Here is a 243,355-nt window from a genome sequence, read left to right as displayed (position 1 = left end):
ATTGTATTAAGAAATTGAAATGCCTAAATCCTAAATACAAAGGCTAAAATATTTTGTGTATATGGAGACTGGGGCTAGCTGTCACACATGGAGTGGAGTGGAGTGGAATGATGGTGGTGTAGTGGGCTAAAGCACATAACTGTTAATCAGAAGGTTGCTGGTTATATCCCCACTGCCACCACCATTGTGTCCTTGAGCAAGGCACTTAACTCCAGGTTGTCCAGGTGGATTGTCCCTGTAATAAGTGCACTGTAAGTTGCTTTGGATAAAAGTGTCTGCCAAATGCATAAATATAAGTGTACATGGAAGTTGTCACAAGGGCTATTTCCCAGTAACTATAATGATGTATCTATCGGCTGCTGGTATTTATTGGCCAGTTATTAACCAAATTAAAACCATTGGCATATCGGTAATAAGCATGAAAATGCTGATATGAAAAATCGATGGAAGATTTATTATTCATTAACACACTTTGTAAACAAATATTTGAATTTAAATCCACAATCCTGAAATAATAATAGCCACAATATGAACAGTAAAAGGGATGGCACTCCCATATAATATTTAATTTGACGCTTTCTCACAACAATGCTGTAAACATGATTAATGGATGTGACAGTTGAGAAAGCGGCACTATAACTTATAGGCTACATGATGAGGTAAACCATCCAAAACAATTTGAAACCAGCACTTTGACTTCTGAGACATCTGTTAATATCCATTAATGCTGCATGATTAAATTAATTAAGAATGAAATCGTTATATGGCTTTGAACAATTACTAAGCCTTTAAAGGCTTTTTTTTTTACTGCAAAACCAGAAGTGCAAAACATGTTTTAGCACTTCTTTTTTCATGTCAATCATCATTTTTTGTATATTTTTTAATCCTTTTGACTTGTACTGTGGCTCTCTTTAAAAGTCATGTGTTAAACAGATACAATGTTCAATGCGAATTATTTATTGTTGGAACAGTAAAAAAGCTTTCGTACCTTTTTGTCCATTTTTTAAGCATTCCTGTGTAAAATAGTGATCTGAAGACAGAATAAGGTGTTGCAAAATATCTGTATCATTATGGTCTAGTTTTTTTGTCACTACTGTATCGTGTTTGCCAAAACATTTCATTTTGGTGCGTCTCTTGTTTTAAGTAAAAGTTTAATTACTCAAATGTGTGTTTTTCTTGCAGAGGTTTTGTATGTTTGTTTTAAACCCTCGGTTCAAATACCTCTTAAATTATATATATAGATAGATTTTTTATTTTTTTTCTCCAAACTAAAATTTCAGTGTCATCATGTTTTTGTAGGTAAACAAGTTAACAAAATAAATGGGCATGTTTTAATTATTTATCATGGTAGGTAGGTTTTAACATGTGTTTTGTTTTAAAAGTCATACATTTATACAGTTTATCAGTAATTTGCTGGTGTGACGATGTTGGTTGGACATTTCTGCACAATGCAGAATTGATGGTGTAAATTGGTACTGTGGTGCAGAGTGTAAATCAGTCCCATAGCATGTCTCAACAGTTGGGAAATACCAAATTTCCCTAGTTACATGCCATTGTTCAGCAGGTAGATGGCAGATGAACTGTCCCCTTTCATTCAGTTTTAACATGAACTTAATTACACACCTTTACTCTGGCCAAAATAATGTTTTGTTATTTTTGTGTTACCGAATCTTTTTGTGCTTCATAATTGTTTAACCTTTTAACCTTTTCTCAAAGACCTGCACACTTTGATTTAAAAAAGGCATAGATATTGTCTCCTAACAAGGCCACATGTTAAGGTCTGGTTAGATTAGATGGTAAGCAAACAATCAGTTCTCGTTGTCAACATGTTGAATGCAGGAGAAATGTGCAGAAGTTAAGACCTGAGCGACTTTGAAAAGGGCCAAATTAGCTGCAGAGCAGTCAGAGTGCTCATGATGACCCCTGTCTACTGTCAAAACCACCTACAATGCGCACACGAGCATCGGAACTGGACCTTGGAGCAGTGGAAGTATGTTGCCTGGTCCGATAAGTCCCGTTTTCTTCAGTACCCCATGGATTGCTGTGCACATGTCCACCATTTACCTAGGGAAGTGATGACACCAGGATGCACTGTGGGAAGACAACAAGCCAGTGGAGAGAGTGTGATGCTCTGCACAATGTTCTGCTGGGAAACCCTGTGTTCAGCCATTCATGTAGACATCAATTTGACACTTACCACCTACCTAAACATTGTTGCAGACCAGTTACACCCCTTCATGGCGATGGTTTTCCCTGATGGCAGTGACCTCTTTCAGCAGGATAATGCATCCTGCGACACTAAACACATTGTTTAGGAATGGTTTGAGGAAAACGATGACGAGTTCATGGTGATCAGATCTCAATCCGATTGAGCATATGTGGGATGTGCTGGACCAACAAGTCCAATCCATGGCGGCTCCACCCTGAAACTTACAGGACTTGAAGGATATGCTGCTAATGTCTTGGTGCCAGATACACCAGGACACCTTCAGAAGTCCATGCCTCTGGGCCTGTTATGGTGGTACACGGAGAACCAACAGCATATTAGGCAAGTGGTCACATTTTTCATGCAGCCCAGCATTTTCCCTATTTTTTACAATTAAATGTTTCTGGGAAGGGGGAGGGATGATGCAAGGTTAATATATAGGTGGGAAACTCCTACTAGTACTCCTCTTTAAACTGGAGAGTTGATTCAAACACAAGAAGAAAGAGATACAAGCAAATGAGGCCGATAAAAGGACATTGTGAGATTGTGTTCCCTGAAACCAAGAAAAAACAGTAAGGAACATACTGAACAATGAAAGCAAAGTTTTCTGGACTGTGAGTAATTCTACTGATGAGATTTTGTTATGCTTATCTGATGTTCATTTAAAGATGCTTTTATTCAAAATAGCTTTATGTTAACCTGGAATCAGATGCACATTCACTTTAAAATAGAATCATTTAAACGTTAAAAAAGTCAAACTAAAGCATGAGAATATCCATAATAATAATAATGCTTTAATTTATTGTGAATGTAAAAATTTAATTAGACTTCAAATATTCCAATAAATATTTCACATAATTAATTTGATAACTTTTGGTGTCTGATTAATCTTGTGGCAAAGTTTTCATCTCTAGTAGGAGATCCTGGTTTTTTCCCTCCTTGTGTAATTATTTTTTTATTTTTTTATTTTTTTTATAAACCATGATTACATCTGTACTGTATATCATGAATCAGTGGGGCGATCATCAAAAAAGAAAGGTTGAGAACCACTGACTTACAGTATAACAGCAGTAACGAGCCCTCATCGTGGCATTCAAAATAACACATTCCAGCACTGGATCATCTCTTATTATAACACATATTACAGTCCTGCTCAATCATTTTTAATGTGTCTTCTGCTTTAGACATTTGAAGAAAGCTGTTTCAAAAAGTGGTAGGGACAAAATTGGCCAAATCAAAAAGGAGTCCCACTCATAAATGATGTATTTGCTTAAAATGAGTTTTCTTGGTATAATTTAATATATTCAGGTTGATTCAGTCATGTTTAACAAAATATTTGACAAACCCATTCAAACCAGTTAATTTACATGTTACCACATTTATATAAGTGTAGGAGCTGATACTGTACATGAAAACAAAACAAAACAGAAAAGAGACAGATAGCCTACATAAATAGTGTACAACAAATAACTCATACAAAACAAAAGGGAGCAGTACAACAAGTCCATAGAGAAGAGGAGTTGATAAAGGGAGGAAAGGGCATATATGGTAAAGAGTTTGAGAAAAGTTCAGTGAAGAGAATGAGTCCCTGATAAGAAATGTTAGTATAACACTGAAAGTAGAGATGCGTTTTAATTGTGATTTAAAAATGGGGAGAAAACAGAATTGAAGGAATTGTAGGATTAAAGCAATAGTTCACCCAAAAATGAATCCCAGAAGAATATTAATTTATTTCTTCTACTGAACAAACAAATATATTTAGATGAATATTTCAGCTCTCTGTTGGTCCATACAATGCAAGTGAATGTTGCCCAGACCTTTGAAGGTCCAAAAAGCATATAAATGCAGCATAAGACTCTAGTGGTTAAATATATGTCTTCTGAACCAATTCAATCACTTTGGGTGAGAAACATATATATATTTAAACAATATTTAAGACTTAAATATTTATCTTTTTCTCACTCACACCTATTATATCGCTTATGAAGACATGGATTTAACCACTGGATTTGTATGGATTTCATTTGTGCTGACTTTATATGCGTTTTGGAGCTTGAAATGACCATTTGCTTGCACTGTATGGCCTTACAGAGCTGAAATATTCTCTTAAAAAGTTCTGCAGAAGAAGGAAAGTCATTAACATCTGGGATGGCACGAGGGTCAATTAGTAAATGATGATGATTTTAAATGCCCTGTCAAAAAATACAATGTAGCTCTTACATGGCAAAATGCAGGTATCAGACTGCAGTACCATGATACTTTGATATATGTTGCTGAATAGATACAATATCCATATAGCATGCTATTTAAAGGTGCACTCAGTAACTTTGGTCTATGTGTCATCCTGGACTTACACTGACACCTAGCATCTTGGATGCAGTATCATTTAAATCAATAGTTTTCAAATTCAGATGCCATTGTAGAAATGTAGTATTATAAAACAGCTTTTATAAGGTTTTTATAAGGTTACTACTACTACTGGAGTCTTAATTTTAAGTAGGCATGATTTCCTACATGTATTGCAAAATTACAAATCATGTATTTAGGATTAAATCTTTTTTAATGAGAGAAAAAAAAATAGTAAGTGCACCTTTAAATGTTATTCTAAGGTAATTTAAAGAATGCCAGAACATACCATATCCAAAAATGAAAGAAGCTCTATTCAGCAACCTCAATCTAAACAGCGGAGAAGAGTTCCTATAACCTCTGCAACTCTAAACTGTCACTGATTAGTATGTGGCACAACAATGCATAAATATCTGAGTGCTGAGAGAATGTGAATGAGTTTGCCCCGCCCCGTCTACACGCTCTGTATCTATTGTAGACAGTAGCGCACAGCTGCCCACGTAAAGCTGGACAGATCAAGTGTACAAAGTCCTGTGCATTTCACTTGCGCTCCGAGCTATTTGCTTTCAGTTGGTTTTTGGAATAATTTAAGAACAACATTCGAAGAAGAAAATTGATTTAATCGGAAAAGGAATTTGGAATTATATTGTCTACCCTCGCAGTAAAGAATTATAGTTTGGAACGTTAAATTGTTGGGGCTACATTTGTTACTTCATCATGAGTTCTGTTTTGGCCACTGAGGGCCTGTTCTTCTCCGCCTTACAGCCCAGCTCTTCGGTCACCACATATGCGGTCCCGTCCGATGACCAGCTCGGGACGGATCAGCTGTCGAAAGCCAAACGCGTCCAGCAGCAGGTACAGCAGCGCATGGCGGAGAAAGCCTCATCCTTATCCCGACTGAACGCATCTCATTACAGCTCAACAGGTAAGCAACATGATCCTCTACAATCTACTGCTAACCTATGCTATCTTCTGAAGTCCTATCTAGTAGGATAGAATGCACCAACATACTGTACTACAATACTATACTACACACACACACACACGTATATATATTATTTTGTATATATATATATATATATATATATATATATATATATATATATATATATATATATATATATAAACAGGGTTGGGGAGTAACGAAATACATGTAACGGGATTATGTATTTAAAATACAAAATATAAGTAATGGTATCCCACTACAGTTACAATTTAAATAATTGGTAATTAGAATACAGTTACATTCAAAAGGTATTTAATTACTGAAGAGATTAATTTGCATTTTATTGTCATTTGTTACATTTAATATTTAGTCCTTTCAGATGAACAACATTTATACATATAAATAATGCAATCCAAAGTGCATTTGAACAGAGGTGAAACACTTTCTTATGATGTGTTACATTCATACGAGCAGACAGAGAAGTAAGTTTGAAGTAAGTTTGGAGCAGAAGAAATAGAAATAAACCTTGTGTTTTGTGCTTTACGCTAAGCTAAAATGCTATTTCTAGCCATTTTACATGCACATGTTACCAGGTGCGATCATATTTTTTATAAAAAAAAAATAATTAATGTTGGATCATAATGTCCTTTGTTCTGTAATGCTTTTGATGTTAGGGAAAAATTGTATTCTTGATAATAATTATTGTTTTGTTTTCTTGTAAAAATATATTAAAAAATCCTTAAAACAAGATCAATTTGATTAATCAGGTTTTAGAAACAACACTGCATAAGATATTTAGGTTTTTCAGAGAATGTATTTTTAACATGTATATTTTGTCTTACTGTACTGGCAGTTTTTATAGTCAAACAAGTGAAAAAATCTACCAATGCTGAAGAAGTAATCCAAAGTATTTAGAATAAATTACTGACCTCTCACTGAATACGTTAATTACATTTTACAGCATGTATTCTGTAATCTGTTGTGGAATACATTTCAAAAGTAACCCTCCAAACCGTGTATACATAAATATATGTATATATATATGTATATACTTAAGCAATATCACATGAGCAAGAGTGCGATATGGCCCTATATCAGCACTGCTGTGATTCGGCCGCACCGGCTGTGATCGGCATTACAGCAGTGCTGATGTAGGGCCATATAGCACGATTGCGAGTGTGATATTGCTTATATACAACAGTTCAATGAACAAGTACATTTCAATTTTTTGGGAAAAACTGTGTACGGTCATAAAAACACATTTGTGCATAGAACTACTTTCTTACGTGACTGATCAGAATCTGCCGTTACTGGTTCAAAACAAATGATGCGTCCAAGCCTCTGTTAGTAATTCAAAATGTTCACTTCAGAAATAGTATCACGGCTTGTGCTGTTTCTAACAAGTCAATGGGTAAACAGGGATAGACGGATGGATGTGTGTGTTTGTCTGTGTGTGTGTGTGTGTGTGAGAGAGAGAGAGAGAGAGAGAGAGAGAGATGGAGCGTGTGCAATCACCTGTTGCCACACCCAATCAGAGGTGCTTACAGCTTTCTGAAGGTCAGCTATCTCAGTGGAATATAGACGTCCAAGCGGGGTATTCTTCTATTTCGGGGTAGCCGGTGCACAAATGTAATTCACTATAGAAACAGCGATGTCCTCCGCCATTTTAAACAGTATGTATCCAATGTGGAAACTCACAGAGCACTGTTATATGTAAACAATGACTAACAGATTCACTTTACGTCACCAACTGGCTCATATTACACACAAAAATGATCTTTTGCCACCACCTGCTGGCAAACATATGTAATTTCAAAAATAAAGACAGTAACTCCTAACACATATGCACTACGCTTATACTTTATTTTAGAACAGCACGAACACAATCGGAGTGATACACACAGTGATGAGTCTGTCACACCATCAGTGCTCATGGAGCGTCTCTCGTCCAATCAGATTCGAGGACCAGAATTTACTGTGGTATCTCTCTCTCTCTCTCTCTCTCTCTCTCTCTCTCTCTCTCTCTATATATATATATATATATATATATATATATACAGGTGAAACTCGAAAAATTAGGATATCGTGCAAAAGTTCATTAATTTCAATAATTCAACTTAAAAGGTGAAACTAATATATTATATAGACTCATTACAAGCAAAGTAAGATATTTCAAGCCTTTATTTGATATAATTTTTTATGATTATGGCTTACAGCTTATGAAAACCCCAAATTCAGAATCTCAGAAAATTAGAATATTGTGAAAAGGTTCAGTATTGTAGGCTCAAAGTGTCACACTCTAATCAGCTAAACACCTGCAAAGGGTTCCTGAGCCTTTAAATGGTCTCTCAGTCTGGTTCAGTTGAATTCACAATCATGGGGAAGACTGCTGACCTGACAGTTGTGCAGAAAACCATCATTGACACCCTCCACAAGGAGGGAAAGCCTCAAAAGGTAATTGCAAAAGAAGTTGGATGTTCTCAAAGTGCTGTATCAAAGCACATTAATAGAAAGTTAAGTGGAAGGGAAAAGTGTGGAAGAAAAAGGTGCACAAGCAGCAGGGATGACTGTAGCCTGGAGAGGATTGTCAGGAAAAGGCCATTCAAATGTGTGGGGGAGCTTCACAAGGAGTGGACTGAGGCTGGAGTTACTGCATCAAGAGCCACCACACACAGACGGGTCCTGGACATGGGCTTCAAATGTCAAACGTCTTACCTGGGCTAAAGAAAAAAAGAACTGGTCTGTTGCTCAGTGGTCCAAAGTCCTCTTTTCTGATGAGAGCAAATTTTGCATCTCATTTGGAAACCAAGGTCCCAGAGTCTGGAGGAAGAATGGAGAGGCACACAATCCAAGATGCTTGAAGTCCAGTGTGAAGTTTCCACAGTCTGTGTTGGTTTGGGGAGCCATGTCATCGGCTGGTGTTGGTCCACTGTGCTTTATTAAGTCCAGAGTCAACGCAGCCGTCTACCGGGACATTTTGGAGCACTTCATGCTTCCTTCAGCAGACAAGCTTTATGGAGATGCTGACTTCATTTTCCAGCAGGACTTGGCACCTGCCCACACTGCCAAAAGTACCAAAACCTGGTTCAATGACCATGGTATTACTGTGCTTGATTGGCCAGCAAACTCAGCATGACCTGAACCCCATAGAGAATCTATGGGGCATTGCCAAGAGAAAGATGAGAGGCATGAGACCAAACAATGCAGAAGAGCTGAAGGCCGCTATTGAAGCATCTTGGTCTTCCATAACACCTCAGCAGTGCCACAGGCTGATAGCATCCATGCCACACCGCATTGAGGCAGTAATTAATGCAAAAGGGGCCCAAACCAAGTACTGAGTACATATGCATGATTATACTTTTCAGAGGGCCGACATTTCTGTATTTAAAATCCTTTTTTTATTGATTTCATGTAATATTCTAATTTTCTGAGATTCTGAATTTGGGGTTTTCATAAGCTGTAAGCCATAATCATCAAAATTATATCAAATAAAGGCTTGAAATATCTTACTTTGCTTGTAATGAGTCTATATAATATATTAGTTTCACCTTTTAAGTTGAATTACTGAAATTAATGAACTTTTGCACGATATTCTAATTTTTCGAGTTTCACCTGTATAATGTAATTAATAGTAATCAATGAATGAATAAATTAATGTTGACCTCTCTTAGGAAAAAAATCTGATTGTTACTTTTGTTTGTGGAGTTAAAGAAAACAAACACAAATGTGAAACCTAATCAAAATTTCAGATCTACATTTACTCAATAACTAAACTGAGTGAATACAGGACTTCAGGTTAGTCAAAAAACTCTGCATGGTGTCTGGGTGATGCTGATAGGATTTGTCTGTTTTGTCTTTATGTGTTGGTCATAGCTAGAGCATTTCATTCAGGTGTACACAGGTGAAATGCTCGTTTTGTTGTTTTGTAATTTTGATAATAAGAGACCAAACTGTGGATTTTTGTATTTGCATTTGAAGTGGTATCAAAGAGTCTTTGTTGGTTTCTGCTGCAGCTATGTGGGAACCACATCCAACCAACCCCCAACATTTAACTTGGCCTAGAAAAACGTCCTGGTTACTGCTGTAACCTCCGTTCCCTGATGGAGGGAACAATGTGTTGTGTCGATGTAGTGACACTAGGGGTCGCCCTTAGGAGCCCTAGACACCTCTGATCTTTGAGAAAAGGCCAATGGGAATTGGCAAGTGGAATTTGCATGCCACTCCCCCACACATACGGGTATAAAAGGAGCTGGAATGCAACCACTCATTCAGGTTTTGTTCTGAGGAGCCGAGACAAGGTCCTGGCCTTTTCAGCGGGTAGTTCAGTGTTGTGGCAGGAGGGACACAACGTCTCGTTCCCTCCATCAGGGAACGGAGGTTACAACAGTAACCAAGACTTTCCCCTTCTGTCACTCACTCGACATTGTGTCGATGTAGTGACACTAGGGGTCCATATACAAAATGCCACAACTAACTGAACTGTGTTACATGGACTGGCAGTGCGAGACGGTCAGACCTCTGTGTGCCTCGTAGCCAGTGCACCTGGCTACCATGTAACCTCCCCCAATGCTCTTGTAGGCACCAAATGGTCCCCTGCACCTCAGGGACAAATGGACTGCTCAAAAATAAGGACCGGCTGACACAGTGGTGGCCTCTTCTGCATTCCCAAAAGGAATTCATTCATTCAGCTGGTGCCCATACAGGATCCGCACCTGTGCTTGACCAAATCAACTCCAAAACAGCTTGACCACCTGAGGGTGGAGTCTCCACTCTCTCCTGAGCGTGACCTGCCATGACAGGTCGCCCGGGATGTTAGTGGCCCGCAATGACTTGAGTCGCTGCTGACTCCAAAGGAGGAGATGGCGGACAAGTTGCGACATTCAATGGGAATGTGTACGCTGCCTGGTCCATCCGGACCAACACGTGCTTGCCCCGGATCAATGACAAAAGCCTCAGCAGGGTGAGCAGTACTGCCAGCAACAGGAGGCAGTTGATGTGCCAATGCAGTTGCGGACCAGTCCAAGGGAAGGTGGCTGCGCACCCTTTGCACACGGTGCCCCAGCCATGCTTGGAGGCATCCGTTGTAACCATAATGTGCCTGGAAACCTGTTCTAGGGGAACCCCTGCCTGTAGAAACAAGGGACAGAACAGACAGCAGTAGACCAACATGACGTGGTGTGTGCCATGGTGCCATTCCCAACTCGGGACTCAAGTCTGAAGCCAGTGCTGAAGCGGTCTCATATGCATCAACCCAAGCACTGTGACAACCGCTGAGGATGCCATATGCCCCAGGAACTTTTTTTAGGTACAATGTAGTAGGGGCCTTTCTTCATCTCGGCTGGAGGAACAGGATATATCACGTCCTTCTGTAGAAGGGATGTGATCTCTGCACGCAAGTCAGTGATGTTCTCGCCTTTCACTGAAGTGAAGCAGACAGTGTTGAACCTGCTAAAGCGCCTGGCAAATTGAATCATGTAGCCAAGTCGGACGGTCCTGATCAACCACCGCGACAGTTTGGGGAGTGTGAGCCATGCCCCCAAGCTCCGAACGAGGGTGACCAAGGGAACAATTGCGTCGGATAACGCGTCGGATGAGGCTTCACGATGGGGCGGAGCCTGAGGTGCCACTGGTGGGCGTGCTGAGTCTAGGGACTTCGAAGCACTTACCTGGCTCCTTGCATCCACCCTCAGAATGGTCTGAGATGGGGGAGAAGGAAAATCATCCTCGCAACCCATCCCGGTTTTTGCAATAGGTGGGGGTAAGGGGTGGGAGGCCTGCCTCCGAGTTGCCATACCTGCCGAAAGGATTCGGTGCCTGGGGTCATCGACTGAATGGCCCAGGAAGTGAGGAAACATCTCTTTTTTAAAAATGTGGGTACTGCAGCTATCGACAGCTCATCATCTTCACAAGCCCCGAATGAGACCATGAACCCATCCTGAGACGGGCCCGCGGTCTCATCCCAGAACTCGACCGGGGTACACGAGTGTGCTGGGGAATGGGAGGTCTGTGGGGGGGTTTCCCAGTGGAGAAGCTCCCATTGAGGTCCCCAAATCACCCCCAGTGCTAACCTCATACCGTAGGTTGAAGGAACGATGCGGGGTGCTGGGGTAGCTTTCCCTCTGGGGAAAGAAAGCCATGACTGCAACGTTGCCATGGTCCATGCAACGTTGCAACCAGGAATAATACACAAACAAAAAGGCATCTTGAAAAAGATCATAGGTGCCACTCTTTTAGAGGAAACTATATTGTTTTAGAGGAAGAATATAACTCTTTTAACTGTTGAAGCACCCAGGGGCATTCTCTGCACAATGGCAGTGCAAGAGGGGGAGAAACCACTGTAATGCGCAGTAAATCCAACATTTTCACTGGAAACAGAGGTGAATGGATCGGCAGAGTAATTCAGCTCACTGAACACAACAGCTCGGCTCCGAAGACAAAATCTAAATGAGTGGTTGCATTCTTTTATACCCGTTTGCATGCAAATTCCACTCGCCAATTCCAATTGGCCTTTTCTCAAAGATCAGATTTGTCTGGGGATCCCAAAGGCGACCCCTAGTATCACTACATCGACACGACGTCGAGTGATTGACAGAAGGGGAACAAGACACTGTATTTTGGAACAACTAATATCCTGACATTTTCCTGAAAGATGACTGAAGGTGATGCATAAGCTTGTATGCATGGAAAGACAGCCCATTGTCCTATACTGACAACATGTCAAGATATATAGAGTTTTTTTAAATGCAAATATGTAAAATCCTAGTGAACACAAAAACAAGTAGAAATGTATGCCTTCAGTGCACTGTAGGTTGCTTTGGATAAAAGTGTCTGCCAGATGTATAAATGTAAATGCAAAATGGAAAACCTTCCACCACCACTGTCCCATAAATAAATAGTTGTTCTCTAGTCTCATTGCACTTTATTACAATTTCACTATAATGCCCCTGCAGAAGCACTGAAGTCAGACATGATTTTAACAATCACTAACTAACAGAATAGCTATACTCACGTAGTATAAACACGCTATCAAATTTTGAGATAAACAATACAGATCTCATTGAAGTTATAGCAAAGTCATTTCAGGTCAGCACATTATTATTTTATATTTCTTTAACCAAAATGTATCCACGCTTGTCATAACAAATCACTCATACTGGTTATACAGTGCTGTTCCCTGTAGGGGAATGAATTGCATTGCTGATCAGTTGCACTTGATAAAAAGCAGCAAGAATTGCCTTTTTGTTACCTTTCAGCGATAGGAATGTTAGGCATTTAAACTTTGACCCTGTTGTTGACCCACACAAAGGATTTGGAGAGCTCCTATCCTTCCTATGCCAAACAACAAATTTGGAAGTGACCTTTTGAAATGAAGATGAACAGACCCCTTAATAAATAATTTTTTCCCCCATAATTTATACATATTAAATATAGAATGCTTTACATATTGATGATCTTAAACTTTCTGTACAATATAGGAAGCAGAATAATTATTCATACATAGTGTATATATATATATATATATATATATATATATATATATATATATATATATATATATATATATATTGTATATTTAAAGATTTGCATGTATTGGAAATAATGTCATACACTCTTTTTTTGTAGTTACACATGAGCTCAGTTTGACATGATATGGGACACATATGGTCACACCTCTTCAATCAACGGTCCTTTGCTGAAGAGATTCCTGCCATTTGATTCACAGTATTTTATCAGTAGGGCAGTTCTATTTTAGCTTATGACTTGAATTGAGAGGACTTGAGAGGATGTGTGGTGTTAAAACTTTTCAGAATATAATAATCCAGAAAAGGAGACGTCTTAGGGCTTAATCCTCTGCATGTATGAGCCAACGTCTGCTTTGCAACAATACTAAAAAATATGGTGTGCACACTTTGTTATTTAGTTTTCATCCATATTTATGCTGTTTCTCTGCTTTTGTAACCAAGTTGCCAGAGAATTTACTGATTCAGAATGTAATAATCAGTCTCAGACTCATCTTTCTTTTGATTTATTCAACATGTCAAATAAGAATCTCTTACTTTATCAATACCAGCAGCCGCAAGTTTGGTGTTGTAATTGCAGATGGCTTATTATCTGTAAACGTTTAGACAGTCCATACCCCTCACTTGTAGTAATTGTTCACCTACAAATTTTGTAAGATATTTTTGAAGAACATTTTGAAGATATTTTATAAAAGGGCTTTCAATTGATTAAAATAATGTAATTATATTCTGATTGATTGTTTGATTAATTATTCAGAAATATACTTGCTGAGAAAAGCCCCCAAATGAAAGTAATTATAATAAAAATAATAATGTCATAATGTAATAAAATAAATTATATTATAGTAGCTGATAGGTAAATCATTGACTAGACAGGCATTACGGTGGTACTTCAGTGGAATTCAATTGCTTAAATTTAATTGCTTCAATGGTAGAAAGATTTCATACTACGGAAATTACATACGGACCAGGTGGCATGGTTAAATGCGTTATATCTTTTTATTGTTTTATTTTTTACATAAGTATTTGTACTAAATAAATGTGTTAACTTGTCTGCCCTAATTTAAAATCTACATCATGTAGCATCTATTTATGCCAGTTACATTATTTAAGAAATTAAAAAGGTGTTTGTAAGTACTCTCAGAACACAGAAAAGGAGATGAGCAACCCATATGTACATGTCATGAGAAGGCATGAAGAAAAACAGATGTTTCAATTTCAGAAATAATCTTCCCCTAAACACTCTCTTCCCTAACCTTTCACCCCAAACTAAAGGAATTTAGTATCTTAAAAACTTCTGGATCTACTGGGGAACAATCTTAATGCACAGCATCTCAAAAGTCTGAAATCTTGCCAGTGTGACGAAACACCCAATTTAAAGGGATAGTTCACCCAAAAATTTTAATTTACTCATCATTTACTCACCCTCATGCCATCCCAGATGTGTATGACTTTCTTTCTTTCTTCTGCAGAAAACAAAGTTTTTTGAAGAATATTTCAGCTCTGTAGGTCCTCACAATATTAAATGTGAATGGTGACCAGATATTTGAAGATCTGAAAGTCTGAAGATGTTTGAAGATGTATGTGAAATACATGCATTTTTTACTATAAATCTCCACTTTCAATTTCACGTTCTTTCACATTTTGATTAAATAGTGATCTGTTCCTCATCCACACTTATCATATCGCTTCTTAAGATATATATTAAACCTTGATGTGGCCTTGATGTGATTTTTGGAGCTTCACATGTCTGGTCACCATTCACTTGTATTGTATTGACCAACAGAACTTAAATATTCTTCTAAAAATCATCATTAGTGTTCAACAGATGAAAGAAAGTCATACACATCTGGGATGGCATGAGCATGAGTGAAAGATGAGAGAATTAAAATGTTTTAGTGATCTATCCCTTTAATTTAGATATAATTTTATAATGGTTCAAATGGTTCATTAAATGGTTTCAATGGTTTCATTGTAGAACAGCAGGCACTCTATCATAGTTTAAGTTGAGAAACAGGATTTTAGTAAACATTTTATAATTAGGTGGTTTTATGAGGAGGGTGTGGTATTGGCTAACAAAGAACATTAAACACGTTGAAGCAAATTTGCATTATATAATTGCCAATGTAATAGCACTTAGTTCTGTTTAATAGTTTTTATTGATTCACACAATTGACAAATAAAAGCAAAACATATATTCACAGAATCAACATTTAACCCCCATTATTCCCTTTCCCCCTCCCAATCCCCAACCCCACCCTGAACCTCAACAAATATCCCCATGGTCACACTTGAATATACACACAAAAAAAGAAAGAATAAAAGAAGAAGAAAAATATATATAAAAAATTATAGATAAATAATTAAATAAATAAAAATAATCACACACATTTAAAACTACACTTCTCTCTCCACTCCCCCTCCCCGAGAGCCCTCCAAGAAGGCCAAGTAGCTGCCTGATTTTTCATAAAATTTATCTAAATTGCCTACCCTTCTACATGACATTTTCTTGAATACCACCACACACCCCATCTCTGTGCCCCACTCTTGAAATGAGAACACTCCAACCGATTTCCATCCCCTAAGAACAATCTGTCTGCCAATCATAACACTGGCTAGGACCCAATTTTTTTATATATTTATCTCCTGTATTAATGACTGCCTCATCAACTAAAATACAGAGTCTGGGGCAAAATTTTATTTGTGTGCCCAATACGTCTCACACATAAAACTCTGAACCCTTAACCAAAATTCTTGGATCTTAACACACCACCAAAAAACATGGGTTGTGTCTCCATCTTCTGATTGGCATCGCCAGAAGGTGGTTGTGTCTTTCAGACCAAGCCTGTAAAATCTAGAGGTAGTCCAATAGCAATGTAAAATATTAAATTGCATAAGTCGCACCCTTGCATCTCTAGATGTAGACTTGTTTTTTTTTTTTAATCCTAGCCCACACTCCATCCTCCAATATCAAGTTTAGATCTTTCTCACATAATCTCTTGAGACAAGCCGAAGCTCCGTCCCCCAGACTCTGAATTACCAGGGAGTAATACACTGATGCCTCGTGACCTTTTCCAAAAGCTATAATCACCACTCCCAGAGTATCTGCCACTTTAGGGGGGTGTATGCTACTCCCAAAAATAGTACAGAGCAGGTGGTGCAGCTGTAAATACCTAAAGAACTGAGACCTGAGAATCCCAAAATGTTAAACCATATTTTTAAAAGATCTCAACACACCACTCTCATATAGGTCACTAGTGTAGTAACCTCCCTCTCAATCCACTCTGTCCAGCAGTAATACATAATTTTGGGTTCAGCCATATACTTGAGGCTACATTTAAATAAATGTCCGAAATAAACACTCTGGACACTTTTGTCCATACCTAGTGCAAATGCAAGATAACGGGGTGTAACTTAACTTCTCCAGTTAGTTTGATAGAAAGGCCTTGCAAAGGTGAAATAGGGGCAAGAATTTCCTGTTCTCTCAGGTGGAAGCGACTAATTAGCCAAATGTCTGACACTGAATGCATTAATAAGCAAACAAATCTTGGGTAGGCCTAGCCCACTTTTGTAAATTGGCCTAAGCAACTTACTGAAATGTAATCTGGGCCATTCCAACTGAAGGACTTCGCTACACTATCAAATTGCTTGAAATAAGAGAGGGGACATCTTCAGGGAGAGATTGTAGCAGGTAGTTGAATTTTGAATTCATTTTAATAACATTAACCTTCCCAATCATAGATAAATCTAACAAAGCCCACCTGCCCACATCGCTCAAAAAAACATTTTATTAAAGGGCCAAAATTAACTCATAACTTTATTTAATCGGTTAGCCAACATTTTTGACAATATTTTGACATCTAGCTAGATCAGGAAAAATTGTATGGTAACTCTTACACTCGCTTGGATCTTTGTCCTTTTTGGGGGGGGATTTGTATTTGGAATTTGTATTTATTTTTAATTTGCATGTCCAATTCCCAATGTGCTTTTAAGTCCTTGTGGTCGTGTAGTGATTCGCCTCAATCTGGGTGGCGGAGGACAAATCCCAGTTGCCGCCGTGTCTGAGACCGTCCACCCGCACATCTTATCACATGGCTTGTTGAGTGCTTTGCCACGGAGACATAGCATGTGATACATGCTCAACAATGCGCCACACCGAGAACAAACCACATTATAGCGACCACGAGGAGGTTATCCCATGTGACTATTTGGTTGCTTAGGAGACCTGGCTGGAGTCACTCAGCATGCCCTGGTATTCGAACTAGTGAACTCCAGGGATGGTAGCCAGTGTCTTTTACCACTAAGCTACCCAGACCCCCGGATCTTTGTCCTTTATAAGAAGCAGACTAATCCGGGCTTGTGTCATGTTTGGCAGAAGCTTTCCATGCTTTAATTATTCTGTATGAACTTCTAGCTAGAGTGGAGCCAGTTCTGTAGCATAACATCTAAACAATTCAGCGGCAAAGCCATCTGGTTGTAGGCAAGGCCTTAATTGCCTCATCAAGCACATCCAAAGTTATCTCAGAATCAAGATCATTTTTTGCTCAGCTGACAGTTTAGGAAGTTCTAATTGTTCCACAAAGTTTCTAATATCCTCTTCAGTAGATGAAGATGTGCAACTATAAAGATGAAGATAGAATACTTTAAAAGCCTTATTAATATCAGTGGCCAAGGTAAATATTTCACCACTAGCAGATTTCACTGAGGTAAAGGTAGAAAAATACTCTCTCTGTTTTATATATCTAGCATTTTTAATATTTTTTATATTTCCTTCCAATTCCACAAGTTCTTGTGCTTTGGATTTTTTGGTGAAAGCGGCATACTGTATAATTAGGCCCCTATGAACCGCCTTAAGTGCCTCCCAGGCCATGCCCACAGAGGATTCTGAGGACAAGTTGGTCTCCATAAAGACATTGATTTCAGTCTTTAGCACTTGTTGGAATTCAGGATTTTGCAAGAGGGATACATTAAAGTGGCAACTATATGATTTCCTTTTTTCATATGTGGCAACACCTATAAATACACCAGGGTGTGATCTGAGACTAAAATGTTTCCAATTGAGCAATCAATGACAAATTAAATGAGGGACTTTGATATATATATATATAAAAAATCTATTCTAGAGTAAATCTTATGGACTGATAAAAACAATTTATAGTCCCTACCAGATGGGTTCAAACACCTCAAGACAAAGATTTTTACACATCCTGTGAAGCATCAATGTTGCTCTAGGGGCTTGCACACATTTGCTTCACTATGATCAAGGACTGAATCCATTAAAATATTAAATTCTCCTCCCAATATTATATCATGAGGGGCACCAGCGGCTTGCAACATCATTTCAAGATCTATAAAAAAGCCCTGATCATCGAGTTAAAAAAAAAAAAAAAGACTTTGTCCCTGAGTTTCAGCTAAACCAATAATGACTCTTCCTAATTTATCTTTACACTGTTTGGGACATTTTAATTATCAGTGTAATGACTCCCCTGCTCTTACTCGAGCCAGCACTATATTTTCTCAATTTGGCCTGGAATATCAGTGCAAAAGCAACCTTCCGTTGATGTTAAAGTTTCTTGCATTCTTTAAATCAATCATATTTCTCTCTTGTCGCGTTTGCAAAGTCTGGGAACAAGAAAATGCTGTGGTTCTTCCAAGAAAGCCTTCCTTTACTCCTCGCCTCACGTAATACAAGATCATTATCGGATGATCTCAGAATTTTGGCCAGAATTGATCTGGGCCTGTATCCCTCAGCCGATTGCCAAGCCAGAACCCTGTGAGCTTGCTCGATTTCCATCTGTTTCCAGGCCTGTTATTTCAAGCAGACTCGGAAAGAGCCCGTCCAGGAATTCCACCATATTCTGTCCCTAAGCTCCCTCATGGATACCCATGATACAAACTTTATTTCTACCAGCTACTGTTTTCCATGTCCTCCAACTTCTCCCAGACATACTCCAAATCCACCTTGATTGCTAGTGGATTAGCAGATAATTCCCTATCTGATGAATCCAGATAATCCGTTTCTCGACATCCCCCACTCTTATGACCACATGAGTAAATTTCGCCTCCATGGCATTGATTGATTGACATATCACAGCAAGATCTTCCAAGTCAGCAACGACGTTCGTCAACATTGCGACATGTTCAACATCTCTCGCCGAATTTCCCGTATCTCTCAGACCAAATCGTCTCCCTGGTCCACGGCCTGCCCTGGGGTGTCAGCTTGAACATGTAAGTGTCTTTTAATGTCTCCAGAGCCCGAGCATTTTTAATTCTTTGACATATTGTGCTACTAGAACCAGTGACGTGCGGTGATGTCTTAAAGAGGCTAGGTACTGAGTTATGAAAGCCAGATTACCTGATTTATTGTTTAAGCTAATAATACGTAATAACAGTGAACGTTACGCACAAGCGCGGCATATCAATAAATGTAAAAATCAGGATGAATTATTTGTCAATAAAAAAAAATAAATAAAAAAAAATCAGGATGTATATCGTGTACTCTCTCTCTCTCTCTCTCTCTCACACACACACACACAGTGAACGCGGCATATCAAGAAATGTATGTATTTTATATATAATATATACGATTTTGTTAATATATCTTCATTAGATATTATTATACAAAATTCAGTAGTCAAAACACAGAACATATAACAGAACATAAGTTGTTTATTTTTTACAACATTATGTGCTTATTTTTTTATGTGCAATCTTCATCTTTATAACAGAAGATACAATACAACAGTCCTTTACCTTTTCATTGTGGTAGGTTATATACAGTTTCCTTTGCTCGTCAAGTGCAGGTCGATCCGAGATTTTCCAAAGGTTTTCAGTGTAATTTGACACTGGATGTGAACTGACGACTTTTCATGCTTGGTTAAAGCTGCGAGCAGGTTGTTCAAATCACAATATCCCGCTGAAGTCCAAACAGTCCGACTGGTTGAAAAAAGCAGGCAGGGATAGCAGTACAGCCGCTGATTGTTAGCACAGCCACATAGCCAATCTTTTCTTACATACCAATCAGTTTGAAATGATCGGATAATTTTTGTGCCCTTTTGCTGTACTAGTCAATCTAAGGCTGGCGTAGACCTCCCTCTTGCAATTAACTCATATTTGGAATTAAAATCGAGCTTGGAAAAAATTCTTAATTCCGTGATTACAGCCGGTGCTGTCATTTTGATTTTGAATTTGGCGGGGATTAGGCATGTACGCTAGCTGTGGTGTAATGACGTTAGCTATGCAAATGTCCAGGAATATCTCGATTTTAATTGGTCCATGTCTGATACGTAACGGAGATGATTACGGGCATAACATATTTACGTCAAAAGGCACAGTAGAGTTGTGCTTTTTGCCGTACATGTTAAAGAATACAGGATCGAAGTGCGCATGCGCAACATGGGTTTTCCGCGTGTTGTCTGCAATGAATGGACCGTAAAAGCACTGCTTATTCTACCATTTGTTTTTAGCTGATTATGCATAACTGCTACATTTGTCATCATAACGTCTAAACAATTGGAATAACACACATATTGCATATATAAATCACAAGAATAAAAAGTAAAAATACAAATACAATTTTATTATTTAATAAACATTTTATTTTAGAATTTTGGCAGGGTAGGCAGTGCCTAGTTTGCCTATCCAGACCGCACGTCAGTGACTAGAACAGTTATGGAACAGAGTGTATCGAATCTCACCAGTTTATGTAATAAAAGGTATTAAAACTAGCAAAGTGAGCAGAGCTCGCCATTTACAAGTCAGATCCTCGCATGGCATCACGTGACAGTAATAGCACTTCTTAAAGAGCAGAGCAAAATGTATGAATTATGTTTCAAAAACAAATTGAAGACTAAGATAGATTATTGACACAGTTTAGCTGAACATGTACTGTATTTTTCTTCTTCAGAACAATAATCTTAAGATCTGCTAAAGTCAATGTGCTCCTTGTCATCTATTGAGCAAGCTCTTCTGTCACAGTTATATAGAGCTCTAGTTGAAATACATCTTCTGTCTGGGAGAAGTAATAAATGGTTGGCCACAACTTTGTGTTCTCTTTCAGTAGTTTCTTAACACTGACTCAGCCTACTCCATTCCTCAGCTATGGCTTCTTTCTTGCCTTCTTTCAGTAAACCAGGGATGGATAGCTGACTTGCTTTGGTTTGTTGTATTTGAATGTAGACAATTATGGTTCCATTGTCTAATAATGTGGTATCTTTCTGGAATTAACCAATTAGAGTTTTTAATATTTGTCCGAGTTGCACAGAAAGTAAGACTTCAGAGAGAAAAAAAAAAAGAAAGAAAGAAAGACGCTGTGAATGGACAAAAGGATGTAGAACCTCTGAAAAAGAATGAAAGTATGACTAAGGAAAGAAGACAAAGGACCACGCTATGATGTCATCTTCCTTTCCTTCTATTCTGTAGTGGTGCAAAATAGCAGGGAGAGTCTCTTTTAAGCATGAAAAAAGGTCCTAAGAAAATCTTAGACCTATGCATTTTCACATACCTATTTGAACTGAAAATCTGAAAACTAATAAAAAAAACAAGTTGTATCTGGCTGGGTTGAGGAGGCTTAGCACTGATCTCTGAAGCCAGATCTCTTAATTTGATGCAGCGCACTGTTAGAGAGCTGAAAGCCAAACACGGATCAGGTGACACTCTGGGTCTTATGTCATGTAGACCAGAGTAATGCCATCCAAATGAAAGCCACCTGAGAAAGAACTTTCTAATTTCTCAGTTATCTCAAGAAAAAATAATAATTTATCTACATTTTATGCGTGATTATGTGTTGTCAAACTAGAGGCAAACAAGTACAATATAATGAGACTTTAGACAAGTAATATACTGCTTAAAGAGGTATAATGAGGTAAAAGTGTGCAATTTACCATTATATTTTCTTTTTCAGAATTTAACGGCTTGTCCTCCACAAGATACCAAATCAAAGGCCCTGGATTCCCTTCCAAGTCTCTTGTCCCCAATGGAAACAGAACAATGGCAGTACGTGTGACTACGTTCAGCTAATTTCCAGTCCAGAATTTTTCAGTTGCATCAACACATTTTTAAAGATAATGATATTTAAACTTGTTTTAGTCACAGACTTAGCTTTACAGTGGAGATTGTGACAACATTTTCATTAAAATTTAAAGTGTCAGTTTTTGGCTGAGAGTTTTTCACTGCTTGATGTTAGCTACACAGGTTAATTTATTTATTTTGAATATAATTTTGTCAGGTTAGGGCAGGTTAGGGCAGGTTAGAACAGCGGCCTATAACTGGCTATTTGCTGGACTGATATCAAGATCCACAACCCCTTGACAATGACACTTTGTGTGGCTGCACCCCTAACACACAATGATGTAGTATTTCGCGTTCTCCTGTGGGAGCTGTGTTTAGATGGCAAAGTGCAGTTCTAGCAAGCTGTGGAATTAAGCTCAGAGCCCATGTGCATATGAAACATTTCTAACCAAAGACCTCATGAGCCAAATGGTGAACCAGAGGCCATGTTATCCTTCAGTGTGATATCAATGTATCTCTTCCAGACTATTCTGGAAGAGCAGTTATGCAGTTAATGCACCTCATAATTGATATTAGACGCAAACATTGCAAAAGTAATTTTTTACTTGTTTTGCATTCAAAATATATAAATATCCTTACCCCTTTATGAAACGGTGTTAGAATATGGTAACAGAAACAAGACCAGTTTTTACTTTTCAAGTAAATGTAAATTGGTTTAAGAATGTTTAGATAAGATAAAAATACAGAGAAGAAAACCAATATTTCTGTAGTGAATTAAAAACGTGTATAATATAATCTTGATATCGGTACAGTTTGGTTTACTTTTTAACTAATCTGTTCTTCTTGCTATACTCAGACCCCCCGAATATCTCAGTATGCAGGTGGATTTTCCTCTCGCTCTGCAGTAGAAGTGGGCACTCAGCACAGAATTAGCCGTGGTGTCTCCATGCCTGCAGTAGTGGGACGTCCATACATGCTTCAAGACGATGCACATGCGAGTGGCTTTTATACTAACCATATGCAGACAATGGACTCTAGAACTATGAGTCGTGCTGAGCTGGAGGCAGCATCAATAGGCGGGCATACATTCCAGCGGCAATCATCTCCTGTGGCTAACTGGAAGCCATCCTATGGCCAATGCCCTTCGCTGAATGTGGTGCATAGGCAACGCACCCTCAGTGGAACCCTGGCACCGGGGGGATTCAGCAGAGGCTGGAGGGAGTCAGAGTTTGCTCATCAATATTCATTTAAAGGCCCCTCTCACCGAACCATCAGCCGTATAAATAATCGGCAGGTTCAGCAACAACAGCAGCAAAAGATGGGTGGCAGTAATATGCAATGGCAGCAGATGTCCACTGGGGGCAGCAGTCTGATGGGTGCTGGACATTACCAGGGTACCATAAAGCGAGCAGGGTCTGTGCATAGTATGAAGAGTGTTGGTCGTGGTGTGGACGTGTGTGATGGTTTGGCAGATGGAACTGTTGATGCCCTTGGCGGGTAAGAGTAATTAATTTTTTTATATGGTAAGGTACTATGACGCCACTGAAACAGATCAATAGTCTTGTTTCAATTGTAACTGCCCCTTCAGAGCACCCTTTCCACAACAGTAGGTTTTCTCCATTTCATTTTTTGTAAATTTGGCTGTTAATGATTTGTGTGGCTCTTACAACTGGAAGTTTACTAGGTAATACCACAAGTACAGTACAGGAGGTATACCGCATAGAAGCAGTGTGCATGTTGGATACTTTTGCTCTTAATAATTATTGAACTCATATTAGCTACAAATTTATAAATCTTTTCTATCATGGTTTGTTTTATTTTTAACATATTCCTGTTTGTGTGCATGGACAGAATCCATAACCTGGACATGACCAAAGCAGTCAATTATATTTCTTCCACTGACGTTGCCATGCAGATGTTGGGAGCAGCCTATATACAGCATCAGTGCTACCACAGTAATGAGGCAAAGAGCATGGTAAAAAACATATACATATTATAGTGTTACAATATTAATTTGAAACAAAAGGCAGGCATGGAAGTAACATATACCTGTACAATGTAAGGACTAAGACATTTTTTTTCAATCTACTCAGTGACCTTCAGGAACTTACAAAGTTCAGTTTTTGAAGATCCAATGTTTTTGATTTTTTTTTCGAAATGTCTATTACTTGATGAATAAGTAGTTGATTGTGTGTTACCTCAGAAAATACACTGCAGTTGTTCTCTTGATACAGTGAAGTGCTTTGATTAGATTGTGTTTGATCACATCCCCGTTATGTCCACCTCCTACCTGTCAAGTCTGTAATGAATAAGCCGAGTTCAAGAATAAGGTTGTTTAAGGACCCCATTAAATGGCTTGGTGAGTGCCGTTTTCTTTCCTGTGTTGACGTATTTCCAGTCAAAACAGAAAGTTGGGCGGGATATATATCATCCCCATCTTTAAATGGCCAAGAGCCTTTATATGCTATAGCCATGAACCATGATCTGCTACCTGCTATTGCTAGTCAGTTTTAAGTGGTATTAGGGGGAATAAACATTCTCATTTTAGAGTTTTATGGGACAAAAATAGTGGATATACGCCAATGAGTGCTGATCAGCCATCAACAATTTGTGGAGAGAAAGAGAAAAAGTGTCTGTTTGACATTGTAAAGTTTAAAGAGTACACAAGCATAAGATGCTAGCCTCAAAGCTAACAGACATGAAAAAAAAAAAAAACTCCCAATTTTTATATCATGCGGTCTTTAAATGATTTATTGTATTAGTTTTTTTTGCATATGAATTCAATTGTATTATATTCGGTATGATATAAAAAAACTACCAATCTTCTTAGATATTAGCATAATATACATTATATTAAGGTGCATTTACACGTACCTTCACATGGCAAAATTCCACGGGCTGAGATGGAGTGGGCGAAAATAAAATTGTCTAGCAGCCTTTTTAATTCTGGACTTAATACTGTGTGAGAGTGAAGTTAAAAAGAAACTCAATGCTAAAATGATATCCTTGTCCATTGTGAATATTTAGTGTAGCTGTAGACGAAGCACCACCCACACAGAGGTCACTGCCAAACCAAACCAATTCCCATTGGTTATCACGGCATATTCGGCAGCTAAAATACTTGAACTCCACGCAAAATCCGGAAGGGGAAATTCTTCGCCACTGGAAGTCCATCATGCAAAATTCACTATTGCGTGGATTTCCATTGAAATTAGTGTATTTCGCCAAAGGAGTTTCGCAGTGTGAAGGTGTGTATGAATACACTTTTAAAGGAATATTCAAGTTCCTCACTGCAACCTCGATTTTTGCATTTTTTAAAGAAAAGGAGGGGCAAGTCAAAATAATTTTTTGTGGTAATCAACATTATGCCACAAATGCTGTCGATTGAGCATAACTTGTATTGAACCTGAAAAATTCCTTCAGGAGCATGGTTGTTCTCATGGCTTATTAAGCTGCTTATCCTTCACAATTGTTTTATGTTACATGTTCAAGCCAGCTGCAGAGAATACCTTCACTCTGCCTTTAATCTTTATCCAGGACCTCAGGGGGCAGAACATTCCGCCTGAGAGCACATCATGGCAAAACACAGACAAATGCTTGAGAAGGTTGCCATGTTAGGCTGAAAGCTTTCACTGAGTAGTGCTTAAACAATAAGTGATTTTTGTCTGTGAAGTTTGAAGCACAGCAATAGGATTTTGAAGGGATTTTTTTGGGGAATCAAGTTAATGAACTGATGAAAATGTATTATTTTTATGTCTCAAGTCAACTTTTGCTCTCGTACACATGGGTTCCTCCTTATTTTTGTAAAGATGCTGAATCTGAAGGGCATCCAAGTGTTAGTGCAGCTTTTCAGCAGTGAGAACCAGGAGGTGCAGCGCTATGCCACAGGTGCTACACGCAATCTTATCTACGAGAATATGGACAACAAGACAGCACTTATTGAATCTGGTGGCATTAGCAAACTAATTGGTGCTTTAAGACAACCAGATGATGAACTACGCAAAAATATAACAGGTACGTTTGTGTGAATGGAGTTATTGTCATAGTGTCCAGTGTCAACTTACATAGGACGGGGGATATTTATGTGCTCACTTGGAGCGGATCTGTCAGTGCAAACAGGTGGAGTTAAGTAGAGAAGTCATTGAGTGTACTCTGAGACACAGAGAAAGGGCGAGCGAGAAAAAAGTGTCCTGGTTGTTACCTGAACTCATTCCAAGTCTCAGATGCAGTGGGAAGTGGAATCTCAGAGGACTTTGTGCTTTGTGAGCTATGCTATCACACCACCCCCACACCCCCCCCCCCACCCCCTCATGCAAACACACACACACACACACACACACACACACACACACACACACTTAGTAAACAATCCTTGACATTCTTTGCTGCTCCACTTTGGGGTGCCAGATCTCTTAGTGACATTTTATGACTTGTACTGTTATCTATGCTGCGTTACAAACCTCACAAGACACTAAAGGCTTAGTGCTCTGTATACTACAAATCTCCCAATGGGCAGTTTAAGACTTCTTAGAATCTTTCAGACATTTTTCAATCTAAAAGTGAAAAAATGCTCTCTTTGTGCAAGGGCTCTTTGTTCGAGTGTAAAAAAAAATAAAATAAATAAAACTGTGGCAGGCGTTCCGCCTCTGTTGGGCTGGTTACCTTGGCGCAAATGCTTTGTTCACACAGGCAGCAAAGATTTGTTACCATATCTGACTTCAATCCATTTAGTTTTTAGCAAAGGAAAAAGTGCCAGTTCCCCTTCTGTCATTCACTCGATGTTGTGTCAATGAAGTGACACTAGGGGTCGATCTTGAGAGCCTGAACCACCATCAGATCTTTGAGAAAAAGCCAATGAGAATTGCCGAGTTGAATTTGCTAAGAGAGGATGTGGCACAAGGAACTTATGCCACATGCCCTGTACCGGTGTAAGTGCTCCACAGGTTTTCAGTTTCCTTGTAAACATCCTGTGATGGATCTTCCATGGCACGGTCTCCCCCTTCCTTGTGGTAGACCCACGTCTCCCTTGGCAGAGCCCTCTCTGCCCCGGTCGGTGTGTTATAGATTACAGGCATAACATATTTACGTCAAAAGGCACAGCAGATTTGTGCTTTTTGCCGTACATGTTAAAGAATACAGGATCGAAGTGCGCATGCGCAACATGGGTTTTCCGCTTGTTGTCTGCAATGAATGGACCGTAAAAGCACTGCTTATTCTACCATATGTTTTTAGTTGATTATGCGTAACTGCTACATTTGTCATCATAACGTCTAAACAATTGGAATAACACACATATTGCATATATAAATCACAATTATAAAAAGTAAAAATACAAATACAAGTTTATTTTTTAATAAACATTTTATTTTTGAATTTTGGCAGGGTAGGCAGTGCCTAGTTTGCCTACCCAGACCGCACGTCAGTGATGATGACTGTAGCTCAACTATCCAAATACCCTATGTAGCTCGACAATAACTGTGCATATAAATGTACTGAGTGTTATAGCTGAAAGTACTATTAGTTGTTATACTACAGCATGTTCAAATGTATCTTACATCTACAAGCATAAATCAGAACTCATTATGGAGTAATAAATCATTTAAACTTTCTCTTTTACAAATTTCTCTCTCCGCTTTCTCTCTATCTCTCTCTATTTCTCTGTAGGTATTTTGTGGAACCTGTCTTCTAAAGACAGTCTAAAGGAGAAGCTGGCTAGAGAGAGTTTGTCTGAGCTGACAGAGAGAGTGCTGGTGCCTCTATCTGGAGGTGGAGATGCTGGCGTCATTCAACAGAGTATGTCTGAAGCTGATATATTCTACAACACTACAGGCTGCCTCAGGTACAACTGCTCACAGACCTTCTCACGTACACGTATACTGTATTTAAAGTACATGTGCACTGCTAGGCACACTCTGTAGGTCTATCAAAGTAATATTACTTCCATACACACCTATGAGCATCACCTTCTGATTTGCAAACTCACAGACACACACAAAGATTGGGGCGGCTGTGGCTCAGGTGGTAGAGCAGGTTGGGCACTAATCACAGGGCTGGTGGTTCAACTCCTGGCCCACACGACTCCACATGCCGAAGTGTCCTTTGGCAAGTCACTGAACCCAAGTTGCGCCCAATGGCCCAGTGTGTGGGTGAATGAGTTCACAGTGAAAAGCACTTTCAAAACCGCTAAGGTTAAAAAAGGGCTATATATCATGTTCGGGAAAGTTCACGAGATGAACCTAGCAAAGTGCAGACCATTTACACACATACTTTTAGACTATTATACTATTCACTCTGTTTGTTATATGCAAGATTGTAACATTCAACAGAAAAAGAGTTACAGCACATCAATTGATGTCTTGCTACAAAGATTTATAGACACACTAAAGATTAATCTGCTATGTAGATTTAAATGCACAATAAAAAAAAATCATAACTATGACACCTATTGGTATATTTTTCAAGGAACCTGAGCTCAGTAAATGAAAGAACCAGGCAACAGATGCGGGATACTCAAGGCTTAGTGGACTCTCTGGTTGGATACATTCAAAACTCCCTACAGGATGAAAAAAGAGAGGAAAAGGTCAGGCCAGAGAATCAACATTAATTTGTACTATCTAAGATATATGTTAGGCCTGGGCCAATGCGAAAGTGTGGCAATGTCAATTTTGCCAAGTGTAAAGAACTAGAACTAGTCTAGAAGGCCAATTTGAATACTTTTGTCATCGAAAATAAGTATATATGCTAAATCAAGAATTGTAATCAGTTGCTGTAATCATACTGTAATCAACTACATCATTTCCAGAACTATTTGAAACTGTTATTCTCTATTTCTGTGCTTTCAGGGTGTAGAGAATTGTGCATGTGTCCTGCGCAACATGTCCTTCCAGCTGTACTCTGAGATCCCAGCCTCAGTTCAGATCCGTTTGGAAGGGCCCACTCGAGCACAGGACACACGGCACAGTGACCCCATAGGCTGCTTCACCCCGCAAAGTAGGAAATCAAAAGATGTTAGTCACTCATCCATAATCCTTAATCAAATTTGTTTCATGAATTTATTTCTGAACTTTTCTAAAAATAATTGCTTGATTATTAATTATTTATATATGTATATTCAGTGCATTCAGAAAGAATTCAGACTCCTTAATTTTTTTCACATTTTGTTATGTTACAGCCTTATGCTAAAATGCTTTAAAAAAACAAAAAAATCACATCAATTTACTCTCCATAACCCATAATGACAAAGCAAAAAACAGATTTTTGCTAACATTGCAAATTTCTTTACAAAAAAAAACTGAAATATACAGTAACAATGACTAGTACTAGGTTTCGCCAGCCACCTCACGATACAATACATATTGCAATACACGTCACAATTCAATATTTATCACGATACACCACGGTATTATGATTAGATTTAGATTTTAATTTAAATTAATTTGGGAATATTTCATTTATAATGTCCATTTTGCTTACAATATGAAAGACATTTTATTTTAGCTAATGCTGTTATTCATGATACAGTGGGCCTTCTAACTTGTTAAATTATGGCCATATACTTTTTACAAATTTTATTTTATCATTAGTTTTTAATTTTTTGGTGGCATTTGAGCTTTTTAAAAAAATATATAATCCATGTATTACATCAATAAATATGAAATTGCATATATTATATTGCATATATACCATATATTGTTACATGTATTTTGTTTACATGCCTAATTTGTACAATTTACAAGTATTTATTTAGATATGTAGTAAGTGCTAAAACTGTGACTCTTTAGCACCTGTGGCAGGGACTTTGACAGACGAGTTTGCTTGGTCCATCGCCTTCTTTACAGCATCCATATTATGTGTTATTAGAATTAAATGTTTATTTAGTTGTTTTCAATAAATATCTGGCTGTAGAGAACACAAAGTATATTAAAAAGTACATTATTAAATAACAAATGGTTTGCTTGAATTTCGTCATTGGACTCATATCACACAGAAAGAGTCAAAGCTTTTACTCTCAACACGCATTGAAAAGATCTCTGTGCTAAACTTCTTCACCACTACACCACTCCAACAGACTTGAGGCTGTAATCGCTGCCAAAGGTGTGTCAATTAAGTACTGAGTAAAGGGTCTGAATACTTATGTCAATGTGATATTTCAGTTTTTTTCTTTTTAATAAACTTGCAAAGTTATAAAAAATCTGGATTTTGCTTTGTCATTATGGGATATGGAGTGTAGATTGAGGTGAAAAAAAATTATAACTTACAAAGCATTTTATTATAAGGCTGCAACATAAACTGAATGAATTCACTATATGACTTCAATTATATATATATATATATATATATTCATGGTTGAGAGGGTTATTTCTGAAATGTATTCCACTACAGAATACATGCTGTAAAATTGAATTTGTATTGTATTCCGTTAGAATACTCAAGGTCAGTAATGTATTGTAAATAATTTGGATTTCTTCTTCAGCACTGGTAGATTTTTTTCACTTGTTTTGACTATAAAAACTCAGTACAGTAAGACAAAATACACATGTTAAAAATACATTCGCTGAAAAACCTAAATATCTTATGCAGTGTTGTTTCTAAAACAAGATTAATAAAATTTATTTTTTAATATTTTTTAAGGAAAACAATACAAAAATGAATATCAAAACTAATATCAAAGGTCATACAAAAAAAAAAAGAAATAATGATCCAACATGAATTTTTTTTTATAAACAAATATGATTGTGGCTGGTAACATGTGCATGTAAAATGGCTAGAAATAGCATTTTAGCTTAGCGTAAAGCACAAAACACAAGGTTTATTTCTATTTCTTCTGCTCCAAACTTACTTCAAACTTACTTCTCTGTCTGCTCGTATGAATGTAACACATCATAAGAAAGTGTTTCACTGCCGTTCAAATGCACTTTGGATTGCATTATTTATATGTATAAATGTTGTTCATCTGAAAGGACTAAATATTAAATGTAACAAAATGACAATGAAATGCAAAGTGATCTTTTCAGTAATCAAAATACTTTTTGAATGTAACTGTATTCTAATTACCAATTATTTAAATTGTAACTGTAGTGGAATACAGTTACTTATATTTTGTATTTTAAATACGTAATCCCATTACATGTACTGTGTGTGTGTGTGTGTGTGTGTGTGTGTGTGTGTGTGTGTGTGTGTGATATATATATATATATATATATATATATATACATACAAGTCAGAATTGTACATACACCTTAGCCAAATACATTTAAACTCAGTTTTTCATAATTCCTGTAAACTTCTGACTTCAAATATATATATATATATATATATAGAGAGAGAGAGAGAGAGAGAGAGAGAGAGAGAGAGATTATATATAATATAAAAAATTTTAGGCACATTTTTAGATGTTTCACAAGAGTATTTGTCTTAAGATGGTTATTTTATATCTTCTGCTTTAGTGTAGGAAATATACATTTTAGATTCATACTGTCTTTTTTATGAGCTCATGTTGTGCCGAAGCAGAGAAATCAAGAGCTGTCCACCTTCTCTGAAGTTGCACGAGTCCCTAAAGGTGCAGAGTGGCTGTGGCACCCAAAAATAGTCGGCTTATACAACAGCATCCTGCAGAGCTGTGAGACAAATACAGCCACAAGAGAGGCTGCAGCAGGAGCCTTGCAGAACATCACAGCGGGGGAGGCCAGGGTGAGATACCCCTCACTCAACTTTTCACAGGGGATTATATTAACTGGAAGCACAACTGGAATAGTTTACCCAAGAATTAATGTTCATAATTTACTCACTCTCATGTTATTCCAAACGAATGACTTTATTTCTTATGTGGAACTCAAAAGAAGAATTATCACGGTTGGTCTTTTCAGATTTCAAGTTATAAAAAGGACCCAAAAGTATCATAAAGGTAGTCCATGTGGCTTGTGAAACATATTCCAAGTCTTCTGAAGATATATGATAGGTTTTTGTGAGAACCAATACAAAATAAATTTTTCAGTGACAATCTTAAAGTGTGTTGTGCTAACACTAAAAACAACACATGTTCTTGTGTGGACCTCTATCCACTGCCATTGTACATTGAAAAGATGGACTGCAATTAAAACGTCTGCTTTTGTGTTCCACATAGGAAGGAAAGTCATATGTGTTTGTAAATGATGACAGACTTTTTATTTTTGGGTGAACTGTTCCTTTAATCAAATAACCTTAATTATGACATCAATATACATATACATTACATACATCTTTCATCTAAGATATAAACTGTACATCTTTCACCTTTATCTCTGTTCTTTTAACCATTGCAGTGTATTATTTAGGTCTCCTATATCTGTCTGCCCTTATATCTCTCATGATCTGCATGTTTCTGCCATTGCTGTTATTTAATTTCTTTGTTCTCAGTTTTTTTCTGTGTCTCCATTTTAATCTGGCTATCTGTAAAACAATTTTGTTCCTTCTCACTCTCTCTTTACCCTTCTCTCTCTCTCTCTCTCTCTCTCTCTCTCTCTCTCTCTCTCTCTCTCTCTCTCACTCTCTCTCTCTCTCTCTCTCTCTCTCTCTCAGTGGGCATCAGTGTTGAGTCACGTGGCACTGGAGCAGGAGCGGATGTTGCCAGTGATACTTCACCAGTTGCAAAGCCCCACTGATGCAGAGCTCCGTTCTCTCACAGGTTTGCTGAGGAACCTCTCCAGACACAGCAAAAACAAAGCTGACATGGGTTAGTGTAAGACTTTCTTCCTTCGTGTCAGTCTAAAGCTCTGTTTTTAATCTCCTTTTAATGTAAAACACACCAACTAATGTTTCAACATTCTGCCAAACACATGTCTAGCTCAGTCAAAACTTGAATAAACTTATTGCACAAGCAGATAACTATGAAAACTACTATGACAATGGCTATATTTATTTCCTTCTCAGCCACTCTTTTTATAGACCACTGTCCAATTTTCTTCCACATAGAACAGATTACTTACACGTTGTTGTTTTTACTGCACTTCAACCCACATTAATACTTTCTTCAGTTCGTCAGTTCCCAAAAGACACATTTTTGTATTGCTCCCAATATCCACAATTCTGCCGCCCATTTCTCCCCACCCTGAACTTTGAGTTTTCTGCAAACACTGTAATTCACCCCCGCCACAGGGCTCCCACTTCATCGCACTACACATATGTCACTCTATTTTATTCTTCCTGTTTGGATTATTCCAGCTATATTTGTTATTGCTTTTTATCCATAGCTACCAAAGTGGTTAATGTTCTAGTGACCAAACTCCCCAGTGACGGACATCAGAAAGACCCTTCTAGTGATGTTGTGGTCAACATTTGTGGGGTTCTCAACAATCTGGTTACAGCAAGCTCTGTAGCTGCAAGAGATATCACTTTCTTTGATGGACTACCCAAGCTGGTCAGCATTAAGACATCCCATGACAACAGGTGATACAAGAAAGTTTAGTCATATATGATAATTTTCCACCTTGTCTCTGGCCCTCTGTCTGAAACACTCGATTTTGGCCTAAGCGTCTCCTTTAAACCTTAATGTAAACATATCAATCCACACTGATATGAGCCAAAAAACCCATCCAAAACACGTCCAAAGCATGGTGAACTAGACACACACACATACAGTATCATCCTGCACTGAAGTGCACACACCGGAAGCACATCAAAACCATCAAAGATGTCCATCTAGTGCATGTTTACATACACCAACAATTAAAAATAGCATAGATAAGCTCAAGAAGGATTCCAGGATGCATTTGTGCTTAAAAGAGCAAGAGCATCTCAGCTGAATGAAACATAATGACAAACAAACAAACAAAAAACAAAGAGTCTAATTTAGATTTTTATGGGGTCTTTAATATTGTAATTGCTTCAGAGAACAAGACAAAAAAAGCTTTTAATTTGTATGTAAAAATGCAAATATATTTATCTTACATTCACAGAACACAATGATATTTTTGTGTCCCCATGACACTACTAATTTAATTAACAGGATGAGGTTTTGCCCCAAGTGAAGGAGTTCAAGTACCTCGGGGTCTTGTTCACGAGTGAGGGGACAATGGAGCGGGAGGTTGGCCGGAGAATCGGGGCAGCGGGGGCGGTATTGCACTCGCTCTATCGCACCGTTGTCACGAAAAGAGAGCTGAGCCGAAAGGCAAAGCTCTCGATCTATCGGTCAATTTTTGTTCCTACCCTCACCTATGGTCATGAAGGTTGGGTCATGACCGAAAGAACTAGGTTGCGAGTACAAGTGGCCGAAATGGGCTTCCTCAGAAGGGTGGCGGGCTTCTCCCTTAGAGATAGGGTGAGGAGCTCAGTCATCCGTGAGGAGCTCGGAGTAGAGCCGCTGCTCCTTTGCGTCGAAAGGAGTCAGTTGAGGTGGTTTGGGCATCTGGTAAGGATGCCCCCTGGCCGCCTCCCTAGGGAGGTGTTTCAGGCACGTCCAGCTAGGAGGAGGCCTCGGGGAAGACTTAGGATTAAGTGGAGAGATTACATCTCCACACTGGCCTGGGAACGCCTCGGGGTCCCCCAGTCAGAGCTGGTTAATGTGGCTTGGGATAGGGAAGTTTGGGGCACCCTGCTGGAGCAGCTGCCCCCACGACCCGAATTCGGTAAGCGGTTGAAGATGGATGGATGGATGGATGGATACTAACTTAGTCACATTATCTGATAGATTTAACTATTATTGTGTTTTGACATTTTTTTTTAATTGAACATTTATTTATTTTTTTTCATCTGAAGATCAGCTCATTTGCATGTCCCCATTCATCACCACTACAATTTAATTGGTTGCTTAGAATCTAATCCTTAACATAATTTAAAAACAAATCTAATCTGACCTAAATGTTTATTTCATTCAATTGAAATAGTATGCTTTGTAGAATGCATAATAATAATAACAATAGAAATAATAATAATAATTATTATTATTATAAAGGTTTCATTTTTCTGACATCATATTTGAGGGAGTATCTTAATAAAACTCATAAGGATCACACATGACACAATAACATCTCTTTATTAGTATGTCATGACCATCTTTACATTGGCCTTGCCAACCTCTATATTGCACATTGTTATGGGAAAAAATCACAAGGATCAGTTTTGTACTAATCCTTTTCAAGGCACAAAGTACAAAAACAACAAATGTAAGTTATGTGATGATATAGTAAAGGCTGTTATTAGCATTTTTAGACTGACTTTCAGTCCCCATAATGCTAAACCCTGATATATTTGGAATGTAGCAGGCTTAAAACACAAGGCACATTGAAACTTTTTCTTTAAAAAGTACTTAGATATTCATTACAATTATGGATACTTAAAGTACTGTGTTGGTGTTGAAATAATGCAGCATTTTAGGGTTAGTAAGAGTAAATAACTATTGAAATACAACTAATTTGAATAATGGGAAGACGTACCCCTTTTAGTGGTCCCTCGATATATACAGGTGAAACTCGAAAAATCAGTAATTCAACTTAAAAGGTGAAACTAATATATTATATAGACTCATTACAAGCAAAGTAAGATATTTCAAGCCTTTATTTGATATAATTTTTATGATTATGGCTTACAGCTTATGAAAACCCCAAATTCAGAATCTCCGAAAATTAGAATATTACATGAAATCAATAAAAAAAAAGGATTTTAAATACAGAAATGTCAGCCCTCTGAAACGTATAATCATGCATATGTACTCAGTACTTGGCTTGGGCCCCTTTTGCATTAATTACTGCCTCAATGCAGCGTGGTATGGATGCTATCAGCCTGTGGCACTGCTGAGGTGTTATGGAAGACCAAGATGCTTCAATAGCGGCCTTCAGCTCTTCTGCATCGTTTGGTCTCATGTCTCTCATCTTTCTCTTGGCAATGCCCCATAGATTCTCTATGGGGTTCAGGTCAGGCAAGTTTGCTGGCCAATCAAGCACAGTAATACCACGGTCATTGAACCAGGTTTTGGTACTTTTGGCAGTGTGGGCAGGTGCCAAGTCCTGCTGGAAAATGAAGTCAGCATCTCCATAAAGCTTGTCTGCTGAAGGAAGCATGAAGTGCTCTAAAATGTCCCGGTAGACGGCTGTGTTAACTCTGGACTTAATAAAGCACAGTGGACCAACACCAGCCGATGACATGGCTCCCCAAACCAGCACAGACTGTGGAAACTTCACACTGGACTTCAAGCATCTTGGATTGTGGGCCTCTCCATTCTTCCTCCAGTCTCTGGGACCTTGGTTTCCAAATGAGATGCAAAATTTGCTCTCATCAGAAAAGAGGACTTTGGACCACTGAGCAACAGACCAGTTCTTTTTTCTTTAGCCCAGGTAAGACGTTTGACATTTGAAGCCCATGTCCAGGACCCGTCTGTGTGTGGTGGCTCTTGATGCAGTAACTCCAGCCTCAGTCCACTCCTTGTGAAGCTCCCCACACATTTGAATGGCCTTTTCCTGACAATCCTCTCCAGGCTACGGTCATCCCTGCTGCTTGTGCACCTTTTTCTTCCACACTTTTCCCTTCCACTTAACTTTCTATTAATGTGCTTTGATACAGCACTTTGAGAACATCCAACTTCTTTTGCAATTACCTTTTGAGGCTTTCCCTCCTTGTGGAGGGTGTCAATGATGGTTTTCTGCACAACTGTCAGGTCATCAGTCTTCCCCATGATTGTGAATTCAACTGAACCAGACTGAGAGACCATTTAAAGGCTCAGGAACCCTTTGCAGGTGTTTAGCTGATTAGAGTGTGACACTTTGAGCCTACAATACTGAACCTTTTCACAATATTCTAATTTTCTGAGATTCTGAATTTGGGGTTTTCATAAGCTGTAAGCCATAATCATCAAAATTATATCAAATAAAGGCTTGAAATATCTTACTTTGCTTGTAATGAGTCTATATAATATATTAGTTTCACCTTTTAAGTTGAATTACTGAAATTAATGAACTTTTGCACGATATTCTAATTTTTCGAGTTTCACCTGTACAATAAGGTGAAAATAATCTTGGTACTTTGGGCATGTGATGGGAAAATATAATTAATGCTGAAGTTCAGCACAACAGCAGTGACCTTTTCTAATGAAATAATAAAAAAAAAACTGGCATTTTCTGATAAACGTATCGGTTACCTAACGTAACCTCGGTTCTCTCTAGATGAGGGAACGAGTATTGCGTAAGCTAGCTTACGCTACGGGAAAGATTCATCTTTTCTGAGATATTGAAGCCAAAAAATTATCCTTAATTTTTGTATCCATTGTCAACGCAGTGCGGCAGCTGCAGACCTTGAGCGGGCTAGCTAGCAAGCTCATAGGTTGCTCTGTGGCAACTGCTGCAGCCTATAGACGAGCTTGGGCGAACTCGCATCCAATGAGAGGCGTCCGTGCGCTCTCTGCATCAAAGCCCGCCAAAATGGGCGTGACTAGAGTGCATATAAGCGTAGTTCGTAGGCTGGAACCCTGGTTTTCATTGACTGAAGCGTAAAAGTCGCTCATGGCGCTGAAGCACGGCCGGCTACGCAATACTCGTTCCCTCATCTAGAGAGAACCGAGGTTACGTTAGGTAACCGATACGTTCTCTTACGAGAGGTTCTCTCATATTGCGTAAGCTAGCTTACGCTACGGGAACCCATTGTCAACGCCGTGCGCGCCAAGCATCCACTGTATGAGCCCCAGGGAATGAAGGGGGACCCGGGGAGCCCTTATGAGTGGGGAAATAATATTTGGCCGGCAAGAATGCGGGTCATTGATTGTGTAAAACATAAGCACATAGTGGGAAGGGAACGACAGAGCGGCGGTGCCGGTCTGTGTGGAATGTGTCCCATCAGTGCAGCTCACCAGGGGAGCTGTAGCGTATTAAACCGCTAGTAGTTTTGCCTGCAGAGCGGGCACTTCCATATTGTAAAATCTGACAAAGGTGGAGGGGAAGTCCATCCCGCTGCCACACATATGTCGTGAATGGAAATCCCGCTGGACCATGCCCACGAGGATGCCATGCCTCTAGTGGAGTGAGCCCTAATGCCCAACGGGCATGGCAGGTCTTTTGACGCCAGTATGCAGCAGCAATAGCGTCCACTATCCATCTAGATAGTGTCTGTTTCGAGGCGGCGAGACCTTTGGTGCACCCTCCGAACGAAACGAAAAGCTGCTCAGAGCGTCTGAAAGCGGCGGAGCGCGCAGTATACAATCTCAGTGCTCTGACCGGGCAAAGGAGATTGGCGTCGCGTTCAGCTATCGGAAGCTGGCAGCGCCAATAGGGAAATGACCTGTGCTCTGAAAGGAGTACCGATCACCTTGGGAACATAGCCGTGTCTAGGCTTTAAAATGACCTTGGAGTCACTTGGTCCAAACTCAAGACACGCAGTGCTGACAGACAGCGCGTGAAGGTCTCCCACACGCTTGACTGATGACAGGGCAGTCAGAAAAACGGTTTTGAGTGAAAGGTATTTCAAATCCACGGATTGAAGTGGTTCGAAAGGGGGGCTTTCATAGTTTCGAGAACTATAGAAAGATCCCAGATAGGAACCGATGGGGGCGCGGGGGGTTCATCCTTCTAGCTCCCCTGAGGAAGCGGATGACCAGCTCGGGGGCTTTTTACCCCATGACTGGCCGTGCAGGGGTTCAGCGAACGCCGCAACGGCCGCCACATACACTTTGAGCGTGGATGGGGATCTGCCCTTATCCAGCAGCTCTTGTAGAAATACGAGCAGCGACGACACCCCACATGTCCGCGGGTCCAGGTCTCTGTCGGTGCACCATTTTGAGAACACAGACCATTTTGACGCATAGAGTCTTCTCGTGGAAGGGGCTCTAGCGTGTATGATGATGTTTATTACTCCTTCTGGCAGAGCGACGGGTAGTCGTTGATCACCCACGCATGCAGCGCCCAGCTCTGGGTGGGGATGCCAGATTGTGCCGCAAGCTTGAGAGAGGAGATCTGCTCTCACTGGGATGGGCCACGGCGCTGTCAGTGACAGCTGCGTAAGCTCCGGGAACCATGTCTGATTCTCCCAACGCGGGGCTATGAGGAGCACCGAGTGACGCTGCTTCCTGATCCCCTGCATTACCTGTGGCAATAGCGAGACGGGAGGGAAGGCGTAAAGCGGGCGTCTGGGCCAGTCCTGGGCCAGCGCGTCCTCTCTTTTCGAGAAAAATATTGGGCAGTGAGAGTTCTCTTTGGACGCAAAGAGGTCTATCTCTGCTCTGCCGAATAGGTGCCATAACGTCTGGACTGTTTGAGCGTGCAGGGACCATTCCATGGTGGCACTGGGACCAACTCAGTATGCGTTTCATCAGATGGAAGAGTTTCCTGGATCTGACACCGCCCTGACGGTTTAGGTAGGATACCACAGATCTGTTGTCCGAACGGACCAGGACGTGGTGACCCTGAATGACCGGGAGAAAGCGCACGAGCGCGTACTCGACCGCTATCATTTCCAGACAATTTATGTGAAGGAGCTTTTCCTGAACTGACCATAGGCCGAAAACCGGAGAGCCCTCGCAGACCGCGCCCCAACCCGTGTTGGACGCGTCTGTCGAGATGACTTTTCGGCGAGATACAGCTCCCATTGTCACTCCCCGTTGATACCATTCGGCCACTGTCCAGGGCTGCAGAGCTGATATACAGGTCTGAGTCACCTTGATGGGCTGGCGGCCTGTGGCCCAAGCCCAGCGAGACGCGCGGGTGTTTAGCCAATGCTGAAGCGGGCGCATGTGCAGTAAACCCAGCTGAAGTACTGCTGCGGCTGAGGCCATGTAACCTAGCACTCTCTGGAATTTCTTCAGAGGCGTGAGGCTGTTCATCTGAAAAGATGCGGCTAGTCGCTGAACACGCCGTGCGCGCTGTGTAGATAAGCGAGCCGTCATTGCCACGGAGTCTAGTTCTATTCCCAGGAAGGAAATGGTCTGACTGGGCTGTAGTGAGCTGTTGGTCCAATTGACTGCAAGACCCAAACTGTTCAGATGGCTGAGGAGAACTGCTCTGTGAGACAGAAGCTCCATATGTGAGTAAGCCATAATCAGCCAGTCGTCCAAATAGTTCAGAATTCGCAAACCCTGACTCCGCAGGGGTGCGAGCGCCGCATCCATGCACTTCGTGAAAGTACGGGGTGCTAAGGACAGGCCGAACGGAAGGACGGTGTATTGATAAACCTGGCCGTCAAGGCGAATCTCAAGAATGGCCTGTGACGGGATTTATCTGAATCTGAAAGTATGCATCTTTCAGATCGAGAGAAATAAACCAGTCCCCTGGCGCACATGCCCGAGGAGTTTCCTGATTGTAAGCATTTTGAACGGTCTTTTTGCAAGCACCTTGTTCAAAACCCTGAGATCTAATATGGGTCTGAGGCCGCCGTCTTTCTTGGGAACAAGAAAATAACGGCTGTAAAGCCCCGACTCGCTCAGAGAGGGTGGCACTTTTTCTATGGCCCTTTTGCACAGAAGGCTTGCTATTTCTGAACGAAGCATGCACGCTGCTTCCGTGTTTCTTGGACTCAAGATGGCGCCGAGTATGGCTGCTGCGTTGCGAGCTCCGTTACAACACTGCGGTTTATTGTTTGTTTTGTTTACAGTTCTTTGTTTTTTTGTCTTGGATGTTGTCTGCCTTATTGTTTACGACAGACAAACGCTTTTGGACATTAGTTCTACAATCACACATCGAAAACCGGACTTCAAATTCCTTAATGCCGACCCGCTGTTTACAAACACGCCGGCGGAGCCCTTTGTCTGTGCTGCTCGGCCGCGGAAACGCAGAAGGAAAAGAGGAAAACGAGCCGGCGTTCTCATCAGAGTAAGACGTCGTGCAAATCGACCCCGCTACCCAGTATACTACTGGCAAATGTTCAGTCTCTGGACAACAAATTCTGCGAGCTGAGAGCCGGATCTCTTTCCAACGAGAGACGAGGGACTGCTGCGTTATGTGCCTTACAGAAACCTGGCTGTCTACGGAGATTCCAGACTCGGCCATCGAAATCACGGGCTTTTCCGTGCACCGAGCGGACAGAGCGAAAGACCTCTCTGGTAAAAGCAGAGGTGGTGGTGTATGTTTTATGATCAACAAATCATGGTGTGATCAGAGGAACGTACATTTCATCAAGTCTTTTTGCTCTCCTGATCTGGACTATCTCATGCTTCTGTGTCGACCATTCTGGCTGCCGAGGGAATTCACAGCGGTTATCATCACAGCTGTGTACATCCCCCCGCAAGCCGACACAGACCGGGCACTCAGGGAACTGTATGGGTGTATAAGTGAGCAGGAAACCGCGCACCCTGAGGCTGCGTTCATTGTTGCCGGGGACTTTAACAAAGCCTTCAAAGCAATCGCCCCAAAATACCACCAACACATAAAGTTCAACACACGAGGGGACCGGGTTTTGGATCATTGTTACTCTCCCTTCCGGAAGGCTACAAATCCCTCCCCCGCCCCCATTTGGCAAATCGGACCATTCTTCCGTTCTGCTTCTGCCCGCTTACAGGCAGAAACTGAAACAGGAAGCACCCACCCTCAGAACGATCCAGTGCTGGTCGGACCAATCAGACTCTGCGCTACAAGACTGTTTTGATCACGCGGACTGGGAGATGTTCCGGTCCGCCTCTGATGACGACATCGAGGTTTACGCTGACAGCGTAACGTGTTTCATCAGGAAGTGCGTAGAGGACGTTGTTCCGACCAAAACTATACGGATATACCCCAACCAGAAACCATGGGTTAACGGCGATGTTCGCGCGGCACTCACTGCGCGGACCTCCGCTTTAATTCTCCTAACACGGAGGAGCGTAAACAAGCCAGTTATGCCCTCCGTAACACTATCAGTGCAGCTAAACGCCAGTACAGGCACAAACTTGAAAGTCAGTTCAACACCACTGACTCCAGAAGTATGTGGCAGGGAATTAACACAATCACGGACTACAAGCGGAATAAAGTCTCCGCCATGAACACCGCTGCATCTCTCCCGGACGAACTTAATACATTTTATGCTCGTTTTGAGGACAGTAACACCGCCCTCGCGGAGAGTGCACTCGCGACTGACGCTACAGAGGTTGATTCACTCTCCGTCTCTGTTGTGGATGTAACACCGATCATTCCGACGGGTGAACATCCGTAAAGCCGCGGGTCCAGACGGCATTCCGGGCCGCGTCATCAGAGCGTGCGCGAATCAACTGGCTGGTGTTTTTACGGACATTTTCAATCTGTCCCTCTCCCTGTCTGTAATCCCCACATGCTTCAAAACATCAACCATTGTGCCTGTACCGAAGCAAGCTATAATCACATGCTTAAATGACTGGCGTCCTGTTGCTCTGACCCCCATCATCAGCAAATGCTTCGAGAGGTTAATCAGAGATCACATCTGCTCTGTTCTGCCCCCTCTTTGGACCCATTGCAGTTTGCCTACCGCAACAACCGCTCCACTGATGATGCCATTGCATCTACAATACACACTGCTCTCTCCCACCTGGAAAAAAGGAACACATATGTGAGAATGCTGTTTGTAGACTACAGCTCAGCATTCAACACCATAGTGCCCTCCAAGCTTGATGAGAAACTCCGGGCTCTGGGCTTAAACAGCTCGCTGTGCAGCTGGATCCTGGATTTCCTGTCAGGCAGACGTCAGGTGGTTAGAATGGGCAGCAACACCTCCTCATCACTGACCCTCAACACTGGAGCCCCGCAGAGCTGTGTTCTCAGCCCACTCCTGTATTCCCTGTACACACATGACTGTGTGGCAACACATAGCTCCAATGCCATCATTAAGTTTGCTGACGATACGACGGTGGTAGGTCTGATCACTGACAATGATGAAAGAGCCTACAGAGAGGAGGTGCACACTCTGACACGCTGGTGTCAGGAGCACAACCTCTCCCTCAACGTCAGTAAAACCAAGGAGCTTGTTGTGGACTTCAGGAAGAAAGACGGAGAACACAGCCCCATCACCATCAATGGAGCACCGGTGGAGAGAGTCAGCAGCTTCAAGTTCCTCGGTGTCCACATTACTGAGGAACTCACATGATCCGTCCACACTGAGGCCGTTGTGAAGAAGGCTCACCAGCGCCTCTTCTTCCTGAGATGGCTGAGGAAGTTTGGAATGAACCACCACATCCTCACACGGTTCTACACCAGCACTGTAGAGAGCATCCTGACTGGCTGCATCACCGCCTGGTACGGCAATAGCACCGCGCACAACTGCAAAGCCCTGCAAAGGGTGGTGCGAACTGCCAGGAATATCATCGGAGGTGAGCTTCCTCCCTCCAGGACATATACACCAGGCGGTGTGTGAAAAAGCTCGGAGGATCATCAGAGACTCCAGTCACCCAAGTCATGGGCTGTTCTCACTGCTACCATCAGGCAGGCGGTATCAGCGGCATCAGGACCCGCACCAGCCGACTACATGATAGCTTTTTCCCCCAAGCAATCAGACTGTTGAACTCTTGATCTATCAGGATCAATAATTAGCACTGCACTTTATTCAGCTATAATCTCACACTGGACTGTCAACATATTCTCCTCAATACAACTGCTATATATATATATACACATATATATATTTCATATACTCCCACTTATTGTATTGTATTGTATATTCTGTTCTATATTCTGCATTGTATATAATTATTGTGTTGTGTAAGTATGTGTACATCTGATTTGTAAATTGTTTTGTGTAAGTATGTGTACATTTGATATGTAAATTGTTTTGTGTAAGTATGTTGTTTATTGTAATTGGTATATGTCTCGTCACTGTCATGACTGCTATGTTGCTTGGAACTGCACACAAGAATTTCACCTACTGTTGCACTTGTGTACATGGTAGTGTGACAATAAAGTGATTTGATTTGATTTTGATTTTTTTGATTCACAGTGGTTTCGAGCCGCGCTCTGAAGCGAGGAGGGCGGCGATCGAACTGTAGCAAATAGCCCTGTTGTATTGTGCTTAACACCCACTTGGATATCCCTGGAATAGCTTCCCACGCTTTGAAGCGTAACGCTAGAGGGTGAATGGCCAATTCGCTCTGATTGCCGCACACAGAGCGCTGAACAAAATGTGTGAGCGCGTTTAGTGTGTTCATGCATGATTGCTTGCAGACAGCATGAACAGGCTGTTTTGTGAGTGACTTCCGATTGGAATGAATGGGGAAAGAGTCACATCTGTTACGTGATGCGCAAGCATAGTCATGGGCACGGGACTTACACACAGAGGAATGTTTGCTGGCCGTGTAACAGAGCGGGCAGAGAATGGGCGCACGACGCATTTGTGGGCGCCTTCATTGACTCTGACGCTCGAGCGGTTCAGTAACCGCTTTATGAGAGCGTGCTCTGATAGGGGCACGGGATGTGTTATGCTTGTGTGTAGGGGCGAACACTGGGTTGTGGGCACTTTTTCTACACATAAGACATGTTTGCTCTTTACAAGATTTATTTGGGTCGCCGTGAAAACGGCGTTTGAGTGCAGGCAAGCGGGCAGTGTCACCGGCTTGTTGGCTGCTAAATTCACCACTGTAGTAGCCTGAGAGAAGGGGACTGACAGGGGGAAAAGCTTTGACGGTGGTCCGGCCGCGGCGGGACTGAGCCGTCGTTTGTTCAACAAAGTTAGGAAGACTTCGCTTGCTCTGGTTTCAGCGTTACCTTAAATCGAGGCCCGCGGGGGGGGCGGCGGTCTGCGGCGGCTGTCTGAGCGCGATCGAGGGCGGCCGTCCTATCGACGCTGAGAAGTCTGAGTTTGTTGAACTGGGCGCTGTGAAGAGGCTCGTGCAGGAGGCTGATCACGTGAGCGGCCTGCAGAGGAGCTAGCGCGACGCGGCAGGAAGAGGTTCATGGCTTGGGTGGCTTTCTGGACTTCTGAGAAGCGGTCAACAATGCCACTCACCGCGGAGCCGAAGAGACCGGTCGGAGAGAGCGGTGCGTTGAGGAACGTGGAGCGCTCTGCTTCTCCCATGTCGGCTAGTGTTAGCCATAAGTGTCTCTCGGTCACAGTCAGCAAGGCCATGCACTTCCCTAGAGCTTGGGCTGCAGCTTTGGTAGCGCGAAGGGCGAGGTCTGTCGCGCTTCGTAGATCAGTAACAGCCTCTGGGTGCCTGCCTTTCTCATCCCACTCCCGAAGAAGGTCTGCTTGGGAGCTGTAAAATGGCCATTGAGTGCAGAGCAGATGCGGCTTGGCCGGCGGCGGAATAGGCGCGGCCAACATAGGCGGAAGTCGCTCTGCAGGCCTTAGACGGGAGCACAGGCTTGGAACGCCATCTTGCGGAGGGCGGACAAAGGTGTGCTGCTACCGAAGTCCTCGACCGGGGATGGAGGAGTAGCCTCTCTCAGTGGCGCCGTCCACCGACGCGAGAGAGGTGGAGACGTGGGAACGGGTCCTGGCTGAAAAAGGAGTGTTCCACGACTTTGCAAGCTCCGTATGTAATTCCGGCAGGAAGGGAGCGGGTGTAGAGCGGCGATGGCTTTGAAGAAAGCAGCCGTCGAGTCTGTTGGGTGCCTGCTCAGGGGGCGGTGACCACTCGAGCCTGAGGCGGTCGACGGCCTGTGTGAGGAGGCGTGTTAACTCCCCTTCGACTCCGGCGCGGGTCCTGCTGGATTCCTGGGCCGAGGAGGAGGCTTGGGAGCCTGACCACTCCTCGCTGTCCGAAGCCATGATGGAACAGCGGCCCTTATCCTCCGCCTCGTCATCCGAGATGGCAGCAGTGCGGCCGCTCGGCGGCAACTGCGCGTCCCAGGGGGGCGGGGAGGGTGAAAGCGATACTCGAGGGAGAGGCTCCGGCGAGGCAGTCGCTTCAACCACAGTTTCCGGCAGCCTTTGTGAGCGGCGCTTCTTCCTGCGCGGCTGAAGGCAAGGCGGCGCGGCGGGTTCTGCTTTGAGCGCTTCGAGACGAGCCCGCAGGGTCGACATCGGTAGCTCCTCGCAGAAATCGCATCCGCCCTCAGTGAGGGCGAGCTCTGCGTGCCCCAGTCCCAGGCAGAGAGCGCAGATGATGTGGCGGTCTCCTGTGCTGAGAAGGGCGCGACATGAGGCGCAAATGGAGCGAGGCATCTTGAAAAAGACGCTCGTACTCTTTTGTGAATAGTTCGTGAGAACTAGCTTGCTGAATAAAAGGATACGTCGTCGGATGGCGTAGCTCGCAGGATGAGATGGCCGGCTTCTTCTAGCGCTGTCCACGCTTGCTTGATGCCCCTCGAACGGCGACGCGGCTTCCAGGTCAGCGATGCGAAGAGCTTCGCTGAAGAGATGAAAATCAGGGTTCCAGCCTACGAACTACGCTTATATGCACTCTAGTCACGCCCATTTTGGCGGGCTTTGATGCAGTGAGCGCGCGGACGCCTCTCATTGGATGCGAGTTCGCCCAAGCTCGTCTATAGGCTGCAGCAGTTGCCACAGAGCAACCTATGAGCTCGCTAGCTAGCCTGCTCAAGGTCTGCAGCTGTACAAAATTTAGCTGTAAAGCTGTAATTTTTCTATACAAAAATTAAGGATAATTTTTTGGCTTCAATATCTCAGAAAAGATGAATCTTTCCCGTAGCGTAAGCTAGCTTACGCAATACGAGAGAACCTCTCGTAAGAGAACATTGCATTTCCTGAGAATTATCCATTTATATTGGACCTCACCTACCAGCTTTCATACAAGTACATTTGTAATACAGCCTACACGTTGTTTCATTATTTAGTGGTTTAATCAAGAGCACAATGTCCCAGCATTGGTTTTCATGTTTCTACCTTCCTATTCTGTCTCAGTCCTGGGAAGCTGAAAGCGGCCAGGGTTGCCTCCACGGTGCTGTGCAACATGTTTCAGTACAGCAAACTCCACAGAGACTACAAACAGGTGAGTCTCAGTTTCCAGCCCAATTAAACGCACACATAAATTTACAGGTAATGGTGGCAAGTAGTAGACTTAAGACAAAGGCCTGTCCACTATAATCTGATATGATCTGACAAGTTCGCTCCTGAAAATGGATCCTTTCTTGTCCACAGACTTTGCACTGATGGGTATTGTGTAAACTTTGTGCAAGTTTGAATTTGCTTACTTTCAGTTTGCATGGCCAGTGGTTATCTCTTTTTATTATGGTATAAGTCAATAAATGTGGCCGTTTATAATGTGTGAATAGGCACTGTAGACATTTGCAGTGTATGAATAGGCGAAATCTATAGGTTCTTGTGGTTATTTCTATCCACATCTCTGTGCTGTCCTCTGTCCATGTGTGTGATATCATCTCTCCCAGTCAGTTTTATAACTGAGGTGGACAAATGTTTACACAATACACATTACTGATCACAAGACATGACCCTGTTTAACATAATGCAAACACGATGTGTCATTTTTTTCTTCTTGTTGTGTTTGTGTTGTGAAAAGGACTATTATAGTGACTTTTCTCTGGCCTCTCATTATGTTGCTGCATATTTACTAAAAGTTTGGTTTTACTTAAAACTCCTGGCACTGTTTAAAAAAACAACTGAGTTCAAGGTTATTGGTACTCCAGCTGATAATGGTCATCACAAGATACCTTTGAACTGATTTTAAACTTGCATGTTTGCCACTGCCAGACATATCTTTAACATGGCTTTATTGAATTAAATAGTTAATGCTCATGAGGGCTGCCATGTTGGGAGCACATGACCAGCCAAATACTACTCGCTTAATCTCAGTAATTGCTCTGTTATTGGACATTTTCACTCATGGATTAAATCAATCATGGCTGACTGTGAATAGTGAATTTCTTCAACAGCATCGGTAACTAAAAACTATTGTGTTTGAATGATGCTGCATCCATGCTACTAGGTGTCAGTGTAAATCCAAGACAACATATTTAAAACATGTACACTTTTAGAGCCTGATATGAATGTTGTGCCTAGTGCTCTGTGGCCCAAAATGATGCTGGTCAGACAGGTGGTCTCTGTGGAATGCAACAGTGGAATGCAGGAATTTCTTACTTATTACCTTTTTGAAGCTGAGGCCTTTTTTATTTCCATCTTACTTTTAGATAATATGATACAATATATTTCTGCCTTTTATGACTATTATCTTGAATTTCACTTGATTAACAAAAAAAGTATTGCTAGTTTAGTATTGCTGCTGATTATTACAATGCCAAGGCACAAGTTTTAGTTCAGTCATGACAACTCTAGAAATACATTTAAGGTGTCATAATGCATATGACAAGATGGGAGATCTTGATGGACTAAATCTGCTTACACTGCTGCATAGCAAGTACGAAGACGATACTACAAGAACATATTGTTTCATACTGTTCTGTTTTATCAAACTATACAGAATGGACGATTAAAGCAGTATCATTGCTTACTTTATTTATTATGTGGCTGACTGCATTACAAGTGCCAGAGCCCAGCTCTCTGTCTGTACGTCACTCAAAACTGTCCCCCTGGGAACCTGACAGGAACACTAACAATCCACTTGTTACACATATGTTAGATATGCTGCATCAAACATGTAGAAAATGCTGCTGCTGTACAATTAGACACATACAATTAGGGTTGGGAAGCTTACTTTTAAAATGTAATTACAGAATACATGTGGTAAAATTTTATTTGTAACATATTCCATTAGATTACTCAAGGTCAGTAACGTTATCTAAATACTTTGGATTACTTCTTCAGCACTCGCAGATTTTTTTACTTGTTTTGACTACAAACAAGTAAATAAATTAAGAAAATACACTTCACTGTAAAAAAAAAAAATACATTCTCTGAAAAAAGCCTTAATACCTTTCAAATGTAAATGTTTCTTGTTTCGTGTTTTAAGGAGTTTTAGCTATTTTTACAGGAAATAAATGTTTTACATTTTCTTTAAGAATCACTTTTTTTATAGTACATCTTTGCCCTAATATGAAATGTCTTACTAGAGAAAACAAGTTATGCTCTAATTGAATTATCTTCATATAATTAATTATCAAAAATAATCGCGCCTGGTAACAGATGCATGTAAATGCAAGAAATAGCCTTTTAGCTTAGCATATAGCTAAATATTCACTACTCAAGGTTAGCTATTTTTGCTGCTCTAAACTTCAAAACCCCACTGAGTGTACGCAACGATATACTCTTCCGATTGTATGTAGCTTCTGTTCATAAAATTACACAGAAAATATACTATTTGTATCTTTCTATACAATGTTAAATGCTTCATTGGTTAGCATTTCTTGTAAAAAAAAAACATTGACAAAGCATGTAATCGTGTTTTTATTGGTTTTGTTTCATCTCTCAAAGTGTTTCTAACTGTTTTTTTGCTAAGCTGTAGAAACACGATGTAGCTTCTCTGTTAAAGGGGCATTCAGTAGTTCTCTAGCTAGCGTTAGCATTGCTCTTCTTTGTGTATTTCAATTTTGACTGTGGTGTTAGACACAGTACTGCCATCTTTCGACGTGGATCATCATGAAATATTCAGCTGCCCACTAAAGCTCTGAAATATTATTTGCATCTGGAAAATTTCGTAATTTCTAAACTTCTTTATTACCACTATAATATAACTGTTTTGCCTAAAAACAAACGTCAGAAATCAAGTGAATATGCTTCTACAGTTAAGGATAGATTAATATTGTCCATCATATCAATAATCTTTGATCTATGGTTCACATTATTTCTTAAGACAGTTATTACCTTTATAGAGAACTGTTTGGCATGAAATAAACCTCAATTATCTCTCACTACAAGAGATAGTGTGAAAGCGCTGAATGAAACAAATCACAAGATAACGTTTCACTGTTGTTCAAAAGCTCCTCGGATCACATCATTTATATGGATAAGTGTTTTCCAACTGAATAGACTGAATATTAAATAAAACTAATTATAATAAAAGTCAAATTAATCTCTTCAGCAATCAAAATACTTTGCATGATTTAAATTTGAACTGTAGTGAAATACAGTTACTAATATTTAGTATTTTAAATACTTAATCCCTTACATGTATTCCATTACTCCCCAACCCTGCATACAATCCCCTTGAAACAGATATAGGCAAGTGGTGTTGGGGAGGATGAGTGTTTCAGAGTGAAAACTGTCATAGCATACTGCAATGAAACCTACTTACATGCAAAAAATTATGCAGTTTAAATGTTAGACAAAGAGAGACTCCGCAAGTCGATTGGCTAACAGATAACATGTTCAAAGGACCCATCAGATGCTCCATGTAGAGTCTCAATGCTGAACAAAGAATACATTATTATAATTGTTAACATTTCTCTTATCTGTATTTTTTATTTTACAGAAAGGGTTCACAAAGCGAGATTTCACTGATGTAGCCATCTAATCTGTGTCCATGATTCAGTACTAAACAACTCAAAGGATAAGGTGGCAATAGACGACTATAGGATTCTACCTGTCTTTACCACCACTACCCAAGGGTCCACCAAAGTCACAAAGGGAATGTGATCAGCCTCTATCATCCACAGTGAAGCAGTGGAGAGAATGAACAGTTTTTACTAGATTATAAATCTGAGTTTGCAACACTCATAAGTATTATGAAATGCCAGAAATGTAGAGGAATGCTTGCAGAGCACTACATCTAAAAGGTAGACCCAAATGCATGTGTGTGTCTTGGTTGAATTAATTACATGAACCTAAAGTCTGTTTGGGAGAAGGCAACAGATAGACATGAAATGTTAGCTTCCATTAGTTGATTGCAGAAACACATTACTTTGAACAATTCAAAGATTAATTCTTTCACCAAGATCTGCTTCTTTTGCATAGACTGGAAGCTAATCAGTCTTATCCTAAATATATTTTATTTTTGCTAAATATTTTTGTAGTTGCTCACAACTAAAGAGACAGATTTGCCGGACTGGGTATTTCATGAATATCTTTAACATCTCTGCAGGCTTTTGCTCATATTACAGTTTCATTAGCACTGGAATTTAAGTGCAAAAGAGATAACACATTACTGTATATGTCATCTGAAATATATCTGAATATCATGAAAGCACAAATATAACACCCCATTGCCTTTTGAAATAAATCCTTATTTGGACATTTGTATTCATAATTATAAGTCAGTTACATTCAGAAGCAGTGCATAAGAATTCCCTACCCCAGATTTATATAATACATTAAAACAATAGTCACAAATCATTTTGATATAATATGGTAACATTGTTTTTGTTGTTGTTGTTTTTTTTTTGACTTTGTGCAGTCAATCAAGTTTATTGTCCACATTACTAAACTTAATTTACACATGAACTAAATGGCTTTTTGTCTGTCTCTATTAAAAGTATTTTTCAATTGTATGTGCTTTGGGTTACCACATTTATCTCCACTCTCTTTTTCTAGACTCTCCCTCTTACTGCTCATGAACATCATTGTTGAATGAATTTCTGGACTGCTCACAGTTTACACTCTTAAAGGGATTGTTCACCAAAAAATAAATATGATCTCATAATTTACTCACACTCATGCCATCCCAGATGTGTATGACTTTCTTTCATCTGCTAAACAGAAATGATGATTTTTAGAAGAATATTTTAGCTATGTAGCTCCATACAATGCAAGTGAATGGTGACCAACAATTTGAAGCTGCAAAAACCCATATAACGCCAGTGGTTAAAGGTATATCTTCTGAAGTGATATGACAGGTGTTTGTGAGAAACAGATCAATATTTTAGTCCTTTTTTACTATAAATTCTCCTCCCTGCCCAGTAGATGGCAGTATGCATGAAGAATGTGAATTGCCTAAAAACAAAGAAAAGAATATGAATGTGAAAGTGGAGACTGATAGTAAAAAAGTACTTAAATATAGATATCTTTCCCACCCACATCTATCATATCACTTCTGAAGATATTGATTTAACCACTGGAGTTACTTTTATGCTGCCTTTATGTGCTATATTTTGGACCTTCAAATGTCTGGCCACCATTCACTTTCATGAGAGGACCTACAGAGCTGAAATATTCTTTAAGAAAATCTTAATTTTTGTTCAGCAGAAAATAAAAATTCATTCACATCTGGGATGGCATGAGGGTGAGTAAATGATGAAAGAATTTAACTTTTTGTTGAATTATTCTTTTAACCTCTCCAGGCTGTGACCTGCCACAAAAGCTACTAAGAATATCTTGTGTATACATGCACAACTCTTGTGTGTGTGTGTGTGTGTGTGTGTGTGTGTGTGTGTGTGTGTGTGTGTGTGTGTGTGTGTGTGTGTGTGTGTGTGTTTCCTTAGGCTAATGGCCAATAGGTTGGAATGCATTAGGGGTCAGTGTGCAGTATGATTGTTGTGGTTGGTCATTAGTTGAGTGCATGGGAGTAACATCCTGTGTAACAACTGATCAAAAACAGCTTTTTCTCCAAGATAGGGGAAGAAACGTGCAGACACAGAGGTTTGGCATAACATTTTCTCTCATGAATTCATACAGACAGAAATTAGTAAAAAGAGAAAGGGGGAATAGAGAGAAAACAACCATGTTCCCTTTACAAAAAGCTTCACTTTGATGCTGCGCTTTTGCTAAGCGCTACGGGGAACAATCCTGCATTGTGAACAGCTATGAATTTGTGTGAAACACGTCAATGAACATTGACCTGAATTTATAGCCTCGGCTGGTGATGATCATTAGATGCACCTGTGGCCAGGCTATAAAATAGAGGCGTCACCAGCGTGTCGACAGATATTTTTCATTCAGAGCATACTGTGCTGTGTGTCTCACAACCTGCTAAGAAAACTTTCTTCCCTCTTTGTTAGGAGTTAGAAATTGTTAGGCAGTGCACAGAACTTTCTTTCCTTTCTCTCTCTGCTCTGAAAGAGATTTTATATATATATATATATATATATATATATATATATAAAAGAGAATGGCGGAGAAACAGAGCAAGCGATGCGTGTTTCCTTGTCAACGTTTCATGACGGACAAGGACACGCATGAGTTTTGCTTTGTTTGTTTGGGGAAGAGCACACGGCTCTCGCGTTGGGGCGGGGCGGTGCGCGCATTGTGACCTTCTTTCGGTCGGGATGCTTCGCGCTCACCTCGCTTACTTCCGAGAGCCAGCACCCACACTTCATTCGTGGGGCTCTCGTATGGATCTGGCTGAGGAGCGAGAGACGGGTGCGTCCCTTTCGCTCGCTCTCTCCCCAGATCCGGCTGGTCCTTCTCGTGATCTTGAAGCGTGCTCCGGCGCCTCTTCAGTTCAGGAGGAGGACCTCGATTCTCTTGGATCTATAGATTTCGAGTTACCAAGAAACCCCCAAATGACCAAGAAACCCCCAAATGCTCCAAGTTAGAGGATAGATTTCTGTCTGATGGCCAAGGGAAGGGAACACCTCATCAGTCCCTTCCCTTCTTTGATGACCTCCACGATGAGCTTGCTGGTTATCTCTCGCCGGGTTCGGCATCGTCTTTGAAAAAACCTGCTCTCCCCTCTAAGCCATGCAGAACTACCTCCATGCTAGTGGGGAGGGCTTATCAAGCGGCAGGTCAGGCTGGTGCTGCACTGCACACCATGGCTGTGTTACAGGCGTACCAGGCTGACCTGCTAAAAGATCTGAGTGTGGGTAAAACTCTCAACGAAGAGGCCTTTTCAGAGCTTCGTCGAGCTACGGATTTGTCTCTCTGCGCGACCAAGCCTTGGGTCCCACTCTCGGTGCGTCATGTCGTCGCAGGATGCTAACGACAGACGCCTCTCTGATGGGTTGGGGTGCGATCTTAAGTGGTCGTCCAGCCCAAGGGGAATGGGAGGGTCATCAGCTCGATTGGCACATCAACTGCCTCGAGCTGATGGCGGTATTTCTGGCCCTGAAATACTTCCTCCGACATCTGAGAGGCTGCCATGTCCTTGTGCGGGTGGACAACATAGCAGCAGTCTCCTACATAAACCATCAAGGAGGTCTACGTTCTCGCCACCTGAATTTGCTGGCACGTCGGATTCTCCTTTGGGCCCAGGGCAAGCTCCTGTCACTCAGGGCAATTTACATCCCTGGACACCTACATGTGGGAGCAGATTTTCTGTCCAGACAAAACATACCGAGGGGCGAGTGGAAACTCCACCCCGAGGTAGTACAACAAATTTGGGAGAGATTTTACAGAGCAGAAGTGGACCTCTTCGCCTCTCAAGAGACTGCGCAATGTCCCCTCTACTTCTCTCTGAGTCACCCAGCTCCCCTGGGTCTGGATGCGATGGCGCATACATGGCCCAGAATGTGTCTGTATGCTTTTCCCCTGGTTTCTCTGCTCCTGGGAGTCTTAGCCTTTGGGGAGGCACCCTCTACTCGCTCGCTTCATTCGTGGAGCCAGGCTACTGAGGCCTCCTGTTAGGACCAGAACTCCCTCATGGGACTTAGCAATAGTCCTGGAGGGTCTGGCTGAAAGCCCCTTTGAACCTCTAGAGTCAGCGTCTGACAGACTTCTGACTCTCAAGCTGGTTTTTCTTGTGGCGATTACCTCTCTTAAGAGAATCGGGGATCTACAGGCTCTGTCTGTTTTGCCGGCCTGTTTAGAGTTTGCCCCAGGTATGGCCAAAGCTATCCTCCATCCTCATCCTGACTACCTTCCTAAGGTGCCTTTTTCGACACTACACCCTGTCACTCTGGAAGCCTTCTGCTCTCCACCTTTTTTAACGCCGCAGCAGGAAAGTCTTCACGGACTCTGCCCAGTCCGTGCCCTTCAGACTTATGTCCACCGCACTAGCCAGTGGCGTAAGTCTGGGCAATTATTTGTCTGTTTTGGGGCCGCAACAGGGGGGCAGCCGCTACCAAGCAGACTATGTCACATTGGGTGAGGGATGCTATTGCCCTGGCCTATGAGGCGTGCGGTCAGGCTTCGTCAGTAGGTGTCAGGGCTCACTCCACCAGAGGGGTCGCCGCCTCTAAAGCCTTGGCTAGAGGGGTCCCTCTGCAGCAGGTTTGTGATGCCGCAGGCTGGTCCTCTCCGCACACATTCATCAGATTTTATAGTTTGGACGTTCATGCTACTCCGGGCTCTTACGTCCTTGAGTCGACATCCCAAGCTCATGCCTGAACGGGTTTGTGACGCGGCGGGCTGGTCCTCTCCGCGCACATTCTTCAGTTTTTTATGGCAGGCTCATGCCTGAACACGTTCGTGATGCGGCAGGCTGGTCCTTTCCGCACGCGTTCATCGAACTTCATGGGTTAGATGTTTCTGCTACTCCGGATTCTTACGTCCTTGAGTCGACATCTCAAGCTCACGTCTGAACAAGTTTGTGATGCGGCAGGCTGGTCCTCTCCACACACATTCATCAGATTTTATCGTTTGGATGTTCATGCTACTCCGGGCTCTTACGTCCTTGAGTCGACATCCCAAACTCATGCCTGAACAAGTTTGTGACGCGGCAGGCTTGTCCTCTCCGCGCACACTCTTCAGTTTTTTATGGCAGGCTCATGCCTGAACACGTTCATGATGCGGCAGGCTGGTCCTTTCCGCACACGTTCATTGAACTCTATGGGCTAGATGTTTCTGCTACTCTGGGCTCTTACGCCCTTGAGTCGACATCAAGCTCATGTCTGGGACCTCTCGCGTTTTTGTGAGCACACTTCACAACCGTAGGGGTCCGGACAGCCCCAGTGCGGCGGCGTGGGTATTGCGTTCCCCGTAGCGCTTAGCAAAAGCGCAGCATCAAAGTGAAGCTTTTTGTAAAGGGAACGTCTCGGGTTACATGTGTAACCCTTGTTCCCTGAAAAAAGCGGAACGAGATGCTGCGCTTTTTTGCCGCACTGGGACGTCCCAGGACTGCTCTTCAGAAAAAGGTGTCTGTCGACACGCTGGTGACGCCTCTATTTTATAGCCTGGCCACAGGTGCATCTAATGATCATCACCAGCCGAGGCTATAAATTCAGGTCAGTGTTCATTGACGTGTTTCACACAAATTCACAGCTGTTCACAATGCAGGATTGTTCCCCGTAGCGCTTAGCAAAAGCGCAGCATCTCGTTCCGCTTTTTTCAGGGAACAAGGGTTACACATGTAACCCGAGACGTTTTTTTTTTGGTCTCTTCTGTCCAGCGCAATTCTCCAACATGGAAGTGTACTGCCCCATTCACTCTCTAAACATTAAAGGCAAAGAGAATATTCTCAAAGTAAAATCCATGGCAGATTTTTATTGTACGAGAAAAAATCATTTCAAAGTCATTCCACATTAGGCTACACAAGCCATTGGGCAAAATCTTCACGGCAACGAGAAGACTCTCCGCTCCCCTGCTCGCCTCGCTGCTTGACACTTCGCTGGTAAACGGACCGCTCAAGGATCCTGACTCCCCACACTGCTTCGGCAGGTGTTGTGTATCCTTACAAAGCAATTGTATTTTGTGTGAAATATAAATATAAATTTATTTATATATCTAAAAGAGCTGCCTACGTGTTCGCGTCTTTTAAAAGATGCCGTTCTGAAAGAGTTCCTTGTGTGAGAGACACATCCCGCTCTCAGACCAACATGAGAGCTGCATTCTCTGTCTGGGCCACGTCCACGCAGTCAGCTCTCATTGAGACAGACTGGAATCTCAAGACCTATCATCTGTATTTCTAGCCTTAAAGGCTTTTCAGTGGGAAATAGCGAACTTTCATGTTCTGATTCGCTCAGACAACATAACAGTGGTGGCGTATATAAACCGCCAAGGCGGAATTCATTCACCACCATTGATGGGACTGACGGGTCACTTCCTCGTGTGGAGCGAGCGTCAAATCTTTTCCCTAAGAGTGACATATGTCTCAGGCCTTCTGAACTACAATCCGGAACTATTGTCAATCCAAATGGAGACTTCATCCTCAAACTGTCCTGAGGATTTAGGAAAATCGATCTATTTGCCTCAGTGGAGAACCGTAACAGTCCGCTCTGATACTCGAAGTCCAAGCACTGCTGAGAGCAGACACAATGGCCCACAAATGGCCAGCAAAATGCAAATATGCATTTCCGCCAGTGTAAACTGTCCAGAGGACAAGGAAACGATTCTATTGGTTGCGCCGAAATGGCCCAATCAGCCATGGTTTCTGAAAATGATAGATGTTATAAAGCTTGCCATGGGAAATACCGCAGAGGAGGGATCTCCTCTCTCAGGCACAAGTTACAATCTGGCATACCCAGCCCAAGCTGTGGAACCTACATGTGTGGCCCCTGAACGGAGCGCGCTAAACGCACCAGAACTGACGCATTCAGTCATGAACACCATTTTACAGGCCAGAGCGCCGTCCACGAGACACATCTGCTCTAAAATGGAATGTTTTCACTGATTGGTGTCTTTCACATAGCAAAGACCCAGTAAACTGTCCCATACATGAAATTCTCATATTTCTTCAAGAGCGATTGGATGAAGGATTGACTATATCTGCGTATCACACACCTGAAGCCGGATCCACTATAGGAAGGATGATTGTAAAGAGACCAATGGAAAGGAGGAGGCGAGAACCGGCTTGTCAACATAAATAATATTTTCAATATAAAACTTAAACAGAAACAAACCCACACATGTAGGACATGTCCATAAACTATCTCTGTCTCCCGCACAATCCTCTGCAGTCGCGTATAAGTGATAAGGGACCGGGTGTGTATGATCACGACCCGGCCCTGCCCTCCACCCTGCCACAGTCCTCCCTCGTTCTCTCAGGTAGGGGAGCCCCCGGCATGACGTACACCCCCCCACCTCTTTCCCTGGGGAGGGGCGTGCCTCTTGCCCCGTCTGCCGGCAGGTCATCCCCATCTACCTGGATGAGGGAGGGGACAAGGGGAGGGAAACAGAAATAATTAAATAGGGGGGTACTTCCTGTAACAGTGTAGTACCCCCCCCCCCCAAAAAAACACTGTAAAATTGAAACGACACTTACTCGTCAGTTCTCCGATACGCCATAGCTTGTTCCTCGGCCACTCCTCCACCCTCTAACGGACAACAGCCGCGCCTCTCCGGGCGGATCGGAGGCAGACCTCCAGCCTCTGGCGGACGGAACGCCCGCCTCGTTCTTGGGGAACAGAAGGGGTCTCCCCCGCCTCTGGCAGTGGTTCTCCCGCTCCAGGCGGTCGGCAGCGAGCCCCTCCCCGCTCGCGGTAGGCGGTCTCAGACCCCGCCGCGTTTCAGTGGCTGGTAGGCGACTCCTGTGCCCCTGGCAGCGGCCTTGACCACTCCAGGCAGTCGGTTAGGAGCCCCTTCTCCCCTCGTGGCCGTCGTCCTCTTCCAGATGGCTGGGCTCCTCATCCCCCGACAGATGGACGCGGCTGCTCCGTTGGAGTGGACGGCAGTGGCAAGAACTCTACTACGGCGTATCCCTCCTCCTTGCCGGGTTTCGGCACCAGTGTTAAGAGATCAATGGAAAGGAGGAGGCCAGAACCGGCTTGTCAACATAAATAATATTTTTAATATAAAACTTAAACAGAAACAATCACACACATGACGGACATGTCCGTAAACTATCTCTCTCTCCAGCACAATCCTCCGCAGTCAACCTTTATCCCTCTCTGAGGCTTAATTTGCCTGATAAGGGACTGGGTGTGTATGATCACGACCTGGCCCCGCCCTCCGCCCTGCCACAATGATTTAATCATAAAGTTCCTTTGAGGAGCAAGACGATTAAATCGGCCTCGGCCGGCTTGGTTCCCTGAGACAAAGGGAACGAGACATTGCGAACACTGGCCACTCTACAAGACGAGTTCTTCTAATGTGTGAGCAATGCGCTTCTTTCTGAGGAATGGTGTTTGGGCAGCTTCTTTTATTGCAGACAGCTATATAAAAGGGCAGGGCTCAAACACCATAGCCAATATAAGTGTTAGCACACAATGTCTCGTTCCCGTCATCTCAGGGAACAGAGGATACATACGTAACTGAAATGTTTGTGCGGTATGAGCCATGTACATATGTGGCCGAATGGAAAAGCCCCACACACCCACTGAAAAATGCACAAATGAAATTGCTCGGTTCCCCATGTATGACCGAGCAACATTTAAAGAGGAAGAAATCATATAGAGTTGGCATAGTACTGCATTTCTAAACTAGTGACTGCTGCATTTTCATCTCAAAATTGTGCATGCATGCATAGTAACGTGATTCACAGATGTCACCTCAAAGTTTAACACTTGCTTAGAAGTTTAGAAGCTTGACACTTCTAGGGCTATTATTACAAGATACATTAAAAATGTACATATAATAATAAAACAATGTATGGACTACAATTGGCTTCAGAAGATTAGCCCCTGATTGAGTGTTTAGTTTGGAGTCATGATATGAAAATCAAAACAATTAGAAAATAAATGAATTTCTTCACATGCTGTATAAAAACAAATTAGTTTCTGAACTTGAAACTTGCATGAAAATGCACTAAACATTGTCCAAAGGCAACCATGGAATTCCTTAGTAGAAAAGAACTATTCATTCTTTGAAATTGGTTTCTGCTGACACCTTATGGAGAAAAGGAGATTTGACTGTTTTATTTACAACTTGGTCTTGAACATTTACTTCATCACTTTACCATTCCTGGAACACAACTTACAACATGTTACATCAATATGGCAATATCAAAAATACATTAAACAGCAGAGGAGAAACACTGAAAAAGTGAGTTACTGAAAGAAGCTATGAACAGTATTTTAAACAGCAAAATACACATTGGAATAATTTTCCTTATTTTTCACAAATACTTTCCCTGAAAATCATGTCCTCAGATTTGAAGAAATCCTCATGAAGCATGCTTTTTAATTGAGAATGGAAACCTTTTCGGAAGCTTAATTGTTTAAAAGTAAAAGTAAATTCCCAAATGTATTTTCTTAAAATCTCTTTCCAAACAAAATTAAAAAAAATACTCAAATATTTTATCAACAAAATGAATGGATTCTTTTTAGGCTTATGGGAATTTCCCTCACAGACAGGTGTAAATAAACAACAAGAATCAGCTTCCTGATTCTATATTTTCACAGTTTTATTTTTAAACAGTCCAATTGACTTTTTTAGCTCAAAATGTATATAACATGTTAAATACAATTCGGTGATGACACAATCAACAATGTACTGTGCAGCCATTTGAGTAGATCAAATAAGACTTGTTTTAAGGGAAAACTGTAAACTGTAAAGAGATGAAATGATGGCACTGGAAGTGCTTCGAGATATGTCCCCCACTGAGAAAGCAGTCTTGTATCAATGCCAGTGAGATAATGACCTTGGTCAAATATAAAAATCTTTATTTACATCCTTGTGACAGCAACAAGTTTTATGATCAGAATCTGGTTTGGATCTCCATCGTTCACACCTCAGTGGATTTGCTGTCATACCTTACACTCATTTCCCTGTTAGAGACAGAAAAACTAAATCAGATAAATCAGCACCACAGAGAGGAAAAAGAGAAGTGATACTGAAATTTGTAAAGACAAACAATTCTATACCTATAATTTGTAATGCCTACATTATATGATATCATTCTATACACTTACTGAAGCTCCTTCTTAAGTCGTCTCAGTTTGTCCTCTAGCCTGACATTCTTCACTCTGATGGGATTGTCTGGAATAAACCAGGCAGCAACAAACTTGCACAGCACCACCACATGCTGAACAGAGAGATGTGCACATTTTTAGAAGTCTCAAAGAGAATAAGATACTAAGATCACTTCTGAAAGACAATATTTCACCAGAGAAACGTGTTAATGTGTGTTTAAGTGAAAACATTCACAGGAAAATACAGGTAACTTACAAATTACAGAAATAAGGAAATAAAATAGAAACATAGGTTAAATTGCTTTAACGTTTGTACCTCAAATAGAATAACAAAGGCAAAGCGGACTGCCAGAATGAGCCAAAACTGTGAGGTGAGAGCCTGGTCCTCGTTACTACGGTAGTCTTTGTAACTGTAGAAAACACATACACAGTACACATTCACTGAAATCCACAGGATTGTAAAACCTGAAACGTTTGTTTTTCATTAGACAATATGAAGCAATCAAGATCATCTGCATAAGTAAAAGGTGACATTTATGTATAAGAAAAAGCAAAGTGTCACTGGCCCACCTGCACTGAGAAAAATTCAATCCATACTCTGCAATATTATCCTTGAAGTCATCTCGCACATTTGTATTCCACATGTATGCTGTTGCCAGAGTGTCATTGATATACCCTGTCATACAGCTACCAAACAAAATTAACACTTTCATTAGAGCAGTAGTCCAGTACCAAAATAAAAATAAAAACACCTTAAACCAGCCTGAGCTGGTCTAGCTGGTCTGCCAGCCTGGCACTCAGCTGGTTTAGATGGGTCTTCAGTAGGGATGCACCACTATATACGCCACAGGTATTTATCAGTAAATGTTTGAAAAAATAAAAACTATTGGCATATAATTGCATGAACTATGCATGAAAACCCCAATACAAAAAAAACAATGGTTTATTTATAATTAATTAGTAACAAACTTCGTAAAAACACAATTCAAATGCATGATCCAGAAATAATAAAAGCCACATTATGTAGAAGGATTAGCAACTTGGCAAACCTAAGAACATGCCATATTTTTTTTTCTTCTCATTTTCAAATTAATGCAGAAAAAACACCATAAATGGATGTGACAGTTGTGAAACCACCACTTATCTATAGGCTTCATGATGTGGTAAATGCTTTAAAACCAGCAGACTTTGACTTCCGAGACATTGTTATGATATCCATTAATGCAGCATGATTCATTGAATTAAGATTGAAATCGCTAAATGGCCTTGCTTGGCTACTGTAACCCGCACACACAAACACAAGACGAGACAGTCACAATGTCGGAGGAAACTGCTTTATTCCAACAAAGCAGGCAACAGTACAAACAGGGCAAATCCAGTGAAGAGGCGTCAAAGGGGAGCGTGATGTCGGAGCCGGGGAATCAGAATAGAAAGAAGGAGCAAATCCGGGAGAGAGTGGTCAACGAGAGCGGGAGGTCGAAGCCGGGAAAACAGTTAACAACTATGGCGTAGAACTAGACGGGACTAGCGGGATCAAAGACAGGGGAACAAGGGGAGCTGGCAAGCTAAGGGGTAAACAAGAGGAGTTCAAAACTAGGCGAGACTAGCGGGGGGGGGCAAGGACACGGGAAACTAAATACAATAACCAACAGGAGTGAGACGAATGTGCTGTGGTATTTATAGAGGCGAGTGCAGGTGTAAACAATGATGTGGTGATTGAGACGAGTGCAGGTGTATATAATGTTCTGGCGATTGGGAGCGGGCATGTGAGCCCGAGGGGGGAGATAGTGTACGAGCATGTGAGCTCGTAGGAGCAAAAACAAGCATGCAAGCTTGAGCGAGCAAAACGAGCGTGGAAGCCCGAGGGAGCAAAACGAGCGAGGAAGCTCGAGGGGGCGGAGCGAGGGAGCGGGGTTCGTGACAGTTACTAAACCTTAAAAGGCTGCATTTTAAAATTCAGTCTTCTGTTGTTTTAAACTGCTCAAACAGAAGTGCAAAAATGTTTTAGAAGTACAAAATAAAACATCATATCAATCATTATGTTTTTTAAAAATCTTTTCTATATTTTTTATCTTCTATTTATCTTTCATTGTGTCTCTCTTTAAAACATTTGGCCTGTGTTCAATGGAAACTATTTTTAACAATAATAATAAAAAGCTATTGTACCTCTTTGTAAATTTTTAAAGCATAATTCCTAGGAAAAACTGTGATCTGATGGCAAAATAAGGCAACTCACAAAATATTGTTATCGGCTTATAATTTTTGTTGACAATCGCAAAAATAAAATCTGACCCTAACAGCGCAGACTCATTCAATATCTTTCAATTAAGACAACTCAGATACTCACTCCAGGTCTGTACTAGTGCCATTAGAACAAGGTCCATAATAGTAACGATACACCAGACGGGGTATGAAGTCAGAAGAAACACCAATCACCAGTCCATTAGCAATGACAGCCATCACCCCAACAGCTTCTAATATTTTAGTCCACACACCTGGCACAAAACACAAGAAACACACTGCACATTAAGCAAGTGATTACTTGATGATGAAAACTAACACAAATACATACACATAAGAGAGCAAACACAGTAGCCTTTTACCAATGTCATTGGTCTTTTTGGACACTAGGCGGCGCTCAAGGCTAACCATCTTGATGGCATCCAGTCTGATCTCAAATATGTTATTGATGAAAGCCAAAAGAGGAGCCAAAGGGAATGCAGCAACAAAGATGGTGGTGAAACTGAACTGAATTACTATAATCACACAGGAAAGGAAAGCATGTGTTTTAATAGAGGACAATGAGTTTTTATCATTGCCACATAAGAACAAATACTGTAAAGATCAGTCCATAAATCTACGTACAACAAATATAACCAAATATATGAAACACACTAGGTTTGGATACAGTAAAAAGAGATGCTTCTGATGAGACCTAGTAAATGAGAGAAATACAAACCCATTTCCAAAAACTCATTAAACAAGCTGAAAGCATTGACATCACTCAGGTAATAGTTGTCTAGCCACTTATGAAGCTTGCAGAGGTCACATGGGTGGAAGTTACCCCCCTCCTCTCGACATGCTTTTCTGAAACAGTTACCGCACTTTCTGCGCATCGTCTTGGCTTTCGTCCGCTTCAAACACAGCTTTAACCAGCTGCACTTACAGAGAAACGGAGAGAAGACAGAGATGGTAACAGATGGAGACAGATCAAGGGAACATGTGAGAGAGAACAAGTGTAAGCAACTGACATATCAAAGCTGTAACATATAACAGTCTGAGAGACAGTAGGCAAAGATTACCCCAGTATTGTCAAACAATGTGTTCTTCAGCTGCTCTTTTGTATTAAACAGTATAATGTGAAAAGGAAAGATTTTTGTTGGGTTTCATTGCATATTTTTTGACAACACTCACGGCACTGTGAACTCAATGATGTTGTTGATTGTTTGTTTGAGCACCAAAATAACAGCCATCTGGATGAAGAGATCTGTGAGACAGCCGCTTGGATGACACTGAAACAGAGAAATAACCAAAATCTGACCTTTGTGGTTTTTGTTTACAATTACATAGGAGTCTGACATTACTCATACCTCTTCTAGTCTCCAATAACCTGCTATTCGAACGTATTTTCCTGGATAGCCATTGATCCTGAAAAAATCATAAATAGACGCTTAAAACAAAATGCAAAAAGCACACGCACACACACACACACACACACACACACACACACACACACACACACACACACACACACACACACACACACACACACACACACACACACACAATGATGACACTTTACCTTCCAAGAAAGAACGCCACATAAAACAGTGAGGAAAATAGAGTAAAGAATTGAAATGTAAACATCTTCACGGTGAAGCTCTTTTCTGTGGCTGCAAAAGAGCGGGTCTTCTCTGCAAATAAATAATGCCTTTTGTCAGTTAATTTTTTTTTTTACCCAAAAAATGATTACATGCAAATAAATTGTTTATTAATACCCACCAAAGTCACACAGTTTTAAGGCCACAATTCTGTTGACCTGAAGAGACAATAAATAAGGAAGTGCATTTTTTCACTAGTAACAAGGAACAAAAGGAACATAAAATTGCTTAAAAAAATCATACAGTGGGGTTTAAATGTCTGAGACCACAAGTTAGATTGCTATTATTTAACATTATTTTCTAGTTTTATTACAAGTATAACAATTTCAGTGAAAAGTGTAATCACATTTTCAGGAATTAACACGGTCAGTAACACAAATTTGCTTACATATCACTAAAAAGCAAGAAATTGTGCAGAATCTTTGATTTTTCTTCTCCATTTTAAAATGAAATATTTTCAGTTTTCATTTTTTTTTATATAAAATGTATGGATTAATTTCCATGTTTAAATGAAAAAAAAAATCAATGTGGTATTTAAAAATGTAAAAAAATTTGAACCCCACAGTATATTAAAATTACAAAGCCCCTTAAAGGACAGGGCAGGCATTTTTTTCTGAGATAGATTTGCATTCCCTGCAAAAATGATTGCGTTCCATCGCAATAGTTTTGCATTCCCTCGCAATAAGTTTAAAACTGTCTAACCACAGTAACCATATTTTAACCATGATATTCATAGTGAGATCATAGTGATAACACATGAAAATGAAAACTATAGTAATAAAAATCATTATTTTGTGGTTATTATGGTTTTACAATACAAATACCATAGTTTAACTATGGTTTTACTATATTAATACTGTAGTAACTATTACTTTTTTTTGGTGGAAACCATGGTTTGATATTGTATTGTAACTATAAAAAGTAAGTTAACCCCTTAAACTATTTTGGGCTGCCGTCCGCAATTTTTCACACTCAAATTTAAAAGCTCCCCGATCACACTTTGGACTAATTGCAAAAAAATTGCCACATTTTTTTACAGAACCCTCCAAATAAAAAAAATACTCCAAATACTCAATTATTATTGTATATGGTTACAATCAAATATTATTATTAGTAGTAGTAGTATTTTTTATTTAATTTTCAAGCATGTAATTCTGGTTCTTTTCACCCCAGCTCCCTCCCTCTTATTTTATTCCACTAGATAGCAGGAAGTACTAGAAAAAAATATTTTTTCCTCTATCACCTTCCATCACAAAATGCAGATCTGAAATGTAAGTGCCACTCTAATGCATTTTAGCCCTCCCAGATGTGCTCGTCAGACAATCAGCCTAATTTTCAGTTCATGCACCATCATCGTTGATTCATCGAATATCTCTGCCTCTGACTGGACTAGAAGCTCAATCTAGGTATCATTAGAAAGCTACGATCCTCCCCTTTGCAGTCACTAATGTTTTCATCAATAGTAGATAACATATATTTCAGATGATTTGTTTAGCATGCTTTTCCTGTGGGACCACCTGTTTTGTTCTGGACATTTAATATATAACATTGGATTAATCAAACAAGCAAGCTCACAGGAAAGTAAACAATGGCTGACTAAGGTAAATGCAGATATAAAGTTTTTGTCTATTTGGGGCTTACAGCAGCAGTGATCGGTGCATAAAAGAGACGTTTGTTTTTGTTATCTTACATATTTTAATTTTATGATTCTTTTGAAAATTTTTGTCACATTCCTGAGAATGAGAGCTTTCATTTGGTATATGACATGTCCATTTAGGTGCTATGTGATGGACTTTTGTTTTGATATAAATATTTCTACCCCATTAACTCTAGGAGGCGCTAATTTCCAATGCAAATGTTCTGAGGCCTTATTTTGTTATTTTAAGTAACAAAAATGCAGAAGTGATGGGAATCTGAAAAGATCAGATTCTAAGCTTTCAAACGATACCACATATGCCTGACTTATGTATACAGGGACTTGAACATTTTAAGCGTACATTTTTTCATGATATAGCACCCCACTTTGGACCCGACGCAGATTTTAAGGGGTCGCCCATGTTTTGTTTTTTGCAGAAACCATGGTTTAAATACAGTATACGGTATCCATAGAGTAACCATGGTTTAACATTTGTTGCTATGGTTTCACTACAAATATCATGGTCAGAACATGTTTACTGTAGTAATACTATGGAAAAGTTATTGGGAGGGCATGCAAAACTATTTCAGAAAAAAATTCCCACTCTGTCCTCTAAGGGGCTCTGTACACATTTGCTTGTTTTTCAGATAGACATAACATTACAGTATTATACTCTTTGTCAGATAGATTCTAGATTCTTTATCAAACCAATGTTTTACTCTTTTTAGATAGAGCTCATCTGTCAGAACATACCCGAGTCATAACCTGAATAGTGATGTAGTGCAGCACTGCACCAAATAGCATGGCTATTGTGGAGGCATAATTACTCAGAAAATGCCAGTCGCTGTCAGAAAACACAATTGCAGCTAAAACACGGCAGATCACCAGAGCATTGGCCAGACCAATGATCACTACCAACTGAACACAAAAGAAAAAGATGTACTTGTTTACATCATTAGTTATATTATTATGTTTTTGCAATCCTGAACATTGTATTATGAATGTAAATATATAAAATGTTTCTTAACAGAGAGAATAAAGAACATTCAGGAAAATGAATGCAAAAAAATAAAGGAAATTAAAACTGAATGCTATCAGGAGACATTATCTTCAACAACATGCAAAATTTGTTTCTCACCACTAGTGTGACCAAAAGAAGCTCCAGTATGCTGCGCATATAGGAGTGTCTGTACTCTTTTGTTTTACACTGGGGATTATTCACAATCTCCAAAATCAATTCTTCCTATGGACAAAAAGACTCATTCGGCTCAATCAGATGATGCATAATAAATATTCCAACATTAATGACAATAAAGATCCCTTACCTCCTCTTCACACCAATCAAACATGTTCCACTTTGACACATAAAAAGCTCGATGCCTCTTCCACAGCTCCAAGAACAGTGTGGCTATTTAAACAGCATCACAATACATTAGTATACCAATGTCATATAGAAGACATATGCATTCTGCTTAGCTAAAGGACAAAAACTCACCCCAAATCGCCATGAACATGGCAAATGCCACTGTCCCTTCATTGTCAAATAGCTGGCTCACCTGTTTGTAAATTCCAAATAAAAGCATTTACTAAGCGGTCAGGAGGACATAGAAAATCACAGGTAGAATTTGATTACACCATATATGACTATAATATACACAACATACAATAATGACATCTTACAAAATACTCATGCTTTAATAAAACAGCTACATGTTAATTCACTGACCTTGGCGTATGTACAGGTGTCAGACAGGTTCCACACAGAACATTTCTTGTCACATCTTGGGCACATGAGGATGTTGGAGTCACAGACTTCTTTACTGTAATAACACAATGAAAAGGGCCTTTATAAAGATTATTTATTTATAGAGATCATTTGGTCTGAATTAACAACAAACTTGTTTTGCATTTGATCTGTCTTCTGCCTTTACAACGACATACAGGTAAAAATGGCTATTACTATACTCACATGAGCGGACTGGTATTGAAGAAGGCAACACCATACAAAAACACAACAACACCAATAACAGCTGCAGGGATGAGCATGCGTGTGTACCAGCCCAGCCACAGGTAATAAAGTGCCACTTTCTCCCCAAAATAGTCCCTAAAAATACATATGTCAATAGATGACATAGAAAAGGCAGACAATATCCAAGGGACAGAGAACAAGATGAAGACAGGAGTACAACGTACTTGACATCACTGACTGGCTGTTTAAAAAGCAACAATACTGAAAACCAGCTTGCCCACTTCTTCTTTAGTTTCTTCTGCTCGTTTTTCTTAAGAGAAGAGTAAACAATGATACAAGCACTACTATTTATACTTTAAATGCTCAGAATGCTGAAATGATGACATTTTATACAATGATTGGACAATAGAAGATTTGAATAGAACAAAAAAAAAAAAAAGGTTTAAAAGACATTTACCTCATGCAGACAGAAAATGGACTCAAAAACACCTTTCTTTAGCAAATCTTCAAGACCCTCTATGAACAGTGGAGATTTAGTAAACATTACTAATATGAGAGAAGGTCATCCAAGACTGGCTTCTTTCAACATTTAATAAATAACTCAAGATATAATTTGACGGGGTGTCTTCTCTCACTCATCATTTACAACATTTACATCACATACCTGTGACACATAATTTTCTTGTAGAGAGTATGTTTAAAGGTTCAAAGATGGAAAGTGGAATTCATACTACAGACTGGAGTTCTTAGCTGTGGGGTTCAGAATGATTCAAGAAGAAAATAATGGGAGGGAAAAGATGTGAATGTGAAAAAGTCAAAGAAGGGAAGATCTGCACCACATTAACCTACCTCCTGATCCTATAAATGTATTGTGTAAGACAAAGTGGACAATCCTGATTCTATGAAACAAAGCAACAGAGAGAGACTTAGTACAAAAGCTTTGGGTGGATAATTAGTTTTTTCCTTTTGCAGATGAAAATGCATTTTAATTGCAAATGCATTTGAAGAATGTACCGGGTTTAGTACAAGATAAGATAAATCGACAGCATTTGTGGCATAAGATTAAATATCCAACTTGCCCCTCGTAAAAAAAAATTAAAAAAAGGAAAAATCACGTTTACACACTTTAAATGCTAAAGTTGTAATTACTGGAAAATTTACATTTTAAATAAAACATTTCTTGAAATGTCAAGTTTTGGGCTCATAATCTCAAATATCTATGCTCCTTGAACTTATTTATCTTAAGAATCCATAGACTTTTAAGTGTTAATAACTAAAAAAATTAAGTACAAAACTGAGGCTATGGGGAATACCCACAATCCCTTGGTGCTTTAAAGCTGAACCATTTAGTTTCTGCGCCACTAGCGCCACCGAATGGAATTGCAAAAATAAAAAAACAACTTTCTGATTACGCTGTCTTGTCTGCAGCTGTTCAAACAGTAAGATAGTCTTGCCCCAACTCACAGCATTGGTTGAGTAATGTTGTTGGGGTGGGTCTAAGCGGTTTCCTCAAAAAAAAAAGAAAAAACAGGACTTTTTATAGTGGCACAGAGACAGTGTTTACAGTTTTCAAGAAAATGAATCTATGTATGGTTTACTGATAAATATCTCTGCATATTAAGCTGGAATAGGAGAAATTATTTTAACACTGGAAAAGTTCTATACTCCAGATTTTATTTTTTTGTTTTTTGCCATGTTCAAAGGTTACTTATGGAGGAATTTACTTAGTTGTTATTAAGAATTCAGAGAGGTTTCAGCCCTATAGCATTATTTATAATTTTTGGTTTCAAAAGGTATCGTGTGATATCATGATCTGTGGAAATTTGACCCCCTTTGGTCACGTTGGACCATGTTAACACTATCTCAGTTCTGCTAGTGCATGTGCACCTGAGGTAGAGGTATATATGCATTTCTGTGGAGAATAAAGTTTATTTTATGGTTTACCAAAAATCCATTAAAATCTTCTTTATTTGAGCTGTATAATTGTATAATTGACATTTGAATCAATTCAATAAAAATTGTTAAGTAGAAACAACAATATTTAAATACCAAATCTGAGATTAGTCTTCTTGGGTCTAGTTACCTTAAAGGGGTAGTTTACCCTAAAAAAATTAATTCTCTCCTTATTTACTTACCCTCACGCCATCCCAGATGTACAGTATATAACTTGTTTTCTTCTGCAGAACACAAATTATGATTTTTAGATGAATAACTCCACTCTGTAGGTTCATACAATGCAAGTTAATAGTGGCCAGAAATCTGTAGGTACAAAAAGCAGCATAAAAGTAATCCATCAGACTACAGTGTTTAAATCCATATCTTCATAAGTGATATGATAAGTGTGGGTGAGAACCAAATCAATATTAAAGTCTGTTTTTTTTACTATTAATCTCTACTTTCACATCTGTAAGTCACATGTGGCTCCTGTTCAGTTTCACTTTCACATTTGAAAGTGAAAGTGGAGATTTATAGTAAAAAAGGACTTATTGGTTTTCTTCTCGCCCACACTTATCATATCTCTTGAGAAGACATGAATTAAAACACTGGAGTATTATGGATTACTTTTTCTGATTTCTGGCCACAATTCACTTGCATTGTATGGGCCTGTAGAGCTGAAATATTCTTCTAAAAATCTTAGTTTGTATTCAGCAGAAGAAAGTCATACACATCTGGGATGGCATGAGGGTGAGTAAATGATGAGAGAATTAACATTTTTGGGTGAACTGTCCCTTTAACTTAAATAGTTCATTCTATAACACCAAGTTAAGTAAATATAATTACACAAGTTTTTGGAGATATCATTACTTAATTCAACAAAGAAAACCAGTTTAATCAAGTCAATTAATTAGTCAACTTATTAGGCTTTTCAGTGCAGTAAGGCACTCACAATTAAAGTAAATGGGGCCAGTCCATAAATGTTTATGTACACACTGTTTCAAAAGTACAGACACAAGATGTAAACATTATACAAAATTATTTTAATGTGACAAAATCTCTATTTTACATGATGTAAGTGTAATAAAATCACTTAAAGTGCTTACTGCCATTACATCATCAGGTCAATGAGTCAATTATTTTAAATTTTTTGTGGTGATTAATATTATGTCACAAAAGCTGTTGATTGAATATTCCTTTAAAGAGTTTAGCAAATTAAATCCTCAACATTTAGGACAACCTTACCTGGTGGAGAATGGGACATTTTTATCTTGACAAGAATTTAGCTCCTCACTCCAGTTGCAGCCATCAGAAACCTTTAGCAAAAATTTGTACTTTGCAAACATTTCCTCAGGGGCACAGACACCGAAGAATATCTTTCCAACATGTTCAATGCTCTGTTCAACAGTAATGAGAAATGAGAAGCTTATGTAAGACAAGTTGACAAAATCAACTGAAAGTTGCAGAATTAGCATGCAATAACAATATTACGTACAGAAACTTTCATGTTCTTCTGTTTCAGTTCGTTAATAAACGCCTCCTGCTTCTTGAAATTTTGGGCCTCATTGTCCTCAACCTTATCAGCCACCAGGACATAGTCATAAGATCGAGTAACGTACGAGTTATACTGAATAAAACACAAGTACAGAAACACACAAAGTAAAGACAACAAAAGCTCATTGGCTGACAATATTAATTACTGATCAGAAAAACATGATGCAGCAATTATGACAGTAACTGCTGACTGTGGTTTTTGTGGGATGTCCAGTGTCTGTGTCTGTCGCCTGATTTTCCCAGCAATTCTAGGATAGTCAAGTCTAGGTCATGCAGGGGAAGAGGGCATGTGAATGTGTGACCACATGATCATAGTGTGTTAAGATACAGTATAATCATGTGCTTTGCATTTGTCTTTATACAGTGCCAGCAAAACTGAGTGTGTGCCCCAGTAGAAATGATTATGGTGACTGTGATATGACAGTTGGTCAACAAATGCACAGAAACACACACATATCCGGTCTCTTTTCCTACCTGTGCTGAGAGTAAATGCTCATCTCCACTGTCCAGTTCGTGCAGAGCCATAGCATCCTGCAACACATAGGAATAATAGAGAGTTGTAACACCCTCTAAAATATGTACAAATGTCTCTAGGAATTGTAAGATTTAGAGATAAATTGCAACTGTTCATCATGCATTGTGTACAGAAGTTACAGTACATTCAAGTCTACTTGTAATAAATCAACCCGCTCTAATCCTTTAAATGAGGCAGAGGACAGTGAACATTAATCAAATTGACAGGCAGAGCCATACAGGCAATTTTGTGAAGTCAAATCTTATCTCAACTCAAATGCAAAGAAAATGTCTTCATATGCAATCCACTAAGTGGTCACTGATACATAAAAAGTAACATGCTTTATGTACAACAAATTGCCCATATAGAGAGGGGTCCAAAAGTCTGAGACCATATTAAAAAATCTGTTGGTCACTAATCAAAATACTAAGTGAAATGTAAGTAAATTGAAGTGAAATTCAGAATTAGCTACAGAGCTAAATGTCATCTGTAGTCCCTGGGCAGACAAATAAATGACAATAGCATCATTAAAACATTAGTCAATAGACAGCAGACAAAAACAAAACACCCAGTACTAATATGCAATACAGAAAAGCATAGTTTTCCCTTTTTTTTCTCTATCCACATTTCTCTTTCTCTTCTGACAGCATCTACTACCACTGATTTGACTACAGGTCCAGACATGCCTTTGGCAAAGCGGTTCAAATACCGACTTCAAGTGTTTGCTCCATTTTTATTTGTGTGTCAGAAAGTCAGAAAGAGAAAGTGCAAGAGTAGCCCCCCAGAGCAGAGACTAGTATTACTCACAACTGCCATAAATTGAAGCCACAGTAAATAAAACAACAAAATCTTTTGACAATTAAAAATCTTGCTCCATGACATTCAAAGCAGCACCTCATGACAACTAACCTGCTCTACCACAACAGAACCATTATTCATTCAGTTTTGGCACATGCATCTTACTCGCAATATAAAAACCTACATGATAAATTTGCGTAATAGAAAGAGACCCCTTAAACAGAGAGAGCATTATTGAAGAGATTATGGTAATACTTTATAATAAGTTTCCATTTGAGAACATTAGTTAACAACATTAGTTAACATGAACTATGATCTTAGTTCATGTTAATTTCAATACATTTTTTAAATCAAAAGTTTTATTAGTTAACATCAGTTAATGCACTTTGAACAAACAATGAACAATTTTATTTGTATTAACTAGCATTAACAAAGATGAATAAATGCTGTAAAATATATTGTTCATTGTTAGTTCATTATACCTAATGCATTGTTAATGAATTAGAACCTTATTGTAAAGTGATACCCAGATTGTATTACATAACATTATGGCCATCATAATTAAATTAATGACATGACAGAGTAAAACATAAGGCTTTTTGCACCAACATTTATGTTTACAGTCATATCAAAGTCTCTTTTCAGATCGGTCTTTGCAACAAGATGTTCAATTCAGATGATTGTTAAACCTGTCTGGAATAACTACACCAAACAATGTATTCATAATCCAAATGAGACTTGAATGAGTTATTATACAGCCCATAAGAATACATGCATCCATGGAAAACAAGAAACTATAAAGGCATTGTCTTGAGCAAAAACATTGACATCCCTATTTTAAACAGTTTTGTGGAATATATTGTAATGCATTAAAAAAGCCAAAGATGTTTATGACAGTATGTACAACATTTTTCTTATAAAAATATAAACTATTTTGTTTTTACTGTCTCCTGTATACTGAAACTTATCTTTTTAAAAGGGCTGAAAACATACACTTCCAAAATCATATTTAAACAGATGTCACGAAATACTCTTGTGTTTGTGCATTTGATATGAGGGCTCAGAAGTCTAATTCTGTCCAGTTAAATAATAAACGTACACGTCATTTCAATTAAAGTGGCAAAAGAGAGGAATAGGTACATGTCCTCTGTGCCATAAGTTAGATGCACCAGCGAAGTGCAAAAACTCAAGAAACACACAGAAGAAAAACATCTGCCGGTCTGTCTTACCTCTCGATCAGTGAAGTACATCCTCACATCAAAGTTTTCAAAGTAGTGCAGTTCTGGCAGACTGATGTCAGTCTCGCCTCGGTTATCTTCACCTAGCCGAAGACCGGCGGATCCAACTACAATGAGACATTAAAACTGGCTCGATCAGTTAGTTGATCGAAAGCAACTTGTCGCACTCTTCCGCGTTTCCTCAAATCGCAAGTGTGAGAGATTTCGAGCTCGAAGGTATGCTCGTGCCATTACAGTACAAATCCAGGTTAGATCTGAGACGTCATCGTGTTACGTTAGTTAAAGGGCGAGGCTGAGACTCGATCGAAACTCTTCCTTAGTTTGAACCAATGACCACAATCAATGGGACATAGACAAATAAGGTTGTCCAAGATTATGAAATGCATCAAGTTCATAGAAATATAATGTTTGTTTATATGCTGGTTTCATACATTTAAGAAAAACACAAATATATATATATATATATATATATATATATATATATATATATTTTTTTTTTTTAAATAAATACAATAAAAAAATAATGTAAATATGTGAAGTGGTGTACCCATCAGGTAAAATATATGAAAATACATCTTTTGCATCTTGGATACACGTGAGTGCACACAACTTAATTAAAAAAAAAAAGGTATTTTTTAAGGTGTATTTGTGTGTGTACAAATATCATGGATTGAGTCACAAATTACAAGATTTCTTAGTGATACTCAATTTGACCTGAACAAAATGTGGTTAATAAAAATGTCAAAATATTTCATTTGTTTATTTCCTTGTTGGTAGCCCCACCTGACTTTAATTTAGTGTACAAAGGTTTTTCAAATATATATATATTTAAACATTATTTTACCGCTTTTTTTTTTTTTAAGAAATAATGTGAAAGATTCATTCAAACTACTTATGCCAACATTACTTTTATCATAAAATAGGCTTTTATGATAAAAGTACAAAAAATAGGGGGTTCCTGGAAATAAAATATTAAAATGACTTTTGATACTCACTTTTTCAAAAGTATAGCCACAAGACATAAACAATGTCTGAACATGATTTTAGTGTGATAAAATAACTTTCTAACCTTTTATGTGTAATGTTATAGCCAAGTTTACAACTTAGTTGCCATGATGTAGTAGTCAACAAACTCTAAAATTTTACGTATCAAATAATACATGAGTTTTAACAGAAGCTTTAATATAAATGCTTTTATAAAATGAAAAGCTTATAATTTTGGCCTTTAAACACTCCAAATGGCCCCATTAACCATTTTAAGTACTTTTGTTTTTAAAGAAAAGGAGGGACAAGTCAAAATTAATTCTGTGGTAATCAACATGCCACAAATGCTGTTGATTGAGCTTTAAGTAATTAAGTCATTTAAGTGCTTCATATTTTCCAGAGGTTACAGACTTGTCTGTGATCTGGATACAGTATTATTTGTGCTGTAATTAATCTCCTTATTTGCATCGCTCATCATTCATACAAATATGGGCATGCAAAACATTGAGCTTTATACGTTTACTGTCATGTCAAGACACTGGACCGTTGTTTAATATCATCTTAAAGTACATACATAATTGAGTTTATGAAAAGTGATCATAAAAACTGACACAGTACTTCAGAATAGTTTTGCATACACTAAAACACTGATACCACTGCAGACAAGTGACAGCTAATTTATGCAAAGGATACTTTGTGAAGTCAGTAATTTATTACTTGATCATTTTCATTGAGCCATTAACCCAGAAATGCCAAAAACAATATTGGTAATACAAAATAATGGGAGGTTTCATGTCCATACAAACATAAAAACAAGTTTTTAAGGATTAAAGTTCACTCTGCGCCTTCCTCATCCTCAATTGTTTTACGAAAACGTTTGCGGTTTAATTTCCTGCCACTGTTGAAGACAACACTGGTCACCTTTTTGTCTTCCTCTTCCTTCTCTTTCTCAGGAAACCACTTCCTTTTCTTCTCTTCATTCTTCCATGAGCCAAGGTGATGAAGAGGTGTAGACTCTCCTTCTTCATTATCTTGTCCATCATCCAAGTGTTTAAGTCCAACCTCTTCCTTGCTAAGATGGTCAAGTTTGTTCCTGCTTTGATCTTTGCTCTTGGGTTTAGTGAACACAATCTTGTTATCATAGCTGCTGGCATGATCCTGATTGAAAGCTGGAGTAAAAGTCTCCAACACGGCATTCTGAGACCTCTTGCTTTCTTGAAGCCCTTGTATGTCCTGAGGAGCCACCTGGTCAATGGTTTCAGGGATATCTTCAAGGCTGTAGTGGGTCCAGCGCTCAGGATGTGCAAGATAGTTTGGGAGCTTTTTACCCAAAGGTTGTGTTTTGGTTGCCTCTGGGTCAACATCACACTTCCCTTGAGCTACATCTGGAGGTGACGGTGGAGCAGGACGCGCAAACATACCATCAAGAATGTTGTCTTCACCTAGCTGTTTAGAAGTGAGCTTTGCAGCACTATCCAACTGTGTGAAGATGTCCTTGCTACGATCACAGAAACCAGAGCTCCCACCTGTCAGTCTGAAGGTGGGATTGTACTGAGGAACAGGCAGGCGAGGCCGAGCATCTTCTTCCTCTTCCGAGGAAGACAAGTCCTCAACCTTTCTGCTAAAATGCTCTGTGGGCTCATCAGAATCAGAGTCGCTTAAAGACAGATCATCAGGAAGTTCAATGGCATCTCTATTGGACAGGCTGTTAGGGGCATCCTTTTCTTTGCATTTTGGATCAGTCATAATACCACTGCTCTGAGGTTAGGTAGAGGGATTATTAGAAGCTGGATATTTACACAGCGATACTAAGTGGAGGACCTACAGAAATTCAAAGAAAGAAATGTTGACTAAAACACTTGTAATTGAGATGTACTACAATCTCCTGCTAGTACACTTAAATAGTAATAAATACAGTAAATAGGATTTTTTTGTTAGTTCTGATAAAGAAACCAACTACATGAACTATGTAGAGGAAAGCATATAAGTAACTACTTACTCACCAAAGGTTCCTGAGACACCTGTAGGAACCAGAAAAAAACCAAGAGAATTTCACTCAGTAAACATACAAATAGTTATACTGTAAACGGCAGTAAATCTAATGACATAATGAAGCACATCAATTTCAACATATTAATAATTATTAGCATTGAAACACACTTTTCCAGACAAATCTTGTGATACTTAAATGTGGTTATCATCTGAACTCACCTGCTTTGTAATAGTACTACTCTTTAAAAAGCATTTACTACCTTAATTTAGAAAAAAGCTGAAATAATGTTTTGGTGTATGCAGGTATCTTACTAGTGTTGATGACTCACAAGTACTGTGACCTGCTTAGTTTAGCTGAAATCGTCCCATCCATACTGTTGATGAAACTCATGGCAATGGCGTTCAGACTTCAGGCCTATATGCTGTAGAGATACAAGCTTACAGTGAAACAACGTTTACTAAATTAGAAGATATACAAAATATGCTAAATGTAAAAACTACAGCCCTTTTTTATTTTATTCGAATCATCATTACATGACATGGCATGGCCAGGGAACACAATCATTATCTGTGCAAGCATGTTACGCTAACTAATTCGCACAAAGGAAACACCACAGCTAACGCTACTAACCTGCCTAAATGTGACGACCAACTTTGCAACCCGACTTACTCTAAACTTCAATCTTAATGAAATTAATAAAAAAGATATAAAACATCTGTCATTAGTACATTGTTTTTATTTGATCCGTGCTCGCAGTGAGTCCACAAGTACATCGTATGTATAGACTATGATGACGTATTTCCGCCTCATGTAGCGCCGTAAATTTGGCAAACTTTTTTATATGTGCAATTTTTAAAATTATTTTTGTACATTTCTAACATTTTACTTTGTACTATATTTCCCTGGAATAAGTTTAAAAAAAAAAACGATTTATTACAGCTACAATGGTGTTTGTCATACAAGTGACCGAAAATCTCCAAATCTATCTATTTTATCTTCTTTTGGAAGGCTGTGAAAGCATAATAGTATTTTTATTTTGCTGACGGAGCAAACGAATAAGAAAAAAATATATTTGCTGTGGTCTCCCGTTCACCGCTATACAAGTTTACCCTGCTATCGTTTACTTCTGCATTTAAATACTTTGTGGGTAATGTAGTTTACATATGTAAGCGAAAAGTCTGTTAACTGACCAGTAGAGGGAGCAAATGCTCTAAGAACTCAAACAGTCGATCTGTAGCTACTACTGGGTCTTTCATTAAAAATGTATTCTAGGGAAAAGAAAAACGTATAGATAGGTCATATTGTTTGACATATTGACCTTGAATGTATTTTTAAAAATATATCTATATATATTCCGTAATTATGTGACTTAACATATACATGGAAATAAGAAAAGTGACACGTTTAAGAGCCCAGTTAATACCTACTGTCGTGCCAGTATGCCGACGGATAGCGTTGGCGTGTCGGCCACTCCCCTTTAAGACATCATCATCATCATCATCATCATCTCATCCCGTTGCTGCTGCTGCCCTTGTTATTGATGCTATGGAGAATAAATCAAACGGAGGACATACAATCACTACATTCTCCTTACAAACATATCGTTCATCTTGAAAGCCGAAATCATATTCAGACCGAAAGGGGAGATTAATCGATCTGCTCTCGCGATTGACAGAGATTTTTTCATTGTCCCGTGGGGATAAAGAAATTTAAGATGAATCGAATAACAGGAAAGACTAAGGAAGCCACTCTGATAGAAATGTCTAACAAGTTGGATTCTCAAATTGAAGGTAAGGCAACTGCTACACTTATGTAAAGCTAATGTCAATTGAATGGGAGTTCAAATAGCCTGTATAAATGAAAAGATATATATATGTAACAGCTCCGTTAAATCAGGTGACAGGATGTCCATCACTTCAAAAGCATACGATGGAAATAAAGAATGCAGAACGTGTTATAATATGTCAGGTATGGGGGGCAAACCCAAAACATATGCACACAAATACAAACCATATATCCAAGTTGTATTGATCTGAACTTAAAATGAGTTTAATCCATTTGAGTAACCGCACTGAAGGATGAGCTGAAATGTCAAGGCATGGAAAAGTTCTGGTCTACACCCAGAAACTGGAGTCAAATGGCACCGTACAAGTATCCTGCATTCAGCAAGCTTGTTTTCAACATTGTCTAAAGCATTAGACCTGGTGTTCATTAATCTTCGCGGCCATCTATGAATTTGGTTTGGAAATGAATAGGGAAATTCAATACGTGTCTCATTTCTAACGTTTCCTTGCCTGGAGCTCCTGACCACCCCTTTAATAATATTTCACGTTACTCTGTCTGGCTACATGGCTTGGCCTCTATGGAGGCCCAAACCTGCAAAAAATAATAAATAAATAAATAAATGTAATAATAAGAAAATAAATAAAGGAATAAATGTCTTGATAAAACAAATATAATTAGTTTTTAATTAAATCTATTCCTGAATTTTTTTTATTGTATGACTTTTTTTCCTTTATTATTTTCTGTATTTATATGTTACGTTATTTTTATTCTTTTTAACTTTTATTTATTGATTAATTTATTTTGCATTTTAATTTTTTTATTTATGTGGTCATTTATTTTTATATTTATTTATTCCCACATATATTTATTTCCATATTTATATATTCCCATATATATTTATTTATTTATACATGTATTTATTTTTACTTTTCTGTGTGCAACATGGAAATGAGAGAGGCGGTCCTTGCGGAGCTCCAGTACATCATTGGTTGAGAGCTCAATAGTACTTATCGGAAGCAGATGGACGTCCCACCTTAACACCCTCTGGCTCGCACAGATTTTGAATATGCTGGGAAACATTTAGCAGAGAGTCTAACAATCCAGGATGTGCTCTGACATTCATACTGGCCTACAGCTCTCCTAAACCATCAATAAGCACCTCTACTCTAAATAAAACAGCGAAGGAAGTTGAAAACACGAATCAAATGACTAAGTAGCGCAACTCTCTAGATATATGTGAAGTGTCAGCTATAGTTTATTTATTTATTTTATTGGAAAATTATGCGAACACAATTGACTCAAGATTGTTTTTACAAAAATTACTATTTTAATCCTTATTACTAAATTTACATGTGATATCGTTAGTGGGATATATTTTATGTAACATTTTAGGTGTATTTCTCTAACTTTGTTGGGGATACAAAATTTAAATGGTAAGAGCCATGCTTTTTTCCAATTAATATTGTCTATTAGTGAATTCCCAAAAAATTCCCCTAGGGGTAATTCGTTTCCTTGAAAGAAAAACATTTTCTTATAATTTTATTACTACATTTGGGGTCGTAAATGTTTTTATATTCTACTAGAAATTTTTGTTCAGTCTTTACAATCTCTCCAAAAAGTGTCAGCTATAGTTTACAGGAGGTATGACTATGACCTGACTTCACATCAAAACAAGTCAAGAGTAATTGAGCACAGGCTTCAATCTACAATAAACCAATGGTAAGCAGGACCAGCCCACATAATTATCATACAAGAGACAGAAATGTAAGAATTAATAAAAAAAATTAATAAATGTGGGAATTTTTAAATATGGAATATAAAAATAAATGAATGCGGAGTGATGGTGGCGTAGTGGCTAAAGCACAGGGCTGTTAATCAGAAGGTCGCTGGTTCAAACACCACAGCCACCACCATTGTGTCCTTGAGCAAGGCACTTAACTCCAGGTTGTTCCAGGGGGATTGTCCCTGTAATAAGTGCACTGTAAGTCGCTTTGGATAAAAGCATCTGCCAAATGCGTAAATGTAAATAAATAAATAAATAAAAACAAATAAATGAAAGAATAAAAAAGTTTAAAAGAATAAAAATAAAAAGAGAAAATAATGAAGGAACAAAAGTCACACAAAAATAAATTCAGGAATACATTTAATTAAAAACGAATTATATTTGTTTTATCAAGACATTTATTCCTTTATTTATTTTATTCTTATTACATTTATTTATTCATTATTTTTGCAGGTTTCGTCCTCCATAGGCCTCATCCAGTTTAAATTGGGAATCAAACAGCCTATATGTTGCATGACTTAAAAGAATTGGTGTTCATGGGATTCATTCAGTTTTCTCAGGCTTTTCTCAAGGGTCACTTGGGAGTGGCAGAGGCCCCCTGGTTGAGAATCACAGGACTACCCTGATAGCACAGGTACATCACCCAGATGTCTTTTTGATGTGTGTGTTTACATCTGGAAGACATATTTTTTTATGTCGTTTGCTCATTGGCAATAAGTCTATAGGACGTGTGTCAATAAGACCTTCTGCAGATGTGGTTGAGACATTTTATGATTTAGAATGTTTGTTTATAAATCTAATCTTTTTAAGATGTTTAGGAGATGTTAATTATATTGTGATGTATGTGTGCAATCTGGGTTGACCACAAGAATAGAATTGTGCAATCTGGGTTGACCACAAGAATAGAATATGTTGTTGCAGAATATGTTATACTGTAGAATTTGAAGTGAAATGTTCTTGGATGAGTATTGAATCAAACAAAAGAGCAAATTCTGAACATTATTGTTTTCTCTAAAGGCTGCTGGATACAAAAACAACATGCATTTTATGGATTGAATGTCCTGTACTGACATTTCAGCTCAAGGATTTGACAGATAACCGTGTAGTTTGATCTCACTGGTATTACTCAGCCTGTTTTTTAATGCTCTAAAATAAAGAGCTGAGCAGAGCTGAAATGATGTGTGGTGTCTGGTAGCTCCAGTCACCCTGAGGTTGTTTCCTGCAGAGCTTGACTAATGTTTATTAAAACATTAATGCTGGATCGGGCTTTAGTAATGATGATCCAGATTCATTGGTGATTCATTGGGTAGTAATTTGATAATGCATCTTGAGCAAGACTGTGGCACTGCCATGGTTCACTTTGTTCTGCCTTAATTAAAAATTGTTCTAGAGATTTACAGTGCTGACAAAAGTTTTCCTTTCATTTTACTAAACCTGTACCAGTCACGAATGGGAGTTTTTTGATATTCGTGAATATTCTTTGAAACTTTCAATTTGAATGTGATGTTTTACTGTCCAAGTGATTCAGAAGTTAGTTACTAGATTTATACATTTAATATACTTTCGAGTAATGGGTGCATAATTCACAGTGAAATGAACAACTGGCCACTACAGAGAGACTTTTCTGGAACTTTTATAAGCAGCTCTGCAAAGGCTTGTAAAACTTCTCTTAGTAGACAATCCATCTCAGTCTTTCCACAGTGCTTCATTTAGCTATAAAGCTTCCCGTTGGTAGCCTAATTGAAGTGTGGTAATAATGGTTCTTATCATCATACTTATTTCAATGGCATCATCAACACTGCATTTTGTGCCTTTTTGAGGCATTAACTGAAATTGTGAAAGCAAATTATGTCCACCCTTGTCTTGTAAATGTGCTCTCTGAACTCTATAAAAAAAGGGCAATGATGGAACTTGTAATTTCAGATGTGTTAAAGGGATAGTTCTTCCTAGTATTATAATTCAATCATTATTTACTTGTTATAACCCCAGGAGCAATTGTGAAAATATTTTGTGGTCCGTGATGTCATACAATGGCAGTTTATGGTGACCACCTCTTCAAGCTTTTAATAGGACGCAAAAGTACAATTTAGAAGTTTTATAAATTATTGTATGACACTCAGAAAATCGAATGTATTATTTAGCGAAAATGCAGAATTTACAAAACATGTCTAAAAATTTTGAAGGAGACGAGAAGATGCATTTCTATGCCCAGCCTTATGTGCATGAATCCGAAATCAAACAGAGAGATGAAACGGGCTGATGCAGCCACACATACACACTCCGAAGCTACACTCAGACAGAGAGGACAGGAGACTGCAGTATTTTGGAGGTTTTGGATGTTTTTCTCCCCAAAATTGAACTGGAAGAACCATAGAGAAAGGTGTAGGGAGTAGGGCTGCACGATTTTAAAAAGTCATATTGCGATATGCGATTGCAATATAATAAACAATTGGTAACATGAGTCAACTTGCTTGGTTATCAAGGAAAATGCACAAATAGATAACTGATAATGCTGAAATGTGTATTTTTCAACTCAAACATACAAACTAGCAACAACAACAACTATAAATGCACATTGTTTTCAAATTAAAATATTTTTCTAAATTAAATAATAACATCTTTGCATTACTGCAAACTTGTTATTTTCTCAATATTACACCTAAATAAAATAGAACAATAAATAAGAACATACAAATTTTCACGAAAATAAGATTGTCCAAACAAACAGGGACATGTAAGCAGGATGTAACATGTACTTTGTTGAACATCTTTTAAAAAGGAAACTGGATATAAAAGTGTGGTACACTCAAACTATTAAAACGTCTCAGGTTACGACTGTAACCCTAGTTCCCTGAGAAGGGAACGAGACGATGCGTCGATGACGCTTTGGGAACGCCTTTGCATGTTTACCCCTGAAGCACGTATGTCAACTAGTCAATGGAATGAATGAACGCCACGGGCGGGTGACGTCATGACCAGGAAAGGATATAAGCACATCCAGTGCGTTACTCGCGTTAGCTTTTAGAGCCGAAGCAAAGTCGATCACAGGGATGCAGGAAGTATGGCAGGGCGACGCATCGTCTCGTTCCCTTCTCAGGGAACTAGGGTTACAGTCGTAACCTGAGACGTTCCCTTACGAGGGAACTCGCGATGCGTCGATGACGCTTTGGGAACGATAATACCCAATCCGCCATAATTACAAAATGCCAGATGATAAAAACTGTCGGCAAATTAAGTAAAAAGCACCTGGGATCCTGGGGCAGCTTCCAGGTCCAGGCTATAAAACCTCACAAAAGTTAGCGGTGAGGACCAACCTGCCGCATCACACACCTCCTGGAGGGAAGCTCCTGATAAGAGGGCTTTAGAGGCCGCCATACTTCGAGTAGAGTGAGCTCTGACCACCAAAGGGAACGGCTGGCCAGAGGACTCATATGCAAGAGAAATAGCCTCAACTATCCACTTACTGATTGTCTGTTTAGAAGCAGGAAGACCTTTCTTAGGTGAACCAAAACAGACAAACAACTGATCAGATCTCCTCCACGGGGCAGCCCTGTGGACATAAGTGTCCAGTGCTCGCACTAATTACTAATAATGGACTTACTCCGTACTGGTGGACTCTCTCCAGGACTCCTGGGAGCAGAGCAAACAGGGGGAAATGCGTACAGACGTAGCCTCGGCCACGTCTGTACCATAGCGTCCAACCCCAAGGGGGCTGGTTGCGTGAGGGAGAACCAAAGTGGACAGTGCGTCGTAAGCTGAGACGCAAACAGATCCACTTCTGCTTGGCCGTAAAATTCCCAAATGAGCTCCACCGCCTTGGGGTGGAGTCTCCATTCCCCTGGCCTCAGCACCTGCCTCGACAGGGTGTCTGCTCCTATATTCTGGTACCCTGGGATATACACTGCCCTCAGGGAGAGTATTTTCCCGAGGGACCACAAGAGGATCTGGTGCGCCAGTTTGCAGAGTGGACGCGAGCGCAGACCCCCCTGTCGATTTAAATAAGAGACCACCGATGTGTTGTCTGTACGGACACGCACATGATGGCCCCTCAGGTCTGGAAGGAAATGTCTCAACGCATTGAAGACGGCCATCATCTCCAGGCAATTTATGTGCCAAGAGAGATGATGGTTCCTCCACAGACCCTGAGCTGAGCGGCCTTCCATTACCGCTCCCCAGCCGGTGAGAGAAGCGTCTGTCGAGATAGCAACTTGATGGCAAAGAGCTCCCAACACCGGACCCTGGGACAGGAACCAATGTTTCCTCCATATAATCAAGGCGCGGATGCACTGCCACGTGATCTTGATCGTACGAAGTGGGTTCCCCCTCGGGGAGAACCCTCTGGTCCTGAGCCACCACTGCAAAGGTCTCATGTACAGCAGGCCAAAGGGGATCACATTGGACGCTGCTGCCGTGAGGCCTAACAGTCTCTCGAACTGTTTCACAGTGCGTGACTGGCTTAGCTTCAACTCTTTTGTGGCTGTGATGATAGCAGCTCCACGAACGGGCGATAGTGTGGCCCGCATCGTGACTGAATCCCATACCACACCAAGGAAAGTGGTTCTCTGTAATGGAGAAAGCACACTCTTCTTGGCATTGAGTCTCAACCCCAATTTCTTCATATGAGCGAGAACGACATCTCGATGCCGACCCGCTGACTGCTCTGATTCCGCCAGAATCAGCCAGTCGTCGATGTAGTTCAGAATGCGTATGCCCTGCAGCCTGAGCGGGGCCAGAGCTGCATCTACACACTTCGTGAACGCGCAGGGTGACAGAGCTAGACCGAATGGAAGCACCCGATATTGGTATTCTTTCCCCCGAAAGAAAACCTCAGGAACTTCCTGTGTTGAGGGAGGATGGAGACATGGAAGTAAGCGTCCTTCAAATCTATCGTGACAAACCAGTCCTCGGATCTGATTTGAGTCACTATCTGTTTGAGTGTGAGCATCTTGAATTTCAATTTTTATGACTGCACGATTCAGCAAACGGAGATCTAAAATTGGACGCAACCCCCCATCCTTTTTTGGAACAATGAAATATCGGCTGTAAAACCCCGATTCTCTGTCGGGGGAGTACACCTGTTCTATAGCTCCCTTTGCTAAGAGAGACTCTACTTCTTGCTCCATTACCAGAGCCTGCTCGGGATGTACTACCGTGAGTAACACCCCGTTGTAATGAGGCGGAGGAGAACCAAATTGGATTCTGTAACCTTTCTCTATTATCTGCAGGACCCAAGGAGATATATTCGTCAGATTCTTCCACTCTGTCAGAAAATCTACTAAGGGTACCAGTCTCTCGAGACTGGCCTCTGGTGTTAAAGGAACAGCCACTTCGGCGACCTGAAGCATATTGGCAGGAAACATACCGAACTGACTGTTTTTGAACCCCCCTCAGAGGGCTCACGTCCGACGCAACGTTGAGTCGACATTGCGCCGAACTTTCGCTGGATACCACTGCGCCCCGAAGCACCAAGGGTGGCGGGGTTGGCAGACTGGTCCCATGAGGACCCCGAAGTGGAGCGGGCACCGTATTCTGAGGTGTACACCGCTCCACCCCGGTTGGGGCTGTCCTCGATGGTCTGATGTGCATGCATCAGGACCTTTTCTGAGCCGAAGCCTTCTTAGCCGTAAGTACGGTCCTCAGATCTGGCTTAGACTTAGCCAACTTCGGCTGAGAGCGTTGGCTCGGTCCCCAAGATTTATTCGGGGGAGCACGAGGCGCAACACTTATTTTCTGTTGCACACGGTGCGAGGAACTTGGCTGGGGATGCTCACGCCCAGCATCCCCAGGGGGATGGACTCGGCGAGGAAGGAATTTTTTAAAAGCCTCAGATTGTTTTTTATTTTCTTGAAATCTTTCAACAACCGTATTCACCGAGTCACCGAAAAGACCCGAGGGAGACATAGGGGCATCTAAAAGAAAAGCCCGCTCTTTATCTTTAATCTCTGCAAGATTTAACCAAAGATGTCTCTCAGTAGCTACGAGGGTTGCCATAGACCGCCCAATAGCACGGGCGGTCTCCTTCGTAGCTCTGCGAGAAAGATCTGTAGCTCGACGAAGCTCTCGAATTTTGTCGGGACTAACTCCCTCACTCCTATCGATATCCCCCAGCAGGTCTGCCTGATAGGCTTGGAGCACTGCCATCGTGTGCAGACAGGCTCCAGCTTGACCTGCTGCCGTATAAGCCTTACCCACTAAATTGGATGTGGTTTTTAGTGGTTTATTTGGCAACACGGGATCCTTCAGGGACGATGCTGACCCAGGAGACAGATAGCTCGCGAGCGTCTGTTCCGCTGGGGGCATCGACCCATAACCAAAATCTTTCAGCCCCTTTATATTTGAATATGTGTGGACATGGGGACTAAAAAGACGTGACGAATATGGTTTATTCCATGATCTACATAGCTCACTATGCAGATCAGGAAAAAATGGAAGGGCCCGTGATTGAGATGAAACATTAGATGTGAGAAAACGCTTGTCTAATTTGCTTTTAGGCCGAGTATCTCTTTTTTCTGCTGGCCAGTCAATATTTAATGTATCAACAGCACGAGTTATCACCTCAATAAGCTCCTCATATGCTGGGGAGAGGGATGGCGAATCCTCTCCCCTTATTGTATTAGTGTTTGTGTCACTCTCAACAATGCTCAGTAACTCCACCTCCTCAGAGCTAGAGCACCGAAGCATCGGGCTCTCTTCCCGGGCGGAAGAAGCCGCAGCGCGGGCTTCCGACACCGGCAAGAGAGCAATGGATCCCTCGGGTAAAGGAGGAGATAAGGCAGAGCCCGTCTCCAACCCCGCCGAGAGATCCATTTGCGAACCCCAAGTGAGCTTTCTCCGCGCTGCCTCGGCAGCCGCGAGTCCAGAACCCTGAGGTTCGCGAGCCTGTCCGTCATCCTCAAATGCGGACAGACGGGAGCGGAGCACGCGGAGCAGCAGACGCTCACAATGCTGACAATCAGACCCCTCGAAGACTGACATCGCATGCTCCACTCCCAAACAAACTACACAAAGCTCATGTGTATCTCCACCCGTGATATAACGAGGGCAAGGAGAAGCACAGGCTTTAAATAGTTGTTTTGCCATAATATTCCAATCTAAAGAGAGACAGACAACAATAAATAAGACAGACAGTTTTGACACAGAGCGCTTTGCTGAGGCACAAAAGCTAACGCGAGTAACGCACCGGATGTGCTTATATCCTTTCCTGGTCATGACGTCACCCGTCCGTGGCGTTCATTCATTCCATTGACTAGTTGACATACGTGCTTCAGGGGTAAACACGCAAAGGCGTTCCCAAAGCGTCATCGACGCATCGCGAGTTCTCTCGTAAGGGAACTGTTGTTGTTGTGTATATATATTTGTTGAGCGCAGTACTGTGGAGACGTAGTGCATGTGGAGGCCCAAGCTATTCTCCACAACATCCATGCACAACTCACCACGTGCCCCACCAAGCAGTGGGGCACGAGAACCATATTATAGTGACCACAAGGAGATTACCCCAAGTGACTCTACCCTCCCTAGCAACCGGGCCAATTTGGTTGCTTAGAAGACCTGGCTGGAGTCACTCAGCATGCCCTGGATTCGAACTTGTGACTCCAGGGATGGTAGTTAGCATCAGTACCTGCTGAGATACCCAGGCCCCTCCTGTTTCCACTCTTAATATTTCCTTTAAAGGGGTCATGACATGAGAAACCAAATTTGCCTTGATCTTTTGGTATATAAGAGGTCTTTGTATCATTAAAACGTCCTGCAAGTTTAATATTTTAAGACGTCCTCCCCATTCTAAACGAATCATTTATTTAATCAAGCTCAAAATACAGCTCGTTCTGGATTCATGGTTAGAAGTGACGTGTCGGTTAGAAGTGACGTAACAGCGTTTGCATATGACCGCCTCCAGCACAAGATAACTACGCTTTAAGCGCAAGACAACTACGCTGATTTCGTATCGCCGTGCGCCTCACAAGTGTTCAGTCGATGGACAGCGAGCTCTGACAGAGACTACTTGTGCACAGGAAAATTACGATGCCACACAGATGTGCTGTTCCTGGATGTGGTCAAACAAAACCTCTGAATAAGCTGCCGAAAGATCCAGACGTCAGGGAAAAATGGATGCAGTTTATTTTTTGAGGACGTCCCAGTCACGGCAGTGTTAACTTAAGCGTTTGTTCTGTACATTTTAAGGATGACTGTTTTGAGAACAAATCTCAATATGATGCTGGCTTTGCCAGAAAACTGTTGCTCAAAGATAAGTCCGTGCCGACTATTCTGGGAACAACGACGACGCAAACTGTAAGTAATCTATTTTAAACTTTAAACTACTTTTTAAAGCGCAATTTCATTCATTATGAATAATCACAGTGTTTTTACTTAGTTTACTTGCATATTGTTCTGGCTGGGGGCGTCAGTAATTGATACATAGGCACTGACGTTAGCCAATCATAACAGTGGGCGTTAACACTGAGGTCTTAAATGGAAAACGCCCCCAAAACAGACTGTTTGAATCAGAGGATGAGAAACAGGGTGGGAAAAGGTCATAAATCACTAGATTTTAAAAGTTTTTCTTAAAAAAAAATATATTAATACTATAATTGCACCTAAGGGAACATAATAATACAATAAAAAAAACCATGTCATGACCCCTTTAATACTACCTATAAAAATTAATATAAAAGTTGTTTTCCTTGCAGTGATTTGTTTACAGTGAAGGTCGGAGAGTTAATAAAAAGGTTTGGTCCAAGTAAATTAACCATGGTTTTACAATAGTAATCCTGTAGTAACCATGTTTTGTAAATGTGAATTATTGTTATTTTTGTCCCAGGGTGAAACCGATGTTTACTGTTGCTTTTCAATGGGACTGAGAACTCTAATATACTGTTGTGTTTGACAGTGTGACTTGCTGCCCTGTCTATTCACTCTGTTTATCAGTGCATTGTCACCCTGGCCTGTCATAGAGAAGACTGAGTCTCTTATCAGGCAAGACCTCATGGCATCCTCTTTAGAGACTGCTACATTGACACCCATGGAGCATGAATAGATGTCCAATGCCTCCATCTCTCAGACCATGCTGACATAGTGGTGTGTTTGAGTGTGTTTGTTTGTATATATGTGCAGAAGTTTTTGTGTTCCCTTGACCTGTCATGTAAGGTAATACAGAGATGAATTTAGTTATGGAGTTACTTAATTAAAATGTTTCCTGACAACGTGGAGTCATTATTCAAATATTGCTTGAACTTATATTTTTGGTTATTCAAAAGAGCAACATTTGAATTAAAGCTGTTTTGTTGCTGCTCCATTTGCAGTCAACAGTGAGGTCATGCTACACTTGTTGGTAACCAGGAGAAAGTGAGAAAGAGAGAGTTGTTACTATGGCAACATGCTCTTTAATTTAGTTTTCCATTTGATAGGCATACAAGTATGAACAAGTAGTTGAACAAGTAAATTTAAGGAATAAACTCTTTTTGTTTTGTTTAAATTATGCCTTCATTAAAAGTACATTGTGTCACTTCAGCATCAACAGATTAATAATAGGGTTCCCACAGTCATGGAAAACCTTAAACTTTCAGTGACTTTAAAAGTTGTGATTTCTAGGCCATGGAAAAGTTATGAAAACGTATAAAATCTTAAAAATCATAGAAAGTTCTATAGTGAATATAATTTTTTTTTGTTTTCCTCTGCTTAACAATATCACATCAGCTAGATTAGGTCTTGTGAAGAGTAAAACCAACCACAACAATTTCTGATTAGTGAGCGAATCCTTCTTTTGTGTCTATGTTTGAGTGATTCATTAATGAATGTGACTGAATCAAATAAATAAAAAAAAATCTGTATCCAGCTATCGTTAATGACTGGAAATGTGGAGTTTGGTATGTTTGTCTTGTGTACATTTGTTATGTATTTTACTTTGAACAAAACCAGGACATTCCAGAATACCATCTAATAATATTTACTTTCATCTGTATAGTTTGCCCTGCTCTTGACCTTACAGTTGAATTGTCATTAGACTTTTTGCTTTGTAAAAACTTTCAGGGCAGACTACAAAGCCTGCATTTCCTCAGGGACAACATTGTGTCTTGTTGATAAAAAATACAGTTCCAGTGTTATTGTATTGGCTCTATCAACAGATCTTACACTAAGCAGGGACACAAAATTGAGTATTGGAATTGGGGGTTGTTCTCAAATATACATCATTGCCTAGATATGTGAAATAACTGTTCAGTGAATGACCTGGTTCTATGGTGGTTCATGACACATGTTTCTTGTAGAGATTTATGTGTATTGTCATGCATTAAGGGTGCAATGATGTTAGCTTGATACATTCAGTTGATGAATAAATTTTTGTGCCCCTTGCAATAAAGATTCTGCATTGAGGTTGAATTGAAATTGATGTATTTATTTCCATTTTCTGAACAAACTGAACTGAAAATAGTGTCAATCTGTAACTTTATCTGATGTAAAGATAAAAAAGTAACTAACATGGTGTAGGACACTGGTTGAGTTAAACTGTTTATGTGTTTACTAGGAAATTAATGCACAGTTTGTATTTAGACAGGTTTTATCAACACAACTGCTGCTTTTTCCCTCTCTGCTTCATAGTATTACACAAAGGTGCCATTATCAAAGCCCTTCTTTCCCAGAAGGCCTAATCACCACCCATAATAGCATGATCACAGGAAGCCTGCGAGATCACAACACCTGCTCTGCCCAGAGCAAATATTGGTCTACTCGCATGATAGAGACCAGGCCTATATACACCTAAATTTCCAATTGCACTAGCAAACAGAATATTTATGTAGTGGTTTTAAAGAGAAAGTTCACTGAAAATTGAAAATTCTGGCATAATTTACTTACCCTCAGGTTGTTTTAAACCTGTATGACTTTCTTTTATTCCATAGAAAACTAAAGATGTTTGGCAGAATGACAGCCTCAGTCACCATTCACTCTTATTGTGTGGAAAAGTAATACAATGTAAGTGAATGGTGACTGTGGCTGTCATTCTGCCAAACATCTCCCTATGTGTTTCACAGAAAAAAAGAAAACATACAGGATTATAAGAACAAAAAGTTTAAAAGAATGATGACATTATTTTAATTTTTTGGGTGAAAAAGTTGTTTGTGTGGTTTTAAAATGTTTCCTTCATCTTTCCACTCCTAACCATATGACGGGTTAAGATGGCTGTGCAGTTCTGACGGGTTACCGGAGGACCTTTCAGGCAGGTACGGACAGAGATTAACTTCATGTGCCGTTTTCTGTCCGTTCTCCACTCTGATATGCAACTTTTTCTCTTTATATCAATTTCCTCTCATTTGTCTAGTTTATTTCTTTTTATTATTCAACATTTAATTATGTTTTGTCAGTGTCTCAGAGACCATACTGTAACAAGTGTTCTCATCTGTGATGCCACATGTTTGGGGATGTGAACATTACTCTACAATGCTATAATTGTTGAATAAAAAGTTGATGCCTTCATGCACTCTTTTATTTCTGTACAAATGTTGGTTCCTCTCTATCTGCCTTCCCTTCATCTGATCATTGATTTATAGCTGTTAAATATGTCAGGTCTTTTCTGTGTTATAAGGATATGAGTCTGTCTAGCTGTCTTCCAGTCCAGCTTTCTGTAAAAATGCCAGAACAGACCCACTATGTGATCATTTTTTTTAGGTTGCCCAAGCCATGTGTTTATAGCAACTCCCATCAAAAATGTTCTCATGCATTCTAAATGTTTTGATGTGAAACTGTTATAGAACAATGGCTGCTTGCATGTGTAAGATACAGGTGTGAATGTGAGAGATTGGTTTGATGGGTGAAGTGTTGTGTAGCTTCATGTTTTCTTAGTTTGCGTTGCTGTCAGTGCTAAGGAAGGCACAAAATGGCAATACAAAGTTAGGAATGTGTGTATAATATATATATATATATATATATATATATATATATATATATATATATATATATATATATATATACACACACACACACACACTACTGTTCAGAAGTTTGGGGTCACATGCCTGAAATGTTTCTCATGATCTTAAAAATCTTTTGATCTGAAGGAGATCAAATGTTTGCTTAAATGTTTGAAATTAGTTTTGTAAACAAAAATATTATATTATTATATATAATTGTGCCAACATATTAATTTATTTCATTACAAAACAAAATTTTTATAACTTGATGACTTGGACCAAATAATAAAGAAAAGCAGCCAATAAGTGCCCAACATAGATGGGAACTCCTTCAATACAGTATAAAAAGCATCCCGGGTGATACCTCAAGAAATTGGTTGAGAAAATGTCAAGAGTTCATGTCGGCAAAATCTAGGCAAAGGGTGACTACTTTGAAGATGCTAAAATATAACACCGTTTTGATTTATTTTATCACAACATAATTCCCATATTTCCAATTCTATTATTCCATAGTATAATTAAGACTTTACTGTTATTCTAAAATGTGAAAATAAATAATTAAAGAACGAGTAAGTGACCCTAAACCTTAGTGTGGTATATGTATGTATGTATGTATGTATGTATGTATGTATGTATGTACATACATAGGGTCATATAGAGTTTAAGGTCACTTACTCATTCTTTATTATAATTTTTTCTTCACATATTAGAAGTGAAGTCATCAAAACTGGTATGGAATAATAGAAATGTAAATATGGTAATTATGTTGTGACTAAAAATATATTAAAAATATGTTATATTTTAGCATCTTCAAAGTAGCCACTCTTTGCTTAGATTTTGCCGACATTTTCTCAACCAATTTCTTGAGGTATCACCCTGGGAGTTCTCCTCTATGCTGGGCACTTATTGGCTGCTTTTCTTAATTATTCGGTCCAAGTCATCCATTTCAAAAACATATTTTTTTTTAATACAATTGTAGTTTTGTAATGAACTAAATTAATATGTTGGCACAATTATATTTTTGTTTACAAACTAATTTTAAATATTTAAGCATACTCCTTCAGATCAAAAGATTTTTAAGATCATGAGAAACATTTCAGTCAAGTGACCCCAAACTTTTGAAAGGCAGTATATGTAGTATATAAAACAATCTGCACTATTGCAATTTTTTGGAGATTTAACTATCTCCACTCTGTTTGGCTGGCAATATGAGACTTCTCCCTACTGTGGTATGTGTGACATCATACACTAGCCTGGTTTTATGCATTGTGTGTATTCTGGTACAAAAACTCTCTGCCTGTCTGTTCACCACAGGAAGTGCTTTTATCCCATAAAGTTGGCTAGTCAGCTTACAGGCATTGACTGACTAACCAATGGAATGTCTGTCAGAGTGGGTGGGGGAGAGAGAAAAGAACAGGAAAGACAGAGAAATGTCACATACTACTGCATTTTGTCAAGTTTTGTGATATTTCACTATGTCCGCTATAATATTTATCAAACACATTGTATAACTGGAATTTACTTTAGCTATAGCTGCTCTTCAGCAAAGAAAAATAAAGATTCCTTTGGCCTCAGAAACTCCTTCCCATGCCTCTTGAAACACAGTGGGAAGAAATCAATTTAGCTGTCATTCGAATATCTCTAGTCTCTGCTTGTCAGCATTTTTACTGCTCACCGTAGGCAGCCTTCCACAATGTGTGGGCAGGAAGGACCTAAAAACTATTTTTATGTACCCAAATATTTTGTTTTCATAGGTGCAGGAAATCTTTAGTTTAACCCAATTACCATAAAGCACTTTTATATTTAGCTCTGATAAATACTCACCATTTTTTCTGTGTCTCATGCACAGATAATAATGGCAGCATTAACTCCATCTCTGACCGAGGAACACAGCTGCCTGGTCATCAAGAGGTAAGATGTCAGACTCATCTAATTTCATTCTCATTTCCTTTCATATCTCTTCCTTGTTTTCAAAGGAAACTGAATGTTAATGTGAAGAATGGTATTTTGTTGTAACATATATATAAAAAATACATATACATATTGTTTTCATATTCTGAGGTTGAGTTGCTTTTAAAAAAGATGTGTGAGCATACTAATGCCTCCACACAATACACAGCTTTCAAATATGTCGGATTGTGGCACCGTTCATATTACACAACTGTCTGTCTTGTCATGGAAGTTGTAGTGTTTTCAAATTACACAAGGAATCAGCAACAGGGGTGAACACATTACAAAACATTTCACTATTGACAAATCCCAGACAACACTGCCTGGACTCCAAATTATGTTTCACAACAGAGTACACGCGAGAAGTGATACGAGATATGAAAACAAATGCATGATTATATATTATGCATTTCAGAATATGATGTGTATGTTTTTAATCATATAATTTATTGGTTACAATATGAAAAAGTACCTCCTATTGAAAAATCTACCCATTTGCTTGCCTGACTGTCCAAGAGAATTGGCAATTTCTCTCCAACTCTTCTCTTTCTCCACCCGGTTGTGGTACAGTTCAGAGGAAACATCAAATATGCACTGATGCTCCTGCCAATGTTCCACAAATTTTTCCTCCATTTCTTCGGTCCAATGTGACTTTATTGATAAAGAGTCATGATAATTGATGTTCTGTTGCAGGTACATCAGGACTCCTCCCACTGAAACTTCCCGTGCCCTGTTTCTTGCTCTCTCATTGGCTGTAGGTCTACGCTGCTGTTGTATTCAGTCAAAACATATTTCACTTTGCACGATTTGGAATCGCAGACAGGTCCAGATATTTAACATCCTAGATGTCTTGCTGACATCGGCGAAGCACCGGCGCTTCTCTCAAATTGCGTCTTTGATAATTCATACATTGCGTTTGTTGTTCACAAGAGCAAGCTCTGATTTGCCTACGATTTCGGGCTTTTGTCGACAATCTCTACAATGCTTTCAGCGATCGAAAATCGGGCCTAAAATCATGTAGTGTAAACTCTGCATAAGTCCATGAGTCTGCTAAATCTGAAGAAATGGAGCACTCGAAAACAGGTCAAAAGGTATGGAGAGGCTTCTCCCACAAGTACTCATGTGAATAAGTTAGAAGCTGTTTATGTATTATAAAGGATGATTGTCCCATTTGCATCAGAGATAGTGTAGGATGACCTCATCTGAGTAAACAATGGGCCTGATTTTGTATTCCTTTTAGTTTACAACTGTTCTGCTGCAGCACATAAGGTCTCTACTTTAAAGTCATGTTAAGGCATCTGATTCTCCTCAGCACTGACTTTGGCATTTTCACATGCAAATATGTAAACATGAACTGAAAGCATCAATAAATTATGCCCTTGTTATATTTGTCTTAAATGTACACTTTGATACCATGCTGAAAAGACCAGCTTAACCAGCACACAGTTCCTTTGCTGGTCAGGGATTATTATTGTTTTATTTTTTTATATTTTTATGTTATTCACCAGCAAAACAAAAAATCTATATGGTTTGTCTGGTAATGCTGGTTATTGGTTAACCAAGGATGTCTGGGTAAGGTAGCCAGAAAGCCTTGTTGGAACACCAGCAAACCAGAATCCCATTTTTTGGACCAGCATTCAAGATACAACGTACTGCATGCTGGTGACTAGATATGCTGTTTGGTCAGCAGAGTAATTGTACATTCCTCCTCAGTGCAATCAGCAGCACTATATAAAGGAGTGTTTTTTTGGCAGGTAGAGATATAAATAACCGCAAGTTTGTGAAATTACTCACCCCTGTGAAATCACTTTTGTGAGGGAGCATCCAGAGGTGAAGCTGTAGCACCACTCTTTAGAAAAATCTACAAAATTATAAAGTATTACAATAAGCAGCTTGATTATCTCAGCCCCACAACATTGATTCAAGATTTTTACAAGAGAGGTTTCAAGGCAAAGGCATCAGATTCCAGTAGACTTATCTTTTTATCTTATGTCACTTTATGAAATGAGGACTTTGCTGTGTACACATGCGCTCTCTAACAAAGGCCTTAAAGGGATAGTGCATGCGAAAATAAAAATTATGTCATTATTTACTCACTGTCATGTCATTCCAAACCAGTATGACTTTCTATCTTTTGAGGAACACAAAAGGAGATATTAGAGAATGACCGCTTCAGCTCTCACCATTTACTTTCATTGTATGGAAAAAGATGCAATTAAAGTGAATGGTGCCTGGGACTTAAATACTGCCTAACATGTCATTTAAACCACAGAATAAAGCCAAAGAGCTTTAGAACCGCACGAGGGTCTGTACATGATAACAGAATTTTCAGTTTTGGGTGAACTATCCCTTTAACTTAGACAGAAGAAAGGTATGTGTTAACAAGAAATTCCCCCAGTTGTCTGTAGTAAGGAGGAGTCTGTAGTAAAACGTTCATATCAGAGGTCTTTCTGTTAGTGTGCAGCACGTGACATGGAAATTTTATACACTACATTCTCCCTGTCACACGCCAACATTGGAGCACTTTATGCAAAATATGATGGCTGTTACAGTTGAGGTATGATACATTGTTTATGTTCAGGCCCAAGGGGAGATTGTTGCCAACTTTGTGGAGCTTGTTTTAAATTACTATTTAAACATTGCTGAACATTACATTTTTTGTGAAGTTTACAAATCGTGCATACTGCTATAGGCAAAACGAGTAAAAAAAATAAAACAAATATATATATATATATATATATATATATATATATATATATATATATATATATGTATATGTATATGTGTGTGTGTGTACCGCATTGCATTAAATCACATGTGTTATAAAACATCCACAGTTGCCTAACTCTCAACACTCTAGTTCAATCCTCAGAGCTGACTGAATTAACATGGTGTATTGTTTGAATTTAGTGGCCTTTTTTCTTGTTAATAATGATCATTTCTGCTAAATATATTGAGATGGGACCATATCAATACCTTGTTTTTTCTTCTTCTTTTACTCTCCTTCTCCTTCAATGTGTGTGTGTGTGTGTGTGTGTGTGTGTGTGTGTGTGTGTGTGAGAGAGATAGAGAGATGAGCCTGAACAGGAAGGGTGGGCCTTCAATATTTGTCTTAAACACAAGCAATGCATTTGTCACTCTGTTTTATACTTCATCATGATTAACATTGATATGAAGATGCTAGTGCTTATATACAGCACAGAGTGTAGCAGTGGGGGCTGGTACTTCAAAAGTAGGGAAGCACAGCAATTGTTTTTTGCAGCCAAATTGGCAAAGTGTCTGATAATGAAAGATGAAATAAATGTTATGTCAGATTGCAAATACCTATGTGTAGCCAGGGGTGTATATTCCATGGGGATGGGGGTAGGCAACCCCCCCATAATAAAAACAAGCAAGTACAATATATATACCATGATCAGTGGAGACATGTACATTATGCACACTGTACCCCCCTCCCATGTTCAAGAAGGGTCCCCCTCCCCCAGAAGCTTGCACAATCTTTACACCAGATGTCTTGCACTGCACCCTCAGAAATAATTATGTCACAGCGCTCATAACACAACATGCGCATGGTAATGATAGGCTACAGTAATGTGAGTGTGGCCAAGGTGATAAAATTAGGTTAAAAAAATACAAATAACTAAATAAACGTCAAATACAATTTTACACCAGACTCTAAAGAGTGCCGATTAGCACAATTAAAAGCTGTCTTAAATGTGGCATAATTCCAGATTGATGTTTCATGAATAATGCATTACAGAGTCATTCACTATGTTTTTTTTAACAGATTTTTATAATAAATATTAATATTATATATATCCATGATACAAGACTGCAAAATCAAGAGTTACCGGTTATTTATTAGAGTATTCAGACTCTCACATGCAAAAGATTTGCACTGGTACAAGAACAGGTACCTTATCGTCGTCTCTTGCTGTGTGTCAAACAAGGATGTGTGAGTTAAGTTTGTTTCCAACCTCACGCAAGTGCTCGAGCCCCTTGCTGTTGCTTGGCCGCTCCGCTTGGGGCTGATGCTTCAGGCTTGTGCACGAGCTTGGACATTAATAGCATGAGAAGGTAAAAGAAAGTAAATTCCATGCTTTTCGGTCACCAGAAAAAGATGTAGTGCGATGTAATGAAATGTTTGTGATCAAAATTGTCTAAAAATATATATATTTTGTCAGAATACATGGTTGTTTTTAAATGGATGGTTGTTTTAAATGGATGTCAATGGGGAAACATGCTCTTAATGCTGAAGGATGTAACTTTTTCTGTGTTAAAAATCTTTCTCCTATCCCAGCTTAATATGCAGAAACAATTATAAGTAAGCCATTCATATTTACATTTTCTCAAACTGTCTTTCTGTGTCGTGATGAAAATTGCATTGTTTGTTTTGAGAATCTTGCTTAGACCCGTCCCAACAATTCTGTCACTTTGTTTTTACCTAAGGCAGATGGGTGACATATTGAGAAAGCTGCTTTGAAAAAGTATTTTTGCAGTTATGTTTGGTGGCGCAGAATTTACATACTTCAGGTTTAAGCTCCGGAGGGTGTAGTTCATGCATCTATCAGCAGGGGCTAACAGACCTGCTTACAAGCCAATTCCTGCCCCCCTGGTAGCCACCAAACACTGTGCTCAAGCTTTTACATTTCTTAATCTGTCAATCACAAAATATTGCCATTTCAAATGTAGTTCATTTATTGGCCGTTTATGGCGAAGTCCCACCCATTTGAAAGTTCGACCAATCATCATGTAGAGAAGCCAGGTTTCCAGGCGGTACAAAAACCCCCCATTGATTTAAAGCCCAGTGTCCAATAGGCAATCAGATGCAAGTTCAATCCAAATAGTTCTTGCGAAGATCCCTTTGACTCCCAGAGCAGCATGTCATCCATTCGGGAACCCAAAATGGCACATTTAGAGCCTCTCCGATGAGGATCGATGTTTACTTCCCTGAAATCTAATGGTATAGGTATCTGCTATAGACTCCCATTGAAGCACTGCTTCAACAGTGCTCTATGGGCCATGCGTCCACTGACATCTATGGACTTATCCTTGTAGAAAAAACATTACTAGAACAAATGTGTTGTGTGATATTTTACACTTCTATTCGCTAACATACTGGAATGTACAAAAGAGTAACGTGCCTTTTGTATAGATTATTTTGTTATTGCCGAGTTACTTGTGAAAACTGTCCTTCAGTCTTAAATAGGGCTGAAATTATTAGTCAACATTACATGAGATCAGATATGAAACATGATAGCGCGTGAGAGCAACACTGCAGTTCGTGCCTGATTGAGGAGAGAAAACACAGCTCACAGTCCAGATGCACTCTAAACTTTCCAAACAGTTTCAGGTGATGTAGATCTCAAAGTATGAGGAAATTATACAAAAATACAAAATAACTAAATACAGAAGCACTCCTGTTGTGAAATAAAGCAGAGCCGGAGCTGCTGTTCCACTGAAGCAAAACTTGCATATCAGAGCATCTTTAAACATGCTGTTTTACACTTCGCCATTATATCTTTAATGCATATTTATTACAGTTCAAATAATAAGGAAGCAGGTCATGTAAATAAGTACAAACTCCGAAACTGGCATTTTTCTGTGTGGTCAGCACCACTTCCATGAGTTGCGTGAAGTGACCCGATCTGAGGGGGAGAGATTGAAACTGCAACCGGCTTATGCACACTCTGTCGCAGGCACAGTCGTCCCTCATGCTCTCTTGCTCCAGTTAGAAAATCTGTGATTATTAGCTCTATTAAGAAGAGGGAGTTTGTTTTTTGAGAGTTAAAGATGGATCAATGTGAACAGAAAGGTGAGATAATTAGTCTTCACCTATTATATACACTGCAACAAAATAAGTTTTGAATGTATTGTTGTTTTGGCTTGTTTTCCAGTATGAATATCTAAAACTCATTTAAAATAAAGTACATTTACTTTAGGAGCTATACTGCAGAAGAAAGATGTGTTGTCTGAGAATGTTGAATATATTTTAATATTTTTTAATATCTAAAAATCCTTAAAACAAGTACATTTACCTGAAGCAGCATATTAGATATTTAGGCTTTCTGAGAATAGATCTCACAACTGGCAGAAGAATAAACAAGTGAAAAAACACACTTATATACAAAATACACTTATATTCAAGATACAGTCTCTTAAAGTAAGTCTAAATATCTTATATGTTGTTTCTCAAGTAAATGCATCTTATTTTAAGGATTTGTAGACAAATTTAAATAGAAAATAAGACAAAAACACTTGATAACAATAGGATTTTTTTCCCAGTGAATTTGTTTACTAAATTAAACTTAATAAAAAGATTGTTTCCCCCGTTAATTCAATGAATTTCATTTAGAGTTATTTTAAAAGATGCTTTTGTCCTCTTTATTGTTAGTGAGCACATTTAATACAAAATTTTATGTCAAGGTACAACCTGAATAATCGGCTAAGAGCTACTGATTAATTGTTGCAATAATCAACCGAATAATTGTTCTATTAATCGTTATATTAGGCGATTATGAAAATAATCGTTAGTTGCAGCCCTAGTCTTAAAGCAATCAGTACTGGAGGGTAGTGATTAGATTATATGAAGACCTTAGACATTATTGAAGAGTTCAAACCATTCCCATTCTTTCGACATTCTGCTCCAGTCACAACAAATTGCTCAAAGGCTTTAGCTTCTTGATACTGAAGGTTGGGATTTTGAGATCAATAGTGATCAATAATATTTTCCTACCAAAGCAACATAGGGAGAAAGGGTGCCCCACCCCGAACCATAATGCTGATTAACAATGTACATGTCTGAACTAAGTGTTCCTGTCAACTCTCTCCCATTTAATTAGTGGTCTGCAATAAAATAGCCTTTGACTCCTCAATGCACAGCAGCACCTACTTTATTTAGTTTAATAGGTTTCTCTGTTCCTTTCTCTGAACGGCCGTGTTTAGGCTAGTATGCCGAGCACACAAGCATTTTTGTGACTTATCTGTATTGGCTTGCCATAAAGTCTGGGGCAGCATTTTTGTGACCAGAGCTGGCATTTCTCCTCCTCTGCGCCTGTGGAACTTTTATGAACTTTTATAGAAGATTATATAATATACATATCTATATATATATATATATATATATATATATATATATATATATATATATATATATATATATATATATAATTGATTATATTATGCCATGGTTATAATTAAACTTTCACTTATTATTTTTGCCACAGTATGTTTTTGTAAGGAAAGTTGGACAGCAAACGTTTTTGTTTTTCATTCATATTTGTACATCATTCTCTGTTTGTGTGTGTCTGTGTATGTGTGTGTGAGAGTGTTGTGCTCCATACAATGTTTATCTGTATGAGAAGTAAACTCTCTCTTCTTACTTCTGGTTTTGTCTGCACATCTCACAGCAGATCTTCCTGGAGCCTCTTGTGCCATCATGATGCTATTTCTGCAGTGCTAGTGGGATGATGTTTTACTCAGCTTTCTCTCATTACACTCACTACCCTGTGCACTACAGTGAATAATCATGCAGTATGATACATGAGTATCTGGGTCTGTTGGGGGGTTGGCATCTGGAAAAAATTAACTACCCTCACACCTAATAGAAATCACATGCGTCATGTCCCGTTTTGTTCATTGTGAATGAAGGCAACTTTCAAAGTCTCTATGGTCTCGTAGTTGTCTATGAGAGAGTTTGTTCTTGATTTGAATCTCTGTTTTGTCTGTAGATAGACAAGTTTGAGCAGAACTGGGACTCTGTGTACTTCAGGGATGGTGTGCGACGCATCGATTTTGTCCTGTCCTATGTTGATGACAAGGATGGAGACAAGAAAGCGGTATGCCACTAAAAACACAAACACTCACATACACTGATGGCCCAAAGTTTGGAATACAGGTTTGGTACAGTTTGTTCTTATGGAAAGAAATTGGTACTTTTAGTCACCAAAGTGGGATACAACTGATCACAATGTATATAGTCTGGACATTAATAATGTGAAAAATTACAATTAAAATTAGATTTTTTTTTTTTTTTTGAGAACTTCTTAAACTACTTCAAAGAGTTTTCATAAAAAAATCCTCCACGTGCTTCAATGACAGCTTTGCAGACCCTTGGAATTCAAGCTGTCAGTTTGTCCAGATACTCAGGTGAGATTTCACCACACGCATCCAGTAGCACTTGCCATAGATGTGACTGTGTTGTCGGGCACTTCTCACACACCTTACAGTCTAGCTGATCCCACAAAATCTCAATAGGATTAAGCTTCATTTAATGAACCAAATAGCTTTCAACAGTTTTTGATATAATGGCAAGTGATTTTCTAGTAACAAATTAGCAATTTAGCTTGATTACACAAGGATAAGGTTTTGGTGTGATGGCTGCTGGAAAAGGCCTGTCTAGATTTCATTAAAAATTACTTTTATTCAAATAGTGATGGTGCTGTTTTTTACATCAGTAATATCCTGACTATTCTTTGTGATCAGTTGAATGCCACTTTGGTGAATTAAAGTACCAATTTCCTTCCGAAACAGCTAAATCTGTACATTATTCCAAACTTTTGCCTTTTTTTGTGCATGTATGCACAAATTACCTTACAAATTGAAAAAATTGGGAGTATCTGAGAAAGTTGATGTAAAACGATGTTCATTTTGCAATTCTATTTTTGTGCTGCTAGTCACACAGAAATTGCATACTTCACCTTTAAACAATGATTTGCTTAATATTGCATGCTATGCATTAAAATATAAGGGTGAGGACCGGTACGTAGGTGCTACAGGACTAGATGATGGTTAGGGGCGAGATGTCTTCTGGGTCATATTGCACATCGAGAAGCAAGTAAAGTTGCTGACTTTGTGTCACAATGAAACCATTGCACAATACAGTCACACAGAATACACACAGAAAATCAGAAGTGAGCCACTCATTCTGCTCAGTGACTGAAAACACTGAAGGGTTTGGTGTTAAACCTGTTTGATCCTTCATGATTTAGCCTCTGTTTCCTACTGATGATGGTGAGGTGACGTGCGGTCAGGCTCTCCGCTTTGTGAAGGTTAAATCCCTTGAGACACCTGCTTGAGATTGTGTTCCATAAGTTGAAGTAGCCATAGGTCACCAAAGCTTGTGGGAAATACGCATTTTCTCGAAAGGGTTTCAAGACTTGTTTACAACCCTCAAGTCAAGCTATTCCCAAATCCAAACACATCCCCCCACCCCACTCAAAGTTGCTGCTGTCCTTTTCTGCATATCGCGTCACCGTTTTGTGGTCCGTTCTGCATAACGCGGCAGCTCATATTAGCTTATCGCTGCCCATTCGGCCCAGTTCGCGGCCGACCGACCGGCCCGCTCAGTTCTCCCAATGGCCAGTCCGCCCCTGATCAGCCCCAAAGTGCGTCAGCCCACCGTGAAAATGCCCGGTATGCCAGATTACCAGTCCAGCCCTGACTACATTCCACAGTGGCCGGTGAGCCAAAAAGATAATTTCAAACCCTGATAACATATACAGTAGGTTTATGCTTTTGATTTATTTCATTTTCATTCTATTTAAGGCTTATCTAGTTTTGGGTTTAGCATGGGTTTTGTACCTCGGCAAACATTGCTGTGACCTGTAGCTGTAAGATATCTGTATTTCCTGTCTTAGAGCATAGTGAATGTGTAGCTAATATGCATTGTTTTTTTTTTATAACAAAAAATAAAGATCATTTCTGAAAACAATGAATGTCAAAAAATACTCCTAACAACTCTAAAATATGAAACAACAAATCTATTGTTAGACTGAAGGGAACTGTACAATCTAAAATAGAGACCAGTTATTTAAAATTCTTCTAGTGTTTATCACATTTTTTGTGTACTATTTACAGCTACATTTGTGTTTGATGTTGATTTAATTTTATTAGTAAATCTATTAATTCTATATAAACTCTGCCTGGAATATTAGAATTTTATTTAAAAGCCCCTTATTATTTTTTTTTTAAATAATAATAAATTATATCTGGCACTGATGTGGTCTGTCTTCCAGGAGAGAAGAAAAGAATTTGAAGCCAACCTGGAGAAGGCTGGTCTTGAGCTGGAGACTGAAGATAAATTGGTGAGTTGCTGAATTAAGGCACACAGATGACCCCTTATGGTTGCACTGCTATAATGCCACTGTTATATTCCTCTTATGTCAGATATCATGCTCAGACTTTTCTTTGAACTGTAATGATTTTATTTGAATATTCCTTTTGTCTTTTTTTCTATTTCCCCCTTCTGTCGCATAAATACTGCTTACTTTGCTACAAAATATACTATATTAAAATTAAATAAACAAACAAACTAAAAATCAGGAAAAACAAAGACGAAGAAGATTAGTACTTCGTAAGTTATGTGCTAAATATAATAAACAAATCTAATTTTCATACACAACCTACCTGGTGTGAACTTCGCTATAGAGTGATTAAGAGCTCATGTTGAAATACTCAGTGGGCATGCTTTTTCTTGTTTTTAGGAAAAACAGTTTAAAGAAACTCTATGTGTATGTGTCAGTGTATGTAGACTATATAGGCACATTGGGCACATCTTCTTTTGTGATGTTGTGAACACCATCCATTCTCCTTTTTTGGCTTCTATTAAAGATACTTTTTCATGGGCAGACGTAATGTAATGAATTAATGTAATTAATATAATTAATTATAAGCGGGGTAGTTTTAGGTTTGAAGTAGGTTGCCTATTCAACTTGCCTATGGAACTGCCTGAAAAGTTCACCCCCTTCTACCTGCCCTTGGTTGAACTTTAGGATTGAATGCACTTAGTAGCTGCATAAAGAGCTATGGATACTCCCTTGCTCCTTTGCTCACTATGTTTTTCTACTTTTGAGGAAATGTGCTGCCAGTGTCCACATATGTAGACATCATGTTTATCAGCGTGATGATAGATGTGAAAAATTTACAGATTTTTTTAAAGCTGCTGTGGCAGCAGGGGCATGGTCAATTGTCCGTCCAAAGAGAGAGAAAGCGATAAGGTACTGGATACCGGTAAGAGTCAAGAGGGGTACTGACCAAGCATTGGTGGACACGGGTTATAATCAAACCACTATCCACCAATGCTTGGTTCAACGTGAGGCTTTGGGCACAACCAAAAGGGTGAGGTTGAAGTATGTGTATGGGGATATTCACAATTACCCCGTGGTGACCCTTGTGATACAATTTCAGGGAACAAAACATAGAGTGGAGGTCGCAGTTAGTTCCCGCCTCACCCATGGGTCCTGTATAAAAGTGATGACATGTGAAATGTGCGATGCACAGCACCGTGGAAAAGGAGTGTCTCACCATCATGTGGGCTGTCCTCACTCTCCGGTACTATCGGCTGCTCCGATAACGTCCCACTCCAATGGCTCCACCGCATGAAAGATACCCACGCACGGATCACCCGGTGTTATCTGGCTCTCAGCCATTTAAATCAAGGTGGTCCACAGGTCGGGAGCGCCAACTTTCTTTCCAGAAATGGGGGGGTGGTAGACAGGCCGGATGTCTCCCCAGGCTGAGTCGGGTGGTGTGAATATGTGACAACGGGGGTATGGTCACGCGTCCGTCCGGAGGGCGCTTGCACCTGAGCTAAATTATGTCTAACACCTGTTTCTAATTCCAGTGAGCATGGGGAGAGTAGCATATAAGCAGCCACGCCACTGAGAGAGAGAGAGAGAGAGAGAGAGAGAGAGAGAGAGAGAGAGAGAGAGAGAGAGAGAGACTGGCACAAGGAAGTCCATAGTATCTGTGAAGCTAATGAGTCAGTCAGTTTTTATTCATTTAAATTATGCGTTGCATATAGTGAAGCCAAAATACAATGTCCACACATGTGGACACGAGGTTGCATGAGGTTAATCTTTTTATGCATTCAATAATAGGGTTTCAGTTCACCACTTCAAAATATCTATCCCTGCAGGAGTCTGATGATCGTAAGACATATTATCTGAAGATCCACGCTCCATGGGAAGTGTTGGCCACCTATGCTGATGTGCTAAAGATCAAAGTGCCCTTTAAAGAAAGTGACATTCCCAAAGCACGAGACGTTCCGTTGGAGTGGCTCACTCATCCTATACGATTACCAGAGCACATCATGAGGCCAGAGCCGGACTACTTCACTGCAACATTTGACAAGAGCAAGGTTGACTTCTTCCTCATTGATAATAAGGACACATTTTTCCCTCCCTCCACCCGCAACAGGATTGTGTACTACATCCTCACCCGCTGCCCTTACTACAAGGAAGAACGTATGGAGAAAGATAAGACAGGAATTAAGCGACTGCTAAGCAACAGCACATACACCTCAGCCTATCCCCTCCATGACGTAAGTGCAAGATGTATTCACTGCTCATGCATAATTCTGTACTTTGACTCAACTTAGAGGTTTTTCATTGGATTCCCTGTTGAAAATGCCAAATGTTGTGTTTTGGATGCTGGTTTGCTGGTGTCCTGACCTGGCTTTTTAACTAGCTTAAATTAATATTCTGGGTTCAACATTTACTCACCCTCATGCCATCCTAGATGTGTGACTTACTTTCTTCTGCAGAACACAAACAAAGATTTGTAGAAAAATATATCAGCACTGTAGGTCCATACAATGCAAGCTAATGGTGGTCAAAAGCTCCAAAAATCACATAAAGGAAACATAAATGTAATCCATAAGATTCCAGTGTTTAAATCTATATAATTATAAGCGTTAATATTGTAAGATGAATGTTTAAGTCTTAAATATTACAAAAAAATAAATAAAATTTAATCTCCACTTTCACTTTATCATCTGAAAGTCACCTGTGGTGCCGGTGTCCATGAGTTAGACCCGCACTAACCAGCATTCACCAATCTTGAAACTTCATAGAAATTATTGTTGCTGTAACCTGGTCATTTTGGCAGATTTATAGCTCCAGTGTTGTCTAGCTGTGCTTTAATCTGGTTTCTGTTCATACCCCAGTGTCGGTATTGGAAGAAGGCACAGGACATGCAGTGTGAGAGTGAGCGGTTTCACCTGTATAAATACTGGGCTCGATTCCTATGCTTCTACAAGTGGCAGCCACTCAATCTGATCAAGTGAGGACACTGCAGACACATTGCTGTGCGTACATACTGTAACATGACACCTGACAAAGAGTGCTGTAAATAATTGTCTTGTTATGGTATTTTTGCTTAAAGTGTAATTAATGTCAAGAGAAGATGATTATAATTTATTCGGCTGCTGATTCTTTGGAATTTGTAATTAAAATGTTATATTGATTTCAAAGAAAAAAACACAACAGAGAAAATACCAACCCCACACTAACCCCAATGAACACCCCTGTGGTCACATAAAATAATACACAAACAAACAAATTTAATTAAATAAAAAATTATAAATAAAATATATAATAAACATACATAATTAGACTAAACTTCTCTCTCCTCATCCCTTCCCCAAAACCATCAAATACCTAACCCCAGCATTCTACCTGCCCTCTCCTCAAAAGCTGCCACCCTCCCCATCTCCGCGCACAACTCCGGAAATGGTGGCGCTCCATCCGAATTCCAACCCCTTAAAATAATTTGTCTTCCAATCCAAATGCTAGTGTAGTGCAGAGGCAGAGGCGTTTGGATCCATTTGCAGTAGTTTATTAACACAAGCGATCAAACAGAGAGAAGCAGACATAAACAGAAACAGGCTCTGATGAAGGGATAATCCAGTACTCGTAATCAGACACAGGCAAGGGTCAGGGCAGGCAGCAAGGGTTCACAGAGTCGAGAGTCTCTGGGACCGAGGCAGATCAGTGACTAAGTCCACGGCAATGTGGGACCAGGGGCGCTGAGGAACGGGCAGAGGTTGTAATAGACCAGCAGGCTTGAGATGAGAGGATTTGACGGTGTTGCAAATAACGCATTGGTGGATGAGAGTGATGACGTCGGCTTGCAAAGTGGGCCACCAGAAACGGTTGGAGACAAGCTGAGTGGTAGCCGTGATGCCAGGATGTCCTGCAATGGGAGTGCAGTGAACCCATTGGAGGACATGATGGCGAAGCTCGAGAGGAACATAGAGGCGATCTGCAGGGCATTCTGGCGGGGCAGCGTGATCTTGCTGTGAAGCAGTTACCTCAGCAATTATATCCCATTGCACGGGTGCCACAATTAGCGTGGAGGGAAGAATAGACTCGGGTTTGGATGGTTCATGGGGACTATCAAACAGACGAGAGAGAGCATCAGCCTTCCCTTTCTTAACCCCGGTCTGTAAGTGATCTTGAAGTTGAATCTGGAAAAGAACAGAGACCAGCGAGCTTGACGCGCATTCAAACGCTTGGCGGATCTGATGTATTCCAGATTCCTGTGGTCTGCGAGGACAGTGAAAGGCTGACGCGCGCCCTCCAACCAGTGCCTCCACTCTTCAAAGGCTGCCTTCATGGCCAGGAGTTCGCGATCGCCCACGTCATAGTTACGTTCTGCTGAATTGAGCAATACATGCACAGATTATGCCGCCTGCTCCTCTCACGCTCGGCCGTAGTGATATGGGTGAAGCCGATCTGCATAGGCTCGGGTTCTGTGCTTACTGGGGGATTAACAAAGTAGTTAGTCTTGTACGATGAGCGGCGAGCCCGGATGAGATGATCGAGACGAATGGCGAGCTCCATAATCTGGTTTAAAGTCTTTCCATCATCGCGGCAGGCTAGGTCTCCCTGAAGCTCTGAGATGAGACCCTTTCAGTATAAGAGCTTGAGAGGGTCCTCACCCCAGCCCGTCTGTGCAGCGAGCGTCCGAAAGGCGAGAGTGTAATCGGCCGCTGTGGAGCTTCCCTGGCGTAATGAAAGCAGGAGTTCCCCCGGATCCTTTCCGCCCACTGGGTGTTCGAACACCTCTCTGAAGTGAGTAACAAACATATCATAAGAGAGAGTAGAGAGCTGACCTCCTGACCACATCGCCGTTGCCCACTCCAGCGCCTTTCCAGTGAGGAGCGAACACACAAAGGAGATATGGCTGTCGTCGGTGGCATGCTCCCGTGACTGGTTAAAGTAGATCTCACACTGCATCAAAAAACCTTTACACGTGATGGGTGATCCAGTGAACTTTTCGGGGAATGACATTTTGGGATTGCTGGAAGGGGTACTCACAACAGGCTGTGAAGAAGCAGGTGCGGCGGGCGATGGAGCCTGATTGGCGGCCGTGATCGCTGGGGTGAGTGCTCGTACAGATTTCACTAGTTCCTCAGTGAGAGTAGTCAGTTTGACCAGCAGCTGACGATGTGTAACCAACTCCGATGCTTGTGAAGAAACCTCGTGGGCTAGGCGGAACAAATCTGCTGGATCCTGTGGTGGCGAAGTGTTCTGTAGTGCAGAGGCAGAGGCGTTTGGATCCATTTGCAGTAGTTTATTAACACAAGCGATCAAACAGAGAGAAGCAGACATAAACAGAAACAGGCTCTGATGAAGGGATAATCCAGTACTCGTAATCAGACACAGGCAAGGGTCAGGGCAGGCAGCAAGGGTTCACAGAGTCGAGAGTCTCTGGGACCGAGGCAGATCAGTGACTAAGTCCACGGCAATGTGGGACCAGGGGCGCTGAGGAACGGGCAGAGGTTGTAATAGACCAGCAGGCTTGAGATGAGAGGATTTGACGGTGTTGCAAATAACGCATTGGTGGATGAGAGTGATGACGTCGGCTTGCAAAGTGGGCCACCAGAAACGGTTGGAGACAAGCTGAGTGGTAGCCGTGATGCCAGGATGTCCTGCAATGGGAGTGCAGTGAACCCATTGGAGGACATGATGGCGAAGCTCGAGAGGAACATAGAGGCGATCTGCAGGGCATTCTGGCGGGGCAGCGTGATCTTGCTGTGAAGCAGTTACCTCAGCAATTATATCCCATTGCACGGGTGCCACAATTAGCGTGGAGGGAAGAATAGACTCGGGTTTGGATGGTTCATGGGGACTATCAAACAGACGAGAGAGAGCGTCAGCCTTCCCGTTCTTAACCCCGGTCTGTAAGTGATCTTGAATTTGAATCTGGAAAAGAACAGAGACCAGCGAGCTTGACGCGCATGCAAACGCTTGGCGGATCTGATGTATTCCAGATTCCTGTGGTCTGCGAGGACAGTGAAAGGCTGACGCGCGCCCTCCAACCAGTGCCTCCACTCTTCAAAGGCTGCCTTCATGGCCAGGAGTTCGCGATCGCCCACGTCATAGTTACGTTCTGCTGAATTGAGCAATACATGCACAGATTATGCCGCCTGCTCCTCTCACGCTCGGCCGTAGTGATATGGGTGAAGCCGATCTGCATAGGCTCGGGTTCTGTGCTTACTGGGGGATTAACAAAGTAGTTAGTCTTGTACGATGAGCGGCGAGCCCGGATGAGATGATCGAGACGAATGGCGAGCTCCATAATCTGGTTTAAAGTCTTTCCATCATCGCGGCAGGCTAGGTCTCCCTGAAGCTCTGAGATGAGACCCTTTCAGTATAAGAGCTTGAGAGGGTCCTCACCCCAGCCCGTTTGTGCAGCGAGCGTCCGAAAGGCGAGAGTGTAATCGGCCGCTGTGGAGCTTCCCTGGCGTAATGAAAGCAGGAGTTCCCCCGGATCCTTTCCGCCCACTGGGTGTTCGAACACCTCTCTGAAGTGAGTAACAAACATATCATAAGAGAGAGAGTAGAGAGCTGACCTCCTGACCACATCGCCGTTGCCCACTCCAGCGCCTTTCCAGTGAGGAGCGAACACACAAAGGAGATATGGCTGTCGTCGGTGGCATGCTCCCGTGACTGGTTAAAGTAGATCTCACACTGCATCAAAAAACCTTTACACGTGATGGGTGATCCAGTGAACTTTTCGGGGAATGACATTTTGGGATTGCTGGAAGGGGTACTCACAACAGGCTGTGAAGAAGCAGGTGCGGCGGGCGATGGAGCCTGATTGGCGGCCGTGATCGCTGGGGTGAGTGCTCGTACAGATTTCACTAGTTCCTCAGTGAGAGTAGTCAGTTTGACCAGCAGCTGACGATGTGTAACCAACTCCGATGCTTGTGAAGAAACCTCGTGGGCTAGGCGGAACAAATCTGCTGGATCCTGTGGTGGCGAAGTGTTCTGTAGTGCAGAGGCAGAGGCGTTTGGATCCATTTGCAGTAGTTTATTAACACAAGCGATCAAACAGAGAGAAGCAGACATAAACAGAAACAGGCTCTGATGAAGGGATAATCCAGTACTCGTAATCAGACACAGGCAAGGGTCAGGGCAGGCAGCAAGGGTTCACAGAGTCGAGAGTCCAGGCAGAGATCTAAGGTCCAGATAGTAACAGGGATAAGGGAATAACGCTTGGTAATGTTAGCTGAGCAAAACAACACTTCGCAAAGTGACAATGAACGGGGCAGTCCAGATATAGGGGAGATAATGATGAACAGGTGACGGTGATGAGGATAATCAGGTAAACCAGGCAGGGATGGAGATAGATAATGGCCAGAGGGAAAGATGGGAAGTGCAGTTCTAAAACTCCGGGGAGAGGGAGCGGATGAAACCAGCGGGAGGCGTAGCTGAGCGCTCCGTGACAGCTAGTCAGAACCCAATTTATTTATATATTTGTCCCCCAAATTTAGGACTGCCCAAAATATAAAGTCTGGGGGCAAAGTAAAATTTCAGTGCCCAAAACATCACACAAATAACTCTGAAACTTCAACCAAAAGTCTTAGATCATAACACACCCCCAAAAGACACGGTTGTGTCTCCAACTTCTGATTGGTATCGCCAGCAGGTGGATGTGTTTTTAAGACCAAGCCTATATAATCTAGAGGGGGTCCAATAAAATATATTTTTTTAAACTGCATAAGGTGAAACCTTGCATCTCTATATGCAGACTTTACATTTTTTTTAATCCTAGTCTCACAATCTCACCCATAAAACTGAGATCTTGGAATCCAAAATGATTAACCAAATTCTCAAAAGATCTCAACACACCACTCTCATACAGGTCACCGAGTGTAGTAACCCCCCTCACAATCCACTCTGACCAACAGAAAGGGGATTATTAAAATGTAATTTAGGATTCAGCCATATGCTTGAGGCAACATTTAAATAAATGTCTGAATTAAACACTCAGGACACTTTTTTCCAAACCACTTGCAAATGTGAGACAATGGGGTGTGACTTAACTTCTCCGGTTAGTTTGATAGAAAGGCTTTGCAATGGCAAAATAGGGGCAAGGACTTTCTGTTCAATACAAAACCAGGGAGGGGCCTGCCGGGTGCCTCTATCCAGAGTAAAATAATCTGAAATTAATCAATTTGTTTGAACCGCCCCTACCGGGTGTCTATAAAGTAACTTAATCCATTCAATACTTAATCCATAAAGTATTCCCGAACCTGTACATTTCCAAAATGTTAAAAAGATAATCCCATTTGACCATATCAAGTGCCTTTTCGGCTTCAGGTGAGATGGTAGCAACCGGAGTCTGATCATTCACCACTGACCACATGATAGTGATGAAACGCCTAATGTTATCAGAAGAGCTACGCCCCCGAATAAAACCCACCTGATTCAACAATTCAGCGGCAAAGCCATCTGGCCCCGGAGCCTTGTCTGTGTGCAGGGCCTAAATTACCTCTTCAAGCTCCTCCAAGGTTATCTCAGAATCAAGATAATGTTTTTGCTCAGTCGTCAGTTAAGGGAGATTTAATGGTTCCACAAAGTTTCTAATATCCTCATCAGTAGAAGACGACGTGGAACTATAGAAATCAAGATAGAATTCTTTAAAACCATTATTAATATCAATGGCTGTGGTAAAAATTTCATCATCAGTAGATTTCACTGAGGGAATGGTATAAAAAGAATCTCTCTGCTTTATATATCTAGCCAAAAGCCTCCCTGCTTTGTCCCCCGACTCAAAATATGACTTACTTGCCCTGAATAGCCAAAACTCCACCTTCTACGACAAAATAGTATTATATCTGCATTTCAATCGGGTCAATTCTGTCGGGCCATCAGATGACATTTGGCGCTTCAGTTCTGTCTCGGTACTTTTAATATTCTCTTCCAACTCCACGAGTTCTTGTGCTTTGGATTTTTTGGTGAATGAGGCATACTGTATAATCCGACCCCTAAGAACCACCTTAAGTGCCTCCCAGGTCACACCCACAGAGGATACGGAGGACCATTTGGTCTCCATGTAGACATTAATTTGAGTCTTTAGCATTTGTTGGAAATCAGGATTTTGCAAAAGTGATACATTAACGCGCCAACTATATGATTTATTTTTCTCCATGTGTGGCAACACCTCTAAACATCAGAGCGTGATCTGAGACTAAGATGTTTCCAATTCAGCAATCAACAACAGATGAAATTATGGACTTGGATATAAAAAAAAAAGTTATATTCTAGAGTAAATCTTATGGACTGATGGAAAAAAATTTATAGTCCCTACAAAATGGGTTCAAGAGTCTCCAAATATCTGTAATCCAAGATTTTTACACATCCTGTGAAGCATTAATGTTGCACTAGCGAGCTTACACACTTTTGCTTCTCTATGATCAAAGACCGAGTCCATCAAAAGATGAAAGTCTCCTCCCAATATTATATCATGAGTGGTGCCAACACCTTGCAACATCCCTATAAGATCTAAAAAAAGCCCTGATCATCAGCATTAGGTGAGTAAATATTAGCCAAAATATTTAAAAATAGCCTTTGCCCCTGAATTTCTGCTAAAACAATAATGACTCTTCCTAATTTATCTTTAATCTGTTTGAGACATTTGAATTGTAGATATTTACTTCTCAATGTATTGACTCCCCACATTTCCACCCCATATCTTCCCAAATTGTTTAACTTCCTGTGGGGAAAGATGTGTTACTTGAAGGAACACTATATCATATTTCTTATGCTTAAGAAAAGAAATAACCTTCCTTCTTTTTATGGGGTGACCCAACCCATTCTTATTCCACCTGGAGAGAGACAATCCACTCATATTAACATTTTACATTTTGACAAATTAGAAAACATAGATTGTGTGTCAAAAACAAGATTAAAAAGACCAAATTCCCCATTAGTGCAGCAATGAAAAACTAGCTAAGTGCCCAGAGCTCACCGTTTACACATCCGCTCCTTGCATGGCATCACGTGACTCCCCAATTCAACTGATTTTTACGTCTTACAGACAGTTGTAGTAGATGTGTTATTACATTTACATTTATGCATTTGGCAGACGCTTTTATCCAAAGCAACTTACAGTGCACTTATTACAGGGACAATCACCCCGGAGCAACCTGGAGTTAAGTGCCTTGCTCAAGGACACAATGGTGGTGGCTGTGGGGTTCGAACCAACGACCTTCTGATTACCAGTTTACCAGTTATGTGGTTTAGACTACTACGCCACCACCACCCCATCTTATTATAGCAGCATATCAAACAATTGCATTACAATTTCTGTTTGTGTCTTTGTCACAGGAAGTACTATGGTGAGAAGATTGGTATCTATTTTGCCTGGCTGGGCTTTTACACAGAAATGCTGTTTTTTGCTGCAGTCATGGGGCTGATCTGCTTTGTTTACGGTGTGCTCAGTTACGATGACAACATCACAAGGTCAGTGGCTCTGATGGATATATGGGATCAAGATGAATGCACATCTGCACCCTTAATAAAGTTGATTTATATTTCTTTAAGTGTTCAGAAGAAAAGATGGAACACTATGGTCTTAATACAGTGCCTGACATGGTCTTCTACTGTTGTAACCCATCAACCTCAAAGTTCGACTTGTTGTGCATTCTGAAATGCTATTCTGCTCACTACAGTTGTATAGAGTGGTTATCTGAGTTATCTGAGAACCAGTCTGGCCATTCTCTGTAGACCTCTCTCATTAAGAAGGCATTTCTGTCTGCAGAACTGTCGCTCACCAGATGTTTTTAGTTTTTTGCACCCTTCTGAGTAAACTCTAGAGACTGTTGTGTGTAAAAATCCCAGGATATCAGCAGTCACAGAAATACTCAAACCAGCCCTTCTGGCACCAACAATCATGCCATGCTCCAAATCACTGAGAGCACATTTTTCCCCATTCTGATGGTTGATGTGAACATTAACTTAAGCTCCTGTCCTGTATCTGCATATTTGTATGCACTGCAATGCTGCCATACAATTGGCTGATTAGATAATCGCATGAATAAATAGATGTACAGGTTTTCTTAATAAAGTGAGTGTACACTCAATGAGTGTAGTCTGTGTTGCAGGCTTAAAGGGTTAGTTCACCCAAAAATGAAAATTCTATCATTTACATACTCGTGTTGTTTCAAACCCGAATTACATTTTTTCTTCCATGGAACACATGAGATGTTTTAGCCTCTGTCACCATTTATTTTCATTGCATTTCTTTTCCATACAACTGAAAATTAATGCTGACTGAAGATAACATTCAGCCTATGTGTTGTTGTGCTTTATGGAAGAAAGTCATGCAGGTTTGGAACAACATAAGGGTGAGTAAATTATTTATTTTAAACTAGTGCCCACAGAGGAACTGAGATTTTGGGCATATTCAGTTCTGCATTTCATGTAATATTCCTCTGTCTCTCTCTCTCTCTCTCTCTCTGCGCGCGCGTGTGTGCGTATGCGTGTGTTTACAGTAAGGAGATCTGTGACCCAGACATTGGGGGGAAGATTGTAATGTGTCCACTCTGTGATAAAAAGTGCAGCTACTGGAAGCTCAGTTCAACTTGTCTGTCCTCTTGGGTGAGGATGGAAATTCTAGATAAACTGTTTAGCAAGATGCTAACAACTGCTAAAGGAATTCTCCTTTACTCATTTGTTATCCTCTTTTCTCAGCAATCTCATCTATTTGATAATGAGGGAACGGTGTTCTTTGCCGTGTTCATGGGCATTTGGGGTGAGTGTTTGTTAAAGCATTTCAAAGTATTCATATTGACAAATAATTGGTCACAGCATTTGATCAACATTGAATCTGTAATGAAGGAGCATAATTGTGCATTGTGAAAATGTATCATTGTCTGTAGAATCATGCATATTGATTATCCATTACTGAACTGAACTAATTTCACATGGGCTGAAAATTAGTCCTTCTTATGGAGAGATTTGATTAATCAGTACTGTGTGAATATCCCTACATTCAGTGAGCTGTGTACTTGTATATTAAGAAATGTTTATTTGGCTTATAATTGTTGTAAGACCTTGTTAAAAGACCTTGTTATATTGATAAAAGGGCACTGATACAATAAAGCTGGTTAAATGAAAATAGAACTGTTTTAGGTCTGAATCTTGTGACTTTGAATCTGCTATTCTATGGTCATTTCATTTCTGGGCGAAGCAAAATAGTGAGATTGCTTGTAATTGATTGTCTTTTTCTCTCTCTTTGGACGGATTACAGTGACCCTGTTCCTGGAGTTCTGGAAGCGGCGGCAGGCCCGTCTGGAGTATGAGTGGGATCTTGTGGACTTTGAAGAGGAACAGCAGCAGCTCCAGATCAGACCAGAGTTTGAGTTGAAGTGCACAGACCGCAGACTCAACCGCATCACGCAGGTACACACAAACACAAAATGGTGTTTATGTAGTCAAGCAGGACATGCTCATGGATCAACATTCTTTGTTAGTCCTGGAACAACATTCTTATAGGCCAAAATCTGTAAATTACAGGAAATGGCCAGTTGATCAGAATGTTTGTGCAAGACCCTAACCCTAGTTCTAACCCTAAACCCAACCCTGAAATCTGATTGTTTGATATAAATGTTTTTCCAAGACCAACAAGGACATTGGTCCTGAAACATGCCCTAATTCGGTAAATGATTTTTTCACACACACACAAACCCACATGTGGTTAACTAAACAACTTGTGCACACAGACACCCCCCGCCACAGTAAAATGTATATGACATTTGAGTTTTACATAATATATTTAGTACACTATGAAATCAGTCCTACCATTTAGGAACAGGAGTGTATGCTTGAAATGAATGACATAATTATAAAAAATTGCTAAACACGCAACTGAACATGATACAAATAGCAGAGTATATCATCAGAATATGCATGTAAATGGTTAGACTTTATATGCGTTTCATGTGCATAGTTAAAGTATGTTGCAATACTATATGAATTCATACTTTAGTGTAATATAAATACTCTTGTTGACTGAGTTGGCATTTAGCTGCCTGGAAATATCTGCCTTAATATGCATGATCTGAGGAAATATTTACATAATTTGCCCAAACCTGTTTTTGACATATATTTTCAAACATATTCATCATTTCAAAAGTCTTGCTTCTTTAAAGTCAGCCATCTTTATAAGTAATTGTTCCACATGTTAACAATATAGTTCTAGAGTTTTCTCATTCTATCTTGTTATATATTATTTCTCTTGATCCGAAATAATTTTAGCCTTACTGACTTTTAGGGCTAAGCTGTTTTAATTATGTGATAATGTATTTTATGCAAACCACCTGAAGAATTAATCTCTTTTAAGAGCAAGGTTAACTTTGGTCTACTGTGTATTTATTGTTTTTTGGCTGCTTAAGGCAAAGCGGCCTTAAGGCACACCTAAAGTAAATTAGCATTTTTTTCTGGTCACAAAATGTATCAAGAATAGAGGATGAAAGCCCAACCCAGGAGGTAGTACCGAAGGATGAGGACCACCCACTTGATGGCCAGACATCCTTCTCAACGGTGCTGTACTTCGCCTCTCTCCGAAAGCTTCCGGTTGATGTACAGCACCGGGCACTCCTCCCCCTCGACTACCTAAACAATAAGGACTCATATGTTCGAATGCTGTTCATAGATTTCAGCTCAGCATTCAACACAATCATTCCCCAGCACCTGATTGGAAAGCTGAACCTGCTGGGCCTGGACACCTCCCTCTGCAACTGGATCCTGGACTTCTTGACTGGGAGACCTCAGTCAGTCCGGATCGGGAACAGCATCTCCACCATCATCACACTGAGCACTGGGGCCCCCCAGGGCTGTGTGCTCAGTCCACTGCTGTTCACTCTGCTGACTCACGACTGTGCAGCAATGCACAGCTCGAACCACATCGTCAAGTTCGCAGATGACACGACCGTGGTGGGTCTCATCAGCAAGAACGACGAGTCAGCATACAGAGAGGAGGTGCAGCAGCTGACGAACTGGTGTAGAGCCAACAACTTGTCCCTGAATGTTGACAAAACAAAATAGATGGTTGTTGACTTTAGGAGAGCAAAAGGTGAACACACTCCGCTGAACATCGACGGCTCCTCTGTGGAGATCGTCAAGAGCACCAGATTCCTTGGTGTTCACCTGGCGGAGAACCTCACCTGGTCCCTCAGCTCCAGCTCTATCACCAAGAAAGCACAGCAGCGTCTCTACTTTCTTCAAAGGCTGAGGAAAGCACATCTCCCACCCCCCATCCTCACCACATTCTATAGAGGGACTATTGAGAGCATCCTGAGCAGCTGCATCACTGCCTGGTTTGGGACTTGCACCGTTTCGGACCGCAAAGCCCTGCAGAGGATAGTGAGGACAGCTGAGAAGATCATTGGGGTCTCTCTTCCCTCCATCAAAGACATTTACAAAAAACACAGTATCCGCAAAGCAACCAGCATTGTGGACGACCCCACACACCCCTCACACAAACTCTTTACCCTCCTGCCATCTGGCAAGAGGTACCGAAGCATTCGGGCCCTCACAGCCAGACTGTGTAACAGCTTCTTCCCCCAAGCCATCAGACTCCTCAATACTCAGAGACTGGTTTGACACACACACACACGTGTCCTGAGTTGCACTATAATTACTGTCACTTTATAACTGTCTGCTACCCCAATAACTGCTATGTGCATAGAACACTATCTCATAGTATGTTATGTTTACGTTTTTAGAAACCGTTATCTTTTTGCACTACTGAGTACTGGTCGGTGCTGCACTGTGTCTATTGTCCTGTTCATTGTCAGTAATTTGTTGTACTGTCCCGTACTTTGCACATGTTTGCACGTGCACTTTATATAGGTATATATAGGTATTTTATATAGGTATTTTATTTCGTTGTGTTGTCTCATGTGGTTCTGTGTTGGTCCTTTGTTGTTTTTATGTAGCACCATGGTCCTGGAGGAACGTTGTCTCGTTTTGCTGTGTACTGTACTAACTGTATATGGTTGAAACGACAATAAAAACCATTGACTTGACTTGACTTGACCTGGGACTACACAGAAAAATCAGAAGCATGTAACAATGATCCACCAGAAAGTGCAGCTTTCACCTGCATAAAAGCCTGTTGGGATGGCTCTGACCACTGGACCAGGTATGGGGCTCCCTTTGATGTGAGATCGGTCAGCGGGCTGGTGACGACCGAATAATTAGGCACAAACCTTCTATAATAGCCAGCTAGCTCCAGGAACTGTCTCACCTCCTTTTTGGTCTTGGGTCTCAGGCAGTCCTTAATTTGGGGATGCACCTGCCCATGACCCAAGTGGAACCCCAGATACCGTACATCCACCCATCCAATTGTGCCCTTCTTGGTGTTTGTCCCGCCCATCAAAGCGACCTCAGAACTGACCTTGGATGATGCATGTGCCGCTGCCAATCATTAAAGTGTATAATGATGTCATCCAGATAGGCAGCGACGTATGCAGAGCGTGGTCTTAGGACTCGGTCCATAAGGTACTAAAAAGTAACCGAAGCCCCAAACAAACCGAATGGAATGGTCATGAAATGGTGTAAGCCAAACGTTGTGGAGAAGGCCGTTTTCGGATCTGCCAATAACCCTTTGTTAAATCCAGTGTTGAATAAAAGCGAGCCGCGCCCAACTGATCAAGCAGTTCGCCACTACGGGGCATTGGATACGCGTAAAATGTAGACACCTCATTGACCTTTCTATAATCCACACAGAACCGGACCGAGCCATTGCTCTTCTGAACCAGCACCACCGGGCTGGACCAGTCACTGTGGGATTCTTATATTAGCGAAATCCAACTCGAAAGATAATTACATTTTTATAACATGCACTCAATGTTTGCTTTTCAGCAGAACTCATTTCTGGTTCACCCATACGCTGGTAGCTCAACTCTCTCTCTCTCTCTCTTCACTGACATCTGGCTCGCTCTTAAAACCTGTATACACTCTCGCTGCAATGACAAACAGCTGTTAGAGACAATCATTGCTAGGTGATGATCCTTACCGTTCTCATCTCCTGATCTTGCTCTCCATTCACAAGCTGGCCATCAACAACGCCCCCACCACAGGGCTTTAGTACCTGCAGTGGGGAAAGGTCTTATTGTGTAAATATAGGGAGTTACTAGGCAACAGTTTTCAACTTATTCAAAATAACCAATTCAGAAAAGGGTGCACAATTTCCTGTTAATTTCAATGACATTTCATTACATCTCAAGTATTCTATAAACAAATGAATCTCCATTGTGGTTGGATCAGTCAATGTGAGACCACTTAGAACATTTTTCATAACAAATCTATTCGCCCCACTTAAGATAAACAATGTGTTTTATGGGGACCTTTAGCCCCTACAACAGGGGGTCTTTTTAACATAAATACTATCCTTTCACTTTTTGGACAATTATTAAAAAAACTTTTGATTTAATTTCCTTGAACAAAACATAAAATTACATAAATATTTTGTCTCAAAATAAATGTAATAGTTTCAGGGATTCTTATTTTCTACATAAATTTGCTAAATTTAAAAAATGATTACATATTACCTCAAAATCAAACTTTAGACATTGCTCGCAATGATCTCATGGATCGGGAATATTTTGCAGTGTATAGTGACAAACAGGTGTTTAGGAAAGTAGTGTTTTTGTTGCTGTTTAGTGTTTTGGGAGAAAATAAAATCAAAAGTGATTTTTAAAAAAGAGCCCTTAAAAAGAGCCTTTAGCCCTGTTCTATATTATAATTTGAATTTACATATACATTTTAATAATTTCCCAACTGTGGAGACAAAATGGTAAAAACTGATCGTGACTCAAAGCAAATTGTACTTGATTGAGTTTATAATTGTGGATGAACACAAAATTGTGGTTCTTGACTTACTGACGCTCTTTATGGTCACAGGAAATGGAGCCTTATCTTCCTTTCCCCAGCAAGTGTGCTCGATACTGCCTGTCTGGAGCAACTGTGCTGTTCTGGGTGAGTAAGTAAGCTAAACCTATGAAATTGCTGTTTATACACAGTAGATTCACAAGTTGTCATTCAGTTGGATTTATTTTGATGCAGAAATATTTTAGGATTATTACAATTTTGACGGTTCATTTAAACAATCAAATTAAGAAAGAAATTCAAACTTTCAATGCCTTTTAAAAGTTTTTTCCCTGTCTTGTGTTTATTAGACATTTCTGATCGTGGCCTGTATAATGGGAGTAATAGCATACAGATTAGCAGTTTATGCAGCGTTTGCCAGTATCATGAAAGACAGCCCCACAAGTAAGATCCAGCTGGTGGGCTCCCTTATCACCCCTCAGCTTGCCACATCTGTAACCGCTTCATGCATCAACTTTGTTATTATTCTCATCCTCAACTTCCTCTATGAATATGTGGCCATTTGGATCACTGATATGGGTGAGCAACAATCCCATCAGAAACGAGAGTCAATATATATTTAATTGACTTTGTCACATTACATTGATTATGCATCCAAAGCACTGGAATCTTTATTTATTATCTCTTCTGTTTGTACAGCTGTGTTGAAAAATGTTTCTTTTTTGCTTAACTTCTTCTATTTTTAACTCCCAGAAATCCCCAAGACCCATTTGGAGTATGAGAATAAGCTGACTATGAAGATGTTCATGTTCCAGTTTGTGAACTACTACTCTTCCTGTTTCTATGTGGCCTTTTTTAAAGGGAAGTTTGTGGGTTATCCAGGCAACTACAGTTACATGTTTGGAAAGTGGAGCACTCTGAGAAATGAAGAGGTGAGACGATTTTAAAAACCAGTACTCAAGAAGACCTAATATTATTGAATTATTCACTGGAATGTGTGCATGAATAGTTATAAAGAGTGTTGAACATTTGATTGTTTAGTGTGCCCCAGGGGGTTGTCTGATTGAGCTCAGCACGCAGCTCCTCATCATCATGGCTGGAAAACAGATGGTTGGGAATGTCCAGGAGGCTCTGCTGCCGTAAGGAATGGATGTCTTCAAAAATAATGACATAAATAGTTTTCATTTATCACTTAATGTCACACGAAGTTCAGTAAACATAAAAAAGCTCAATCAGTATTCGGTGTGACCACCTTTGCTTTTAAAACATCACCAATTCTCCTAGGTACACCTGGATACAGTTTTTCTTGGTTGTTGGCAGATAGGATGTTCCAAGCTTCTTGGAGAATTCACCACAGTTTTTCTATCTATTTAGGCTGTCTCAATTGCTTCTGTCTCTATATGTTATCTCAGACAGACACGATTTTAAGTGGGGGGCTTTGTGGGTGCCCTGACATCTGATGCAGGGCTCCCTATTCTTCTATTCTAATCTTTTCTATTTGCAAAAGTAATGTTTGGGAGTCTAAAATGCATTTTTCCTATTGACACTCTAAAGCTGAAGATATAAAATCCATCTTTAGACAGATGCTTTTGTGAAGCATCTTATGTGCCTTTGCACAGTACTGTATATATTGCGAATGGGTTGTTGACATGATACACTTTCGGGAAGTTGACATGTCCTGTGGTGTGACATGTTATACTCCATCTAAAACAAAAAAAACACAATGGTCCCTTGTGCCTGTGTCACAGACTTCTCAGAAACTGGTGGGGCAGCAGAAAAGGGCGGAGTCATCCAGAAAGCACATACAGTAGATGGGAGCAGGACCACGATCTGCAGAATTTCAGCCAGTTTGGGCTCTTCTATGAGTACCTTGAGATGGGTACGATTTACTCAAATACACATTTAAATGTTATGGAAGTTGACGTATGAGAACTCCTTAAAGGGATAGTTCACCCAAAATGAGAACTATATCATCTTGTATTTACTCTCATGTTGTTCCAAACTTTTCATTGATTGTATTAAAAAGAAAATAAAAAAAAGATGCAATTCAAGTGAATTTGTGTTCCATGGAAAAAATAAAGTCATACGGGTTTGGAACAAACTGTGGGTGAACTGTCTATTTAAGGGTACATTTAACCTGTTGATACGCAATTCCCCCGCATGCGGTATTGACGTCACTCTGCTTACATTTAATATATAATTTACCGTCTATAAATGTAATTAATGTTAACAAATTTTACATCTTTTCAAAGGTCTAAGGGTTCAACATTGATATCCAATCTCTGTTTCATGATAGCAATGCTCCAGAAACAGAAATGTAGTTATTTGTGCCAGGAGTACAAATGAAAACATGCAATATCAAAACGGACATCATACATTTGTTACGAAAACAAGATCGCCAGATGAATCCAGTTCGACACACTTGGGTCAATTGTACATGACAAGCGTTCATTGAAAAACATCCAACAGCTTTTTGTCCTTAAAAATGACAAATCTGAGAAATATTGATATATTCTCCATTGTTTACATGATCTCGCCTGAAAGAATTACTCTTCGTCATCGTTCTTCAACAAACTATGCAATCTGAGCAGCATTCATGTTGTAAAACTATATTATCTTATATATTAGAGTCTTGTAAAAAAAACGTGCCTGTCTCCAAAATCTATTTTTAAAAATGCAGCATAGTTTTATTCATAATAGCAGAGCAGTGCAGTCAGATTTTGTGTCGTCTTGAAAGACGGAGCCTTAATTTTACTCTGTACACCAGCAGTGATTTTACAGAGAAAAAAGCTTAAAGGAAACTCATTTTTTGTTAGATCCTCTTCAAATTTGAAACACAACTTCTTTAGACTTGTGGCTTTGAGAACATTTCTGGGTTGTCTTGGCAATTTTATTATTGTTTTTTTAGATGATAAAAACATGTTCAGCACAAAATATTTCCATTACTATAAACTTCAGCTTCTCTAACAACATATATTCATTCTGAAACTTGGGAAATAAAGCCAGTAAATACAACCATTTAAGTTCAGGCAAGTCATTTTCATGGTTTGTGCTCAAAAAGGGGGTGCATATCAACAGGTTAAACTTTATAAAATAATTAAGTAATAATACAAAGAAATTATAGTTTTTGTCATTGTGCAAGTTAAATGTTACAAATGCTACTTTTCAAAGTAGAAACTTCATATTCATTATAGATGTAACATTTAAGGAGTAAGGGGTTTTCATGAGCATCTGTCAGTCTTTTAACTGAACTAGTTTCCTGTGTCTTTTTAACAGTGATTCAGTTTGGCTTCATAACACTTTTTGTGGCCTCTTTTCCACTGGCCCCTCTTCTTGCCCTCTTTAACAACATTCTGGAGATAAGAGTTGATGCTTGGAAGTTTACCACACAGTTCCAAAGGCCAGTGGCAGCAAAAGCACGCAACATTGGTGCCTGGGAAGAGATCCTTAATGTGGTTGCCATCTTGTCTGTGGTCACAAATGTAAGAACTGTAAACTGGTTTGTTATACTTCATTTTCTTCTGTCTTATTTAACATTGGATGTGGCCTGTGTGCACAATTTGCTCATTTTAAATATAGATAAAGGGATGGTTCACCAATTTTTTTTTTATTTCTGTCATCATTTAATCACCCTCATGGTGTTCCAAACTCTTGTAACATTTTTTTGTGGAACACAACTGTTGAAGTTACTTCTGTTTAATGGTAGCCTCGGTCACATCCGCTTTCATTTCATGGAGAAAAGATGCAATGAAAATGAATGGTGACTGAGGCTAACATACTGCCTAATGTTTAATTTTGTGTTCCACTAAAGAAAGCCAGTCATATGGATTTGGAACCACAAGAGAGTAAGTAAAAGAGACAGGTTTCTTTTTTTTTGTGAACTATCCAATTAACTGGTAAGCAATGCCTTTCCCTTTTAATAATAGGCCCTCACTATTAATTGCAATCAAGCAGTTTCCACTGTGCATGTAATCCATTGTCATTCCTTTGTTTCTCTCTATTCATTACTCCTCAGGCCTTCATCGTGGCATTCACATCAGATATGATTCCTCGCCTGGTATATCTGTACGCCTACCACCCTGGCAGAGAGGCCACTATGAGAGGTTACATTACCAACAGCCTGTCCATGTACAACATCTCTCAGATCCATGATGATAATGTCCCTGAGCACGGAGAAAACCCCTCTTGGTTTAATATCACTACCATCACAACATGCCGGTATTTCATCTTTGTGTGTCTGTGTGGGATCGGGAGAATTATAGTCTATGTAGACCTCAGCAATTGTATTTTTTTCCCTCAGTTATCGGGACTACAGATACCCACCTGGCCATGAAAAGCAATATTGGCACACAATGCAGTTCTGGCACATCTTGGCTGCTAAAATGGCCTTCATCATCACTATGGAAGTAAGAAATTGCTTAAGCCAAAGGATTAAACAAATTGAAAGTACATGTAATTTTAGAGTACCTGGAGATAACAAAATGAACACACAGTAATAAAATAAATAATCTTTTTTTTTTGCATGATTATATCTCAAGGGCTTTAACTTGTTTTAAGTAGTTCTATCTATGTTTAAAACATCTTCAAGTTAAAAACCCAGCTTGATGGCTCTGATTTGAAGCAGATTGAGAGGAGGTTGAATGTAGTGGTCAACCGATATATCGGCATGGCTATAAATCTGCAGATTTTCAGAATTTTTTTATTATAGACAGATCGGCCAATACATTTTGGTGTTTGGCCGACTCGTTTCTCAAGAATCGCCTGCTTGCATGTAAGGGAGCCGTCTGAGACATATAAACGACCAATCACAATTTGTTTTGTTGTTACGTGACATTGTGTTACTGTAATAATAAACCTGCGTACAACAACGTCTCATTTAAATTGTCCTGCGTATCAGAGCCCTGACAGATGCACAGGAGTTCATGACATTTAAAATGCTCATGTGTTTCATTCTCTCTCTATATCTCCTCAACAGTTCCATATATCTTTTAATTGTCTTGTTTAATGATATAAATACAAATATCAATAAAACTCTGATCATATACCATCTGCAAATATGCAGATACCTCATGTAAATACAGGATATGTAATTCACAAACCTCACAAAACTTGAGCAGGAGATTGCGGCACTAGCGTGTGAGTAAATTAGTATAAAGAACTGTGAACATGGCCAACACTGACACAAACCAGCTTAGAAGAAATTATAGGACAGTCTTTGTTTAAATTAAGTTGTAGGATGTGATTGTGATGGCTGTTGCTTTCTTTGCTCTCCTTTCCCAGCACATTGTATTTGTAGTGAAGTTTTTTGTGGCTTGGCTGATTCCAGACGTGCCGTCAGAAGTGAAGGCTCGTATAAAACGGGAACGCTATCTGGTTCAGGAATACCTGCACAACTATGAAGTGGAGAAACTCAAAATGCAGCTCAGCCAGAGTTTCTGCCTGTCCACAGAAACGACCTCACTGCTGCCCTCTAGTCCAAATAAACATCAGGTGCTTTCTTAATGTATTTAAATATCCCTGAGCATTCAGGACTACTAAATAAACTGTACTCTGCAATGGGATAGCATGGAGGACTCTAATCCTTTGGACCCCTTCATACATTTTATTGCAAAACAAATCTGCCCTCATTCTGACAACTGCAAAAGGAACTGCACTCGCCTCATACGAAATTAAACTACTCTGCAACTTGCTTTTTTTCTGTCTGAGTGATCAGTACAGCTTATTTTGTGTTTCTCTCAATATCTATGCTTTACATGAATCTAGAGTGCACTTACAGTATATAATGCCCTTTCAAAAACAAAGCTGTGCTCAGTTACTAAGCATTATAATGGTGAAAGGCTTGGAGACAGACCTACATTGTCATTTCAGCAGCAAACCTTCTGGAATGCAGCTCTTTTGTTTGTCCCAGGAGACAGTTTTGCTGTGAAGGCAGCTTGTAAATATTTAGATATGAAAATGAAAAGACTTTTGAAAACTTTTTTTTGGAGGCAATATAGGTTTTACGTCTATCCAGCTGCTTGCTGCCATTATATTATTTTTGTTTAGAAGTCATTTGCACGTTTTGCCCTGTATGTCTGACTGTGAAAGAGGCACTTGTATGCATGTCATCTTGACTTTTTTGTTTATTTTTCCTTCTTTTAATCATTATTATTTCAATTTTTTGTGAGGGTGTTTAAGGATTAGCGATTATTCTTTGTTATCTCTCAAAGAGTTGAGAGAGACATGTCTGCTTGCTCATCTAACTATACTGTACAACCAGACATCAAACTGATTCTTTGTACTGTGCCAAAGAATATCAAATAATGTCTCAGTTGAGATTATTTATATTTATTTTTTTGAACGCGGATGCGATGAAAAAATGCTGTTCCTTGTGTAAAGTTTTCCATTTACTCATTCTGTTCAGTGTAATATTGATTAATATGAGGGTTTGTAATAATATTTCTTTTAGGATATATTTATTGCTGCAGACTAATCATATAGCTCATTTGTTATCTGGTCAGAATTCAACAAGGAAGGATTGTGCTATTTTCACAAGATTTAAAGGGATAGTTAAGCCAAAAATGAAAATTATTTTATCATTTACTCACCCTCATTCCATCCCAGATGACTTTCTTTCTTCTGCAGAAAACAAACAAAGATTTTAAGAACAGTATCTTAGCTCTGTTGGTCTTTACAATGTTGGTCCTATCTCCTTTTTTATTATAAATCTCCACGTTCACTTTCAGTCTTTCACATTTTGAAAATGAAAATGGAGATTTATAGTAAAAAAGGAGATAGGACCAACATTGTAAAGACCAACAGAGCTAAGATACTCTTCTTAAAAATCAACCTCAATATTGATCTGTTTCTCACCCACACTGATCATATTAAATACTAATTAAAATACATATTAAAACACTGGAGTCATATGGATTACTTTTATGCTGACTTTGTGATTTATGGTGCAATAAAAGCCTGATCACCATTCACTTGCATTGTATGGACCTACAGAGCTGAAAAATTCTTCGAACAATCTTCGTGTTCAGCAGAAGAAAGAAAGTCATACACATCTGGGATAGCATGAGGGTGAGTAAATGATGAGAGAATTTTATTTTTGGGTGAAATATCCCTATAAACTCTAAGGACTTTTCTTCTGATACAATTTCTGAAAGTAAAGCTATCATACATCACCTCAATCTGTCAAGGTTTTTACACATTGTATATCTGTATCATTACTGAATAAGAGAAAGATTAATTTAACAAACTCTAATATTTAATCATGACTAGCTGCACTGTACTCTTAAAATATTTTATGTTTTGTTCAATTACACTTAAAGGAATGGTTCAGATTTTGTAAATCAAATCTATTGCATCAGTGATATATTTTCCTCGCCTGATAAATGCATCTGTAATTTGTGTAAACATAATATTGCTGCTGTGCTGGGACAAATAATTATAGTGAAAAAGGCTTTCAGAGATGAATGTGAGGAAACATTTTTTTAAAGCTTCAATGTTACCATATTAATTGAGTTTTAAAGTGCGTAATGAAGATCTGGTAAAAAAAAAACTAAACCAAAGTAATTGGTTTAAACACCAGTGTAATGATTAGATAACAAAATAAAAGGAATACTGATGATTTTTACGAGGTTACTTGAGTTGGTTTAGTTGGTGTTTTTTACCAGCAAAAAACATAAAACGAATTCTTAGCATCACATTTTTAAACAGCTGCACTAAAGAAATCAAGAAAGTTACTTTGCTCTGCACGTCTGTTATATCGCTGTCCTGATGCAAAGAGATTTGGTTCAAAAATTCTAAACTACTCCAACATTTTAGATCTGTTTGTTTTGTCTATGTTAAGGAACACCATTTACACTATTAAGTGACAGCCATATACTCTACAGGGACTCTTCTGGTTTAAAACAAGAAAGCATGTTATTATGTCCTCAGAGTGGTGTAAACACATGGGGTTGTCTATGTTTTCAACATGTCTAATTTATCACTTGAACCACATTTGTTTACGGCAAATACATGATGTTATTTTTATATACCATATCAGTTCATTTAACTGTCTATTTCAACATTCTCACCTATCACCATTGTGTAATGGAAATTATACTGTCAAATTATTTATGCTGTAATTTAATTTATCTTTTATGAATAATTCAAAATACATTTTACAGAATTATTTTGAATATTGTGTGTTGATTTACTCATAAGTGTAAAGTTTTATGTAAAACAAAAATGCATCAAATCTGTATACCCTTAAATGTTTTTTCTCAGGCTAAACAATCTTCGAATTGTGAATGAATGTGGCAGGGACATTATTAAAAAATTGCAAAATATTATGCATTTAAGTTTTGGATGTTTTGGAGGGACCATGAAACCCATGCCTTACAACAATATGATGCTCATGTATGTGTATAGACCTTTATGTGGCCTACAAATGTGTACAGTAAGAGTTGCATGAATTGTTGTGAAAATGAAGGTTCGTTAATAATAAAATAAATTCTTGTTTGCATTCCAACGAGGAGGATGTGCCAAAATAAAGCATCATCACAATGAAATGTGAAACGCTTGTTGGTCACCGTCTGCAGTATTATAAATGAGCACTAGATGGCACCAGCGCTTTACAATAAATGTGGTCTCGCCTACCTGTTGTGCATTGCTTTCAAGACAACACCGATTCTGCCTTAAATAACATCGTCACGAAAAAATGCATCGTTGATTTACTTTTCTACGAATAGGGTTGTAGTTTCGCATAATCTCAAAATAACTATAAAATATGATCGTTGTTCACAGTATAGCATCACGCCCTAAAATCCCTTTTTATTCCCAGAAATTTAAAAACCAGGCATGTGTGCTTAACCGTGTGCATTTTAAGACTATATGCCTGCTTGGTATAATATTTGGCGTGCATTAAATAGAAAAAAAAGATCTTGCTTGCTGTGGAGGACAGTGAGACATAGAGAGGGAGGGGGTTGCGAGATATGTATGAATTATTAATACACTATTTCTTTCACAAGCTCCCGGACTTGGAGGGGGAAACACCCCTCATTCAGTTTCCATAGCACCGCCCCCAGGAGGCTTGCACGGCCTTTAATGGAAAACATGCAATGCGCATAAAAGCACGAATGCAGGAACTTCTATCTATAATGTGACGTGCCAGTTATGCATCCAATAACTATTATGTGCCGCATGTTGCTCATAATTCAGAATACCTGAGGACAAAATCAAAGAAAATGTGAATGGAGTTTGAACATTTTCCGCCCTCTCTAACCCCTCCCAAAGCAATGAACAGCTGCTGGCACAGTGATAACGCGCACTCCACTCGGGCAAAGGAGTGGCGGCGGGAACATCTGAACGCGAAGCGCAAGACTGTCGCTGACCTTGGTGCTGAAAGCCTTTCACCTCACTCTCAACCCACTTAACTGTCACTTTCCACAGAAAACAAAGGATCAGGAGGAACCATTTTTCTTTTTCCCCTTTTTATATGATTTTACATTCGTTTTTTGCATTTGTTTTATTTAATCCGATCTTTTTCGACTCCCTCGTGTTCAGCATTTATTCGTTTATTCAAATCTGAGATGATATCGTATGCCCTAATCGCGTGCAGGGCGGTTTATGAGTTTATAATTATGAGCAGACAGGGCCAGACCACTTATGACATCTCTCTTGTGTAGGCCGATTTATTATTATTATTATTATTATTTAAATCGCGCCGTTCGTGAATTTTCCTCATCCGTATTACTGATTCATTGATCCACTGGGTATCGGTCCGGTATGCTCTGTCATCTCACACTGTGACATGGTACTTTGACATTAACGAAAAAAACGAGGGATTATCACATTTGGACATGGATACTCCGAGGGAGCCTGGTTTTAAACCCAGCAAAGAGGGGCTGAGACAACTAGCGGGGAAGACTCTGGGGCACGTGTACAAGTAAGACATCTAACATCCTATAAAATCCATTCAGTCACGTTACAATAATACAGCCTTTATGTGTTATGACATTAAATAATTATAAACACAGTAGCTTCAGCTAACAGAACATAAATCACGAAATGTTCGCCGTTTTGATCTATTCCATAACCAGTTTTCCAGTCGGTCTTGGCGTCACGCCTCTTAGAGACGTGAATAATATTATGTAATTCTGCTTAATCTGGGGAGGAGGGGATGAAGCATGAGCGTTTCCTGTTTTTACAGGTTGTCACTGTAATCCAGTGATTGAAATGCATTTATGGTTGAACTGTTATTGATCTATGTATGTAGGCCTATCTATGTGTCGACGCTTTAAAAGAAACATTCACAGATTCTCTCTAATTCCTCAAAATAGGCTAATATTAAAATGGCATGAGAAAATCGGTTGTATTATTGTTAATTTGATTATTATTATTATTATTTCACCTGATAATTATTTGATTTATGCTTCTCAAAATTACGTTTTTTTTTCTGGCTTGTAAAACACCCTCATTCAGATGTCTGAGAAAATAATAAATAAAACTACCACCACTCCGATAATCTGAACGAATTGTTCTTTCGCAATTTATACTACATTACCCGCGCAGATTAGACCCAACATTTTAATAATTGTGTCTCATAAATTTCTTTTTTTTCGTTTCGTTTCCTTATTATTTATTTATTTTTTGCAGTCTCTGAATATTTTCCTTTCAGGACAATGTCTCCTAAATATCTTCTGATAAAATAAAAAAAATGAACTGGCAATTATATTGAAGTTTAAATGTATGCAAAAGATACAAAAAAAAATTAAAGCATTTTATTTCCGTCTTATGTGTTGTGTGTCTGAATCGATGAATCAGATTTTTTAAACATTTCTATGTTACAAAGGTAACGAATTAATCATCGAATGACAAAATAGGCCTAAGTTATTTAATTATAGAATAGGAAATAATATTAATAATTCACAAGTGGACATCTATGAGGCTGAAACAACAGTATAGTATTGTTTTAGTGGTGTTTTGAATTTCAGGACGTTAAAGAGACTTCATGTAAATAAGAGTGAAGATGAAGGGAATGCTGCAATGCGGTACAGTGCGCTTTACAGCGTCACACGAAGCCCGTGAAGTTTGCATAAAAGCTTCAATTTTTAGTGCTTGATGACTGAAAAACAAAACAAAAAATCAATAAGACAAAAAAATACTCCAACTGTTGTTTGCAGGTCTTTGTAATAGCTTTAGTGCATGGGCTACTCAAAATGTGTCTTCGAGTAGACATACGTGGAAAAGCAGTTTACATTTTAAATTAGAGTAGATGCCAGAAGTGTGTTTCGTATATATCCAATGAAGATTTTTGCTTCAATAAGAAAAGTGTTTGAAATTTGTATTAATTTATCCTTCAAAACTATAGGCCTAGGCATGATGCTCTCAGTGTCCTGCATGATGTTTTACAATTTTCTTTTGACTGATGCAGGGTGATAGAAAGGCGTCAAAAACCTGGAGAGAACATTGAACTAACCGAGGATGGACGACCTGCCCAGACCAAAGAGAAAAAGCCACCTTTGTGCGACTGCACGTGCTTTGGACTTCCGCGCCGATACATCATCGCCATGATGAGCGGCCTCGGGTTCTGCATCTCTTTCGGTATTCGGTGCAACCTAGGCGTGGCCATAGTGAGCATGGTTAACAACAGCACCATTAATCTGAACGGAAAGATCATCATCAAAGAGGTTTGTGCGCGTGCACGCTTACATTTTTATATGTCAGCTTCCTGACATCCCACCATACACACCTCACGATCGTGAAAACACACACACACACACACACTCACACACACACACACACACACACACACACACACACACACACACACACACACACACACAGTAACCATTTAGAGAGTATACAAAATTAGGGAAATGTAATTCTGCAACTGATGAGCACAATGTGTTTTCCCAGTAAGCAGAGGCTTATTAAACGGCCCATCGATAGCTAGAAAATACTGAAAACAAGTATAGGCCACTGATGCAAAAAAATCGACCTTGGTGACTTGAATGTCATTGCCATCAAATTGATCGACTCTTGAGCTGGAAATTATTTCAGCGCTCCTGTCATTTCAATTTTTCTGTGTGCACAGTAATCAATATATTTGTTGTATTGTTTTTCGTGTCATTTAAAACAAATTAAAGATACAATTTCAGCAAATTAACGAATAAATGTGTTCTCAACTAAATGAGCCAAATACAACATTTAGGCCTACAACGATTTTAATCTGGAAAAGGAACGTGACACCGTGTGCATTTGTGGCTACATTTAGGATGTTTTCAACACTTTTCTCACTATTTTTACAGATATACCTATAGCTTCCTAATCTTTTGTGCTATTTCTTTCACTCAGAAGGCAAAGTTCAACTGGGACCCGGAAATAGTGGGAATGATTCATGGATCGTTTTTCTGGGGTTATATTGTGACGCAAATTCCCGGAGGATACATTTCATCTAGACTGGCGGCAAACAGGTAAAGCCATAGAAGCGGATTCTTTCTGTATTCATTCATTGACATTTGTTTAAATAATAGGCTAATGTAATGTAGGGCTAATTGCCCTTAAAGCAAATACGAAACTATTATTAATTAATCTTTCATATACCTGTTTGGCAACTAACTGTATAAATATAATAGAACAATTATTGATGGTAAAATAGGCCTAAATTATTTCAATGAATCAGGCATCGTTTATGCTCTCTCGTTGTCGTATGTCGTTACAAATCCCAAAAAGTGTCATTTATATTTAAATATGGAGTAACGCCTGTCTCTCGCCTGCATGTAGATTGCTCGTTCTTACACATTCAGAACTTCGTTACATGAGCTACCAAATCCAGAGGTGCTGAATGAAAGCCCAAACTCCCGCCAATATCTCCAGGTCCACGTTTTTGTCATCCCACACACTAATACATGATCTGTTTTATTCTTCATTGTACACAGCGGCCACTGGATTATATGAGCCTATTAATGGAGGAAGAAGAGGGTGATGGGATGCGTTTACTTGTAAATTAATTTAATTATTATGAGTAGCTAATACATCATCCTTTGACTGCAATCAGTAAATTATTCTTATCAAAGCAGGTCTATAAAGTTATCTTGTGATGCAAATTATTTGAAGCTGCGTACCGTATGTGTGTTCTGTCCATTTTGTCTCAGATAAAAGGAATGCCATACATTCAAGTGGTCCGAGGCTCTCGTTAAATTACGAACGTTTTTAGGCGAATGCTTAAATATACTACTTAGGTCAGGGGTCTTAGATCTGTGGACAGTAGGCCTATAGGCTGTACTCCTCTGCAGGGACGTGTAAGCGCGAGGTGATCGTCTGTGTTCAGCTACCGGGTCCTTGAATAACTTATAATGTGCGAGTAGGGGCAGCCGGTGGAGTTTCTGGTGCCCCCCTGGAGTTGGTGCCCTACGCAGACTGCGTAATCTGCATATGTCTCTCGCTAGCCTGAGAGTGATTATTACGAGAGCCGATCTAACAGTAATTTGAGAACCCCCTGTTGAAGACCCTTGACTTAGATACTTCTTATGTAGTTGATATAATATAATATAATATAATATAATATAATATAATATAATATAATATAATATAATCAGGGTTGGGGAGTAACGAAATGTAACGGGATTACGTATTTAAAATACAAAATATAAGTAAGGGCCTAACGGTATTCCACTACAGTTACAATTTAAATAATTGGTAATTAGAATACAGTTACATTCAAAAAGTATTTTGATTACTGAAGAGATCACTTTGCATTTCATTGTCATTTTTTTTTTAGTCCTTTCAGATGGAAAACATTTATACATATAAATGATCCAAGCCAAAGTGCATTTGAACGGCAGTGAAACACTTTCTTATGATGTGTTACATTCATACGAGCAGACAGAGAAGTAAGATTGAAGTAAGTTTGGAGCAGAAGAAATAAAAATAAACCTTGTGTAAATTGTCAGCTTTACACTAAGCTAAAATGCTATTTCTAGATATTTTACATGCACATGTTACCAGCCACGATCATATTTTTATCAAGAAAATTTACGGATCATAATTTCTTTTTTTTCCAGTAGGACCTTTGATAATAGGGCAATTCATATTCTTGATGATATTCTTTTTGTATTGTTTTCCTGTAAAAATATCTTAAAATCCTTTTAGATTGATGTTGTTTTAGAAACAACACTGCATAAAATATTTAGGCTTTTCAGAGAATGTATTTTTAACATGTATATTTTGTACTGGCAGTTTATAGTCAAAACAAGTGAAAAAATCTACCAGTGCTGAAGAAGTAATCCCAAGTATTTAAAATACGTTACTGACCTTGAGTAATCTAACGGAATAAATTTACAAATGACATTTTACAGCATGTATTCTGTAATCTGTTGTGGAATAAATGTCAAAAGTAACCCTCCCAACCCTGAATAGGCCTATAAGGCCTACATTAGATAATATAATTAAAGTTTTTAAAGGGAGAAGGAAATCAAGAGTAATCAACACTGCAGACATCGAGAGAGAGAGAGAGAGAGAGAGAGAGAGAGAGAGAGATTCGCCTGCGCTTTCGGAGATCTTGTTTTTCCATCATTCTCTACGCTGACCCGTCGTGTGGGTTGTTGGATTAGTCTGTGGGGCATTCTCCACCTGTTAGTGAGATCTCGGGGGCGTGTCTAAACTGCTCATTGAGGGGGGGCGTGGCAACCAGCCCACGACATGTTGCCACTGCCAAAGGGTTTGCCCGTACGTGCCTCATATTTCACACAGTTTACCAAAAGCAAAAAGAGCTATGATGGAAACTAGACACCTTTAACATTTTGTCCTGACTAAGATTTTCTGTTTGGTGGTTGGCCAACATGTATCGAATATTTGTAACAAGTAGGCCTATGCTATCCGAGAAGATCATGCAATCGTAACACAACAAAATGATATGCTAGACTACTCAGTACCTCAAATCTGTGACTCAGTTGTTTTGCCCGTTGCTGAAATTGCAAAACAGTTTCATTTAATATTTCGTGACGTGATTGAGTTCTAATAGAATCAACGAGTCGCGTGCTGGAGAACTCCCTCAATCCGATTAGTGTTACCTTCTGTAGGTGCCAGTGGGAGGCTGAGGTTAGAGTGTCGTGTCGAGCTCTACAAGATGAGTCGAAAATTGGAAATAAATTAAAGCACACATTTCCGGGACCAAAAGCAACAGTCCCGTTTTTGCCACCCGTGTTCTCCAGATTCTCCATTTTTTTTTTAATGCGAAACGGGTCAACACTGACAGCAGATATAGGCCCACACATTTTATGACACGTGGAGTGAAATCGTAGGGTAAAGAACAGGGACGATCACAATTGACCATAATAAACAAATAGTAGCCTACAGTACACTACGTTAGCAACATATCCAAGTTGCTTATAAAACTTACTACAACCTGTGAGTCTGTAATTTAAAGGAATATTCCAGGTTCAATACAAGTGAAGATCAATCCACAGCATTTGTGGGATAATGTTGATTACCACAAAAAAGCATTTTGACTAATCCCTTCATTTCGTAAAAAAATGAAAAAAGCAAACATTGAGGTTACAGTGAGGCGCTAACATTGGAAGTGAATCGGGCCAAATGTTTTAAGGATTTAAAGGCAGACATGGGAAACTTATAATTTTATAAAAGCACTTACATTAATTCTTCTGTTAAAACTCTTATTATTTCAGCTGTAAAGTTGTTTATATCGTAATTTTTACAGTCATTTTCTGGTTTGTTGACATTACATCATTATGGTATAATTAGATATAACTTTACACAGAAAAGGTTAGTAAGCGACTTTATCACACTAAAATAATGTTAACACGCATATTGTTTAATCATATTTTGTGCGAATTTTAACGTTTAATGATTGTCCCCATTCACCTCCATTGTAAGTGCCTCACTGTAACCCAGATTTGAGCTTTTTTTAAAGAAAAGTAGGGACAAGTCAAAATAAATTTTTGTGGGAATCAATATTATGCCACAAATTCTGTTGATTGAGCGTAACTTGTATTGAACCCGGAATATTCTTTTAACCATGTTTTTATCTATTTAGGGTCTTTGGAGCAGCCATCATCCTCACATCAATACTGAATATGTTCATCCCCTCAGCTGCACGTATACATTATGGTTGCGTCCTGTTTGTCAGGGTATTACAAGGGCTTGTAGAGGTATGAAATGTGACGGTCTCTAATTTAAATCTGCTATTTGCTTATTGTTTGCCAGTCTGTCTAATACCATAACCAAACATTTGGACACTTGTCTGTGGTAGAATTTCTCAAAAAGCATATTGTGGGAATTCTTAATGGGAACACCAAAAGTCCTATAACAATCTATTATGACCTGAGGGTATTTCTGAGAGAATAATAATCAATGCTTTGTCTTTAGCTCTGTTTGATTGATCTGTAGAGAGAATTGTATCTGTGTGTATGAGAGAGGCAACTAGATTAGGTTACTTACACCATGTCTGCAATGTGGAATATTATTCTATGTTATATTTGTTTGTTTCAGATTAACCCCATACTGTATTGGAGAAGTCTTTCATTTATGAAATACATTATTGTGACATAACTCAGAGATTTGCTTTAAAATGCAAAATTTAGCTTTTTTTATTTTTATTAAGCTTATAGTGTATTATTATTGCTTTTCTAGGGTGTGACCTACCCAGCTTGCCATGGGATCTGGAGTAAGTGGGCCCCTCCACTGGAAAGAAGTCGCCTGGCCACAACCTCTTTCTGTGGTAATTTCCACCATTATTCTCTTGAAGGGAAATAGTGGATCCATGCATAATGAAGAAACCAAAGGATTGGTTTTCGTCCTTATATTTGTTTAGTAGCTCACTTACCATCGTGCTTTATTGTGTGCATGTTAAAAACCAAAGATAAATTTGTTGTTTAGCCTCAGGAATACAAGAGAACATTGTAATGCATGAAATGTACATTTAAATTTAATGCAGTTTATTTCAGGTTTTTTCATATTAAATCAATAGATTGTTTTTTAAATATTATCAATTAATTCAGTTGTTTTTTTATTCATTTTGACCTCACATTTTCTTTTGTTCCCATCCCCTCCTCTCCGGTAGGTTCCTATGCTGGAGCTGTCATTGCCATGCCCTTAGCTGGGATCCTTGTGCAGTACACTGGCTGGTCATCTGTTTTCTATGTCTATGGTGAGAGTGGTTTGTGTATGTGTGTGTAGAGAACCCTGGTTATGGCCTAAATGTCACTGTATTAGTGTGCTTAACTGTTTCAGTGAGTGTATTTTAGTAAGTGTACTATGGATTAACTAACTGATGCTGGGTATTGACTTTTCTCTGATGTGTCCATGTGTCTATCTTCTGTACGGACACTGAATCTGCCTGTCACTGTGTCAAGAACTAGCACCTCCTGTCTGTACAACAATAATGAATTGTAATACAGTTGGTTATATGATGATATCAGTCAGTTGATCTGCTTGTCGGCTTCTTATCTTAATTTTATGATGCTTTTATTATGCTTAGTTGGCTCCAAACACATAGCATCATAAAAACCTTTAGCAACTGTTTGTTTTTCTGTAGGCTGTTTTGGGATTGTATGGTATATGTTCTGGATCTTGGTGTCATATGAGAGCCCAGCTGAACACCCCACCATCACAGATGAAGAACGGCGCTACATTGAAGAGAGTATCGGAGAGAGCGCTAAGCTGCTAGGTCCTGCAGAAGTGAGTGACCTCAAATATTACGACACATATGGCTAAAAATACAGCATTATAGCTCATAGGATATAGTGGGGATGGACAGATCACAAGTTGCACAAAATTCTTAAAGGGACAGTTCAACCAAAAAAATGTATTCTCTCACCATTTACTCTCCCTCTTACCATCGCAGATGTGTATGACTTTCTTTCTTCTGAAGAATACAAATTAAGATTTTTATAAGAAAATCTCAGATTTTTGGAGCTTTATAAGTCTGGTCACCATTCACTTGCATTGTATGGATGTACAGAGCTGAGAAATTCTTCTAAAAATCTTAATTTGTGTTCTGTACAAGAATACTAATCTGGAATGGAATGAGGGTGAGTAACTGATGAAATAATTTAAATATTAAGTGAAGGACTGAGATCCTGTTCTAAAAGAACATTTGAATAGTGACTTAACATCCCCTTTCAACAGTAATGTTGAAATAATGAAGCACAACCCTATGAATATTTATTCACAATAATGTTTGCTACTCGTTTGTTTATTGGCACAGAACTAATTTTCATACTGTATAGTTATGAGCAAGAGTAAATAGAGTAATATATAGCAAAGCATTTGTTTTCACAACAGGCCAATCATTTTGATACAAGGCACAGGTATGAGTGAGTTTTTGTTTCAAAATTCTAAACTTCCATCAGACCAGGAGGTTTGAAACAGAGAGCTGAGACATTTTAATTTCAATTGTCTTGATTTTGCTCACTCCTCCAGCTCTCTTTTGCCATATTTTTCTGTTTACTTTAATGAGACATTGCTGTCATGTAAAAGTGTTTAAAACGTGTGATAATTCTTCTAAGAGTTTAAAAAAGCGTTACAGCTATTTTACCTAGGATGTGTTGCAAACTATGATGAGTTGAAAGGCATATTTGTAGTGGTCATACTTTTATTGTAAATAATTATTTAGTCATCTTGAGCCTCATAATGGTCTTGTGCATTTTGAGGTAGAGGCAGACATTTTTTTGGAGTCACTAAAGGGCACTAAAAGATACTTTGGAATGGTCGTTATGATATATATATATATATATATATATATATATATATATATATATATATCAGACTTTTGCCTTAATGCCATGCACTCTCAGACTACATTCACAACATGAATATTGACAAAGAATATGAAAGGTTTTTTATCACTTGCAGCTGCTGCTTACAGTATCAAGATGTGACAGGCACAGTGATTAGAAGTATGAGTGTGATTGAAAGGCTGTGTAATTTCTAAGCAAATAACATCAACACACAGAATTGCTAAAATAATCAATATTTTCAAATAGATTTCCAGATCACTTCTCCCATCTTCCGTTGGTCAGACAAACAGTTAGTCACACCACAAACCCATGTCATTGTTTGGGCCGTGTAACCCGCACACACACACACAAGACGAGACAGTCACAATGTCGATGGGAAACTGCTTTATTCACAAAGCAAAGCAGGCAAAAGTACAAACAAGGGCAAATCCAAATGAGAATGGTCAGGGAAGCGTAGGGTCAAAAGCCGGGGAATCAAAGTAGTGTAAAGGGGCAAATCCGGGAGAGAGTGGTCAACGAGAGCGGGAGGTCGAAGCCGGGAAAACAGTTAACAACTAGGGCGTAGAACTAGACGGGACTAGCGGGATCAAAGACAGGGGAACAAGGGGAGCTGGCAAGCTAAGGGGTAAACCAGAGGAGTACAAAACTAGACGAGACTAGCGGGGGGCAAGGATATGGGAAACTAAACACAATAACCAACCCCCGTGAAACAGATGTGCTGTGGTATTTATAGGGGAAGGTGCAGGTGTAAACAATGAAAGGTGATGAGACGAGTGCAGGTGAAACGAATAAAGGGGTGATTGAGACGAGTGCAGGTGGTCATAATGTTCTGGCCATAGGAGCGTGCATGAGAGCCCGAGGGGGGAGATAGCATACGAGCATGTGAGCTCGTAGGAGCAAAAACGAGCGTGCAAGCTCGAGCGAGCAAAACGGGCGTGGAAGCCCGAGGGAGTAAAACGAGCGAGGAAGCTCGAGGAGGCGGAGTGAGGGAGCGGGATTCGTGACAGTACTCCCCCCTCTATAACGGACGGCTCCTGACGGCCGCGCTCGGTTGCGAGGAGCGCGACCTCTGGGAAGTGGTGCTGGACGATCCCAACAAACAAAAAACCCTGAACAGAAAACCCACAAAACACATAAACAAAATTGAGGGCAGTCCAAGGGGCACAGAGGGAAATGAGACAGTCCATGGGGTCAATGGCCAGTTTCAAGGCAAGGTCAGGGGGAACATAGCGGACAGGCGGGTGGTCGGGAGATCTAGGGGGCAGCCATAGGGCAGAGACTGGGTCAGGGGGTCTGGAAGGCGACTGGAGGACAGGGACTGGGTCCGGGGGTCTGGAAGGTGACCACCGGACAGGAATAGGGTCCGGAGGCCAGGGAAGAGGCCACAGGACAGGAAGAGTGTCAGGGGGCCACCGGACAGGATCAGGGGGCCAGGGAAGAGCCGTGAAAGGTGGAGACGTGGAGGACTTTTGAGACGGAGCCTTGGAAGATGGAGCCGTGAGAGACTCGCAGGCGGGGCACTGAGAGGCTGAGGAGGCGGCGCCATGGGGAGCCCAAGAGACAGGGCCGAGGGAGGTGGTGCCGCAGGAGGCTCTAGAGGCGGAGGCCTGGAAGGCTCTGGAGGTGGAGCCGAAGGAGGCTTTAGGGGCGAAGGCCTGGAAGGCTCAGGAGGTGGAGCCAATGACGGTGGCGCCGTGGGAGGCTCTAGCGAGGTAGGCCTGGAAGGCTCTGGAGGTGGAGCCAAGGGAGGTGGCGCCATAGGAGGCTCTGGAGGTGGAGCCGTAGGAGGCTCAGGAGGTGGAGCCATAGGAGGCTCGGGAGGCGGAGCCCTAGAAAGCTCTGGAGTCTCTGGGAGCAGAGCCGTAGGAGGCTCTGGAGGGGGAGCCGTAGGAGGCCCGAGAGGCGGAGCCATAGGAGGCTCTAGTGGCAGAGTCCTGGAGGGCTCGAGAGGCTTGGGGGCGGAGCCCTGAGAGGCTCGAGAGGAGGAGGGGCCCTGAGAGACTCGAGAGACGAAGCAGTGAGAGGCTTGAGGGGTGGAGCCATGAAAGACTCGAGGGGCGGAGCCGTGAGAGGCTCGAGGGGAGGAGGAGCCCTGAGAGACTCGAGAGGGGAAGCTGCGAGAGGCTTGAGGGGTGGAGCCATGAAAGACTCGAGGGACGGAGCCCTGAGAGGCTCGAGGGGAGGAGGACCCTGAAAGACTCGAGAGGAGAAGCCCTTAGAGGCTTGAGGGGAGGAGGAGCCCTGAGAGACTCGAGAGGCGAAGCCGTGAGAGGCTTGAGAGGGGGTGGAGCCCTGAGAGACTCGAGAGACGGATCCCTGGGAGGCTCGAGAGGAGCAGCCCTGGGAGGCTCGAGAGACTGGAAAGGCAGAGCCCTGGGGGGCTTGGGAGGTAGAGCTCTGGGAGGCTCGAGAAACGGAGCCCTGGGAGACTCGAGAGGAGGAGCCCTGGGAGGCTCGTGAGGCGGAGGCCGCGAGGGCTCTGAGGGGCGAGCAGAGGCTGGCAGAGCCATGGAAGACTCTGAGGGCGGAGCAGAACCCGGCAGAGCCGTGGAAGACTCTGAGGGCGGAGCAGAGGTCGGTAGAGCTGTGGAAGACTCTGAGGGAACCTCTGCGGTCTTGAGCACAAGACGAGACTGGGGAGAAGGGGCCCTCTTCCTTCTCTTACGTCTTCGGCCAACAGGGGACGTGGCCATGGGGACGGTCGAGGCTACAGGCGCTGGCTCTGGGGCGGTCGAGGCTACAGGCGCTGGCTCGCTGACCGTGGCGGACATGGGCGCTGGCTCGCCGGCCGTGGCGGGCATGGGCACTGGCTCGTTGGCCGTGGCGGGCATGGGCGCTGGCTCGTTGGCCGTGGCGGGCATGGGCGCTGGCCCTCTGGCCGTGGCAGGCATGGGCGTTGACTCGCTGGCCGTGACAGGCTTCGGGACTGGGGCCGTGACAGGCTTCGGGACTGGGGCCGTGTCAGGCTTCGAGACTGGGGCCGTGTCAGGCTTCGGGACTGGGGCCGTGTCAGGCTTGGCTCCCCTGGCGCAAAACCAAGAGTCGGGCCGCTGGCTCCATAATGTCAAGGACGGGGTTATGAGTTACATAACCACTGCCTTGCACGGAAAACCCTTGGTTCGCGTCTGAAGAGCCATAAAACCTCTCCGGGGATGGAGAGCATACGGCGCTCACGGAAGCGTGGAAAGCGTCAACGGGCTCAGGGGCAGACACAGGTGAAACAGGGTGAAATATTTCAGACATAGTACATACCTGCTGCCCCTGGGCTGCGAGCGCTTTGTGATGTCTCCATATCGTAGCTCCTCGCGCTGAATGTGACGTGTACCTCCGCTCTAGTGAGCTGCGCGAAACCTCCACGTGATGCATTGTGACTGTCTTCGGTGAGGTTGGTTATTCTGTAACCCGCACATACACACACAAGACGAGACAGTCACAATGTTGATGGGAAACTGCTTTATTCACAAAGCAAAGCAGGCAAAAGTACAAACAAGGGCAAATCCAAATGAGAATGGTCAGGGAAGCGTAGGGTCAAAAGCCGGGGAATCAAAGTAGTGTAAAGGGGCAAATCCGGGAGAGAGTGGTCAACGAGAGCGGGAGGTCGAAGCCGGGAAAACAGTTAACAACTAGGGCGTAGAACTAGACGGGACTAGCGGGATCAAAGACAGGGGAACAAGGGGAGCTGGCAAGCTAAGGGGTAAACCAGAGGAGTAAACTAGACGAGACTAGCGGGGGGCAAGGATACGGGAAACTAAACACAATAACCAACCCCCGTGAAACGGATGTGCTGTGGTATTTATAGGGGAAGGTGCAGGTGTAAACAATGAAAGGTGATGAGACGAGTGCAGGTGAAACGAATAAAGGGGTGATTGAGACGAGTGCAGGTGGTCATAATGTTCTGGCCATAGGAGCGTGCATGAGAGCCCGAGGGGAGATAGCATACGAGCATGTGAGCTCGTAGGAGCAAAAACGAGCGTGCAAGCTCGAGCGAGCAAAACGGCGTGGAAGCCCGAGGGAGCAAAACGAGCGAGGAAGCTCGAGGGGGCGGAGCGAGGGAGCGGGGTTCGTGACAGGCCGACATTGCTGTGCTGAGCTTGTCGGGTTGCTCAAACAGCAAAGTTAATTAGCACCAAAGGGTTTGCAAATGGCTGGCTTATAGTTGATTTTGCATGTTAAGCTGGGATAGAAGTATTTTAAGAGTGAAATAGTGGTTAAATAATTAATATGGTTACAAATTCACTCTAGGTAAAGTAATACACATTTTTCCTACAGAAATTCAAGACACCTTGGAAGAAATTTTTCACATCCATGCCTGTCTATGCAATCATTGTGGCCAACTTCTGCAGGAGTTGGACCTTCTACTTGCTGCTCATCAGCCAGCCTGCATACTTTGAGGAAGTGTTTGGCTTTGAGATTAGCAAGGTAATTTCAGCCTAACTTTAATTTTGTGTTTTAATTGGCTATTGATTCATAGAAAATAACTATAAATATGAAAAAGACATAATTAACAATTACACAATCAGCTATTAAAGCTTTATTTGCATCAGAATGGCCAATTTCATTGTCTACGATTTGATGTATATGATTTTTGTGTATAATTTCAGTGTGCATCAGTAAATGGGTGACCTTTGTCATTCCCTAAGGTCTGAAATAGGTTGATGAATTATTCATTGTGAATAGATCATAATGAATTATTCATCAATCACTTATTGGTGATTCAAGTCTGTGTTTGCATCTCATTTAGCTTGTTTCCTCACTTCCCACAGTTAAACCTTCCATCATGTTTTTATTTCTTATAGTTAGATAAGTTTTAACATACTAATAATGGTGCCTTACAGATTACAGCAATGCTGCTTGTCAACTTTTTGTTTGTTTAGTTTTTAGAACACATTTATGCATAATTAACCAGTCCTAAAAATGGAACTATATTATTTTTGATGACTTTAAAAATGTGTTATAGAATAGGTTTTTTATTGTTGGACTTGTCTCTCTTTCTGTTTTTGGCCCTTTGATCATTCATTAGGTCTTAAAATGCCATGGTATTAACTAACTTTGGTCAATGGCTAATGCTTCAATTCTCCAGTATGTTGTCAATAAGATGCTTCTGCACCTTACGGCTGCTGTCTTGTTCAGGTTGGCATGCTGTCAGCCCTGCCCCATCTGGTGATGACCATTATCGTGCCCATTGGGGGACAGATAGCTGATTTCCTCCGTAGCAAAAACATTCTGTCCACCACCACTGTTCGGAAGATCATGAACTGTGGAGGTGAGTGGAACTACTACAGGAGAGTACAGAATGATAACACCTTCTTCTGAGTTTTGGTTAAATTCATGTAAACTAATATCAAAGGAATTTCATACTTGTATCATTTCCTCTAATTAAATGTTTTTTAATGATTATCCATTTGTTTTTATCATTAACAGGCTTTGGAATGGAGGCCACTCTGTTGTTGGTTGTAGGTTTCTCCCACAGTAAAGGGATGGCTATTTCATTCCTTGTGTTGGCTGTTGGCTTCAGTGGGTTTGCAATATCAGGCAAGTCTATGGAATAATCTTTGTCTTTAGTTAAACGGTGTGTCTCATTTAATATTATGGCTTGCAAACCATTAACCATTGACTCACAACAATAGCAAGAAGCCAGGGAACATTGCAAACAAGGCCTTCTTTCTAGCTGGATGCTATGCCCTCCCCTTTCAGTTAAATGTGCTCTTCCTCCACTGCATCTGGGAAGGAATACGTCTTTCTGCTGGACTTTTTAAATAATTCATTCACACTGTCCCCTGAGAGGAACTTCACAGGCAGCACATCCAGACAGAGCACTCAGAGAGGGAGGGGCTAGAGACTCCTCCGCTCTACAAGATGGCTGCACTTTCTATTTTTAGTCTGAATCTCCAACATCATGTAAGAGATACTGAAAGATATGTGCTCTCCAGGCATAAGCAAGATGCACTTTATTATACAAAATTATACAAAAGAAATGCAGTGATTCTAAAAGTCAGTCTGTATGCTGTAATAAAGGCAGAGTCATTCAAATATTAAAAGTATGATTATGTAAGTCAGATTTAATAAAATATTAATTTTACTGTCCAACAGGATTTAATGTCAATCATTTAGACATCGCTCCTCGTTATGCCAGTATCCTCATGGGAATCTCTAATGGAGTTGGAACTTTGTCAGGAATGGTGTGCCCTCTTATTGTGGGTGCCATGACCAAACACAAGGTATGACCAACTTCGATGGATCTAATGATCTAATTTGAGTTTTTAAAAACAACCTGTGTGGGTGTATGGCTTTAGGAGAGCAATCATACATTGTATGTGCTGTACTTCATTTGTTTCTTTAATTATTACTTAATACTCATATATTAACTAATTTCTTTATGTTCATTTTATGGAAGATTTTCTTTACTTATTCATATTCATTTTCATTTTATACTGTTTCTTGCTCTTGCCATGAATTCTTGTTTAATCTTATGTTGTGTTCTGTATTGTCTTCAAAAGTTAGTGATAAGGAGCTGTCTCCATTTCAAGGTCTTTAACGTCACAGGACGATGTTGTGAAACAGTACTTTCCCATTGTTTTTGCCAGGTATAATAACATTTGTTGAATTGGTGCTAGTCAGGCAAAGTCAGATTAAGCAGTGGGACAGACACAACTGAGATAATTTTATAAATTATGCTCATGTTTACCATCACTTTGTCTCCTGCCTTCTGCTATATATTCTCTTGCTGCCGATGCCTAGATCTTGGGCTTAACATAACAAGCTGTTGATGTTGACTGATTTGGGATATCAGACAGAACTCTGATATTTGGATATCTTCTGACGAAGACAGAGGTCGAGGATCTAACATTCCTGGCGTTGTCGGTCATGATGGATGATCTAACACCTTTAATTGTCTAAATGTTCTTTTGCTTTTCAGTTGTTCTGAATACATAGTATGTTTGGATTTATTTCAATTTTTGAATGTCTTCAATGGCATAGTGGTGCATGGCAGATTAGGAAGAGCACATATGCAGATTTGTTGTCTTGATTCTTCTCTTGGTTATTACCTACCCGATAACATGACAAGTCGAGATGGGGAAATCGTTCAAATTGGCTCATGAAAATAGAAAAAAAAAATTCTCCCATAGAGAAAAATAAATGAACCAACGAACAGTGTTATTAAGATTTTTTATATATGTAACCCCTAAGCCTAACCATTAAGTCTAACCCCTTACCCAGCCCAAATCAGACTGTGATTTTAAATAACTGTTGTGTACCATGGAAGAAAGAGAAACATATGGGTTTTGAACAAGCGTTCTTAAGATTTTTCTTAAACGTAACCCCTATCTCAAACCTAACTTTAGTTTAGTTTAGTTTAGTTTAGTTGAGTTTAGTTTAGTTATCATTCTTGGTGTGAACGGGCCTTAAACCTTACAAAGTGAGATAGGAGGCTAGCTATAATTTTAAGCCTTTACTGTATCAATTTGAAATTCAGTTTGTTGATTGGTTGATCTCTATGGGAATAAAAGTTGTACCTTGCCTTATGAGCCAAGTCACGCAGAACCATTTCGCCATCTCATACAAAAACGAGTTGTCATGAGACAACTTATACTCTTAAAATATCAGATCTTTGAGGATTTTGACATTATGACAGATCTCTCCACACCTTTTACTACACCATACCCATACATTTAATTAATTTAGTTAATAAAAATGGGTTATTAATTGCATAATACAGGTATGTCTCAAGTCTATATTTTTGTCATGCATTATACTTTTAGCTACCTGGATAAGTTTCTATATTTATGTCAGAAAGTACATGACAACTCTTTCTATCCTTCAGACCCGGGAAGAGTGGCAGTATGTGTTTCTTATTGCTGCCCTGGTGCATTATGGTGGTGTAATTTTCTACGGCATCTTTGCCTCGGGAGAGCAGCAGCCGTGGGCGGATCCGGAGCTTACCAGTGAGGAGAAGTGTGGTTTTGTTGACGAAGATGAGCTGGCTGAGGAAACAGGGGACATCACCCAGAGCTACGGCGCCCTGGGAGGTCCAGCCAAGACCTATGGTGCCACCACACAGTTGAATGGAGGATGGGCAGAAGGATGGGATAAGCGAGAGGAGTATGTACAGGAGGGTGTGGAGGAAGGGGGTTTTGGAAATAGGAAGGGCAGGGATTACTCCTAGACATTGCAAATACACATTCTAAGGCACACATACATACAAATTCATACAGCACAGTATAAAAATGTATGCCCACACTATAGATTTTGTAGTGTTTGTGAGTTCTAAAAAAAAAAAATCATATAAATAGACTAAATCGTTGAATGTTTGCACAATTTTAAATGATAAAATTCTACATTCAAATATAAATTTTAATGAGAAAAACATAAATGATAAATTATACAAAGCAGATGTAACATATCAAATTGGCAGACTGTAAATGTTCTATGTCTTAAAAAGAGTGACTTAATTTCAAGTGCAATCATGTGTAATATTGTGAAACAGAGTTTTTCACCCATTATTCTGAGCCTTTGCAACATTGTGATGCCTGTTGAGTTAATCAGGCAACTGGCTTTCAGACACAAGGCTCATATAATGAACATGTCTGAAGTCATCCATAAAGAGAAATACTGCTGTAGAGATTTATAACCAAGTAACTGTTTTTCTGATTGCACTGAAAGAGCTGTACTATGTCATTTAACAGCACAACAAAATTATATTGTTTATACCTCATTATGTGTTACACGTTCGTAGTATAATTAATGTTTCTGGGAGGTAAAAGAGGACGTTGGTCTTTGACACTGGAGAGAAAAAGCACAGTTTTTTTTAGGTGAAATAAAAGCAACAAAACTATTTCTCAAGCTCAACAAGTCAAGAAGTTTCAATCGCATATGTTTTTGAAAGGTGCTGTTCGGTGTGGTGTTTGCTGAGATGTGCAAACAAAAATTCTTAGGGGGTTGGGAAGGGTATAAAAGGGGAAATTACAGATTATTGGAAATATTTGGAAACATTATTGCAAGAGCTACACAAAGCAAAAGCACAGTGTGTCAAGGCCACCAGACTCTTCAATTGTTTGTTTGTTTTTTTCTTCTGTCAAATACTCACACCATGCCATCTTGACATCTGTGAATGTTACTTATGCATGGGTAAAAAGTGTTTTTGCTTTTAAAAAAGTAGTTGTTTTTCATTTTTACCTGTCAAAGATTTGACTAAACTGTTACTGATGTGTCAATTCCTTTGCACAATTAACCAAAGTGTAGTGTGGTATTTTAGCTCGGATGGGGGAAAAGTATCCATTAAGAAGATATGGGAGACTTGAGGAAAGGGCTGATATAGTCCTAGTAGCATGTAATAACCATACTTAATGTACAAAGCAATAAATCCATGGTAACAGTTCCTTAGTCACTTCATTCAAAAACATGTAATACATTGGTACATTTAATGGTAATCATTTTTGGTTTATGTGTTTTTGTGATGACAATTGAAAAAAAAAATCTGAAAAGATTAAACAATTACTTACTGTTAAAAAAAAATAAAAATATATATATATATATATATATATATATATATATATATATATATATATATATATATATATATATATATATATATATATATATTTAGCAAGAGTCCAGTGCAACTCTCTTTACTGTAAAGAGCTTTTGTGCTGGGCCCACTCACCAGAAGAGAATGATTCTTATGTGTCACCTGCAAATGGTTCCTTTGTGAAACTTATCAAGGTTCTCAGTCTCGCAGGTGGCCACACTCCTGTAATTGTCCTGTATGGTTGCTAGTGATCGCTTTTTGAGAGTATGTTTTTGTCAGGTATATTTTACGTTAATCCCTTTTTTTGTAATTCCCTTTTGTTTCTGGTATGTGTTTTATCTGTGGCTAGAAAACTGCACATTTCCCTCTTTTTCCAAGCATTTTCCTACAAATGTTGCAATATTCAGTGACACAAGGATTGTGTGTAAAGGTATTGAAAAATCTTCAAAAATGACAGTAATTTGTCTGATGATGTTGAGGTACCTTATTCTCATCCCTTGCCTAAGAGTGAAGTGTGATTATATGGCTTCTTTTGCTGTGTTACTATAAATGGAGAGGTATGTTGATGTGAAATTTAAATGCTCTATATAGCCTTTTTTATATAAAATAATGACAAAATTGTTCTTGCCTGTGTTTATTTTCATGATTCCATCAAGCTGTGCAGGTCAAAGACTATGCACTTAAAACGTTGTGATTGCTTCAACTGCCAATACATAATTTCCTGATTACACAAAATGTATTTTGTCCAGATGTTGTGCATGCTAAACCATTTCAGTGCATAACATTTGTAGTTCTATCATTGGTTATCCACCATCACCCATATAGCATCGCTCTATACCCTTTCCCTTCTCGCGTAAAATCAATATGAGGGTCCCTGGAGATCAGAAAGACCTATTGACCACATACCTCCTAATGGAGGCAGGATCGAGGGACTGCACATAGAAGCTATTTAGAGGATGTGTTCAGACTCGTATCTCATCAGCATCTCTCATGCTGGAAACCTACTGCCCTTATTGATACTAGCAACACTGGTTCACTGGTGTTGTGTAGTTTATCATTAGTGAACAAATAAAACAAATATTTCTAACTATTTTTTCTTAAAGAGTATTTAGGCCTTTAAATTGATGTGTCAAAACGAGCCTTTTTCTCAAACATTTAATATAGAGCTTAATGTCTAAAAAACATTAAAATGTGATATTTAATAAAATGTTTAAGGCTGTTTATTCTGAGAAATTCAAATGAGACACTCGCCCTTCCATCCATCATCCATCCATCCATCCATCCATCCATCCATCCATCTATCTATCTATCTATCTATCTATCTATCTATCTATCTATCTATCTATCTATCTATCTATCTATCTATCTATCTATCTAGCTATAGTAGTGGTAAATGGTGCTTTAAAATAGAGAGATCGTCATTTTGGGTATTATCTTATATAGTAATGATTTCACACATACACTAGGGTAGTCAAAGGCAAGGTACTGTCCCGCTGGAGGGGACAGTTACTGCTCGGACGATGTCCATCTTTGCCCTTGCTTTCTGTTACATTGTTAAAGTCAGTTACTAATTGGATAACCTTCCTTTCACCAGCTGATTTACAATAGAAGATAGACTGAAGAAAGACGGTTCTCACTTGGGTAAACTTAATTGAAAGCTTGTCAATTGATTGAGGGCACATAATTGCTCTGTGTGCTGTTGTGTCCAAATATCACAAAAGCACAGACACACAGCAGGTTACTTTTTTCTTAAAAATACTGCTGCCTGATAACCACATCTAAGGTGGAGACTTATTAAGTTTTATTAAGACCTTCAGTTTAAAAATATTTATGGAACGGTTCAATGCATCAAGTAATTAGATTTGTTCTTGGCAATTCTTTGTTTAGCAGATTCCATGTTACTGTACGCATTCCTACTTCTAGAAAAGTACTGTAATTAGTAAGAAGCCATGAAGGAGAAGGAGAAACACTTTACATAAAGGCTGTATTAGTTAAAGGAATTCTGGGTTCAATACAAGTTAAGCTCAATAGACAACATCTGTGGCATAATGTTGATTACCACCAAAAAATTGCTTTTAACTTGCCCCTCCCACAAAAATCTGGGTTAGATTGATGGAACAATGGAAGTGAATGGGGTCAATCTGTAAACATTAAAATACTATTTTAAAAGTAGAGACACAATACGTAAACATCATGCATTAACATGGTTTGAATTTGAGAAATCGCTAACTAACCTTTTCTGTGTAAATTTATAGCCAATTTTACAACATCAAAGCCATGATGATGTAATGTCAACAAACTCTAAAACCCTAAAACAACTGAAAGAATTACGATTTAAACAACTTTACAGCTATTAACATGATTCCTTGGTGTTCACCTGGTGGAGAACCTCACCTGGTCCCTCAACACCAGCTGTATTACCAAGAAAGCCCAGCAGCGTCTCTACTTTCTTCGAAGGCTGAGGAAAGCACATCTCCCACCCCCCATCCTCACTACATTCTATAGAGGGACTACTGAGAGCATCCTGAGCACCTGCATCACTGCCTGGTTTGGGACTTGCACCGTTTTGAACCGCAAAGCCCTGCAGAGGATAGTGAGGACAGCTATGAAGATCATCGGGGTCTCTCTTCCCTCCATCAAAGACATTTACATAAAACGCTGCATCCGCAAAGCAACCAGCATTGTGGATGACCCCACACACTCCTCAAACAAACTCTTCACCCTCCTGCCGTCTGGCAAGAGGTACCGATTCGGGCCCTCACGGCCAGAATGTGTATCAGCTTCTTCCCCCAAGCCATCAGACTCCTCAATACTCAGAGACTGGACTGACACACACACACACACACACACACACACACCAGTACACATCCAACTTTTGCACATGTCCAGAGTTGCACTTTAATTAATTGTCACTTATACCTGGCTGCTACCTCAATAACTGCTATGTCCATAGAACCCTATTTCATAGTATGTTATGTTTACATTCTGCATTTTTAGAAAGTGTCATATTGTTGCACAACTCAGATGACAAATGTGTGCTGTCGGCGCTGCACTGTCTATTACTGTGTCTATTGTCCTGTTCCTTTTAGTAATTATTGTACTCTCCCGTACTTTTTGCACACGTTTGCACATGCACTTCATGTAGAAATGTTATTTAGTCTGTGTAGTCTCATGTGGTTCTGTGTTTGTCTTATGTTGTTTTATGTAGCACCATGGTCCTGGAGGAAAGTTGTCTCGTTTCGTTGTGTACTGTACCAACTGTATATGGTTGAACGACAATAAAAACCACTTGACTCAAACAATACATGAGTTTTAGAGGAATACTTAGTGCTTTTATAAAATTATAAGCTTCACATTTCTGCCTTTAAACAATCCTAAAATTGGCCCCATTGACTTCCATTGTAAGTGCTTCACTCAAAAAACTCGATTTTTGCTTTTTTTAAGAAAAGGAGGGACGAGTCAAAATAATTTTTGGTGGTAATCAACATTATAATACAAATGCCGTTGATTAAGCTTAACTTGTGTTGAATGTGGAAAAGTCCTTTAACATCAGTTAATTAACATGAACCAATTTTTATGAACACAAAAATTTTGTAAAAATAAAAATAAATAATTGTAAGTTCATGATACCCACGGCATTTACTGATGTTGAAAAAGAAAACCTATTGTGAAGTATTGTTGAAAGAAAACACGAGACTATTGTATTAAAATATTGCTTTTGCTAAATAGACAGACACAACAAGACCATCACTTTTGACCCTGTTATTTGTGTTTACTCAGGTTCTCTCAGCCGTAACTGTAACGGGTGCCTCCCAATGTCCTGCACAGACCGCAGTCCACACCCTTCCACTTAGTGTTCATTCATGCTTATCAGTTATATCTGTCCACATAATGAAAGCATGCATATACTGTATATTAGTGCTATAGCATTCTTTAAATGAACATGGTAAATAATTATTTAGCATCATCATTGTAAACACAAACCTGCATGTCTGTAAATACATATGTGTTTTTAGTGTGTATATGAGTGTGTGTGTATCCACTGGTGGGGGGCAGGTGTTGAAGTAGTCCCTCGGGGTATGAAGGGGTGGTGTAGTGAGACTGGAATCACTCTTTGATGACAGGAACCTGCATGAGGTCCCTGAAGACTTGCTTCAACCCATAAATATCTCCTGATCCCCTCATAGATGGGGCAGGCGACTGGTTGGCATATCCAGTGTTGAGCTCTCCACTGGGAGAAGGAAGCAGGGGTCTGGCTAGATGTCTGTGTAATCCATCTCATGTGTGAGGGGGAAAAACAGTGAATGAATGAGTGCTGTATTACACTGAATAAGGCTCTTCCCCCACTGGCCGGCTCAGAATCCTCATCAATTATTCCACACAGTCATTAAATTCTGGGCTATGCCAGCAGTGATGCAGGATTTAATAAACAAATTGAATGGAAAGGAATGTTTCACTTGTTGTCATTTATATTAATACCCATTCTAATACATGCAACATTTCAAAACCTGCAGACACATGAATCTGAGGCATATAAACCGATCAGCCATAACATTAAAACCACCTGCCTAATATTGTGTAGGTCCCCTATGTGCTGCTAAAACAGCACGAACCTGCATCTCAGAATAGCATTCTGAGATCATATTCTTCACACCACAATTGTACAGAGCAGTTATCTGAGTTACCGTAGACTTCGTCAGTTCAAACCAGTCTGGCCATTCTCTGTTGAACTCTCTCATCAACAAGGCATTTCCATCCACAGATTTTCAATCTGCAAAACTCAGATAACTCAAAGACTGTTGTGTGTGAAAATCCCAGGAGATCAGCTGATACAGAAATACTCAAACCAGCCCATCTGGCACCAACAATCAATCCATGGTCCAAATAACTGAGATCAAATTTTTTCCCTATTCTGATGGTTGATGTGAACATTAATGCACTGCACTGCTGCCACACGATTGGCTCATTAGATAATCACATGGATGATTGTTGGTGCCAGACCGGCTGTTTTGAGTATTTCTGTAACTGCTGATCTCCTGGGATTTTCACACAAACAGTCTCTAGAATTTATTCCGTATGTTGCCAAAAACAAAAAGCCTCCAGTGAGCAGCAATTCTGTGGATGGAAATGCCTTGTTGATAAGAGAGGTCAACAGAGAATGGCCAGACTGGTTTGAACTGACAAAGACTCAGATAACTGCTCTGTACAATTGTGGTGAGAAGAATAGTTTGGCGCTATTTTAGAGGCACCTGGGGGACCTCCAAAATATTAGGCAGGTGGTTTTAATGTTATGGCTGATTGGTGTATATTATATGATGCAGAGGGAGAAGAGAAAGAAAGGAAGGCCATGTGACTATGTGTGGCATAGGTGAATGGAGCAGCTTGCATTAAGAATGGTTGCCTTGTTTGGAAGTCACAGGCTATCCCAGTCAGCTCCACCCATTCGGAACAACCTGACTGCAGATGTGTGTTTCAGGAGTGGGTTCTTGCGTCAGTACCCCATGCTGACATTCCAACTATGTTTCCTTCATTCAGGATTCACATCATGCTCATGTGCTGTTGAGAAATCTTGTGGGCGGAGAAAGTCTTGCTTTTGATACAAGAGAGGGAAGCCATTTGAGCTGCTGGTGGAATGCAGCAAATAATGTATAGAGGTATATGCTGCTGCTGTTACAGATTTAAACAGATACTGTAGTTTATATACAAACGTTTTACCACATATTTATGTATTTAAGCAAGAATTAAAGCATACTCTAAAATCCAGAATGGCTAGATCCTGTTTCAGTACACTGCATTCTGCACAGTACATATACTGTACACAGTGACCATCTGAATCGCAGTGCGCCTGACAGAGGCGAGAGAAAGGGAAAGAGACTCAGGGGAGAAGCTTGACCTTTAAGCAGAGCTGGCTGCCAGTCCACACTCAGACATATGTCCCACAGAGGGGAACTTCACGTCCAGTGGTGAAAGGCACATAGGAAAAGGAGCATTGTCTTGGTAATATCAGTTACCCATCTTTTATGCAATATTGTTCAGCTTGCATATGATGAATTTGCAGACAGCTTGTACAATCTTTTCAGGTTTAGAGGCACCATGTGACTGCAAAACAGGATTTGCTTTCCCCACATAATTATTGTAATTATTATTATTATATTCATAATAAAAGAACTGTACATGTAATTAAAATGTAATAAAAAAATTAACAGAATGAGTGAGAGAGTTAGGAATCAATTAGTGGAGTCATTCTTTGTGAGCGTGTGTGTGTGCGCGTGTGTGTGTGTGTGTGTCAGAGCTGCCAGACTGGCCTTTATTTACTCAGCTCTCACAATAGCCTTCAGCAGATGGGAACCAACAGTGTGAGGGGGGAAAGAGTGGAAAAGTGACAGAGATAGAGAGAGAGAGAGAGGAAACTGTGGGGGAAGAGAGTGGGAGGTGTGTGCCCATACTCACAGCCAAGAGGACTCTTTTGTTCCCTAGCAGTCCCCTGTTGCAGCATGGCAGGGTGACACAGGCTTGATGTAAAATCTCATTAAAAAAGAGAGAGGGAAAATCCTCAAGAGGGCTTCAGATCACATTAAGATGTTGGAATATAGACTTCAGTCATACAACACAGAGGACTCCTGTCAACATGCATGTACAGAAATAGGAAAAAGGCTTCATATTTGTCGAGAAAAAAACAACAAAAAAACAGAAGAAACATGGTATCAAGATAGATAGATAGATAGATAGATAGATAGATAGATAGATAGATAGATAGATAGATAGATAGATAGATAGATAGATAGATAGATAGATAGATAGATAGATAGATAGATAGATAGATAGATAAGACTCGCTTGCACACACAGTGCCATGGCTTCCCCTCCTCCCCTGCCTGATTATTGAATTCACTCCTGTTGTGTAGACACCTCCTCTGCAGATTTGATTAGTCACACTGAGGTGACAGAGGGGAAGTAAAGCTCTTAGATTAGAGTGAGAGATGATAGAGAGGAGAGAGAACGGGAGAATGAGAGAGTCAAAGAAAGACAGACAGACAGACAGATTCAAAGCTCATGTTGAAATAAAGAAAAATAATTAAAACTTTCCTCTGATTGATAAACCTTTATGTTTGTGCCTCTGCATAATATCTGCTAATTCAGTGGTATAATTAAGATATATTGTACATTGTCTGAGGTTTATTTTCAAGACTTATATTCACTGACATGTTTTCCTTTAAAAGAGTGGTGCTTTTATAGCATTGATTAACAAAGTATCAATACAAATGTCATTTATTTGAAAGAAAAGATGGTGCAAGAACACCTTTCAAGCAAAACATTCCACAAAAAAGAAGTTCTCACGTTCAGTGGTTCATATAGTCCTGGAGTGCATTGAGATAAATAGATTTGGCATGCTGTCCATAACAGAGGGTCTTGACTTAAGCAAAGGATTGGGCCCTTTTCCACCGAAATGTCACTGGTTCTTGTGCCAGAGACTGTGTTCAGCAGGTTCTTGGCCGGGGGAATCTGGAGCCTTTCGCAAACCAGTTTTCCACTGACAGATGATTTCAACTGATCGGTGACATTATGGGTTAAATGGATACATGTTAGTTTGTGACAACCTAACCTGCCCTCAAACAAACATGGTGTGTCACAGTGTTTATGTACAGCTTTTACTCCTGCTTTTGAGGACATATTTACACATTCAGAATAATGCAATCCAACATTATTTCATTGCTTAACAAAATGGCCAGAGACATCATCAACACTCAAGACAACAGGTAACGTAAATACATTATTTTGTATGAACATTTTAATGTGGCCTAAGCAGCTAAGTACTATAAACTGAATCAGAGAAACTGTTATTAACATTGGTGTAGCAGATGGCTATGTATTTAAGATTTTTTTTGTATATGTCTTGATTGAGAACTTCACTGGTTTACTTAAGAGGTAGCCACTATCTTCCTAACTTTTTGAGTAGCTGGTCAAAAAATCCCCATACTGAACAAAACAATGCACAAAATAAGACAAGAAAAGGGTAAGGAAAGCTAGCAAAGTTGGAAACTGTAATAACTTAATGACATCAGCTGCAGAGGACACCAGCGATTCTGTGTTTGTCTCGAGCGTGACAGTTGCTAAATTGAATGCTCTGGTTAGTTAGCTGGTTGGTCGTTGTCCTAACACAGAGTCAAAGATATTATTATGAATGGTTTTATTGCTCTGTCCACTGCTGCTTTTGCTTAGGTCCTTCTTCTGGTCCATGAACTCCTTTTCAAGTTTTTTAAATGTGTTTATAATTTTGTCAGTCATCTGATTGAAGCCAGCATTCCATAATTTTTTGGCATCTCCTCATGCACTCTTCCCCCCTAAAATTTATATATTCCTGAAAATGAAAATTCCCTCATCATTTACTCACACCATTCCAGATGTGTTTCCAAAATGTAACAAAAAGACCAAAATGTAACTCCATTTTCACTGTACATGTTGCCATTGCAGAATATAGGCACGATCATGATTTCAAGCTCAATTACATTTCCTAGAGCTTGACACATGTGCAGAAGGTTAGATGGCACTGTAGGAAGTGTAATCAAGCTTAAAATAATTCAAATCAAAGCCATACACATCGTAAATGGCATAAGGGTGAGTAAATTATGAAAGGATTTTCATTTTTGGGTGAACTTACTAAGTGACCAGATACTTTATGAAGCCACTGTAAATGTCTTTAATTTGTCTTTCTTTCAATGGTTTAGTGTTTTTAATGTGGTATAATAACATGACAAATAAGGTTACATATTATAGTCAATACATACTGGGAGAAATAAAAGGAAGATTAAAGAAAAGAACAAGAATGCTTAGTGAATATATAAATATCAAATACTGTATATATCTATGACTTTATCTTATATTAACTTAAATTTCAGGCTAAATACACGTATGCAACAGATGCTGCCAAAAGAGCTTAAAATGTATTTAGCCTAGATTACCTTTTTACAGGATTTCATCTGTACTTATGTTTGTGTATGTGTTTTTAAGATTGAAAGAGTGTTAAATCTCACACCCTGTAGAAAGCAGAGTGCAAATAAAATCACCACCAAGTGTGAGTACAGAGCTTAGAAATCTCTCAGGAGAGAACTTTCCTCTTTTTATGACTTTAAAATTCTGACACTGCGATCACGTTACATATTTACCTTATTTAGTCAAGTGTGCTATTTTGTTAAAGCTAAATTAGGATAATTTAGTACGATGAAGCGAAGAGATGAGGGCTGTTTTCGTCTGCACTCTCAGGAAAAGTAGGCATTTATCATTCCATTTATATCCTTCTGAAAGATCTGTGACTGAGACTGAGAAAGGTCTGTATAGAGGCCCAAGGTGAAATCATGAAAATGATTTACACAGTGAAACTTTGCAATTGGTTATTGTAGTTAAAAATGTGATGTTTATCTGAGATAGAGTCATGGGGATGCTTGACAGATGTCAAATATTAGTAAGGGGTGCGCACTTCTAAAAGTTTGGGAACCGCTGGTATAGCTCAATAGACGCCAAATAACATGTTCCAATAGCTTTTTTTCCAAACATGAAGATGTTAGGTTAAAATGTACATACAGTACATGCATGCATAAGGGAATATGTGCATTTGCACCTTATTTTGATCAACTACCAACTTTTTTCTATAAGTACAAATAAAACAATGTCTCAATTAATATGAGGTCATATTTACACTCTATGTGAGTTTTTTGCGTCGTTATATCGGAGTTATGTCTGAATTCCTTCCTCAGCAGATTATGTTTGAGAAAACTTGAAAAGCCCTAATGATTTGTCAAGCGCTGTTTCTGCTATCCTTTACACAAAATATGCCTCAAAGACTCAAATAGCCACAAAGCAATGTTTTTATAACTTATATCCTGTGTTTCTGTCAGGCATGTACATTATTCAGCAAGATGTGTGATCTGTGTGTAATAATACTGTTATAACTGTGCTCCATTTCCCAGCAATGCTTTGTGCTATTAATAAATGAAGCAGATTAGTGTGTACTGCTTAGCTTTACTTCTTTTTTTTCCCCTTTTCTCCCCAATTTGTAATGCCTCGAAGTCCTCGTGGTGGCATATTGGCGGCTTCACCCTATTCCCCGCGGCATCCATGCACAACTCAATATGTGCCCCACTGAGAGCGAGATCCACATAATCGTGACCACGAGGAGGTTATCCATGTGACTCTACCCTCCCTAGCAACCAGGCCAATTTGGTTGCTTGGGAGACCTGGCTGAAGTCACTCAGCACGCCCTGGATTCGAACTCGAGCCTCCAGGTGTGGTAGTCAGTGTCTTTACATGCTGAACTACTCATTTCATACATTCACTGTAATTGTGAATTGTATGTTGTATGATCAGGTCCACATGTGTTGAATTCACTCATAAGAGTACGAAATTGAAACCATAGGACTGCTGAAAACTTCAAAATAAAAGTCATCAATGCTTTTAATCTTGTAACTTGTTCATTTACTTTGAACATGTGTTCTCCTTTGCGGGGCCCTCCCAGGCACGTCGGGTCACTAGGTGGCCACCTGTTTCGCTAGTAGGACTGGCCGGCCCTGGATCTGTGACTATTCTATCTGGCCAAGTGTCTCCTGATAAAAATGTCATAGTTTAACACTTATGCTGTGCTAATACAGGTTTTACTCATCCACTGTCTCCTCTGTCTGCTCCTCTCTGTCTCTATCCATTCATTATGTTACATGTGTTAGGTGACTCACACACTACAATGTAATCTGATCGAAGTGATGTGGTTGGTGACTCACTCAGTACACACTGTTTTTCACACCAGCTACATTCTAGTGCTTTAATCACTGGATAACCATCTCTCCACCTTGAACAATAAAATCACACAAATGTGCACAAATGCTCATAGCACTTTGGTGTACTGTCTGTCACTCATTCTTTCACTGAGAGACTGGACTAATCTTTGAAACCAAGCAGCACTTTCTGGCCAATTATTTCAGCATACAGCAGTCTGGATCAACCATATAACTGTCACTCAAGGACTACTGGGCAGAAGAACTGCAGAGGGTAAGGTAGTGTGAGAGACAGTGATAAACAGAAGAAAATAATCTGAAGGAGAAACAGACAGGTAGGCAGTCAGACAGAAGAAGAAATGTAAAATTGATCAAAGTGTCTGTCATGCTACTTTCTGCATACTGGCAGCCCTCCCATTAAACAGTGCTCTCTGGATGGAATCAACATAAGATTGTTTTTACACCTTCCCACAATTTGTCCAACATGCCCATTCCATGTGTTCATTGACCTGTGTTATGAATATTTATGTATGCCTCACTGCCCAGTAAATAATTGGTCTTTCTTTATCTATTCATTTCTGTTCACATTGACTTAATTGTCATTAGGTGTCCTAATATGACTAATATTAGTCTGGTCCTAAAAGAGTTCCCGACGTGGTCTTCTGCTGTTGTAGCCCATCCGCCTCAAGGTTCTTAGTGTTGTGCATTCTGAGATAATATTCTGCTCACTACAACTGTACACAGTGGTAATCCGAGTTACTATAGCCTTTCTGTCAGCTCGAACCAGTCTGATTATTCTCCGTCCTGACCTCTCTCATCAACAAGGCATTTCTGTCCACAGAACTGCCACTCACTGAATGTTTCCTGACCCGTATCGTGATTTTATGCATTGCACTGCTGCCACACGATTGGCTGATTATATAATCACATGAATATGTAGGTGTACAGGTGTTCTTAATAAAGTGCATTAAAAAAATATATTTCTGTAAGTCTGTGTATATGATGAGTCATCATAAACTGAGACATTTACACCTGTTTCCCCAGCTATTGCACTCAAGAGATTCAGCTTTCCCCAGCCTCCTTGAACAAATCAAGGTCACACAGCAAGCTCTATTAGAACTCACACACTTGCCTGCATTTACACACACAAAGCAAGAAAGGTTTTCCAATACCCAGTAATTACAATTTGAATGTGCGTGTATGTGTCTGTGAAACCAGTGTGATATTCATGCAGCAGAAGAATACCTCCTCCATTTACCCCCTACCTTAATGTTACTATTCTGAAGCGTGAGAATTTGACGCACATTCTGACGTAGTCATCACTGAAGTATTTTCCCTACTCACCACCCCCATCATCTGAACCAATGATCTTCAGCTTCAGTCGTTCCAGGCCACATTTTTCTTCCGATGTACTGTCCCATCAGGTACTGCCAACATTGTGGGGACAAGATAAATTTGTCCCCACAAGAATAATAAAATCTGAATTCGGTTACACTGGAAGGGACTAGCCAATGATCAGTGTTATACTAAATAATGTCTTAATAATGTCTCTAAAATGAAAAAAATGTCCCCCTTTGTCAACTGGCTCTGAAACTCACCAACCCACTAACAAACACCAGTTTCAGACCAGCACTGCTGAACAAAACCAAATCAGAATAAACCAAATAATAAAAGGAATCAAAAATTCATAATTGGACCATAGGGAAAATGAAAGTAAAAACCAAAGTAAACTGGAATGTTATCGGCCCTAAACAGAATGTATAATCTGGCAGAATATCTCCACACTGTTAGAGATACAAAGCAGTGATGGATCCTCACCAAATACAGGCTCTGTGATCACAGTCTGGCCATAGAAAAAGGCAGACACAGACAAAGATGTCTTCCAAAGGAAGAACGAGTCTGTGCTCACTGTGACACGGGTGATGTGGAGACAGAGCAACACTTTCTCCTTCACAGTGAGAAATGTACAGAGGTGAGAGAGAAATACTTTGACAAACTCTCAAACCTCATGCCACAGTTTTCCAGTTTGGCAGAAACAGATCAAATGCAGGTGTTACCGGGGGAGGACAATCATGCATTAGATGTAGCAAAATACATATTTGAGCTGCACACCCTCAGAAACCAATTACTGCCTTAATGTACTTAGTTCACAGTATTTTTTACATTTGTTTATGATGTCTTGTGAAATACTTATTCTATTTTAAAATGTATAGTGTATATTGTTATTATAGTTTTTATTTTATTTTATTAATTACCTGGCACCTTATTTTAATTATATATATTTTTTTGTTTGTTACAGTTTAAATCTTTTTTCTTTTTTACAGTTTTGTCTTGTCATGTGTTTTGTGTATTAATGCTTTGGCAATATTGTATTTAAACACAATCATGCTAGTAAAGTACTTTCAAATTGAAAATTGAGTCAGAGAGAGTCCACTTGTGTTGTATTCTGTATGAAAAGCTGTATGCTCATACAAAACAGAATGTCCGTCTGGTGGCCTTGGCTCACTCTCTCTCTCTCCATCTCATTCTCTATCTCTTTGTCATGTGTCATTTCTCTCTAAAACCTTTAGAGAGGAGAGAAGGTTTCCATAGAGACAGAGATGCTTATAGTAGCAAAAAAGAAATGTGGCTGTCATGGAGTATTTCAGAAACTAGGGAACAAATCAATGAATTATTGAGAATGCGCTACAAAGAACATTCAAGTGTGTGTGAGAGAGGTGAAAGTGTGCAGGAAATCAGAGCAGGGTTAAAAACTGACAGACATAGAAAGGTATTCTGATTATATCAGCAATAATTACTTGAAGTCATCTGTTTAGTTCAACTTGTCTGTTTGTTAAGTAAAACTGTTCCAGTGTTTGTTACAGACCTAATGATGGGGAGGCCAGACTGAAAACTGATAATGCACTGATTGCCAATTCTCCATTATGTGATAATTGTATTACAGCTACACTTGATCCCATCACTGCTCACAAATAATCTTATTATTGTACACACACAAACACAAAGAGAGAGAGAGAGAGAGAGAGAGAGAGAGAGAGAGAGAGAGAGAGAGAGAGAGAGAGAGAGAGAGAGAGAGAGTGATAACAGCACAATTGGATGTTGCATCAGGACCACAGGGATCACAAAAATGTGTTAGTGCAGATCTTTCTGCCACAAAATAAAATAAAATTAGATTTCACATATCATCAGTACATTGACTGTTATCACGCTGCTGAGAAGATTATACATTTGATTATCATGAATATAGATTTGCTTCAGTCAGCCTGTCATTTACCCTTACACCCAGAGTAACACAGGAATACGACAGAATAGCCCCACCTAGTGACGACTTTAAATCCTGTGAGGCTTCCCTTAAATATGTTCATTTAAAATGATTTCTTGAGAAAAAGTCAGCTTTATAAAGAACATTAAACACATACACTCAATTTATCCATACAGTCTCTCACCCTTAACAGGGATGACATGATAGAACTATCTCAAAAACTGAATTCAGGTGGCAAACATGTCAAATAAACGCTTTCCAAACCCTGTGAGAACCAAATGACAGCTAACGTCATATTTTACAAATGTAACTCTATTAACTTCGTGTCATGTCCTATATACAGCAGTGTTCAGACTGCTCAATCTGACAGTTGCTGTAATTACTCTGCAGTCTCACCCTCAGGCCACCAACCCTGGTGATGAGTTGACACTTTATAAACAATGACTGCTACACTCACTCCTCACATGTGAAGTGTTTGCAGGCAATACTATAATTAAACATGTGCCTTTTCAGGTAAATTATAGTATGGAGCAAGTTAGTAAGTACCCTGCGCTTTGTATTTGGCGCAACGTGGTTCCTTGACCTAAAGACTATTAGGAAAAAATGTATTGAAGGAAACTTATTAAATTATGGTATCATTAACATTAACATTGAGAGCTTAACAAGATATCGAGCAGAAATAAGTACTGTAATGCTGTGGGACAAAGAACTCCAATTAGTGAAGGACCCATCTGATGCTGAACGGGTCCTACAAAACCCCAGGGACCAATTTGGACAAGCACGTGCCTGGTGTTCGCGTGCCTATCGAAACACCAGGCGCGTTCCCTGGTTGCCCAGGAAACGCTCAATTTCGCCATCTGTCACGCCGGTCCTGCACAGTGATCCCTGTCGTGTAGCTACGACACGGTCTAATTTTTTCCTATCTCTAAATGAAGGAGAACTCAGATTTATTATTTACTCGTCATAAACAACCGAATGGGCGGGGAAACCAGACATATCCGCCCACTCAATGCATGCAGACGTTTTGACACGCCCCTTTCGGCCTATCACGGCTACCCCTCTGGATCGTCAAATATTACATTCTTTTAAAAGTTCTGATAGAATAATAGTTATTTTTCAAATTGTTTAGACATTCTGAATGAATGGAATTATGTATGTGTGATCTCTGATAGCACACATACATCAAACTGACGTCTATGTGATGTGTGTGTGTTTAAATCTGGAAGACTGTATGTCTATAAATATGTCTCTAATGTCAATAAGACCTTTAGCATATGTCTTTGAGATGTTTATGATTTAGAATGTTTGTAAATGAGATATTTTTTAAGATGTTTAGCAGATGTAAGCTTGTGATTGTGATGCGTTCCAGATCTAAAACAGACATCTTGTAGATGTACGTGTGCTATTTGGGATGTGAAATTAAAACATATTTGCCCTATCACTATTTCTAAAACAGACATACTGATACAAATGAAAGGGGTCATGAAATGCTCTTTAAAAAAAAATAAAATCGTTTTATTATCTTCCCAGGTCCACTGTTAATGTTAGTAGTTTTTTCTTTTTGCATTAAAACAGTCACAATTTAGAAATATATGACAATTTTCCTCCCTTTCTCTGGCACTCCGTCTGAAACGCTGTTTTGTCTTGAACGTAAACACTGTTCTGATTGGCTAACAATGTGCAGCCCCTCGAATCAGCCATATTTGAAACTCAATCTGAAGAGATATACAGCATGTAATTCACAGTGATATACACTGAAGGCACACCCACATCCAGTTTCCAGAATCATCGTGCACTGAAATGCACATAGCCTGAAACACATCTAAATGTCAAAGACGTCCATCCAGCACATGTTTTCATACACCTAAAATTAAAAATAGTGCAGATGGGTGAAAGAACATGTCCATGATGTGTTTGTGTAAAAAAATAACAAGAGGCAGCAGCTGAATGACAGAGAATGTCTTCTCCTCTTCAGAGTTGTAACTTGACACTACGTCCTTTAAAAGAGGGCCGGGATATGTATCAAGCAGTCAAAGACGTCTGTCTTTGAATGTTTAAATTAAAAAATAATTAAAAACAGTACAGATTGATCTCCTTTGGTGTTCAGGAATAGTTAGGACACAGGCGGCCTTGTTTGTCCTTCTCTCTCAGTTTACGAACTGAAGCATCAGTGGGCGGGGCCAAGGGTGCATTGATGTAGAAGTAGGCGTTAATGTTTTTGAGCTGTAGAGGTGGTCATGAATTAATGTACACCTAGTGACGTAGGGTTGTCTGAGTTTTAGAAAATGAGGAGTTTTTGCAGCTTGGTTTCAATAAATGCTTTTATTACATTGTGGAATCTTTTAGTTCTGAAATTTACAGTATGTTTTTCTAGTAGAAAGACCTCTTATATGTGAAAATATTAGGGAAATGTTGATTCCTCATGACATGTCCCCTTTTAAAGGTGCTGTTAGTGATTTTAGCCATTCTGGAACTTCCACAGGCTGAGCCATTAAATTAGACACACAAGTCCACTGTTTTTAAAACATAGACCTCCAGAGATAGTGTTGACACCATCAACTTGCATCTTCACAGAATTGTTAAACACAACAGTACCAAAATTGCACCCTCAGCTGACAACTATTTTCAATCTGAAGATGACATTGACATTAAATCTGAATGTTCAGCTTCAATACACTATGAGAACATGCGGTATGATTGACAGACAGAAAGAACATCTAAGTCTTCTGATTGGCTGATCAAAGAATGTGATGCTTAGTCCTGCAAAAGATGAGATTTAATCAAGGAAAACTGAACAGAACTCGCAAATATACTCATCCAAAATACAGTGAGGAAAATAAGTATTTGAACACCCTGCTATTTTGCAAGTTCTCCCACTTAGAAATCATGGAGGGGTCTGAAATTGTCATCGTAGGTGCATGTCCACTGTGAGAGACATAATCTAAAAAAAAAAATCCAGAAATCACAATGTATGATTCTTTAACTATTTATTTGTATGATACAGCTGCAAATAAGTATTTGAACACCTGTCTATCAGCTAGAATTCTGACCCTCAAAGACCTGTTAGTCTGCCTTTAAAATGTCCACCTCCACTCCATTTATTATCCTAAATTAGATGCACCTGTTTGAGGTCGTTAGCTGCATAAAGACACCTGTCCACCCCATATAATCAGTAAGAATCTAACTACTAACATGGCCAAGACCAAAGAGCTGTCCAAAGACACTAGAGACAAAATTGTACACCTCCACAAGGCTGGAAAGGGCTACAGGGAAATCGCCAAGCAGCTTGGTGAAAAAAGGTCCACTGTTGGAGCAATCATTAGAAAATGGAAGAAGCTAAACATGACTGTCAGTCTCCCTCGGACTGGGGCTCCGTGCAAGATCTCACCTCGTGGGGTCTCAATGATCCTAAGAAAGGTGAGAAATCAGCCCAGAACTACACGGGAGGAGCTGGTCAATGACCTGAAAAGAGCTGGGACCACCGTTTCCAAGGTTACTGTTGGTAATACACTAAGACGTCACGGTTTGAAATCATGCATGGCACGGAAGGTTCCCCTGCTTAAATCAGCACATGTCAAGGCCCGTCTTAAGTTTGCCAATGACCATTTGGATGATCCAGAGGAGTCATGGGAGAAAGTCATGTGGTCAGATGAGACCTTTTGGTCATAATTCCACTAACCGTGTTTGGAGGAAGAAGAATGATGAGTACCATCCCAAGAACACCATCCCTACTGTGAAGCATGGGGGTGGTAGCATCATGCTTTGGAGGTGTTTTTCTGCACATGGGACAGGGCGACTGCACTGTATTAAGGAGAGGATGACCGGGGCCATGTATTGCGAGATTTTGGGGAACAACCTCCTTCCCTCAGTTAGAGCATTGAAGATGGGTCGAGGCTGGGGCTTCCAACATGACAATGACCCGAAGCACACAGCCAGGATAACCAAGGAGTGGCTCTGTAAGAAGCATATCAAGGTTCTGACGTGGCCTAGCCAGTCTCCAGACCTAAACCCAATAGAGAATCTTTGGAGGGAGCTCAAACTCCGTGTTTCTCAGCGACAGCCCAGAAACCTGACTGATCTAGAGAAGATCTGTGTGGAGGAGTGGGCCAAAATCCCTCCTGCAGTGTGTGCAAACCTGGTGAAAAACTACAGGAAACGTTTGACCTCTGTAATTGCAAACAAAGGCTACTGTACCAAATATTAACATTGATTTTCTCAGGTGTTCAAATACTTATTTGCAGCTGTATCATACAAATAAATAGTTAAAAAATCATACATTGTGATTTCTGGATTTTTTTTTAAGATTATGTCTCTCACAGTGGACATGCACCTACGATGACAATTTCAGACCCCTCCATGATTTCTAAGTGGGAGAACTTGCAAAATAGCAGGGTGTTCAAATACTTATTTTCCTCACTGTATGTAGCCTGATTCACATTTTCAACGTAGCCAGTGAATGATTGTCATCTGACGAATGAGTGATAGTAGCGCCATCTGCAGGTTAAAGTAATTCTGTGTTCGTGTAGGCTACAGATAAGAAAAAACATGTTATTTTAACTGAATGACATTTATGAAACTTTTGGACAGTCGGGTTTTCTGTGAACAAAAAATTAGAACAACCCAAGTTATCAAACATATAAAATTAAATAGCTACTGTACGTTCAGTAAAATGTCACGAGGTCACGAATCCTATGCAAAATTAGGCTAACAAACAAACAATGGAGGAAGTTTATATCTTCTTATCTGACAGATATATCATAGCCCGTATGCAAACTCAAACCACTGAACTTACCTTTCCGCCTAAAATGACATCGGATACTTTTACAAGTAATTATTTTAAATAAATATCGATGATTAACAAGTTATGCTGTACAGTTCTTTAACCGTTTTTGTTTCATATAATGAGCAGGCCCAATAATGACACTGAAGATATTAATTCAACCTATATTCAACATTAACCTTAATTCAATATGTAAATTAAACTGAACTTGCTGCTGTGTAGCCTGCTCTCTTTGTTGACGTAGCTAACATAGACATTTAACATAGACATTAAAAGTCTTTGGCTCGCAATGCATCTAATTATTTTATTGGTCGTTCTTCGTATTTTGTGTTAATTTTATTTAAAAATTAAACGAAAATCCAACGGACCTTGCAAGTTTTACATTTGTATTTATTTTTTGAAAGGTTTGTGGGTTATCTCTGTGGCAGCGCCACAATTATAGGCCTACGTGATCACAGTGTTTGCTGTTCAACAAGTCCCTGATTCACAGTGAATTTGCAAGCCAGTTTGAACATGTAATTTGATACCTGGAGTGTGTTTGGAGGCGAGAGCGAAAGTTTTGAGTACATTGCTGGCTGATACTGCATAGCAGAGGAGATCTGAGAGGTAAGTCTCTTTTAAACCAATAAGCTACATCAATACAGACGGTCTATAATAATAAATAAATCAATACAATTTGCCGTTAATATCCTATTCATTAATTTGTAAAGCCGTTGGTTGATTTATTTCTTCTTCTGTATGATGGTTGTTTTGAAAGAAGATATAGGATAGACCGAGTACAGTTGTAACACTGTAAATATTTCCCAACGAATGCAAGTTTGAACTGTCATTATCAGTGTGCACATTCACATTAGCATCCACTTCCTCTGTGGAAACATTTGAAGAACATAGTGCACCCTGATGAGAAATGATTAGATATTTTTTTTGGGGGGATGTAAGGTCACAGAGAAAATGAGAGGGGATGGACAGTTGAAACACTGTCACAACTGTACCCCGTACCAGTCCCAAAAGAAGCATGGTAACAAATGCTCTTTCTAGACTTTTATTAGCATTTCTTCAGGAAGAAAGCTTAGATAAGAAAGCCATATACTATATTGCACATGGGTATAGATAGAACGAACGGACGAACATTATGCAGAGAAAATTAACAGGCTAAGTAATTAGTCCAAAAATGTGATTGTAAATGTGTTTTTGTTTGTTTGCATGTGTGTTACATGCCACAGGATGCCTCGTATCGGGGTTAGGAAACCATGAGGGTATTTCCAGTTAATGTGATAGAACTGATATATATGCAAGGAATATTTGAAAACAATCATGGAGTATAAAATATGTCAGTAAATTTCACTTATGTTAGGTATAATACTTTATTTAGAACAGTACAACTGTCCTGGGCCAGTGTTACAACAGCACCCTGCATGAGGACAGTTCAAAACCATAGCCTATTTAAATCTAGATTTTCATCTATAGGTATTCACTGGGATTCTATCTAATTGCCATGAGACGTTATAGTTGGAGGAATGTCCATACTTTATTTTGTCAGTTTGTAGTTGGTGTGAGGTCTGCCTTCAGAAGATACTGAATTCAGAGAAGGTTTTGGTTGAAGAACTTGGCCTCCATTAAAGGGATAGTTCACCCAGAAATGAAAACTCTCATCATTTTCTCACCCTCATGTAATCCCAGATGTGTGTGATTTCTGCTGAACAGAAATAATGATTTCTAAGAATATCTCAGCCCTGTAGGTTCTCACAGTACAGATGAATGATGACCAAAACTTTGAAGCTCCAAAGAGCTCATAATGGCAGCATAAATGTAATCCATAAGACTCCAGTAGTTTATTTATCCAGTGGTGATTCTCCTCCCTGTCCGGTAAATGGCGATATGCACGATTAATCGCCAAAAACAAAAGAGTTTTGCTGTTAAAGCATTGTTCAGTACTGAAGACTAGGACAAGAAGCTATGTAAGAAGAGGGCAAGATAAACAATTCTTACTTAAGTTGTCCTTAAGGTAAAGACAAATGTGACAGAGGTAAAACTAATGCAAAAAAATAAAACAAATAAAAATGTGTATTTTATTGTATGCGGTGGCTCAACTGGCCACCGGCTCTCTATCATATTTGTTGTACAGATGATGTGTAGTGCTACGCATGCCATTTAAATAAACTCTGAATACTGTTGCTTTTATGCACTGATGTACTCCAAAAAGCTGTGGTGTATCTAGTGAATTAGTTGCCTTGCATATCCCTCAACTTTTATTGGATTTTTTTTACACTAGAATTACACTGTAAAAAATTACTGTAAATTCCTACAGCAATCTACTGTGATTCTTAAATACAGTAGTTTGCTGTTAAAAATGTTGCATTCTGGGAGATCAAGAGCAGACTCACTGGGAAGTGACTAGTTTTACAGTAAATAACTGTTCTATTAAAGGCATTAGGGGAAATCGATGATATCTCATGCTATAGTGACATATATATATATCATGATGCTTCTGACCAACTCCTCTGTTCTTTATCATCTCACATCAGCCTTCACTTGTCTGTCTAATGAGAAGTCAAATACAAAAAAATCATCCTTTGAATCAATGTACATATTAAATGAACAGTTTTGCCAAGACTGAAAAGTGTATTTTTATGATAAAAACAAAAAAATAACAACAACCTACACACAGTAAAATGACAGCATAGCACTGCATTGTGGGTTATAATGGTGACATACCCATAAGCCTTTGCGCTTGAATAAGTATGCATGCTTTGGAAATGCATTGGGGCTACAAAAATTAAAAACAAACAAAAAACATGTACAAAAGTTTTTATTCAGACTTAATAGAAGTCTTAGTTTAATTAGTGTTGTTGTTTTGTTATCAATAGTTGTTTTTTTTTTTTTAAGTCACCATTATGGTGATTAGTGTTCTCTTGATATGGCACCTTGGACCTTCTTTCTTAATAAATTATGTTCTTCCAGCCAGTCAATTTGTGTTTAAGTAAAACACGAGATTATGCACTGTGCTAGTAGGTCAGACTGAATATCTGATCCTACCTCATAAAAGGCTCTAAACTTGTCAATAGTTATGCATTATACATAAAAAAATAAAAGCAAAAACAGTAAAGGATATTTCAGCAAAATTATATCAGCAAACTGAGTGTTTTATGTTTTTGATTAACTAACAGAATATCAGAAGTTGATAACAAGACACACACAGCTATCAAGTCTCGGCATACAAAACGCAACAATGGTGATAATTAACAATCATACTTTTACATAAAAAAGTAAAAGCTGAACATTAAAATACAAGTTTCTTAGTCTGCAACAAAAACAACATCAAAATAAACCAGCAAATATTAAAACATCTAAGTAAATTCTTCATGCCGCAGTGCATGCTGGGAACATAGCTGTTAATTTCAACAACAGTAGACAGTAAGTAATTTAACAGCAATATGCAGCTAAATTGCAGTTGTATATTGTAGCTGTCAAAAACAGTAACTTGCTGTTAATTTCATGAACGGTAACAAACCGTATTTTTACAGTATAATGCTGGCAACCACAGCTGCCAGTAGTTTACTGTTTTTTTACAGGATTATTTTTTTACAGTGTACATAAGAGAGCAAGTAGTCTACATTTTGCCTGTCAACACAGTATTATGTATGATAAATGTGAAGCCCTTTCTTTTCTTCAGACTACCTTGCTATCAGAAATGTGATTTATTGTGCTGGATGTACCCCGAAGCTCACATTTACTCTGGTATGACAGTTGAATAAATTGTGGTTTGTATGTGTTATAGCTTGTTTGCTTAGAGAGAATTCATGAAGTTATTAACCACAGAATGTGAGTGGATGACACAATTGCAGCCTGTAAAATGAAAATGATTTCTCTTCTTGATGAAGAGCTTGCACGAAAATGTCATGTAGGGATGGCATGGGTCTAGGTCTTTATCTGTGTGAGTTGCCTTGTGTCAGTGTGTATCAATGAATATTCACACCTAACTGTGAGCAGAGAATTGGAGCATAAGTCTGTGTGTGTGTGGTTGTGTGTGTGTTTTAGATTTATGTGCATCTTTGTGTGTGTATATATTTGTGAACATAAAGCCTTTTTTTTTTGTCTGTGGGTTTGGTTGAAGACCTCTTCCTCCCCTCTTGTTTGAGTATGGTTCGGTTGCAAAGTAAGTGAGAATGTGGCACCTGTGTGCTGTAATCCTTTTGTGTGGGCTTCCCATGCCCCATCAGTTAAAGAGGCTCAGCCTTCACCATTGACCCACATGAGAGAGAGAGAGAGAGTTCAAGTCATGTCTACTTCTTTAATCTTCTGTCCTATCAATCCTTTTCATCCTGTCTAACGCTCAACACTCGCACTGTTCTTCTGATTTGTATTATTATTTTCAGTTACACTTTTTTTGTTGTGCTTTATAATAACATTGATGGGCAGATCTGTGATGAGCTCTTTGTTTGTCATATACTGTATATACCTGCCTTCTGATTTAAAGCTTTTTCCGGTTGTATGTTTGAACAATAAGTGTGGAATTGTGGTGTGCTTCAAAGCCCTGGAAATGATGTAGATATATCAGCATTTTTAATGGCCCTTATAATCCCAGTCACCTTTGTCTGGTCTGTTTACTCTTGGGTGATATGTAATTGTTGCCCCATCGTCTCTTGTATAAAACAAATACAAAGTGTGTACTTACATGGAACGCTAGCCTCAGTCACCATTACATGCATGCGATGAAAGTAAATTGTGACTGAGGCTGTCATTGCCCAACATCCTCTTTTTGTGTTCCACAGAGGAAAGAAAGTCATATGGGTTGGGAATGACCAATAAAGTCTCATGTAAATTCAATTAATGTTTACATTATGGGATGGTGAAATTAAGATAATGTACAACTTGGCTGTACAACTTGGCAACTTGGTACAACTTTTTTTTCCCATATAGACCAATCTATCAACAAATAGAATTATAATTGATACAATACAGCCATCATATTATATACATATTAAATATTTATCTATGCAATACAAGTTACTGATTTATGTCAATAACCAATAATATGCTTCCCTCTTCTCCAAACCTGATAATTTTCCTATTAAAATCATGGTTTGGGTAAGTGGTTGCACTTTATGTTTAGGTTAAGATTTGGGTTTGGTTAAACTCTAAATACTAATAGTTATCTTTAATTAATAATAAAAAAAAGCTTAATTTTTGACTATTCTTGCTAGTTTTAATTAAGTTACCATTACTCTCAAAACTCAAAAATTGTCATTAATAAAACAATTTAAGTGGTCTTAATTAAACAGTACTTGAAATGTCACATTTTGGAATCATAAATCAATGAAATTAAAATACCTTTGGCTTCGAGTACTACTAATTCAAAATGATCAAACTCAAAATTGCGGCTGTGTGGAATACATATAAGCCCTTACGCTTGAATAAATGATGTAAGTTTGGTTAAAACAACAGAACTTATGTAGAAAAATAATAATTATTTAAAAATGTATATAGTTTTTATTCTTATGAATATTGCTGTTGTTTTGTTGTCGCTGGTTGATAGTTGTGATTTGTGTAAAGTCCCCATGAGTGTGTAAAGGGATTAATGGAAAGGAGGACAGCTGCCCTTTAATCTCTCTCTGTCCCACTGCAGTCTCCAGTCGGCCTTTATCCCTCTCTGAGGCTTGATTAGCCTGATTAGGGGCTGGTGTGTAGCATCACCCACCCTCCCACATTCATCCCTTGTTCTCTCAGGCCGGGGAGCCCCCGGCATGATGTACACCCCCTTCCCCTGGGGAGGGGTGTGCTTTCTGCCCCGTCTGCCGGCAGGTCATCCCAGTCTACCTGGATGAGGGAGGGGACAAGTGGAGGGAAACACTATAATGGCAATTGATCCAAATGAACAAAAAACATTTAAAAAAAAAAGAGAGGGAAAGGCCAACATGGAGTGGCTGTGGGAGAGAGAGAGAGAGAAAAAACCCACTTACTCTCCGGTTCGCCGATATGCTGTAGCTTGGACATCGGCCACCCCTCCATCCTCTAATGGATGACAGCCGCACCTCCCCAGACAGATCGGAGGCAGACCTCCGGTGGTTGATTGGGAGCCCCTCCTCCCCTCGTGGTCGGTGGCCGTTCCTCCGTTTCCAGGTGACCGGGCTCCTCCGTCCTCCAGCGGATTGCCACGGCTGCTCCATTGGGGTGGATGGTAGTTGCGAGGACTCTACTATGGCACATCACTCTTCCTTCCCGGGTTTTGGCACCAGTGTAAAGGGATTAATGGAAAGGATTCGTCGAGAACTGGCTTGACAATATCTAATTGTGCCCCAGTTTGTGTGTCTTATTATCCTCTTCCTCACCCACCTTCACCAGGCAAGCTCTCCACTTCTGCCCACTAAGCTCATCAACAGCTTCTGGTCTTCTAGCTTTAAGTAAATAAATGGAGGTAGACTTACATTCACCACTATTTCTCTCCGCACCTGTTTGAATTGCATGCATCTGCCCTGCAGGTGTCTACTCTCCTTCCTCTGTCTTACAAGAGTGTGGCAAATATGGGAAGCAGGAGCATGTTTCTACATGTGAAAGGCCCCTCTGATGAATGGTTGCCTGAGTAGGGGGGAAATTACAGGACAGAGCATTCTTCAGTCGCTAAGGATTGAAGTAAGGCTTATACATTAAATTCTCCCGTGAGTGAGAGTGTGTGAGATGGTATTTGTCTGTTAGTGTTTGGTATTTTGTTCTGGAGATTTCCATGCAGTCTGGCATGATACGTCTTAATGGTTTTACTGCACAGTAATTGAGTGTGTAGTCTTGGGTTTTTGTATGTCCTTGAGCACATGCCGTATATTAGTAGTTGCACTGCTAAGTCTTTCATGATCTTTTAGTTACACAGTTTGCCTTCGTCAAAACCCTACAGCTATATTGAAAATCTAACAAAAAAGTCATAGAGCAACTTGTTTCATATTCCCATCCCTCAGCACTATATTTCCTGTATCATCCTTTTGCCCGTTTCCAGCAGCATTGCATGTTTCTATTTCTCTGTTCATTGCCATGAAAACCAATCCAGCTTTAAAGAACAGGTTGGAACGTGGCATGGGGTAGATGTGCATCATTAGGTACAGTGTAAATCCAGCAGTGGCTGAGCTAAGATCAGACAGTGGACCATAAATGGAGGCATTGAGGGAACAGGCGTGCTACCATAATTCAAATGCGAAGCACATTTATATTGTCCATTGAAGACCATTCAGCCCAACAACTGCTGTATAGTGTTTATATGAAAGGTCGTCTTTTTTAGAAAGTGTTGGATTGTATCCAACAGCCGTTGAAAGACTGTGGTTTTCTTTCAACCATACATAGGTTACACAAAGGTAAAAAGAAAACAAAAAATGTCAGCCAATAGTTTTATTAGCCAAGTTCTGTAAATTTTACAACAGATTTTAGTAGTAACATAAGCATGAACTTAATAAAGTTTTCTGCTTTTTTTCTCAATCCAGCAGGCCACCGTTTGAGTCAGTATGAATGTTCCCTTCAGTCCCAGGCGTGAACCAGGACCTGACCTTTCCTGTCTGCAGCTGTACAATAAGTGGCTGGCATGTAGGCATAAGACCAGTCTGCTGCCCATGAAAGAAGATCTAGCTATTTGGCTGAACAGAATCCTTGGTAAGAAAATTAAGTATATTTATATGTGCAGTATATAAATAAAGTATATTGATACTTCTAGTTTAGAGTTTCATGATTTGAGGACCTTTAAACATTATCATCCACTAAAGGGTTCATCTTTGTATGTACCTCTATACTTCCATGTTACTTCTATTTAACATTACAGTTTTTATGTAATCAAGTTAAAAGTGTAATAAACAGACACTTAGCAGACACGTTCTTACTAAAGCAACTTTCAAAACAGTGCTCAAATCTTATTAAAAGGATACTGTAGATCTGTCAGTATTTATTCACTCTCATGTGTTCCAAACCTGTATGACTTACATTCATGGAACACAAAAGGAAATGTTAGGCATAATGTTTGGGACTGACAGCCTCAGACATCATTCACTTTCATTATATAGAAAAAAACAGCATGAACATGGACTAAAGTATGTCATAGAGCCTTGAAACAGCTTGCATGAGGTGATTAAATGATGACAGATTTTTTTTTTATTATTATATTTTGTTATAGTGGACTAACCCTTTATTGGTAATTACCAAAACAGGTAAGTGAGAATACATGATGCATGCAAAGCTAGGCCTTGTGTACAAAGTATTTGTAGATGTAAATGTCACAATTTAAGGAGTTGTTCACCCAAAAAGGAAAATTCTCTCATAATTTTCTCAACCTCATGCTATCCCAAATGTCTATGAGTTGTTTTTCTTCTGCAGTACACAAACAAAATTTTAAGAAGATTAGCTCAGCTCTGTAGGTCCATACAATGCAAGTTAATGGTGACCAAAATTTTGAAGCTCCAAAAAATCAAATCAAGGTTGCATTAAAGTAATCCATAAAACAGTCATTTAATCCATGTCTTCAGAAGCGATCTAATCAGTTTTTGGTGAGAACAGACCAAAAATATAACAACTTTTTCACTATAAATCTTGTCACTGTCAATCAGCAGTCTTCTTTTAAGACCATAATGGTTTTTAGACCATTAAACCACTGGAATGCTATGGATTACTTTTATGCTGCATTTATTTGTTTTTTGGAGCTTTATATTTTGTAACCATTAACTTGCATTGTATGAACCAACAGAGCTGAGATAATCTTCTTAAAACTTTCATTTGTGTTTTGCAGAAGAAAAACAACTCACAGACATCTGAGATGGGATGAGGTTGAGTAAATGATGAGAGTGTTCGTTTTTGGGTGAACTTTCTCTTTAAACAAATATAGCTAGGATATCTAAGATAATTTGGCCAGAATATTATCCAGGTTGCTATTTTACTAGTGCTTTCTTTAGTCCTTTGTGGCAAGTCAAGACAACAAATTCAGGGTATTGTCAGTGCAGGTGTAGAACTGAGTCTTATTGGAATAATACAAAAAAAGTAGTTAATGTGAGTTCCATGTAAGAACAACAGTAAAATAAACTTAAATATATCTTGAGGCTTTGTTTGAATTTAGCTGGAAAGTGAACTGTTCAGACAGCTAGAGTATTAGGAGTCCATTCACCAGTTAGGAACAAGGATGTAGACAACAGGACCCCTTCATTTAAAACAAAATTGGCTGATTGCAGTGGCTTAGTTGGGGTGGATATGACTTAATATATAGAGTAACACGGAGTATTTCACAGCAACCATAAATTGCCTGTGGCATGTTAACTTATGGAAACTTTTAACTCAAGCTTATTGAGCTCAATGTGTCAAGCAAAGATTTGAATTATAAAATACAGCCACCTCTGGTCTTACCATCTTATTTGCACAGTATGTAAACATTATGGCAAGCAAAAGCCAACAAAGATGGATTAGTCTATGTCTGCACAACCAATGATTAAGAATAACATGGTCTTTAGAGACAGATATTTTAAAAAGAATTCCCAAAATTCCCCTGCTCCTTGGATTAGTCGGACATGCCCTGATGAGACCGTAAAGGAGGAAATTTATTTCTCAAACATGCCCCTGCATGTCCTGGCCTTTCTATTATTTTTTTGTAAATAAGAAAGGCCTCAGTTTAGACAGCTTAGACACAGTACAAGTCAGCTAAGGGCTTAAAAAGCTCAGTGAAAGCAAAACTATGTAAAGAGGTCAAAACAACACAAACCTCTAAACCATCAGGTGCGTAGTGCTTGAATGTAGAGACACAGCATCCTGAGAATTGAGATAAGAGATACAACTGAGAGGACAGAGAAAATCAAAATATTTAGTGTTGATTTTCTTCTTTGGAATCTGATGAAGATTTTCTCTGAATGATAGGACACAAACAAGCATCTTCCATCCACATGCACTGCACATTATCACACATACACCTTTCCTCTTCGTTTTCCTGTTGATCTCATTGGAGCGGTATGGCTCTGTGGTTATGGACAGCAGGCAATCTCTTCGTTTCATTACACATTTCTCTCCCTCTCTAAGCTAATGACCAACCCCAGTCATTCTGCACATCAGAATTAGTGTGTTTGTTGTGGTTTCCCTCCTCCATCACAACCAGAATTCCTCCACCCGAGGCCCCATTCCCACTTCCCCATGATAGTAAGCTCCGGTACCACTGCTGCGTCTGAATCTGTATGTACTTAACACACAGGCTTCAGGAATGTGTCTGCACGGCCGTGAGAAGCTCAGAGTTAGTGTACTTAGAGGATTTTTTTAGGGCATCTTCAAGTTGCCTAAGGTACAGAAAGAAGCATAAATTAAGCAAAGGAGGAGAGAATTTGCAAGAGTGGTAAAACAACAACCATGAAGATTCTACTGTACTGTTTTACACTGCTCTGAACCACTAACAATATATGTATTTTACAACAATTCAGTTCATCCACTTAAGCTTATTCAGGGCCAATGGACTTTAGTCAGGGTAGATAATGTATTTTTTAAATGTTTATTTACTACAGGTATATGACTGTATGTCTATACCTCACAGCCTCGTTTTCATTGGCGAAGGTTGAACTATGCGCCAACCCAGACTAAGGGCTATATAACCTGATTTTTGTTTCAAATTGGAATTATGAAGTATTTGTAAAAATGTTTGGAACTACAAGTAAGTCCATGGAAAAAACTGAAACATCCTTGAAACAAACACTGAAAAAAATTAGTTGGATTTACTTAAAATATATACGTAGCATTTTTACATAACACTTTTAAGCAAATTCAACTTAAGGTAATTTTAAGTCAACTTAGCAGGAAAACCTTTGTTAGATATTCATAAATGTATGAGATCATTCAACTTCCTTTCCTTAAATTTAAGTCACACCAAAAGGATTTAACAAATATTTAAGACAAATGCAAGTTGTTTCAAAGTAATATTTAATCTCAAATAAACTAGAAATTCTATACATATACTTGCATTCATTCACACAGCTTATTTGAATTACCAAGGTTAATTCATCACGTTAAACAAACATACAATTAGATTGATATTTTTTTAAAACCTACAAATATACTGGTCTTCTCCTTGCATTAATCCAGATCAAAGTACTGAAATAAATACACCACAAAGACAATTCAAACATTAACCTGTTCCTTATTTTTTGAAGTATAGCAATGTGCAACATGAGCAGTATGGGAAATGTCCCAAAGATAAATGACAACAGATTACAGTTTTTTAAAAAAAGTACATTTCACAAAATTCACTGTCCAATTCCACTGCCACCCTCCTGATTAATGTATCTCCAACATTAAGGACACATTTTCTCATGAACATCCCTTGAATGTTTGATTTAGTACACGTTAAGACCAGTTGACAGCATTTGAAAAATAGAAAAATGTCTCAGCACAGTAGACTGTGCTTAAAATGCAAGTGGATGGTGATCCGACTTTTGAAGCTCCAAAGATCCCAGACAGTCAGCATAAGTGTCTTCCATACGTCTCCAACGGTTAAATTAATGTCTTCTAAAGTGATACGATCCCTTTTGGTGTGGAAAAAGATCAGTATTTAAGTACTTTTTAACTATAAACCATCAATTCAGCAGCAGATTGGGCGTTCTTGAAAGCACGTTCTGGAAAGAGTTCAGATGGTTCATGTTGGCATGTTACGGACGTAATCTCACATTTTTCTCACACATACTGCTGCTGGCCGAAAGTGACGCTTTATAGTCAAGTACTTAAATATTGATCTTTTCACACCAAAAGCGATCGTGTTGCTTTAGAAGACATTCATTTAACCAGTGGAGTCATTTGGATGACTTTAATGCTGACTGTCTGTGATTTATGAAGCTTCAAATGTCGGATCACCATCCACTTGTAATTTAAGGACCTACTGAGCAAAGATATTTTAATATTTTTCTTCAAATGTATTTTGCAGAAGAATGAAAGTCATAAACATCTGGGATGGCATGAGGGTGAGTAAATGATGAAAATGTTCATTTTTGGGTGAACTAACCCTTTAATGTAACCGTGACAGCTTTTTCTTAAAAATAAACAAGCAGGATTTGTTTTGTTAATCAATATTAGCTAAAAATGCTGTCAATTGAGACTAACATGTATTTAACCCAGAATATCCTTTTTAATATGGTACAGTTGAGTACATCCGGCCAGTGTGCAAACGATGTCCATCCAAATCAAAAAGTGACCAGTCACCCCATCTCGTGCATACACGAAAATGTGATCGGCGTACATACTGTATACTTTCCCATGCATATGTGAATCTTGATTGATGTGCACATATTTTTAAAATACTTGCACATATGCAACTCGATCGATGCACATATGCTACCTGTTAAATACTCAGGCTTATGTGCCATCGTGGTGCATGCACATACCCTTCATTTAAGAAAAACTCAAACTCACTTGCAGAGTCAACACCAAGTGCACATACAAACACCGTGCACGGATACTCATGCAAAAACTTGTTGCACTTATGTGATACACATGCAATTTGATAGTCACGCTTATGAAACACTCTTGTTCAGAAGACAAGTTCAATATTTCATAGAATTTATTTAAAGACAGACTTCAATGAAAAAGATTCCCACCATCCTCAACGAGCTTCTCAAAATGGTGTTCTCAATCGTTCTTGCATATCACGTGGTTTGTAGTAAAATACTTTAAAATTTAATTAAGGTTTGCAAACTCATAATTAGTCATTTAAAGCAAGCGTAATATAAAGCATTAATTATTCTATTTAAAATTGCATTTTAAACACCCTATAAAGATATTAAACCACTATAAATTTGACAAAAACATGTCATCATAAAATATATAATTGGCTTTGAAAACTGTCCTTGTGAAAATCTTAGCTCCTGAAATATTAGCACATAAAGATTATTTATTTTAAAATATTAGCTAGTATGACTATTATCTTTTTATAAGTTAGGATGTGGTTATTCGTTTTAGAAACTGTAACTCAATTCCATGTTTTAGACAGTTGCAAAGTAGCACGTATTTAGGACAACAGAATTCTGACTGGCACAGAACTTCGTTCAAGTTCATCTATTTGTTTAATTGTTTGTGCTGATGTAAATTGTAGAGATACACCGATTGACCGGCCAGGGACCGGAATTAGCCGATTTTCCGCATGCTCGGCCAGACCAGTGACCGGCCAGTCAGCCTCACGTCTTTCCGATTCCAAGCTGGTCCGTTTTGTTGTCAGCAGAGCAGGCAATAACGTCACAGCCGCATGTAAACATGTCATTGGCGTGGAAGATCTTCACTGTGAGAGAAGAATACATAAAGTTCGAAATGTGTAATAATTGTAAGGCCAAAGTAAACCGTGGGGGAACCACCACAATAACTTTCGGAACAACAAACCTAATTAGACATTTATAACACCATCACCCATCTGAAAATGCCCATTTTAAAAAAGAAGCTAAAAAGTGAAAGTGGCTAAAGCTAGCCAGAGCTCAGAGCCAGCCACAAGTCAGCAGCCTCTCCTATCATCCCTTGGAATGAGCAGCGAAAAGACCAAAGCAATTACGAGGAAAATTATGGAATTCATGGCCCTGGATGACCATCCGTTCTCCATAGTTGAGGACAGAGGGATCAGAAATCTGATAAATTTCCTCGATACAGAGTAGGAGGTACTTTCCGACGTCGCGTAGTCTGAGTTGTTTAATCTCGTGTCATGTCACACACGCAGCCTGTTATCTGTCAACATTTGGGTACACAGATCTGGAAGAGGGGAAGGGGGGTGCTGGACGGCAGAGGCAGGCTAAATACATACAAATTGTGCCGTTGTGATTTAATGTGCGGAGTAACGTAATTTTTCTCACCGTGTCCGATATTAAAATCAGTGCGACACACATTTCAAAAGGCGTGGGCATTGTCGATATGGCTTCGGGATATGAAATTAAATTCTTCCATCCAGCTGTTGTTAAATGTACATGTATATTTTGTTTTTTTTCACCGGAGCACCAGCTGATTCTTCTCCTCCCATCTACCAGTGATGCTTGATTTAACATCCCGCGTCTACTGCCTGCGCAGATATCAACAGCGCAAATGGGTTGTAGGTTGCCAGATTGTGGTCATAAATGATTTGTAATTTGTATGATGTGTCGATTGTGTGAGTAGGATGCGTTTCATTCAAGATCTGGCAACTGGACCACCTTGGAATAATATATTGATGTGATTATTCATATAACGTGGTTTGGGCCATACAAATTATTTTTTTGGGAGAAATAACAAAACGGGAGACTCCCGGGAAAAACGGGAGTGTTGACAGATATGGTTACAAGCCGTTCCCGAATCAGTGCTCAGTTTTACAACTGATATTTGGACATCTAACGTAAATTGAGCATATTGGACACTTCAGTTTTTCAGATCTTTGGAATTGTTTTGTTAGACGATTAATAAAGAGAAAAAAGGTCCATTTATAAAATTGTGGAAAATGACATCTGTTATATAAAGCAACTTATTTGCAGTTAATTGTTATTTCTACCTCTTTCCAGTCACAGAGCACTTTATTTTGAGAGTTAAGTGAGAGAAGATCCTGTACCTTAGTGCAGTTTGGGGGAAATTGTAATGTTTAATCATTTATTTTATTATGAAAATAAAATGTTGCATTGAAGAAAGGTAGATTTTGTTTGTATATGCGGTCAATAATGGTTCTTTGAAAGAAAATCGGAAAAAACCGGTATCGGCAGGTCACACTTGCAAAAAATCAGAAATCAGAATCGGCTAAGAAAATTTGCAATTGGTGCATCTCTAGTAAATTGTAATATTGCGTTTTAGTTGTAGACATAACCGATTGATCTCTCATAGACTATGCGAGTGTGAGAGGTAATTAACCTGTTAAAACAGATCAAGTTACCGCCACGACATCGGTAAACAGCTCAACTCACAAGTGAGGAAATCCCCAAAACTATGCCTAGATTCTTTTAATACATTCTTTCTTGATTAAACTTCTTGAAAACATTGTTAGTGCATTGTAAATATCTTGCAGTATTATTTTTTCAGCTCACATTTTCTTAAGAGTAAAAAAATCAGAAAATCAATGAATTACCAAAGTAATCTTTCTTGTGCCCTTGTTAATGTTGATGAAATAAAAATACCCTTTAAAGTTTTTGTTTCTCGTTTACTTTCATTAACAAGATTAACAAAGAATTGGATGGTTTTCAAATAGCATTAAAAGTAATTAATTCTTTAATACATTCAGTATTTTTTGACAACACTTAACAGCACCCCTACTTTCCACAGCTATGCCCATTTCTGTCTCTTATTGTGCACTTGACTCTCTGTATGCTTTCTATGCAGGTTTGGATATAACAGCAGATAACTTAATGGACAGCCTGGACACTGGGGTGGTCTTATGTCAGCTTGCTGAGGAACTTCAAGAGAAAATGATTTTGGCTGACAATGGCAAGGTACCCGATGGTGTTTGGTATTTTACACCACAATTAATAGTATAACGCCCCAAGCATGCACTCAAATTCAGCTATAAAAACAAACCAAAAATAAATAAATATAATTTATATATATATATATATATATATATATATATATATATATATATATATAAAAATTAAATGCAGTTCTGCAGATAGGTTTAGGTGGAGCTAGGAACACCTATTGTCCTAATAAAGTGCCCAATGTGGTCTTCAGCTGTTGTAGTCCATCCATGATTTTATGCATTGTACTGCTGCCACACAATTGGTTGATTAGATAATTGCATGATAAGTAGGTGTGCAGGTGTTCCTAATAAAGAGCTCAGTGAGTGTATATCATACTCAAGGCTTATATCAACTAATAAAATGGTGAATGGATCATAGAGACTCTTGTCAATCTGTGAGGCTTCTGTTTACTGATTTGCTATATGAATAAGCACATTAACATAATTGTCAAATGAGCTCAAATGAACTGAATAAGTAGTTTTGTATGGAAGAAACTCCTTAAAAGAGATTACTAAAAGGGTTGTTAGTGTCACTAATTAGCTGTACTTGAAAGAACATAGTGGGATAGAGCAGGAAAGCATTCAGCCAGACAGCCATGTAAATCATGTCCTATTTATAAATAAAATATAAGAAATAATGAATGAGCTCAATAGCTCCACTGCACAGGTGCATAAACAATAAGTTATGTATGATGAAAGCTGGTAAGATATCAACATGAAAGACTGAAGAATAGTTGAAGGAATAGTTTCACTTGCTCAATCAGAGGATTGTGGCGGACTGTTTCTAGAAATATTTGTGTTTCTTTCAGCCACCATCACCTGTGTTTTACCTGGTTGGGTTTTTTAATCACACTATGAGCCAGTCATGGTTATAAAATTACAATCTGTCAGTCTCTGTCCTGACCTTTACTTTTGTGTCTAGATGTTACGTGTGCCATCCTCTCACTCCGCTTAGAGCGTATATAGGGAATTAGTTGCAGGGGTGATAGAAACCACATTTTAAAAAGATGACTTATTCAAAGAGAATGCTGCAGGGTTATTTTAGAGAGTGAAACTTGAGGGACCAGCTAATAGTTGTTTTATAATCCAACATATGAGCACATAACAAGCTCACCAGAGATTTTGTGCCCCACAGCCCTTTATTCGGCATGTGATTCGTTGGCGGGCTGATGCAACCTCTGGGTCATTCTTTGCCCGGGACAATGCAGCTAACTTTCTATACTGGTGCTGTAAAATTGGGATGGTGCAGTCACATCTCTTTGAATCTGAAGATCTAGGTGAGTATATCTTTGTGATTTAAGGCATATTCCTCTCTTGTTTCCTATGAAAAGATTTATGTTTTCATATATATCAAATATATGATATTTGTGAATAAGGATACTAGGTTCTGGTTTCAGTACAAGTGTACCTTTTCTGTGCTTTGGATCTGGTGGCGTATTACCAAACCTTCCAAATTAATCCTATCTGATCTGTTAGAAACCATGGCATTTTCATTTCTTTATATGTTTAATTCAACTTATATCTCAGATCGTTGTACTATTTAGTCAGATCTTACCTTAAGTTTCTTTAATACAGACTCTAATTCCTTAATACCCACAGATCCTTATTAGCATGTGCTTGCAAGTTTAGATTACATTGTTTGAAAGTCTCTTGAGTGCTCTCTCAGTGCAGATAATCCTGAAAAATCTGTGATATCTGTGGACTCATCTTCACCACAGACAGGTCTGCCTTTTGCCAAGTTCACTTTTCACATGCTATCATGAGATCATTAAGTGACATGTCCAGTTGGAAAGGATCCGTCACTTCCTCTTTGGGCTATGCAGGAAGTAGTCCTGTGGGACTATGGCCTAAAGATCTGCTGAATAGACAAGCAGTATCAGTATTCGTGTCACTCCACTGTTCACTGCGTCACACCCTTGGCACCCACTGTCCATCACTGTGTGGAGAATAATGGAGAGAAAGAGAGGAAAATAGATACTAAAGGACTGTAGATCAGGGGAAAAATGGGGGATGAAAAATAGGGTCAAAGATGGAGTGGAATAGAATAATAGAGAAAAGAATGTGCCTGTCAGCTAAAGAAAGATGACTGGGTTGGTTAAAGAAATAAAGAGTGAAAGGATCAAATTTGAAAGGACAGATAAAATAATAAAGGGTTTAAGAGAGAACCAGACCAATGTTTGATTACTGCTATTAAGGCAGTTGGTTTTTAACTCTTACTGGTCACGTTACTTAAAGGGGCTGATATGACTTCTGTGTGTGCTTTTCAAAGAGTTCTTAAAGATTCCACATGCCTGTCCGGTTTAATGGTTTTCATGAATTTTATGTTGTTTGACATATATTAAAATGTGCATTTTCCAAATCTGGTGCTATTGAGAAATATAACATTCTGTGTTTATTTTAAAACTCTAATATATACAGTAATACCCACTTAGGTCTTATAATCCAGACAACATGTATCATAGGTCTGCAGTATTTGGCTATCCTAATTATGGCTTTTCTGGCATTTGCCTTTTGTTACATTGTTTTCATAAGGATTCCCACCTTCAAAGCTTGTCAGAATGTCTAGAGACAGGTTTTTGTTTACTACTTATTGATACATTTAAGACAAGTTTCAACAGTCTATTTCAGCAATTTAGTCCCTTTGATTTTTCCCATTTGTTTCTGCACAATAAAGACACAGCTATTGTCTACACAAACACCACAAATGTTATTTTGCTTCTGTGTTGCAAAGCCTCAAACCCATATGACTCTCTTTAGTCCATGGAACACAAAGAGGATGTTATTGGCAGAATGACAGTCTCAAAATGTTAGCCTCAGTCACCATTCACTTTCATTGTATGAAGAAAAAAGATGCAATGAAAGAGAATGTGGACTGAGACTAACATTTTTCCTAAAAGCATGGTCAAATTTACCGTACAGTGGATATAAAAAGTCTACACACCCCTGTTAAAATGTCAGGTTTTTGTGATGTAAAAGAATGAGACAAAGATAAATCATGTCAGAACCTTTTCCACTTTTAATGTGACCTATAATGTGAACAATTCAATTGAAAAACAAACTGAAATCTTTGTGGGGGGAAAATGGAAAAACCTTACAATAACCTGGTTGCATAAGTATGCACACTCTCTTATAACTGGGGATGTGCCTGTGTTCAGAATAAACCAATCACATTCAAACTCATGTTAAATAGAAGTCATTACACACCTGCCATCATTTAAAGTGACTCTGATTAATCACAAATAAAGTTCAGCTGTTCTAGTATAATTTTCCTGACATTTTCTTAGTTGCATCTCAGAGCAAAAGCCATGGTCCGCAGAGAGCTTCCAAAGCATCAGAAGGATCTCATTGTTGAAAGATATCAGTCAGGAGAAGGGTACAAAAGAATTTCCAAAGCATTAGATATACCATGGAACACAGTCATCATCAAGTGGAGACAATATGGCACAACAGAGACATTACCAAGAACTGGACGTCCCTCCAAAATTGATGAAAAGTCGACAAACTGGTCAGGGAGGCTTCCAAGAGGCCCACAGCAACATTAAAGGAACTGCAGGAATTTCTGGCAAGTACTGGCTGTGTGCTACATGTGACTACAATCTCCCGTATTCTTCATATGAATGGGCTATGGGGTAGGGTGGCAAGATGGAAGCCTTTTCTTACAAAGAAGAGCCTGGCTGAAGTTTGCAAAAACAAACATCAAGTTTCCCAAAAGCAAGTGGGAAAATGTGTTCTGGTCTGATGAAACCAAGGTTGAACTTTTTGGCCATAATTCCAAAAGGTATGTTTGGGTGATGTGCAGTGTTGTTTTTGCACCAAAGAACACCATACCCACAGTGAAGCATGGTGGTGGCACCATCATGCTTTGGGGCTGTTTTTCTTCAGCTGGAACCGGGGCCTTAGTCAGGGTGGAAGGAATTATGAACAGTTCCAAATAGCAGGCAATTTTGGCACAAAACCTTCAGGCGTCCGTTAGAAAGCTGAAGAGGAAGTTCACCTTTCAGCATGACAACGACCCAAAGCACACATCCAAGTCCACAAAAGTATGGCTTCACCAGAAGAAGATTAACGTTTTGGAATGTCACAGACCTGAATCCAATTGAACATCTGTGGGGTGATCTGAAGAGGGCTGTGCACAGGAGATTTCCTCGCAATCTGACAGATTTGGAGTGCTTTTGCAAAGAAGAGTGGGCAAATATTGCCACGTCAAGATGTGCCATGCTAGTAGACTCCTACACAAAAAGACTGAGTGCTGTAATAAAATCAAAAGGTGCTTCAACAAAGTATTAGTTTAAGGGTGTGCACACTTATGCAACCAGGTTATTGTGAGTTTTCTTTTTTTTTTTCCTCAAAGATTTCAGTTTGTTTTTCAATTGAATTGTTCACATTATAGGTCACATTAAAGGTGGAAAAAGTTCTGACATGATTTATCTTTGTCTCATTCTTTTACATCACAAGAACCTGGCATTTTAACAGGGGTGTGTAGACTTTTTATATCCACTGTATGTCTCCACTAGTGCCGAGAAACTCAGAGAGCTGTGTCTTTGAGGGCATGTTACAGCGAAAATGGCTGTGTTCGCATTGGTATAATACCCATACTATGCTACATCAGGCTATTGCAGAAAAAGTAAGGGGAGTATGTAGGCCTAGTTTGCCATTTCAAGCTCAACACATGATTTCAGTTCAAGGTCAATATAATCCTCATAAATATGTGTGATTAGAGTCAGAATGATGCTAACTTTATTTCTGAATGCCGAAAGTATAAAAAGAGTGTTGATTTATCGTACTTTGTTATCCAGCCACAGTATTTTCACAATGAATGCATGCGGTCCTCATTTGTGAAGCCTGTTTGGAGTCTCACTGCAATCATCATTTGCAGTCCGTTTGTGATCCTTCAGGAACTTCATTATTATCCCAATGTGTTGAAGCGCTTATGACAGAGGTCTCTGCTTTCAGCTCCCAGTGAATAGCTGGAGCCTGGCGTTTTTTAGTTGCATAGAGCCAAGGCATTTCAACTTAATGTTCTCGACCGTTTCGCACATTATACTATAGGAATCAATTAAAAATGCTTGCTCACCTTCACTCACAAGGCTCCAGTGGAAACGGTTACATTTGCACGTTGAAATTCATTCCTATGTTATTGTGCCATAGGCAAAGAAGGCGTGTGTGGATGTTGTGTGCGTGTAAAACCAGCAAAAAACCTAATTGCCAAGCAGCCTCTTTTTAATGCTGCACTTTCTACTCTAGGACAGTGATGTTAAAAAGAAACCCGCTACTAAAATTATATCCTTTTCTATTGTGAATGTTCAGTGTAGCTGTGTATGAAGCACTGCACACACAGAGGTCACTGTCTAACCAAGTAACTTCTTATTTGTCAAGTCAGCGAATTCCGCTGTCAAAGTTTACCAAACATGTACTCAACAAATTCTTCGCCACCGGAGGTCCATTGTGCGAAATTAACGATCCAGTTGAGATGACTGTATTTCACCCCCAGATTTTCGCTGTGCAAAGGTAAATGTGACTGTGCCTTATAGGGATAGTTCACTGAAAATAAAAATTCTCTCATCATTTACTTAACCTCATGCCATCCCAGATGTGGATGACTTTCTTCTGCTGAACACAAAGATTTTAGAGGAATATTTCAGCTCTTTGGCCCATGTGCAAGTGAATGGTGACCAGAACTCCAAAAGCAGTGACTCCAAAAAGGAAATAAAATCAGCATAAAAGTAATCCATAAGACTTTAATCAATGGCTTCTTTAGCAATCCAGTAGGTTTTGGGTGAGAACAGACCAAAATATAACTCCTTTTTCTTGTCATTGCAGTCTCTAGGCACGATCATGATTTCAAGCTCGATTACTCGGTGTTCCTGAAAACTTGTTTATCTCAATGTGTGTTTCACCAGTTCTTCAGAAGCATCCCAGAGATGTGTGCTTGTGTCTTATGCAACTTGGGAGAATTGCTTCAAGGTGAGATTCCTTGATCATTTGCAGTTCTATGTTATCACATGCCACCATCACATACTGTAGTCTTTCTGCTCAGTCAATGCTGACTAAATGTTCTCCCTCAGGTATGGAGTTGAGCCTCCAGCACTGGTCAAGCTTGAGAGAGAAATTGAGAAAGAAGATGAGTCTTTGTCACCTTCCATGTTTTTTGACTCGCCTTTCCCCTCTCCGTCAAATCCACCTCTCTTTCTCCCTCCTGATCCAGACCAACTTCCAATCTTAACACCATCTCCTCTCCCCACATCTGTTTCTTCTGCCACCCCATCTACCTTGCCAACTCCTTTCCCTCCTCTAGACCCCTCTCCCTCTCCTCCTCTGGTCCCTACTCCTCCCCCAGAGTTAATTTCCCTGTCTTCCAACTTCTCTGACTCAAACACCAAGTCAGAACCTCAGACAGCTTTACCCACCATACCATCCCCCATCAGCACACCTGTAAAATCCCCACCATCCACTCCCATAAACTTCATCACGAACACCAATGGGAAAAAGAGCACTGGCTGCCTGCTGGATCAAATTGTAAGTGCTTTCATTCATAAATCCTGTGCTAAAATGGAATTTCTTGTGAATTAGGAGTTCTATTAACACAGATACTATAAACATACTATTTGACCTGCGCCATCATTTTGAGTAGCTTTGACCAGAATACAAGGGCATAGATGTGGTTTGGGGGGGGTTATTATATTTTAGAATTGTGTTTATTCTCCAAATTTCTCCAGATTTGTGCAGAGATATAATCCACTTCAATTTCTTTTATTTTTTACTTTATTGCATAAAAACTCTAAATTTATTTCTGGGTCAAAGTGACTTGATTGATGAAGCAGGTAGCATATAGTTTGTATATCCTCTAAATCATTAACATATAGAGGTTTTATATAGTGTAACTTGAACAAAACAAATCAACAAAATATAGGAAATGTTCTAGTTCTTGCCTATTAGTATTGAGCATTATATGCCCCTTTGTTTCAGGTGAGGCAGATATCAGAGGACCCACCATGCAAATGTCCAGTCAAATTCTGTATTGAGAAGCAGCCAAAAGGCCATTATCGTGTTGGAGACAAAGTCCTCTATGTCAGGGTATGTACTGCATTGTCCACCGCTTCTTCACCCCAGAACTGAATGAAAATGTTTTTTGATATCTATTATTGCCCACCTGCAGTTTTGTCTAGTTTCCATTGACTTGAATTCCATTGATGTTTCATATCCTTTCCACGGAAGGATATGAAACGATAGGTCAAATCATGTTCTATTTTTTGTTCTAAATATTGATGTGTCAACAAGCTCTGCTATACTTTCAGTTTTTCCATGAGAGGCACAAATATTAATTTTGAACCTGAAAGAGCACAGTACTCATTCAAGGAAAAGCCTCATGGGAGCTGGTGTTGCCTGGCAACATGAAGAAAAGGTTCACACCTTTGAATAGGGAAAAGCAAGGTTCAGACTAACAAATATCCATAATCAGACAAGTCTAACAATGAAAATAAAGCATTCTTGTCAAAGATGAAAAACCAAACAGGCACACTAAAAATGCATATAGTATTAAGAGTCTATTGAAACCTAAAGTGCCTAAAAGCTTATGCAGGCTATTTTTTCTGTCTCAAAGACTTAAAAAACACTCCTAAACCCATTGAATTGCCATTTGTGTCATTTGGGATCTGTACAAACTCATTACATACTCATTAATTAAACATATCAGGGTACACTTTTGTACCACACACTAGTTGTCACAATAAAAACCATCAATAAATCAAGCTGATTTAGTGACCACAGCTTACCATTAAACAGTTTCTTGTTTAAGTAAGGACTTCCCTTACTTTTGTCATTTTGACAGTTATTCAGTACTTTCTGCCAACCCATTGGATGTTGGAAAAACTACCTAGACATTCAAAACAAACAAAATAGGTTTTCAAATCCATTTTTGAGAAAAGTCAACATATGTGTATAATCCATCAGTTGGAGGGGAGAATTTAAAAAAAAAAAAGTCCTTTATCTTATCTGAGACGCTACTTTGTTGCTTAGCAACCAACAACGATTGACACTCTGAGGTCACTTTTACAGGGAGAAGGGCAGTGGAGAGAGACTATCCCTAAGGAGCACCAGTGCTAATAGTGAGGCTCCCGGATGCAAGTTTCCCCAAGTCTCACTAGCTGCTGCCTATCTGTCAGAAATCTAGTGATCCATCAACAGATTGGAATGGGCACGGAGAGTTGGGTCAGTTTGGATGAGAGAAGATCAGGCATGATGGTATTGAAGACTGAACTGAAGTCCACAAATAGGATCCTTGCATAAGTCCCAGGTCTGTTGAGGTGTTGCTGGATATAATGCATTCCCATGTTGATGGCATCATCCACAGACCTGTTTGCTTGGTAAGCAAACTGAAGGGGGTCCAGCAGGGGTCCAGGGATTTCCTTCAGGTTGGACAAAACCAGTCTCTCAATCGACTTCATGACCATAGACGTGAGAGGGACAGGTCTGTAGTCATTAAGTCCTGTGGTTTTTTGGGGGGTACTGGAATGATGGTGGAGCATTTGAAGCAGCAGGGAACTTCACACTGCTCCGGGGATTTATTGATGATCTGTGTGAAGATGGGGGTCAGTTGGTCAGTGCAGACTTTCAAACAGGCAGGTGAAACACTGTCTGGGCCTGAAGCTATCCTAGAATTTTGTTTCCGAAAGAGCCGGCACACATCCTCCTCACAGATAATAAGTGCAGGAGGGGGAGGAGGGGGGTTCCAGGAGGTGTTTGTCTGTGTGTGAAGTGAAGATCAGTGTGGGGGAGGGGTGTGAGACTGGGCTTTTCAAAACTGCAGTAAAAAACATTCAGTTCATTAGCCATTTGTTGACTCTCCACAGAGCAGGGGGAGGTGTATTGTACTTGGTGATGCTTTTTAGGCCTTTCCACACAGATGCAGGATCGTTGGCTGAAAACCTTTTTTTTATTTTGTTTTTTTTTTACTTTTCATACATTTTTCTTTTTAAATCTTCCTAGTCAGTGTGTTCCTGGCCTTGTTGTACAATATTTTATCCCCACTTCTGTAAGCATCCTCTTTGGCATGACAAATCTGTCTGAGTTTTCCTGTAACCATGGTTTGTCATTATTGAATGATAAAACTTTCCCAGTAGGGATGCACAGAAACGTATATATGATGTAAGTATCTGTGAGCTTGTCCAGGTCTGTGGCTGCAGCTTCAAAAAACACTCCAATCAGTGCAGTCAAAGCAGGTTATTGGTCCATTTCTTTACAGTCCTTACTACAGGTTTAGCTGATTTTATTTTCTGCTTGTAGGTCGGGAGAAGATGAACCAGACAGTGATCAGAGAGTCCTAAAGCTGCATGTGGGACAGAGCGATATGCATCCTTTACAGTGGTGTAGCAGTGGTCTAGTATATTTCTGTCTCTGGTGGGGCATGTGATTTATTGTTTGTATTTTGGCAGTTCACGGGGGGAGGTTAGCTTTATGAACATCTTCCTAGAATAATAAATTAGTCCAGGTGTTGTTGCTCCATGACTGTGATGTGATCAGCCAGCTGTTGCAATGCTGCGTTCTTGCATGCTTGTGGTGGGATGTAAACACTCACCGGAATAAACAAGGTAAATGGGATCATGAGCTTGCAATACTGTTCTATTCAGAAAGAGCAATGCCCTTATAACTATTGCCTTCTGCTGACAAAACTGTGTAGATCATTTTTTGTTTATCTTCTTTTCACATTTATGTGAATATGGCTAACATGATTTTCTTAAATATAGTACGTTTGAACACTTTTTGTTCGTTTGTGTACTTTGCTATTGATGTCCCTACAACTTTATCTTGTTTCTTTATCTGCTCAGTCATTAAGGACATATTCACCATTCATTGTTGATACACAAAAGGCAGATTACAGGAAGATATGGATCTTATCCAAGTGAGACACGGAGGGCTACATAGATGGAAGCAGACAGCAAAACACAAACACACAGGGCCCTGTTGTTTTTGTCTCTATAGCTGTTTGATGATTTCTTAAAATAGCTTTTCCTGTGTCTGAGGATGACATGTCTGTCTTTTTTTAGGTGAGAAATCATACAGAACTGTCTTTGCTGTCTCAACAATTTCTTCTATTGTACATCTGTGGCAGCTGCTGCTTTTCAAAAGTGGGGAAACATAGACTTACAGTATTGTTTTTGTTGCTCAAACTACAACTCAAACGGCATGTAAAAGTCATGCCATGCATTTTTCTATTTATTTATTATTTTCCTTGAGGTTCACTTATAATGTTAGTAAAGGTTTTTGCATCCAAACAATAGCATTACATGACCTTTTCCCACTCTGTCTCTGTCTGTTTTTTTTATGCTGTGTCCCCTTTAAGACTTTAATATACACACCCACTGTTATGTTTGGCAAAGTTGGCATACCGTTGCTCACGAATACTTATTACTAGCCATACAAGATTTGGTGAATAAATAATGCAATATAAAGCTGACAACAGTGAAAGTAGTCTAACAATAGACTAACACAAGCTCTGAATGTAAAGGGGAATGCATAGGAGATCTCCCTCAACTGTTTCACAGCTGAAATTGGCCACAATGGGCTCCAGATGCAATAATGTTGGCCAAAATATGAGATGTCCTGTCCAATATGAGACAGCAAAAAAACACAATAGTTTAAAGGTGCTCTGGAAGCACATTGTCCTGTTACAAATCTGGTTGAGCTGAATGGTTGGATTCATTTCAGACACATGAAGTTGAATTCACTTTGCTTCATTCTTGTTTTCTGCAGTGTGTTTTAGCAAAAGATGCCAGTATCTATATTGCTGCTCACTGTATTCTTCTGCTATGGCCTACTGTCATTAAAATAACCACGTCTAGAAATGTATGCTGAGCATAAAAGGGTATACAGGTCCTTCTCAAAAAATTAGCATATTGTGATAAAGGTCATTATTTTCCATAATGTAATGATAAAAATTAAACTTTCATATATTTTAGATTCATTGCACACCAACTGAAATATTTCAGGTCTTTTATTGTTTTAATACTGATGATTTTGGCACACAGCTCATGAAAACCCAAAATTCCTATCTCAAAAAATTAGCATATCATGAAAAGGGTCTCTAAACAAGCTATTAACCTAATCATCTGAATCAACTAATTAACTCTAAACACCTGCAAAAGATTCCTGAGGCTTTTAAAAACTCCCAGCCTGTTTCATTACTCAAAACCGCAATCATGGGTAAGACTGCCGACCTGACTGCTGTCCAGAAGGCCATCACTGACACCCTCAAGCAAGAGGGTAAGACACAGAAAGAAATTTCTGTATAAATAGGCTGTTCCCAGAGTGCTGTATCAAGGCACCTCAGTGGGAAGTCTGTGGGAAGGCAAAAGTGTGGCAAAAAATGCTGCACAACGAGAAGAGGTGACCGGACCCTGAGGAAGATTGTGGAGAAGGACCGATTCCAGACCTTGGGGACCTGCGGAAGCAGTGGACTGAGTCTGGAGTAGAAACATCCCCGCATTCCCCAGGTCAAGCCACTTTTGAACCAGAAACAGCGGCAGAAGCGCCTGACCTGGGCTACAGAGAAGCAGCACTGGACTGTTGCTCAGTGGTCCAAAGTACTTTTTTCGGATGAAAGCAAATTTTGCATGTCATTCGAAATCAAGGTGCCAGAGTCTGGAGGAAGACTGGGGAGAAGGAAATGCCAAAATGCCTGAAGTCCAGTGTCAAGTACCCACAGTCAGTGATGGTCTGGGGTGCCATGTCAGCTGCTGGTGTTGGTCCACTGTGTTTTATCAAGGGCAGGGTCAATGCAGCTAGCTATCAGGAGATTTTGGAGCACTTCATGCTTCCATCTGCTGAAAAGCTTTATGGAGATGAAGATTTCATTTTTCAGCACGACCTGGCACCTGCTCACAGTGCCAAAACCACTGGTAAATGGTTTACTTACCATGGTATTACTGTGCTCAATTGGCCTGCCAACTCTCCTGACCTGAACCCCATAGAGAATCTGTGGGATATTGTGAAGAGAAAGTTGAGAGACGCAAGACCCAACACTCTGGATGAGCTTAAGGCCGCTATCGAAGCATCCTGGGCCTCCATAACACCTCAGCAGTGCCACAGGCTGATTGCCTCCATGCCACGCCGCATTGAAGCAGTCATTTCTGCAAAAGGATTCCCGACCAAGTATTGAGTGCATAACGGAACATAATTATTTGAAGGTTGACTTTTTTTTTGGTATTAAAAACACTTCTTTTATTGGTCGGATGAAATATGCTAATTTTTTGAGATGGGAATTTTGGGTTTTCATGAGCTGTATGCCAAAATCATCAGTATTAAAACAATAAAATACCTGAAATATTTCAGTTGGTGTGCAATGAATCTAAAATATATGAAAGTTAAATTTTTATCATTACATTATGGAAAATAATGACCTTTATCACAATATGCAAATTTTTTGAGAAGGACCTGTAAATGAAGCGTGTTCTCTAAAAGAGAAAGGTATTCGAGTATACAGCGCTGAAAGACCAGTGGTATCTACTAGGGCTTACGCTGTACACAGCTTCATTGTTTTGTCGTGCTGATCACTTGAAGTGCAGAAACTGTGAGATGGGTCAGCTGATGTCATGATGGAACCAAGCCAGGGTCCAGACCACAAGTCTGCTAATTGGTGACTGAATCTAGAGGAAGTGTACTATACGCTATCATCCCAGTTCAAATAAGGCAAACCTTCTCTTTCAGATGGATGCAGAGGCTGCCATCTAGTAGTCATACAGCAGAATAGTCATTCACATAAATATTTCAGTGGAAGAAAAAGGGAGATGAAAATCAATCCTGCTGTCCTCAGGGATATAATAGAGAACGAGGGGAGAAGGAGAGGTAAGGATAGTTTTGCAGGAGAATAAGAAGGAATCTGCTTGGAATTTGCACTCTCATTCGGTTCAGGACATTCAGCATCCCACTGTTTATGCAAGAACATACTGCCCTGTCAGAGGATACCATTATTTCATTACTGAATTATTGTGATTTTCACCAACCAAACATATATTCTCATTCTGTCACCACTGACTCAACTGATTTATTTGTGCACAGGTCAGCAGCTCTGAAACTTGACTGACAAGCAGGCTATCCTAAAATAGGCTAGTGAGGCTACCCCCTTAATCTTGGTTCTCTCATGTATTTGTTAATTCTTGCTCATCCTCACCCTCTCTGTCAGCCATGACATTTTAATCTGCTTGGAAACAGCTGAGACTGATCAAACTGCATGTTAATTAGAATTACCCGACCTGGCAAACATGTGAGTGTGTATGAATCCCTCTATTAGGATGCATCAAGCTAAAAGGGTTTGGAGGGGTGGGAGGGGCAAAACATATAAATCTGGTTGTATTACCAGCAGTTTAACAGCTTTGTTAAAGAGGGTCAAGACTGATAAGGTGGATGAGGGAATAGATGACTGGCAGTGCCTCAGGGGAAAGGGGCATTTCTCAAGAGACATGACCCTTTCCTGTGCTCTCTTTCTTAGTTTCAATGCATTTCTGTTTTGTGTTTTCTTGGATTGTTGCCTGGAAGCGGTTGCTGTGGCAGCATTATATGTGTATATTTGAAAAGCATGCTTGCGCTTGCGGATTTGTCCTGCACTGGTGCTCAGCTGGTGCTATGAGGCTGTGTTTCTTTAGGCTTAATTAGATTTTAACAGCATATTCTCTCTCTCTCTCTCTCTGACTGATATAATTTCATTACATCTGCTGCATATTAGATGTAATCTTTGAATATTTTATATATGAAGGAGGGGGGTCTTGGGGAGATTTGTTTTAAAAAAAAAAAACACCATGGGAGTTTTTCTTCAAATATTCCCAAGCAATGCCGAGATAGCATTTGTTTAGTTATACAGTTGAAATGAAATAGAAAGAATCCACCAGCCTCAAATTTGTTCTATTTTTGAAAACAATGCTATATTATGCTATAAAATATCCTTAAAATATTCAAACATGCTGTTTAGCAACAAATTTTTTAACCCTCAGAGACCAAAGCATTGATATGAACATTTCTCCTCCTTGAAAGTGTTGCTTGGAAGCCACTGATGTTTAAAAATGAAAATTATTTTAAAAATTATTTTGTTTTGGAGTGAATCTTGGAACAAACTTTGTAAAAATCACAGTTTCTAGACATTAAGTGGAACTACTAAATTCACAACATGGTTTAACACAAAAGTATATGAAAACATTTTTAAACTAGTGTTTTTAAATAATGTTTGTTTTATTTAGAACCCAAAAACCTGAATATGAAAATTGCAGTTTACTGGTGTGAAAAAAGCTTTTCTTTTGCCAGCTGTGCTGCTTTTCTCTCCAATTTGGAATGCACAATTCCCAGTATGCTTTTTTTGTGACTCACCACAATCCGGGTGGTGGAGGACGAATCTCAGTTGCCTCCGCTTCTGAGAATCCATGCATCTTAACACGTGGCTTGTTGAGCACGTTTCCATTGAGACGTAGTGCATTTGGAGGCTTCACGCTATTCTCCGCGATATCCACGCACAACTCACCACGCACCCCACCGAGCCATATTATAGCGGCCATGAGAATGTTAACCCAACGTGACTCTACCCTCCCTAGCAACTGGACCAATTTGGTTGTTTAGGAGACCTGGCTGGAGTCACTCAGCACACCCTGGATTCAAACTTGCGACTCCAGGTGTGGTAGTCAGTGTCTTTACTCACTGAGCTACCCAGGCCCCACTAATGCCCATCATTGCATTTTTGCTACGCTCTCAAATTTTTGAAAGTAGATTTTTTTGGGGAAAAATTTAAACAAGTAAACTATACAAGTAAAAAGTGTTAGCAATTGTGTCAATAGTGTTTTTTCCCCTCCTTTTTGTTTGTGACACTAGCAAATGACAGTTGATGTGTATTATTATTTTTTTATTTTTTTTCATCAAAACTGCTGTTGTGAGTGTCAACTATTGTTAAGTGTAGTGTTTACCTGTTTTTAATGCATATTATTTATTATTTAATTGCTTTAAGTGGATAATGGATAATGGCTCCATTATCGGTTAAAGTCGTAATACTTGTACATTCTCTTTCTCTCACACTCTCTTTTCCAGATGTTAAATGATAAACATGCCATGGTGCGAGTTGGTGGTGGATGGGAGACCTTTGGTACGTACTTGCTAAAGCATGACCCATGCAGAATGACTGTGATCACAAGGCTTGGGACCAAAACATACAAGTCTAACGGCAAGTCCCCGGTCAAGAGAGAGCTGTCACGGGACAGTTATCTGGTCGTAGGTACTCACTCCCACTTTAAGAATTAAATCTATATGTTCTGATTAGCAAGGATGACTAACTAACTCTGTCTCTGTTAAATCAAGAGTAGACTGAATACATAATTTTTTCGATGGGAGGGAAGCAGCACAGGTGGCTTTTTAATCTTTTAATGAATCTTTCCTTTTAGTGTTTGTTTTTTTTTTTTCGTAGAGTTAAATGAATATTGATGTATGTTTAGCAGATTGTTAGAATTTTGATTTGAAATGATTTCTTTTTATCTCTTGTTATTTTATTGAAACATTTACCATTTATAGAGGCCATCTGCTGACTGTTTGAATTTACAGAGACATGTCATGTCTTTGAGGATCTTTTCTACTGTAAATGGAGTTTGACAATGTTCCAGTCATCCTCTAGGTGGCACTCTGTATCAAATTATGAACTGTATTTAAAATTATGCATGAAACTACTGCAATACAATTGCTCTGTGTAGAAGATTGTCTAGAGGGCTGAGGACATTATATAAACTGGGTAGATTACTTCTGAATTGCAATCTGGTACTGATAATTATATGAGTATAATTTTAGTCAGTAACGTAATCTTTTGGATCACAATTGTAGGTAATCTAATTTGACTGTTTTTGGATTACTTCTGACCTATTTTTTTTATTTGATGTCACATGCATTTGAGTAGGATGGTACAATTTAGACATAGTGCTTAAATGCATTAAAGAAAACATTTCAGTGTGTGTGTCTCTAATTATCTGACACTTAATATTTAATTTTGGCATTAGAAGCACAATCCATTTGTGGTAACACATCAGACCAGTTATATTTGGAATCATCATCACCAAAAAAAGTCTGGAAAGTTGTGGCAAAAGCCCATTCTTGTACATTTTTGAAGCGGAGTACAAAAGCAATTTGCAAAACTAATGTAATCCCTTCATTTATGTGTGGATTACAGCTACATCTTCAGTATAATTATGGCCATTCAAAACACTTGAAGGTTTAATGTACATTTATCAGTTGTAGGCTGATTTACAATTAAAAATACAAATATTTAAAAAGTTTACTGCATTTTCCTGATTCATTTGTAATCCATAAAAACTAACTGGAATCTAATTACCAGTATTTTAACATTTATTTTGATCTAATTACAAGTATTTAATTTTGAAATCTGATCATGTCATTCAAATTACGTGCAATCTTTTATTTCCAACTGCCAGTTTCTCAGTTTTTGTAAACACAGGATTAGTAAAGACACCCGTAAATCATTTCTTTATGGACCACACTTTGTGTACAAGGGCATTGTCATGCTGGAACAGAAAAGTGCCTTACCCAAACCATTGCCACAATGTTGAAATCTTACAATTCTATACAATGTCATTGTTTGTAGTAGCATTAAGATTTGTCTTCACTAGAATGATAACCAAACCTGTTTACTCTAGAAGGGACTGTCCACATACTTTTAGCTAAATGGTGTAGATGGCATGTACTTCACTCACATAGCAAGCTGAATTCAAACCTGGTGGCCCTCTTCAAAATATTTTGATCTTATTAGTTTTATGTTCAATGAACTCTGAGAGAAACCCTGGTAGTGCTTTTTGTAGTTGTGCATTATCAAAGCTATTATCTAACCATCACATTCCAAAAATATATTTTACCTAATCTAAAATATAAAAAAATAATACAAGAATATGACGTCAACATGAAATGCTACTAACATTTTATTTCTTAAAATAAAAGTCATTGTAAAAAAATTAACACAAATCTAAATACACTACAAAAATTAATCAATATGACAGCATGCGAGAAAATTGCGTTTTTTTTCCAACTCCAATTATGAGATGATCAAGTAAAAACAGTTCATATCCAGAACATAAATAAATAAAAAGTGCTGCTACTTCAACTGCCAAATAAAATGGCAGCTTTTATACAAATGTCTCTTATACCAATTGTGTCAATACTTAATTAGAGATCACACTCCACACAACACTTCCCTATGTACCTGTGTTTATTTTTATTATTATTTTGGCTCTGCTCTCCTTATGTCAATGACTGAAATGATTACACTTTGCCACATTGCTCAGGAGCAACATACAGACACAAAATGTTTGTGCCAATCAGCTAAATATTCAGTCATTCATTTTGTTATTCCATTAAAGCTGCACAGTACATTAATCAGTTTACCCTCAGATGACACCAAATGTAAACCACACATTCATTCCTCCAAAAATGCATACAGTATTTGCAGTCCTAAATGTCTCACCATAACTATTGCATCTACCTCTTGCCCACCTTGAACATCAACATCAGAACTTTGTGCTCAAAAACTGGTCTGACTTGTGGAGATCTGGGACTATAAATGTACATTTGGTCAGGACATGTGAAGCATCATTAAATGACTTGCGGTAACTGTGCTTTTCTCAGTAGCATCCTCAATAAATATTATCCATTGGTGAGAGTAGAATAAATATGAATTATTTATAAAAATGGGTAGAGACACACTCACTTTTAGAAAAGACATTACTAGATAATTACTAGATTTAAGCCTCCAATCCACGTAGGGTTGTTTAAAATATTGTTTGGTTGTTTCATGATTTGTAAAAAAATTTAGTGATGTAAACATTATAGCTGATCATGTGCCATATTTTACCCCCTCCCCATGAATTATTCTGATCAAAAAACTAAATTGTGTAAATTACATGTTTTCTGACCTCATTTCACTCTCTGTAATTTAATATAGCACTGAAGTCCCTTAGTAGCCTTTAATAATGTGCGCCACCAGAACTTTCAGTTTATCTTAGATTTCCAAAGTTTTCCTGACCAACCACTGGGCGGCACCATGATGATTCTCATTACTGGACTGTTTTCTGATTCTGTTCTCCATAATAAACAATGGAATAACTACCAAAATGAGCGATCAAGATTGAAAACAATAACCATTTTAAGTGTTAGTTGGAGTAAACATGAGTTCAGGATCAACTTGTGCAGTTGTTGTCTGTCATAACAATTAAAAGTAGTTAATGATTTTAAAGGGATAGTTCACTCAAAAATGAAAATGATCTTATCATTTACTCATCCTCCTGCCATCTCCTGATGTGTATGACTTTTTTCTTCTGCAGAACACAGACAAAGATTTTTAGAAGAATATCTCAGTAGGAAAATACAATACAAATGAATAGTGGCCAGAACTTTGAAGGTCCAAAAAGCATTTAAAGGCAGCATAAATGTCAATACGACTCCAGTGGTTAAATCCATATCTTCAGAAGTGATATAATAGATGTGGGTGAGAAACAAATCAATATTGAATTCCTTTTTTACAATAAATTTTCCTTCCTGCCCAGTAGGTGGCAGGGAAGAAAGTGAAAGTGGACATTTATAGTAAAAAGGACTTAAATATTGATCTGTTACTTCAAAGTTCTGGTCACCATTCACTTGCATTGTATGAACCTACAGAGCTGAAACATTCTTTGAAAAATCTTCATGTTCAGCAGAAGAAAGTCATACACTATCCCTGTAACGTAATAACTTCGAGCCATCGTTTCATGTCATCAACTCACATTGGCGAGTCACTGTCAACACAGTCATCGCGACTCTGTAAAGTGTTGGCAATATGTATCCACACGTTTTTTTTATTTGCCAATATTTACAAATTTAATATGCTAAATATCCCATTATGCGCTAAAAACATATGCTGAAACGAGTGAAAACACTGGAGACCAGAAAACAAAAACAGCCCTCAGCCTTCTGAAAAAGGTGGATTCAACAACATTCAGTTGTGGTATCAAAGTGCTGAGCTCCTGAACTGTCATAACTCTGATTTCCATCATGTTGTGCTTTCAACAGCAATAAGGCTTTGTGACAAATTCAAAAATAACCCCCACAAACATTTTTAAACAAATTGGGTCAATAATTCACATGCCATTATGTAATACATTTGGTCAAATTCCTTTGAACAGCTACTTTACCACAGCCCAAGCCAGATCACCAGTTGTTACAATCATAACAAAGTGTGAAAAGACTTAATTTGTATCCAAGCATCATTTCGAAGGTAGACCTGAAATAATAATAAATACAATTTTCTTTTATACGTACAGACTCTTGAGGCCTTAGGAAATTTGCTTGTCAAAGCTCTAGTAACATATATATATATACGTGTCTCTCTCTTTTTCATTGCTTTCCACAGCTATAAGAAAACATGTTTTGACATGGATTTGTTTGTCCTCCCGACGTCTTTTGAAATTATTCTGTGCAGTTGTGAGATTGTGAAAAGAGAGCACCATTTTAGTAGGAATCCTCTTGAAGAGAAGACCGTTGCTTTTAGCATGCCTCTCTGTCATTATGCAGAGAGAGAGGAGAGCAGTGGAAATTCTTATTAGGTTTTGTGCCATCGGAGGCCAGAGTAAGACACGTGAGAGGGTGGAAGATACCCAGTACAAGTGGACTGTGTGTGTGACTCCTTTGTCTCCATTTCCTCTGGTCATGCAGGACAGCAGTGTCTTTAAATGTTCGTATAATTAACTAAACGATGCACACAAGTTGTGTTGAAAGTGGTGACTGATCAATCATAGAAGGGCCAGAAAGTCCCCTGAGTCATATGAAAAGAGCCAGAGTGATAATGTAGTCATTATACTGTATGAATTAGTTAGAAGTCTTTACATAGATGCTGTATACATGTTTAGTAGATGTTGCAGCAAGGTTGCTCCAGAAGTCTTTGATCACACTGTCCCATTTTCATGCCTGGACTTGTGAACAGTGGTGCGGGCCAAGGGGCTGCTTAAGGAAGGGGCCAGCGTGCATAAGAAACCAGCCAGCAGGGTGAGACCCAGTCCACCCCAGGCACAGAACATGGACCAACCATAACCATGACTGATGTCCTCTGGAAGGCCGTACAGGTAACGGGGGTAACGGGATAGCTCGAAGTTAATTCCCGCCACACATGTACAAAGGGAGATAATACAGCAGGTTCCTGTCAGAGAGAAAATTAATCAAGATGTATCATCAAACATGCATGAAACAAGCCTCTCCTTTTAGATAAATAGAGAATCCAAAGAGCTTATGCTTTTGATCTCATTTCAGAGAACCTTTGTATTTTCACACAATGTAATATTAGAATCAGCCACTAGATGGCAAAAAAATTGAGACTGACCACTTCACTTAAAATGAATGGCAGATAATGGAACTCCCAACTGGAAGTCCTGCCATACAAGTTAAAGAGCCAATCACCTATTAGATACAGACATCCCCTGTCAATCAACTCTAGATTACACGCCTGGAAAATTGCAAGGGTTTTTTGCATAATCTGAGGTAAAACACAATTTATGAAATAAATTTGAATTTGTCCTTTGATCGTTTGACCAGCCGTTTTGGAGATTTCGGTGTTCCATCATTAAAGTAGATAGGAGCTGCACTTTAATGACTGAAATAGCTTCCCAGGAGCGTTCCAAAGATGGCTGCCAGTGGACAAACTTTCTAGAAAGTCTTTGATTCAATGCACTATGCTACAATCAGGTCTAATAGAATCACATTACTGTACCTACAGATTTGTTAAATGATTTTCACGTGGCTTGTGCCAATTTCTTGGTGAAATAAAAACAAGAGGAGCTAAAACAACAAACCTTTCACACAAATCACAAGTAAAACGGCAGATTATCCGTTCACAATGCTATTTTATGACATCGAAACACGTATACTTTAGCGTATGACTTGTGAAGTGAAATACATTTGAACATTTGTTCGGTTAGGTTTAATTCTAAGGTTTAGATTACTTAATGTGACGCCAAGGGCGGGAATTTGGGGGCAGGTTCTCACTGTAACTCACTGCGCACTGCAGTCTCAATCTAATTTGGTGGTGCTGTGTAATGATTCTGAGCAGCAGCAGCACATGGATATAAGAAAGCGGTTTATAGAGTCATTATGAACTTTGATCAAAATCAACAGAGTGCAAATCAGTGTGGAGACATAAATGAGGTTGTAGAAGGAGGGAATGGTCCTAACAGGACACAAGGCATCATCATCGTCAGAGTAGCAGGTGGGCATGCTATCGCGAATACTAACAGTAGTATTATTAACATTACAACTAATAGAGGTGTTGTAATTGGTATTGCTTTTATTATTGTTTCGTGGTGGTTGTTCTTTTATTGTGTTGATGGAATTGAGGAGCTTTTGATGTGGTGATTCATGTTTACCAAGTGTATAGGTTACACATGTCCGTAGCAAGGTATTCTGGGGCCCCTGACTGTATATAGCTCTAGGACCCTTTCCTATTAAACAAACTGTTTACAATTTGTTGTGGGGCCATTCTGGACCTGTGGACCCTGAGAATTATTACCACTTTTCAGCCCACTAGATACGGCCCTGGGCTTACATAAATGCAAATAGCCTGTGGTGAAATTTTTTACCAAAATAATTTATTATCACAATTGTTGTAGGCTGGACTATCTTGTTTTTATGGTTTGTCATTCTGAGATGTTTTAATATAAAACTTTATATAGTCTATTTCGATTTTAACTACTGACTTTGTTGTCTTGTATTGTGGTTTGGACATTTTGTCTTGGATCATAAAATTGTACACACTCTATATGTTCTTGCGACAGCCCTGTATGGAAATCACTTATGTATATTTAAAACTTGATAGAGCATTAACCTTCAAAATCCCATCTGTTTGGGAGAACATTTAACTCACTTTTAGCGCCACACAGTGAACATTTCACATAGAAACTGCCACAATACATGTCATGAATCACGTAATAACATTTTGCAAAAATGTAGTCACAGTCACTTCATTTTCATGAGATCAGAACGCTTAAATCGGAAGCAAAGTAGTCAAGCTACAACCCAATCTCATTAGAAGTTGTACAAATTTGTACGAGTTGGCTAAATCATCCAACGTGTCAGATGCTTTTGAATTTTATGCCATAAGCCAAACGTAAGAAAGTAATTGTCGCGTTGTAGGAGATGATTGAGAGTCACCTGATTAATTGGCTGTTGCATAAGTCATACCAGCCAACTCGTGGGAATATGTACGATTTCTCCATTAGATCGTGTTGTCAAGTTAAATTCTACAGATTCCTCTCTCTCTCAAGCACAAAGACACACCCATATATCTGTCAATTTCAATTCAATTTCAAAATATTTATTGGCATGAATGTTATACATAAAGTATTGTCAAAACATCAATACACACAACAAAAGCAGTGACAAAAAAGAAATAAAAAAAATAGTAATAGTAATAATGCTGAAATAAAATAATTATGCCAGTAATGTTTAACTGGTGACTAAATGTAAATTAAACGGTATCTACTGGAAAATGCTGTCTCTTACCACCCATGAGGAAGAGTAGTCCAGCTACATACTGCATGAGATCATGTTCTTGGCAGCATCCAAGGACTCCAACAATCCAGCCAAAAATGATGATAGAGACAGCCATGCCCACAAACCCTGCTGTCATCCTGCGCAGATCTGCAGCACAAAACAACAACATTAAGCCCCTCTAACTATCATTCGGGACTTGTAAGACTTGATCAATTGTTTCATGTTAAATACTTTTTCATTAACAATGCGTTTCCATGTCAGTTTTGCTTTATAAATATAAAGAGCGATAAAGAACTGTTCAAACTCCAAGTCATGAATTTTCTAAATCTCTATTGGACTTTGAAAATGTGCTGTATAAATAAGGCTCATGCATTTAAAGACAAAGCTGACACATGTTTTGAAAGAGAGACTGTCAGACTCACGGAGGGCATGCCACTCATCTTGCCGGATGGTCTTGGTGATGTTGAGTGGAAGATTTTGTGGCAGTATTGAAGAGGTGTAATGGTACTTCACAGGGGTGCATCTCTGAATCAAACCTATTCAAACAAAATATAGAATAGTGAATTGTACCAAAGTATTTTTAATAGTGAAATTTACAGTGGCTGGTTATGGAAAAGAAAATTGCTCCGAGGCTTAAATCTCCTGAAGAACAGCAGGTCTGCTGTGATCATACAATTCCACAAAGGGCACATACTTGTATTTACTTGAATTAAATTATTTCCTGGAGAGCAATTAGGTACATAATAAAAATGTAACAGGACATAAATGTCATGATTTCAGGCTTCATAAAGGAACATTCTTGAATCAATACAGGTTAAGCTCTCTTGACAGCATTTGTGGCATACTGTTTATTACCACAAAAATGTATTTTGACTTGTCCCTCTTATTTATTATTATTATCATCAAAAATCTGGGTTACAGTGAGGCACATACAATGGAAGTGAATGAGGCAAATCCATAAAATTAAAATACTTTTCTAAATGCCACAAGACAAACAATATGTGTGTTGACATGATTATAGTGTAATAAAATCGCTTACTAACCTAGTAAATTTACAGCCAATTTTACAACCAAATACATCTTTGTGGTAATCAACGTTATGCTACAAATGCTGCTGATTGAACTTAACTGTATTAAACCCATAATATTCCTTTAATAACAAACATACTAAATTTTAAAGTAATAAGATCTGTGAAATTCCTCAGTGAACTAGACACATTAAGTTTCTTTCCCCTTGAAAGACATTCAAGAGTGTACAAAAACATGTATATTGTCACGTTTTATATAAAAACATTTTAGTGAGATACAGAGAAGCATCCGCTCAAATTACATAAGTGAAAGTGTGTGGTGAGTCAGGCAACCAGCTGTGTTCAGTGCTGATTGCCCTTCTCACTGATGAGAATCTAAGCAATCCTGAACAGGTAACTGTACCTCAGACTCATAAGTTTCAATTTTATGAAGCCAGAAAACATTTAGTTAAGACAGAAAGCATTTTTGCATCCATCTGATCTGATCTGTTTTTAGTTTTTTTTTTGTCGATGTAAACATGTGCCACATGGACGTCTTTGACAGCTGCGCCATGTGCTGTATTTCCAGCGTCAGTGCCATGATAAAAAGAACATTAACTTTTAACACACGCTTTTCTTTTATTCAAATTAGTTTAATTTATTGAAACAAATTTGATTAGCTTTTAATGCAATTATATGTTCGGTTTGATCAGCCCCATAAATTAACTTACGTTTCGCTGTTTCTAGAATTTTTCAACACAAGAAGCAAGGTGTTTTGTATGTTTGGCCCCTTAGACTGGTGAAAGGTGAGCAGAAAGTCTTCAAAGACCTGCACAATTAACTTTATGAGAAGTATGTTCTGGTGCATGGACAAATTTAGCCTTATGGATATAGACCAGAGTACAGACCGCCGCTTGGGGCCCCTTGCTGGCTAAGAAGCCCTAAGTGGTTGCTTATCCTGCTTATTTATTTATTTATTTATTTATTTAAACCTTTATTTAACCAGGAGAAAAACCTCACTGAGATTAAAATCTCTTTTACAGGAGTGTCCTGGCCAAGATAGGCAGCCCAATTATTCAAACAAATATACACACATATAACAATAAAACACTACAACACACAATAAAGTAGGATTAAAAGTACAACCTCAGAAGCAGTTGCAAATCATTAAATCTTTCTCTAGCGCTTGTATAAGTGTTCTGAAATTGCTGAAAGGCACCAAATGATTCAGCCTCAATGTCATCTGTAGAGAGTTCCATTCTGAAGGTGCAGCATAGTTAAAAGCAGTTTTGCCTATATTAGTTCTGACTCGAGATACATGCAGATTGTAAAAAAACCGTGAGCGCAGTGAATAGTTACCTAATACTTTTTTCTTAAGCATACAACAAAGATAAGATGGTAAGACCCCCAAAATTGCTTTATATATCAATAAGTACCAGTGCATTTTCCTTCGTACAGCAAGAGAAGATGATGTGTAGAAAATGTGCAATTCGTGATAAATCTTAAGGCACCATGGTACACAGCATCTAGGGAGGCAAGAATATGAGAAGGAGCATGCTGATACACTACATCCCCATAATCAAGAACTGGCAAGAAAGTCGCAAACACAAGCTTCTTTCTTGCAATAAGCGAGAAGCAAGACCTATTTCTAAAATAAAATCCCAACTTCTTCTTTAATTTTTGTTTCAAGTAATTAAGTAATGTTTTCTGGGCAGAGTAAGCACAGTTTCTGGAGTTCTTTCTCACATTACAATAGTGATGGCAGGCCTTAGGTGCACAGAAATATTCTTTTGAGTGCTACACAAGAACTAATGATATGTGAGTCTAGCGTCTGTAGCGTGAAGATATGCAAATTATCCATATGCTTTCTCTGAGGCATCATAGAAGATACACACTGATTGCTGACTTATCTGCAGTAGTCCAATGAGGCTTGATTGTAGGTAGTTGGAAGATAGCTTGCTTTCCAATATGTGGAGAAGTTTGTCTGATATAAAATTTTATATCTTATAAATTACTGTATAAATTATTGTCCACCAATACAGGGTTCTCATAGAAATTCTAAAAGACGGAATGTTGTGATGCTTATCCAGAAATTTTAGGGTTAAAGCCAGTGTTTGTTTTCCACATGGTATGTTATGGTAGAGCAGATCTGTTGTCATCTCTCATCCCTTGCTTGCACACTCTGCTCACACATACTGCATACCCAACATGCAATATGCAAATTAAAAGAATGGTGACTGTTAGTTACAAGGTCCACTTCCCACAGGTCCCCAACATCCTAAAGATGTTGATAAAACCTTGGAGTTGCAAGGGAGAAAAATGCGGTGTTCTGTTTCTGTCAATGATCCGATTTTCAAGGAAGTTGGCAGGCCCCTGCAGCACCCAGCACAGATTAGTGTAAAACACTACAGGAACAATGGGCAAACTAAGTGCACTGGGCTTATAGGGTTAATATGATATAGGTAGTCAAATGTAATCAAGAGCATGCATCTACGTCTCTTTTGTTCATCATAGATAGGAGTGCTCTATTAAGGCCGACTCAGCTGCTGTGACAACATCTGAAATTCTGTGCTGTACGTTTGGGTTTTTTATTATAAACACCTCAAATGAACCAGACACTTGTTGGATTGGATATCTGCACATATTGTAGGCTGCTTACTGTGACCATTTCTATTAGATTGTAGAAGATTGAGGTCCTTTCCAATCGGTCATCTGAAATTGCATATGTATCTAGGCTTCTTCTACCACTCTGGAATTGGACCACCAAATACACGTGGCTGGCATGTCCTTTGGAAATTCCGATTATATGTTGGTGAGAACTTTTGACTTAATTGGTTTACTAAATCATGCATAACCAATGAATTGTATTACTTACAGGCTGAGCAGAGTTTTTCAAGGTAGTTATCATGTTTGTGTTCTCACCCACATGAACATAATTTTTAGCATCCATTCAGCAGATGATTTGGTCTGAGACTGATTTGCAGTAATCAGATCAGGTATTTATATAATGTTCATAAATGTTAAAACATGCATGGCATGGTTTGAAAAACTTCCAGTTTTTAGACATTGATGGAAGACATGGAGTGGCTTTCTATGTCTGCATGCCTCTATATCTCTAGGCCTCTCTACACATACATTTTTCAGCAGTGCAACAGCAGACCGTCTGAGAAGACCAGCATTGCTGGCTACCAGCATTTCTTGTGTTTTGGATGCTGGCCTACAACAAGCTACTTGACTATTCAGCGAGAGTTCCTTGGTCAACCTGCACTTTACCATAAAATGTTATTTTTTCTCTTGTTAAACATAATATACATTTTCACCATTATGTATATGGTAAAATCTATTTTTATGCCTATAATCTGAAAAAAAAAGTAACAATATTTTACTGTAATATTTCATGTATTGTCTTGTTAATAAATACATTATCTTTTTAAAATGTTTTTTTACTGTAGCTTTTTTAAAATCCCTCTTCCGTTAAAATTCCGAACACATTTTTAACAGTGTGGCAACAAAATAACTAAAACATATTCTATTCCACCTAGCTTGTTTTTATAGTAGCACATTATTATCAGATTTGAATTTATCACATTCAGATAAAGAGAGCTAATCTAGGATGATATTTAAGAACTGTTTAAATTAGACTAACAGCAATGATATTCTGAGAGACTTTATGATTACAGGCAGAGGCTTGCATCAACATAAGTCAACTGGATTAGCCTAAAATCATTAGGAACATTTTAGGTTAAAGGCTGAAATTGACATTGTAAATTAGGCAAAACAAGGGAGGAGAATAAAGGTCAATGATAAAGAAGAGGATGTGCGCACAGTCTTTCCAGACCGTGTACAGTACATAATGTTGTCATTGTTCAGCATCTTCTGTTGATTTGTTGCTGTACAGCTCTGGAGTGAAACTGTTAGTGAGCTGGTCTCAAAGCAAATTGTGTCATATATTTTTTATCTGTGTCAAGTCAATTGTGGAATCATGTTCTATGTCATAACCACAGACATATCAAAGACACTTTGAAATTCAACTGTTCCTTTGCAGGAAGTGTATTTCCTCACTCTAATTTTTGTATACAAGCAATGACATGAAGGGGTTAAGATTAATATCTGTGATATCTGATGGAAAGTCTAAGAGAGACTCTTAGTAAACAATAGCCAGGCACGGATTTAGAAAGCAGAGGCCTCTGGGCACAAAATCTTGGGGCCCCCCCCCTCCCAGAAATTTTCAGAAATATGCTCGTGGAGACAGAGACGTCTGATAGCTCACCCTTTTTGTTTTCTTTATTTTACAAAAGCACAAGGTTTTGTTGTTATTGTGAGTGTACACAAATAAAAGTAGACCCCATTATAGTCTCTAATGATGTCTTACACTTTTCTGTATGCCCCAAAATGACGGAGAATTTTATGTTGTTTCCGCTGTAATGACGACGTAATGCCGGCGCGTCCGTTGACCCCAGAGGATTAATCAGCAGAAGGTTCTAAAAATATTAAAAACAACAAAGCGATACTTCTCTGCAGTGAACTGACGGAATAAGACGAAAGATATTGGCTACTTTTAAAATATTATGTGAAAAATTATGTGAAAGTACCCTGAACTAGAGAATGACTCACACATATTATGCATTGATAAGCCTAGACCGCATATCTGGTCATAAAAATTAACAGTCAACATTAATACAACAACGTTACATGATTTAAAAAGCAACTTATCATACGGGGACAGAGGGGTGGTGAAATACGGGTGCTGGACTCTAGCGAAATCAGAAAAAATATTGATTTAGTTGGGTCGGTGCACAGAGATTCGGAACGCTTCAGCGCCAATCCGGGCATCTATAATAATCAGGGTTTTTAATAAGGGGAAAAAGTAATAGATAGAACTACATTTTGAGGCTGTCCAACTGGTAATGTACGTTTACCTACCCGTCACCGCCGGGTCTCTGCCGCCTTCAGCAGGTCTTTCCAGCCGGGCTGTGGTTCTTTGTCTTGTCGTGCTGGTGCTGATGCTCAGGTTCATCTGAAATAGCAAGGCTGGATGTTGTGCTAAACTTCGCTAGCATCACCGCAGGCACCGCGCTAAAAAAGGCTCTTTATGGTTGGAATATTTCTCCTAATTAAATCCTCTCTGCTATCCTTCTCCCTTTTAGCTTTCCATTTTGTGGCTTCACTGCTCCACCATTTTTTATCCATGTTGTTTGTTTTTTTCGATGTCCTCAATTCTCTTTTTTTCACACTGTCTTCTACCGCCGGTCTTGCCGCTATCAACAGTTTCCGCGGTAACCTGATTCATTGTCATCATCAGACACAGCCGACACAGCCAAAAAACTGATCATGATACTTTTTTGTGTCCAAATAAATGATTGTTAACGCACATGCACACAAACACACACTCATTATTTAATTTTATTTTAACTTAATTTTAAATAAATAATAAAAAAAAAAGGATGAGGCCACACAGTTAGTGGGGTCTTGGAGGCCCCCTACAGGTCAGAGGCCCCCGGGCACCGGCCCAATCGGCCCGGTGGTAAATCCGGCCTTGACAATAGCTACAACAACACAATAAAAAACACAGAACAAATCTTTAAAATACATTTCAGTTTTGCATATTGCACACTGCTTTTTAATCATAAATTGGTTAATTTAAAGAAAGAGATGCAACTGTGTAACTTTTTAAAGTATTTCTAAATGTTTCTAGCAGTTTAACCCTTCATTGTCCTGCTCATAGCATATATTGCATTTATCAGATTTAGTCTGAATAATTTCAGTTTCTCCAAACATCATCCAAGTATATTTTGTTAGATTTAGAGTGTTATTTTTGTTGTTCTTGTTATTATTGTAACCATTAGGATAAGTAAACATGTGTTTTGGAGTGTTTCATGTCTTTTAAGGACCAAACAGTTAATCATATGCTAATTTTTTTAGGTCATTGGAGAGCATCAATAATGAACAATATCCTGCCTGCTTTATCTAAATTACCGTGTTGAAGGGTAGGTGAATATACTGGGCCATAAATCTGGGCGAAATGTTATCCAGGGTGTTGGCTCACAGTCTAACTGGAGTGGTTGCACACCATCACTACTTCATCATTCATGACATCTACACAGCCACTTAGGGTGACCTGGGAAAATCCATGAACAAATTATTGATGAAGATACGTTCAAGTGAACAACGTGCTTCCTCTTTGCGACCCTTCAGAAGAAATGGCCGCTCTAAAAGTGTACACTTAATAATTGAGGCGTGAACACGATGTGAAATGGGATCTTTATCAGAAAACACCAAAATGGAGGAGAGGGATGCTATACACCTCTTATTTATGAGATCAGTATTCATATGATATGGGGAAATAAAGCTGTTTTAATAAAATTGTAAATAATATTCCTTTGGAGCTAATTATCTGCCAAACAATGGGATTTTTTTTTACCTTGGTATTATCTGAGTAGGTCATACATTGATTGGAAAAACAATTACACCTGAAAAGTGTATTTTTCTGTTCATTTGTAAATATCATTTTGTTTTTATTTTGTTTCTTATGCAAATTTCTTGTCATACTGTAGAATCCTACCCCATCTCAATTTTAGGCCTTGTAATTGGATTCACTTTTTGATCCTTTATTATCTTCCTTTAAAGCATGTATCTATTTAGGCTACCCATCGTAGCCATGCATCGAAAAGTTGCAAAATGCACTCATCGCAAGCTATGCTCCTGATGGCATTGACCCTTGAATATGTTATGCAGATGACACACTCAAAAATGAAGTCATTACCTTTCCTTAACCTGTTGATACGCACCCCCTTTTTGAGCACAAACCATGGAAATGACATACCTGAACTTAAATGGTTGTATTTACTGGACCCTTTGAAGTATGGACACAGTTGTAGTATCTTTTGAAAGAAGACAATTTGGGCTTTTAATATATGTTGTTATTTATTAAAGTTAGAGAAGCTGAAGTTTATAGTAATGGAAATATTTTGTGCTGAACATGTTTTTATCATCTAAAAAAACAATAATAACAGTGCCATGACAACCCCAAGTCTAAAGAAGTTGTGTTTCAAATCTGAAGAGGATCTAACAAAAAATGAGTTTCCTTTAAGCTTTTTTCTCTGTAAAATCACTGCTGGTGTACAGAGTAAAATTAAGGCTCCGTCTTTCAAGACGACACAAAATCTGACCACACTGCTCTGCTATTATGAATAAAACTATGCCACATTTTTAAAAATAGACTTTGGAGACAGGCACGTTTTGTTTATGAGACTCTAATATATAAGATAATATAGTTTTACAACATGAATGCTGCTCAGATTGCATAGTTTGTTGAAGAACGATGACGAAGGGTAATTCTTTCAGGCGAGATCATGTAAACAATGGAGAATATATCAATATTTCTCAGATTTGTCAGTTTTAAGGACCAAAAAGCTGTTGGATGTTTTTCAATGAACGCTTGTCATGGACAATTGACCCAAGTGTGGCGAACTGGATTCATCTGGCGATCGTGTTTTCATAACAAATGTATGAAGTCCCGTTTTGATATTGCATGTTTTCATTTGTACTCCTGGCACAAATAACTACATTTCTGTTTCTGGAGCATTGCTATCATGAAACAGAGATTGGATATCAATGTTGAACCCTTAGACCTTTGAAAGATGTATAATTTGTTAACATTCATTACATTTATAGACGGTAAATTATATATTAAATGTAAGCAGAGTGACGTCAATACCGCGTGCGGGGGAATTGCGTATCAACAGGTTAATTGAATCTGAGAATGTTTTGGAAAGTAATTTAATTTCTTTCATTCAGATAAATTCAGTGTAAGTTCAAATCAATGTACTATAGTAGTTTTAACTCAACTTTATTAGATTCGTCAAAATAAATGTCTTAATGTTTAATTTAATACATTTTCTTATGTTGGTCCAACTTAATTTATTTTATTAGTTATTAGTATATGGCTGGTGAGCAAGTGTAAAGGCAGTGAAACCATTGCACTGTCAATTTGATGGCAACTGCTTATAAGCAGGACTTGAATCAAACTTCACTTAAAAGTCAAAGTCCACCCTCAACCTAAGCACAAGCACCTATCTTTATATGCCAATCTATACCAATATAACCAAACATTAAACATAAACAAATCTCCTATTCTCATATTGCTCATAAATGCATAAAATAAAACTTAATTTCAACATTTGTTTACCCCATCCATGCAAAGCATACTGGGAAATGGAAATCACCTGCCCAGTTTCACCAATGCTACAAAAATAATTTATGTAGTCACCACTCAACTGGATTAGGTTTTGTGTGTGTGTGTGTGCGTACACACACACATCTGGGCAATAATAATGTGATAGCATGGTACTCTGAGATACAATTACCATATTTATGTACATTCTGTATTTACATGGTGCTTAAAAGTACTTCAAAGAATACCATGGTCCTGTATAGGACCTGTATATACTGTACAAAAAATACATTTAAATGGAGCTTCAATGTAATTATTCAAAGAATAGTATGGTACTATGGCATGTCACTATATGATTAACTTAATAATTTACCATTGTCTTAACATGGTGCCCCCAGGTAATGGTACATGTTGAAAAAACATGTTTATGCCATGGTACTTTTTGTGTAGACTAGTAAATGTTTTGACTCTTTTGGTGGTAAAATGTCTTTACCTGCAGTGCCATTCACAAGCTGAACACGTGTTGAAATTATTAAAGACTTAATTCATCACTGGCAAATGACAGGACGCATTTGCAGGTTTGGTTTCCATTGATTGTAGATCCACTGCAACCAGTGTTATCATAATTTCCCATATTTTAAAATATTCTGTGAGCTTCCTGATAAGTGAGATCAGCAGATCAGCTGCTTTCGGAGTCTTTCAGATTGAATCATGAACTGATTCAGACCGTTTTGCTACCAGGTTTGACCAATTCATTGTAAAGAACCAACTCAGATGAGTGATTCATTTGTGAGTCGGATATCTTTAGTTCTGATTCAAAATTGGCGATAGTAAACACTGGTGTGATTTATGTATAATATCTGTAAAATTTAGTTAATAACAATACATTATTTCATTGTTAATGTTGCTTAATAGTACATTAACTAATGTAAACATACCTAACTTTTGATTTAAATCATGTGTTAAAATTAACATTAACCAAGATTAATAAATGCAGTAAAATTATTAATTATTGTTAGTTCATGTTAACTAATGTTGTTTATGTTAACATATGGAAAAGTTTTATTATTTTAAAATGTTACCACACAATTGCTATAGTAAAACCATAGTTAAACTATGGTATTTGCATGGTAAAACCATGATACCAGCAAAATTATTATTTTTATTACCATAATTTTATTTTTCCTGTACTGCGGTTTCACTACGAATATCATGGTTAAAATATGGTTACTGTAGTAAAACCATGTTAACTTTATTGCGAGGGCACGCAAAACTATCAAAATAAATAAATAAATCCCGCCCTGTCCTCTAAGGGGCTCCGTAGAATTCAGCACCTTGGAAAGCGACAGTTATTTGACTCGTGTTTTTCACATTTTTCCCTTTTCTCTTTAGATTGCTTTTCAGCTGAAATGAATGAAGAAAGTGTACTTACTACACTGTGGTCAATGCCACACAACGGTACAGGGACAACAGGAAGAACCTGTGGAGCCTTATAGAATGACCAAGTCAGCTGCATTGATGGAACATTGAGGGAAATAATCATGAGTGGAACGTTGGTTTCTGGTTTGCAAAACGTTCCCAGAACAGACATTCTAACCTTCTTTTTTGGTTGGGCAAACAACAACAACAAAAAAATTACGAAAATAGAACGTTCTCTTGAGGTTTTTTTTTTTTTTTTTTAAGTTCCCCTAACGTTCTCCTATAACCTTTATTTTCAGGTATCCAATCTGCAAACCTGATTTACGTCAACAGCCAAACTACAATCCATGTCTTGTTCTGATCCATTGTTTAATGAATCGTTAAAAAAAACAACGCTGCCTGACCTGTGGTTACGTTCGTTTCTGAACAAAACGGCCGGCCAGTCCCAGATAAATTTAGATTTTGCAATAAGGTTGCGCCCTGACAAAGCCGCACAAACAGGTTATCACCTCACCTTTGTAAATTAGATCATCGGTCTCCAGGTCAAACCCTTCGCGGTGACACTTTCTCCACAGACCGGAGATCGTGGAGTTAAACTGGCGGCTGCAGTGAGACTCCATGGCCGTCGCGGAAGCCACAGCGTGCCGCTTCACGCGAGAAGACGCTTCCCCAACCTTCCCCATCTCTTTCCTCTCGTAACCCTTTGGAGGCATCTGGAGAGGCAAGTTGTGATTTGAGATGTAAATGTATCCGGGATCGTTACGCTTGTTTGCGTAGTTCTTACAGCGCTCGCGGTGCCGCCGAGCATCAGTCTCGTACCAGTAATCGGTGCAGATAGCCATGGCCAACAAGACCAATGCACACAACGCCAAGAAAAGCCCAGCGCTGGTTAAAATCTTAATGGCGGCCATCTTCTTCTCTCGTTGGAGAGCCCAGACAGACGCGCGCGCGGTCCTCCCTCGGCAGCCGTTGTGAAAGGTGAAACAAGTAAACACCCGCCAAATATCTAGCTGCTCTCGGACGCTGACATGACTAGGCTCGATGCTTTCTGTAGTTGTTCAGCGACCTGGCAGATGTGCTGCTGCTGGTTCTCCACCATCTGTTTTGGTCTTGAGTAAGAAGAGGGGGAGAGATGAGGAAGAGGAGAGACAATGCGAGGACCAGTACTGTGCGAGTAGAGGTTGGCGTGAGTGTAATGCTCTCTCTTTCCTCTTGGGCCACTGCACAGTGAACTGAGAAGAGCTCAATTAGGTGCCTCAGGAACAGGAGAAATAATGATAAACATTATAGGCTAATTTAATAATTACAAACTCCATGACAACATCACAGATGTGCAACACCAATACAACCAGCAGTTAAAATGTGTAAATAGCTTACTTTTTACTGAATAATTAATTCAATCTTTGAATGCTCTTTCCCTCTCTTTGATATTTATTAAACAAGATAGGCCTTAATGTTTTATTGTTACACTAGTAGCGATTAAAAATAAGGTTCGATGTGCAATGGTAGCTAGCTGGTAGGTAGTGGCCTCAAGAGGCACACTAGTGACTAATGCTAGTGGCTATAGCCTTTAGCCTCCTCCTTAGGGTGCCTGTCTCCCATGCCAGAGACGCTGGTTCAAATCCTGCTCGGAGCGGGTTGAGCAGGACTAGTTACATTGGTGCCATGACCCGGATGGGAGTGAGGTTTAGGGGGGTGAGTGTAACGGTACCTACCTGGTAGGTAGCTGTGCAGTGTGTAAACCTCACTCCCCTGGTCTCAAGAGGTGCACTAGCGGCTGACACTATAGCCTTTAGCCTCCTTGTTATTATATCGCCTAACATACCTGAGATGCCGGTATGAATCCCGCTTGGATCAGGTCGGTTACAGATGCATAGTTGGGTATCTCAAACTATTTTATAGCATTAATTAATCTTGGTTAATATTGATTTATAAAAGACACATCTGTTCATTGTTAGTTCATAATGTACACTAAAAAAAGGATTTTGTTTTTAAATAAATAAAGCAGAAACGATTAAGTGCTTTCTACACTGATTAAGTTAAAGCATGAACTTGAAAATATTAAGTACATTTTACATTTGTACTTAAGGTGCACTCAGTAATTTTTTCATAACTTTTCATCATTCAAAGTTTTAATCATAAAGAAATTAATTGTAATTTTGAAATATATGTATAAAAAAATATACTCACATGAGATGAAACATGAGAAAACCTGTTTTATTCTACATGGAGATGGTCCCCTCATGGGTGCTGCCATGTTATCACATTACCAGCCGAATACTATTCGCTTAATCTCAGTAACTGAACACGGTCAATAAAGGATTAAATTAATCATGACTGACTATGAATAGTATTTCTACAATGGCATCTGAAACTTAAAACTATTGATTTTGAATGATGCTGCATCCAAGCCGCTTGATATCCATAAGTCCAAGATGACACAAACAAAAAAGTGTGCACCATTAAATTCAAACATGTAAAATGTAATGCTCTAGTTATAAGAAAATATTATTCATGATTGTTTGTTATCTTTACTATTCGTCATCCTGTATCAATCTTGAAGTAATAGTAGAAAAGGATGTCTAATTTATTTGCTAATTAGTGTAAATGTCACAGGTAAACACAATTAGTACATTTTACTTAACTTTTCTAAGCTAATGTTCCCAGCTGGGTTGAATAATTACTGAACTTACATTGTTTCATTGTTTGCAAGTTTATTTACAATGTTTTTATTGTTGATTTTGCTGTTACATTTGGTAACTTCTTGTTTTGTAAAGTCTGAAGTTTTCTACTCAAAATTACCAGTTCATGATTAAAAAATAACCTTTCTATCATCACCGTCATCTTGTTTTGCGTACCAAGCATTGAGGTCTGTGTGCGCAGCCCTGTGTCTTGTGACTATTGGCTGTAATACAAGGCGATGATGTCTAATGGATGAAAGCATGCATTAAGCTTCCCTGTGGAAGGTCAATGTGGTAAATGATCAAACAATAACGTGTCAATAATGTTCAAAATGTGAAATGTCCCAATAAAATGTTCATTTAAATTGTAATAAATGTACATAAGATTTGAAAGTAAAAGTTACTGTATTGACTGAAATGTTTAAGTTAAATTTACTCACTTTAATATTAAGTAGATTTTACATAATTTTAGGTCATTCAAATGTATTTACAAAAACTGTGTTTGTTGTAACTAGACTGATTGAATGATTCCTTGCTCATTCCGGCATTTGACAATTTCCTGTACTAGCTGTCGAATGTTCACCTAATAGAAATTGGGCATCTTGTGTTCTTAAAAAGTTAATCTTACTAGTCATTTTTAGTGCATTAACTAATGTAAACATATACAACATTTAAATAAAATATGTTGAAAATAACATTAACCAAATGCTGTAAAAATAGGATTCATTGATTTAAAGTATAACTGTTACACTTTCAATATAGCCTATTCATCTATTTGAACACAACCAAACAGACTTTAGCAAACAGTAACACTTTACAGGTTCCTTTCATTAACATTATTTCATGCATTAGGTATCATGAAAAAACAATGAACAATATATTGTTTACAGCATTTGTAAATCTTTGTTAATGTTAGTTAATAAAAATACAATTGTTCATTGTTAGTTCATGTTAAATGTTAACAAATAGTAATTTATTGTAGTGTTACCCAGAAAACCAGTCTTACATTTTCTTTGGGTTTGCTGAAAGAAAAATTTAATATTTGCACTTTTTCAGAAAGTAAACAAGATTGAACAGAAAAGTGCTCAAGGGAAACTCTGTTAGCAGCCTCCAGACAACAGCACTGCTTGCAAGCCCACAAATGGTAGATGTTGACTTTTGAATCATTCCCAGCAGCAATAAATATAGCAGCACAACTCTAGACCATTTTGTGTGAGAAAGTATTTGTATTAGTAGACTATAATTAAATATTCATTTAGACTGAAATATCATATTTGGTAGAGATGTGTTCTATAAATCAAATATACCATCTCAAACTTTGCAGCTCTTCTATGCTACAGGTTTGTTCTCGCTCAGTCTTGTAATTTCAGCATGATTTGAAATCACACCTTTTTTCCGTGTCTTTCACTAGGTTTTTCAATAATCGCATTCAGAGTGACTCGTCTCTGATCAAGTGCACTCAGCTCTTTTATTAATATACTGTACTTGTGTGTACTGTGGCAGCACTAACTTGCCACCTGCCATCCATGGAGGTGGCCCACAGAGAGGGTGATATGCTCTGAGAGGAGTTTCAGTGAGGGAGGTTTAGGTCAGGATACAGGTGAATAAATCATGCTAGGACAAGCAGCAATATTTCAAGATGCCCATCAGAAGTGGTTTTGAGACACTGCACAAAGGCATTCTAATAAAAGTGTGGCATATCATTGTCTAAAGTTCCCATACACAGGCCGTGCCAGGGCAGATGACAAAGGAAGACAACCCGCATGGTAGTAGTTATGGCAACAGTCCCTTGCCAAACAGACTGTGTTGAAATAGGACAAGTGTGAACACATAATCAATACCACCCCTGTTTCCCATATGACATTTCAGACTCAGAATGTACTGTAAAAATGTTTTACCTGTGGCACGCATCTTGGCATAGCTGACACCGTTGCAGAACTACAGAGAGGGAACCTTGAACATTCATAGTAGTTGCTGGACCAGCAAGTAATACAAGTTTGTTAGAATGTCATATACTGAAAAATGCAAAGACCTCTCACACTGAGATACAACAGACATCAAAGTGGCACAGATAAACTCCATGCAAAACTCAAATCTTTTAAGGAGGCCAAATTGTTGTCATCCAAACAGAAGCATTAAAGACCTTATGTTGTTTCAAACCCTTATTACTTTTTTCTTTCTGTGGATCACAAAAGGAGATGTTAGGCAGAAAAGTACTAATCTCAGACACCATTCATTTTCATCACATCTTTTTCCATTCAATGAAAGTAAATGGTGACTGAGGCGGTCATTCTGCCAAACATCTCCCATAGTGTTCAATGAAAAATAAAAGAAAGTCAAATAGAGTTGAAACAACATAAAGGTGAATAAATGATGACTCAATTTTTAGTTTTAGAATTGAACTATCCCTTTGAAGCTCATGGACAGGTATAGGGTGACATCATGGGAGTCATTAAGTATAATGATTCCTCCACATGGGTATGTAACGGTCAAGGAATATGAGGCCATTTTGAAGGGACAAGAATGGAAACATTGGTCCTTCATGATTAAAAGAATGTGCATTTTCTTCCTGAGCAGGTATATGCCTGAAGTGTGATTCTGATGATGCACATCAGAGCGGCTTAATGTTACAGGTTCATTAACTTTAATCCAATACAAAACAAAGGTTTCAATGCAGGACAATCGCACTCAACAATGTGTATTCTGTATACATCAGTAGTCTGGAGAATAGCTATGAATGTAACCATGGTAGTATGTATATATAAAGACTAGAGAAATATTATGTATAATGTGGTAGTAATGTATGCAATCCTGAAACAGTAAAAGCTGTCGATAGTTATGCTATCAGGTCAGAATGTTCACTACTACAATCTTGTAAACGTACTAAAGCAAAACTATATGCCGCTAGGTAAATCGGTTTAAATTTTTAAAGTGACAAGATACTAAACATATTTTAAGCATTTCATTAAATCATATTTAAACTGTTTACCGAACTGATAAATACATTTCTAAAAGTAATTTCTACAGCACTTGATATTAATGGTACATAATTCCAAGGGGGAGCTGTAGCCTATATATCCATCAAGACAAACAACATTCACATAAATAATAAAAAAACATTTTTTCAAATCAAACAGTAACAATTCTTTATTTAACTGTAACAATGGGATGACTTTAAAGTCTTAAAAAGTAGACATTTTTCTTTCAACATGTCACTGTTAACAGAATAAATATATATAATCTCTTTTCAAATATGTACATTGCGTCAAGACTGCTCTGACCTTCCAAGTGACAAATTCAGAACTTTATTTTCAGTCATATACCATGTACAAAACTGTTAAATGGACAAATCAAATTATCATGTTTTTTTAAATTTGGAAAGAATTGGCACAGAGTAAAAAAACTTAAAAAAAAAAAACTATGCATATGAATCCACCAATTCATACACTGTCTATTTTGAATCAATCATGACTCTGTCTGAATTGCAATGAAAGTACCACAATGAAATTTACAGAAAGTCAGTAAAACATGCTTAAATGAAGCAATGTAGTGGTTATCAGGACATAACCAATAACAAAGACTAAATACTGTAGGAAAAGAAACAGCATAACTTAAGACATGACAAGAAAATAAGGCCTGTTAAGAGTGTGTTTGGCATATGGAGTGTTCACTGATGAAAGTGCAAAAGAAATACACAATCATCTAAAACTGTACAGCCTTGGCTTGAGGAAATGAAGTGTGCAACTTGAGCTTGTGTTATCTTGCCTAGATTCAGAACAGCTAACAAATGGCAATAATCTTGTTGTTTAATGATGGTGAACATCAAACCTTATTATGAATGTATATGTAGCAAGTGTATTGTGATATTGCCTCTGTGTACCTCTTATTACAGGATGAAGTGTTCTCAATTTACAGTTCAAAATAGCATGCATGTAAACTGCACATTAAACATGTTATTAAAGCACATTATAGATATTTAGACGTGGCCCACCTACAGCATAGAGGCTTTTATTTGATAACCAAGACCATCAGCATGCTAACTGTAACAAGTTCTTCATATTGAGCATAATGGTCAACCGTACTAGGCACACACAATGAGAGCAATGGGCACATATGAAGGCAAGTTTGAGCAACCATAGTTATTACCATTTGAGCTTGTGCCCATAAGGCCTCATGGGTTCAATTTAAATTGCATTGGGACAACAGACGGTTTGAGGTGCGCGTGAAGGACAAGGCCACACATACAGATTCACACTCCTGATTGTCAAAGCTGTTTCTTTCATTGATCTTTCCTCACATGGTCTTTGGGGGTGACAAAAACATCTACTTGACACCGAAACATTGTTGTGAATTGTTCATAAATCCTCCAGAAAGCTAGATGGCACTGAATTAATTCTGATTGAATGTCCCTTGATGCAAACTGCTCATCTGTGACTAGTCAATGATGATAGAGAGAAAAGCCATGACTGCTATACCACAAAACAGAAGCAGAACCTGCAAAAAGGAGTTCCTGTGGGAACATGGGACACAAACATGGACATCAAGTTGATTTAATAGGTAAACATTGAGAGGCAACTTACAAGGGCAACCCAAAATAACTAAAAAATCCAGAACATAAAAAAGGTTGTACTAGAGTATCAAGTATTGCAATATTTATCTACAAATATACTGTGCAATGTTACTGTTCAGGAGTGCAACATTACCTTGGATTGGTCTCTTTTAACAGATCAGGTACCACATTGACCAAGGCAATGTAGAGAAAGCCACCTGAGGTGAAAGGCAGGATCCAGGTAGTTGCATTCTCTATAGAGAGATTAGCTAAATGAATACTGGAGAACACATTTGATAAGCTGCTTTCAGCAGCATTCTGTCCCAGGGCTTAATATGTTTTTTATTTTATTTTTTATAGTTTTTATTGCCCTAGAAACATATACTGGCCCCACCACAAAATATTGCATTTTATTTTTAGCAACATTTGTATGTGCCAAAAAATATGGTTGTTTTGGTAAAAAAAAAAATTGTTTACGTTTTTATTTGCAGTAATAGCTGGAAATGGTACACCTATAAATGTAATAACGTAAAAATCTTTTGCTAGAAAACAGTGGCACATGGGGCAAATGTTAGTAAATTGTTTATACATTTTCAACCAATTCTAACCAGGCTTATCACATGAAAAAGGAAAAAGCTGTCTAAGATGACAGATGACTTTGGTGTCTCACCTGCCCCATGTTGTGACTGGGAGCATAGAGCAAAAAATGCGCCCAGGACTCCTCCCAGAGCTGTAGAGAGTTGCATACGGGCAGCTTTCCAACGGTCAAATCCTGCTCGCAGCAGAATAGCAAAATCTCCCACCTTTCCATAAAGACAAATGTTTATGTATGCACAGCAAGAGAAAGTTGTACAGTGATTTTTTTAAAGAACAAAAGATGCCCAATTTCTATTAGGTGAACATTCGACAGCTAGTACAGGAAATTGTCAAATGTCGGAATGAGCAAGGAATCATTCAATCAGTCTAGTTACAATATATAATTAATAGACCAGAAAAAAAAATGTATACCTCATGAGGGATTTCATGAAGCAGAATAGCGAGCGTTGTTAAAATGCCAACCTGTCAAGAAAGGGCAAAATAAGGCATTGCAAATACTGTAAAAATCTCAGCCTGAATATGCAAAGCTTTTTAGTACAACTTTATTTTCCAATTAATCTGTGGTAGGGCAGTGAGCCCACTTTATGTTTCATAATCCAGATATTGGTTCATTTGGCCCATATGTTTAACTGAATTGTCAACAGAAGCTATGAGGGAGGTAGAGAAAACAGTAAAATGGCACAGATCTCTACCAATACTCTCCCTTGCATTTCTGCAGCCAAATATGTATGTCCAGGCCAGTGAGCAAATGTGTACAAGTGTGTTTTTATGTGCAAGCATGGTGGTTTCTATTGCATCCAGTCCATTTCCTCTCAAACTCCCACCTCACACATGCTGGGAGCCTTATGCTTCTCCACCTGGACTTCAAATTGAGAAACCTATATAAATACTTCTGCACTATAAATATTACCACACATCACATGAACATCACTAGACTTATTTTCGCCATGAGAATCTAACTATGTGGCATATCATCAGATTCAAGTTGCAAAATAATATTAAAATGTTTTTTGTTTTTTTTTTGCACTTAAACAGTATCTCCGATATATTACAAGACAAACATGACATTGTAGTGTTGTAGGGTACTTGAAAAAATGTTTTGAAAAAAAAAGGTTGTCTTTTGATCTTTAAGTTATCTAAAAGGAAGATATCCCAACAGCCTTATTTACACTACACAAATAAGCCATTAATATCATCAAGAACTTCAATATTTAGATCCATATAGCTTTGTTTTTCAACTGTACATGCCAGAGATATTACAAATATCACAGGTATAGAGAACAAACTGTAGTCCTATTTTAAAAAGTTATAAGGCTTGGGTTTAATTTTTGAACCATGAATTAGCATGATATTAAAATGACTGACAAAACAGTGATTGACAGACCTGTGCTATAATAGTGTAATAGTTTTTCAACCACACTAAATCCCAATACATTAGTAAAATAAAAATGTTCAAAAACAACAACAAATTTCTAAAAGCTGATAAATAATTTCTCATATCACAGATTAACATGAGAATCCACTATAAGTAAGCAAATTGTTGGTTGATTTCACCTAAAAGTGTAACACTGTGGGACAATCAAATCCTTAATCTGTGTGATTGAGCAGCCCTTCTAGTCCGACACAGCAACATTGGCTCAACCAATAGTGTAAGTTTAGGGTAGGACTCTCTCATTCAACTCCATACAGTGACTCATTTCTCATTCACTGACATCACTCCCTTTTGAAGCCACTGAGCTTTAGTTTAAAGTGCAAAACTGCTTTGGTGGCTTTTTATGCCTGTAAAGACTGAATATATGATTGATTCCTCTTCTGTAATTTTTGTTAATACATGGAGAACAAAAGGGAATGACTAAGAAAGGTGAAAAATATTGCCAATAAATAGACAGTTACAATAATATAAGGTTTGTCTGTATTTAATTGATTTTTATATCTTTTTATAAATGTTTATTATCGAAAAATGACAATGTTCTGAATGAATATTAATTAGCTTGCTATATTAAATGTAAAAACATAGTTTAAAAACAAAACACCATCTATGTAGCAAATACATTAAATGTGCACCATCCATTCCTCCATTGACATGCGTAAATATGGGTCAGTGCAGGTGTGGGTTCACGCATAGAAGCACCTCTGCTGAAAAAAATCCTAGGGGAAACACTGTAATATAGAAACCCTTTTATTATTGTTGTTTTGTTTTTCAGAAAATTACTCATACTGTGATAAAGAATTTTTGACACATCGTCCACCCCTAATTCTTTAGTGCTTTATGTCTTGTGGAAAGTGCTTGATTTGTACAGTTTTGAAAAAAAGCATTTAGAGGTAGTGGTTTTTGCCACTACAATAAATTATGTGATGGAAAAGGCCAATAACAGATTGATCGGCAGATGATTTAAAATAAATAGATTGAAAGAATATTAAAAAAAAATATCTTAATATTTCCTTATAAAAAAAAAGAAAGAAAAAAAGATCTGGTGCATAACATGGGACTTTTCACAAGATATGAAGTTTGCACGTGTGACGGGGCACATTTCTATTTGGTCACATTTTTCTTTGCATTTCCTGGCTTCAATTTAAACACTTTATTTGTCTAATAAAAATAAACTATACATTGAAGATAGGATAAAGATATGGATATAGCAAATCCCCTCAAGGTGTCAGTGATTGTTATTATTTCACTCCTAGAGGCCGCTGTTATAGCGTAGAACCAAGCCATTCTAACTGGAGAATCATCCAGTGCCATTCACTGAGGAATTAAAATAAATAAACTATCAGCATATATTTTTGCACATAACGGATAGTTAAATATATCAGTCAACCTCTATAAAGCACTAGCATTTATTAATTATAATAGTGTCATCACTACCTGAACACTGTTTGTGTTTGAACACAGATGTGAAAATCATTCACCCACAAGTCAGAACCTCAGGATGTACAGTATAAAAAGATCCACAAAGGAATCATTGGCTTTGGATACAAATATGGCTTTTTTCTTCCTCTCACTCGTTCTTTCATTTAAGTAAAACTTCCTTAATAAAGTTAAACATTTTGTTTCTGATGAGATATATGCTAATGTAGTTGACAATGTCGTTCTCCATGGGTGATGAAATGCCCATTTAGATGCAACCTTTCAAATAGGGATGTACCGATCCGATCCTGAAGCTTTTAGACGGATCAGGTATCGGTCCAACGAGCCCGATCCAAATCCGATACTGTGTGTTAGTCATGTTCGTTAAAGTCAAGCTCAAATAAATGACAAAAAGAACCATTAGTGTAGTTCATATGACTCGTGCATTTTATTAAAATCCACTTGAAGACGTGTGATAGCTCTGTGAATCACAAAAGGCTGTGTTTAATAAGTAAATGCATAAAATGCAAGCGCAGCTCCAGCACATCAGTGAATGCCGCTGCCCTGTTCACACTCACACACACACGGCTATTTTTAGCCCTCTCGTGGTGCGCAATATTTGAGCGCTACTCGCGAACAACATCTCAGATGTAGATGCTCAATAGTTCGGTTCACTTATAATATGCATCTAGCACGGCGCCGGAGGTAGTACTTTTATTTACCAGAATTTGAATAAGAAGCGAATTAAACTACTGTGAACGTGCCTAAAAAAAGACTTCCTGGAGAGTTCAGAATGTCAAAATAAAAGTGTGAGGGTTTAAAGGTTAAAGGTGCACGATTGAAATATATTACTATTATAATATATTATTATTTGTTTACAAATTATAATAATATTTATGTTGAATGGGGTTCCAAAAAATAACTGTGAAGAGATGTCCAGTTGAGAAAAAAAAAAAAAAAGCTTATTTTCTACTGATGATTTATACTGGAATTACTGTTAATTTTGCTACTACATTATCCAGTATACTAGTTAAAGTGTTTCTTAATAAGCTATACATTTATATGTGTACATATGGATTTATCTTGGTTTGTTCTTACCTTTCGGCTAACTAGGAAGCTTCCTGCCACAGCCAGGCCATGAGTAAAGTTATCAATGCAGTTAGCGAGAAGGTTTAGATAACCACTTGTCTGAAGAAGAAAAAAAAATGTCAATCAAAAGATCTATGGAATCCACTTAATGCAGTTTCCATCCTTGATCTTAGAAATGTTAAAATAGTGTGCTTGTTCACTGGTTGAAATTAGGGATGTTGTGTCCCAGATTAAAATGCACCTGTTCCTTATAATCACAGAGATCTTCTATTGTGCAATCCAGAAAGACTGCCATGTCTAAATATTGCCGTGATTAGTGCATGCTCCATTTTACCTTTATTTTCTCTGGCTTTGTGTAAGGACTGATGTCAGTCTTTGGCTTGTAGTCGGAGTTGTTGTTTGAGCAGATGCCATTTGTTTGTGGGGGCACAGAAACCTCACTGCTCAGATCTGTTAAAGAGCACTGGAAGAAGCAAAAAGTAAATAAGCCATTCTAACAAATATGGGAACATTTACTTATCACTGACATTTAAAAAATGCTAATGCTTTTGCATTAATTGCACAGAAAAAATTGTAAATTGTCTGCTGGAATCTGAAGTATTCCATAGATGTGGTATGTAGACATTAAGTTGTAAATAATCCAGAATGTTCCTTTAATTCTACATTCCTTGAGAGCAAACAGTCTCACTCTTCACCATACTAATAATATAAAGTTAAACCCAGTTTCTAAAGGAACATTAGTTAACACTTACAATCTAAAAATGTAAGATTCAGAAAGCATATCAGTTTAATTTCTCCCACTCATTCATAACTTTTCTGCCTCTAAATTATGGAAATATTTTCCACTGGGAAAATAATTACAGAAACTAGAGCCTGTCTCACACTGGATGTTTTCCAAGCCAGAAATGGCCGACAAAAGCAGATTGTGTGAAAAGAATAATTCCTTGTAGCATTTGAGTAGCTTCTTTGATTGTTTGAAATAACAGAACTAGAGGCTTCCTCCCTGTTCTAGACCACAGACTGTAAGGTCTCTCAGCTGTGGTTTGTGTGCACCCTGGCTGAATTCTGTGGCCTGTCTGTCTGCTGATGGAATGCTGGTGGCAGCTGCTTCCTGCTAGATGCTATTTATAGCTACATAAACAGAGCTGGGGTATCAATCATACTCCCAAGGTCTCCTATTGGCAAGGCAAAAGACACAGACATAGGTGCTTACAAATAGATTAAACTCACAGTCCAAACTAAATTAACCATAATTATTAGAAGGCCAGGAAGAGAAAAAGAAAATCAAAGAGACTACGCTATCTCTATTCATCACATAAAAGAAAGATCTATATGTAAATTAGGCAAGCACCTCTGATTTGTTTCATTTGAGTGTCCAAGCATATTTATTTTGTTGCATAATGCACAAAGATTAATAAAAGTAAAATAATAATAATAGTTGTAATAATGTAAAAATGATGGCTTTTTTGCAGTTAAGAAGGAACTTACAATTTGAAATGTAATGGTAAATCATACAATACTTGATGGACCTTGTGAGGCTATATATTGACAAAGTAAAAGGCATCATCTTTGGCTCCACCATGAGGTTCAGAGATGCAATCCAATCAAGTGGGATGATATGTATTCATTACATTTTCTAAAGTACTGGAATATGAAGTGTATGCCAATATGACTTTTTTAAAGTTTGAAACTTTAGAAGAGGCTACAAAGTAGATGAATGTGTAAGGTTATGAAATGTATGGAGTTTGATTAAACCCCCAACTGTACCAATGAGATCCCTAATAACAGTACTGAATTTGTAATTTTCATGATATGGAATATCATCCGTGTCTTATACGGTAGGCAGAGGGCAAAGCACATCTATAACTTACTTCGGTACTTTGGTTGCCAACTTTGCTTTCTGAATCACTGCCTTCATCAGGAAACATCTTCTCTAGGATCAGAAATGACAGCAGACCCATGATCACCCACAAACCCTGCATACGGTAGTGTCTTTGGGACCCATCTATCCAGCATTCCAAAACAAACACACAAAATTTACCCTTTTCCAATACAAAGAAAAAATAAAGTGAAAATAAACAAACCTTGCTAAGCCTTGACTTTGACAAAGTAGATTGGTTAGTCATTATATTTTTAGAGGTTGTCTGGAATTGTTTTAAACGGAGTTTTAACATAATTTTTATTAAATGTGGCAATATATTTTTGCTGGGGCACTTATAAAAGTAACAAGGTACCCACCGATTTTTCCTTTTCCAAATTTGTAAAATACATCTTGAGAAGTGTATGCTACAAACTAAACTGTGTTAGCCCTCATTTTCAACTGAATGTGTAGCATGATCAGTTGCAGGGCTCGACATTAAGCAAGGTCATGTGAGTGTCCTTCATACAAGTTAATTGAAGCCTTTAAGAAATAAAGGCCTGTATGAAATTCTCTCTTCTGAGGAACACAAAATGTTATTTTTGGCAGAATGTTAGTCATAGTCACCATTCATGGTCACTGCCCCCCATAAAATAATGTGAATTGAGACTGAAACTAACATTCTCTCGAACACTTCCTTTTGAGTTCCACATAAAATAGAAATTCAGACAGGTTTGGAACAATAAACGTGAGTAATGATGAAAGAATTTACAATAAGGATCCATTCATTAACATTAGATAATGCATTAGCTTTCACAAACTAACAATGAACAATATTTTATAGCATTAATCAATCTTAATGTTAGTTACTACAAAAAACTACAATTGTTTATTGTTAGTTCTTTGTGTATGAAGTACTGTTAACATATAGAACTTATTTTAAATGTATGAAAATGTATTATACACTGTATGAGGGAATTAACATTAACCAAGATTAATAAATTATTATCATGTTTATTGTTAGTGCATGTAAACAGATGTAGTTAAACGTTAACACATTTCACCTTTTTGTAAAGGATTACCCAATTTTCATTTTTGGGTAAATCATCTCTTTGAGAGAACAAGTCAATTCTCACCAGTTGCATTACAAATGGCTGTTTAATATTGACAAAATCCATTGAAAATGTTAACAGATATAATCCTGATAGAACCTTGCTGCTAAATCAATTATGTTGTATATTCAAAACAGATATGCATATTAAATATAGATAATGTTTTAATTAGAGATGCAAGAGATGTAACGGGTGCAAAAGTCTGTTTGAATTATTTCTCTTCACTCTACAGATGGTATTATTACATAAAGCACTTTAACAATTTCTGCCTCTCTTGCTGTATTATGAGGGAGCTGATCACTGCACCATGAGTGAAGGTGAGACGGCGACACGATGGAGGGAATTCCCAACATTTTGAAATATGTCCGTTTCTCACACACCTATTATGTCGCTTCTGAAGATATGGATTTAACCACTGGAGACAGATGGACTACTTTTATGCCCTTATCTTAATTTTTGAAGAAAGAACGTCTTAAACATCTGGGATGGCATGAGGGTGAGTAAATTAAGTACTTTTTGCTTTTGGGTGACTATCCCTTTAATGAATATTCTGTTTCACTCTGCAATACTTCAGATTACATACGAAAATTGTGTTGTGAACCGTTTCATGGTGTCTTTAATAACTCTTATCTATATAATTTCACTCTATACGACTATAAAACTAGTTGGAAAGCTAATCAGATTAAGCAACAGTAATTGAGAAAGGATGGAGCATGGGGAAGTGCACTTACTATCTACGGTTTACTAAAATGTTAAAGATGAATAATTTCCTGCAAAGAGTGTAAAGGATTTACATAACTTTAAGAATAGCTTATTTGTGAGTAGGTTCCATTCCAGAAGGGGAAAAAAATAAACCGAATTGATGCACAGATGAATTACAAAACCATACATGATTAAATTTACTGGGAGTCACAAAAAGATTTTTATAAAAAATTGAATAGAGTGAAAGGTGTGCTTAAACAGAGACTGGGTTATATGATAGAATATGATCAAACAGATTATGAATAATGCATGAACAGCAGCAAATGTTATATATAGCATGAGATTTCTCACAAGGGCTGCAAGTGTACGCCCAGGCTTCAGGCAGAAGGTGGAGGAACACGTCGCCTAGGAGGCCACCAATGGCAAAACTCAACAGCATCTTCAGCTTCTGACACCCAGCTGTAAATGGAGCAAGAGCAAAAGTTAATAATGAACAATATCAGTAATGCTTTACATTCAGCATTTTGATGATCTTGGGTTGAGCAAATTGTGCAGAATGCATGAGCCGTAGAAACTTCCATATATCTGCCATATAAATGCTCTCATTCCACAGTCTCATAATCCAGCTATAGCATGTAATTCTGTGAACACTTATATTCTATTGCATTAATCTTAGTTTCTAAAGCTGCAGGGCTTTAACAAGTGAGTTTTGCAACCAGAAATTGTTACAATGAGTTTGTGGTAATGTTATAGGACTAAATTATCTAGCAATGTCCTCATTCACCAATGCTTTGAAAAGTATGTGGTGAGTCAGAGCCTCTATGGGACAGGACACACCTAAACTGACCATAATTCCAGCGAACCGTCTACTCTCCTGCCCACTGTTCCCTACATTAGTAGGTTAAAACAGACATTCTCTTAAGCCAGTCTACTTCCTGACTGGGATCCACTGCCAGACTCTGATCCATTTCTGCATGACTGATATCATCCCAGATAAGTTTCAGTGTGCAGCACTGCCCTCTGCAAAATTCTTTAGAGAGTGACCGGTGAACCGTATAAATTTAGTGCACACTTTTTCTATGTGATTCTGTTGGTTCCTCTCTTAAACGTCCACCACACAATGAATTATTTGGACAAGTCATGACAAGTGTAGATATGGCTGCTTAAATTCTTTCATAGGTAAAAACATGCTCACACAGAGAGAAAAATAGGCATTTTTCTTAGCGATTTGGGGAAATACTCTCTGCAAGATTCGATTATCATATCAAATACTTGAAACATAGTGGACAATTAAGTTCATATTTATTTGTCACTGGAACTGAATTCATTTATTTATGTCCAGAGCACAATATCATATCTGAACGGATTCATATTTTTTTTTCTATTGTGTATAAAGAAGACTGAGCAAAGGCCTAAAATGTCAGAATCATCACAAAAAAAAAATGGAACAGGTCTGAGGGTTCACTGTAAAAAAAAAAAAAACCTCCTGTTTTTTTACAAACAAATCTGGCAGCTGTGGTTGCCAGAATAATCATGTAAAAAATACAGTTAAAATGTAAATCAATTTACAGAACAACCTGTGCATTCTACAGTTTAAAATGGTTGTAATTACACGATGGCACTGTAAAAAAAAAAAGTTAAATTTACAGTAATAAAAATTCATAAACATGCCTTCTGAAAGGGTAAAAATCTGTTGTTTACTTTATAAGGTATTTGTTAATCATGATGACATGAAGTTCATCAGTAGTGGCTCTTCCAGGTGCAATGACCAATAAACACAGAGACAGTGCTCAGTATCACTCACACAAACACTAAACACCATCATGGTAACACATGTGAGATTTAAATAATGCAGTAAACATGAACTAAATTACATCAAATAGAACACAGAACACCCCAGTGTACGTAACTGATATTAAAATATGATGAAACATATGTAATGTGTCATGCAGAGAATTGTGGGAATGCCCGATTACTGTTTTTAACTGTAATTTTAACAATAATTTACTGTATAAAAAAAAAAAAAAAAAAAAAGTACATGTACTCTCTTGTTCTTTTTACCATTAATTATACAGGAAAATCTTTGTACATTAAAATAATTACATTTTTACATCATTTTATTGTAAAAACTACTGTATTGTCTTTAAAATATACAGTAAAATGTTTTAATAAATTTTAACAATTAATATTTGTTAATTAACATTTTATTTCTGTAGCATTTTTACAGTATTTTACTGTTAAAATTACTGTTTTTCTTTTTTTTTTAATAGTGATTTCAGCATGGACTGCTGCATTTTCCGCTAATGGCCCTTGTGTCTTATAAGTACAACAATGAATGAAGATTTTAACACAATTTAGTTAACTGTATCTACCAGCTATAATGTTTCTCCAAGCAGACAGCAATTTCTCTCAACACCATTATTTTTAAGGACCAACTTCTAGCAACCACGTAAGCGATGAAACATTTTAACTCTGAAGTGTTTCCTTTCCTACTGCAGCAGATGTTGGTAAAGTGCTTGTAGCTCTTATTTTCTTATGTTGTAGGCCTCAAAAGTTATAATCGTCAACCAAAACAAAAATTAAACGCAATTTTTTTTTCCATCAACTGAAATAAAAAACATTTGTAAAAACTGGAAACAAACAAATACATTTTCATGGCTGTGAAACCAACTAATATAAAAATCTTGAATAACATTTAGTTTTCATTTTGTTGTGGTATGTTTTTAAAACCACCATTACATGAAGATGCCGCTAAACGGCGATAATAGGGGACCTATTGACCTCATTGCAATAGTAACAAAGAGGGAATCACTACCATTGTGGAGAAAAGCAAAGCAGGTAGAATCCATGTTAATTGGGTCTACGACGATGATACTTGGATGATGTTGAGTCAGAGTACTCCGACACCGATGCTGAACAAAAGGGGGGTAAGGGTTATATTATATTAAAAAAATGTCCTGATTAGTCAAAGGCTGTTGAGAATTAATGTTGCTAAAATTATTTATTTAGAATTTATTATAACAGTTTTATACCAAGTTATTATTAACTTAGGCAAAAAAAAAAAGAAAAAGAAATAGCATAGCTAAAAATATGCCTAGGCTATATGTATGCATGTATGCGATTAATCACATAGTGCTTTAGTATTGGGTGTAACAGGGGTTAAATACAGTTTAAGCTCCGTTAACAGCATGTGTATTTGACATCATTCCTGCCCATAAAGTTAGATCCATGTAAACAGTACTTAAGTTGCGTGTGTGTCATGCTGTCAGTGTCATCGTGCAAATGATGATTATTATTAACAAATTGGATATAGGGGAGTCCAGATATACGACACTCATTACACAAATGCCTGGTTTCCCCATTCTCCATTTACCTTTGAATAAGTTATTATAAATACAAAAAAAATGTCTTATATAATAAACAAACTGAAACTAAAACTAAACTTAGACTAGAAAATATACAAAAACTAAACTGAAACTAACCAACGAAACTTTTTTTATTACAATTATAACCTTGGTAGGCCTACATCTTGATTTTAGCATTTAAATTCAGTTTGATCATTTCAGGTCATCTCACGGCCACCTTGAAAGTTTGCAGAGGTCCCCTTGTGGGCCCTGGACCCCTGGTAAGTTACTCTGACGAATACAAAACAACTGTGTGGAGTAGTGCAACAACTGCTTTGAAATTTGCAGATAAATCAAAGGTGTTCCATTTTTATAATATTGCATTGTACATATTATTGTAATCAGTAAAAACATCAAACTGATCAAATAGCCATGTGTCATGTCATTGGAAAGCTCTCAAAATGTAAATACACCCAGTTTACTCAGACAGAAATATTGTGAGTAATAGGCAAGTAAATGTCTGAAATACATGTTACATGTAAACGTGTTGTTTATAAGCCACGTTTTCACTTATAACTTCAAGAAAACACATAAAATCAGAAAAAATACAAATACAAAAAAAGTTCATTAAAGTTCTTTAAAATTATACCAATCAATTGATTTTAAGAGTTATAAGCTTTTAATTTTGGGCATGCCACTGAAACAGGAAATCTTTAAAAACACCTTCAGAGCTTAAAGGGTTAAAGATGATTCTCTATTAAAATAACCTTTTTTAATACTTTAGATGTGGCTTAATGTGTGCCTGGGAAATTATAGTTGGAAAGAACTGGGCAAAAGAGGCAAAGGAACAATCCCATTGAAAACCTGAGCTTGAAATTAAAGGAAGTGCCATAAAAGCCCTGCCTTAAAGTATCCAGACAACTATATGAAGACCGGCAATAATCAACTGGCAGGTTCTCTCAATCTTATACTGAATAAACACATATCTGTGTGGCACACTAGGCCTAATCTGTGACCAGAAGAGAACCATCTCAGATTTTCCATACTGCTCACATGCTGCCGCCACCCACCCCACCACCCCCCCAAAACATTTTTTGTTTTCTGGAGAAATCCAGTCATAGATGTCCTATACAGCAACTGCTAGAAAAGACTCATCATATTTCCCCACTCTAAAGAACAAAGAAAAAAGACACAAAAAGACTGAACTCTGTCTAATAGCCAGTACTATGATACTACCATGAATACAAATATGATTCACTGTAATTGTATCAGATTTCATCGTAAAACAATGCTATTTGTACGTGGCATTGTTAGTGTAACCTGATCCCAGATCAGTTGTAAAAACATGCAGAATAAGTGTGACGTACCCTCAGTTTTCAAGGCCGTTCCAGCTTCAATGGGTACCACTAAGAGTGGAAAGATGCCACTAAGGCCAATGGCAATCGATCCCAAGAGGGAGCAGAACCAAACATCTATGTTGTCTATGGAGAACAGCTCATCCAGGTACCAGAGGTCTAAAAGGTCCTTAGCACTCCATGGGCCTGGCCCTGCAGCTGCAGTCTTTGCCTGGGCTACAGCAGTCTGAGCCATCATCTTCCCACCAACGGATGAAGTGGAAATGACAGCCGGTAGGGCAGCGCCAACAAGGAGTACAGCAATTGCCCAAATGGGCCTCTCAGGTCCAGCACTCATCAGCCCACACCCCCGCCAAGCACTTGGGAACACACAGGGTGCTGCAAGGAAGAAAGGAACCTTCAAACGAAATTTCATGAGGTTGAAAGATTAGTTGAGCCGTTTTAAAAAGGTTTGGTACTTGGTACTACCTTCTCAAAAACAATTCGGTATAGTGGCTCTCAACCTTTTGACTCCAAGGCCTAATAATATTAGAACGACCCAATCCTCCAGAAACATGGTGTCAATAGATTAAAACCTGATTCATTCCATGATTATAGAAGTTTCAAGATTTTTTTTTAAATGTTGTAGGCCTCAAAAGTTATAATCGTCAACCAAAACAAAAATTAAACGCAATTTTTTTTTCCATCAACTGAAATAAAAAACATTTGTAAAAACTGGAAACAAACAAATACATTTTCATGGCTGTGAAACCAACTAATATAAAAATCTTGAATAACATTTAGCCTAGTTTTCATTTTGTTGTGGTATGTTTTTAAAACCACCATTACCATTACATGAAGATGCCGCTAAACGGCGATAATAGGGGACCTATTGACCTCATTGCAATAGTAACAAAGCGGGAATCACTACCAATGTGGAGAAAAGCAAAGCAGGAAGAATCCATATTAATTGGGTCTACGACGATGATACTTGGATGATGTTGAGTCAGAGTACTCCGACACCGATGCTGAAGAAAAGGGGGGTAAGGGTTATATTATATAAACATTTTTCCTGATTAGTCAAAGGCTGTTGAGAATTAATGTTGCTAAAATTATTAAGAATTTATTATTACAGTTTTATACCGTTATTTATTACCTTAAGCAAAAAAAAATAATAATAATAATAAAAGAAATAGCATAGCTAAAAATATGCCTTGGCCATATGTATGCATGTATGCGATTAATCAAATAGTGCTTCAGTATTGGGTGTAACAGGGGTTAAATACAGTTTAAGCTCCGTTAACAGCATGTGTATTTGACATCATTCCTGCCCATAAAGTTAGATCCATGTAAACAGTACTTAAGTTGCGTGTGTGTCATGCTGTCAGTGTCATCGTGCAAATGATGATTATTATTAACAAATTGGATATAGGGGAGTCCGGATATACGACACTCATTACACAAATGCCTGGTTTCCCCATTCTACATTTACCTTTGAATAAGTTATTATAAATACAAAAATTGAATTATATAATAAAAATAAACTGAAACTAAAACTAAACTTAGACTAGAAAATATAAAAAAAACTAAACAGACACTAACAGAGAATGAAACTAAACTCACCTGGAGTGACAAACAGAAAGAGATTATTTTTTTTTATTACAATTATAACCTTGGTAGGCCTACATCTTGATTTTAGTATTTGAATTCAGTTTGATAATTTTAATAACAGTTATTTGTACATAATTTTAGGTAATCTCACGGCCACCTTGAAAGTTTGCGGAGGTCCCCTTGTGGGCCCTGGAACCCTGGTTGAGAACCAGTGGAAAGGTCCACATAAAAAGCATATATTCAGAAAGACCATGGCCATGTCAGTCACAGCATACACAAAACACACCTTTTAGTTCCTGACTGCCCACACAGGGGACATGATTTCCATTAAAATTAAAAAATTACAGCTTGTTAAAACAATTAGCACACTAGAGTATCACAATCTGTTCCAAGGCCTAATAATTAGCCAAAATCAGTTCAGCTGAACAGAAACAGTGACTCTTGCAGCTCGTCTTCATAGCTCAACTAAGACCTGAAATAAAAAAAGAGCTGAAATTATCTTTATTGAAAATAATATAACACAGGGAAACAGTTTTTTTTTTTTTTTTTTTTTTTGTTGTTTTTTTTTTTTGGTTATTTCAATTATTATCTGTTATTTAAACTATTACAACTGACTTTAATGGTTTGCGTTGAAATGAATTGTCACTGAATAAATCTGGCTGTTACACATTAATAAAATGCTGTTGGCATACAGCAGAGTCTGTGTGGGACGTTCACGTTTTGAGCAAAGTTGAGGGAGCGGCGAGTTTCCTCAGACAGATTCCAGACCGCAGGGCTTTAAAAAAGTACCGTTTCACTTCTGAGTTTGCCACGTTTCATAATCAGCTGCAAAGCAAATTAAAACAGCAAGTGGAACAGAATGCAAAACCTTAGCGTTTGAGGTGCCACTTATAGGCATATGAACACAATGGGAATATTGACGCTAGAAACTCACAAAACCCAGCAAAAATCTTCGTTATTACATTAAATTTCCTATAAAAACTGTGCTGCAAGCAAAATCAGTTTAAAATGCAGCGATACATTTAAAAACATTTTGCCTTACCCTGCCGAAATTCCTGCAGTTTTTACTCCGGCTTGACCCTGCCATCCAGGCGCTACTGTGTTGCGAGAAGTACTGCAGCAGTCAGACTCTTGCTAGACTTTTCTACAGGATTTTCCACTGTCAGCCACGTATCACAGACCGGAAGTGCGTGTCGGACTACGCAGACCAACGAGCAGAGCGCGCGTAAATCAGACGCGAGGACACTTCGGCTCTGGAATCAACAGCCTGAGGCTGGAACACAGGGCCGTATCAAGACAGTGTGGTGCCCCTGGGCACTATACCTCAAAAGGTCCCCCCCCCCCCAATCAGACAAGACATAATCAAGGTGATTTCTCAGATGTAATTTCCTAACTTGTCCAACTACATACATGTAGGCAAATGAGCAGTGAGCACTATATTCAAATGTCTCAATTTATTAATACTACCATTAAAACACATTTGATTTTTAATCAATGTATAGAATGTGTAACTTAAAAATAAACAGATTTGTGTGTGTGTGTGTGTGTGTGTGTGTGTGTGTGTTTTGTTGGGTGACAGTTGTAGGTTACAGTTTGACAAGAGTTTAGAGTGTGACAAAAGCACTTTGTTGTGTTTTATTGCGAGTGTACACGACTATAAGTAAACACTTTGCAGTTTGAATGATGTCCTGTATGAACAAAATGACGGAGTATGATTTTATGTTTGATCGCGCCCACGGCTCTCTCTCTCTCACATCACACACACACACACACACACACACACACACACACACACACAGTTCGATCGCGACCACGGCTCTCTCTCTCTCTCACGTCACACACACACACACACACACACACACACACACTCCAGCATTGCAATCTTGATCAGACTGTTCATTATGCGAAATAGAGCGATATGTATCACTATTTAGTTTTATTTATTTTTATACTGTGTATTCTCCGTGTAAATTCGTGCACGAGACGTGACGCCCGTACCGTTTCGGTTCAATACGAATAACTTACATGTACCGTCCCACCCTTAATATTTACCTTCATTAATGTCCTCTTCCTTACCCGAGTCTTCCTCGCTCCTGTCTCCCCCAAGGACAAGGAGAATATCCTCATTCGCCTGGCGGTCATCGCCGACGCCCTGACTAACATTAGCAGCTGCTGCATCTCCCCCGCTAGCAGCGCCAGCGGTGTCAGACTTAGTGCTGCTGGTGTCTGCAATTCCAGTGTTCTCCCATAAAACTAGTGATCTAACAAACAAATTGTCGATCCCTGGAACATTTTTTATTGTAGCTAAACGTCTAGCGTCCTTCTCTTTCTTTAATCTTCTTTTTGCGAAACCACTCAATTGCCGTCTGTCCATTTTGGATTTTGATTCATTTTCTGTAGCCGTTAAAAAAATGACACATTTGCGCGTACTTGTTGTGGACCAACTCAACTCTGACAGATTGGGGAGGGGGGGAGTGATAGTGGTCATGTAATCTTCATTTATTTATAATTTATTATTATTATTATTATTATTATTATTATTGTTAAATTAGTGTTCATAAACAAGTTATGTATAGTCTTTCAAGAATTTCAAGTTAATAATATAACAATTTACGAAAAATATTTTTAAAGCTTGTGTCATGTGGTGCCCCCCTAGTGGTTGTGAATGGTTGGTGCCCCTGGGCACTGGCCCAAGTGCCCTTATGGATAATCCGGCTCTGCTGGAACACATTGATTTTTCGATCGTTAACATTAGAGCCTGTTAACAATAAAGGTAATATTAATAATACAAAGTAAATTAAATTCAATCATACCGCTAAAACAAATGCCTTCTGTCCATGCTGTTGGGAGAATTTTTAGCTAGCCTAATATTAGGCACTAATAAGGCATAATTAAAGGTGTTCAACTGCTACAATTAAACCCAAGGGACCCTTTTCACACCTCTCAATAATAATATATTTTATCGACTTACCTTTGTATTTGTGCATATAACCCTCAAAAACTACTTGTAACCTTTGTTGAGTTTAGATTTAACCATTGATGGATGATGGCGGTCAATGTCTACAAACGTAAATGCAGGCAAAAATGTAAGGACTGCAAACACATACATCTCAGCAGCACCCAGTTGTGCTTACCCAACTATGACAACTTCTCCTTCGTGAACGTGGATGTGTGAAAAGGGTCATTCTGGGTTGGTATTTTCTGCCCACAGATACATGGCAGATGGAATAGGCTCTACATCATTAAATCACATTTGTGGCTTTTACTAAAAGTCTGTTAGCTTAGCTTTCACTTATGTACTGATATATTCTCCTTTAAAAGATTTGCTTAAAAATACATAGTCTCTCTTTTATGGCAATACGTGCCAAAAATATTGATGACTCACACTGCACTCAATAGTTTTGTCCAACCAAATGCTCTCTAGAACGAGAATGCTTATTTCGCTTGCTTCTATATTTCTATTAACTTCAAAGGGGTTATGACATACTCTTTTGTTTTTATAATTTTATTTTCTTCTCTGAGGTCCACCTTTTCCACAAAATGTATTAAAATGTAATTTAGTCATATATAATAATGTTACACACTGTCTCTGGCCCTCTGTCTGACACACTCTGTTTTATGATGTCTGGCCCTTTAAGACTTCAATGTAAATGCCCACTGTTATGATTGGCTAACATTTTGCAGCCCTTCCAATCCAGGCATATTTGAAATGCAATCCAAAGAAAATGAACAAACTCCACAAGCCACAACATTTATAAAACAAAATTTCAGGATTAACATATAACTCGCATCCAACACATTTCATCTGAGTATATTAAACTGTTCACTCAAGCAGCACCATAAACTATCAAAAAGTCATGACATATGAAATATTCATGAATTAAATTGTTTACTTATGGATTTGCCTTCAAATAGTGTTTTAAATGCCCTATCTTTCAATAAAAGTTTCTGTGACTGGTTCACATGCAATCCACTCTCATAATATGAGCCAAATTTTCTGAATACACAAACATAATACAGTCCATGTTGGTGCTGTTGGAGTGCTTCAGCCAGCTTCAACAGGTCAAAGCAGAGATGCTGGTCTTCACATATTACATCTTCCATGTTTGTTTACACACAGGACTGTATGTGTTTCTCCCAGTCAGTGGCAGCAGCAGAATGAGACACATTTTTAAAAGTTGTGCTTGTACCGCTCTTAATGCTTGGCACACATCACCGGTGTTGTGCCGAAACGCATCAATATGATCAAAGATGTCCATATTTCCAAAAGTCCAAAAAATAAAAAATGGCACAGATGGGTGCAAAACTGGTTCAGGATGCCTTCAAAACAGCATGACAGTGCAGCTGAATTAAACACAATTGGGGTCTCCATTTTAGAGTTATAACTTGACATTGCGTCTTTTAAAAGCAGCGCAAGATGTATAATAATGTTCAAAGCCGTGCACGGTTATGTAGAAAATAATTTTAATCCAGAAAGTCACATGAAGGTGTCCTGTGTAAGTTCACTTTTGATGAATCTTCCATGACAGACCCATCTCTCTCCTCTTCACTTGTGTGACTGACTGAGCAACAGTGGACAGGGACAAGGGCGCAATGACGAAAAATAGGCATTGATGTCTTCCTGAAGAGGCAGTTATATGCAGATATATTTTGTCCTTGTGACGTCACAAGTTCCACAAATTCCAAAACAGACGCTTTTGCAGCTTGGTTTAAATTATAACTATTTTTCTGTTAAGGAGGAAGTTTTTAGTTCTGAAACTAAACTAACAGTATGTTTATATAGTACAATGACATCTTAAATGTCAAAAGATCAAAGAAAATTTTATGTCATGACCCCTTTAATACTGCCCT

General features: G+C 38.9%; 8 protein-coding genes across 15 annotated transcripts; 4 read left to right on the top strand and 4 right to left on the bottom strand.

The window, feature by feature from the left end:
* Nucleotides 1–5,058: 5,058 nt before the first annotated feature.
* Nucleotides 5,059–51,175, top strand: LOC127662789 (plakophilin-3-like). The gene is made up of 13 exons (XM_052154133.1): nt 5,059–5,477; nt 21,921–22,012; nt 22,884–23,524; nt 23,879–24,002; nt 25,837–26,041; nt 27,692–27,866; nt 28,490–28,607; nt 28,870–29,034; nt 31,538–31,717; nt 32,585–32,738; nt 33,256–33,451; nt 46,718–46,805; nt 50,199–51,175. Exons 1-13 carry the CDS (start codon nt 5,270–5,272, stop codon nt 50,238–50,240), a joined length of 2,388 nt encoding a protein of 795 aa, XP_052010093.1. The 5' UTR covers nt 5,059–5,269; the 3' UTR covers nt 50,241–51,175.
* Nucleotides 51,176–58,323: 7,148 nt separating this feature from the next.
* Nucleotides 58,324–74,082, bottom strand: LOC127662876 (anoctamin-9-like). Its single transcript, XM_052154267.1, has 24 exons — nt 73,844–74,082; nt 71,777–71,833; nt 71,244–71,375; nt 70,994–71,145; nt 68,663–68,712; nt 68,271–68,329; nt 68,038–68,123; nt 67,814–67,948; nt 67,571–67,664; nt 67,340–67,400; nt 67,170–67,252; nt 66,983–67,087; nt 66,598–66,762; nt 64,330–64,366; nt 64,130–64,241; nt 63,918–63,975; nt 63,742–63,839; nt 63,287–63,483; nt 62,931–63,083; nt 62,675–62,822; nt 60,898–61,014; nt 60,644–60,737; nt 60,328–60,440; nt 58,324–60,183 (listed from the first exon to the last, which is right to left on the bottom strand). The coding sequence occupies exons 1-24, from the start codon at nt 73,862–73,864 to the stop codon at nt 60,141–60,143; spliced, it is 2,370 nt and encodes a 789-aa protein (XP_052010227.1). The 5' UTR covers nt 73,865–74,082; the 3' UTR covers nt 58,324–60,140.
* A 1,038-nt stretch (nt 74,083–75,120) lies between these two features.
* Nucleotides 75,121–77,609, bottom strand: LOC127660888 (protein TSSC4-like). Of its 6 annotated transcripts, none has more exons than XM_052151390.1 (4): nt 77,460–77,609; nt 77,158–77,250; nt 76,836–76,857; nt 75,121–76,657 (listed from the first exon to the last, which is right to left on the bottom strand). In XM_052151390.1, exon 4 carries the CDS (start codon nt 76,580–76,582, stop codon nt 75,671–75,673), a length of 912 nt encoding a protein of 303 aa, XP_052007350.1. In that variant the 5' UTR covers nt 76,583–76,657; nt 76,836–76,857; nt 77,158–77,250; nt 77,460–77,609; the 3' UTR covers nt 75,121–75,670. The 6 variants fall into 6 exon arrangements, with proteins under 6 accessions (XP_052007350.1, XP_052007324.1, XP_052007341.1 ...); XM_052151364.1 differs by having other exon boundaries at nt 75,122–76,657; nt 77,141–77,250; XM_052151381.1 differs by having other exon boundaries at nt 75,123–76,657; nt 76,840–76,857.
* Nucleotides 77,610–78,266: 657 nt separating this feature from the next.
* LOC127661444 (anoctamin-5-like) lies at nt 78,267–127,883 on the top strand. Its single transcript, XM_052152166.1, has 20 exons — nt 78,267–78,619; nt 91,563–91,607; nt 94,144–94,205; nt 101,975–102,082; nt 104,261–104,329; nt 106,162–106,566; nt 107,191–107,306; nt 114,647–114,781; nt 115,813–115,918; nt 116,012–116,072; nt 116,571–116,722; nt 121,229–121,303; nt 121,504–121,732; nt 121,907–122,085; nt 122,195–122,292; nt 122,902–123,032; nt 124,430–124,635; nt 125,169–125,371; nt 125,454–125,559; nt 126,434–127,883. The coding sequence occupies exons 1-20, from the start codon at nt 78,544–78,546 to the stop codon at nt 126,653–126,655; spliced, it is 2,784 nt and encodes a 927-aa protein (XP_052008126.1). The 5' UTR covers nt 78,267–78,543; the 3' UTR covers nt 126,656–127,883.
* A 2,589-nt stretch (nt 127,884–130,472) lies between these two features.
* On the top strand, nt 130,473–149,338 carry LOC127659132 (vesicular glutamate transporter 2.1-like). Its single transcript, XM_052148801.1, has 12 exons — nt 130,473–131,072; nt 132,561–132,816; nt 133,484–133,602; nt 137,184–137,298; nt 137,780–137,867; nt 138,210–138,296; nt 138,684–138,826; nt 144,157–144,306; nt 145,018–145,150; nt 145,309–145,419; nt 145,978–146,105; nt 147,710–149,338. Exons 1-12 carry the CDS (start codon nt 130,987–130,989, stop codon nt 148,049–148,051), a joined length of 1,758 nt encoding a protein of 585 aa, XP_052004761.1. The 5' UTR covers nt 130,473–130,986; the 3' UTR covers nt 148,052–149,338.
* A 19,400-nt stretch (nt 149,339–168,738) lies between these two features.
* Nucleotides 168,739–199,888, top strand: LOC127661098 (growth arrest-specific protein 2-like). 2 transcript variants are annotated; one of them, XM_052151673.1, is made up of 9 exons: nt 168,739–168,823; nt 175,681–175,846; nt 183,509–183,618; nt 184,780–184,921; nt 189,545–189,608; nt 189,710–190,160; nt 190,611–190,718; nt 198,705–198,888; nt 198,972–199,888. In XM_052151673.1, the coding sequence occupies exons 2-9, from the start codon at nt 175,702–175,704 to the stop codon at nt 198,974–198,976; spliced, it is 1,209 nt and encodes a 402-aa protein (XP_052007633.1). In that variant the 5' UTR covers nt 168,739–168,823; nt 175,681–175,701; the 3' UTR covers nt 198,977–199,888. The 2 variants fall into 2 exon arrangements, with proteins under 2 accessions (XP_052007633.1, XP_052007624.1); XM_052151664.1 differs by having other exon boundaries at nt 198,705–199,888.
* A 700-nt stretch (nt 199,889–200,588) lies between these two features.
* On the bottom strand, nt 200,589–217,948 carry LOC127660712 (transmembrane protein 178B-like). The gene is made up of 4 exons (XM_052151093.1): nt 217,294–217,948; nt 206,603–206,716; nt 206,190–206,327; nt 200,589–203,835 (listed from the first exon to the last, which is right to left on the bottom strand). Exons 1-4 carry the CDS (start codon nt 217,688–217,690, stop codon nt 203,585–203,587), a joined length of 900 nt encoding a protein of 299 aa, XP_052007053.1. The 5' UTR covers nt 217,691–217,948; the 3' UTR covers nt 200,589–203,584.
* A 4,654-nt stretch (nt 217,949–222,602) lies between these two features.
* On the bottom strand, nt 222,603–239,669 carry slc39a13 (solute carrier family 39 member 13). Of its 2 annotated transcripts, none has more exons than XM_052091261.1 (10): nt 239,547–239,669; nt 236,927–237,292; nt 232,567–232,674; nt 230,415–230,548; nt 228,878–229,006; nt 228,553–228,642; nt 225,018–225,068; nt 224,680–224,812; nt 224,164–224,263; nt 222,603–223,970 (listed from the first exon to the last, which is right to left on the bottom strand). In XM_052091261.1, the coding sequence occupies exons 2-10, from the start codon at nt 237,249–237,251 to the stop codon at nt 223,895–223,897; spliced, it is 1,146 nt and encodes a 381-aa protein (XP_051947221.1). In that variant the 5' UTR covers nt 237,252–237,292; nt 239,547–239,669; the 3' UTR covers nt 222,603–223,894. The 2 variants fall into 2 exon arrangements, with proteins under 2 accessions (XP_051947221.1, XP_051947213.1); XM_052091253.1 differs by having other exon boundaries at nt 236,927–237,311; nt 239,547–239,627.
* Nucleotides 239,670–243,355: the final 3,686 nt, after the last annotated feature.

This window comes from Xyrauchen texanus, chromosome 2 (genome assembly GCF_025860055.1).
Source record: "Xyrauchen texanus isolate HMW12.3.18 chromosome 2, RBS_HiC_50CHRs, whole genome shotgun sequence".
NCBI classification, from domain to species: Eukaryota; Metazoa; Chordata; class Actinopteri; order Cypriniformes; family Catostomidae; genus Xyrauchen; species Xyrauchen texanus.
This window is presented reverse-complemented; position numbering and strand designations above follow the sequence as displayed.

Excerpts from the sequence above, each read along its gene's own strand:
- LOC127661444 (XM_052152166.1), top strand. The coding sequence starts at position 78,544 with ATGAATCGAATAACAGGAAAGACTAAGGAAGCCACTCTGATAGAAATG. Across the intron at positions 102,083-104,260 it reads AGGATGGAGACAAGAAAGCG|GAGAGAAGAAAAGAATTTGA; the intron begins GTATGCCACTAA and ends TCTGTCTTCCAG. Across the intron at positions 115,919-116,011 it reads CAACTTGTCTGTCCTCTTGG|CAATCTCATCTATTTGATAA; the intron begins GTGAGGATGGAA and ends CTCTTTTCTCAG.
- LOC127661098 (XM_052151664.1), top strand. The coding sequence starts at position 175,702 with ATGAATGTTCCCTTCAGTCCCAGGCGTGAACCAGGACCTGACCTTTCC. Across the intron at positions 183,619-184,779 it reads TTTTGGCTGACAATGGCAAG|CCCTTTATTCGGCATGTGAT; the intron begins GTACCCGATGGT and ends TGTGCCCCACAG. Across the intron at positions 184,922-189,544 it reads CTTTGAATCTGAAGATCTAG|TTCTTCAGAAGCATCCCAGA; the intron begins GTGAGTATATCT and ends GTGTTTCACCAG.
- LOC127662876 (XM_052154267.1), bottom strand. The coding sequence starts at position 73,864 with ATGTACTTCACTGATCGAGAG. Across the intron at positions 67,665-67,813 it reads TTCAATACCAGTCCGCTCAT|TAAAGAAGTCTGTGACTCCA; the intron begins GTGAGTATAGTA and ends GTGTTATTACAG. Across the intron at positions 60,184-60,327 it reads CGACTTAAGAAGGAGCTTCA|GGAAATGAGTGTAAGGTATG; the intron begins GTAAGTGTATAG and ends TGTCTCTAACAG.
- LOC127662789 (XM_052154133.1), top strand. The coding sequence starts at position 5,270 with ATGAGTTCTGTTTTGGCCACTGAGGGCCTGTTCTTCTCCGCCTTACAG. Across the intron at positions 29,035-31,537 it reads AAAGTAGGAAATCAAAAGAT|AGAAATCAAGAGCTGTCCAC; the intron begins GTTAGTCACTCA and ends GTGCCGAAGCAG. Across the intron at positions 32,739-33,255 it reads CAAAAACAAAGCTGACATGG|CTACCAAAGTGGTTAATGTT; the intron begins GTTAGTGTAAGA and ends TTTTATCCATAG.
- LOC127660712 (XM_052151093.1), bottom strand. The coding sequence starts at position 217,690 with ATGGCCGCCATTAAGATTTTAACCAGCGCTGGGCTTTTCTTGGCGTTG. Across the intron at positions 206,717-217,293 it reads CGATGATCTAATTTACAAAG|GTTTGATTCAGAGATGCACC; the intron begins GTGAGGTGATAA and ends TTGTTTGAATAG. Across the intron at positions 206,328-206,602 it reads AGATGAGTGGCATGCCCTCC|ATCTGCGCAGGATGACAGCA; the intron begins GTGAGTCTGACA and ends TTTGTGCTGCAG.
- slc39a13 (XM_052091253.1), bottom strand. The coding sequence starts at position 239,591 with ATGGCAGGGTCAAGCCGGAGTAAAAACTGCAGGAATTTCGGCAGG. Across the intron at positions 237,312-239,546 it reads ACTGCAGGAATTTCGGCAGG|GTTCCTTTCTTCCTTGCAGC; the intron begins GTAAGGCAAAAT and ends TTTCGTTTGAAG. Across the intron at positions 229,007-230,414 it reads TTGGCAACCAAAGTACCGAA|TGCTCTTTAACAGATCTGAG; the intron begins GTAAGTTATAGA and ends TGCTTCTTCCAG.
- LOC127659132 (XM_052148801.1), top strand. The coding sequence starts at position 130,987 with ATGGATACTCCGAGGGAGCCTGGTTTTAAACCCAGCAAAGAGGGGCTG. Across the intron at positions 132,817-133,483 it reads GAAAGATCATCATCAAAGAG|AAGGCAAAGTTCAACTGGGA; the intron begins GTTTGTGCGCGT and ends TCTTTCACTCAG. Across the intron at positions 137,299-137,779 it reads TATTACAAGGGCTTGTAGAG|GGTGTGACCTACCCAGCTTG; the intron begins GTATGAAATGTG and ends TTGCTTTTCTAG.
- LOC127660888 (XM_052151390.1), bottom strand. The coding sequence starts at position 76,582 with ATGACTGATCCAAAATGCAAAGAAAAGGATGCCCCTAACAGCCTGTCC.